The sequence below is a fragment of the Schistocerca piceifrons genome, chromosome 1 (assembly GCF_021461385.2).
Source record: "Schistocerca piceifrons isolate TAMUIC-IGC-003096 chromosome 1, iqSchPice1.1, whole genome shotgun sequence".
In the NCBI taxonomy this organism is placed as follows: domain Eukaryota; kingdom Metazoa; phylum Arthropoda; class Insecta; order Orthoptera; family Acrididae; genus Schistocerca; species Schistocerca piceifrons.
In genome coordinates this window covers 198,258,269-198,546,626 of record NC_060138.1, presented here as the reverse complement: position 1 = coordinate 198,546,626, position 288,358 = coordinate 198,258,269, and the positions used below count along the sequence as shown (strand labels likewise).

Here is a 288,358-nt window from a genome sequence, read left to right as displayed (position 1 = left end):
GATATGCAAATGATTAGCTTTTCAGAGGCGGTGGCGACACCTACAACGTGCTGACATGAGGAAAGCTTCCAACCGATTTCTCATACACCAACAGCAGTTGACCGGCGTTGCCTGGTGAAACGTTGTTGTGATGCCTCGTGTAAGGAGGAGAAATGCGTACCATCACGTTTCCGACTTTGATAAAGGTCGGATTGTAGCCTATCGCGATTGCGGTTTATCGTATCGCGACATTGCTGCTCGCGTTGGCAGAATATGGAATCGGTGGGTTCAGGAGGGCAATACGGATCGCCGTGCTGGATCCCAACGGCCTCGTATCACTAGCAGTCGAGATGACAGGCATCTTATCAACATAGCTGTAACGGATCGTGCAGCCACGTCTCGATCCCTGAGTCAACAGATGGGGACGTTTGCAAGACAACAACAACCATCTGCACGAACAGTTCGACGACTTTTGCAGCATCATGGAGTATCAGCTCGGAGACCATGGCTGCGGTTACCCTTGACGCTGCATCACAGACAGGAGCGCCTGCGATGGTGTACTCAACGACGAATCTGGGTGCACGAATGGCAAAACGTCATTTTTTCGGACGAATCCACGTTCTGTTTACAGCATCATGATGGTCGCATCCGTGTTTGGTGTCATCGCGGTGAACGCACATTGAAGGCGTGTATTCGTCTTCGCCATACTGGCGTATCTTCCGGCGTGATGGTATGGGGTGCCATTGGTTACAAGTCTCGGTCACCTCTTGTTCGTACTGACGGCGCTTTGAACGGTGGACGTTACATTTCAGATGTGTTACGACCCGTGGCTCTACCCTTCATTCGATCCCTGCGAAACCCTACGTTTCAACAGGATAATGCACGACCGCATGTTGCAGGTCCTGTACGGGGCCTTTCTGGATACAGAAAATGTTCGACTGCTACCCTGGCCAGCACATTCTCCAGATCTCTCACCAACTGAAAACGTTTGTTCAATGGTCGCCGAGCAACTGGCTCGTCACAATACACGAGTCACTACTCCTGATGAACTGTTATATCGTGTTGAAGCTGCATGGGCAGCTGTACCTGTACACGCCATCCAAGGCCTGTTTGACTCAATGCCCAGGCGTATCAAGGCCGTTATTACGGCCAGAGGGGGTTGTTCTGGGTACTGATTTCTCAGGATCTATGCACCCAAATTGTGTGAAAATGTAATCACATGTCAGTTCTAGTATAATATATTTGTCCAATGAATAGCCGTTTATCATCTGCATTTCTTCTTGGTGTAGCAATTTTAATGGCCAGTAGTGTATATTGCATCTAATGGCAACAAAGACCTGACCTCTTTAACGATGTCCACATCGAAACTGGTATCAGTGCTCGTGACGCAGTGAAAGCAACAATGAATAACAAAGTACAAAAGACAACCGAAAAAAGTAGAAAGATTTATATATTCAGCTAACTAGACAAAAAAACAGCAATGTCATATCTCATAGAGGAACTTGAGACTCTTAGCTCAGGACAAGACAGTATAGAGGAATTATGGCCGAAGTGTTAAAGAATAGTTGACCATGCACTAGATTGTGTGGGCGTAGCCACAGGGAGGTACTGAGGGTTCAAATCCATCCCTAAATGTTCACAAAGCGAAATCAAGAAAGGTAGAAGGGATTTTAAAATCAAGTGCTATGTAACTGTTATTTCAAAATTACTGAATTTTCAAACCGTCGCAATTGCACGTGTGGCGTGGTGCGCAAGGAGAGAAATACAGCACCGACGCGCCACCGGAAGCGACAATGTTGGGGCACCAATTGTGGACTGAGCCTCAATGCACTGCGTTTATTTGGAGTCCTGGAAAAATCCAAGTAGAGCTTTGGTAAGTGCTATCCTAATTTTCATAGTTGCTGAGGACGGGCGCGCAGTGAGAAGACATATGTTCACTTGGCCGCTTCCTGGAAACTGCGGAAGCTGCTGTTGTTATCATGGTATTTTCTAAGTGTTTATTTTCAGTAATGTTAAGCAGGAGAGATGACTGGCTAGTGTGCCCGATGTGATAATCTCTCTGCCTTGTTAGGTTTACTTTTCTCCATTTACATGATACATGCAATATCTGAGAATTGATCGATTTAATACAAAATTGTGTAAGAGAAAAGTTGTAGAGCATCAAAGTGAGTTTTTAAAAAAGTCTGAGAAAGTGCCAAAAGATCTAAATGGTAAGTAAATATCACCATTAGTCAGTTTAATAGAAATCGCATCCATCAAGATAAAACTTTGGGGTGCTCAAATTAAGAACCAAAGTAGCTTTCACATGATTTGGCACTGCCAAGTACACAACTCGACGAAACTCGGTTCATACATAATAAAAAATACCACAGTATACCCACAGTACAGAATGTAACAAAAAAAAGCACGAACAGAAATGGCACTTCTATTCAAAGACAATAATTACTCTGAAGTCACCGTGAAACATGATGCTCCCCTGGACATTACAAAAGGTGAGACACGTTTATTAATAGGCGTATGTGATCAGGATGGACAGCAATGCATCCTCTGCAACGTGCTCACGTGGCCACGAGGTTGCTACGGAGCAGCCGGCCGCGGTGGTCTAGCGGTTCAGGCGCTCAGTCCGGAACCGCGGGACTGCTACGGTCGCAGGTTCGAATCCTGCCTCGGGTATGGATGTGTGTGATGTCCTTAGGTTAGTTAGGTTTAAGTAGTTCTAAGTTCTAGGGGACTGATGACCACAGATGTTAAGTCCCATAGTGCTCAGAGCCATTGGAACCATTGCTACGGAGTTGTTGTGGATGGGCGTACTAATCCATGACCAGGCGATTGACAACATCTGGATGGTCTTTGGTGCATGTGGACATGTTGCAATATCTACAGCTACATCAACATATACTTCGTAAGCCACCGTATGGTGCGTGGCAGATGATACCCTGTACCATTACTAGCCACTTCCTTTCCTGTTCCTCCAGCAAATAGAGCGAGTGAAAAACGACTGTCTATATGCCTCCATACGAGCCCTAGTATCTTGTATTTACCTTCGTGGTCCTTACTCGCAACGTATGTTGCGGCAGTAGAATTGTTTGGCGGCCGCGCGGGATTAGCCGAGCGGTCTGCGTGTTCGGTCAGAGAGCCGGTTGGCCTCTGTGATAAAAAAACTGAGTCGAAGGATCAACAAACGAACTGGAGCAGATGTCATGTGACGTCCGCAACGACCAAACACAACGATCAACAACGAACAAAATGAAAAAAAAAGTCTAAGGCACTGCAGTCATGGACTGTGCGGCTGGTAGCCGGCCGAAGTGGCCGTGCGGTTAAAGGCGCTACAGTCTGGAACCGCAAGACCGCTACGGTCGCAGGTTCGAATCCTGCCTCGGGCATGGATGTTTGTGATGTCCTTAGGTTAGTTAGGTTTAACTAGTTCTAAGTTCTAGGGGACTAATGACCTCAGCAGTTGAGTCCCATAGTGCTCAGAGCCATTTTGTGCGGCTGGTCCCGGCGGAGGTTCGAGTCCTCACTCGGGCATGTGTGTGTGTGTGTGTGTGTGTGTGTGTGTGTTTGTCCTTAGGATAATTTAGGTTAAGTAGTGTGTAAGCTTAGGGACTGATGACCTTAGCACTTAAGCCCCATAAGATTGGCATGGGCGTGTGTATTTGTCCTTAGGATAATTTATGTTAAGTAATGTGTAAGCTTAGGGACTGATGACCTTAGCAGTTAAGCCCCATAAGATTGGCATGGGTGTGTGTGTTTGTCCTTAGGATAATTTATTTTAAGTAATGTGTAAGCTTAGGGACTGATGACCTTAGCAGTTAAGCCCCATAAGTTTTCACATACATTTGACATTTTTTGACTTGTTTGGCAGTCAGCTTCAAATGCCGGTTCTCTAAATTTTCTCAGTAGTGTTTCTCGAAAAGAACATCACCTTCCCTATAGAGATTCCCATTTCAATTCCTGGAGCATCTCTGTACCACTTAATGTGTTGTTCAGAGCTACCGGTAACAAATGTAACTGCCCGTGACTAAATTGCTTCGAAGTCTTCCTTTAATCCGAACTGGTACGGATCCCAAACGCTCGAGTAGAACTCAAGAATAGTCTCCCCAACGCATCTCACACATGCTCGATGGGATTTCAGTCGGGGGAATGGGCGGGTCAGTTCATTCATCTAATATCCTCGTTCCAAGAACCTCTCCACCTGCACTGGTAGATGTGGTTGCGCGTTGTCATCTATAAAAATGGTCAGGACAGAACGCATCCCTGAAAAGACGCACATGGAGGAGGAGTCATGTCACAATAAAGATGACCTGCAAGTGTACGTTGTTCAAAGATTTTGAAGTCAGTACACCCTTAAAACATTATGCCTCCCCATACCACCAAAACTATCATGTTGGATGTTTCCTCACATGGCGAGAGGTTGGAACATATAAGACACCCAGGAACATTGTCGAGTGTGAACACTTTGGAGTCCAGGTTTTATGTTGTGGGGAGGCATAATGTTTCATGGGTGTACTGATCTACAAATCATCGAACATCATGCTCTCAGCAGGCACTGAACACTTTCCCTGTTGGCATCTTTTCAGGGGTGCATTCGGCCCTCCCTGAATTAATTTTTACAGATGATAATGCACAATAGCATCGAAGAGCGCAGGTGAATGAACTTTCACAATGAGAGGAAATTCGGTAAATTGACTGGCATGTCCGTTCACCCGACTGAAATCCCATTGAGCACGTGTGGGATGCATTGGGAAGACGTATTGCAACATGTCTGTATGCCCTAATGACCATCCAGTAGTTGTCAATCAAGTCGACGAGGCGTAGTACGCCCTATCACAAGAATTACTTCCCAACTTTGCGGCCAGCGAGGGAGCACATTACAGACGAAGCATTGCTGTCCATGGTTGTTACATACGCTGTTAAGAGCCATGCCGTGCCTTTTGTAAGGTCCAGAGGAGCATCATGAATCACAGTGATTTCAATGTAATTATTGTCAGTCTAACTTCTGTTCGTCTCATTGCCTATTCTTTCAGTAATTACCAGTACTATATTGTAGCAGATTTTCCTGTGTATGGTATAAGTTTCATTGAACTATGTTACTTGGCAGCGACACATCATGCGAAAGTTTCTTTGTGCCGTAAGTTTTGACACCGGTGTAGATTTGGATACAATAAATTTAACAGAATAACATGAAATAAAAGACAATACATATGAAACTACCTGGCAAATTAAAACTGTGTGCTGGAGTGATACTCGAACTCGGGACCTTTGCCTTTCGCGGGCAGCTGCAGAAGCAGGACGACGGGTAGGGCAGGGGTCGACACCCAAAGCCTGGCCATCCCGCCGCCACGCCCAAGCAGCGTGTTAGAGGATCGAGGGATCAGGAGAGGATGTAGCGGGTTGATCTATGTTGTTTTATTTATTTATTTCTTTAATTTTTAAAATTTTTATTTTGTATTGTATTTATGGATTTATTTGAGAGAAGATAGGTGTTGACATAATGTGCTCTGAGAACCATATCCAAGTGACGCAATTTGTTCTCCTACAGCAGAGCACGTGTCTGGTGTAGGAGTCGGCGGTACGTAGCCGCCGCTGTGCGGCGAACATTGCTACGGAATTGCACTCCTAAACACTTGAGTACGGGCACCTTGTCAAAGGGCACCGCCGTTGCGTGGGAAAGCCCCCCTCCGACATCCATCTATTTTGTCTTCTTCACGCTGATGACGCTCCCAGAGACCGCCCCGTACTGGCGTAGCCAATGAAGCGCCATATGCATTTCATCCTCTGATCTGGCCAGGAACACCACATCATCGGCGAATGCGCCACAACGAAATGTCACGTCCCTCATGGAAATGCCTGTTAATCGCTGCCATAGACCATGTAAAGCTGGTTCAAGCGCTGCCGCAAATAATATACCCAACAGGGGGCATACTCGTCGCACTGACCGTCCAACAACAATGTGACCAGACTGGTAACCGTTGACCATTGCAACTGAGCTACCCAAGCACAAGTCATGACCTGTCCCCACAGCTTCGATTCCGCCAGTCCCTCGTCTCCTACCTTCCAAACTTCATAGAAACTCTCCTGTGAACCTAGCAGAAATAGCGCTCCTGGAAAAAAGGATATTGTGGAGACATGGCTTAGCCACAGCCTGGGGGATGTTTCCAGAATAAGATTTTCACTCTGCAGCGGAGTGTGCACTGATATGAAACTTCCTGGCAGATTAAAATTGTGTGCCGGACCGAGACTCGAACTCGTTACCTTTGCCTTTTGCGGGCAAGAGCTCTACTAACTGAGCTACCCAAGCACAACTCAACTCACAACCTGTCCCCACAGCTTCAGTTCCGCCAGTATCTTGTCCCTTACCTTCCAAACTTCACAGAAGCTCTCCTGCGAACCTAGCACTCCTGGAAGAAAGGATATTGCGGAGACATCTTTGCCACAGCCTGCAGGATGTTTCCAGAATGAGATTTTCACTCTGCAGTGGAGTGTGCTCTGTAGAGCACTGGCCCATGTGCGCTGTAGAGTGCTTGCCCACAAAAGGCAAAGGTCTTGAGTTCGAGTGTCGGTCCGGCACACGGTTTTAATCTGCCAGGAAGTTTCATATCAGTGCACACTCCCGTGGAGAGTGAAAATCTCGTTTTGGACAATATGTATGTTTACTTGGGTACGTGTTATATTTATTATTAATTTCGTCTATATGGACTTCCACATAGTTGATCAAAAACTGGATAGTAGAATTGTCGTGAGAGATTTCTATTACTTTTTGTGTATTGGACACATTAAACTCTTTGATATCATTATAGAATTAATTCAGAAGCTGGCAGCACATCTACAAATCTCTTGATGAATATTTTTGTATACGATTTTCTCAATACCTTGTGTTTTAGAAACGAAGGATCTCGGTTTTGCAGCTGAAGTAACAGAATGTGAAGGGCAGTTGAATGTGTTCTTTAGATTTGAACGGTCGCTTTTCTGTTTAGAACAAATGAGCGTTCTAAATACGTCTGCACTTCATGAACAATACGAGACTGGAATAGAAGGGAGAACCGATGGAGGTACTCAAAGTACCCTCCGCCACACACCGTTAGGTGGCTTGCGGAGTATGGATGTAGATAAATTCGTGGTCTAATGTCATCTAGGATTACAGGAGCAATATCAGCAATTCAGATGCTTTCCTCTTGATGGTTGGTGTGTAAGGTGCTCAACTGCGCGATCAGCGCCCGTACAAAGTCCCAATTTTCACATAGTCCAATTTTTTCACATTCTGATCTAACGACTTTCACGAATGATGATGATAATGAAATGATGAGGACAACACAAACACCCAATCCTCAGGCAGAGAAATTCTCCAACCCGGCCTGGAATCGAAACCGGGACCCCTGTGATCCAGAGGCATGCTTTCTTCTTGTTGGTCTTTGTTTCTGGCTTCAAACAACATCATATAAGAAATTGTGTTTCGAAAGCTTAACATTTTTTCTTGTGCTGATTTATTTTTCCAACGAATAACAAGTCTTTATAGAACTTTTAGAACAGCCTTTATGTATTGTCTCTGTCTTTGGGAAGGACTGGTATCCTTCATTCATCTTCATTTGCTTTGAAATGTTTTCCCATGAGATCACCCTGGCAGATGCCTCATCTTCTGTTCGTTCAGCTCTACTATGAACTGCAATATGTGATTCGTAAAACCATTTTGCTGGGTTATCATGGTATCTACCTTCAACAACAGGAAGATCTTCAATGTCCCCTACTCAAAATTTTCCGTTTTGCCATTTTCAAAATGTCTTTGTAACATCACGACCAACATTTTTCCTTTTTTAAAATCGGTATCCTCACTTCATTTTTCATGTAATCCTATGATGCCTCTTCGCAATAAAATAAACCGTTTCTTTTAAGGTAAAATTTCTGAACTGACGATCAATAAATGTGGGATTCATTTTTCACTGTACCCCTTCTAGCATAGTTATCTTTCCAATAAAATTTCTAGCACTTTTCATGAACAGCAACAGCGGTATAGTTCGCCAAAACAACATGTTTACCATACTTTCTCATCGTAATCCTCCCAGTAACGTTTATATGCCTCTTTCCTTTATTGTGTCAGATCTACCTAGTCCATAATACTTTCACCACAAATAAAACATTCATACGTCGCTCTGACTTCCATTGACAAATGTAACTGAACAATGATCAGTTGACGACTGATGCCTCCTCCACTGTCAGAGGCCCACAACAGACATGGCAGAAAGCCCACATTTTCAACAACGGAGCAACAAAATACAGATAATGATTGATTGTACTGAGAAATAAGTTAAGCGACAAGTGTGAATACTGGAAAAAAATCACTGAAAGGAAAGTAAAAAATCGACCATGCTATTTCCATAAAATTGAAAAACGCGATATTTACTAATCACCTTGGTTTTTCGACATTTTCTTTGCTTTTTGAAAACACGTTTTAACGGTCTACAACTTTTCTCCTAAAATTTTTTTCATCAAATTGGTCAATTTTCCGATAGGTCACGTTTTATGGCGACGAAACATGTGTTTATCGAAAGACGAAAAACTGACGTTTTCTGGTGAAATGTGGAAGGCTTGGAAGTAACAATGTTTCTTGAAAGAGTATTATATATATGTTTATATTCAAAAGTGGTGCTTCTTTATAATAAGGACGATGAGGTTAAATTAATCCTGTTCTAACACTTACAGTTATGCAGTTAATTGTTAAGGCTGATAAGGATCTCAAAGAGCACAAACAGCACGGCGATTTTCGACTTCTGGCGACAAGTACCGATCATAAAAAAGGGCCGAAATTGCCAATAAAACTTTTACACGCTACATAACAAAGTACGGAGCTATAGATAGAGAGAGGCTGAATGAAACGTGCTTGGCAGTCAAGAGAGCAATGTTTGAAGCCTTCATTGACGACCGTAGCAGAATATTATCGAAAGATCTTTCACAAACCCAAAGAAATTCTTATACGGATATGGTGTCTGTTCTTTAGGACATGTCCGAAAGAACAGACACAATTGATGACCTGCAGCCATCTAGAACGAAATTAAAATTATATTAATACCGTCAGCTGCGCACGGGCGTTGATATAGATCAACATGGACAGGTGAAAATGTGTGCCCCGACCGGGACTCGAACACGGGATCTCCTGCTTACATGGCAGACACACTATCCATCTGAGCCACCGAGTGCACAGATGATAGTGCAACTGCAGGGGCTATCTCGGGCATGTCCAAAAGAACAGACACCATATCCATATAAGTATATAGTTCTGGCGATACAGGCCATAACCTTCTTCTTCTGTGCGGATGCACACATATTCCCCGAACTCCTACGGGACTTGAAAGAATGTCTTCCACGAGTAATGAGTGTGTTGGGGTGGGACACTACGAATGTAGTGTGTGGACATACAAGGTGAAAATGTGAGTCTCGCGGGAGGCGTGTGTGAGATAGTCCCTGCAGTCGCCCTCGGTGGCTCAGATGGATAGAGTGTCTGCCCTGTAAGCAGGAGATCCCGGGTTCGAGTCCCAGTTCGGGGCACACATTTTCACCTGTCCCTGTTGATCTATATCAACGCCCATGCGCAGCTGACCGTATTAATATAATTCTAATTTAAAAGAAATTCTGGCTGAACGTAAAGGCTGAGCAGAACCAAAGTTAGTGTCCAGTCTCTCATGGACAAAGCAGGAACTGCAACTGAGAGTAGCAGAGCAAAAACAGAAATGCTTACTTCTGTTTCCAAATGTTCCTTTCCAGAGTTAAACGCAGGAGTATTATCCCAATTCAATGTTCGTATCTCTGAAAAGATGAGTGAAATATGTATTAGTGCCAGTGGCATTGAGAAGCAACTGAAATCATTAAACCTGAACAAAGCTCCGGTGCCCAGTTCCCTGCCTATTTCTATGCCCAGTTTGTGGCTAATTTAGCCCCTCCTGTATCGTAGATACCTCGAATAAAAAAATATCGAGAAGGGTAGAGGAAGTGATCCACAAAATTACTGTCCAGTATCAATGATAACCATTTGTTGTTGAATCTTAAAACTTATTCTAAGCCCAAAGATAATGAGGAATCTCAAACAGAATGACTTCACAGAAATATTGAAAGGACTGAGCTAACAGAGTCTTGAAGACAGACAGGAACCATCCTGAGAAAGTCAAGAAGTGACTTTAAATGATGACTCTAGGAATATACTACAGCCCCCTACATATTGCTCCCATAGGGATCTTGAGGACATGATTAGATTAATTACAGCATCCAAAGGTATTGAAACAATCATTCTTCATGCACTCCATATGTGAATGGGATGCTGCCATGCACTTCACAATGGCTTGCACAGATGTAGATGAAGAAAACCTAACCAAACAATCTTGGTAATGTGTCTTCTCTCGAAAAAAGCGACTACTAATTCATTGTTCTGTCATTATATCTCTAAATCAGTACAACAATAGTGGCAGCAGCACAAAACATCTTAGAATAGTTTTTGTTTACATGCAGCCAAACTTTCATCCTTGAAGTTAATTCTTCTTTCAAAACTCTCCATGAGAACTGTCGTAGGCTAGTGAGTAGGGGGATAGTTTGCAAATTTAGAAGCAAATATTTTCACTTTAGGGGGTACTGTAGTGGGAAGAACAAGAGAAAATAGATGGAGTTCTCTCCCACAACTGCTGAAAATGTCATTTAGGCATGGTAGGAGGAAGAAAGGAAGGAACTGATCAGGGTGAAGGGAGACAGACAGGAAGAGGGTGACTGGAAACTAAAAAACAGACATTAACCTTTGCCAGAGTGGAGAAAAGCTTCTGTTAGAACTAGGAGCAGGAAATGTCCAGCACACTTCAACCAGTATCATAAAGCCTAGGAATGAGCAACATGTCAGGAAGAAGAAGGTGATGCTGATAGATATTAGCCATGGGTGAGCTGCATGTCCTTAGTTACAGGAAAGCTTAGGAGCAGTGTACCAGGCCACCAGCAGTTTCAAACCAAGAGCAGGGCTATGTCAGGTGATAGAGGACTTGGGGTTTTTAAGTAAAGATTTTTCATAAGAAGGGAATGTAGTAACAGCAGTTGGGGCAGAAATAGTCTTGACAGCGATGGGGTGTATGAAATAGAAACTGGTAATGGACAAAATAGTTTCCCTGACTCATGGAACCAATGTATACTTTTTGAGATATTCTGGTGTCATAACTGGCCATGCTTTATTGGAACTGTGGGGCAGATTAATGTGAGGCTAAAAATAGCACTGATGGTTGGCAATTTTTCATGCTGCCCTGGTACCTGTTTGGACTGTTGACAGATGTGTGTCACTAGACATAGCCCACACCCAAACAGTACCTATACCTAAATAAATCAAGTCACTGATACAAGCCCATATCTAATCGGGAAATTCTTAGGCTATTAAAGGCTGGACTGCCACTGGTGCTCAGGGACAAATTAATCCACATATATGTAAACAACCTTGAACATCTTATATCTGTGCTTGACCTCATACAAGAGGATGTTACATTGAGCAATCACGACAATAACTCTACAATATAATCATCTCCACTACGTGCCCAGCAGTATAACTCTGACAGGACAAAAGAGAATTATGTAAATTATGTGACAAAGTTGGACCTGTCTCCAATGTGTAAGGCACAACAAGTAGATCAGATTCCACTGAACTTACATAAAAAGAGATGGAATAACAACTGCTATCATACAGGTTATTATGGTAATGGTCACTGGCTGTGCCATAACAAAAACTACAACAACAACAATAGGTGGAATTCCCAGACGGGAGATAACAACCACCACTGCATAACAATGATGACACGCATTATATTCTAGTAGCAAAGCAAACAATTGAAGGTGATTGGCCAATGCAGAAATGTTAATGAAGTGATAAAAGAACCATGAACCACTGACATGGGGTCAACACATTAAATCTATGAACACTGCACCCTCAAATGTTGGCTATGAACTGTAAAATTACTGGAGCTATTAGTGTTAAATCATGCAATGTTGTGATGTAAACCTAGGTGGAAATTAAAATAAGAAGTGGAGTGACAAAATGCCCATTGCTAATTACAGATGGATTGGTGGTAGAATGCATACTTGGCACCGATTTCGTATGAGGGAAGAATGCACAACATTTGACTTCTCTTCTCGTGAAAGTTTTTTAGACATCTACGGCCAGAACAGTGTAGTAGATTTAAAAAAAATAAAATTGAAATGTGGTAATCAGTATATTGGCTTCATGGTAAAATTACTCGAGACAAGGGCAACATACACAAATAGCATACACTCATTCTGTAGTCAGGTTGAAAATACTGCAAATATGGTTAAAGGTAAGACTGTAGAGTCTACTGCTACTGACTCACTACACCAACAAGAATTAAGACCAAAAGGGCAGCCATCACAAGTGAGATAAAACAAATGCTTGAATGGAGGATAATTGAGCCTTTCATCTCACCTTATTGTAACCCACTGTTGACTGTGACAAAACCCATCATTAACTAATAAATCTTTAATTACAGCAAGTAGAAACAGAAATTTAATGCAATATGTTGTACACTGAAGAGCCAAAGAAACTGATACACCTGCCTAATATCACACAGGGACCCCATAAGCACACAGAAGTGCTGCAACATGACATGGCACAGACTTGACTAATGTTTGATGTAGCGCTAGAGGGAATCGACACCATGAATCATGCAGGACTATCCATAAATTCATAAGAGTACAAAGGAGTGGAGATCTCTTCTGCCAGATACACTGAAGAGCCAAAGAAACTGATACACCTGCCTAATATTGTGTAGGGTTCCCATGAGCACGCAGAAGTGCAGCAACATGATGTGGCATGGGCTCAACTAATGTCTGAAGTTGTGCTGGGGGAAATTGACTCCCTGAATCCTGCAGAGCTGCCCATAAATCCATAAGAGTAGGAGGGGGTGAAGATCTCTTCGGACAGCATGTTGCAAGGCATCCCAGATATGCTCAATAATGTTCAGGTCTGGGGGGTTTGGTGACCAGCAGAAATGTTTAAACTCAGAAGAGTGTTCCTGGAGCCACTCTGTAGCAAATGTGGACATATGGGGTGTCTCATTGTCCTATTGGAATTGCCCTAGTCCATTGGAGTGCACAATGGACATGAATGGAAGTATGTAATCAGATAGGATGCTTACATATGTGTCACCTCAGAGACATATCTAGATGTATCAGGGGTCCCATATCAGTGGCCACACCCCCACACCCTTACAGAGCTTCCAGCAGCTTGAACAGTCCCCTGCTGACATGCATGGTCCATGGATTCATGAGGTTGTCACCATACCTATACATGGCCATCTGCTCTATACAAATTGAAATGAGACTCGTCTGACCAGGCAACATGTATCCAGTCATCAACGATCCAATGTCGGTGTTGATGGGCCCAGTTGAGGCATTAAGCTTTGTGTCATGCAGTTATCAAGGGTACATGAGAGGGCCTTTGGCTCCAAAATCCCATATCTATGACGTTTTGTTGAATGATTTACACAGTGACACTTGTTGATGGCCCAGCATTGAAATCTGCAGCAATTTGCAGAAGGGTTGCACTTCTGTTATGTTGAACAAGTCTCTTCAGTCGTCGTTGGTCCTGTTCATGCAGGATACCTTTGTGGCCACAGCAATGTTGGAGATTTGATGTTTTACCAGATTCCTGATATTCATAGTACACTCGTGAAATGGTCGTATGGGACTTCAGTGCTACCTCAGAGCTGATGTGGCTCATGCATTGACTGTAACACCATGTTCAAACTCACTTAAATCTTGATAACCTGTCTTTGTAGCAGCAGTAACCAGTCTAACAATTGTGCCAGACACTTGTCTTATATAGGCATTGCTGATGACAGTGCCATATTTTGGCTCTCTCTGTATTTGAAAGCGCATGCCTATACCAGTTTCTTTGGCACTTCAGTGTTTACAATGATAAAATAAACTTACATTATATGAGCTAATGAACTGTGTAGGTAAATAATAACAAAACAAATCTTCATTATATCTCGTTGTACCACTTACAATTGTTACCCCACAGGACACCTTAAATAGTGCATTTGCGAGGGATCCCCCTAACCACTTATTTGATTACTAATTATCCTGCCTGCCCCATTGTGGGATTGTGTTGCTAGCTCATAATCTGAATCTTTTCTTACATGGATCATCAGTTTATCCCCTCCCTGGTCACTGTTTATTTTATATTGTTGATGCTCACTTGGACGTATGATGACACGGCTTACAAACTGCGTTGGCTGAAACAAAAATGAAGGAACAGGTATGGGCTTGTAACTATAAAACATTAGTGGAACGATGCAAGATAAGGTTGTTTGTGTTTGGTGCACTTTATACATAGGTGCATCCACTTGTGGGGTTAAATACATTTTAGGCACTGACACTCAATATCAGTAAGCATAATACTATACTTGTGTGTGTTGTTTGATGTTTTTATACCTATAAAAACTCGCTGTACTCATCTTGATCTCTTGCGAAACTGGACCACACAGCATGTCTTCCGTAATGTGAAGGTATTGATTATTTCACTGACTTCATTGCATTTGGCACTTTCACTTTCAATACTGAGGATGGTAAGTTAACTAAGTATGTCTTGGGTCATAGATAGTTATTTATAAGCTTGAGCTTCATAAATGAGCATTCAGCTGAAGAAACAGTAACAGAAGTAGTTGAAAACAGGTAAAATGCAGTGCATAAATCTAGAATGTTAGCACTGTGACTGGATTCTCTATTATTTGTAGTTTTGTTAAGTCAACTAATGAGGATATTGAGGCTATTTCTTTTTCCAGTCATTTTAAACCTATTACCTGGTCTGGGAATTCACTGGATAAATCCTCCAGATAATCATTTTGAAGATTTACTGCTGCATTTTGAAACCTTTTTTCGGAAGGAGAAATTAGAAGTTTTCTGAAAATAAATTTGAAGAAATGGTTAAAAAGTGTGTTACACACTTAGCTTTTGGCCAAAGCCATCTTCAGAACAGTAAAAAAAAAAAAAACACACACACACACACACACACACACAGTCATCAACACAAGCAAGCATACCTCACACACACATGATCACCATCTCTGGCAGCTTGGACCAGAATCCAACTGTCATGTGGAACAAGGGCAGCAATCTGGAGGGAGCAGAGAGGGGGACGGATAGCTGGGTACAGCTGTCTGGCAGCTGGCAGAATGTGCCTGGACTAGATGGAGGCATGACAAGACTGCCAGGCTCAGCATCAGGAGGCTCTGAGTAAGGGAAGGGAGGGTAGGGGGCAGAGAAGAGGAAAGGCAAGGAGAAGGGGGGCGCATCGGCAGAGGGCATCTCACAATGAGGATGGGGAGGATAGGACAGAGAGGGCGGAAACTGTTGGGTGGAAGATGTGAGGCAGTGGGTTACCGTAGGTTGAGTCCAGGATAATTCAGGGAAGCAAAATGTGTCATAAGGATAACTTCTCTCTGTGCAATTCAGAAAAGCTGGTTGTGGAGGGGAGAGTCCAGATGGCTCAGGTTGTGAAGAAGCCATTAGAAACAAGCATGTAATGTTCAGCTGCATGTTGTGCCACAGGGTGGTCTATTTTCTTCTTGGAAACAGTCTGGTGGACACTGTTCGTTCTGGTGGACAGCTGATTGGTGGTCATACCAAAATAATAATCTGTGCAAGGATTGCAGCTGAGCTGGAATATAACATTGCTAATTTTACAGGTGACCTAGCCTCTGATGGGACAGGATAAACAAGTGACAGGACTGGAAAAGGAAGTGCTGTGTGGGTGGATTGGGCAGGGTGGATTGGGCATGTTTTGCACCTGGGCCTTCCACAGCAATATGATTCCTGTGCCAAGAAGTTAGGGTTGGGAGCAGCATAGGGATGGACTAGGATGTTGTCGAGGTTGGATGGATGCTGGAACACCACTTTAGGAGGGATAGGAAGGACCTTTGGTAGGATGTCCCTCATTTTAGGACATGACAATAATTAAACAAAACCCTGATGAAGGGTAAGATTCTGTTGTTCCAGTCCATTCCAGGGTGGTAGTGAATGATGAGAGGAGCTCTCCTTTGCAGCTGGTTCTTGGGAGTGATGGGTGGTCGGGGGGTGTGTGGGGAAATGGCACAAGAGATATGTTTATTGACTAGGTGTGCTTGTCTGTGGAGGCCTTTGTGAGACCTTCAGCTTACTGGGCAAGGGAGTTCTTGTCACTGTAGATATTCTGTACCCAGGTGGCCAGGCTGTGTGGGGTGCATTTTTAGGTATGGACAGGATGACGGCTCTCAAAAAGGCAGCTACTGTTTGTGGTTGATAGGTTTAATGTGGGCAGAGATATGAATGGAGCCATCAGAGAGGAGGAGGTCAACGTCCAGGAAGGTGGTACACTGGGTTGAAGAAGATCAGCAAAGCAGATGGGAGAGAAGATGTTGTGGTTGTGAAGGTATGAGGATAAGGTGTCTTGGACCTGAGTCCCAATCACAAAGGTATCATCAATGAACCTGAACCAGACTACGGGTTTGGTGTTTGGGGAGGCTAGGAAGGTTTCCTCTAGATGGCTCACAAACACGTTGGCATAGCAGGGTGCCATGTGGATGTCCATGGATGTGCTGCAGAATCATTTGTATACCTTCCCTTCAAAGGAGAAATAGTTGTGAATTAGGATGAAGTTAGTAAGGTGTATTAGGAATGAGGTAGTGGATTTGGAGTCTGAAGGACATTGTGAGAGGTAGTCTTCAGTAGTGGGGAGACAATGGGCATGAGAGATGTTGATATTTAGTGAAGAGTCATGAACAGTGATGAGTAGAGATGCAGGAGGTGAAGGGGTGGGGATGGTGGAGAGTCTGTGCAGGATATGGTTGGTGTCTTTGATATGGAAGGATACATTATGGGCAATTGGTTGGAAGTGTTGATCAATGAGGGCAAAAATTCTTTCAGTGGGAGCACAATAACCATCTACAATAGGACATCAAGGATTGTTGAGTTTGTGGATTTTGGGGAGCATGTGGAAGGTAGGTGTGTGGAATATCATCAGAGTGAGGAGGGAAATAGATTCAGGGGAGAGATTCTGCGAAGGGTCTAAGGTTTTAAGTAGGAATTGGAGGTTATGTTGGACTTCTGAGATGTGATCTCTCTGCCAGAGTTTATAGGTAGAGAAATCAGATAAATGGCAGATGGCTTCCTCTGGTTGTCACTGTGATTCATAACAACAGTGGCGGAACCTTTGTCACCTTTCTGGACATTGACCTCCTCCTCCCTAATGGCTCTATGCACATCTCTGCCCACATTAAACCCATCAACCACCTGCAGCAGCTGCATTTTGAGAGTTGTCATCCCTTCCACACCAAAAAATCTCCCTACATGGATACTCTGCAAGTCACACTTAAGTGCCTGGCAGACAGTTCATCGAATCACCTTCACAACAATACTCCAGTATTCCAATGCTGAACAGCGCACGGAAAAAACGAACACCGATATCTTTCTGTGTGAGCTCTGATTTCCATTATTTTGTTACGATGATCATTTCTCCCTATGTAGGTCGGTGACAATGAAATATTTTCGCATTCGGAGGAGAAAGTTGGTGACTGAAATTTTGTGAGAAGAGTCCGTCACAATCCAAAACGCCTTTGTTTTAATGATGTCCATCCCAAATCCTCTATTATGTCCGTGACACTCTCTCCCTGGTTCGGATAATACTGAACATGCTGCTCTTCTTTGAACTTTCCTATGTAATCCATTAATCTTACCTGGTAAGGGTCCCAGCTCGTGGAGCAGTATTCCAAAAGAGGACTGACAAATGTAGTGTTGGCAGTCTCTTTAGTAGATCTGTTACATTTTTTCAGTGTTCTGCCAATAAAATGCAGTCTTTGGTTTGTCTTTCCCACAACGTCTTCTATGTATTCTTTCCACTTTAAATGGTTTGTAATTGTAATTCCTAGCTATTTAGTTGAATTTATGGCCTTTAGATTAGACTGATTTATTGTGTAACCAAAGTTTAATGGATTCCTTTTAGCATTCATGTGGATGAACTCACTTTTCATTATTTAGCGTCAACTGTCAATTTTCGCTCCAATTAGATATCTTTTCTAAGTCGCTTTGCAGTTTGTTTTGATCTTCTGATAAGTTTACTACATGATAAACGACAGCATCATCTGCGAACAACCTAAGATGGTTGCTCAGATTGTCTCCTAAATGGTTTATATTGATAAGGAACAGCAAAGGGCCGTAACACTACCTTGGGGAAAGCCAGAGATCACTTCCGTTTTACACAATTACTTTCCATCAGTTACTATGAACTATGACTTCTTTGAAAGGAAATCACGAATCCAGTTGCATAACTGAGACAATATTCCTTAAGTACATGATCAAATTGCATGCTGCTTGTGAAGTACGGTATCAAAAGCCTTCTCAAAACCTAGAATTATGGAATCAATTTGAAGTCCCTTGTCAATAACACTCAACACTTAAATTTGGTGCCTTCAGTACACCACATGAAAAACTATGACAGAATGACACTATGCATGTTAATTTTTTCAGTATGTCAAATACAACATTTGACAAATTACTGCCAAATTTTACAAACTCATTTGCAATATGTGGACATGCATTTCTCCTCCTTAAGCACTTACATTTGTAATGAACAGAATTTGATGGAAGTTTTGTTCAGGTAATGAAATATGTGATACCACCTAAACTGTAGCCAGATCTGGATTCACTTTCATTTGTAAATTTCACTATCTGTATAAATGGATGTTCTGAGTTTTCCAGTTGTTGGGAGAAATTTTACTTTAAATATATTTTTTTGATTATGTTTCAATATGTTTACACGCTGTGAGGGTACACCAGGGATATTAGTTTGCAAATAACCAACAGCAAATATTCTGAGACAAAACTACATTGTTTATTGTTCTTTTTTTACCATTTTAAATGCAGTCAAAACTTATGTTCTAGTTTCATATATTTTATTTCTATTTCTATAATATTAATGGGTAACCAGTTTCCCAAAACGACAAGAACTTTACAGGCTGAATATTGTCAATGTTTTGTAAACATTGTCAACATCTCTCCTTCTTAAAAATCTTTAAAGAAATACATATTCACAAGAAATAATTAATACATTAAATCTGTTGTAGAATATGAAATCAGAAGTAACATTAGTTTTGCACTGATGCATGGAATGTTCCGGAAAGTTTGAGAAAAAATAGCATTTGTTATATGATTGTTCCCTGGCACTAATTGAATCAGACTGCCAGACAATTTTTGTAGCTGATAGCTTATAGATGTTTGAATGGCTTATAGATGTTTGAAGCTGTTTCCTGTATGGAACAATGTAAATGATCTCAAAATGAAACAATGGAAAATCCAGGATGGAATGTAACGATATTATGAAGAGGATTTACCATATAGTGGAGATGCTGAGTCACAGACAGGCACAACAAAAAGACTGTCACAAGATAACCTCTCGCCCAACAAGGCCTCTGTCAGAAATAGATCTCTCTCTCTTTCTCTCTCTCTCTCTCTCTCTCTCTCTCTCTCTCTCTCTCACACACACACACTCGTGCAAATGCATCTCTCACTCACACATGACCACAGTCTCTGGCAGCTGAAGCCAGACTATGAGCAACAGCAGCAGTGAATGATGAGAGAGGCAACTGGGTGGGGGTAAGAATGACACTGGGAGGGATAGCAGTGTAGAGGTGGGGGACAGTTAAGTGCTACTGGGGGGCATGCAGGGCAAGGTGGAGAGAGGGTAGGGCAGTCGGAAGGTTAGACAGAGGACGGGGCAGGAGGGAGGGGGCGGAGGGGGGGAGGGCAATGGAAAAGGAGGAAGTAAAAAGACTGGGTGCATTGGTGGAATAGAGAGTAGAGAGTTGTGTAGTGCTGGAATGGTCTCAAGTTTTTGTGTAATATTCTTGTGTCTTGGATCCGTGAAATTGAATGTGGATCAACTCTAAACAATTGTGAATGAAAACAATCGTGTAATGAAACTATTGTCACTGCCTTGTCACTAAACAACCTGGCTCTATCAACTAAATTTAAAACTGTGCACTCCAGAAAAGTCTCTAGACGCTGATGCCTACTGCAGAAGAAAGTGACTGATTGAATATAGTGTGTAAGTTTGAAATTACTGCAAATTTTTAAAACTGCACAAGGGCAATTAATGGTAAACACATCAGTATTATCAAACCAGAAGAAAGCAGTTCAATGTTTTTCAGTTACGAAGGCCACTATTTGTTAGCCCTGATAGCAGTACTGGATGCAAACTATAATTTTATTTTTGTGGATGCAAGAGCTTGTGGTGAAGATCATGATTGAAGTGTATTGAAAGAAACATCTTTATGAATAAAGCTGCAAAGAAACACACTGAACTGACCTCCACCCAGGGCACTCTGAAATATCCAGGGGAATTGTCATTTGTATTAACAGGAAATGAAGCATTTGCATTGAATAATAATTTACTTCATCCCTGTGGTGGCTGAGAAGAGGGTGCCATCATCAGTCCCTGTTGTAATTACGACATCACATAGCACCTTTGATTAACTACAACATCAGCTACATAAAATTGTACATTTGGAACTAGAAGTGTTGGCTATGGTGCTCCACGGACGCGCAGAAGCCTCAACTTTAGAGGACATCCTTAATCACATGGACAAGAACCCAAGGGCAAGCACTCAAAACATTGCCCATACCATGTGCTCCTACAGCACACAGTTTGGAGCTCAATGTCGCTGCTGTGTGCGTATTGTAAAGGGGACATTTGAAAGTGATCTGATCCTCAGACTGATTTTACATCCAAACACTACATTTCAGGACATGTGTTCCTTATCAGACCATCATCTAAGTCCACACTATAGCCCCTAGAGGCCTGTAATATGAATTTTGAATCACCTTGTGTAAAGACAAAACATTATTACCAAAACTTTTGAAAGTCCTGAATAGATTTACTTCAAATTTTTACACAATAATCTGGTGAACATTTAGAAGAGTATATGATATTTGTTTTAATACATGTAATACATAAACATATATGTAATGTGTGTTGGGGAAACATTATTGCCAAAAATCTCAATAAGTACTTGATTGATATACATCAAATTTTTACATATTACTGTAACAGACATATGGACACATATGGGGTATAAATTTTTAATGTATGTAATATCTAAAAGTATATAAAATATGTGAAAGTGAAATATTTTAGCAAAGAGGAAAGGTTTGTTCATGGCTTATTGACTCATGATTAGAGTACTACTCAGAACCTGAATTTGCAATAACAATAAACAAGGCTGAAGGTGAGAGAGGGTGGGGAATATGTGATGGACAGCAGGGTCTGAGGAAATGAACATAGATAGTGGAAAGGAGGAGGAGGAATAGGAGGAGGAGGGGGAGGGGAAGGGGAAGGGAGGGGAGAGGGGGGAGGAGAGAGGGAGAGAGGGGGAGGGGAGAGAGAGAGAGAGAGAGAGAGAGAGAGAGAGAGAGAGAGAGAGAGAGAGGAGAGAGAGAGAGAGAGAGAGAGAGAGCGGGAGAGAGGGGGAGGGGAGAGAGAGAGAGAGAGAGAGAGGAGAGAGAGAGAGAGAGAGAGAGGGGGAGAGAGAGAGAGAGAGAGAGCGAGAGAGGGAGAGAGAGAGAGAGAGAGAGAGAGAGAGAGCGAGAGAGAGAGAGAGGGGGGGGGGGAGAGAGAGAGAGAGGGGGGGAGAGAGGGAGAGAGGGAGAGAGGTCGAGAGAGAGAGAGAGAGAGAGAGAGAGAGAGAGTGGTGGGGGGAGGGGGGATGGGGAGGCAGGAGGAGATCGAGAGAGAGAGGGAGTAGGAGGAGGAGATGGTCAGAGACAGAGGAGAGAAGGAGATTACGACATATGTCTAATTCCCATACATATCAGAAATGGGTTCTTTCTCTTTTCTTGCTTTTCCATTTAACCAGTTGGAGCCGCACCAATGCATGGCCAGGAACAGTTAATATTTTATAGAAATGTAAAGGTCATATTATGGAGTGATGTTGATCTGCTGAGTCCAAAAATAATTTTGTTTAACTGAATAAAAGATGATTAGGAAATCATTATAGTATGTGCTATTTGCTTATCATACTGTACACCTACATGTGGATTAGCTATTTTCGTGTAAAATTTCCAGGTTAATAATTTTGCTAGTTTAATTAAATTCTTACTTATTGGCTTATTTGAACAAAGCATTGTGTTATCTGATTCAGGAAAATTAAGGCAATGAAAGTGCAGTGTCAAATCTGGGGAACCTGAATGGTGAAAATATTTTAGGGCGTGGAAAAATTTAGCTATAGATATATGTGTAATTTATGAGTTTATGGAAAAGTTCAAGTACTTACTGTAAAGAAGCAAATTATGAAATGAAACTATGTTGTTCCAGAGACCTTTTTCAAGTTTCAAACACCTATGATGTAGACAGAGTGGTCCATTGATAGTGACCGGGCCAAATATCTCACGAAATAGGCATCAAATGAAAAAACTACAAAGAACAAAACTCGTCAAGCTTGAAGGGCGCTATGGTTGGCCCGCTAGATGGCGCTGCCATAGGTCAAATGGATATCAGATGCATTTTTTAAAATAGGAACCCCCATTTTTATTACATATTCGTGTAGTAGCCTACATAAAGAAATATGAATGTTTTAGTTGGACCACTTTTTTCACTTTGTGATAGATGGCACTGTGATAGTCACAAACATATAAGTATGTGGTATCACATAACATTCCGCCAGTGCAGATGGTATTTGCTTCTTGATACATTCCCGTGTTAAAATGGACCGTTTACCAATTGCAGAAAAGATCGATATCATGTTGATGTATGGCTATTGTGATCAAAATGCCCAACAGGCGTGTGCTATGTATGCTGCTCGGTATCCTGGATGACATCATCCAAGTGTCCAGACTGTTCGCTGGATAGTTACATTATTTAAGGAAACAGGAAGTGTTCAGCCACATGTGAAACACCAACCATGACCTGCAACTAATGATGATGCCCAAATAGGTGTTTTAGCTGCTGTCTTGGTTAATCCACAAATCAGTAGCAGACAAATTGACGCGAGAATTGGGAATCTCAAAAACATTGGTGTTGAGAATGCTACATCAATATCAATTGCACGCATACCATATTTCTATGCACCAGCAATTGCATGGTGACGACTTTGAATGTCGTGTACAGTTCTGCCACTGGGCACAAGAGAAATTATGGAACAATGACAGATTTTTTGCACGCATTCTATTTAGCGACAAAGCGTCATTCATCAACAGCGGTAACGTAAACTGGAATAATAGGCACTATTGGGCAATGGAAAATCCACGACGGCTACGACAAGTGGAACATCAGCGACCTTGGCGGGTTAGTGTATGGTGTGGCATTATGGGAGGAAGGATAATTGGCCCCATCTTATCGATGGCAATCTAAATGGTTCAATGTATGCCGATTTCCTATGAAATGTTCTACCGATGTTACTACAAGATGTTTCACTGCATGACAGAATGGCAATGTACTTTCAACATGATGGATGTCCGGCACATATCTCACATGGTTGAAGCGGTATTGAATAGCATATTTCATGGCTGGTGGATTGGTCGTTGGAGCACCATACCATGGCCCTCAAGTTCACCGGATCTGATGAAGGTGAACTACTCCCTGTTGAGAGGAATGTTGTTACACGTATTGTCAAATGCATTGAGGTTGACGGACATCATTTTGAGCAATTATTGCATTAATGTGGTATTTACAGGTAATCACACTGTAACAGCATGCGTTCTCAGAAATGATAAGTTCACAAAGGTACATGTATCACATTGGAACAGCCGAAATAAAATGTTCAAATGTACCTACGTTCTGTATTTTAATTTAAAAAACCTACCTGTTACCAAATGTTCATCTAAAATTGTGAGCCATATGTTTGTGACTATTACAGCGCCATCTATCACAAAGTGAAAAAAGTGGTCCAACTAAAACATTCATATTTCTTTACGTACTACACGAATATGTGATAAAAAATGGGGGTTCCTATTTAAAAAAACACAATTGATATCCATTTGACTTATGGCAGCGCCATCTAGGGGGCCAACCATAGTGCCATCTGGTTTCCCCCTTCAAGCGAGACAAGTTTCATTCTTTGTAGTTTTTTAGTTTGATGCTTATTTCGTGAGATATTTGGCCCAGTCATGATCAATGGAGCACTCTGTATATGCAGACTGAAGTGATGAATGAAAATTTGTATCAAGGCTGGGATTTGAACCTGGGTCTCCTGTTCACTAAGCAGACGTTATAACCATTACACCTCCATGACACAGTGATTTTTCACAACTGCATGGACTACCCTAGCTCACCTCCCACCTCAATCCAAAGTCCCACACACACCACACAGTATTCTCTGTAAACTCAAACAGTATAGCAGCGACTCTCCAGCTGCGTTGGAATAGCACGTCAGCATCAAATGAAGCGGGAGATCCTCCCTGAAACCCAAGCATTGGTACTTGATTAATGTTACCCAACTAGCTATGTCAGTCCCCTGTGATTTGATGATTAGGTCATGACTTCTTTTCCAACCACATAGTGTTATAACAACTTCAGTTAGCAATTTATTTGAAATAAAGTTCTATGTAAAAACTATGCCATGGGAACCAGAAGTTGTTAAATGATGATGTATGTAGTAAGATGACATCAGCTGTTACCTACATAAGAATAAGGGATTTCTATATCTATTTGCTATGAACATTATGCGCATAAGAATAATTATTTGAAAGAAAGGAAAGAGACTTATTTAAACGAGTAGAGCGGTAGCAGGTGGATTAAATCCATTTTGCTATGTTTCAAAATGTAAATAAAAATTTCTGTTTTACAATATTTAGAAGGATGGAAGCAAAGAATATTTAAATGCCAGCTAAATTTTGTAGTGGAGGTTTCATTTTGTTTTTTGCATACAGTAATAAGGAAATTGTGTGTAAAAAAATGAATTTTTTTCAGCAAAAAGTAAATAAAATATGAGATAAGATAAACATTGGAAACAATAAAAACTGTCAAAAAATATTGTGGAAAAACTAAAGAAAACTGAAAGTATGTAAAAGCATTTAAAAACTCTAGAACACTAGCAGTAGAGCAAATATTCCAAATAATGAATTCAGTACCACTGGTGTGAGTCCTAAGTATTTCAGAATAAGGTTAACATCATGTAATTAGTTTTAAAAAAGTAAGTTTAGTTGCCTGTAATAATGTATATTTTGAATAAAATGCATCACAGAGCAGCCCTTCATGCCAGAGTAAGGGAAGTTAAAGTCAAATCATTTCTGTTGTCTACAGTAATATTTGTCAGGAGAAAATGTTTGTCACAAAGATGGCCTTCAGACTACAGTAAAAGAAAAATTTGTTGTTTAAAGTGAAATAATGATTCAATTAACTTGTGTATTATCTGTTGTGTAAAGAGAAGTTATGAGCTACCATTGGAGCTGATGTTATTTGTTACCACGAAGTTGTTCTTTACAGTCACTTTGTTAGTAATGCAAAGTAGGGATTCGATGTTTAATGATATAATGAAGTAGTATTTAATGCAATATTGAGAAATATGAAGCAGTGAGGTATTAACTAAGTTATATGAAGTATGTAACTGAGTAATGAAGTACACACAACAATAAGGAAGTTAGTAATGGAAAGGGTATTACGAAATACAGTGATAGTTATGGTCCCTAACCAAAGCCCTGTTTTTGTGGCAGTTAATTTTTCTGAATGCTCTTCACCATTTAGCAAATTGTAACTAAAGAGATTATGATATATCAGATATGAGTAAAGAGTAAAATGTGACCATGTGCAAGTGATAAATTTTGCTGTGGAAAGGCATTTATCTGATCTGAGGCAACAATGTGATAATTTATGTGGGAGTTATGGCAATATGGTTAAAACAGTTTAGGAAATTCAGAAAACTAATGCTAATAAGTTGTTTGAAAATACAGGATGAAATCTTAATCATTTAACTTTATACAAGATATATGCTGCTGTGAATTTGTGTTCATAATTCTGATGTGCTTATCTCCTGTATGATGTGGAACCGTCATTGAGTTTTTTGTAATGATGATTTCAGGTAATATTAGGCTATAAAAACTGTTGAAGGATAATTAATATGAATAGGTAGAAAAATGTAAAGAAAACCTGACAGAAATTAACAACAGATTCTAATAACACTAAAATTAATTTAAATTTGAAATTAAGTAATTTTCTTTTGTACTAAGACCATTTTGGCCTCCAGTAAGCTTCCATTCACATAACTTAGAACTTATTATTTTTCTTATTCTTAGTGATATAGTAAGCATTTCTGTAGGATGAATCTTTGTTGTTTGTCTGTTTTGATGTTTGTACTTAGTCTTTGTGCTATCAGTGCTGGAATAAGTGGATGTTGCACTGTAAATTTAAAAATGAATGAATGTTGCATTCTGGAATGATCTTGCTGAAATTGTACTTAATCTGCGTGTCAACAAAACTGTTATGAATAAATGAGTGAGTGTTGAGGGACATTCTGAAACTTGAAATATGGGTGGGCAATGCAAAATACAATAAAATGGTGTGAGTCTCCACCTTTTTCCCATCGACTTTCCTTCCCTGTTGCTCTGTAAAAAGAGAGAGAGAGAGAGAGAGAGAGAGAGAGAGAGAGAGAGAGAGAAATGATTGGGTGTGTCTCATTATTTCAGTTAGTGAGTAATATTTTTAAATGTTGTTTTATGTGATGCAATGTGTCTGCCAAATTTTGGCTGACTTGTTTTATACTTGTAAGGAGTAAAAGCATGGAAATAATAGAAGTAAGTGATATACACTGGTAATTACCACCTTCATTCTGCTCTATTCCTGTAAACTTGAAGTACCAATTGTTTTGGCAATGAATGAATAGTTTTCAAAATCCTGCCACTTAGCAATGAATGGAAGGACACGGGAGACTGTTGTTTCAGTGTATGCAGAGAGATTACTAACCAGAGGGATCATGTGGCTTTCTTAACATGGGCAGAGGCTAACAGAGATCAGATGTTTTGTGGCGACCATTAAAAAATTTTCGTGCTGGAGGCATGGGTGCAGGCTGGGAAGAGAAAGAACGGGCACTCTCCTCAGGCTTGTACGAAGCCAGACCAAGCAGGTAGGTGCTACTCTCATGTGCATGTTCATCAAGGTTGAAAATTTTAGTGTGTGAGGTTATCTACATGCAGTTAATGATTTTGTAGTCTTTTCCATTTAAATCTGATTAAACAGTATTTCTGCACTATTTTTCAGCATTTCGTGATTGTAATTCTCAGTATTTCCCAAAGAGTCTTTGTGTTTGTAGCCATGTGTGACCAGATGGGCTTCATGGTGTCTGCTAGTTTCAAGCAAGTTTGTGGATTGCCTCACACTCAATAATTCGTATAACTAACATCTGTACAACATTTCAGCTGTTTTTTCCATTTAAATCAAGTTTCCTTTGTCACGTCACTCCATGTTGTGATAGCGAATGTCGCACATAGTTCACGTCAGTTAAATCATACCACAGTGTTCCTCCCTCTATTTAAATTATCTCATCAGTGATTTCTAAGTTACCCAGCAATTTCCAAATGTAAGTTCTTGGAATGAGATGTACTTTCTTTGTGATAAGTTACACATGGCATGAAACTGTATTTCAAGTCACTTCTGAAACAATGTAGATCAACTTAAACCAACACTCTCACAGAAGTCGATCAGGCATTTGCCTAGAAAACGACAAAGTTAATTAAGATGAATGAGCATAAAGATTGATCCAATGAAGTTTTCTACAGGAAGGAAGGAGAATATACTCATCAGCAGCTAGCTGAAGATAACATTTGAGGTGACATTGGACAGGTCTGAAGTCCTACTGTGGTGGCTCCAACTGGGCTCTGATTGATGAGCTCATTTTAGATGACACATAATTTGGTTTAGAGCATCGGCCGAGAACTGCCAATGTGTGGAGTTGTGGTGCTATGAATAACTGTCCTGCAAAGGTATGCTCCTGGATCTACTTCCATACACGACTCGGTGGAGGGAAGCAAGTCCTCAGTGAGGAGGACCTCTGACTGTGCTTGCCCCACCATTTATCAGTTGCAATATGACACCTGCTGGCAGCCAGTCCTGAGAGGCAACTCCTTGGAGGTATGCATGTACATGGTGCTTTTCTGTTTGCAGGGTTGCCAGTCCATTAGGCATACTGCTGGTGTATGACACATCAAGTGCCCCTTTTCCACACCCCCTGCAGTATGATCACAGAACAGTTATTTTTGTGTATATGTGTGAATAATCAAGCCATACAATGAACCTTTTGTAATGTGTGATATGTTGCTCCCCAGATGTGAATGATTAGTAGCTGCAGTGTCTTAAGCCTGATGTTTCCTCATGCAGTAAGGAGGGCATTTGATGGTCACAATAGTACATATACAGACACAAGCAGACTTGTCTGCTTATGATTAGAATACCACCACACAACCTCAATTGTCCAAAACATAGTAATGCTACCCATTCCAAGATTAAAACTATATAAAAATGTCTGCTTGTGTCTGTATATGTGCGGATGGATATGTGTGTGTGTGTGTGAGTGTATACCTGTCCTTTTTTCCCCCTAAGGTAAGTCTTTCCGCTCCCGGGATTGGAATGACTCCTTACCCTCTCCCTTAAAATCCACATCCTTTCGTCTTTCCCTCTTTCCTGATGAAGCAACCGTGGGTTGCGAAAGCTTGAATTTTGTGTGTGTGTTTGTTTGTGTGCCTATCAACATACCAATGCTTTCGTTTGTTTTTAGATATATTTTTCCCACGTGGAAAGTTTCCCTCTATTATATTCATATCATCAATGTGTATATACTAGTATATATGTGATGTGAAAATGTGTTGATGGGCTGTTTTGTTTACCTTCTCACAGTCACTTTTCACACTCTTACACCCCAGTATCTAAAAAATGAAAAAAAAATTGAAGTTTTGTATTGTGTAGTTTAAAAACCTTAAAAACAGTAAAAACCAAATAAATGATCATTTCCATTCATACTGTATATGATTTATTATAATTTCGAGTTCCATACCTACAACGTTGGCAAAGTTGCGACGAGGAATTGAAATTTGTGTCCTGAGACAATTTTGAATTATACCCCAGATTAGGACATATATCCAGTTTCTGTACATGTTTCACAATTGCAAAGCATTTCCAATTGTGCTAGTCTTTTTATATGATCTTACCATAAAGTAATACCCTTGGTGATTTACGAACAATGGTATGAGAAATGAAAACAATTCACCACACAGAGTAAGTACTGAGCAGAAAACAGGCTAATAAATAATGTACTGAACATAACAGTACAGATTAAAAAAATGTTCTTAAGAACATGTATGTTCACATCGCACACACAATGAACTAGCGAGCCTTACCCCTCCCCTAGTGTGGAGTTGCAGCTTAAATAAGATATCAGTTGGATTAAAGGCCAATAACAATTAATCTTTTTACTGAGGACAAGAACATACTGGTCAAGCTGGTCTTAATACTCCCTGTTAAGATATTCATTTATAGAGTAGGAGTTACCTATCAAAAAGTCTTGATGGGGCAGATAACACAGTAATTCAGTGACTTAAGATTAAAGAAATAAATGTTTAGGAACTTCCTAGTATCCAGTTGAATGACGTTCTGAAATGAGATGAACAAAATAAAACAGCACCTTCTGATAGGGAATAATATTAGATTAGATTCAGTTTTCATTCCACAGACCCAACGAATGAGATGATTGTCATGGGTGTGGAACATGTCAGAAAATATTATATAAAAAACATAAAACATTTGAGTATAATACTTGCTACCCTTATCATTTGTCAGAAGGTTGTCAGAATGGGTGATACATTACAGTAAATTGGAACTGCTAATATTTACAGAATTAATACACCGTCAGACTAAAACAGTTACGCACTTGCTAAATTTATCGTACACAAAATACCTGATCTTGACTGTTGTGACCAAGTGCTGTCAAAACTGAAATCTAACAGTCATTTTTACTTAAGCTGGTCTTAACACTCCCTGTTAAGATATTCATCTATAGAGTAGGAGTTACCTATCAAAAAGTCTTTCAAACTCTGTTTAAATCGTGCTTTATCTGAAACAAAGTGTTTAATGGTTGCCGGCAATTTACTGAAAGTGTGTGTTCCTGAATATTGGACCCCTTTTAGAACCAAGGTAAGTGATTTTACGTCTTTATGTAGATTGTTTTCCTAGTATTGATACTATGTATTGAACTATTGGTTGGAAATAGAGATATCTCACTTGAACAAATTTCATAACGGAATAAATATACTAAGATGCAGTGGTTGGAACACAAAGTCCTTGAACAGGTTACTACATGATGTTTTTGAATTTACACCACAAATGATTCTTAATCCACACTTTTGCACGCTAAAAACTTTTGCTTGGTTTGATGAGTTACCCCAGAACATAATCCCTTAAGACATAATAGAATGAAACTAAGCAAAGTATGCAAGCTTTTTTATATTTATATCTCCTACACCTGACATCATTCTCGCTGCAAATACAGGCTTGTTTAGGTGCTTAAGCAGTTCTGTGGTATGCCCTCCCCATTTGAATTTATTATCGAGTTGTAATCCCAGAGAAATTTAACGCTGTCAACATCTTTGATCTGTATGTCTTCATATGTTATAAACATGCTGGAAGGAAATCTCTTACGAGTTCTGAACATCATGTAGTGGGTCTTTACAAAGTTTAATGACAGTGAATTAGCTTTAAACCATTTAATAATGTCAGTGAAAATTTGATTATCAGCTATTTCTAAATCGTCCTTGACCTGCTATTTATTGCAATGTTTGTTTCTTCCAGAAACAAAACAAACGTAGCATCAGGCAATGTAACAGATGAGAGGTCATTAATGGACACAAGAAAAAGCAATGGAACCAAGACTCAACTTCGAGGAACACCACATGTAATTAATTCCCAATCAGATGAAGACTGACTGCTTACTGCACAGGTATTTTGCAACAACACCCTTTCTTTCCTGTTTGTTAGATAAGACTCAAACCACTTTGCAGCATTGCCAGCGACACCATAACATTCTAATTTACTTAAGAGAATGCTATGGTTTACACAGTCAAAGGCTTTTGACAGGTTTTTCAGAAAATTAATAAGTGGTTCCTTGTAAACGGACTCTCACTGAATTTTGATAAGACACAGTACATACAGTTCCATACAGTAAATGGTATGACACCATTAATAAATATAGACCTTAATCAGAAGCATATAGCTAAGGTAGAACATTCAAAATTTTTAGGTGTGTCCATTGATGAGAGATTAAATTGGAAGAAACACATTGATGATCTGCTGAAACGTTTGAGTTCAGCTACTTATGCAATACGGGTCATTGCAAATTTTGGTGATAAACATCTTAGTAAATTAGCTTACTATGCCTATTTTCACTCATTGCTTGCATATGGCATCATATTTTGGGGTAATTCATCACTGAGGAATAAAGTATTTATTGCACAAAAGCGTGTAATCAGAATAATAGCTGGAGTCCACCCAAGATCACCCTGCAGACGTTTATTTAAGGATCTAGGGATATTCACAGTAGCTTCTCAGTATATATATATATATACTCTCTTATGAAATTTGTTATTAACAACCAAACCCAATTCAAAAATAATAGCAGTGTGCATAACTACAATACTAGGAGAAAGGATGATCTTCACTATTCAAGATTAAATCTAACTTTGACACAGAAAGGGGTGAATTATACTGCCACTTAAGTCTTTGGTCTTTTACCAAATAGTATCAAAAGTCTGACAGATAACCAACAAGTATTTAAGAAGAAATTAAAAGAATTTCTGAATGACAACTCCTTCTACTCCATAGAGGAATTTTCAGATATAAATTAAGAAAAAAAAAACCAAACAAAAAAATTATATAAAAAAAATAAAATAAAATAAAAAAGTTGTTATATTTACTTAATTATGTTGTTAAATTAACTTAATTATGTCATGTACTGGAAAATTTGACTCGTTCCACATCATTACGAAATATCGTATTCATGAGCCACGGAACTAGTATTAATCTAATCGAATCTCACAGAAAATGCCAGTAGCCTCTAATTTATTATCTAATAAAATCTGACATGGAATTGATGGCATTTCCAACAGGGTACTAAAAGCTTGTTCCCAACAAATATGTTGGATTCTCAGCCACATAAGTAGTAGCTCATTAAAACAGGGCATTTTTCCAGATAGACTGAAATACACTATTGTTAAACCATTACATAAAGAAGGGGATAATTCTGATGCTAAGAACTACTGCCCTATCTCACTTCTGACAGCTTTATCCAAAATTCTTGAAAAAGTAATGTATTCAAGAGTAGCATCACATATTTGTAAAAATTAAGTACTAACAAAATGTCAGTTTGGTTTTCAGAAAATGCTATATATGCTTTCACTGATCAAATATTAAATGCATTGAATAACCGAGCATCACCCATTGGGATATTTTGTGATCTCTCAAAGGCTTTTGATTTTGTGAATCATGAAATTCTTCTAGATAAGCTTAAGTATTATGGTACGAGTGGGACAGTGCACAAATGATTTAATTCTCATGTAACTGGAAGAATGCAGAAGGTTGAAATTAACAGTACAGATAGTCTGCAAAAATCAGCAGAGACCTAACTGGGGAGGTATCAAGAATGGTGTTTCACAGTGTTCTGTCTTGGGTCCCTTCATTGTTCTTAATATATATTAATGACTTGCCACTCTATATACATGAAGATGCAAAGTTAGTTCTTTTTGCTGATGATTCAAGTATAGTGATCAGCTGAGGAAATTGTGAATAATGCCTTTCAGAAAATTATTAAGTGGTTTTCTGCAAATGGACTCTCACTAAATTTTGAGAACACACAGTTTATACAGTTCTTTATAGTAAATGGTGTAACACCATTGATAAATATAGATTATGAATAGAAGTCTGTTGCTAAGTGTGTGCATTGATGAGAAATTGTATTGGAAGAAACACATTGATGATCTGCTGAAACGGTTAAGTTCAGCTACTTATGCTAATTTTTGTGATAAACATATCAGTAAATTAGCCTACTATGCCTATTTTCACTCACAGCTTTCATATGGCATCATATTTTCGGGCAATTTTTCATTAAGAGAGAAAGTATTCGTTGCACTAAAGCGTGTAATCAGAATAGTAGCTGAACACCCAAGATCACCTTGCAGACATTTATTTAAGGATCTTGGGATATTCACAGTACCTTCGCAATACATGAATTCACTTATGAAATTTGTCATTAATAACCCATCCCAATTCAAAAATAACAGTGAAGTGCATAGCTACAACACTTGTAGAAAGGATGATCTTCACTGTTCTGGATTAAATCTCACTTTGGCACAGAAAGAGGTGAATTACGCTGCCACAAAAATATTTGATCATTTGCCAAATAGCATTATAAGTCTGACAGATAGTCAACCAACATTTAAAAGCAAATCAAAAGAATTTATGAATGACAACTCCTTCTACTCAACAGATGAATTTTTAGATATGAAGTAGTAACTGTACAAAAAATTAATTAATTATTTTGTGTAAAGAAAACTTATGTTAAATTATGAAATGTCATATTCATGGTCTATAGAACAAGGTCTGTGCTGTTGCCCACCCCACCCATTATTACCACGGTGTCTTCCTTTGTGAAGTCTTTGCAAAGTGAACCTATATCCTCTGTCTCCTGACCCAGACTTCCTCTAGGTTTAAAAAAACTTGTGACCTGGTAACCTGACCCTAGTTCATCCTGCAACAGTTGGCTAACACCTCTACCATGTGAACTACCTAACAACAAAACTTCTTCTTCACAACTTTTTCTGACTTCTTACTTTTCAAACACTTTTTGAATGTTTCCTGTGTCCTGTCTATTCCTACATCTACTTGTGGTTCAACTGTGACAACAGATCGAACCTGTTTTCCAAATTCACAACAACACTGTCTGAGAAAGTCCTAGTCCTATTTCTTCTACATATATACATACATTAATCCTTGTTCCATAGATCATAAATACGACATTTGACGATGATATGGAACTTGTCACTTTAAAATAAGTTTTCTTCACACAAAATAATTATTTTTATTATTTTTTTCAGTTACTACTTCATATCCAAAAATTTATCTATTGAGTAGAAGGAGTTGTCATTCGGAAATTCTTTTAATTTGCTTTTAAATGTTGGTTGACTATCTGTTAGACTATTAATACTGTTTGACAAATGACCAAAGATTTTTGTGGCAGCATAATTCACCCCTTTCTGTGCTAAAGTGAGATTTAATTCAGAATAGTGAAGACCATCCTTTCTTCTAGTGTTGTAGCTATGCACTTCGCTGTTATTTTTGAATTGGGATGGGTTATTAATGACAAATTTCATAAGTGAATACATGTATTGCGAAGGTACTGTGAATATCCCGAGTTCCTTAAATAAATGTCTGCAAGGTGATCTTGGGTGGGCTCCAGCTATTATTCTGATTACATGCTTTTTTTTTGCAATGAATACTTTCTGTCTTAACGACGAATTGCCCCAAAATAGGATGCCATATGAAAGCAGTGAATGAAAATAGGCATAGTAGGCTAATTTACTGATATGTTTATCACCTGTTATCAGTTCCCACCTCTCTTTTCCCTTCTCCTCCCCTAACCTTTCCAGATCTTGTCTCACTCTATCTAGTTCTGCCTGGAGGGCAGCAATCTTCTCCTCCTGTTCCACTATCTCCCTATCTCTACAGCAAATCCTACACAACCAATGAGCCTTGTTTATTTCCCCAATTTCCACGCCACTACAGTCACCCACATGAAAGAAACTGCAGCAACCCTCACAAATCTCGGAATTAACAATTCTACGGCAAGTCATACACTTCTCACTCATGGAAATCAAATTTTAGCTTTAGTTTAACTTAAACAATAATAACTTCTTAGACTACTCTACTAATACATTAAATTTCTTAGAAAGCTTAGACCTAAAGTTCAGATACTAATTCAAAACTTCTGAAGAAACAAAAACGATTTAGCCTGTACTGTTTACATGATGAAACGAAAATAAACAAAGAACTGAGCCTACACTATATAAAACTTTTCACATATTTTGGAACTTTTCACTTCCGCTACTAACTAGAGAAACAACTGTATAGCATGGAAGAACATGCTAACAGCACAGACTTTACATTATTGCAATAATCATTTAACTTACAGTATATGATAACGTAAACAAATCCTAGTCCAAAATTCAGCCTATGAAATGTTTTCCTTTTCCAGAAAATGCTAAAAAATGTGAAACCTTCAACTAAAAACTTACAATAGGTATTCATTTAATTACTCATGATGTAATATTACCTTAATTAATTTTTATGACTCAATTAAACACTTATCTTTACAAGAGCTCTGAATGTACACCACACATCCATAATTACTATAGGTGTAGTATTTCGATTATATTAGGTCCATTCACATTCTTGTTATACATAAACGATTTGCATTCACATGTTAAAGCAGCAGAATGGTACAAGAGTTATAATCAAACCTACTGGAGAAATTTCAACATTTGAGAATAGCTTAAGTCTATCATGTATATCTTGCCATACTTTACACTGATGCCACAGTCGTTAAACTTACTCATTCCTTTTCATAATGAGAAATGGAATTTGTGATCCATGGAACGTGAACATAACTAATGAACTAACTAACTAACTAAACCAATTAAAATACTCAACTCAGATGACTTTTGATCTAGGGATCAGTTTATATTGTGTTAAGCTGGAGGCAAAATTAATACGTTCATTTCATACTGTTGACTTAACAGCACAATCTTTGATGTACAACAGCATATTTAATAAAGCATTTATCCTGCAACAGTGAGCGGTAAGAATAATATATAGATAGATACCATTCAACGGCATCTTTATTTCTGTTCTTACATTCACATGCCAGAAAGTTTGTTTTTTAACAGCTTGTATAGCTAATAAAATATTCACACCTGTCAGCACCTGCTTTCTTTGGAATTGGAATCATTACATTCTTTTTGAAGTCTGAGGATATTACACATTTCTCATCCTTGCACACCAGAAGGAACAGTTCTGTCATGGATGGCTCTCCCAAAGCCATCAGTAGTTCTGAGAGAATGTTGTTACTCCAGGGGCTTTCTTTCACTGCTCTATCAAATTCTTCCTGCCATATCATATCTCCCATTTTATCTTCTTCTCTTTCTTACATCTTCTTCTCTTTCTGTTATATCACCTTCAACTTCATCTCCCTAGTAAAGTAAGAAATTGATAATGCCTTATATATAAATTTAAAGAACCTTAAATTTAAAGAACCTTAGCTGGGGTGGCTAATATCAATACCCACTGGTCCACTGGAATCACACATCTCATATCAGTACTAGGCCAAGTGGAAATGGTCCAAGTGAAATCAAAAAAATATACAGAAATATTGGATTGCACATCAGTCAGCTTGAATTGAAGGTAATTACAATATTAAAGCAGGTGCTTGATACAGTACTGGGAGTACACCAAATTGAAGATAAGGCAAATATATGAATATTTCATTCTGTAGCTTACTGAATTGTCTTACAAGGTTCCTAATAAATTAAAATTGTGTATCTGACTGAAACTTAAACCTGGATCTTTGCTTTTGTCTTTAGGACAGGCAACTAAAGCTGTTGTAAGCTTAAGGATTTAAAATGACATAGCCTGAAAACTAATGAATGTTATTGTGTAATAATGTCATGATAAATTCTAAGGGGCAAAATCTCGCTCAGCAGCAGCACGTACACCACAATGAAATTTCCTGAGACATTAAATAGATGTGTCTGTCCAGGAGTCAAACCCTTATTTATGGCACCAAACTTCCATATCAGACCAGTTCATAAAGCATTGCCTGTGTAAGTCACCAGGAAGCTTGAAGTTAAATGAAATTATAAGTAAGGATAAAAACTGATTTTGTTCCACTGACTAAATACTGGGAAATTATAATTAATTTGTAAGGAAATTACTAATGTAACTAATTGGTAATGGAAGTTTTTAAACAATACACTCAATCATTTCACTTACACATGCTTCATGAATAGGACTGATAAAATGTGTAACAACACTTCTCTGGCAGTAATCCTGTCTGCCATAGATATTGCTGTTTTGTATAATATAAGGCAGATGTAAATACAGGTATGTGTGGAGGAGATCTGCATAGTGTTTCATAGCAAGAATATTACAATCATCCATGCTGGACTTTGGTACGAGTTGAACAATTACCAAAATATTTTAGGAATTATATAGTAGTTGGAATTGGACGCAACCATGAAATACTGGCTGACCTGCTAACGACATCGATGGTGACTCACTGAAAATTACAGAAAGACAACAAGAGTGATGGATGAACAACAAAGACAACATGACAGAATGACAGGTCCAGAGAGTGAACTAAATCGAGAGCCTGGACATAGCAATATCAGGAACCAACCAACACATAGTAGCATTAAGATTATGAGAATGCTGTTGGAACATGACTGAGGTTTGGGCTCTGCACTGCCAGCTTTATAGCAAGGTCACAGGTGCGGGTAGGCTGGCATGTGGGACATAGTCCATGCCTAGTACTGAGACGGCGACAGCAGTGCTCACAAATATTAGGAGTGCCACCTACTGACTGTTGTCTAGCCCGATGCATCATAGCAGGCTTTTCAATTTGTCAGGTCGGGATACCAGAGGAATGTTATATGAAACAGAAGTAACAATCTTTGTACAGAGCATCTGCAATTTATCTTTAAAGAGGGACAGTATTTATATCAAGGGCAGGGCTGGTTTAAGGCCAAATTAGACAAGCTGAGAGGGGTGCCAGAGGCACCCTAGTATAAAATTTGTTCAATCACTTGCATGGAAAAATGTTCTCTTATCAGACCTGGTCAAAGGTGCAATATATCTGTGGCCAAGAGTGCTGAAGTGATGGATGACTGCCTTACTACAAAACTGTATTTCTCTTTGTTGTTAAATATAGTATGGAGGGTGGTAACACTGTGGACATTTCCAGTATCAGGAAGTGAACAATGTAAATTTACTCTCCAGTTTTTTATAAAGAAATGTGATGGAACACAATTTTGACCTCTTTCCTCATTTGACCCTGTAAAATATTGTATATACAAGGTGGTCCATTGATAGTGACCGGGCGAAATATCTCACGAAATAAGCATCGAACGAAAAAACTACAAAGAACAAAACTCGTCTAGCTTGAAGGGGGAAACCAGATGGCGCTATGGTTGGCTGGCTAGATGGTGCTGCCATAGGTCAAACGGATAGCAACTGCGTTTTTTTAAATAGGAACCCCCATTTTTTATTATATATTCGTATAATATGTAAAGAAGTATGAATGTTTTAGTTAGACCACTTTTTTCGCTTTGTGATAAGTATAAGTACGTGGTATCACGTAACATTCTGCCAGTGCGGACAGTATTTGCTTTGTGATACACTACCCGTGTTAAAATGGACCGTTTACCAATTGTGGAAAAGGTCGCTATCATGTTGATGTATGGCTATTGTGATCAAAATGCCCAACGGGTGCGTGAAATGTATGCTGCTGGTATCCTGGACGACATCATCCAAGTGGCCGGACCGTTGGCCCGATAGTTATGTTATTTAAGGAAACAGGAAGTGTTCAGCCACATGTGAAACGTCAACCACGACCTGCAACAAATGATGATGTCCAAGTAGGTGATTTAGCTGCTGTGGCGGCTAATCTGCACATCAGTAGCAGACAAATTGCGCGAGAATCAGGAATCTCAAAAACGTTGGTGTTGAGAATGCTACATCAACATCGATTGCACCCATACCATATTTCTATGCACCAGAAATTGCATGGCAAAGACTTTGAACGTTGTGTACAGTTCTGCCACTCGGCACAAGAGAAATTACAGGACAATGACAGATTTTTTGCACGCATCCTATTTAGTGACGAAGTGTCATTCACCAACAGCGCTAACATAAACCAGCATAATATACACTATTGGGCAACGGGAAATCCACGATGGCTGCGACAAGTGGAACATCAGCGACCTTGGTGGGTTAATGTATGGTGCAGCATTATGGGAGGAAGGGTACTTGGCCCCCATTTTATCGATGGCAATCTAAATGGTGCAATGTATGCCGATTTCCTACGGAATGTTTTACCGATGTTACTACAAGATGTTTCACTGCATGACAGAATGGTGATGTACTTCCAACATGATGGATGTCCAGCACATAGCTCGCGTGCGGTTGAAGCGATATTATTTTTGTGTCTTGTACTGTGACTGCATACACTCTGCATCAAAAGTTTTAAGTTTTCTTTGTAGCATCCAAACAACAGGTCTATGGAGCTTTCACAGAAATTGTATATCAAACATGATCCATGATTGACTCTTTATCTCAACACAAGCATAAACAATATATAAATATCTCTCAACACCATGATGCTTCCCCTCAGATTTTTTTTTTTTTTTTTTTTTGTACAACCCATCTGGAATGCCCTTACCACTGCACTTCCTATGACATATGGTGATGTACAATAAATACATAATACTATGACACTTTAATGCAAAGCACCATATGCTAGGTGACACAGCCGATAATGGTAACAGTCGAAGCCTATTTGACTTCCTGATGACAGAACCGATGGACCAGCTACCAGTCAACCAACCAACATTCATAGGTCACCGAGGCCACTCGACAACAGGCCACGTACTATGCGGACACATCATTAGCGACACAATGTCAGATGCTGTCGTGGGCACCTCTATAACGAGCGACCACCTACCAATCCTTTTTTCAACCAGCGCCACCCTGCCCCCAGATCATATACCCGCAAGACGAAAGACCCACAAATACGGACTGGGACAAATACAAAGACGTGCTCACAGAACAATTATCAATACCACTGATGATAACTGACGATAACGACTTCCAACACGCCACCGACAGAACAGAGACTGCCATGCAACAAGCAAGAGATGAGGCCATTCCCACCATAGATGTCGAAAATTGGAAACAAGCCATCCCCCAGGAAGCCCTCAACCTAATACGACAAGAAAAACAACTCTACAGACAAATCAGACAAGACAACAACCCAGACCTGAAAAGACAATGGAACAGACTGAATTCCAGGATTAAAAGAACCATATTTGAATACCGACAAAGACAGTGGGACGACACATGCAGAAGACTAAACTACAGGGAGGAGGGAAATTCTGGCAACGCTTTAAACCACTAACGGGACAACAACAGTCAACAAACACCACATTACTAGTGGACAACGAGTCAACAACAGACAAAGCAGAACAAGCCAAGGCATTTAGACAAGTACTACAGCAAGTATACTCTTTCCCACAACCTTGAGATGGCTGGGTGTTTGTGTTATCCTCATCATTTCATCATCATTCATGAATGTGGATAGTTTGGACTGAGCAAAGGTTGAGAATTTGTAAGGGCGCTGATAACCGTGCAGTTGAGCGCCCCACAAAGAAAACATCATCATCGTCTTTCCCACAAGACGCTAAATTCGACGACAACTACAGACAACAAGTTGAGCAACAACTAATCATAACCCTAAACACCCCAACGACAGAGACAGAAGACAAAAACACACTGACTGCAGAGATCACCAACACAAAAATCATGAATGCCTAGACAGAATGACATAAGCCGTATACACCTCCAGAAAGCTCCAGCCCACCTCCTGACACCCATCCTCTCCCTTGTCTAAAACTACTCTCTCACAAATGAAACACTACCGACCAGCTGAAAACTAGCAAAACAATAATGTTACCAAAACCTGACAAACCAAAGACTGACCCACGATCCTACAGACCGATATCTCTACTCGACATCATAGGAAAAACATACGAAAGGATACTAACTGATCACATAAAAACGTATGTAGAACGCAAAGAAATCCTCCCCTTGACACAATCAGCCTTCTGACAAAATCATTCCACCAATCAGACTGACCAACGGAATAATACAAGGTTTTAACAGAGGACACTGCACGCTTGCAGTATTCTTAGACATAGAGCGTGCCTTCAACAAGCTCTAGCACACAGGACTGCTCTACAAACTGGACAAATTGGGCCTTCTGACCAAGGTTGGGGCTGGGTTGTTTGTGGGAAGAGACCAAACTGCGAGGTCATCGGTCTCGTCAGATCAGGGAAGGATGGGGAAGGAATTCGGCCGTGCCCTTTCAGAGGAACCATCGCGGAATTTGCCTGGAGAGATTTAGGGAAATCACAGAAAACCTAAATCAGGATGGTCGGACGCGGGATTGAACCGTCGTCCTCCCGAATGCGAGTCCAGTGTGCTAACCACTGCGCCACCTCGCTCGGTCTGACCAAGGTTGTATGACTAATACAAGCCTACATCACAAACAGGAAGTGCATGGTACATGTTTGCGGTGCTTCCTCTCAAGAATTCACACCCCAATCAGGAGTGCCACAAGAAGGCATCCTATCCCTGCTTCTGTACGTGTTTTACATGGCTGACGTACCAATGACAACAACCCCTACAGAAACGGTAGGACTTTATGCTGACTACACTGCCTACTGGTGTACAGAATTGAAGACGAAAACTGTACAACAACAGACACAGGTCTACCTACAAAGACTAGAAACCTGGACGGCAAAATGGAGAATCCGCCCAAACCCATCCAAAACCCAAATGGTTTTATTTAGACACAGACAGCTGACCAAAAAATGACAGCAAAATACAAATGACATACAACTGACACTGTGGGACACACCACTAAGACTTAATGACACTGCCAGGTACCTAGGAGTGTACCTAGACAAACATCTAAATTGGAAAACACACCTCACATACCTGCTAAACAAGATGAGAAAAAGACAATGCCTAATCAGACGAGTACAAGGACAATTCTATGGATGTGATGACCAAACTGCAATCCACACCTACAAGACGTACATTAGACCTGTAATAGAATACGCTGCAGCCCCCTTAGGGGGCTTGCATAAACCGGTAGCAGAACGACTTTACTTGACCGAAAGATGACTTTTATGCAGCATCTGTAGACTGGCAAGGCTCACACCCAGTGACGACATATATGAGATCACAGGTGTGGAGCCGCTACAGAACAGACTGACTAAACTCAGAGCAAACTACGGGAGACATATATTAACGAAACACCCAGACATGGAAGACATCCTGACAACAAGACCACGAATGAACAGGTGACCAAAATTCAAATACACCCAACCAGCGCATACAGTAGCACACAACACCATCCTAGAATACCCAGAGCTCGACCCAAATCATGGAACCACTAACCCAAGACATCCCACTTCACCCACACCTGACCCAAAGACAGAGAAAATAACGCCATAAAATACACATATACATGCACACACACACACATGAACAATAGAACTAAGTTAGAAATAAAACATAGCATTGACATAAAAATTATGTAATTGTTCACCACTGCCCTGAAAGTCATCTCCCTAAGCTGATCGGAGGACTTGATGTAAACAGGAGAGCACCCTAAACACCAAATTGACAACTGCTCTCTAAATTCAATTGTACAATCAAATCAAATCAATTGTATATCATCAAACTATCCTTGCCTCCCACCTTTACTGGACAATATAAAAAACAGTGGCATTGTTACTGTTAATGCTAATGTTTAAGCATAGCTGTCTATATCTATCTATACACATATAATAAATAAATCACTTAAGTAGTTACATAAAATAACACCACCCCAACTCACACACATAAAATGAAGCAACACCACATTAAAGCACAAACATCAGTCACCTCAAAGCATTTTACACACTGTATATTATTGTACTGTATTTTTATCGTATGATACAAATTTATTGTATTCCAGTATATTCATATAGGATTTATGGAGTAATCATGATGAAAAATATTGTGTAATCTATAAAACTTGCACTGTATTTCAATATGACTTAAAAATTTAATTTTAATTTTATTTTATATTCTTGTATACTGTTTCATACTCTATACTGTAAATATGATCAAATGCACTTTTGCAAAAAAAAAAAGTACTTGTAGAGCAAAAGACTGAAAAGGGTAATGCAAGCCCCCAAACAGCAAAATGCTGTATGGGCATTGAGGTAAATAAGTCTGTTTACAAAATTACATTATTTCAAAGTGGTTATACCAGAGAAGTTTTACACTAATTCAAAATGAATGAGTGAAAGTCAATACAAGGATTCTGCTGGCAACAACTTGGATGCCACAGCTATCAATACAGAAGATGGTACTCATCATCCATTCAGAGAACTGGTTGGAATACCAATGTACATCACCATCAGTAATCAATTCAACAATGCTATGCAGTTAATAAGCTAAGTCAGTATACTAACAGCCAAAATCTTGTCCACTGGAAAGTGGCTAAGTGAATCCTTAGAGACCTCAAATGAACCACAGACAAGAAACTGACCTACATCAACAATATGAATGGAGCCTCAACTTCACCCATGCTGATTTGGAAAGTTCCAAAGCTGATAGGAAGTCTTAAACAGGCAACAGTTTCACCTTATCCAGATCAGCAGTCTCACGGTGTTCACACAAGTAGAGAGCTGTTGCTCTTTCATCAACTAAAGCTGAGAATGAGAGCTTCATCGAAGCAGCGAAGGGAGAGATTTACCTGTCAACATTCATGAAGGAGCAGGGCTTAAGAAAACTGTAATACATCACCCTATTCAATGACAATTAATCAGCTGAAAAGTTAGCACATAATCCAATTTTTCACTCTAAGATGAGGCCATTCATATACAATATCACTTCTATAAGAAAAATGGCTCTGAGCACTATGGGACTTAACATCTGTGGTCATCAGTCCCCTAGAACTTAGAACTACTTAAACCTAACTAACCTAAGGACATCACACACATCCATGCCCGAGGCAGGATTCGAACCTGCGACCGTAGCAGCCGCGCGGTTCCGGACTGCGCGCCTAGAACCGCTAGACCACCGCGGCCGGCACTTCTATAAGAGTATCTGCTGAAACAGGAATATCAGCCAACAGAAAATACGATGGCAGATGTACTGACAAATTGTTCTCCTGTAGCAAAGCATTACAAATGTATTGAAAGACTTGGACTTCAATCCTAGAACCACAAACTTAAGATTCAAGTCTTAATTTATAACTACCTGCAAAATTCAGGGGGTCATGTTGAGATTCAAATTTTACCACCACGTAATATTTTGGTGTCTATAGATGTCACTAAGTGCAAGTTTTCAAGTCATTTGTTAGTAGTAGTGTGTTATTCTCTGTACAATGAGTTGTGAATTCCATGTTATGCCTGTATTTTCAAACCACATGCCAACAATCTTGTAACAACAAATGAATTTGTTCCCCCCACAACTGAATTTTTTTAATGGTCAGGACAGTACTCCTATTCCGTACCAATAGGTTCAAAGGTCTCATTTCCAAATCTATAATAATAATTGAAATTCAATGGACAACACTTATGATTCATTTCCAAATCTATAATAATAATTGAAATTCAATGGACAACACTTATGATCCTTTGTATTCGCTTATTACTAATAAGTTACTTATCTTTACTTTGTTAATATTTGTGCTTCCATCACTACATTGATACTTCTGGTAGTGTAACACTGTAAGGGGAAATTCCTAGTCGCAATGATTAATCCTTCCTGTAATGCATGAAAGATCCAGGGTGGATCACGTCTATCGAACCTATTCACGGACATCAGTTTTGCGTATAATACAGAAATTACAGTTATTATTACCCACAAGTAGGCATGTTACTAACTACAGCTGGCAAAGAGAACTATTCTAAGCTATTATGTGAGACCACTGCAAGATTTACTGTATGATACTCTACAATTACTCTTATTGCAGAATACATAAGTTAATAGCGTGTGGAAGTACCGTACGCAATATACGGTAGAACACTTGCAACAAAAAAATTGAACGAATGGCAAACTGATTTACACACAGGCATGGGCTTCATAAATGGGGTTTACACGCCCGCCCCCCGTGCAGGCTATAACCTTTCCGATTCTGGTTCTTTCCTTGTCGGAATCTTTCATGTCAACTATTGTTCATTATTGTATTTTGCAGTCAAGAGAATATACACAGCATTAAAAATACGATGTTCTTTAGCGTGCACCCTACACAGCTTTACTTATTTTTGGTGTACCTAATCCATACTCCAAGAGATGTGACTTTAACTTCTTTAAACAGAACTGACCTCAGATAAGGCCATAACAGATTTCCGCCGACACTACATCGTTGTTATTAAGAATTGTCGTTCTTAATGTGACAATGTGGTATAGTTTTTGTTCTTGAACTTCGAAATAGTATGTACTGCTGCTGGAAGTTTCTATTGAGGTGTAGGCCGTATAATTTAGGCAAACATATTTATTTTCGTTTGATCATAACAGGCGATGCTATAGTGGAACATGAAGTTCTAATGTGCTCATTATCAGAGTATTCTATGTCTAACTCGTAAGTAAGTGGTGAGCGCGTGTCTTACGAGGTAATACTAAAAGGGACACTCAAGTGGCCGAAGTTGTGTCCAATTGAGAGACTTGCATCGGATCGTAGACACACGCTAAATTATTATGTATTCCAAATACAAAACTCAAAGTCTCTGCATAATTTAAACTACTTCTATGTCATCAGCAAACATATACTCAAGAACGAGAGTGCGAGACACGATTTCAGATTTACTCTGAGTCTGCCCGCTGCCGTCCTAAGCCTCTAGTTTTAACGTTGCTCGCCTGCGGTGCCACCTATCAGCTATTGACGAAACTGTAAATGAGGCACTGAAGTACGATATTTACAGCGCCTAATTATGGTCAAATAACTTCGTAATGTCTTATTTATGCCTTTGCTTTCGTACAAAATTTATTAGCTTGCAGCTAATTTGTTTTAAAATATAAAAACTCTATTTCTATTCTTAACTTTCATAACGTTCTCAAAATCACTTTGAAAACGGCAAGTTTGTTTATATAATGCAATTTTAGAGGTATTCAATGGGGAGGTACGATGTCGTGGGAGCTTCGACACTCTTCCTTGCAACAACAACAACAACAGCAACAACAACGATTAATGCTACCATGGCGACGATTACCTTCCCTTTTTATTACCTCACAAAAATTGTTAATTAGTCAGCGATTGGAGGTCTCCAATCAATTAACAGACCGACAGATTTAACATTGAATTTACTCGACGCTCATGCACCTTCCTTACTGTGAAATATCACACTAATAATATACGTACCATAATTTCAAAATGTCTATTATCTTCCAAGGCCAAATGTGTTAATAAGCTACGTAAAAATGTGGGGGAGGTACAACTAAAACATTGCCCAGAAAAATCAAATTCTAAGCCGTTCACTAAGAAAATATTCTTTCCTTTTTGTCTTTTTTGTATATGGAAGCAGTAATGACAATTTAATGCCTTTCTGACCACGTCAATTACTCCACACAGGATATATTATATACAGAACCTCAGTTCAAAGTCATACAAACTGAAAACTTCCCAAATGATTGAGTTCAGAAACATTTTCTGTATGTGTAGTTGCTTATTTGATGATGAAAGTATTAGTTAGAAATGGGATTCTTTATAACTCAAAACATAACTAATAACATATTTTTCAGCACATGGGATATCTGAGGTGGCTAAATATTTTAGTAACTAATGCCTAAAAGTAAATACCACAGAATCACAGTTATTGTTGTTGAAAGCAGGCCACAAATGTGTAGGAGATATTTGTGGAATCCTGTATACAGGCAATAAAGGCTTTGAATTGTTTGGTCTGCACCTAGATGGCAATCTATGATGGGAAAGACATGTTAACTGAGCATGCAGGAGAATAAGCAATGCATTGTATTTCCTTACCCAACCCTCCAAAATTTTATTTAATAAAACAAGTTTACAAGTTGTGGGATAGAGCTATTGGGGCTGAACAGTAATATACCGACAAACTATGTGGACAGATTCTAGACTGGAAATAGGGGGAAAAAAGTCCTATGAACATATGTCCGGAAATGAAGGGCGTACGGGCATCAACAGCAAATTATCCTGGAACAGAGTACAGAGCTGCATCGCATCCATGTCACAACAAATGTTTAAAGGGCCTCCATGTGATTGCAGGTGATAAGCATAATAGTGGTATCCATGCAGGGCACACATAATCGTACTTCGGCTTTCTCAACGTTGGTAGGCCACTTGCCTAGAGCTTGCAATCACACAGCCTGCAACACACAAGGAACAGATGGCACATGGTCAGAGGAACTATCATTCGTCAGTGCCATTTGCCGTGGCAACAATGCATATCTGGACACATATCGATAGGACCTTTTTTCCTCCATTTCCAGTCTGGAATCTATCTCTGCAGGTTGGTTTTACTGATGTTCACCTCAAATAAGAAGCTGTATATATTGTGTATTAACCTTTGTAGTTAAATACGTTATGATTAAACCACCGTACACAAACATGATATGTGCTATACCTCAGTAGCAATATGATGTTTCCAGATGCCAACATTACATGACTACACACAAGAAGAAATATAAATAAGTAGATAAACTTTCCATACTTCCATTCATTGATGTCATATGGCACAAGTTTTATGTGGCAATTTCACACATAGATAGAAACAATTATGAAAGGAATAGATTACTACTCACAGTAAAGATGACATGTTGAGTTGCAGGCAGTCACAAGAAAAAGACTATTACACACTGAGTTCTTGGCCAAAGTGTTCTTCAGAAAAGAAAGGAAAACACACACACATATTCACACAAGGAGGCACATTTCACACACACAGGACTGCTATCTTCAGTTACTCTGTCTGATTAGAGTAGCCAGAGATAGCAGACATATGAGCATGAGGTGTGCCTGCTCGTGTGAATGTATGTGTGTTTTCCTTTCTTTTGTGAAGAAGGCTTTAGCTGAAAGCTTAGCATATAACAATATTTTTGTTGTGCCTGTCTGCAACTCAGCACGTCATTTTAACAGTGACTAGCAGTACATCCATTTCATGATTTGATATTCTGACCTGGACTACACATAAATATAAAGCACTCATTGTTCAGAAATGTGCTGTAAGAATAATATCTGGTGTTCATCCTCAAGCTTCATGTAGGTAACTGTTTAAAAAATTATTTTATTGTATTGTATTCTTCGCTTGACCCTCTTCATCTTTTTATACATAGATACCAACTGATATGGGACAAATCTGTATTATGACAAGATAAGATGAGAGAATATAAATTAATGTGATGATTATAAACTGTGTACCTATTACCAACGTATAGGAGTTTACGCACAAAAAGCTGCAAGCACACACACAAGTATGCTTAGTTTTAAAAAAAATTCAAACTGTGTTTAAACCTCAAGATAGGTGCATGCATGGATACTCTTAAGAAAAAAACATGAAAAAGCAATAGTATGTTTATCATTCTTACCGCTCTGTGTGATCATAGTTTACAACATCATCTCTTTTTGCACAAAAGACACAAATATACTCTGTATCATCATACACAGCTTATGAATCTACTTTTGAAAAGTGTGTCTTTGCAACTGCGGCTTTTTGTATAATAGATATAACTTGGAAAATTAAAAGATATATGCATTTTATACATCATGATGAAAATGTATTTTATGATATTCTAGTTCTTTACACTAAGAAATATTTTGCAGTTTGTTTTTTAATGTTTCACACTTAACTTAGTCTACACAAATTTTCCACTATCACTATTTATTACAACAATAATGTGCACATCTAAGTTTTGACCTGACAGGTATTCAGCTATTCTATAATAATACTTCTGCAGTAGCTAGGTACAAACAGGTGTTTTAAATGCTGAAATATTTTTGATCATTTTGATGTCACAAGGTAATTTGTTGTACAGCTTGTTTCGTGCTTGAGTGCCCCAGTTTGTTTCAGTGACATATTTAAATATTGGACATGTATATCCTGGTTTCTTCTTGTGTTATGTGCACAAATCCCCTGGTTTCTAACTACAACTTGCTTATTATCATCTAAAGTTTCCCTTATAAAAGTATTACTTGCAAAATATATAAAGAAGGCAATGGAAAGACTTGAAGACTAAAGGCTTACACGAGCTTCTGGGAACTGCTTGTTCCATGGCTTGTGCAATTCTCTTTTGAGATGTCAAGCAACTTTTCCTACCATTTGAGCTTCCCCAGCAGATTACGCCATATTTCAGTAGGGATTCTACTTTGGGAAATTACACATTTTTGTTTTTTTGCTTTTATGTGCAGCTTGAAAGAATTTTTATGCAGTAACAGATAGTGACATATTTTGTATGTTTGGCCTATCCCAGATCTTTCTGGCCCTATATTCCTTTGTAACATTTACATTTTCCATGTTTCTGGTAAAGTGGGCATACTTCCAACAGACTCACAGTACATTTAATCTCTTGTGAAATTTATTTGTGAAAAATTAGGCACAATTTGAATATAATGCTTGGAACAAAAATAGCACGCACTATATGTAACTTAACCTTATGCCTTCATGTATCAGGTGAGGAAAAATTACATGACTTTATCCATGGGAAGCAGTAACATTGCTTTGAAGAATCAGATAAGTGCCATACTTATCAGTTTGAGTAGAGTGGCATTAGCCATAAGCTGTTGGTAGCATACTTTAAAGTAGTAGTCAGCAATCTATTTGTTAACATATGACTTGACTTGTTCCACATCCTTCAAAGCTTACATTCGGGATGGGGCTTAGAGAACACAGTGAGTGAGTGAGTAAGGATCTAGCCCTAGGTATTCTAATGATCAGTCCCCAATACATGTACACATTTGCTCTTTAACAGTTCTTTGTCGCTGACAGTAAAAATCTGTGATGTACACAATCACAGCAAAATACATAAAAATAATTTTCATATTGACCTTGCTTCTCTGTCTACCATTTAGACTAGAATTATGTACACTAATGCAAAGATATTTAACAAGCTCACAGTAAACATAAAGTGAGAAATGGGATTCTCTATCACTTCAAAAGAAAACTAAAAAACATACCTCATTATATTATCTTCCTAAAAATTATTTTAACATCTAGATTCAGGGACTGAAGAATACTGTTAGCTACATGGAAAGTGGTTGTGTTCACTGTAGAGCTACATATCATGTAGTAATGCATACTGTCTTTTGGGTTTACTTGAAACACGTTTGAACTTTGAAGTCATCCTACATCACAAGAAAGGATGGAAACACAATAAAATGTATTTCAGCCTTTGAGGCATACTATCTGTTCAGGTTTTCCAGTTCGTAATAAAATAGTAGCTCAATATTTACTATTGCAAAAGTAGGAAAATATGAATGTTTCACATCACACAGTGGTAGGCAATTTTTTCGAACACCTCTGTTTCTGACATTATATCAAAGGATAAAAATATCATGTGTAAGTAGTAACACTGTAGAGACATTTTTAAAAATCTGGAAAAACAATTTAGCTGTCAAATTACTAATTATTGTTCTAGAAAGTTTGAGGAATTTAAGAATGTAGCAACTGAACACTTTAGTAAATTCTGTCACATGTGGTGACAGCTATAGAACATTAAATTGCTTTGTACTGTTGAAGACTAAAGAAAGCCACTAGCCACAAAGCTTATTTTTCTTTTGTTTATTCTTTTTTAAATTGAGCAACAACTCTCTGCAGCTTTTTCCTTTGAGCCTTCATCACATTTCAGGTACACTGTCATAAAATCATTCACAGTTGCATTGAGAAGTACTGAAAAAGTATATTGTTTGACATTTTTGCCTCAGTGACCTTCAAACTCTAGATTTTTACTGTAGTCAAAATATGACAGTGATCATCTTCATCACAGCTGGTCTCAATTGTGTCTGTGTGTGTGTGTGATATTTTATTGTAAATACATTTTACAGTTTTAAGTTTTTACGGTACCTTGACTTGTTCCACATCCATGATGATTTGCCTTCTTTATGGCATCTAGAGAATGTGATGAATGAATTAAGGATCTCATATGCTCTCCTACAGATGAAAGGTTCATTTTTTGATTAACCTCTTGGTTGTGACACCACCATACTCCTTTACTTCAACGAATACAAAGACACAGAATGACAAACTAATACTTGCATTTAATGTTTATACACATATTACATTCATCTATTGCCAGTAATTCTACTTGCTTGAAATTTTATAATTCTTCTTCATATAATTTTTCACATTGTTATTCATATAGCATAATCAGTAGAAGAGCTCCGGTACCAGAAGTTAGCTTATCTGAAAATACTGTAGATACCTTGACCAAAACGCACAGGGCCCATACATCTACAAAAAGGGCAGTAGAGGCGATCCACAAAACTACTGTTCAGTATCACTGACATTCATCTCATGTACAATCTGAGAACATAATTTGAAATGAAACATAATGAGGTACTGCAAACAGAAGGACTTCATCCATACCAACCAGAATGAATTCTGAAAACATCATAAGCCAGTTATAGTAAAAGTAGTATTTTATTTGTTGAAAGGACAAAAACAAAGGACACTGAGGTTTTATATGATATCAGTTTGTCGATAACATCAGAATGACTGGAAATATACATAGATTTCCTACACCACTAATTCACATGTTAAAATGATATAAAATTGTAATAATACTGATCACAAAAATACTTGTATGTTCTCCCACAATGTGTTATACCATGAAGTAGACACCATGCCAGTGAGTTCCATCACCAGTACTTTTACAGACGGTAACCTTTATACTTGGTTATTGAGTGCTAAATAAATAAAGTGAAATATATAGTGAATGAAGTTTTCATTGAGAAGCTTGTCTGCAAAATGTGAAGATTGGAGCTGACACATCACATGATCATGGGTTGGTAGCAAATTCAACAAAGATTTACTAAAGAGTGAAATTTTAATCTGGTAGGGTGATCAATAAGGAATATAAATATTTTTATATTGATGTATGTCATACTCTGTCTTGTACTGTACAGTGTATTAAATTATTTACACCATGTTTGCTAGGAAATAGTCTTTTATCTAAGATGTTACTCATTAATGATATTGAAAATGTGTTTAAAAGTGATGTTATAGAATTACATTCCAATACCCAGTTTAGAATTTATAAAGGCCATAAACAGACATGGTCTCTTTGTAAAGGTTGATCGTAAATCTTTCCACAGCAGTGAATCTCTTAGATTCAAGTATGAAGTATCCTCAATCTGTTTGACTTATTCAAATCTGTGATCTATAGATCAAAACTTGAACATGACTGTTCCGAAGGGTAAGTGTCTTGTGGGATGTTTCTTATAAGGATTACTTTGAAAAATATTACTATTTTACTACAGAATATTTTTTTAAAATTTTATTTTAATATTCATGGCCAAACCTTTGTGAATCTAGCATCTGGAAAACCACAGCATCTAATACAACTGAATCTTCAACAGCAAAATCTAGATCTCTTATTTACAAGTTTGTCGTAGTTAAAGTGATTGTAGTATACACAAATATTGTGTGATTTGATCATGTAAAAAACTTCCTCTTAGCTTCAAATAAAAACACATTAACAGAAAATGACATTGTTCTTTACTTTCTTTATCATTTCTTATTTATTTTCATGGCAATGGAATGGTGACAGCTACCAGTTTAGGGGCATTGTATATAGACCTCTTAATGGTGTTGTGGTTGACTATATATGCACTCAACCATGGCATGTAATCGATTTGCGCATACAAAGGAAGTTGAATGTATGATTTTTAGTTCTTTTATGCTCGTATCAACTGTTTAATGTATCTACTATGCAGCAAGTCTTTACATATTCTATTGTTTTACACCGGTACCACTCAGAACTTTGAATATGATTAATCAGTGTTGGTTAACAGATTACTGTGGATAAAGTGGGAGATGTTTTAAGTTTTTGTCACTCAGTATATGTTTTTATATTTAGTCCAGATCTGATGAGAACACTTTATAGTTAATTTGTACAGCTCAATATTTCACTCTAATAACTTCCAAATTTTATTCTTCTTGTCGTACCTCTGCTGCTTTCACAAGAGATGCGCTCTCACCAGGCAGAAGGTTCAGTTGATGCCATATTAAATCAAATTAAATTGTGGTACAATGGTGGACAACAATGGAATAATAAACTTATTCCTTGACTGTATGACAAAGTGTTTTGATTTCTAGGTAAAGACGAGAATTATCAGCACATGTTCTGGTTACCAACTAATCTTGAAGTTTTAGATGGAAGCAGCCATAGCAAAGCATTCTACGGCAACTTTTTTTACTAAATGTGGTTTAGTTTTATTTAGTTGCATCTTCTGTAAATCATAATTGTGACCTCTCACTAGGATGTGGGAAAAGTCTGTGTCAAAATTATAATACATCCTCTCAGTGAAAAATATGGCAACATGCTGACCATTTATGTGATTGCCTTAAACTCTCTCTTTTGTTGCATGCAGTAATTTATACTTAACTATGTTCAGTGTTTCTCTCTCTCTCTCCTCTTTTCACACACACACACACACACACACACACACACACACACACACACACAGGGCATTAACATACATTCAGAAATTATTCTATGGAGAAAAAGGTGTTGCAGATCAGATATGATTTGAATTTGTCTTTGAGGTTAACTTCGTTATCTATTAAATTTTTTACAGCACTGGTTAGATGTCAAAGATAGTTCCTTTCTATGCCACTCCTAGGCTCTGTGATGTATAGTACAAGTCATTTCTCCTTCTGTTATTATACTTATGAATGTTACTGTTGTTTTTGAATTGTGACTGATTGTATCAGTAAACCTCACGTAGATGTAATATACTGTGAGGCTGCCGTCAGTATTTCTTTCTCATCCCATCCAGTAAGTCTCCTCTAACCCAGTGTTCTGGGTGACCTTTCTGAACTCTACCATCTTTCCTTAATCTCAGCAGTCCTTTTCCTTTACTCATCTTCCTTCCCCTTCAACTCTTCTGCCAGAAGAAGGCATCACTGGCTCTGTCAGCTTGCGTATGTAATATCTTTCCTAAGTGTGTTCTCCTGCCACTGCTTGGTGAGTAGCTTTTTTATCTATCCAGTGCATTAGATTTCCAACCACTGCGTAAAGAAATGTCTATAAAAGTTCTTGAGTGCGACATCTCACCCTTATTTCACATTTCTGTCCAACAGTGACAAGTTATCCCAGAATAATATGGTTTAAGACAACAGTGAATGTAAATAGGAAAATCTAGTCAACTTTTTGATGTTTACATCTCCAAAATATATTCTACATAATGCAAAAGTTGTAGAACTTGGACATTTAATGTTTGTAACATGTTACTTCCAATTCACTTTCTTACCAATACAAACTCTCAAGAATTTAGAATATTTTGTTTCATTTATTGATTTACTCTCATTCCTTTTCTTCAGTGATGTGGTCAGACCTTGTGTACTATAAAACAGCATATTTTGTGTTTTACAAAATTTCAATAACAATCCATTTGCAGACAAACAGTTATTAATTTTCAGAAAATTAAAACGATGAAGTTTCCTAGGCTTGATGTTTCTTAGGCTTGATTATAATACTTGCATCATCTGCAAATAGAACTATTTCTATGTCTTGGATATATGATGGCAGATAATTTATATACTACAAGAACAAGAATGGACTCGATATTTATCCATGTGGCACATCTGTAAGTAGATATTATTCCTTATTGTGAATACACTCTTTTCATTGTGTGTGCTCCCAAGGTTTCATAAACTGTTCATTTATACTGCTGGGACTGCACTCACTATCCCATTATATTTCTCATTAATTAATAATGCTCTGCCTTATAATGGTATACTAACAGATAGGAGATGGAGTTCTGGCCAGTACATACATTCAGGAGGCAAATGTTGAGGACTTGTGACAGACACACATCAGAGTAAAAGTGATGACATTATCATAGCTTTTGGAACTGTTAGTTCCTTCCTTGACGAGGATAAAGTGCCAGTGGTTTAAAAGGAAATGGGGGTCTCTCAGATCATAGGATGAGAGAGAGCCAAGTGTTGTGAGGATAAGGGTAGACAAAGATGAAGGGGGAGGTATATTGTTATAATTCCTTCTTAGTTGTTCATGAATGCTCTGGGTAGGATTTTATATTAACAGACCCCCCTTTTACCTTACATGTCTGTGGAATAACAATAGTATTATGCAATATAAGCCATTCTTTTGAACACTTTCTAGGTTTTAGAGGTTTTTGTGGTTATTATCGTAATGTTTGTTCAGTCATTAGAAGCATCTTCAAATTTTCTCATCCAAGACATAAAATCAGTTTAATCCTATCTCTTGAAATAACTGTTCTTCCAATGATATCATAAATTCATTTTATCTTTCCCTTTAATCCAAGTAATGTATGATATGTTTTTGGCATTAATGTTGTTTATCTGTGGCTTCATATATGTATTAATTTTGTAGAAAAAATGTATATTAAGTGGTAAATAGCATCTGAACTGCATCATCCTCTACACAAGAACAATGGAATGTTTGTTGTTTATCTCATTGCTAGTATTGTCAGCAAATACAGTGAACTTACATGTTTTGTACAAGAAGGGCAAGTCATTAATGTATATATGAGAAACAGCAGTGGACTAAGGAGTTATTTGAACACTAACAATATTTTAAAATGTGGCATTTATTTTTTGTTATTAATGAAACTGTGCCTTATGGTGGCTCACATCGATTACCTCACCACTGTGCTGTTCCTATAGCATGTCTTATTACGTTATAATTAATGACATTATAGGGGTTTTAGCATAACTGATAAATAAGCTCTAGCCAGTAAACACCAATGAAAAATCTTACCTGATATACGCAGCCTTAGTTACGAATCTGAAGGTTCTGTATTATGACTGCTGAGCTTCAGCAGTTATCTTGAGCTAATTAAACAAGTATTTGAACACTTTAGCATTACACATACTAGCTGGGGGAGTCTGAAGATATACATGAACTTCCTTAATTCCTCCTTCACTGGCTGCCAGTACTGGTCATTGAGGCTCAGTTTGTAGCAGGCCTCATTAATGAAGACAATCCTACTCCAGTCAATGAGACTCAGGGCCAAAAATGAGTCTGGAGATGTGTTGAACAGCTGTGGGGTACCAGCCTGACTGTCACCCATCATACAGCCTGACAACCAGGAGTGATAGTCTGGGGTGCCATGCCTTTTCATAGCAGGACTGCTCAGATTGTTGTGCATGGGATCCTTACAGCTGTAACAGTTGTGATACTAAATGTAACACTTCTGTCACTAAATGTAACTGGGTTCTCTCAATTGTCAGGATGAGCATTCTAAAGCATTCTTTCAGGGTGAAAATATTAAATTAATCAATTTTTCTCTCTTAACAACATGTGGGCAGGGTGGGTTCTTCCCTGGCTCGGGTATGAGGTAGAATGAAACAGCATTTTTACATAAGATAACTCTTATTGAAAGTTTCGTACAACTGTATCTTACTGGACGTTCTGGTTCGGAGAGCGGCAGCTGTATCGTTTGCGTAGCCTTCTGCTGCGGCGGCGGCAGCGGCGGCGGTGGCAGCGGCGGTGTCTGATTACGCGTAGCGGTGTGTATCTCGTGTCGCCGTCTCGCCCAGCTGACTGGAGACGCGCAGCGCGAAGTGGCCCGTTTAATTATTGCGAGTGAAGTCGTGCATCGGATGGTGATACCTTGGATGTGGCGTCCCAGTGTTTCTCTTCTCTAAGCGGCCGCGTGTGTTGTGCGTCGGCCAGCGGAGTGGCTCGGCGGGGGAAGGCCAGGGTCACGGTCTCGAACCACGGATTCCCGCTTGACAGTCTTCGGCTGTCAGATCTTCATCCCAGCTCACAGGTGACTGCTGATGTGAGGCCGTTTCCTTCCAGTCCTCACGAGTCACCCGGGTACGTAAAAATCAGACTTCAAATACCATTTAACTTCTGTCTTCTGGCGCTGAGGCTGCTGCTTGCTATTCCATTACAGCGGCGGACTTGGTGCGTCTGTGCATGATGTAGTCTCTTCTTGCATGACGGTCTTCAGCACCAAAACTGACTTAAAACAACTGCTACGCTTCTTCACTTCTTCGTCTTCTTCGTCACTCGTCTCCGTCTCCGTCCTCGTCTCCGTCTCCGTCTTCGTCTCCGTCTGTCGTGCCCACCGTGTCTCACGTATTTATTCACTTCAGTTCACTGGAGGTGAATGACTTCACAGCCATTGCCTCTTCTGTCACGTTGAAAAGCTTCTCGAAGAATCTTCTTAACGTCGGTCATTGGCTCTTGGGATGTAGGCGAGGGCGTTTGCTCACATGTGACAACTGAGAAACACGTGAGCCGGTCATTGCCTCTTCTGTCACGTTGAAAAGCTTCTCGAAGAATCTTCTTAACGTCAGTCATTGGCTCTTGGGACGTAGGCGAGGGCCTTTGCTCACATGCGACAACTGAGAAACACGTGAGCCGGTCGGGCGATGCCCTGACGGCTGAATCGACAGCGCCCGCTTATGTGGAACTTGCTGACTTCACGGTCATTGTCTCTTCTGTTCTGCTGTTCTGCCCGCTGAATGCCAGGATGTAACTCTCTAAACTAAACCAAGTTTTTCATTTATATTCTAATTTCTAGTTCACTTTGATTTCACTAATTTATTTACTTAACTACCACTCAACACAGCAGAGTGATACATCAATGATATTCTATGCCCTGTTTTGTTGCTCTTCATGGCAAACCATCCTGAGTTTACATTTCAGCAAGATAATGTCTGCCTGCACACAACGAGAATTTATACTATTTATTTTCATGCTCACCAAACCCTACTTTGGGCAATAAGGTTGCCAGATTTCTCACCAGTTGAGGAATTTTGGAGCATTATGGACATGACCCTCCAATCAGCCAGGATCTTGACTCTGCCAATCAATGCCAAGTTGAATAACTGCTTGCATAAGGCCAGAGGTGCACCAATACATTATGTACTTGTTTAATTTGTTAAGCTGATTTTTTATTTTTGAAATTTTAACCATTTGTTTGTCTGTACATGTACATCACATCTAAAGATTTCTGCTCCATTCAGATAATTCCTTTCTGGTGCATCACTTTTTTGTTGTTGAGTGTATTTATGAAACTTGTACCATACAGTGGAATGGAAGTTGAAAAATATTTAAGAAACAGTAGAAGTCAGGTACCTGAAGCTTTGAGGCTTCTGAAATGTGCTGATACATAAAAATTTCACTAAAAAATGCATGAAGCAGAAGAACGAGCATGGAGGATGAACAAGGAACTTAAGAAAAGTCAATGAGAAGTAAAAGCTTTAAAGTAAGAACAGAGTGAAACAGTGTAATTATTATTTCAGATTTTGGTAAGACAATCTTCAGAACTCACACCTGTCGCATCAAACAAAGAAGTAAACATGGTTATTATTGTAGCTAATGGGTCCTTAACTGTAAGAGAGGCTGGTTAGCAACAGTCCTCACTTGTTTTCTTAGTTCAGAATGATACATTCATTCAATCATACATTCAATGTGTGTCATATCTCTCATTGACAAGGGGAATCCTCATGGATATGAAACAAGTTAAGAATTATGTAAATGAAAGGCAAGAAAAATTTAGAAACTTCATCTGTATAATGTATTAAAAATAAATTATTACTATTCTGTTGATGCTAATCTAGTTTACATCAACCAAATTTAATCACGTAAATCACAACTGAAGCTGCTACTTTGAAAACAACTGCTTCCTCCCCAGTTATACGAAATAGGTACTGTTTTTCTTCTACTGAGATCTTAGTATTTACTGGATTATTTTCGTATTTTTCAAGCAAAATAGTTACTGGTACCAACATCTACAAATACTGAGTCCTGTTCATAGTTGGTGTAGATTGCTACTTGTGCAGTTTTACAATGAACAGTTACTTGCTATTACCCAATTGAACTTTTCAGTTCTTGAATCTAAATATTCAGATAATTTGTTGAAAGTGTGGCTAGTGAGTCATATTTTTAATTTTCCTTTGAGCTGATAGGGATTTACAAATTCTTGCTTTATGGTGGGTGGAAGCCTATTGAGTACTTTTGCATTAGAGTACATTACTGTAAACCTACACAAGGCTGCAAAGTCTATATGAACATTATTTTTGCATCTTTCATTGTGATTGTGTTCATTATAATTCTTATTGCAATTAATTAAAGGATAATATAGTGGAAAGTGCAAGAATCTTCCATAGGATATATGGATACCCACTTTACACAATATTGTCGTTGTTGCCTTCAGTTCGAAGACTGGTTTGATGCAGCTCTCCATACTACTCTATCCTGTGCAAGCCTCTTCATTTCTGAATAACTGTCACAACCTTCCTCCTTCTGACTCTGCTTACTGTATTCATCTCTTCGTCTCCCTCTACAATTTTTACCCCTCCCCCACCCCCACCCCCACGCTACCCTGCAATACTAGATTGGTGATCCCTTGAGGTCTCAACATGTCCTGTTAACCAGTCCCTTCATTTAGTGAAGTTGTGCCACAGATTTCTTGCCTCCTCAATTCTGTTTATTACCTCCTCATTAGTTATGCATTCTACTCATCTAAACTTCAGCATTCTTCTGTAGCACCACATTTCAAAAGTTTCTACTCTCTTGTTGTCTAAAGTGTTTATCATCCGTATTTCACTTCCATACATGACTGCACTTCAGACAAATACCTTCAGAAAAGACTTACTGATACTTACATCTACATTCAATGTTAACAAATTTCTCCTCTTCAAAAATGCTTACCTCACCACTGGCAGTCTACATTTTACATCCTCTGTACTTTGACTATCATCAGTTATTTTGCTGCTTAAATAGCAAAATTCATCTACTTCTTTTAGTGTCTCGTTTACTAATCTAATTCCCTCAGCATTATCTGATTTAATTCGACTACATTCAATTATCACTGTTTTGCTTTTGTTGACGTTCATCTTATACCCTCCTTTCAAGACACTGTCCATTCTGTTCAGTTGCTTTTACAAGTCCTTGTAGCTTTGCATTTGCTATGCAAATATTAGCTGGTGCAACAGACATGAATCCAAGGAAAATTGCATACCACAGCTACTTTCAATCAGTTGTAAGGTATAGGGTATTATTTTTTGGGGAAATTCCAGCAATATATTGCGCTTACTAAAGTTACAGAAAAGAATAATAAGGAACATGTGTACTGCCCATCCACGGACATCATGTCACCCACTATTTGAATAACAACAGTTATTAACTGTTCCCTCCTTATACATCTATGATATTATCATCTTTCTACATAGCAATTTAGAGTTATTCCAGAAAAACTGTTTCAATCACGCTTATAACACGAGAAACAAAGCCAATTTTATGCTTCCCACTCATCGCTTAAACCTATATGCGCAGTCTCCTCAGTATATGGCAATGAAAATTCATAACAAGCTAAAAGGAAAGAATGTTCTGAGTATGAACCTAGAGACACTGAAAACGAAGCTATATGATATACTTGTCAAATGCTGCTACTACACTGTTGAGGAGTTCATGAAGGGTGAACTGAACATTTGAGCAGGATAAATTGACATATAATCTTGTGTGTAAATGTAGCTGTCCTTCACAAAAGGGAGGAAAGAAAAATAAAAGTTTATATTAATATTAAAATTCTTTGTACCAATTAGGCTTAAGTTGTGTTATCCATTTTTTTTGACATGTCTCCTGTACACCAATCATATGATTAGAAATTGTATGTTATGAGATGAATAAAACACTATTCACTATTCACTATTTGCTGTCTCTGACAGAGTTACAATGTTGTTGGCAAACCTCAAAGTCTTCTCCATGAATTTTATTCCTAAGCCAAATTTTTCTTTGGTTTCCTTTATTGCTTGATCAATGTACGGATTGAATAACATCAAAGGGAGGCTACAACTCTCTCTCACTCCCTTCACAAGCACTGCTTCCCTTTTATGCTCCTTGACTCTTATTACTACCATCTGGTTTCTGTACAAGCTGTACAATGCCTTCTCTCTTGTATTTTACCCATGCTACCCCAAGAATCTCGAAGAGAGAATTCCAGTCAAAAGCTTTCTCAAAGTCTACAAATGATATAAACATAGGTTTGCCTTTCCTTAATTTATCTTCTAAGAGATGTTGTAGGATCAGTATTGCCTCACATGTTCCTACATTTTGTATTTTGCAATCATGTCTTATTAAACTGTTAGTTTGGTGATATTCACACCTGTCAGCATCTGCCTTCTTTGCAACTGTAATTATTACATTGTTCTTGAAGTCTGAGGGTATCATGCCTGTCTCACACATCTTGCACAACTGATAGAATAGTTTTGTCATGGCTGTCTCTCCCAACGCTGTCAGCAATTCTGATACAATGTTGTTTACTGTATTCCCTTTTGCTTGCTATATTTGCTGAATTTTTATATTTTCTTCTTTAATCAATCAAATTCAATACCTCCTGCAATATCCAAGGATTTCTCCTAGGGTTTGTCTTTTTACCTATTTGATCCTCCAATGCCCTCACTATTTCATATCTAAAAGCTACCTGTTTGTGTTCTACTGTATTTCTTTCCCCTTTCTAGTGAATCATTGCATAATGTTCCTTCTGAAATTCTCTACCCTCTCCTTCTTTCAACTTATCCAGATCCCATTTCCTTAATTTTCTACCTTTTTTCAGTTTCTTCAGTTTTAATCTACTACTACTACTACTGCTACTAAATTGTGATCAGCATCCTCATCTGTCCCTGGAAATGTCTTACAATTTAAAATAAGATTGAGAAATCTCTGACTTACCACTATATAATCAGTCTGAAACATGTTGGTGCCTCCAGGTCCCTTCCGTGTGTACAACCTCCTTTCATGATTATTAAACCAAGGAAGACCACACGGAGAGAAGAGGTTAAGTCCATTTTATTTATTTATTTATTTATTTCATGTTCTGTAGATCCAGTTAGTGAGTCAATCACAAGGATATGGAACGTGTCAAATTGTACAGGTTTCAATTTAAACTTACAATAAATACAAGGGCAATTCAATGCCAAATTGAACGTAGTTTAAGTAAGACATACTATAAATACAGTAATAGATACAATGTCAGCTAGATAACATACAAGAGTAAATATGGGTACACCCAATCTGTTGTTACAAAAAGTGTGCTAATGCTCAAATGCACAATAAAATCAATTGAACTACTTCTAGGCACAATAAGTTTAGTGATGGTATACATTTTCTTTCAAATATTCATCCAGAGTATAAAAAGATTTCTCTGTCAGGTAATCTTTGAGAACTTGGTTAAATTTTGGCAGTTCTGTATGAACACATTTGATATGTAGTGGTAGAGCATTAAACAGCTTAATGCTTGAGTAGTAAACTCCTTTTTGTACCAGAGTGAGATGTTCCATTTCGAAATGTAGATTGCTTTTGTTTGTGGTGTTATAGTCATGGAATTTACTGTTGGCTTGGTGGATAGAATCATTTTTGTACACAAAGGTCAGCAAGGCAAAAATATACTGTGAGGCAGTTGTTAGGATACCTATCTTCCAAAACAAATGCCTGCAAGAGTGTCTTTGATGGACCCCACACATTATTCTGATTGCTTTGTTTCGGATGGTGAAAACTTTTTTTGCAAGTGGTTGGTTCCCCCAGAATATGATAGCATATGACATCAATGAGTGGAAGTAGCCAAAGTAGGCAACCTTAATGGTGTCATTTTCAGCCACTGAAGAAATTACCTGTAATGCAAATGTTGCTAAGCTAAGTTTTTTACATAGATGAAGAATGTGAACTGACCAATTACATTTGCTGTCTATATAAGCACCCAGGAATTTTGTATCTTCAACTTTCTGTATTGGTTGATCTCTACATTTTATGTTAATTTCATTGAGATTACTTTGCATTGAGTTTTATTTGCATTGAGTGAGAGACCATTTGAGGAGAACCAAGTTAACATGTCAATTAAAACAGTATTTATAGTTTGTTCAAGATCGTGATCTATCAAATCGTTAATTAGAATTGTGGTATCATCAGCAAATGGGGTAAATTTCCTGTTTGTTTCAGAACAAAGAGGAAGATCATTAATAAAGGTGAGGAAAAGCAGTGGGCCCAAAACAGAGCCTTGAGGCACACCACATGTTATCGTGCCCCATTCAGACGAGGCAGGTTCTCCAGAAGAGCCATTTAGCATTACAGTCTGCTTCCGACCCTGTGGATATGATTATAGCCACAAGCCAACAGTACCACCTAAACCGTAGTATTCTGCCTTTTTCAAAAGAAGTTCGTGGTTTACACAGTCAAAGGCTTTCGCAAGATCACAAAAAATACCCACTGGAGACATTTTTTTGTTAATGGCTTCCAAAACTTGGTTGCTGAAAGAGAATATTGCCTGTTCAGTACAAAGACCAGCACGAAAACCGATCTGATTTTTACTTAAGATACTGTGGAATTTGAGATGGTCTACAATCCTCCTGTGCATGAGTTTTTCAAGAATTTTCGAGAAGGTTGTTAATAGGGATATTGGGCGATAGTTTGTAACAATGTTGGTGCTGATGTTTGGACATGGAAAATTTTGTTGGAAGTCCACACATAATGATTCTGTTTTTTTAAACTTTCTGCTTCTCTGGTGAGATTATTTTTTACACTGATAGAATAAATAAGCTTTACAGTGGTGCAGTTTATATTCAATCTTCTTTCTCTTAATATTACTTTGAACGTCTGATCTTTCCTTTCCATCTGTTGCATGTGTGAGTTGTGCCTCTAGAACTTTAAAAGTTACGAAAACTTATCACAACTACTGCATGTATCACTTCGAGGGAAACCGAATGACATATTAAATTTTGTATTAAATATTTTACAATAAGTTTCATATGATATGGAACAAGCAGAACGTGTCTCTTGAAACATATTGAACATCTTCTTCATTGTGAGTTCTTCAGGCAGATACAGTTTCTTTGTTTTATTTATGCTGTAATGACTGGACCATGCTTCAAATGACTTGATTTAAGCACAGATGTTTTGCTCTGTTTCTGTTGAAAGTTTATGAACTTGGTTTCCATGTTTCCCTTGCTTATCAACTGGTGCCATGTCTTCATTTTTTAAGGAATTCCTGATAGTTTCTAATCTTTTCTTTGAAATAGTATGCAGTGATACAAAGGCCTTTTGACAAACAGACAATTCTGTCACAGTACTGTCTCCCATTATTCTGACCTTATAATGAAATGTATAATCACACAGCGTAGCTACTATCTCATCTCTGCGAGGCCTTTGACATTGTACGTTGTCAACAGAAACCAGTCCTGTCAGGTGACAACTTTGCTCATTCCAGTCCTTCAGCAAATTTAAATTACATATTAATATAGACTTCGCTGCAACAGTTAGTAAGTCAGTACAATTCTTCTTGCAGTTACAATGCTCTCCTATTTTATGTGACACATTTCTTAGCTTTTTAGATACTTCAGATTGTCTACCATAGCACTGTCTTTTTCTAGACTTACCACTGCAGCTTGACTGTATATTCCATCACCAGTTGAAACACTGACTTCAGTTGGATTTTACATGAAATTCAATTCTATCTACCATGCCATAAAGGGTTGAAGCAATTGTCAAGGCTGCTCTGTGTTTGCACAAATCACAGCATAAAATTCAGTTCCACCACAGCATAAAGCAAGGAAGCTAATGTCAAATCTGCTTCATGTTAACTTCGATAATACGTAAGAAAGATCAACAATGACATTTCATTTAACAATGTCAACAATGAGACTTCCAAAAAGGCAGACAAAAAAATAAATACAGCTCAGAAATACATACCTGCTGGACTTCACCATTTCTGTCCATGTATTGGATGGACTTGACCCATTTTCTCTGTGTATACCATATTTTAACCTGGCTACAGCTCTGTGACTATGCCGATCACATTCATTTAAGTTCACCCAACTGAAAGTACATCTGATGAACTTCATAATGATATCAGTAATTCATTTTTGTGAGATTTGGACTTAACCCCTCCTTTCTGTGTAGTCTTCAAGTGTTAGCAATGATTAAATTATGATCTGTGCAAAATTCTACAAGAGGGCTTTCTCCTTCATTCCTGTCATTAATCCATGTTCTCCTAATATTTTTCTGTTTCTTACTTTGCTGGCCGCTGTAGCTGAGCTGTTCTAGGTGCTTCAGTCCAGAACCGCGCGACTGCTACGGTCGCAGGTTCGAATTCTGCCTCGGGTATGGATGTGTGTGATGTCCTTAGGTTAGTTAGGTTTAACTAGTTCTAAGTTCTAGGGGACTGATGACCTAAGATGTTAAGTCCCATAGTGCTCAGAGCCATTTGTCTCTTACTTTGCCTACTATTGAATGCCAATTCCCATCAGTATTAGATTTTCGTCTCCCATAACTATCTGAATAATTTCTTGTACCTCATCAAACATTGCTCCAATCTCTTCATTGTCTAATGAGGAAGTTGGCATATAAACTTGTATTACTGTGTTGGCTGTACGATTAGCGTCCGTCTTAGCTATGATAATGTGTTCACTATGACACTCATAGTAGCTTACCTGCAATCCTATTTTCTTATTCATAATTAAACCTGTTCGTGCACTAACCCTCTTTGATTTAGTATTTATAGCCCTGATTTACCTGACCAGAAGCCCTGCCCCTCCTGCCACTGCACTTCACTAGTTCCCCCTACATCTAACTTCAACCTATCCCTTTCCCTTTTTAAAATTTCTAACTTCATTGCTTGATTAAGGGCTCTAACATTCCATGCTCTGACCTGTAGAATGCCAGTTTTGTTTCTCCCAATGATGACATCCTCCTGAGTAGTCCCAGCCTAGAAATGCAAATGAGCGATTATTTTACCTCCAGAATATTTTACCCAAGAGGATATATCATCATTTAACCATGCAGTAGAGCTACATTCCAATTTAGAAAAAATACAGCTATAGTTTCCCCTTTCTTTCAGCCTTCACAGCACCAGCACATCAAGGTCATTTTGGTTGATGTTACAAGGCTACGTCAGTCAGTTATTCAGACTGTTTCTTCTGAAACTACTGGAAAGACTGCTGCCTCTCTTCAGGAACCACATGTTTGTCTGACTTCTCAACAGATACTGCTCTATTGTGGTTGCACCTACAGTACAGCTACCTGTATCACTGAGGCATGCAAGCCACCCCACCAATGGCAAGGTCCATGGTTCTTGGAGGGACAATATTCCTACTGCTAATTTTTGTTGAATAAACACTTTATTTAGATTATTTGTACTGCTGCTGGAGATAATTCCATAAGAAAGCAATGAGTGAAAACGCACAAAAAGTGCCAACTCTCTTGTCTTTCATTCAATATGACTAAGAGCAAAATGTACTGAACTAAGCTTCCTGATTGATTAATCTGTATTGACCCCCACTGTAATGTGTTATTCAGCTAGTTTCCAAGGAATCATACACATGATGTTTAACTTAGCATAAGACCTCTAATGTTAATAGATCATTTTTACTTGTTCAAAATTGCAAAATATGTGTGAAATGAAGACAAACTGTTAACTGTAAACCACTTGTAGGACTATATACTTATATGGATATGGTGTTTGTCCTTTTGGACATGTCCGAAAGAACAGACACCGTACCCATATAAGTATATAGTCCTGGCAATACTGGTCAAGACCTTCTTCTTCTGTGCGAATGCACAAATATTACCCAACCTCTTAGGGGACTTGGTAAGAAAGTCTTCCACGAGTAATGAGTGTGTTGGGTAGGGATACTACGAATGTAGTGTGTGGACATATAAGGTGAGAATGTGGATGTCGCAGGAGGCATGCGCAAGATAGTTGCACTATCCTCTGTGTCCTCGGTGGCTCAGGTGGATAGAGTGTCTGCCATGTAAGCAGGAGATCCCAGGTTCGAGTCCTGGTCGGGGCACACATTTTCACCTGTCCCTGTTGATATATATCAATGCCTGTCAACAGCTGAAGGTATTAATATATAATTCTAAACTTGTAGGACTGTTCAACAGTTATCTGAATTGTGCCTTCTGAAGTAGAGTTTTGGCTCTTGATTTAGTTTGCTTGTGCCATCAGTAAACCTTACACTTTTTAAGGTCCCTTCAAAATCATTGGAAGATTATTTATCTACTTAAGAATAAGATTGTTTCCTGTACTAATCTGTATAGGACTTCATACGATAATTTTACTCAGGTTCTTCAGACAGGACTTCATTTTTGTGGTCTTGTATCAATTTTTCTTTGGTGAATGCTCTACAACTGCCAAACTGGGAGGCTGTTAACGAGTTCTGCTCGGCTAAATGAATTAGTATTCTGTCACAGGTTATTTTCTCAAGTGCTTTTAGAAAGAAAGGAAGAAGTGAAACAGGTATAATTGAGGCTGATATGCTTACACACAATCTTCTAGGGAGGGGGGCATTACTACAGCATATTTAAGTCTATCCAGAAATATACTTTGAGTCACTGACAATTTATAAAAATAACTTAAGGGTAGCCCTCCGAAACAGCACAAGATTTTAATATTTTGTTAAAAACATTTACAAAGTCAGCACAATTGATACTTCTTAGTGATGTGATGAATTTTGTAATGCCTTTAGGATTTGTATTTTTTAAACTAATGTCTGTATGTGACACATATTGTGTCTGCACAAGAAAATCTGATTCATCTTTATGTCATTGCAACATTTTCTGTCACTGTGAAGAAGTATACATTAAATTTGGTGACCAGTGGTTTGAAAGTATAATCATTCTTTCCAGAGCTAATATGGTGGGTTGGGGGTGGGGTAGGGGGTGAGGTGGGGGGGAGGGGTGGCTCAATTTAATTTGGATCACTATTATTGTTTGTTTCTTGTCTAATAAAGTCTTATTCACTGAAAGTTTTATTTTTTTAAGCACAGTGCATAAGTCACACTTTTCAATAACAGGCTTGAAGATCCCACAATACTTGTGGTAATAAAACTTCAGCACTTGACTACAGTTTGAGCACTGAATTAGGTGGAGCTATCTTTTACTAGCATGACATATCTTAATCTCTGGAGCTATCCTTCTCTTATCCTGGCCTCTGTTCAATTTTACCCTTGTTTGTTTTAGGTAAAAACATGACTCAAAGTGGTGTAGAAAATATTTAAGGAGTTAAATTTCCATTTGCACTGTCTGCTTCATAAATTTTTCCCGAGCCCCTTTTCTGTTATTTCCCTCTAAACATTGTGAATGAATCAAAAGTTGTTCATCATGATCAGATAAACCATTGACCATTGGTTTTAGTGTGTACAAGATTTGTGTGCTTATTTGAAGTTCTAAATTCACATATTTTACTGTTCACATCACTTCCACCTAATATTTCATTGATTGTATCAATACCCATTTGCATTGTGACATATTATGAAATTTCAATCATTCCCAAGAAAAACTTATACTGGTATTGTCAGTTGCAAGCTTAAACTTAGTTGCACTCTTTTACAGCAGTAGACCTATTGTCTTTCAAACCACTCAGAGCAGTAGACCTATTGTCTTTCAAACCACTCATTCTCTAATTTCATTGTACAATTACATGAGAAACAGGTTTTTGAGTATCTTTGGACACATACAAAACTATATTTTTGTAAGTTACCAGTATGAGTGTTTTGAATATGTAACTTATTTTGTAGCAAATCAGCATTTGTGGTCGATAGATCCGCCAAAGAATATATCACCCCTGAATTTCATTGTATATCAATGCAAATAATTGTGTATTTTGAGAAATTCCAATACCATTGTCCTTTGCATAATCTACAAGCTTTTAGTAAATCAGCATTTGTGATTTAGTTTCTGTAGCAGATATTCTAAGTAATATATTGTTTTATATCTAGTTTTCTCTTAAAGAAGAGCAGCCCTACATTTATCTGCATTTATAGTAAATTAACTCTCTTTTTACTAAAACCTATAATTTACCTCAATTAACATTTTAGGAAAGTAGCAATTGTTACCACAGGTTTTTGTATTGCCTAAATAGAAACTTGTTTTGCGTATTTACTTCAATTATTATAAGGAATTAGCAATTTCTTAGCTCAACATAGTAAAAGATAATCAGCAGGCTTAATTTAAAGTTATTTGTTTGCACTGGCCAATATGCAGCCCTACTGTGAATGCTGTTCTCAAACACGGGATGATTTGTTTGTCATTCATAAGCAGCTGCAAATTGCCCTGACTACTGCCAAATGATTGGCAGCTACTGCAAATTAGTGTTTTGGAAGAGCTCCCAAGAGTGATACCTGTACCAGAGGTACCTCAAGTCCTATCCCCTGCAATGCATCCTATCTCTTCTGCAGAAAGTACAGGATCTGTCACTACTCACGCACTTGACTGCAAGTGGAATGTCAGTGGTAGATATAGGTGTCCTGTGCAAGGTGGAGGGGTCCAGAGAGGACTCAAGGTGTTGTACCAAGCCCCCTAACCCATATGTTGGAGGTGCTGTTCTTCACTGAAACTGAGCCAGTGTGACTTACTTCACCTGTTTTGGGGAAACCTGTTTTGTCTGGTGTCCAGAGGAGGCAAACATTAAAAGAACACAAGGTGCATTCAGTGTGCATGTCTGGGGGCCTCATTCAGGATGCTGAACAGGTTATTCTAGCAACCATTGAGGCAACAGGGCGCAACTAACTGCAGATTTTGATACACATTGGCACAAATGATGCCTGTTGTCTGGATTCGGAGACCATACTTGGGTCATTCCAGTGACTGACAGAGAAGGCCGAGAAGACCAGCCTTGTGCATCGAGTTTGAAAGAATCTTGCAATTTACAACACTGTCTCCAGAAATGATCTGCCCCATTGGTTCTGGGTCAAGTCGAAGGACTGCATGAGAGACTTCAAAGGTTCTGTGAAAAGTTAGGCTCTGATTCCCTGGACTTGCGCCATTGGATTGAGGGCTGTAGGTTTCCTCTAAATGGGACAGGTCTGCACTACACATCAGAGGCTGCTGCTCAGGTAGCTGACTGTGTGTGGGGTGCACACAAAGAGTATTTTAGATTAGGTGACTCTCCGCCCAATCCAGATAATGATAGTAATATGAGACCCAGGAGTATCAGTGTAAAATCAAAATAAATGTATCCCATAGATGAGGGTATAAAATGCTAAACTGCCAAAGCATTTGCATCAAAGTGGCAGAGTTTGAAGTGCTCATGAAAAGCAGTGAAGCTCACTTGAAACCTGAAATTGATAGCAGTGATATTTATGGGGAAAATGCAAGTGTATATTGAAAGGATAGGCAAATATGATATGGTGCTGGTCTGTTTGTTGCAGTAGATAAAAAAAGTCAGTTCCAAAAAGATAGAAACTGAAGCTGCATGTGAGATTGTTTGGGCTTGACTCATTATCAGGAGGGCATAAAATGATCATTGTATCCTTTTGTTGCCCACTAGACTCAACTTCTGATGTAACCGGAAACTTTAGAGAATACTTCAGTTCATTTGTAAATAAATTCCCAAATCATACTACAGTCATTGGTGGAGACTTTAATCATCCAACAATTAATTGGGAAACTTACAAGAATAATTGGCTATGTACTGGATAAATGTGTATCCAGTAGAATAGTTTATAATGGGAGGGAACCTCCACACTACACAGTCACTAAGGAACGAGAGATAACTGCATAATAGGTGTAAAACAAAGTGTAAGATTGTAGATAAAGAGATGCTGAATGAAATGCTTTTGGCTGTCAAGAGAGCAATGCATGTTGTCTTCAATGACTACTATAGCAGAATATTGTTAAATGATCTTTCACAAAATGCAAAGAAGTTCTTGTCATACGTAAAGGCTGTTAGTGGCACCACAGTTAGTGTCCATTCCCTAGTGAATAGGACTGGAACTAAAAATGAGGGTAGCAAAGCAAAAGAAAAAAAAATCCATGAGAACTGTCCCAGTTCAAATTCTATGCCACTGAAAATATGAGTGAAATAAATATTAGTGTCAGTGGTATTGATAAACACCTGAAATTGTTAAAATGAACAATGCTCCAGGGTCCCTTGGAACCCCTGTAAGATTCTATACTGAAATTGTAGCTTAGTTAGCCTGTTTTCTAATTCTAATCTGTTATAGATCACTTGAACAAAAAACTGTGCCCAGTTCTTGGAAAAAAGGACAGGTCACACCTGGCTACAAGAAGAGTAGTAGAAGTGATCCACAAAACTACTATCCAATATCCTTGACATTGATTTATTGTAGAATGTTAGAATATATTCTGAATTCAAACACAATGAGATATCTTGAACGGAATGGCCTCCTCAGTGCCATCCAGTGTGAATTCCGAAAACATTGATCCTGTAAAACCCAAATAACACTTTTCTCACGTGACATATGGAAAGCTTTGGATCAAGACAGTCAGGTAGATTCAGTTTTTCTTGATTTCCAAAAAGCATTTGACTCGGTGCCACAATTACACTTATTGTCAAAAGTATGATCATATGGGGCATCAAGTGAAAATTGTGATTGGATTAAGCACTTTTTGGTAGAGAGGATGCAGCATGTTATTTTGGATGGAGAGTCATTGTCAAATGTAGAAGTCACTTTGGTTATACCCCAGGGAAGTGTATTGGGACACTTGCTGTTCATGTTGTGTATTAATGACCTTACACATAATATTAATAGTAACCTCAGAGTTTTTGCAGATGATGCAGCTGTTAATAATGAAGTACTATCTGAAAGAAGCTGCATCAGTATCCAGTCACATATTGATAAGATTTCAAAAGTGTTGCAAATATTGGAAACTTGCTTTAAATATTCAGAAACGTAAAATTGTGCAAATAGCAAAATGTAAAAACGTACTATCCTATGACTATAATATCAATGAGTCACTACTGGGTCAGCCAGCTCATACAAATACCTGGGTGTAACACTTTGTAGGGATGTGAAATGAAATGATCACATAGGCTCAGTTGTGATTAAAGCAGATGATAGACTTCAGTTACTGGTAGAATGCTGGGGAAGTGCAATCAATCTACAATGGAGATTGCTTATGAAACACTCGTGCAACCAGTTCTGAAATATTGCTCAAGTGTGTGGAACCCATACCAAATAGGACTAATAGGGGATATTGAATGTATACAGAGGAAGGACAGCACAAACGGTTATATGTTTGTTAGATCCTTTGGAGGGTGACACAGAGATACTGAAGGAACTGAACCGAAGACTCTTCAAGATGAATCCTGAGAAAACCTATTAACAAAGTTTCAAGAATCGGCTTTAAAATGATGTATTGTGGCATTCTGCTTGCGCAGCCGGCATCCCATCTGGCATAACAATGTCACTTGTTGCCTACATGCCATGTAAAAGCTCTGACCCAAAAAACAGTTTTACAGCAGTTCCACTAGGCAGCCCTAGTGGTGTGTAATCTTACCCTCTCACACATCACCAGTAAATTTTCAGTCACCTAAATAATTGATTCGTTTCATAAGCTTCAGGAGGAGTAAGAAGCAGAAATAACTTTTTTACTTATCTTCACTTTCTTGTTGTTCGCTGCAGTTTGTCATGTCTAGCAGTAGATTCTTGAGGCTGAAATTTTTGACTTTGTGTAATTTCTGTTTGCACTTTTTTTTATTGTGTCACATTCTTCCGTATCACACTGTCTTTACAATCTCCACTTCTGTAAAACAAAAAATTACATTGTTATTGCCAAAATTAAAAACACATCCAATTTCATCAGAGGCATGCCCACTACTACCACATTCTGTGGTATTAACAATATTCCAAAGAGTTTATAAAACAAAAGAGTTTACAAACTTTCTTGACGAAAGAAGAATCTTCATCAAGTTATATCATTATTTTGTAAATGAATCCAGAAATAAATTTAATAATTAGCATCAGATTGTATAATTAACAATGGGAATTTTAAGTGTGCCAGTTATTTTGAAATTTGAATTATTTCTAAATGAAGAGTGACTTTAACTGTACTTACAGTGTTAGAACATATTGATTGTAACAAATTAATTTCTTTTTATACATTTTGGCCCAAAATATAATACATTATATACAAAATCATATGGAGCAGCTGAGATAATTTTAACCTATACACGATTCAAAAATACTTTCTGGTATTGATTATTTCTGTTATAGAAAGGTAATGCTAGAGGATGGTGTCCCTTTACAATATACCCCTCACAAAATTTGGAAACAGTGTGTTTACAATATTTTGTGACAGACTATAAGGTTTGCCAAATGGTGTAAAAATGATGCCAAAAGATATATTAAAGATGTATAGAAGTATCTGCCTCCTCCCATGAACCATGGACCTTGCCATTAGTGGGGAGGCTTGCGTGCCTCAGTGATACGGATAGCCATTCTATACGTGCACCCACAACAGAGGGGTATCTGTTGAGAGACCAGACAAACATGTGGTTCCTGAAGAGGGCCAGCAGCCTTTTCAGTAGTTGTAGGGGCGACAGTCTGGATGATTGACTGATCTGGTCTTGTAACATTAACCAAACAGCGATGCTGTGCTGGTACTGTGGATGGCTGCATGCAAGGGGAAACTACAGCCATAATTTTTCCCAAGGACATGCAGCTTTACTGTATGGTTAAATGATGATGGTGTTCTCTTGGGTAAAATATTCCAGAGGTAAAATAGTCCCCCATTTGGATCTCCAGGCTGGGACTACTCAGGAGGATGTCATTAGCAGGTGAAAAAAACTGGAATTCCACAGATCAGAGCATGGAATGTCAGATCTCTTAATTGGGTAGGTAGGTTAGAAAATTTAAATAGGGAAATGGATAGGTTAAAGCTAGATATAGTGGGAATTAGTGAAGTTCAGTGGCAGAAGGAACAAGACTTCTGGTGAATACAGGGTTATCAGTAAAAAATCAAATAGGGGTAATGAAGGAGTAGGTTTAATAAAGAATAAAAACAATAGGAGCATGGGTTAGATACTACGAAACTGAGCATAGCAAAGCAAAAGATGAAATACTTGACTACATTTCCAAATGTTCCTTCATGAAGAAAAACCCAGGAGAACTGCCCCAATTCAAATCCCATACCACTGAAAATATGACTGAAATAAGTGTTATAATGTGTTAAATAGGGAAAGTTTAATTACAACCACCCTATATATTTCACTAAAGGTGAGAGTTTTTCTTTATAGTCTATGCACCTAAATTATTTGGGAACTTCTACTAGGGCCTTACATCCAAAAAATCTGATCTAGGTCATCTAAGGTTTTTTTGGATGTAAGGCCATAGTACAAGTTCCCAAATAATTTAGGTGCTTAGACTATAAAGAAAAATTCTCACCTTTAGTGAAATATATAGGATGGTTGTAATTAAACTTTCTCTATGTAACATTTTATTACACAGAAACTAATCAGCATACGAGTACCAAACTTGGCAGTGTTAATGTCCAGAGTATGGGGTGCATGAATTCTATGCATCATGGTGCCACTGTCCAGTTCCAACTATGGCCGCCAGGTGCTGTGATCAGTCATCATGATTCCTAGTCTCACACACCTGACCAGTCACAGTGCACTTGTTGACATGTCAGCATGAGCTTGGACAAAAGGAACTGGGCATTATTGGTGAAGTTATATTATCAAAACAACAGTAATGCTACAGCTGCAGTTCAAGATTATTGGCAGCTGAAAGGATTATGGAAGGGTCCTTTTTCTCCATCTACTGTGTGGAACATGATGAGGGAGTTCAAATCAACTGGAGAACTGGGCTTCATTCTGGGAGGGAGCTGACAACTGGTTGCACTATGGTGGTTGATGAAATCACTGTTGCTATGGCAGACAACACTGCCTGCAATTCCCAATTGTCAGACAGTGCATGTGCTTAGTCATGAGAGTTGAATATCCCATGGCCCACTTATGCAAGGTGCTTTGAACCATTCTCAAATGGTATCCGTACAAGATTCATGTCATTGAGCAGCTTGCACCACAGGACACACAACGACGTGTTGACTTCACTCTCCAGTTCCTCGCAAGGATTGAAGTTGATGAGGGCTGGCCCTGGACCATCCTATGGACAGACGAAGCTTATTTTTCTCAAACAGATGAGGTGAACACACAGAATTGCTGTGTGGTGACCTTCACCTCCAGTCACTGTACATGAAGTTATTCTGTATGGTGAATGTGTCACCATATGACTATGTTCGTCACAGGCCCATTCTTTTCTGAACAGGTTGGCACTCGAGGAATAAAGACATGCAATTTGACTGGCCAGCATTATAGCAAAATGCTTCACTAGCCTGTCATACTCTCCCTACAGAAGAGAGACACATTGAACTCAAACAGTTTTCATGCAAGGTGGGGCCCCACCGCATATTGCTCGTGAAGTTCACCAGCTTCTCTAAAACACATTTGGAAATGATTGAATTATAACTTATCATTTCCAAATGCTTGACTGGGATGACGAACACCTGATCTCACTCCCTGTGATTTCTGGTGGTGGGTCTACCTGAAGGACTGATCTGAAGTGCAGCATATCATGAGAGGTAGCCAACATACCTATGGACATACTTTGTTCTGCTGCACAGAATGAAATCCTGCGCTTTCAGACTCTTTTGAACACTGATGTCGCTGTATTGAGTCCATTTTGTAGCAGTAACAGTATCGGTATGTAATGGTATGGTGTACCGTAGCAGCACATTAAAAGTGTTTCAATTGAATTGATTCTGCATTATGTTCTGGACATTAATGCTACCATGTTTGGTACATACAGGTAGTTAGGTTCTGTGTTATAACATGTGAAATAGGGAAAGTTTAATTATATCTTTAAGATATCTCCTGTCCCTTGCTGTAAAAGAAAATTTATTGATCCATTACATGGATGTAAGGGCTGCATATCTCAATGGAGAATTGGAGGAAGAAATTTTTGTGTTTCTGCCAGAGGAAGTGAAGAAATCTACTCAAGAAAAGAATAAAATTTGATGTCTGAAAAGAAATATGTATGGTCTTACACAGAGCAGATACTCTTGGAGTCAGTGCTTACCTAAAAAATGAACATAAATATTCTCGACCACATGAAACCATTTTTTTTCTTTTTGGGTTAGCAGTTCCAGTCAGTTTCTGACCATCTTCAGACCCCATACCATGATGGTGGGCAGTGACACTGAACAGAGCAGGCTCACAAACTTCATGAATATCAAGTTGATGTTTGTGAAGTTCGTAATGCCTGCTGCTTTCACCACCACCACCTACCATCATGATATGAGGTCTGAAGATGGTCAGAAACTGATCAAAACCAGTAACCACAAAAATAAAGGTTTATTGTGGCCAAGGCTGTTTGTGTTCATTTTGAAGTACTAAGAAAAACTGCTGTTTTCCACAAGAAATGTTCTAAAGAATTACTGCTTGCATAAAACATTAACAATGATGAAACTGAGTCAGTCAGCAGCTGATTCTGTCATACATAACAGAAGAAATGAAGAAGAAACCATAATTTTGGTCTTACAGGTTGATGATATTTGTATTTTGACAAAAAGTGAAAGTTCAATGAATAGTTTTGAGAAACAACTTTAGTCTGAATTTTATATGCATGATTTAGGTAGAGTGAAAAAGCAACTTGGTATGAAGGTCATAAGAAGTGACAATGGAGAAGAGCTGCCAACTGACCAATCAATGTACAGAAAGAGAATACTAGAAAAATTTGGCATGAATAATTGCAAGCCAATTTTGACACGTATGGAACAGAGTGTGAAGTTACTAGTAGCATATGAAATGAAATGTGTGAAAAGTAAATACGTTATTTGGAGGCAGTGAGTGGTCTTTCAAATTTTACCAGCAGATGCCAACCTGAGAAGATGCACCAGCACTGCTAGCAGAGCATCAGCTAGCAGAGCATCAGCATGGTAATTTAATTTAGTTACTGTTCTTTTTTACCCCCACAGACTTCTGCAAAGGAATGAACTGTACCTGTGTATTTTACTGTGTAGACCACTGGTTGGCAATTTACTGTAAGTTTTTATATTTGCATAAATCAATGCAGTCTAGTCTGCATTCTTATCTTGTGCACTAGCTTTCAGGTAAGCAGAGTTTCTGTTAACAGGTAACTGTAGATACACCCACTTCAGTAGAGAAATTTATTTATGTTTAAGAGTTTGCGTCTCGGTGCATATTGAGAAATCTGCAGAGTAGTTTTTAATGTCTCTTTATTCTCCTCCTTATATTTTGTTTATATATCTATTTTTATACGCTATGATATGGCTAGGGACTGTGCTTGTTGTGAGTGGACACAAGCAGAATTGGCTGCTGTCTGTAAATGGCTCGAAGCAGTGCTGGCTACCATCAAGAGGCTTCTGGTTATGCTCAAAGTGCGGAAACATTGGGGTACTGGGAATGGGATCTGCAACACCTTGGGTGCCACTGGAATCCCCTGGTGACCTGAGTGTTGCTGCATCTACTGATATCCAACATCTGGCTGATCCATCCTCCCTTGAGAGTGGATGGCAGACAGTGGTGGGTTTGTACGTCACCAAGTGGAATGCAAAAGATGGAGAAGGTCACATGGCTGGCTCCCTACACTTTAGTAACAGGTACAAGGTGCTACCCAGTGTTGATGATAACTCTGAGCCAGCACAGGATGCCTCTCCTGTTGGGTCAGTGGCCAATTCTCCTGCCATGTTTGGACAAGTTCATTGGGAGCTCCAATGTTAGGTGGGTGATGGAGCTCCTCAGGAAAACAGCAGGCAAGGCAGGAATGAATGCCAGTGTGGGCCCAATATGTTTGCCAGGGGGTCTTTTCTGTGATGAGTAAGAGGCCCTTCCTGCAGTTATTGAGTGTATTGGGTGCAACTGGATGCATATAATGGTACATTTTGGCATGAATGATGCCTGCCATTTGGGTTCTGAGGGTGTCCTCAGCTCCTTTTGGCAGATAGCTGATTTAGTGAAGGCAACTAGCATCACACATGGGGTGCACGCTAAGCTGTCTATTTGTAGCATTTTATCCAGGGTTGATTGTGTTCCTATGGTTTGGAGCAGAGTGGAAGATCTAAACAAGAGGCTCAGATGACTCTGTGATGGTATATGATGTGAATTTTTCGACCTCTGCTATTGGGTGCAGAATTGTAGGGTCTCCCTTAATAGGTCAGGTGTGCACTACATGCAGGAAGCTGTTACTGGGGTAGTGGAGTACATGTGGTGTGCACATGGGGCTTTTTTAGGTTAGAGAAACCCTCCCTTGGGATCAAATATGATTTGTGTGATGAAGTAGCCACAATGTCCTCAGAGAACATTCATTGTAACAGATCAGAGATAGAAGAGATTAATAAGATTTTAGTAAAATGCAGGAGTATCCAAGGAAAGGTCCCAGAATTTGTATCACTTACTGAAGGTTATAATGCCCAGATAATGTAAGAACAGAAAGCTGGTTAAAACCAGACATTAATAGAATGAAATTTTAACTCTACAGTGGAGTGTGCACTGATATGAAACTTCCTGACAGATTAGGGGATGAGGTACTGGCGGAATTAAAGCTGTGAGGACAGGGCGTGAGTTGTGCTTGGGTAGCTCAGTTGGTAGAGCACTTGCTGCGAAAGGCAAAGGACCCAAGTTCGAGTCTCGGTCCGGCACACAGTTTTAATCTGCCAGGAAGTTTAAAACCAGACATTAATGACAATGAAATCCTAAGTTCAGGTTGGAATATTTATCGTAAAGGTAGGTTAGTTGCCAATGGTGGCAGCATGTTTATGGCACAATCTAGTGAGGTTATCATGGATTCTGATTGCGGATTAATCTGGGTGAAGTTAAGTATCAAAGATGGCCAGAAATGGTAAGTGGATGCTTTTATAGACTGCCTTGGTCAGGAGCCACAGTCATAGAGCACTTCAGACAAAAATTGCAGAATATTGATAATAATTTTGCTGATTATGCTGTTGTAAGAGGGGGTGACTTCAACTTGCCAGATATAGATTGGGAGTGTCAAGCTGTCAAAACTGGTGGCAGAGACAGGGTTTCATGTGACACTGATCTAGATGTCTTGTCCGAAAATTACTTTGAGCAGATAGTTGGAGAACCAACTTGTGAGGGTAACATTGTAGACCTCCTGGCAACAAACACACTTTAACATATCAAATTAGTTAACACAGAGGAAGGTATCAGTAATCATCAGGCTGTGATAGAATCTATGACAATGGGTCTGAGAAAGAATGTTAAGAAAGATAGGAAGATAATTTTACTTAGTAAGAGTGACAGGATACAAATTTCAGAGTATCTGAGGAGTCAGTATCAAGTTTTTAGTGATGAGGATGAAGATGTGGAAAATGAATGGGAAAAATTCAAAGGAATCTTGCAAAATGCTCTACACAAGTATGTTCCAAGCAAGGTCTTAAGGGATTAGAAAGAATCACCATGGTTTAATAGCCACGCTAAAAAAATGCTACATAAACAAAGAGAACTTAATCTCAGTTCAAGAGAAGTAAAAACCTAGCTGACAAACAAAAGATAAACAAAGTGAAAATGAGCATAAGGAGAACAATGAGAGAAGAGTTCAACAACTTGGAAAGTAAAACTTTGTCAACTAATCTGAGTAAAAACCCTAAGAGATTTTGGTGATATGTAAAATCAGTAAGTGGACGAAAATCATCTATTCATTCACTCAGTGACCATACTGGCACTGAAACAGAGGATAACAGAGAGAAGGATGAAATACTGAATTCGGTATTCCAAAATTATTTCACCATGGAAGATTGTAACACGGTCCCTCCTTTTAATTGTCATACGAACATTGAAATGACAGATACGGAGAAAATTGATTGTAGCGTAGAAAACATCTACAATTGCTTAGTAGTGGAAAGGCATCAGGACCAGATGAGGTACCCATAAGAATTTGCTCTCCTTCTAGCAGTAATTTATCATAGACCGCTTGAGCAATGATGGGTACATAGTGAATTGAAGAAAGTGCAGGTCATTATCATTTTTAAGAAGGACCCACAATTATAGACCTATATTATTGACATCACACTGTTATGGAATTATGAAACATGTTTTATGCTCAAGAATTATGACATTCTTGGAGAAGGAAAATCTCCTCTATAAAAATCAAAATGGATTCTGCAAACAGATATCCGGCAAAACTTAGCTTGCCCTGTTCCTCCATGAGATCCACAGCACTATGGACAGTGGTGCTGAGGTTGATTCTGTGTTCCTTGACTTAAGAAAGACATTTGACACCATCCTGCACTGCTGTTTAGTGAAATAAATATGAGCTTATTGAATGTCAGAGCAGATTTGTTACTGGATTCAAGACTTTCTCACAGACAGAACTCAACACATTGCTCTCAATGGAACAAAATTGACAGATGCGAAGGTAATTTCCAAAGCACCCTAAGGGAGTGTGATAGGGCCATTACTGTTTAAAATATTCATAAAAGATCTAGAAGAAAGCATCAGATGCTCACTAAGGCTGTTCACAGATGATGCAGTTGTCTATAACAAATTAGCAATGCCAGAAGTAACAATTTGCAGAATGACTTCTAGGGAATTGATGAATGGTGCAGGCTCTGGCACTTAATCCTGGTTGTAAATGAATGTAACATATTGCACATACATAGGGAAAGAAATCCACTACTGTATAGCTACACGACTGATAACAAACTGCTGGAAAAGAATGCTGTTCATGAGTGGAACTGGGTTGGAGGGCTCAGTTAGAGGTACAAAAAGTACCCTCCACCACACACCAGTAGGTGGCTTGTGAAGTATAATGTAGTTGTAGCTCAAACTTCCAGGCCAGAGCAAATTTTGCAAAGACCCTAGAATTAAAAATTTTGATTGCAATTAAAAGAATATTTAGATATTTAAAAGGAACTGATGATCACCAATTCAGGTACCATAAGACAGGAAACTGGAATGTTATAGTGATGCAGAGTGGGAAAATGAACTACACACATCAAAAAAAGTGGCATTGGCTTTCACCATATGAGAAGTGTTATGGTTAAGGATTCTAAAAGACGAAACTGAACCACATAAGATTACTGAGATGAACAATATGTTTTGCAACAACATGGGAACTGTCAAGTTGGCTAAGAACCAAATAACAGGTATCTAGTCCAATCATATTGACATTAGATACCATTTGATTAGGTACCACCGAAATGAGAAGGATATTATTGCAAACTATTTGTCTACAGAGAAAATCTTTCTGATTTATTGATAAAAACCAATTCCAGAAACTGGTAAAATCATATGGTTTAACAACATGAAGTTTCATGCATAGAACTTTGAGATGGTACAGTGTTCAAGATTATAGTGAACTAATAAAAATATTTGTTCAAGGGGAAGTGTTGTGATTTGTGAACAAAATATTTGTTGTGTGTGTTGACAATGAGTTAATGTGTACAGATCTCTCTGCCTGTTATATGTATTTTTAGATATCTACACTACATGTTCTGTGTAACTTGCCTTTGTAAATTCCCATGAAAACATTAAATATAATAAAATATATGTTCCTAAATAGTGTTTCTCTGTAAAAATTATTTTACAACATAAATATATAATCCCTAATACCTGACTCTCCCACTACAGATGATTATCTTGGAGTTTCTTTCTTTTGTGGTGCTATGGACCACATTATTTCAACTGTCTTCATTGAGCTTTAATATTAGCCCAGCACATTCACATTCTTTTTCACAGAGAATCCTTTTTACAGCTCACATGTTGCCTGATTCCGCCTTGTGTTCTAACCAGAAACTGATGTCCATCAAGTTTCTTCATTAGAGGGGCCGGTGTCATGTTGTCATCAGGTGAGATACTTAGAACTCACAAGCAGCAATGGTGTTATTCACCTATAGATCAATTGTACATGGATAATAGATGTGTAGTGATGTTACAATTAAAGAAAAGAAAAGAAAAACGTAAGTCATGTATGTCGCCATTTACGTTCTTACAGGTCTAGTGTACAAGAATGAGTCAGACAGTCAGCTGTGGCATTAAAGTGGGAACCATCCCAGCATTTACCTGAAGTAATTTAGGGAAACCACGAAAAATGTAAAAGAGGAAGGCCATATCAAGATTGGAGCCTCTACTTTCCCAAATATGGTACAAGGCAAGTCCTATTTAAAACTGTGCTTACCTTATTTAGTTTATGTGCAGGTCCCAATACTTTTTCGCAATTATGTAATAATGTTGATGATTGCTACACCATTCACTGATTTCTCACTCCCAGTCCCTGCATACATTGACACAGTATATGCACATTATTCCATAATGTAACATTTGAATCACTATCAGCTGACTGCAGCACCGTAAGTATATTATTTGGTTTCCATTTTGTGTACAGTAACTTCCTATTTGCTAGCTTGAAAAATTCAGTCAGCATCCCTCTGTAATGAGTGAGATGTTGAGCTCAGAAACAGGATAAGGTGGTAGTAAGACGCACTGAATAGCTTTGGGTGGGAGTTTTCCCAGAAAAGAGAGAAAAAAAGAAGGAAAAAGCAGCGCGACAATGTCATGTGGAATGATGTAAGTTTCATTATTACTGTTATTGTTATTACTATTATTATTATTATTGTTTATTTGCATTTTTTTTACCAATCCCTGTTCTGTGTTGTCTAAGTATTGCTTCACTGTACCGAAGGTATTGCTTAAAAGCTACTAATTGTTTTAATAATCTCTCAAACACCCCCCCCCCCCTCACCCCCCCTTCCCCCGACCCCCAAGAAGCTGTTGGTGGGGAGGCTTGCGTGCCTCAGCGATACAGATAGCCATACCGTAAGTGCAACCACAACGGAAGGGTATCTGTTGAGAGACCAGACAAATGTGTGGTTCCTGAAGAGGGGCAGCAGCCTTTTCAGCAGGGGCAACAGTCTGGATGATTGACTGATCTGGCCTTGTAACACTAACCAAAACAGCCTTGCTGTGTTGGTACTGCGAACGGCTGAAAGTAAGGGGAAACTACAGCCGTAATTTTACTGTATAGTTAAATGATGATGGTGTCCTCTTGGGTAAAATATTCCAGAGGTAAAATAGTCCCCCATTCGGATCTCCGGGCGGGGACTACTCAAGAGGACGTCGTTATCAGGAGAAAGAAAACTGGCGTTCTATGGATCGGAGCGTGGAATGTCAGATCCCTTAATCAAGCAGGTAGGTTAGAAAATTTAAAAAGGGAAATGGATAGGTTAAAGTTAGATATAGTAGGAATCAAGGAAGTTCGCTGGCAGGAGGAACAAGACTTTTGGTCAGGCGAATACAGGGTTATAAATACAAAATCGAAAAGGGGTAATGCAGGAGTCAGTTTAATAATGAATAACAAAAGAGGAGTGCAGGTAAGCTACTGCAAACAGGATAGTGAACGCATTATTGTGGCAAAGATAGACACGAAGCCCATGCCTACAACAGTAGTACAAATTTATATGCCAATTAGCTCTGCACATGACGAAGAAATTGAAGAAATGTACAGGGTGTTTCAAAAATGACCGGTATATTTGAAACGGCAATAAAAACTAAATGAGCAGCAATAGAAATACACCGTTTGTTGCAATATGCTTGGGACAACAGTACATTTTCAGGCAGACAAACTTTCGAAATTACAGTAGTTACAATTTTCAACAACAGATGGCGCTGCGGTCTGGGAAACTCTATGGTACGATATTTTCCACATATCCACCATGCGTAGCAATAATATGGCATAGTCTCTGAATGAAATTACCCGAAACCTTTGACAACGTGTCTGGCGGAATGGCTTCACATGCAGATGAGATGTACTGCTTCAGCTGTTCAATTGTTTCTGGATTCTGGCGGTACACCTGGTCTTTCAAGTGTCCCCACAGAAAGAAGTCACAGGGGTTCATGTCTGGTGAATAGGGAGGCCAATCCACGCCGCCTCCTGTATGTTTCGGATAGCCCAAAGCAATCACACGATCATCGAAATATTCATTCAGGAAATTAAAGACGTCGGCCGTGTGATGTGGCCGGGCACCATCTTGCATAAACCACGAGGTGTTTGCAGTGTCGTCTAAGGCAGTTTGTACCGCCACAAATTCACGAAGAATGTCCAGATAGCGTGATGCAGTAATCGTTTCGGATCTGAAAAATGGGCCAATGATTCCTTTGGAAGAAATGGCGGCCCAGACCAGTACTTTTTGAGGATGCAGGGACGATGGGACTGCACCATGGGGCTTTTCGGTTCCCCATATGCGCCAGTTCTGTTTATTGACGAAGCCATCCAGGTAAAAATAAGCTTCATCAGTAAACCAAATGCTGCCCACATGCATATCGCCGTCATCAATCCTGTGCACTATATCGTTAGCGAATGTCTCTCATGCAGCAATGGTATCGGCGCTGAGGGGTTGCCGCGTTTGAATTTTGTATGGATAGAGGTGTAAACTCTGGCGCATGAGACGATACGTGGACGTTGGCGTCATTTGGACCGCAGCTGCAACACGGCGAACGGAAACCCGAGGCCGCTGTTGGATCATCCACTGCACTAGCTGCGCGTTGCCCTCTGTGGGTGCCATACGCGGTCGCCCTACCTTTCCAGCACGTTCATCCGTCACGTTCCCAGTCTGTTGAAATTTTTCAAACAGATCCTTTATTGTACCGCTTTTCGGTCCTTTGGTTACATTAAACCTCCGTTGAAAACTTCGTCTTGTTGCAACAACACTGTGTTCTAGGCGGTGGAATTCTAACACCATAAAAATCCTCTGTTCTAAGGAATAAACCATGTTGCCTACAGCACACTTGCACGTTGTGAACAGCACACGCTTACAGCAGAAAGACGACGTACAGAATGGCGCACCCACAGACTGCGTTGTCTTCTATATCTTTCACATCACTTGCAGTGCCATCTGTTGTTGAAAATTGTAACTACTGTAATTTCGAAAGTTTGTCCGCCTGAAAATGTACTGTTGTCCCAAGCATATTGCAACAAACAGTGTATTTCTATCGCTGCTCGTTTAGTTTTTATTGCCGTTTCAAATATACCGGTCATTTTTGAAACACCCTGTATAACTAATGAGGAGGTATTGAATAGAATTTAGGAGAAAAGATGTTTGTGGCACAACTTGACTAGAAGAAGGGATCGTTTGGTAGGACATGTTCTGAGGCATCAAGGGATCACCAATTTAGTATTGGAGGGAAGTGTATAGGGTAAAAATCGTAGAGGGAGACCAAGAGATGAATACACTAAAAAGATTTAGAAGGATGTATGTTGCAGTAGGTACTGGGAGATGAAGAAGCTTGCACAGGATAGAGTAGCATGGAGAGCTGCATCAAACCATTCTCAGGACTGAAGACCACCACAACAACAACAACAACAACAATCTCTCCAAACTCCTTGGGCAATTTGTTATATTTTCCCATTTCTGTGAACCAGTCTCATTTCATATTTTTATTTAAAAATAGACAAATATTTGACTGAATGTGTTTCCTTCCTGATTACTTACAGTTCAGGCCATACTGTCCTCAATGTGACGTTGTGTGGGAGGTGAGGCTGGGCCTGGCACTCCCCAACTAGAGGGGATAGGGTTATGAAAACACTGTGTAAATAATTTGAAAATACATATGGTACCTTGGTGTGCATTCAAGAGTGTTGTGAGTTTTTTGCAGGTACCACCAGTAATCAATCTCCACTTTCTCCCCTTCGCTGAAGATGTAGTTGATGTTCGTTCCATTGAACCATATAAGCACATGATATTTTGCGAGGGGAAAGTAATAGTCATCTGGATACAGAAGGGTTCAAGGTTCAGTCATGTCAGATGTGATACAGAGATGATAAGCTAAGATCTTCTGCATCAGTTGCCAGACGCTGGATGATGACAAGCACGTTAAGTGACGTTCATCAGTGTCCAGGAGGCAACAGTTAGGGCAACATGAGGAGCCTATTAATCTGACAGCATGGAGCTGGTGTTTCATTGGATATTTTTTGCCAGTGACCTGATATATCACACGCATGGTGGTAGGCAGAAAGTAATTGCGTATCATTTTTCACACTCGTGACCAATTGTCAATTGGGTACTTGGTTCCTACCGTTCAACCACATTATGCAGTACTACCCATAGATGGGGGAAGCATATTTCGGAGAGATCTGAAGTCACATAGCTGTATTCCAGAATGAATGTCGATCCATGGGAGAGCTGTGTCGTAACATGTGCCACCGACACTAGTGGGACATGAGAGACTAGCATCAAGATCTCCAACAAGTGGCCTATGAGGGTAGTGCTGTGCAGTCCTAGGATATGAATTCTCAGAACACTGTAACCCAGCAGGACATCGTGTCTAGGAAGGTCGGGTAAAACTCGACTGGTTATATGAGACTTCCTCAAATGATGCCATTGCTGTTGCTGTGTCAATAGTGCATGGAGAACATGAATCACCATACCCAGTTCTAGACAAGGCGTGTGATGCAGGATTTGGCCCATGGGATGAAGGTTGCAATTAAAATTGCTGTGCAGAGATGCTGTGTTCTTTCATCCTAGGGAAAGGGGGGTGATGTCAGTTGTGTAGAACCTGGACCATTCACAATGTCAGGTGATGCCCGATGGTGCATAAACATTAATGAATTGTATGTCCGCCCCTGGTAGCTGAGTGGTCAGCACGACAGACTGTCAATCCTAAGGGCCCGGGTTCAATTCCCGGCTGGGTTGGAGATTTTCTCCACTCAGGGACTGGGTGTTGTGTTGTCCTAATCATCATCATTTCATCCCCATCAACACCCAAGTTGCTGAAGTGGCATCAAATCGAAAGACTTGCACCAGGCGAGCGGTCTACCCGACAGGAGGCCCTCGTCACATGACATTTTTTTAAATGAATTGTTTGTTGAATGCCATGACCATTAATCCTCATTTGTAGGGGAGATACGTGATGCTGGTGGATCCGACAGTATCATGCTCTAAATTTGGCATGCTTTTGTTTGTGGGACTACCAGGTGTCACGTGTGTTGCATAGCCATAAAAGTTTGGGAGTGCATTCATTGCAGGAATATGAAGTCAACTTCTGTGGCTAGTATTGTTTCCCTCATAAGTTGGACCTTGGCAGTAGAGTTAACCATGTTAATTTTCATCATGACCAAGCAGTACATCTGGCAATGCAGTGGCTGTGCAGGGTAACCCATGGTGGTGGTGGAGAGAAGTGGACTTTGTGAGTGACATCACACCCTATTGACCATGGCCCTCCCAGTGTTGTTCAGTTCTCAGGGAGTTCTGGATTGTGGTCCTGCCCGGTCTTGACATCCTCAGCCCATAAAGAGGGCATGGAAGTCTGTTCATGTCATGGTGGTTGATAGGAACGGCCTGAGCATCTTCACAGCCTGCACTGGAACCATCCTGTTGATTACTGTTCACTGCAAAGGACAGGCAGATGGACTGCACCTTTCCTGCTGTCTGTTATGCAGGTGTTAAGTCAATGGCAATAATTTCTTCCTCCTGCAAGTGTGAGCTGCTGTGTTCAAACGTGGTCCTGTGGTGTCACTTTCGGCATTTTAATGAACGCTGTTTTTGTGTATGGCCTTCTGTGTTGGACGCTGGCATTGACTCATGCCTCACTGGCACAAAGGCTTCTGTTGGTACGATCAGTGTATCGACTTCCATCCTGCTGTCAGCAGTGCCTGTAGTGTCCGGTGGTATTGATGGCATCGCACAGAGTTCTGCCACTGGCAAGGCTGATTGACAGGCCAGGTATTGGTCTGAAGAGTGTGGTTCTGGAACTGCATCACCAGTCTGTTGCATCTGGACACACAGAGACATCATGGGTGCCACTGCAAAAGCTTCTGAGGGGGTTGTCGGCATTGGTGGAGGTGCCATGCCCTGCGGTGGAAGCTATGTGATCCAACGTTGGAGGCACTCGAATAGGTGACCTCCCTTGCTGCATCTGTTACATGTTTTAGGTTGACCATCATAAATAGCTATGGCCGACCAACCTCCTACTTGGAGGTGTGATGGTACATGTCATCAGAGTTCAATGCTCACCTGGCATACACTGTTGAGGGGGGGATATATCTTAAATTGGGTGCACCTTTCTGCCACATCTTCCTGTACTGTACCATAGATGTGGAGCACCGCCACAACATCTGCCAATGGGAGTTTGGAAGGTAGTTCAAATTTGCGTATAATGTGCAGTCGCAGTCCGGCATGGTCCACCTCGATGTTGCCGACATTTCCATCTGCGTGTCAGAAGTGGAGTCCTTGTTTATCTCTCGAAAAACCCTGTAGCATGTAGCATCGTTAATAAGTTCAAGTAGACTGCACTATAATCGAAAAGTGGATGCCGATGATGTTGGCAGCCAGAAACTTGGCCTCGATATCGAATGCTTTTGGTCTAGCAAAGTCGTTTTTAAAAGCAAATTTCAATGTCGATTTTTGATACTGATTCGCTATTATCTTGTCGCGCTACTGTGACACATTAGCGTCAATCAAAGGAAGTAAACAAGGCTAGCATGCTCACGCTGCAGGCAGAAACACACATTATGCCTGCTCTGCTCAGGTGCTAAAACTGGACTACTGCTTCAGCCAGCTGAGTGCGAATCACAGCCACACTCAAACTTCCGTATGTCGTCGTCTATGTATCACAACTTGCGCTCCTTTGTTACGTATATTTCCACTCAGGAAGGACAGATTTACTGTGAGTCGAGGGTCTGGTACTGGAGAATGAATACGAAATGGCCGTGCCTGTGTTATTTAGAAGTACGATGCATTGTTCCTTCAGACACGCATGTGTGGGAGTATGTGTAAAGTACGAGTGCAGGTTGTAACACATGGCCGGCCGGCGTGGCCGAGCTGTTCTAGGCGCTACAGTCTGGAACCGCGCGACCGCTACGGTCGCAGATTCGAATCCTGCCTCGGGCATAGATGTGTGTGATGTCCTTAGGTTAGTTAGGTTTAAGTAGTTCTAAGTTCTCGGGGACTGATGACCTCAGAAGTTAAGTCCCATAGTGATCAGAGCCATTTGATTTTTTAACACATGGACGGCGACATATTGATGTTTGGACGTGGCTGTGATTCGTACCCAGACAGCTGAAGCGGTTAAGGCGACCGCTTGCGTAAGACGAGAAATCTGGGTTCGAGGTCTCGTCTGACACAAATTTTGACTGTCGTCATTCCAACAAACAGCTGAAGATGGTTCATGTATGCAACTGCGAGTACATTTCCTTACTTTTTGATGTGTGTAGCCGCTGAACCATGGACCTTGCCGTTGGTGGGGAGGCTTGCGTGCCTCAGCGATACAGATAGCCGTACCGTAGGTGCAACCACAACGGAGGGGTATCTGTTGACAGGCCAGACAAACGTGTGGTTCCTGAAGAGGGGCAGCAGCCTTTTCAGTAGTTGCAGGGGCAACAGTCTTGATGATTGACTGATCTGGCCTTGTAACACTAACCAAAACGGCCTTGCTGTGCTGGTACTGCGAACGGCTGAAAGCAAGGGGAAACTACAGCCGCAATTTTTCCCGAGGGCATGCAGCTTTACTGTATGATTAAATGATGATGGCGTCCTCTTGGGTAAAATATTCCGGAGGTAAAATAGTCCCCCATTCGGATCTCCGGGCGGGGACTACTTTAGAAGATGTCGTTATCAGGAGAAAGAAAACTGGCGTTCTACGGATCGGAGCGTGGAATGTCAGATCCCTTAATCGGGCAGGTAGGTTAGAAAATTTAAAAAGGGAAATGGATAGGTTGAAGTTAGATATAGTGGGAATTAGTGAAGTTCGGTGGCAGGAGGAACAAGACTTCTGGTCAGGCGAATACAGGGTTATAAACACAAAATCAAATAGGGGTAATGCAGGAGTAGGTTTAATAATGAATAGGAAAATAGGAATGCGGGTAAGCTACTACAAACAGCATAGTGAACGCATTATTGTGGCCAAGATAGGTACGAAGCCCACACCTACTACAGTAGTACAAGTTTATATGCCAACTAGCTCTGCAGATGACGAAAAAATTGAAGAAATGTATGATGAAATAAAAGAAATTATTCAGGTAGTGAAGGGAGACGAAAATTTAATAGTCATGGGTGACTGGAATTCGAGTGTAGGAAAAGGGAGAGAAGGAAACATAGTAGGTGAATATGGATTGGGGCTAAGAAATGAAAGAGGAAGCCGCCTGGTAGAATTTTGCACAGAGCACAACATAATCATAACTAACACTTGGTTTAAGAATCATGAAAGAAGGTTGTATATATGGAAGAACCCTGGAGATACTAAAAGGTATGAGACAGATTATATAATGGTAAGACAGAGATTTAGGAACCAGGTTTTAAATTGTAAGACATTTCCAGGGGCAGATGTGGACTCTGACCATAATCTGTTGGTTATGAACTGCAGATTAAAAATGAAGAAATTACAAAAAGGTGGGAATTTAAGGAGATGGGACCTGGATAAACTGACTAAACCAGAGGTTGTACAGAGTTTCAGGGAGAGCATAAGGGAACAATTGACAGGAATGGGGGAAAGAAATACAGTAGAAGAAGAATGGGTAGCTCTGAGGGATCAAGTAGTGAAGTCAGCAGAGGATCAAGTAGGTAAAAAGACGAGGGCTAGTAGAAATCCTTGGGTAACAGAAGAACTATTGAATTTAATTGATGAATGGAGAAAATATAAAAACGCAGTAAATGAAGCAGCCAAAAAGGAATACAAACGTCTCAAAAATGAGATCGACAGGAAGTGCAAAATGGCTAAGCAGGAATGGCTGGAGGACAAATGTAAGGATGTAGAGGCTTATCTCACTAGGGGTAAGATAGATACTGCCTACAGGAAAATTAAAGAGACCTTTGGAGATAAGAGAACGACTTGTATGAATATCAAGATCTCAGATGGAAACCCAGTTCTAAGCAAAGAAGGGAAAGCAGAAAGGTGGAAGGAGTATATAGAGGGTCTATACAAGTGCGATGTACTTGAGGACAATATTATGGAAATGGAAGAGGATGTAGATGAAGATGAAATGGGAGATATGATACTGCGTGAAGAGTTTGACAGAGCACTGAAAGACCTGAGTCGAAACAAGGCCCCCAGAGTAGACAACATTCCTTTGGAACTACTGACGGCCTTGGGAGAGCCAGTCCTGACAAAACTCTACCATCTGGTGAGCAAGATGTATGAAACAGGCGAAATACCCTCAAACTTCAAGAGGAATATAATAATTCCAATCCCAAAGAAAGCAAGTGTTGACAGATGTGAAAATTACCGAGCAATCAGTTTAATAAGTCACAGCTGCAAAATACTAACACGAATTCTTTAGAGACGAATGGAAAAACTAGTAGAAGCCAACCTCGGGGAAGATCAGTTTGGATTCCGTAGAAACACTGGAACACGTGAGGCAATACTGACCTTACGACTTATCTTAGAAGAAAGATTAAGGAAAGGCAAACCTACGTTTCTAGCATTTGTAGACTTAGAGAAAGCTTTTGACAATGTTGACTGGAATACTCTCTTTCAAATTCTAAAGGTGGCAGGGGTAAAATACAGGGAGCGAAAGGCTATTTACAATTTGTACAGAAACCAGATGGCATTTATAAGAGTCGAGGGACATGAAAGGGAAGCAGTGGTTGGGAAGGGAGTAAGACAGGGTTGTAGCCTCTCCCCGATGTTGGTCAATCTGTATATTGAGCAAGCAGTAAAGGAAACAAAAGAAAAATTCGGAGTAGGTATTAAAATTCATGGAGAAGAAATAAAAACTTTGAGGTTCGCCGATGACATTGTAATTCTGTCAGAGACAGCAAAGGACTTGGAAGAGCAGTTGAACGGAATGGACAGTGTCTTGAAAGGAGGATATAAGGTGAACATCAACAAAAGCAAAACAAGGATAATGGAATGTAGTCTAATTAAGTCGGGTGATGCTGAGGGAATTGGATTAGGAAATGAGGCACTTAAAGTAGTAAAGGAGTTTTGCTATTTGGGGAGCAAAATAACTGATGATGATCGAAGTAGAGAGGATATAAAATGTAGGCTGGCAATGGCAAGGAAAGCGTTTCTGAAGAAGCGAAATTTGTTAACATCCAGTATTGATTTAAGTGTCAGGAAGTCATTTCTGAAAGTATTCGTATGGAGTGTAGCCATGTATGGAAGTGAAACAAGGACGATAAATAGTTTGGACAAGAAGAGAATAGAAGCTTTCGAAATGTGGTGCTACAGAAGAATGCTGGAGATTAGATGGGTAGATCACATAACTAATGAGGAAGTATTGAATAGGATTGGGGAGAAGAGAAGTTTGTGGCACAACTTGACCAGAAGAAGGGATCGGTTGGTAGGACGTGTTCTGAGGCATCAAGGGATCACCAATTTAGTATTGGAGGGCAGCGTGGAGGGTAAAAATCGTAGAAGGAGACCAAGAGATGAATACACTAAGCAGATTCAGAAGGATGTAGGTTGCAGTAGGTACTGGGAGATGAAAAAGCTTGCACAGGATAGAGTAGCATGGAGAGCTGCATCAAACCAGTCTCAGGACTGAAGACCACAACAACAACAGCCGCTGCAGTGCCTGTTCCTTCGGACACGCTTGTATGTCAGTAGGAACATTAACTCTGAGCACTATGGGACTTAACTTCTGAGGTCATCAGTCCCCTAGAACTTAGAACTACTTAAACCTAACTAACCTAAGGACATCACACACATCCATGCCCGAGGCAGGATTCGAACCTGAGACCGTAGTAGGAACATTGCCTAATACTTCTTAATAACACAGGCACTGCTATTTTGTGTTCGTTATAATGGTCATACCGTGTTCAGAAACACAGCAGCAGTCACTGGCTGTCTCTACTGCGCTCACTACCCTCTACACATTGACTAGAACAGGAGCGATCAGGAATTAGGCTCGTGGACTCGTGAACCGTGCCCTGGTACGAGTGCCACAGCACTCGCCTCTCAGCCGTGTTGCGTATTTTCCCCACCGCCACCGCACGCTGTCTCAGCGTGAGGAGCGGGAGGGGTTGGGGGCAGCCTGCGAATGCGCCGCACTCGAACTGGTTACGAACTGCCTACGTTTCTCAATAACATAGATAACAAACAAAAAAGTCAGTATGGTTTTATTATTGTTGGTGCGCTGAAGGCATAATATAATTTTTATCTGGTGCAAACTATAATCATATCTACAGATGCAGACAGTGTGGTGTCACCGCCAGACACCACACTTGCTAGGTGGTAGCCTTTAAATCGGCCGCGGTCCGTTAGTATACGTCGGACCCGCGTGTCGCCACTATCAGTGATTGCAGACCGAGCGCCGCCACACGGCAGGTCTAGAGAGACTTCCTAGCACTCGCCCCAGTTGTACAACCGACTTTGCTAGCGATGGTTCACTGACAAAATACGCTCTCATTTGCCGAGACGATAGTTTAGCATAGCCTTTAGCTACGTCATTTGCTACGACCTAGCAAGGCGCCATATTCAGTTACCATTGATATTGTGAATCATGTACCGTCAAGAGCGACGTTCATCATTAATGGATTAAAGTTAAGTATTCCACCAGCTACGTCTGTTTTTCTAAATTCTAATTTCCTTGTCCTGTTCCAGACCTCACGCCAGCCTGCGTGAGCTAAAACGCGTGCATTTCGGCCTCCTCTAGTAACACAGTGTTGGCTCTCCTGCCAACCACAACAGACAATACCACAGATTTCGCACTTGGGTTCCCACGTAATCGGGACTTGTTTAGTTTCATAATCGAAAACATTTCTTTCACAGTCATATATGTTGGTCGAAATATTGTAGCGCTTTTGCAACCTCCTTATGGAGATGTTATAACTGTATCTGAGGAAAGCAACGTAGACGTTGTTGTGTCTAGACAAGACAGCCTAGACACAATGAGAGGAAGCCGAAAGGCACGCGCTACGCTCACGCAGATGGGCGTGCGGTCTGAAACAGGATACGTAATGAATGCTATAAAGAAAAGTACGTAGCTTCTGGAATACTTAACTTTAATCCATCCTTTTGGTACATCTGGAGATTGTGGCGATACAAGTGAGACTCTTCAGATACATGCAATGTTACTAATGGCGCCTTGCTAGGTCGTAGCCATTGACTTAGCTGAAGGCTATTCTAACTATCTGCTCGGCAAATGAGCGAGGCTTCGTCAGTGTGCATCGCCAGCTACGTCGTCCGTACAACTGGGGCGAGTGCTATCCCGTATCTCGAGACCTGCCTTGTGGTGGCGCTCGGTCTGCGATCCCCGACAGTGGCGACACGCGGGTCCGACATGTACTAATGGACCGCGGCCGATTTAAAGCTACCACCTAGCAAGTGTGGTGTCTGGCGGTGACACCACAGACGTCCTGCTCAGTTTTAACGCAAAAGTATTTGTCGTTAATACGGGGATTACCTTGCAAATCAATCAGTTAAGTCTGCACATGCACAGAGGCATTTTCAACTCAAGGCAAAACGATCTCGAAAATAGATGTAAGATTGGTAACCTCCTCAAAATGCTTAGGAAACTATTTTTATAATTCTTTCAAGGTCACATACAATTCTTCAAACCTCGCGTCTTCCTGAACGGCAGTGTGCTTAGAGAATTGGACTGTAAGCTAAGTGTCAGAATGTGTCCCTTCTATAGACGCGATTTTCTTATTAAATGCATCCACATCAAATAACAAAGAAGTTGTTTCCCACTTTGTTGTATCTTACTGTGAGCAGTGCGTAGTCAAGTTCACTTAAAATGCGAGCTCTGCAATCCATTTCGGATGTTCTAATTTTCACTCCTGCTGTTGCAACTGACTGTGGAATAATGTGTGTGCCTTCAGAAATTTTACCATTCACAACACCAATTTCTTCACGTGCTGTAAGCTTGCAAATTCAGCACAACAATGAATCCTGTCTGTCGCTCGTTGTAATTTATTGCTCTTTCTCTGTCAAGTAAATCTTTAAATTCTTTCTGCATGGTATTGTAATATCGATTCGTAGCAAATTTGCAGTATCCATCGCTTATATCGATTCATAGCAAATTTGAGGTACCAATCGCTTACACAACTGCATTATACACTCAAGAGCCAAAGAAACTGGTACACATTCCTAATATTGTGTAGGGCGCCAGCGAGCACACAGAAGTGCCGCAACTCGACGTGGCATGGACTCGACTAATGTCTGAAGTAGTGATGGAGGGAACGGACACCACAACCCCGCAGGGCTGTATATAAATGCGTAAGAGTACGAAGGGGTGGAGATCTCTTCTGAACAGCATGTTGCAAGGCATCCCAGATACGCTCAATAATGGTTATGTCTGGCGAGTTTGATGGCCAGAGGAAATGTTTAAACTCAGAAGAGTGTCCCTAGAGCCACTCTGTAGCATTTCCGGACGTGTGGGAAGTCGCATTGTCCTGCTAGAATTGCCCAAGTCCTTCGGAATGCACAGTGGACATGAACGGATGAATGTGGTCAGACAGGATGCTTACGTAAGTGCAGTCTGTCAGAGGCGTATCTAGACGTATCAAGATTTCCATATGACTCCAACTGCAGTCGCCCTACACAATTACAGAGCCTCTACCAGCTTTAACAGTCCCCTGGTGACATGCAGGGCTCATGGATTGATGAGGTTGAGCCACGCGGGATTAGCCGAGCGGTCTTGGACGCTGCAGTCATGGACTGTGCGGCTGGTCCCGGCGGAGGTTCGAGTGCTCCCTCGGGCATGGGTGTGTGTGTTTCTCCTTAGGATAATTTAGGTCACGCAGTGTGTAAGCTTAGGGACTGATGACCTTAGCAGTTAAGTCCCATAAGATTTCACACACATTTTTTTGATGAGGTTGTCTCCATACCCGTACTCGTCCATCCGCTTGATACGATTTGAAACGAGAGTAGTCTGACCAGGCAACATGTCTCCAGTCATCAACAGTTCAATGTCAGTGTTGACGGATCCAGGTGAGGCGTAAAGCATCGTGTCGTGCTGTCATCAAAGGTACACGTGTGGGCCTTCGGTTCCAAAATCCCATATCGATGATGTTTCGTTGAATTGTTCACACGCAGACACTTGTCGATGGTCCAGCACTGAAATCTGCATCAATTTGCGGAAGAGTTGCACTTTTGTCATGTTGAAAGATTCCCTTCAGTCGTCGTTGGTCCTGTTCTTGCAGGATCCTTTTCCGGCCGCAGCGATGTTGGAGATTTGATGTTTTGGTTCAAATGGCTCTGAGCACTATGGGACTCAACTGCTGTGGTCATCAGTCCCCTAGAACTTAGAACTAATTAAACCTAACTAACCTAAGGACATCACAAACATCCATGCCCGAGGCAGGATTCGAACCTGCGACCGTAGCGGTCTTGCGGTTCCAGACTGCAGCGCCTTTAACCGCACGGCCACTTCGGCCGGCCATTTGATGTTTTACCAGCTTCCTGATATTCTCAGTACATTCGTGAAATGGTCGTATGGGAGTTCATCGCTACCTCGGAGACGACGTGTCCCATCGCTCGTGCGCTAACACCACGTTCAAACTCATTTAAATCTTGACAACCTGCCATTGTAGCTGCAGTAACCGATCTAACAGTTGCGCCAGACACTTGTCTTTTATAGGCATTGCCGACCGCAGTGGCTTATTCTGGCTGTTTACATATCTCAGTTTCTTTGGCGCTCCAGTGTATATAATGAGAATTCTCATCCCTCTCTTCTGTTAGTTCCATTAATTTTTAAAGGCTTGTGAAGATAGATCGATAGACCTCTTTTGATGCAAGAAGCCATTGGAGCTGTGAATGTCCTTTATACCACGAACAAATAGCAAAAGGTAAACACTACACTTCTGCCAAACTACAGTTGTGCTGACCTAAAAATGCTACTCGTCAGTACTAAATGAAATGTCGCAGTGTAATGAATATTTGTGTGAAGGAGCGAGCAAAGCCAAGGCAGGCTGAGCCTCTGCCCGCACTGGGCCTCCCCAACTGGTCTGCGTGAAGTTTGGCACACCATAGTCGACCCTGAACAACAACCGGACAATCTGTCAGCTCCACATCATTTACTATGGATGATAAGAGCACAACCTTATGGCGCTGTACAGCACAGCAGTAACTAAAGTCCACCATTTCTCTTCTGTGGCTGTGATTGCCGCCGACTTCTGGACACCATGATGAGACACTGCCCACTCTCCGAGTAGGCGATGTACACGTACAGCTTAGCCTTAGCCCGCGTTGACTGTCCCAGGTCGCTCCACGTTCCACATAGTTTCTGTTTCCGTGTCGGTTGCTGGCTGCCAACGAACCCTGCTAGTTACGCCAGACGGCCCCAGAGGCGCTAGTGTCGAAGCATGTGCACAGCACGAACATCCGCAGAGAGCTCCACCACAAAGGCACAATCCACCAGCAACCTCAGTCTTCGTCGCAGGAAATCCAACTGTGCAAATTGCATGGCACATGACCGAGGAAGAAACTGTGCTTTTAATTTTCTCAACATGAGATCATATCTCACGATTTTGTCTTCTTAGGTACATTCAGTTCTTTTTTGATGGGATCAAAGTCTCATTCAGAATCTTCACTTCTCTTCTAGTTTTTCAGCCAGATCTTTCCTGTTCATTGTGAGCCGTTCTGTTGCATATGGATCTTCGGGTCGAATACTGTGCTTTTTAGCTTGGCACTCATCAACACTGTTCGTCTGATATAAACATTTTTGATAAAGTGATGTAGCATTTCTGTGTGCCTGACGCTTGACTTAAACACTCCTTCCTCAGAGACGTTCGGCTCTATTCACTCTTGTAGGTATGTGATCTTTTCTCCCAGGATACTGACACTCTTCTTTCTTTCCGTGCTTTCTTACAAAATTGGAGACATAGTCCGCCATATGCAAGACAACTGAAATCATACAACTGCAATTACACACCAGACGACGACTGAAAACTTGTTTTTTGTGACAAAATAAATAAAAACGCGTGTGTGACCATAGACCTTCCATCAACAAAGAAAATAGGTGTCTTAACATATCGAAAGTGAAGGGAAACAAGGCTATGGAAAGAAAATCGTAAGTATCGTGCAAAATAACGCGATTTTCGATCTGAAATGGACGAAAAAACAGAAGAATATGAACCGTTTCGTTGTTTGCAGATGAAAAACTGTAAATTCTGAGGTATTGGTAGTTATAGAACTACCAGCACAAAATAACTTTTTAGCATCATATAAGACCGAAAAAAAAGTCCAACTGAACCTGGTACAAAAAGGGCTGAAACACGTTTGGGCACAAAAAAAAACTAAATAAACAATATCTTGCATGAAGAATCCTAGGAAAGGCACTGCAGGCAGTGTCGTGCTGTTAGCAGAGGCACTCGCGTTGGTCGTCTGCTGCCGTAGCCCATTAACGCCCGCCACATTGTCCTAACGGGAACGTTCGTCGTATGTCCCACATTGATTTTTGTTATTTCACCCGGTGCTGCTTGTCTGTCAGCAATGACAGCCCTACGCAAACGTCGCTGCTCTCGGTCGTTAAACGAAGGCCGTCGGACAGTGCGTTCGCCATGATGGGACGTGATGCCTGAAATTTGGTATTCTCGGCACACTCTTGATACAGTGGGTCTCGGAATACTGAATTCTCTAACGATTTCCGAGATGGAGTATCCCTAGCCCGAGCGTCTATCTCCAACTATTATTCCATGTTCAAAGCCTGTTAATTCCCATCGTGCGTCCATAATCACGTCAGAAACCTTTTCAAAATGGTTCAAATGGCTGTAAGCACTATGGGACTTAACACCTGAGGTCATCGGTCCCCTAGATTTAGAACTACTTGAATCTAGCCTAAAGACATCACACACATCCATGCCCGAGGCAGGATTCGAACCTGCGACCGTAGCGGTCTCATGGTTCCAGACTGAAGTGCCTAGAACCGCTCGGCCACACTGGTCGGCAAATAGAGGATCCGTATGGTTTCCAAGGGAGTCTTATGAAGATGATCTTATACCATTCTTACTGCATAATAATTGTGGAGTCCAGAAAACGATGATGGAAGTGGATAGCGATCACGCAACCTTCTCTCGAAAGTATACCACAAAAGCTAAATAATATTGAGATCTGGCGCCTGTGGTGTCCAGGGAAGTTTCGATAATTCATCCTCGTGCTCAGAAAACCAATCCTGGACGATCCGAGCTGTGTGAACAGTTGTCCTGTCGCCTTGGTATACAGCATCTTCATTGGGGAACAAAAGTTGTAGCATGGGATGGAACTCATGGGCCAAAATGGTCACATAACCCTTGGGTGTAATATGACCTTGCAGAGTGGCCCATAGAATAACACGATATGGCTGCCCAAATGATCACTGGACCACTGCCATGTTTCACTTTTGGGATGTAAACTCGGATAGAAGTCATTCGACCAAATGATTCTCTTCCATTGGTCGACAGCCCAAGTTTTATGGCTCTGACACCAAATTTTCCTGTTCTAGCATTTGAATCACTGATGAGTGGCATTGCATTTCCCTGATTCTGGAGCTCCCTTCGTGTTGTTCTACTGGTGACAAGGTGGGTGAATCCGACATTCGGTTCTGCAGCGAAGTTATCCTCCTTCCTTTGCTCACAATCCTCTTCAATAACCGTTTGTTACTGTCACTGAACGAACACCTTCATTGGCGTCGTGACTTAGCAGATGATGTTTATCTACTTTCCCTGTATGCGATGTAAACCTTCGATAAGGCCCCTCTTGAAACATCAAGCACTTCGTCTACCTTGATTATGGAAGCACCCACCATACGAAAGGCAACAGCCCACGTTCGAATTCACTTAGCTCCGACATCTACGAGGGTCTTTCAATAAGTAACGCCCCACATTTTTTAAAAAAGACTTTAATATACATACACAAACGTCCTTGTTGGTGCTTCACATTTGATGTTTGTTCTGTGCGCTGGTAAGTTTCGAACCGTTCAGGTAGATGACAGAGCTGTAGTACAGCGTCAAAATGGCGTCTACGTACGACTCACGTCACAAGCAGCGTGCTGTTCTTGAATTCTTGTGTGCAGAAAAAGAAACCGTGGTGAACATCCGTAAATGTTTGTGTGCAGTGTGTGGCGATGCTGCAGTTGATAGGAGTACAGTTGGGCGATGGGTAAAGAAAGTTACAGCCTCAGGAAATGCAGAAACAGACCTCGATGATCAGGCACAATCGGGACGTCCTCTCACAGCCACTGGTCCAGACATGCTGAATCGTGCGGATGCCATTGTTCATGCCGACCGACGCATCACAGCTCAACAATTGGCTCTACAGTTGTCGGTCGGCGCTGGAAGTACGTCTGCAATGATCTGGACTCTCGGATATTCAAAGAGGTGCTCATAATGGGTTCTACAAATGTTCACAGCGAACCACAAGATTCAAAGAAAGGCCATGTTTTATGCATTGTTGGAGCTTAAAGATTCTCTACGGGGAACACACTGTGAAGATGACGAGAGTGTCAGTCATACAGTGGAAACATGTCTACGCTTACAGGACAAGTGCTTTTGCCAGCAGGGAATACATGCTCTTCCACAACATTGGCGTACGGCCATGGAACATGATAGAGAGTACGTAGAAAAATAGGACATGTTGATCTATATTGTCACCAAATTCTGACTCTTAACAATAAATATGTTCAGGGAAAAAGAGTGTGGGGCATTACTTATTGAACGACCCTCGTAGTAGAATCTTACTAATCTGTCCCCTGTGGGATCGAGAGGATGGTCGGAAAGTAAAACAGGTCGGATTATTAGAACAACACTTACGTTGACTTGTAACATCACAATACAATACGGTACAAGTTCAGTTTTCAATTGGAAATACTGTCTGAAATATTAACAGAATCTTCCGTCGGTTCTTGGTAGAACAACATTATAATAATAAATGAAAAGCACCAGTTTGCTTTTGTTCTACAATATTACTTTTATTGCTAACCGGTTTTCGGCTTACAAGGCCATCTTCAGACATTTACTGAGTATTATCACCAAAGAAGTTAAATGTTAGCAGACAACATTGGAAGAGAAGTAACACATCTAGAGAGAAGTAGAAACATATAGTAAGTAACATCTTTGCAATGAAATAGTAAAAACTGAACAGTACCTAAATATCAATGGAGTTGATAGGAAAACATTTAGCACAAAACAGGAATAGCATGCCTACATAACAGTTTCTATTAATAAAAAAAACCAATAAAATAAGATAAAATTAGTACTAGACAAGGCTGCATCAAGAGGTATGAAACATGTAGAGTGACAAACAACCAATTAAAAAAGAAGAGACAGTTGTCAATGTAAATACATTGACAACTGTCTCTTCTTCAGCAGCGGAATAATCAGAGCACAGCGACGATTCGGTAGTAGATAGCCGAGGCCTCCTTGGCGAACCCACTTGAGGCTGTTGACAACAACGCACTATCTATCGCGAGTAATTGGTGGAAAGTTCGTGAGAGCGATGGAGCAGTTTCGTTGGCTCATAAAAGGAGGCACCTGGGCTTAGGAGTGAGTGGTCAGTGTGTAGAAGTAGCGAGATGAGGGTACTCGGAATTACGGCGGTGCTCTGCCTTCTGGCGGCGGCTGTGTCTGCCGACCCCGTGAGGGTTAGGCAGCCCAAGGCGGACGACGAGGAGTTGGCCTGGTGGCAAACGTCAGTCATCTACCAGATATACCCGCGCTCCTTCAAGGATTCGAACGGCGATGGCGTCGGTGACCTCAGAGGTGAGTGGAAGTGGTGGTATACAAAAAAAAAAAAAAAATAATATTTTTATTTTGGTTTGAGTGATAATATTACGTAAAATTTTAATGTCCTATTTCTTTTGGGGTACTTGATTTAAAGAGAAATGATCATCAGTAGCATTGGGTTCTGATTATGGCTAGCATGAGACTGTTAAGCAAACTCAATACCACCACAAGCATTTACGTAGACCTTGGTTTTTCCGCGGTGCGTACGTAACAGTTTGTGAAATACAACGCGCGATTCACCGCCTTCTACGGTTAAGTTTGCGTGAGTGGCTGCTATTATTAATAAAAATCTTCGTATATTACGCGGAATGTTGTAATAAAAAATTAGTTCTCAAGGGGCCTGATAGCAACTGGTTTAATTATGCACCAATTTTAAAACGACGATGATTATCTGAGATATTTCCTTTTTCATGAAAAGTAATAAACTGCTTTGATTATTTTTCATTACCGAGGTAAAACTAAGGAGATTTTCGTCATTTGCCGTTCAGCGGCCAATGGAAAATTTACTTAAATCAATGCAACGAAAATATTAATGATTAAAGCTTTGATTTAATTTTACTGGCTTTAGAATATCGAATGAGAAAAACAGAGCACTCTCCTTCATTTACATTTACATTTAATAAACGATTTAATAAGAATAATTGTTTTGCCGGCGTAATGGCCAACTTATGCTGCAAGAGAAATGGGGGTTCCCTCCGGGGCACACGCTAAAACAACAAATTTGCACAAAATATTGATGCACTAATATGAGAGGTGCGAGCTGTACAAAAAGTAAATGTTATTACATGGAAATTGTATTCATATTATGAATTGTTTTACAGAAGTCACACACAATTATTTCAGCGAGCAGTGGCGTCTATCATCCATACCAGAATCGAAGACAAGAGAGTGTGAGTCACATGATACAATGTCTTTGGTCTTTTTTTAATTAACCAACACAGATAAAAGAAAGACGATTCGATTTCATTATCTTCTCCAGATTTTTCTTCGTAATGTTAATGCTCCTTGCACAAAACACATCGCACTTTAGCACTTATAGCGTCACATGACGAATTATTCATCAGAATACGAAAACTCCATTTGTTTTATTTAATAAATATATATGGCGTTCCGCCACAGTAGGTACACGTATATTCGTTGCGAATAGATTATAGACACCGAGAAACTAATACTACATACGAGGTGTGATAAAAAACTAATGAAGATTTTCGTTTTTCTGAAAGTATCTGTGGTTATACTGATAAGACACGGACGGGGAATCACCCTAGCAAAGGTATGGGCTGCAAATGGGAAAATCCATTGAGATAAGTGACTTTGGCAAAGGGCAGATTATTATTACGGAGAACCTGTGAACGAGTATCTCGAAAGCGGCGGAGCTACTCGAGTGTTCACGTGCTACTGTCGTGAGCATCTGTGGAAAGAGGGAGAAGAAACTTACCACTAGTCGCTAAGTGAGTGGAGGTCCACGACTCTTCACAGAACGTGGAGTTCAGAGTTTTGTCTGACAGCTGGTGATCTGTGCCATCTCTGCTGAAAGAGCAAAGTACTGGTGGACGCACAAGAATTTCGGAGTACATCGCTCATCGTAAATTGTTGAACATGGAGCTCTGCAGCAGACCACCCCTACGTGTTCAAATGTTTACCGAACGATATGGTTCAAATGGCTCTGAGAACTATGGGACTTAACATCGGAGGTCATCAGTCCCTAGAACTTTGAACTACTTAAACCTAACTATCCTAAGGATATCACAAACATCCATGCCCGAGGCAGGATTCGAACTTGCGACCGTAGCAGTCGCTCGGTTCCGGACTGAAGCCCCTAGAACCGATAGGCCATCGCGGCCGGCACCCAACGGTATCGTTAGTTACGATTGCAGTGGGCACGGGACCTTCGGAATTTAACCGATGATCAATCGAAACGTTTCGGATGTTCGGATGTATCAAATTTTTGCTACATTAGGTCGATCGTCGTCTCCACAAATACCGTCATCGAGGCGAACGACGGCTCGAAATGTGTAGCGCGCCACGGTCGCGCGCTGATGGGAGCAGTACAGGGTGATTCAAAAAGAATACCACAACTTTAAAAATGTTTATTTAATGAAAGAAACATAATATAACCTTCTGTTATACATCATTACAAAGAGTATTTAAAAAGGTTTTTTTTCACTCAAAAACAAGTTCAGAGGTGTTCAATAAGGCCCCCTCCAGACACGAGCATTATCAAGCCGATTCTCCAACTCGTTCCACACTCTCTGTAGCATATCAGGCGTAACAGTTTGGATAGCTGCTGTTATTTCTCGTTTCAAATCATCAATGGTGGCTGGGAGAGGTGGCCGAAACACCATATCCTTAACATACCCCCATAAGAAAAAATCGCAGGGGGTAAGATCACAGGGCTTCTTGGAGGCCAGTGATGAAGTGCTCTGTCACGGGCTGCCTGGCGGCCGATCCATCGCCTCGGGTAGTTGACGTTCAGGTAGTTACGGACAGATAAGTGCCAATGTGGTGGCGCTCCATCCTGCTGAAATATGAATTGTTGTGCTTCTTGTTCGAGCTGAGGGAACAGCCAATTCTCTAACATCTCCAGATACTGTAGTCCAGTTACAGTAGCACCTTCGAAGAAAAAGGGACCAAAAACTTTATTGGCTGAAATGGCGAACAAATGTACAACTAAATGAAACTTTATAGCTCCCTTAATTCGCCGACAGATAGTGCTTAGCTCTGCCTTTTGTCGTTGCAGAGTTTTAAATTCCTAAAGTTGTGGTATTCTTTTTGAATCACCCTGTATTATGCGTCAGGAGACATTCTCCTGCGCTTGCATTGGACCTGTGGAAGGAATGGAGGACACGCTGACAGTGCGAACCACTTGCATTCCTTCATGCTTTATGTCTTCCCCGACGGCGATATCATCTTTCGGCAGTATAATTATCCACGTCTCGGAGCCAGAAGCGTGCTACAGTGGTGTCAGGAGCATTATAGCGGATTCACGTTGATGTCTCGGCGACAAAACTCGCCTGATGTAAATATTATGGAACCCATCTGGGTCGCCATCGGGCGCCATAACCGTGTACTCAAATCAGCAGCGCGTTATTTATGCGAATTACATGACATGTGCGCAGACATCTAATGACACATATCTCCACAAACCAATCGACAAACTGTCGGAACCCTGATACGCAGAATCAGTGATGTATTTCGTTCAAAAGACGGACAAACTTGCTATTAAGCAGATGGTGATAAAGTTTTGGTTCTCCAGTGTATTCAACATCAGCTTTTTTCCCTTCAAAGTCATCCTCCTCAGATATAATACACTTGTGTCAGCGCTTTTTTCCAATCTTGGAAGCACTTCTGGAACTCATTTTTCGTTAAGATGTTGAGCTCCTTCAGAAATTCTGTTTTTATATCATAAATCGAGCCAAAACAGCGTCCTTTCATGGTTCTCTTCAGCCTCGGGAACAGAAAGAAGCCACAGGGGGTCATGTCCGGCGAGTACTGTGGCTGAGGCAACATAGTCGCCATAGCACTTGTCCTAGTGACAATTTGCATACTTACCGGAAGAATGGGCATTCTTCATCTATCCTACAGTACAAAGTCAAAATTTATAAATTACATACTTATTCCTGCTCAGACAAATTGGGCGAATCGGTTGGTTCTTTTACTCTAGGTCTGCGGTGAAACTTAGGCGGCATAGACACTATGTGATCAAAAGTATCCGGACACCTGGCTGAAAATGACTTACAAGTTAGTGGCGCCCTCCGTCGGTAATGCTGGAATTCAGTATGGTGTTGGCCCACCCTTGGCCTTGATGACAGCTTCCACTGTCGCAGGCATACGTTCAATCAGGTGCTGGAAGGTTTCTTGCGGAATGGCAGCCTATTCTTCACGGTGTGCTGCACTGAGGAGACGTGCCGATGTCGGTCGGTGAGGCCTGGCACTAAGCAGGCGTTCCAAAACATCCCAAAGGTGTTCTATAGGATTCAGGTCAGGAATCTGTGCAGGCCAGTCCATTACAGGGATGTTATTGTCATGTAACCACTCCACCACAGGCCGTGCTTTATGAACAGGTGCTAGATCATGTTGAAAGATGCAGTCCCCATACCCGAATTGCTCTTCAACAGCGGGAAGCAAGAAGGTGCTTAAAACATCAATATAGGCCTGTGCTGTGACAGTGCCTCGCAAAACAACAAGGGGTGCAAGCGTCCTACATGAAAAATACAACCACACTGTAACACCGTAACACCACCGCCTCCGAATTTTACTGTTGACACTACACATGATGGCAAATGATGTTCACCGGGCATTCGCCATACCCACACCCTGCCATCGGATCGCCACATTGTGTACGGTGATTCGTCACTTCACATAACGTTTTTCCACTGTTCAATCGTTCAATGTTTATGCTGCTTACACCAAGCGAGGCGTCGTTTGGCATTTACCTGCGTGATGTGTGGCTTATGAGCAGCCTCTCGGCCATGAAATTAAAGTTTTCCCACCTCCTAACTGTCATAATAACCTGCAGTCGATCCTGATGCAGTTTGAAATTCCTGTGTGATGGTCTGGATAGATGTCTGCCTATTACACATTACGACCCTCTTCAACTGTCGGTGGTCTAGGCGCTCAGTCCGGAGCCGCGCGACTGCTACGGTCGCAGGTTCGAATCCTGCCTCGGGCTTGGATGTGTGTGATGTCCTTAGGTTAGTTAGGTTTAAGTAGTTCTAAGTTCTAAGGGACTGATGACCACAGATGTTAAGTCCCATAGTGCTCAGAGCCATTTGAACCATTTGAACTGTCGGCGGTCTCTGTCAGTCAACAGACGAGAACGGCCTGTACCCTTTTGTGCTGTACGTGTCCCTTCACGTTTCCACTTCACTATCATATCGGAAAAGAGTGTACCTAGGTATATTTAGGAATGTGGAAATCTCACGTACAGACGTATGACACAAGTGACACCTATGCATCAGACCACGTTCGAAGTCTGTGAGTTCAGCAGAGTGCCCCATTCTGCTCAGTCACGATGTTTAATGACAGCAGAGGTCGCTCATATGGAGCACCTGGCAGTAATTGGCAGCACAATGCGCCTCATATGAAAAACGTATGTTTTAGGGGGTGTCCGGATACTTTTGATCACGTAGTGTTCAAATGGTTCAAATGGCTCTGAGCACTATGGGACTTAACATCTGAGGTCATCAGTCCCCTAGAACTGAGGACTACTTAAACCTAACTAACCAAAGGACATCACACACATCCATGCCCGAGGCAGGATTCGCACCTGCGACCACAGCAGTCGCGCGGTTCCGGACTGAAGCGCCTAGAACCGCATGGCCACAACGGCCGGCTCACAAAGTGTAAAAGCACCATTTATTTATGGGTGATTCCTGAAAAAACCCCGAGAATCTAGGACTTTTGAGTACAGAAAGTACCAATTGTTGGGATGGCTACTTCTACAATTTCTATACATAACAGATCGTCGAAATTTCTGCTATATACTCTAAAGATGATATTCTCAGAGAACTTCGAAAAGTTTTTCTATTTCATTAACTGTTACGAGATCCAGATGATGAAAGTTGCCGAACTTAGGCAGAAAACAGCAAGAGTCAGGTTTTAGCTGTCTTTGCACCGTGGGCCGCTATTATCTAAATGACTAACCAAAGCACATGGCCCAAATTTTAACTGTATATTCTTTAGACATTCATCTAGAAACGTCATGTTCAAAAATCTGTATCCATTATAAAGATACATCCGAAAAACCATGATTTTGGGTGTCAAAAGTACCAGTTGTGGATATGGCCACTTGTGTAATTCGTATTAATGACAAATCGTCGAACTTTTTCCCATATGTTCTTAAGATGAAGTTCTAGGGAACCTTGCAACTTTTATTGATATTATTACTGAGATTTAGAGGTTCAAAGTTACCGTACTTATGCACGTAAAGTATGCATGTAATATCCCGTCTGAGGCGTTAATATAGTTTTAAACGACGTAGTGAAGACATGGCAAGAGTTCTGGATCACCGCAAGGTTTCTGAGGCCACAAAACAATGTTTTTAGTGAGAATTTCTTTCACCAATAAGATTATATGACGCGTTGTCTGTGTATAATAGGCGCTTCACGCCTATACAGATATGCCCAAAGTGGTACTGCAGTGACAAAAATGGGCTAAAAAAGTTCTTAACATGACTGAAGATGACTTAAAATGACAGCCAAAATTATGTTTTTACATAATGGAAAGACTGCAAGTTCAGTCAAATATTTCTGATGGTGTTTTTCTTAATACGCAAATCATAAGCCGGGAGCCTTCAATGAATTGCGATCGATGAGTAAAATATCCAGAAAAAATTTAAAGCAGACGATTGTGTGTTAACCTTAAATTACGCATACTTATTTGTTGTTTATATGTGTTCAAGAATCATAAAAGAAGGTTGTATACATGGAAGAAGCCTGGAGATACTAAATGGTATCAGATAGATTATATAACGGTAAGACAGAGATTTAGGAACCAGGTTTTAAATTGTAAGACGTTTCCAGGGGCAGATGTGGACTCTGACCACAATCTATTGGTTAAGAACTGTAGATTAAAACTGAAGAAACTGCGAAAAGGTGGGAATTTAAGGAGATGGGACCTGGATAAACTGACTAAACCAGAGGTTGTACAGAGTTTCAGGGAGAGCGTAAGAGAACAAATGGCAGGAATGGGGGAAAGAAATACAGTAGAAGAAGAATGGGTAGCTTTGAGGGATGAAGTAGTGAAGGCAGCAGAGGATCAAGTAGGTAAAAAGACGAGGGCTAGTAGAAATCCTTGGGTAACAGAAGAAATATTGAATTCAATTGATGAAAGGAGAAAATATAAAAATGTAGTAAATGAAGCAGGCAAAAAGGAGTACAAACGTCTCAAAAATGAGATCGTCAGGAAGTGCAAAATGGCTAAGCAGGGATGGCTAGAGGATAAATGTAAGGATGTAGAGGCCTATCTCACTAGGGGTAAGATAGATATTGCCTACAGGAAAATTAAAGAGACCTTTGGAGAAAAGAGAACCACTTGTATGAATATCAAGAGCTCAGATGGAAACCCTGTTCTAAGCAAAGAAGGGAAAGCAGAAAGGTGGAAGGAGTATATAGAGGGTCTATACAAGGGCGATGTACTTGAGGACAATATTATGGAAATGGAAGAGGATGTAGATGAAGATGAAATGGGAGATACGATACTACGTGAAGAGTTTGACAGAGCACTGAAAGACCTGAGTCGAAAGAAGGCCCCGGGAGTAATCAACATTCCATTAGAACTACCGACGGCGTTGGGAGAGCCAGTCCTGACAAAACTCTACTATCTGGTGAGCAAGATGTATGAGACAGGTGAAATACCCTCAGACTTCAAAAAGAATATAATAATTCTAATCCCAAAGAAAGCAGGTGTTGACAGATGTGAAAATTACCGAACTATCAGTTTAATAAGTCACGGCTGCAAAATACTAACGCGAATTCTTTACAGACGAATGGAAAAACTAGTAGAAGCCGATCTTGGGGAAGATCAGTTTGGATTCCGTAGAAATATTGGAACACGTGAGGCAATACTGACCCTACGGCTTATCTTAGAAGCTAGATTAAGGAAAGGCAAACCCACGTTTCTAGCATTTGTAGACTTAGAGAAAGCTCTTGACAATGTTGACTGGAATACTCTCTTTCAAATTATGAAGGTGGCAGGGGTAAAATACAGGGAGCAAAAGGCTATTTACAATTTGTATAGAAACCAAATGGCAGTTATAAGAGTTGGGGGGCATGAAAGGGAAGCACTTGTTGGGAAGGGAGTAAGACAGGGTTGTAGCCTCTCCCAGATGTTATTCAATCTGTATATAGAGCAAGCAGTGAAGGAAACAAAAGAAAAATTCGGAGTAGGTAATAAAATCCATGGAGAAGAAATAAAAACTTTGAGGTTCACCGATGACATTGTAATGCTGTCAGAGACAGCAAAGGACTTGGAAGAGCACTTGAATGGAATGGATAGTGTCTTGAAGGGAGGATATAAAATGAACATCAACAAAAGCAAAACGAGGATAATGGAATGTAGTCGAATTAAGCCGGGTGATGTAAAGGGTATTAGATTAGGAAGTGAGACACTTAAAGTAGTAAAGGAGTTTTGCTATTTGGGGAGCAAAATAACTGATTATGGTCGAAGTAGAGAGGATATAAAATGTAGACTGTGCAATGGGAAGGAAAGCGTTTCTGAAGAAGAGAAATTTGTTAACATCGAGTATAGATTTAAGTGTCAGGAAGTCGTTTCTGAAATTATTTGTATGGAGTGTACCCATGTATGGAAGTGAAACATGGACGATAAATAGTTTAGACAAGAAAAGAATAGAAGCTTTCGAAATGTGGTGCTACAGATGAATGCTGAAGATTAGATCCGTAGATCACATAACTAATGAGGAGGTGTTGAATAGGATTGGGGGGAAGAGAAGTTTGTGGCACAACTTGACCAGAAGAAGGGATCGGTTGGTAGGATATGTTCTGAGGCATCAAGGAATCGCCAATTTAGTATTGGAGGGCAGCGTGGAGGGTAAAAATCGTAGAGGGAGACCAAGAGATGAATACACCAAGCAGATTCAGAAGGATGTAGATTGCAGTAGGTACTGGGAGATGAAGAAGCTTGCGCAGGATAGAGGAGCATGGAGAGCTGCATCAAATCAGTCTCGGGACTGAAGACCACAACAACATATGTGTCAAAGTATATAAATGCGACGAAGTACATAAAAAAACTGTCAAAACTTCACTGGCTTGTAGAATCCCCTTAATACTGTGTGAATCAACTGAAATCTGCAACGCAAATATTTCGTTAATGGATGGCGTCATCGATATACGGATTTCGCAGATTGGAATGGTAGACACGGGTGCGCCTTTGCGGCCCGTACAGAGTGTTATGAGTTCCAAATGTGTATTTATTTTAAAAAGGCACAAATATTTCAATGAAGTAATACCTAATGACAGTATCACGTCTCCGGAGGTGACGTGTTGCTAAACGGGGCATGGCCTAGGACTAAAGAAAGACGGACAAAGGTGAACGCAGTACCTCTGTGGGGCCTGACACGTAAAGAATCAGTATACCCTCAAAGCCTGTGCTCACAACGATAACCACCTGTGCCAAAACAAGCTTGCAGTCTACCATGCAACGATTGCTGCACACGTTCTAGCATTTCAGCGGAAACTGCAGTGCAGGCACCAGAACTGCGCCGTTTCATATAGCCTGTGGTTGTTTGAAGTGGTTGACGTCTGTTGATATATCTTTCGCCGTGTACGGTGCACTAACGAACGACATACTTCCAACACTCAGCATGAAACATGAGCGTGTCTGCTTTTTTCGCATCCATGTCCACTATCACATTATCAGTGACAGGATCGTCGGTATACAATCGGAGTGTACAAACAACACAGTGTAAACAAACGTAACATTGTCGCCTAGCATCTAAGCAGGAAGGAGGTACAGAGATCGTCTGTACTTTAACCATGCCTTGGCGGCCAATATCGCGGTCCGACCGCGTTCGCTGTCGGTGTTTACTGTGTTTACAATACGATAAATCGTAAACTACTTGCGCTAGTTTCCTGCAATAAACACCACTGACATGCTGATTCATGAAACTTTTGGGATTTTACTGCCAGTAGACACTGTCTCGTTTAAAAATTGGTAACAGTTGTAAAAAACTGCACTTACGTCCACGTCTCAGAACCTGAGTGTTCGCTGCACATACGCGCCCTTGCCTACAATTCAGTTCTGTGGAAACCGCGCATCGATAGTGCCTTCCATATGCGAAATGCACACATCAAAAAAAGTTTTACATCACCACGGTTCCCAGAACTCATGCAGACAGACGTTGACTGTGGATATTGTATCACAGACACAGTCCATTTGACTGTTCAGAGATGTCACTAAACCCGCCCAAAGATGTAAACAACCATGTGTGCTCAACACCTATTAGACGGAGGGGGCGCGACAGCCGATCAGTTACGGTTATTCCACCAGGAAGGCTCGTGTTGTCTGTAGTTCAACCATGCCTAAACGGTCAATAACGCGGTTCGATTGCTTTCGCATTGTTACTTTGTGCCAGGAAGGGTTCTCAACAAGAGACGTGACCAGGCGTCTCGAAGAGAACCAAAGTGATGTTGTTCGGACATGGAGGAGGTACAGAGAGACAGGAACTGTCGATGACATGCCTCACTCAGACCGTCCAAGGCTACTGCTGCAGTGTGTGACCGCTACCTACGGATTATGGCTCGGAAGAACTCTGACAGCAACGCCACTATGTTGAATAATGCTTTTCGTGCAGCCACAGGACGTCGTTTTTCGACTCAAACTGAGCGCAATAGGCTGCACGCCCGACGTCTATGGCGAGGTCCATCTTTGCAACCACGACACCATGCAGCGCGGTACAGTCGGGCGTACCAACATGCTGATTGGACCGCTCAGGATCGGCATCATGTTGTCTTTACCGATGAGTGTAACATATGCCTTGGGAGCAACCCGGTCAGGCTGAACGCCTTAGACACACTGTCTAACGAGTGCAGCAAGGTGGAGGTTCCCTGCTGTTTTGTGGTAGCATTAAATGGAACCGACGTACGCTGCTGGTGAAAAAGAAGGCGCCGCAACGGCTGTACGGTACGTGAATGCCATCTCCCGACCAAGAGTGCAACGTCATCGGCGGCATATTGGCGAGGCATTCGTCTTCATGGACGACAATTCGCGCCCCCAAAGTGCACATCTTGTGAATGACTTCCTTCAGGAAAACGACATCCCTCGACTAGAGTGGCCAGCATGTTCTCCAGACTCAACCGTTTCGAACGTACCTGGGATAGATTGAAAAGGGCTGTTTATGGACGACGTGACCCACCAACCATTCTGAGTGATCTACGCCGAGTCGCTGTTGAGGAGTGGGACAATCTGGACCAACAATGCCTTCATGAACTTGTGGATAGTATGCCACGACGAATACAGGCATGCATCAATGCAAGAGAACATGCTACTGGGTATCAGAGGTACCGGTGTGTACAGCAATCTGGACCACCACCTCTGAAGGTGTCGCTGTGTGATGGTACAACATGCAATGTGTGGTTTCCATGAACAATAAAAGAGCGGAAATGATGTTTATGTTGATCTCTATTCCAATTTTCTGTACATGTTTCGGAACTCTCAGGACCGAGGTGATGCAAAACTTTTTAATTTGTGTACTGTATTTGCGGGGCAAGTGCTAGGTGATTGATCCTGTGTAAGCAGCGTACTTGATGCAGCACGGAAAAGAAGGGAACCAACGGAAAATGTCGGAGTACAAAAACGACGAATATGTTCCTCTTTACCAGTTTACTCAGTCTTCATTCATCATTACTCACAAAAAATTGTGGCACGCCAATATATTTGCCCTTTTCTGTACTAAAAGAGAGTAGCAGGGCCATAGTGACGGTGGCAGAGGGAGTGTCAGTGAAAGAAAAGGAAGTGGGAGACAGTGATGATGAGAGAGAAAAAGTGGCACGACAATAGTAGTGAGAGCCAGAAAGAGAGGAGATACTGATGGTCAATGAGAGACAGTGACAGTAAAAAGGAAAGAGAGGTGGACCTAGAAAAAAATCGAAAGAGAGAAGAGACAGATGATTGAACACCATACATAATCTTAGGGTCTGGAACCTCCTGGACCGACGAACTTTTAACACGTAGGTATATGGGAGGGCTCCTTTTAGACATAAATTTTCAACCCGTAGGTGTAGGAGTAAAAATAAGTTGGACCTCCCAGACTGTTTGAGCTGCCGAAGTATGGAGGATACAGTGACAGTGGGAAAGAAAAACGAAAGGAGACAGTGTAAGTGAGTGAGGAGATAGAGGCACTGGGAAATACTGTAAATCTATAGGAGGGAAAGAAGATAGTGGGAAAGAGACATAGTGGCAGTGGGAATTAGATGCTGAGTGTGAATACCGCATTTTTTTCTACAACAATTTTTTATTGAACGTAATGAGAATTACACACACGAAAGAATGGTGTTTTATCTACGCACCCCATTTTTCCACGTTATCTCCATTCCATTCTATGGCCTTCCTCCAGCGCGAAACAAGCGCGTGTATGCCCTGTCGGTACCAACCCTTGTCCTGGTGGCAGAAGCAGCGCTTCACTGTATCAATCACCTCTTCATCGTCCTCAAAATGTCTTCCACGAATGGAATCCTTTAATTGCCCAAACAACCGAATGACAACATAATCTCACTGCAACACGTCAGGTGTGACAGCCGGTGACGGTCTCACCGACGGATGCCAATAGAAGAGCTCCGCCGAACCGACTATTGAGGGGTCACTCTCCGTGCCCAGCGACTAACTGTACTTCTGTCGACAGCAGATGCTCCATAGACTTTGCAAAAGCATTTGTGAATATTCCCCACATTTTCTTTCTCTGCAGTGAGAAGTTCAATGACGGCAAGTCTCTTGTAACGTACATAAAAAAAATGGTTCAAATGGCTCTGAGCACTATGGGACTTAACATCTGTGGTCATCAGTCCCCTAGAACTTAGAACTACTTAAACCTAACTAACCTAAGGACATCACACACACCCATGCACGAGGAAGGATTCGAACCTGCGACCGTAGCGGTCACGCGGTTCCAGACTGAAGCGCCTAGAACCGCACGGTAACTTACATCACCTACTGTTTTGAAGCTGTCATGTAACTACGCAATCTGTCAGAAGTGACGGAAATTTGGCGCGCCCAGTCATGAGACTTCAAATAATACATACGTAACGTTTCGCATTCGTAGCATTGTTGTCGGCTTGGAAAAAAATGGTTGCATTACTGTCTGGTAACCCTCGTACAAAGAGAGAGTGGCTAAAAGGATTCAGAATGCTCTGAATTTAAAGAGTGCGAATATGTTCGCTGGGTAGAATTTCTGGTGAGGAAGGTAGAATGAGGACTGAGGTAGCTGCTGCCCAACATTCCTGTCAGATTCTTTTGAAAAGGAACATATTCGTTTTTTTTTATGCTATAACAGGAGCGTATTTCCGCTGGTTTGTATATATCCTTCTGACCTGGAACAAACATAACCACAACAGAATAATTGAATATCTGTGAATATCCTGGAACATTCTAGAAAATTCTCGAAAGTTCTAGAACATTCTGGAGCGTCCTCGTACCTTCTGTAAGATTCTAGACTATTCTGTATTCTCACACAGTCTAGAACATTCTGGGACATTTACGAAAAGTTATACTTTGGCGGTTGGCGCGGGGTGGAGGGTTGACAGTAAAAAATTAAGGGACACTATAATTTGGCGGTTGGTTGGGGGTGGGGGTGGGTTTACACACTGAAAAACTGTTACTTGCACTCCCGACCGAATACCCTACCACGAACCGTACCCTACGTGTGCACCTCAAACCAAGAAGGCGGTCGTTTGACAAGAGCAGAGTCGGCCAGCGGATGGAGGGTTACCGATAATATTCTGTCGAAAATTCAGGCAGGAATGGTACTTTTGCAGGATCACACGAAGGCTCAAATGGTTCAAATGGCTTTGAGCACTATGGGGCTTAACCTCAGAGGTCATCAGTCCCCTAGAACTTTGAACTACTTATACCTAACTAACCTAAGGACATCACCACATCCATGCCCGAGGCAGGATTCGAACCTGCGACCGTAGCGATCGCGCGGTTTCAGACTGAAGCGCCTAGAACCGCTCGGCCATACCGGCCGGCTCACACGAAGGGCAGAGCTGATTTGACATATGTGTAATACCACGAATCATTCAAAGAAATTGTTTAATATCACAAACGGAAAGTTTGCAAGACTTTTCCTGAAGACGTTACAGAATTTTCGTTATGTGGCAGACTTTTTTGTTACTGAATTTAAGTGAACATATTATGGTAACGAAATCTTAAAAATGCATTATATTTTCATCTGCTGCAAACTGTAATTCTATCGGAGATCTCTAGCACGAGATAATTTGAATTGAATGTGACACATGATATTGCACTCACAAGTCGAAATCTCAGCGTCCCAGGTTTGGTTCAGTTGTAGGAATCATAACGTTACATTTATAATTAACCCTTTATTACATTTTCTGATCAAACCTGCTACACATTAGTAACGTAAAGAAAAATTAATCCTGTTAACAGAGGTGAAGAAACTTTTCTGTGTGGAATAAAGAAGAATAGTGATACAAAGTAAACTACTGGGTGATCAAAAAGTAAGTATAAATTTGAAAACTGTATAAATCACGGAATAATGTACATAGAGAAGTACAAATTGATACACATGCTTGGAATGACATGGGGTTTTATTAGAACCAGAAAAATACAAAAAACGTCCGACAGATGGCGCCTCATCTTATCAGAATACAAAAGTTCAAAAAATGTCCGACAGATGGCGCTCCACCTGATCAGAATAGCAATAATTAGCATAATAAAGTAAGACAAAGCAAAGATGATGTTCTCTACAGGAAATGCTCAATATGTCCACCATCATTCCTCAACAATAGATGTAGTCGAGGAATAATGTTGTGAACAGCACTGTTAAGCATGTCCGGAATTATGGCGAGGCATTGGAGTCGGACGTTGTCTTTCAGCATCCCTATAGATGTCGGTCGATCACGATACACTTGCGACTTCAGGTAACCCCAAAGCAAATAAACGCACGGACTGAGGTCTGGGGGCCTGGGAGGCCAAGCATGACGAAAGTGGCGGCTGAGCACACGATCATCACCAAACGACGCGCGCAAGAAATCTGTCGGACATTTTATGAACTTCGTTTTTTTTTCTGTTCTAATAAAACCCCATGTCATTGCAAGCATGTGTGTCAATTTTTACCTCTCTATCTACATTATTCCGTGGTTTATTAAGTTTTCAAATTTATACTGACTTTTTGATCACTCGGTACTTCAGTATTGCAACCTTTAATTTGGGCGCATAACAACTTTGTCGGGTTGAACTGGCGATGATACAGTGGCAGTCTGTGTGTATTTGCTAGCTCGTCAATTCTGTGTCGTAAGCCTTGATTTATGGAGAAGTGCGAAAGCTATTTTTTTGTCAAGCTACGATCGGCCTCGAAATTGAAACTGCAGTGAAAATCCAATGAAGCTTTGCGCAGACGTGCTGTGCAATGTCTCTAGTATGCCCCTCGACTGCTCACGTCGAATTCGTCAATTCTGAACTCACTGTCAGCAAAAAGAGATGCCTAGAACAACAGAGCATACCGTGAAATGTGAAGTGCTAGGTGTCATTCGCTGAGTGTTTCCGCCTGATTTCATGCAGTCCACATAACGCAGCTGTCGAGCATGACAGCAAGTTGTGGTAATGTAGCTGGAGCTGTCTGCTGCTGTAACAAAGACGTTCCAGCAGCGTTTCCGATGGGAAGTGTTTGGTCTCCCACCATACAGCCCGGAAATAGCTCCCTCTGATTTTCATCTCTTTGCTCACATGAACCGCTGGCTGTGGCGACAAAATATTGGCACAGACAAAGAGTTACATTCAGGCATAGAACATTGTCGGATGTTAAGGGAGGTTGTCTTTTGTGATGAGGGTACTGAAAAGTTGGTACAGTGCTAAAATGTCTAAGGCGGGGTGGTTGGAAGGTGTAACTAAATGTTACAAGTAAAACATGTCACTTATTTTGCAGTTTCTACGTTGAAGCCAATCGCCTTCTCCTTTCATTTGCCTTGGTGGGCATCTTACCAACAATAACAGAATGCCTGAGAGTATTATCAGGATCAAATGTTGATGGTGTAAGCACGTAACGTGGAAACTACTTCTCTCGATTGACCTCGTTTGGTAATTCCCTGGCGACGAAAGCGACATCGAAAATTTACACCAAATAACATTTGACGTACTTTCTTATCAGACGGTTAAGCATCACAACACGCAACATACAATAGGAATAGTGTTAGAAATGAAAGCAAACCGCATCTCAGCTCGCAATGAACGATGCCACAGAACAGCAAGTTTTCTGAACCGTATTGGAAGCGAGCTGTGTGGTAGTGGTGTTGCAACCGCAGGTTAGGGCTTAATGTCGCATCGGATTGGCTGAATGTGCTCCTTGCTTTCCTTGTGAGACTTATACTATTACTTCCTTCGTGGCTGTCAATCCTAAATTGAAACACACTATAGTCTTTTCCGGTGAGTACGTTATCTTCAGACGTCTATACCGCTACAGTGAACCGAATTTTGCAATTACCCACCTCCGCTGGACCCAAGTTCGCAGGAGGCGCGAGGTTACCCCATCAACAAGGGAGCTGAGAGCGTTTTTTAGGACCTGCAGAATAAGCGCGAAGGCAGTCACCCTGCGAAATCGGCTGACAGAGTAAACAAGTATGAATCGGTTCAAAATGGCTCTAAGCATTATGGGACTTAACATCTGAGGTCATCGGTCACGTATACTTAGAACTACTTAAACCTAACTAACCTAAGGACATCACACACATCAATGCCCGAGTCAGGATTCGAACCTGCTACAGTAGCAGCCGCGTGGTTTCGGACTGAAGCTCCTCGATCCGCTCGACCACAGCGGCCGGCGTACGAATCGGGGCGTGGCCTCCGTGGGCGAGAAGTAACTATTCTGTGATTTGATAACATGCAAGATCAAAGACTACATTTTTCTGTACGGTAACTGAACGGAATCTTAAAGTGCAATGGCTAGCTCAAGTAAAAATGCGAATAATGTGAGTGGACTTTAGATCGATGTAAGGACATTTTCATGAATCTTAAGACATAATAACTTTAGAGTTAGCCATAAACTGTCAAATTTCAAGATATCTTTTTTCAGGATGGCATGTTTAACGAATTACTTTTATTGAAGGGTGGAAGTACCAGACTGAGAGGAATTGTGCCACGTAGGCACACTGTTATGGATGTCATAGTGACACGTTTACCTGGCCGGCAACGCTGTTCAGAAATAGTTCCGACGCAGAACCAGTACGGCAGCAAACAACGGGCCAGACAAAAGCAGCAGTCCATAAAGTCGTCCAAACGATTGGGCAACTTAAACTGTCATGCAGTCTGCAAGACACTGTAGAACACTGACATAAGTTGTGGCGCTTCAGTCCGGAACCGCGCTGCTGCTACGGTCGCAGGTTCGAATCCTGCCTCGGGCATAGATGTGTGTGATGTCCTTAGGTTGGTTAGGTTTAAGTAGTTCTAAGTTCCAGGGGACTGATGACCTCAGATGTTAAGTCCCATAGTGCTCAGAGCCATTTTGAACCTTGTGATCGGAGCCCTGGGGGACTTCGGTCTTTCATTTATGTAAGAAAATGAAACACCTACAGCCGTCCTTATGATCTCATTTATTGTGTGGCTACTAGTTTCGGTGGTTCAGTGCACCATCTTGAGGCCGCAACTGATGCTAAAGAGGTTAACTGACTGTTAAGAAGCGAAAGGTCTGGCAATATTGAACTGAACAAAGATAAATATGCAGTTATAATGAGGATACCACCCACAAAGTAGTCAAAGAAGATGTACTGCCTCCGGACAACAAGCTTAACGGAAAATTTAAAGAACACGTACTGCTCATTGATGGCCAACTTCACATCTAGTCACGTTGATGTGACCACCGCCTGCGTTCGACGTCAATGTGCAATAATCATTAACTAGACGGCAGGTGGCAGCACTAGAAGGGGAGGATATAATAAAGCATATCGGTGGGGAATGGGGGCGGGGTGGGAGATACGGAAATCAGTGCAGTAGTTGTAATGCGGAAACGGAGCGATTTATTTGAATCCAAAAGGGCGTGATCGTTCACTGGCATTTGGGCTAAGGATGGAAGCAAACAGCTAAGAGACTAAACTGTTCACTTGCCGCCGTCGTTAAAGTGCACAGTGCATGGCAAAATGGCGCTATCCAAAACCGGCGCCGAGGGGAGTGTGGTGCATCACTGGTCGTAGATGATAAGGGTAAACGACAGCTGTGCAGATGTGTACGAGCGACTAGACATGCAGCTGTTGAGCAGCTGACGGCTCGGATGGGTGTGGCTACTAACAGTGTCTCCTCAACGACCGATCAACGACTGTTGCTATGTACGGGCCTCCGCAACAAGTGCCTGGTTCATGCTTCCATGATGACTGCTGTTTATCAGCGACGAAGGCTGGAATTTCCACACCAGTAACGGAACAGGACATCCACTGAGTGGCGACAGCTGGCCTTTGCAGATGAATCCATTTTATGCTCTATGTACGCGCTTGAAACGTTTGAAATCGAACACCCTGCAACAATCTTCGGAAGGGTCCATGTCGGAGCAAGGAGCATTGTGGTCTGGGGAATGATTTCGTGGCATTACCAGGGTGATCTCGTCATTCTGGGAGGCACAATGGATCAACAGAGGCATGCATCTATCCTTGGGGACCACGTCCACCCTACACGCAGTTTCCTTTTCCTTGGTTCAAAATGGCTCTGAGCACTATAGCACTTAACTTCTGAGGTTATCAGTCCTCTAGAACCTAGACCTACTTAAACCTAACTAACCTAAGGACATCACACACATCCATGCCCGAGGCAGGATTCGAACCTGCGACCGTAGCGGTCGCGCGGTTCCAGACTGTAGCGCCTAGAATCGTTCGGCCACACCGGCCGGCTTTTTCCTTGGCACGATGGAATCTACCAGCAGGCCAATGTAACTTGTTACACAGCTCGCAGTGTACGTACGTGGTCCTAAGAGCAGCAGGATGAGTTTGCCCTACTCTCGTGGCCACCAAACTCCCAGGATTTAAACCCAAACGAGAGTCTATGGGGCCACCAAGGATCCTCAGCAGAGATTCCCAGCGCAGCTGCCCACGAAACTAGAGTCGACATGTCTCCATGTCCCTTTCGGTACCTTGCAGAACCTCCCTGACACTCTTGCTTCGCATCCCGCAGCGGCTTCTGACAGATGGTCACACTAATGTGACTGGACATCACGTGTTAAGCAATATAGACGGCTTTACTCGGAAGAAAATCAGAATAACCACTGACGAAATGATTTTGCTGCATTGCGGGCTTATGAAGTTCTTCTTTAGCTTCTTAGATCAACATGTTTCAAGCCAGGAAACGTGAGTTTCAACACTGAAATAAAATAACGTGACATGTAGGCCGGACGTGTATCGTAAGTGCGCTAAGCTACTTATAAAATCATAGAAAGAGTAGTAAATTTTAACTGATCAACTTCGTAGCAGCTGAGGAGAGCTCCGCCTACCATCCTCCAAGGAAGCCATGGGTCTGAAGATGGTTATATAAATATAACCGAAACCGGTCACCCATGTTATTGAGACATAAGTGTTGTATCAAGACTGAACTTTAGTTAAAATATAATAATATATTGATCACTGTATTCCAAAAATGTTTACCAAAATTATAGAAAGAGTAGGACTGCAAATTCGGAAGTCCAGGGTTCATTCCTAGGGTCTCGTTATGTTTCTGACTCACTCCCAAACTTCTCTCACCTCTGAATATGATCTGTATATTCGAAAATTGTCCAGTTGTCCCGTCGTCCAAAAGCCACATTGAGGTGTAGGTACCCCTATAAGTGGATGGGTATGTCTATTCGAACGTGGAAGGAAATCGATGGCATACCTCTTCCCATTAGACCGTAGCTAGTAAAGTACTGCGGTACTGAAACCAACTTCCGGACTGAGGAAAGATTGGCTCTAGGACAATACGGAGAGCCGAAAAAAAGGCCCCGTTCCGCCTGCAACACAGCTAGGACGCGCCCATTCCGCCTATCACATTAAACTACTAAAAAAATACATTCAGTCATATTCCTTCCATTCACTAACATTTGTTAGATGGGACTCTATTGCCACTGTTAAGTGAGGGGAGACTTAAATACATGATAGCAGAAAATCAATCGAACACAGCAAGAAACGGATAGCTTGGGGAATTCTTGTAGTTAAGTCATATACAACTATTGACAAGATCTCCGGTCAAGGTGACCCACAGTATCAGATCTGTTTGTCCAAGATAAGCAGGTTGAAACAGCTGTCTGGCAGTACATGGAGATAGCGAGTGACTCTTGCCGACCGTGATATTATCTGTCTAAAGATCACAGTCGTGTTGATGACAGTTTCTAAGCAGTTCAAATTCTACAGTACGCTTTAAAAGTCAGATAACTAGATTTTGATCATGATTTCTCTTGGCGTGGAAGAAATCAAGAATATTTCTTTGTAGACCTAAAAGAAAAACCTCTTTCAGAGATTGTCAGTGTTCTGACATACGGTACACATACGTGCAGAATGCATCAGAAATACGCTCACAAACTTTGCGGGCGAAGCCCCATACCCAAGAAAAACTATATTTGCCGAAAATCATTCGTTCTGAGTTATTGGTGCAAGTTAATGTTCAAGTATTTTAGATAAACTTCAACATTTGTCTTGTACAATCGTTGATATCAATATGAACCTATAGGACACATGCGGGAAAAAGACTGCTGAGAGAGTGAGAGAGAGAGAGAGAGAGAGAGAGAGAGAGTGTCAGAGGAAACCCCTGTAGTTAGTGAATGGCTGTTATACAGGCTGAATTGGCTGAGCTTACCTATGGGTTTTTTTGCACCCACAATATCTTCAAATACCACGCGCACGATCTTCATAGTCTGTCCCTCGCTGTATGCAAACTATTAGAGCTACAGAAAAAATGTACAGGACCTTTTTGTAAGAAACTTAATGTAGTTAAATTTTGTACTGGGATACGTTTCCGCTAGCTGCCGTAGTTTTCGAATTATTCAAGAAACACGTACAGAAGTGACCTTCAAATAAGTTTTTCTTGAATAACTCAAACACCATGGCCTTCAGTGAAGACGTATCCCGGTACAAAATTCAATTACAGCAAACTTCCTTCAAAAAGGTTCTGGTCATTTTCTCTGCGGGATTAATAGTGTGCAAGCAGAGAACGAGGACATATGAAAATCATGCACGTGTTTTTGAAGGTGTTGCGGGTTGTATAAACTCATAGGTAGGGGCAAATGAATCACCTTGTGGACACTGCGGAGCTACAAAATGAACAGGAATATAATATTTAAATAATTAAGCGTCTCGAATGTACAGTGCAGTTGCAGATGCAGAGTTCCTGGCGTGGGTCTATGTGTAGATATAGTGGACTTACTATATGAAAGGTTATATATATGGAAGCTAAATGTGGCGTGAGCGATTGTACAAGAGCTCTGACCTAAGAAAAATGTACCAAACATTGGAGTACAGTGTGTATAAAAAATTTAGTGGTGTTTCAGTAACGTCACCAGTTTGTCGCGTTAATTGATTATTCCTTCGCTGCTTGATAGAACAAATTCATATCGGCGAATGGAAAGAGCGAGCGTACTAATTTATTTAGTTGAACGGCTTTCGGCTCACTAGACCATCATCAGACTACAGCTGACTGTCGTCATCAAAGGGTATAGGTTTTTGGTGAACAACTTGGAGAGCAACATGCAAAATCAGAGCAAATGCCATCTTTGACAGGGCAAGTATAACATAATTACAATATTTATGCTAAACAGTAAATAAATACACTCCTGGAAATGGAAAAAAGAACACATTGACACCGGCGTGTCAGACCCACCATACTTGCTCCGGACACTACGAGAGGGCTGTACAAGCAATGATCACACGCACGGCACAGCGGACACACCAGGAACCGCGGTGTTGGCCGTCGAATGGCGCTAGCTGCGCAGCATTTGTGCACCGCCGCCGTCAGTGTCAGCCAGTTTGCCGTGGCATACGGAGCTCCATCGCAGTCTTTAACACTGGTAGCATGCCGCGACAGCGTGGACGTGAACCGTATGTGCAGTTGACGGACTTTGAGCGAGGGCGTATAGTGGGCATGCGGGAGGCCAGGTGGACGTACCGCCGAATTGCTCAACACGTGGGGCGTGAGGTCTCCACAGTACATCGATGTTGTCGCCAGTGGTCGGCGGAAGGTGCACGTGCCCGTCGACCTGGGACCAGACCGCAGCGACGCACGGATGCACGCCAAGACCGTAGGATCCTACGCAGTGCCGTAGGGGACCGCACCGCCACTTCCCAGCAAATTAGGGGCACTGTTGCTCCTGGGGTATCGGCGAGGACCATTCGCAACCGTCTCCATGAAGCTGGGCTACGGTCCCGCACACCGTTAGGCTGTCTTCCGCTCACGCCCCAACATCGTGCAGCCCACCTCCAGTGGTGTCGCGACAGGCGTGAATGGAGGGAGCGATCTCCTACACTGGCCGTACACCACTGGTGATCGTCGAGGGGACACTGAATAGTGCACGGTACATCCAAACCGTCATCGAACCCATCGTTCTACCATTCCTAGACCGGCAAGGGAACTTGCTGTTCCAACAGGACAATGCACGTCCGCATGTATCCCGTGCCACCCAACGTGCTCTAGAAGGTGAAAGTCAACTACCCTGGCCAGCAAGATCTCCGGATCTGGCCCCCATTAAGCATGTTTCAGACTGGATGAAGCGTCGTCTCACGCGGTCTGCACGTCCAGCACGAACGCTAGTCCAACTGAGGCGCCAGGTGGAAATGGCATGGCAAGCCGTTACACAGGACTACATCCAGCATCTCTACGATCGTCTCCATGGGAGAATAGCAGCCTGCATTGCTGCGAAAGGTGGATATACACTGTACTAGTGCCGACATTGTGCATGCTCTGTTGCCTGTGTCTATGTGCCTGTGGTTCTGTCAGTGTGATCATGTGATGTATCTGACCCCAGGAATGTGTCAATAAAGTTTCCCCTTCCTGGAACAATGAATTCACGGTGTTCTTATTTCAATTTCCAGGAGTGTATGAAGGGAGATATTAGAAGGGGGGGGGGGGGAGTGTGGGGAGAGACAGAATGAGGAAGAAGAGGAGGACAAAATGAACAAAACTCTTGCCACACCCGAATCTAAGTTTTTAATAGTAGTAAGTACTATTTAAATGGCAGTTTTGTATATGTATGTAGAAATAGTTACATTCAACATAATAGATGTACATGAAGTAGAAGAAGAGATTACATGAAGTGGAATAACACAGTGGCGTATATAACTACTGAAACTGTCAAACACATTAAAATAAAGTATTGTAGTTTTGGTATCTTCTTGGTTTCTTGACAGAATAGTATAGCTGGATTCTCGATTGCTCAGAGTGCTTGAAGTTGTAATCCTACGATTCTGATGTCGATCGTAGCATATACTGAACAGTATAATGAACAACACAGCCGAGAGAAATATATATTTGGCACAACAAATGAACTGAACGCTGGCAACACCAGTTCTCATTCCCTCATTACCTGATCGATATATTTCGTTAATAAGCCTATGTATTATAGGGGCGAATAAAATGACAGTAACATTTGTAGTAAAATAAAGGCTCACCTGCTTCGCATTTAAACAAACGGAACACATTTAAAAAAGCGCAAATATTTCTTGTGCCACAGAGTCTGACTTTGGCTACTGAACTTTTCATTAAATTATAATGATATCTCACCACTGCACTTGAAAGATCTATTCTTTTGAAGGAAGGGAAACCACTGAACTTTACTCTGTCAGCAAACCAATCTTCACGTTCATCGCAGGAGATAGTGCACTTTGGCTTGTGCACTGGTCTGAACAGCTCTGTACATAGCCTCTATAGGGCGAGTTGCAGTTAATGTGGCTTACAAGGAAGTATGGATAACGCACGAGATATTGAATTTGATTCACGAAAGGAGAAAATATAAAAATGCAACAAATGAAGTTGGTGAAAGAGACTACAGACGTCTAAATGAAGCGGAGTGACAAAAAGAGAAAATATAAAAAAGCAACAAATGAAGCAGGCGGAAGGGAGGTGTAAAATGATAAAGAAAGAGAATGGCTGGACGAGTAATACAAGAATATAGAAGCGAGCATAACTACGGGAAAGACAGATGCCACCTTTAGCAGAATTAAAGAGACCTTCGGAAAAAGGGAAGAAGCAGTTTGGTGTCAAGAACTCACATGACAATCCTATACCAAGCAAAGGAAGGAAAACCGAAAGGTGGAAGGAGTACATAGAGGGTTTGCATAAGGGGAAAAAGAAGTCGAGGAAACTATTATAGACAGAAGAGGAGGTAGGTGAAGATAAGATGGGAAATAATATAGGGAGAACCAGCCATGACAAAATCATTCCAACAGTTGTGCAAGATATACCAGACATGCGAAACACTTTTAGACTTTTAGAAGAATGTAATAATAATTCATATTCTAAAAAGGCACTAGCTAGCAGGTCTCAATATTAACGAACTGTGAGTTTAATAAATCTAGTGGCAAAATAATTTCATGAATTATTTACAGAAGAATGGAATTTCTGGTAGAAGCCGACCTCGGGGACGATCAGTTTGGGAACCCGTGCAAGGCAATACTGATTCTAAGAGTCAACCTTTGAAGATATTTTAAACAAAGGGAAATTCACATTTATAGCATTTCTAGATCTAAAGAAAGCTTTTGACTATTTTTACTGGACCATACTCTTTGAAATCCTGGAGGTAGTGGATGTGAAATGAAATGAAAAAGTGCGGTAACGTTCTTGCTTCCCACGCCCGGGTTCCCGGGTTCGATTCCCAGCGGGGTCAGGGATTTTCTCTGCCTCGTGATGACTGGGTGTTGTGTGATGTCCTCAGGTTAGTTAGGTTTAAGTAGTTCTAAGTTCTAGGGGACTGATGACCATAGATGTTAAGTCCCATAGTGCTCAGAGCCATTTGAACCACTTTTGGAAATGAAAAAAACAAAAGATTATTTACAAGTTGTACAGAAACCAGGGCGAAGGACATGAAGGGAAGCAGTGGTTGAGAAGGGACTGAGTCAGGGTTGTATCCTACACCTGATGCTGTTCAATCTGTACACTGACTAAGCAGTAAATGAAACCAAGGAAAAATTTGCAGAGGGAATTGGAATTTGGAGAGAAGAAATAAAAACCTTGAGGTTTGCCGATGACATTGTAATTCTGTCAGAGACAATAAAAGATTGGAGGAACAGTTGAATGGAATAGATAGTATCTTGAAAAGAGCTTGTAAGATGAACATCAACAAAAGTGAAACAAGGGTAATGGAATGTAGTCGAATTAAATCAGGCGATGCTGAAAGAATAAAATTAGTAAATGAGTCACTAAAAGTAGTGTGTGAGTCTTGTTGTCTCGACAGCGAAATAAATTGCGATGATCGAAGTGAAGAGGATAAAAAATGCAGACTGCCTACAGCAAGGAAAATATTTCAAAGAAGGCGAAATTTGTTAAAGTCTGATATAAATTTGATTGTTGGGAAGTCTATTTTGAAGGCATTTACCTGCAGTGTAGGCTTGTATAGAAGTGCAATATGGGCGATAAGCAGTTCAGACAAGAAGAGAATAGAAGCTTCTGAAATGTGGTGTTACAGGAGAATGCTGAAGATAGATGGACAGATCGAGTAAATAACGAGGAAGTAAGGAATCTAACTGGGGAAAAAATAAATTACAGTTGATAGAAGACATCCGTAGATATCAAGGAAAGAGTTTGATAATGGAGGGAAGAGTGGGAGTTATAGTTTTAGAAGGAGACCGAAGGATGAATACAGCAAGCTGGTTCAGATGGATGTAGATTGCAGTAATTATCAGGAGATTATGATGCCTGCACAGGATAGAGTAACGTGGACATATAGAGGCTAACAATTATTGAACTATACGAAATAAAATAGTCATAACTTCTGAACGGTTTGCGTTAGGACGTTCAAACTGCACGGTTGGCTGCGGGACATGATGGGAGTTAGCATGGTTTGCTTTCATTTGGTGGGTTCGTCAGTAAGCAAAACTGGCGCATTTGGGGGATGAGAATCCGCATTTCGCCATCGAGAAGTCTCTTCACCGTCGATGGGTGACTGTGTGGTGTGCAGTATTCAGTCAAGGAATAATCTATGCGATATTCCTTGATGGCACGGTGACTACCGAACTGTACGTGAAGGTTTTGGAAGTTGATTTCTTCCCCATTATCCAAAGCGACCCTGATTTCGACAAGATGTGGTTCACGCAAAACGGAGCTTGACCTCATCGAAGCATCAGAGAGTTTGATGTCCTGGAGGAGCACTTAGGGGTCCTCATTCTGGCTCTGGGGTACCCAGAGGCCACTGGCATGAGCCTCGATTGGCCACCATATTCTCCGGATATAAACGCATACGACACCTTTTGTGAGACTGTATTAAACACAAGGTGGACAGCAATAGCACGAAAACCATTGCTGAGTTGAAAAGAGCGATTCAGGAGGTCATCGACAGCATCGATGCTTCGACACTTCAGGGGGTCATGCAGAATTTCGCTATTCGTCTGCGCATCATCGTCAATGATGGCAGGCATATCGAACTTGACATAACCTAAATACGAATATCTGTAGTGACGTTTACATGCTCAATAAAATGTGTGCACGCCATAGTTTGTAACTAATTTACGCTTTTTTTCAAATAGTTCAATAATTGTCACCCTGTATCAAACCAGTCTTTGGGCTAAAGACCGTAACAACAATATTTTCTAGGATATGCCACACGGTAGACTCTTACAAATTTAATTTGCCAGTAGCCCGCTTTGTCGAATTATTTCTTCTTACTTACATAATTCTGATATTTCTTATTACCTACTTCAATGTCTGCGGTCGATTAGGAGTCTTTTTGTGGGGCCCTAACTTCCATTATACCCGACATTTGGAATCCAACGAGACACACGTCTGTTACGCCAAGAGTGGTTATAAAGTCGTGTACGGAAGTTTCTGTTTGTAGTTACTGCAATTCTTGTTCGTATGAATTGCTTAATGCAAAGTTTTTTTTCTCTCTCCCTGTGATGTAAGTATTTAGTAAATAACAGCAACAGCACGTGAATACGCGTACTACGTGGACAGACATAAATACGAGGGTCGTCCACAAAGTAAGTTCCGTTTCTATTTCCATCCGCGGCAGCACTACGATCGGAGTTCCGAGCACGGCAGTTACTCTGACTCAAGGAGAAGACATGTACGCCATTTTCAGATCGCTCCTGCCGACGTTTGCTTTGTAGTGCTTCTTTATAATGTCAGCCGTAATTGAAAACGCCGCCGCTTGTGAAATCAGATCTGTAATTCGTTTTCTAAATGCAAAGAAAGTTAAACCAAAGGAAATTCATCGGCATATCTGCGAGGTTTACGGAGAATGGTTCAATGGTTAGAAGATGGGCAGACTGTTTGTAGTGTTGGCAGAAGAGCCAACACTGTGTTTCTAGAGGATGCCGAAATGCACGCGTTTAATTACACGCTGACTGGCGTGAGGTCTGGAACAGGACAATATCTTGAGAATTGCAAATAAAGTACGTAGATGATGTAATACTTAACTTTAATCCGCAGTTGTAGAACATCTCTCTTGATGATACATGCTTCAATATATTAATTATCAATTGCTATAGCGCCTTGCTAGGTCATAGCAAATGACGTAGCTGAAGGCTATGCTAACTATCGTCTCGGCAAATGAGAGCGTATCGGTCAGTGTAGCTTCGCTAGCAAAGTCGGCTGTACAACTGGGGCGAGTGCTAGGACGTCTCTCTAGACCTGCCGTGTGGTGGCGCTCGGTCTGCTATCACTGACAGTGGCGACACGCGGGTCCGCCGTATACTAACGGACCGCGGCCGATTTAAAGGCTACCTCCTAGCAAGTGTGGTGTCTGGCGGTGACACCACACTGTTCAATGAAGGACGTGATCAAGTGCACGATAAAGAACGAAGTGGACTCCCGTCTGTGGTTACTGATGAACTGGTTCACACAATTGAAGAGAAGATTAAGCACAACCGCAAGGTTACACTTAGTGCCCTTACTATGGAAGTTCCGCAAATCTCACATTCACCTAATTCATGAAATTATTACTGAAGAACTGAAATTTCGAAAACTTTGATCACGTTGGTTACCCAAAATTTTTACTGGGCAACACAAAAAACAACGGATGGGCAGTGTAATTCAGTTTTTGACACGTTACAATGAAGAAGGCCATGGTTTTCTTTCTCGGAGGGTCATGGGGGATGAAACCTGGGTATCGTACGACACCCCTGAAACAAGACGGCAATCAATGGAATGGAGGCACACTTCATCCCCAACGAAGGTTAAGCCTAAGCAAATCTTGATACCTGGAAAAGTCATGTGCACCATGTTTTGGTACAGAAAGGGCATTTTTCTGATTGATTTCTTACCACGAGACCAAACAATCAATGCGCATAGTTACTGCGAGACCATTAAGAAATTGCGCCGCGCAATACAGAACAAGCGCCGAGGATTACTGTCAAAAGGTGTTGTTTTTTTCCACGGTAATGCCCGACCTTACACGGGGAATGTGATCAAACAACTCTTACGGGAATTTCACGGGGACGCGTTTGATCATCCTCCGTAGAGCACCGACCTCGCACCTAGCGACTTTCATCTCTTCTTACACCTAAAATCTGTCGTTTGTGGTCAACATTTCAACGATGATGACGAGCTGAAAGAACATGTTACCACATGCTTGGATACACATGCGGCAACCTTCTATGAAGAAGGCATACAAAAACTTGTGCCACGCTATGACAAGTGCCTGCAAAATTTCGCAAGCTGCGTAGCAAAGTAGTTAACAGTTGTAGATTTTTGTACAATAAATATGTTTTCTTTATCTGTACACGTTTGTTTTATATAACCAAACGGAACTTACTTTGAGGACATACCTTGTATTATAGACAGCGATCTTCCGAATGTTGTCAAGACCATTTTGGACCGTGGATGATATTTCAACAGCAAGGACCTTATGAAGCTTTTTACCACACTATATAATTTTGGCTCTTATGTGTAATTTCAGTCTTTTTACGTTACGCCGTCTGCATATTTGCACCCCTCTCCCGGTAGAGGGCTCGGAACTGCGGCGTGTAGCACGGCAGTGTGTAACGTTTGTAACAGCTCGCGTGAGAAACAGCGTGCTGTAATCCAGTTTGGAATTGGAAGAGTTCGTCCAGACGTGGAGCGCCCTGTCCTTCAACGTGACAATACGAGACCACACAAGAGCGTTGCGACATCTACAACAATCCGTTGCCTTGTGTGTAGCCGGCCGCTGTGGCCGAGCGGTTCTAGGCGCTTCAGTCCGGAACCGCGCTGCTGCTACGGTCGCAGGTTCGAATCCTGCCTCGGGCATGGATGTGTGTGATGTCCTTAGGTTAGCCAGGTTTAAGTAGTTCTAAGTTCTAGGGGACTGATGACCTCAGATGTTAAGTCCCATACTGCTTAGAGCCATTTGAACCATTTGCCTTGTGTTTACTATCATCGATCATCCTCCATGCCGTCCCCACTTGGCTCCGTCCGGTTTTAATCGATTTACAAAACTTAAAGAACACCTCCGTGCACTTCACATTGAAAGCGATGGGACGGTGGGACAGAGGAGAGGTTGTGGCTCAGCCAACTGTCAAACATTCTACAGTGACCGTATCAGCAAACTGGTCTCTCGTTGGGAGAAATATGTTCGTCGCCGGGGTGACTATATTGAGAAATAAATATCTAGACATGAAGAAGAAAGGTGTAGAGTGTTAATAACGTTTGTTTTATTTAAAAAACTTTAATTGTTTTCACATAAAAAACTCGGAGCCATTACTTTTCAGCACGCTCTCGTATGTCATCATTTTATAGTCATTAATAACAACTAGACGGCCTTTTTTAAATAAGACCTTCGCAGAATTCAGTAAGAATTTTTTGTGTTAGCTATCATCTGGATGAGGCCATCATGAAATTCACCCTCTCTGTTGCACTTCTATTACTTTTGAGTTTGGTTGTTGCATGCAAATGTATCTCCGGAATCTTGCTGACATTTTAATCGTCTTAATGAAGAACTTTCGGCTGCAATGGCAGAATATATAAGATCCTGTTGCTGGCAATATCCATGTTGGTTAAATGTATCGAAAAATCACATATCTGTACTATATGTACAGTGGAGGAAAACTGTTTATAAACTACACTTTAGTGGTACTGTCACCGGTAGTATTACCATTGGTATCGCGCTGTGAAGGTATTGATTGTGTCTTGCCGCTGGCGTACTTTGCATTTATGTCGGATTCGAGACAGAGATTAATTGTTTTCACATAAAAAACTCGGAGCCATTACGTTTCAGCACGCTCTCGTATTTCATCATTTTATAGTCATTAATAACAACTAGACGGCCTTTTTTAAATAAGACCTTCGCAGAATTCAGTAAGAATTTTTTGTGTTAGCTATCATCTGGATGAGGCCATCATGAAATTCACCCTCTCTGTTGCACTTCTATTACTTTTGAGTTTGGTTGTTGCATGCAAATGTATCTCCGGAATCTTGCTGACATTTTAATCGTCTTAATGAAGAACTTTCGGCTGCAATGGCAGAATATATAAGATCCTGTTGCTGGCAATATCCATGTTGGTTAAATGTATCGAAAAATCACATATCTGTACTATATGTACAGTGGAGGAACTTTAGATATACTAAACATATTTACGTCATAATGCCTGCTCAACTTGAAGCATTTTCTTTGTTTCTGAAGCTTTGGAAATCACGAGACAATCTTTATTAATAATATAAAATGGTACTAATGAAATCAACCAGATTTATTTTGGAGGGTGATGTCCGCTCTTCGACAAGTCCCCAAAGAAATCATAGAGTCTTTATTTCCGTCCGCGGAAACGGTTCATTTCGATTCGTACGGTTCTTATTTTATGTGATCAAGCGTTCTCTCAAAAGATATCGGAAATTTATATGAGTTATTTGCTCATCGTTTAATAGTTTATGAGACATTAATCGGGGGAATTACGAGTGCCTTGAGTTGCTTATCGCCGTGATAAAGATGCGAATATAAGTCAATATATCACACTGACATCTTTCTTATTTCTCAGCGCTCACTGTTGTTATCGCGTTACTATGGATACCGCACCAGATAATAGCATCTTCATACACACTAAGCCCCCCATTTCGCCTGTCTAATCCTACTACGGAATACAGAGTCAGTATCTACGTAAATACCTTACAGTTTACAGTGTGCCCAAAACTCGTGGGATCAATATAACACCGACTGTAGAGGACTCTGAGAATTTTGGGATAGCAAATCAATGGCCGAAGTCAATTTTATGGGGTGTGAGGTCCTGACTGAGCAATGTGCGCGAACCATTCATTTGTAAATTGCGTACGTTTCACGGCAAAAGCCTCCTTGCCTGACTGATGCTGAAGACGACTCGTTGAAAAACAATAGTTGCAGTTTAGCGCTGTTGGCAGTACATGACTGGTTGTTGAAGATGGAGCATTACTCATTACAGGAAAATGCAGACATGCATCTAATGCATGTCTAGTGCAGCAGTATACAGTGCCTCGACAGCCGAACTAATGTACAAAGAAAGCTACATTATAATATAGGCATCATCCGAAGTGGAAGAAAATGCTCCCAAAAGAGGTACAGAAACTGGATCGTTCTAGCCATAGCTGACGAATGTTCGCGATAAAGAGTTAGAGAAACAGCAGAATTTGTGGAAACGGTGCTGGATTGTGTGGGAGAAGAATCATAAATAATCACCCATCGAGTTACCCGTAGAATGAACACTTAGAAGAATACAGTCGGAAATTAGGAAGTAACTATCGGACCAAAAATTTTCCGACACCCCTATGTAAAGCTACGAGAGGCTAACCGGTCAGTATAGGCGGGATCGATCAGGGGAGGTAAGTTACTCTACTGGCCATTAAAATTACTACACCAAGAAGAAATGCAGATGATAAACGGGTATTCTTTGGACAAATATATTATACTAGAACTAACATGTGATTACATTTTCACGCAGTTTGGGTGCATAGATCCTGAGAAACCAGTACCCAGAACAACCACCTCTGGCTGTAGTAACGGCCTTGATACGCCTGGGCATTGAGTCAAATAGAGCTTGGATGGCGTGTACAGGTACAGCTGCCCATGCAGCTTCAACACGATACCACAGTTCATCAAGAGTAGTGACTGGCGTATTGTGATGAGCCAGTTGCTCGGCCACCGTTGACCAGACGTTTTCAATTGGTGAGAGATCTGGAGAATGTGCTGGCCAGGGCAGTAGTCGAACATTTTCTGTATCCAGAAAGGCCCGTACAGGATCTGCAACATGCGGTCGTGCATTATCCTGCTGAAATGTAGGGTTTCGCAGGGATCGAATGAAGGGTAGAGATACGGATCGGAACACATCTGAAATGTAACGTCCACTGTTCAAAGTGTCGTCAATGCGAACAAGAGGTGACCGAGACGTGTAACCAATGGCACTCCATACCATCACGCCGGGTGATACGCCAGTATGGCGATGACGAATACACGCTTCCAATGTGCGTTCACCGCGATGTAGCCAAACACGGATGCGACCATCATGGTGCTGTAAACAGAACCTGGATTCATCCGAAAAAATGACGTTTTGCCATTCGTGCATCCAGGTTCGTCGTTGAGTACACCATCGCAGGCGCTCCTGTCTGTGATGCAGCGTCAAGGGTAATCGCAGCCGTGGTCTCCGAGCTGATGGTCCATGCTGCTGCAAACGTCGTCGAACTGTTCGTGCAGATGGTTGTTGTCTTGCAAACGTCCCCATCTGTTGACTCAGGGATCGAAATGTGGCTGCACGATCCGCTACAGCCATGCGGATAAGATGCTTGTCATCTCCACTGCTAGTGATACGAGGCGGTTGGGATCCAGCACGGCGTTCCGTATTACCCTCCTGCACCCACCGATTCCATATTCTGCTAACGGTCATTGGATCTCGACCAACGCGATCAGTAGTGTCGCGATACGATAAACCGCAATCGCGATAGGCTACAATCCGTCCTTTATCAAAGTCAGAAACGTGATGGTGCGCATTTCTCCTCCTTACACGAGGCATCACAAGAACGTTTCACCAGGCCACGCCGGTCAACTGCTGTTTGTGTATGAGAAATCGGTTGGAAACTTTCCTCATGTCATCACGTTGTAGGTGTCGCTATCGGCGGCGCCAACCTTGTGTGAATGCTCTGAAAAGCTAATAATTTGCATATCACAGCATCTTCTTCCTCTCGTGTAATTTTCGCGCCTGTAGAACGTCATCTTCGTGGTGTAGCAATTTTAATGGTCAGTAGTATACTTCGAACATGGATTAATCATTGGATGTCATCTGAGTGAGAAATCCTTCAGTGACACCTCATTGTTTCTGAATCTGAATTTCGACTATTGATGATGTGACTGTGAAGTGGAAACGCGAAGAAACAACCACAGCTAAACAAAGAACAGTCAGACCTCTCTTAGGACAGGGATGTTCGAGCACTGCGGAGGATGGTTGAAAAAAAATTACGTGAAATAATCGGAAGACATCTCTCATGAGTTCCAAAGTGGTACCAACAGTTCAGCTAGGGCAATGTATGTGAATAGGGAGTTAAAAACGCTGGGGTACAATGATTGAGCAGCTCCTCATGAACCACAAATTTCTGTACTACCGCTAAGCGAAGCTCGAGTTGGAGTAAAGAGCGAAGCTACTGGACAGCGAATTACTGTAAATGGATGATTTGGAGTGATGAATCACACTATACCCAGCGACAGTCCGAAGGAAGGGTTTGGGTTTGGCGAATTCCTGAAGAAAGTTACCCGCCATCATATACACTGAAGAGTCAAAGAAACTGGTACAGCTACCTAATATCGTGTAAGAACCGCCGCACCACGATGTAGCATGGACTCGACTTATGTCTGAAATAGGGCTCGAGGGAAGTGACACCATGAATCCTGCAGGTCTGTCCATAAATTTGTAAGTGTACGAGGGGATGGAGATCTTTTACAAACAGCAAGTTGCAGTGCATCCCACATACGCTCAATAATGTTCATGTGTGGAGAGTCTGGTGGCCAGTGGAAGTGTTTAAACTCAGATGATTGTTCCTGAGGCCACTATGTAGCAATTCTGGAATTGTGGAGTGTCGCACTGTCCTGCTGGAATTGCCCAGGTCCTTTGGAATTCACAGTGGCCGTGAGTGGATGTACGCGATCAGAAAGGATGCTTCCGTACGTGTCACCTGTCAGAATCTTTTCTAGATGTATCAGGGGTCCAATATCACTCCAGCAGCACACGCCCCACACCATTACAGATCCTCCACCAGCTTGAATAGTTTCTTGCTGACATGCAGGTTCCTCGGATTCATGAGGTTGTCCTCATACCCGCACATGTCCATCCGCTCAATACAATTTGAACCGAGACTCGTACGACCAAGCAACACGTTTAGAGTCATCAACAGTCCAATGTCGACGGGCCTAGCCGAGGCGTAAAGCTTTGTATCGTGCAGTAATCAAGGGGTACAAGAGTGGGCCTTCGGCTCCGAAAGGCCATAGCGAAGATGCTTCGTTGAATGGTTCGCACGCTGACACGTCTTGATGCCCCAGCATTGAAATCTATAGCAATTTGCGGAATGATTGCACTTCTGTTACGTTGAACGATTCTCTTCAGTCGTCATTGGTCCCTTTCTTGCAGGATGTGATGTTTTGGATTCCTGATATTCACGGTACACTTGTGAAGTGGTAGTAAGAGAAAATCTCCACTTCATCGCTACCTCGGTAATACTGAATCCCATTGCTTGTGCGCCGACTACAACACCACGTTCAATCTCACTTAAATCTTGATAACCTGCCATTGTAGCAGCAGTACCGAGTTAACAAGTGCGCCAGACACTTCTTGTCTTATATAGGCGTTGCCGACTGCAACGCCACATTCTGCCCGTTTACATTTCTCTGTATTTGAATACGCGTGCCTAGACCAGTTTCTTTGGCGCTTCAGAGTATAGCACCAATTGTGAAGTACGAAGCATATAGCTTTACACTATTGGCGCGATTTTCGTGATAAGGGTGTGCTCAAGAGAACACTAAATGCGAAAGAAGATGAACACATTTTATATCACTGTGTAATGTGTACAATAGAGGAACAGTTTGGAGAGGATGACTGTTTCAGCGTGACGATGCACTCGTTCATGACGCCTCATCTGTGGAGTAACATTCTTGAAATGGACTGCTTGCTCATAGTCACGACCTGATCCATATGGAACGATTTTGGGATGAGTTCGGACGTCGACTTCGCTCCAGACCCGAGTGTCCAACATCACTACCTTCTCTGGTTTGGCTGTCGTGGAAGGATGGTCTACCATTTGATATGCCAAATGAAAGAGCAACTCAGTTTTACAATGAACCTTATAAATCTTCAATGTGAGCACCATTTGTCACACGGCACACATCAAGTCAATGGCCGAATTCTTCCCAAACGTTGATAAGTGTGTCTTCAGTGATTGTAGCAACAGCTGCTTCAATCCGGTTTCTTAATTCGGAGAACATTTATAAGGTTCTTGGTAAAACTGTTTGAGTTGCTCTTTCATTAGACATATCATTATAATTGTAAGTTTAATGTAATAAATATTATAAAGCGTTTAAACCCCGATATTCATTTATAAACACCCTGTATTTGTAATATACAAAGAGCTAGGTAATATAAAACGGAAAAACTTTATTACCAAAAATCTCGGAAAGTTCTTCACCGATCAGATTTTTACACGATACACTAATGAACATCCAGACGGACATAGGCAATACGTTTTAACATAATTACTACATATGTATGTGTGTGTGTGTGTGTAATATATATATATATATATATCGCGAAACGTTGTTAGCAAACAGGGTAGTATTTAGGGGTTACTGGCTATGATCGGAATACTACTATAGAATCTTAATTTACAATAACAATAAACCATGCTCAGTTCAGAGAGAGGAGGGAAGAGCAGATGGACAGAAGGGTGGGAAGAAATCGACATAGAAAATGGAAGGAGAGTGTGAGCAGGGAAAGGGGGCAGGAGCAGATAGCGAGAGGGGTGTGGTAGAAGATGGACATACAAGGGGAGGAAGAGGTGATGGACAGAGACAGAGAAAGGGGGGGAGGAGGTGTTGGATAGAGAAAATGTGGAGTAGGTGATGGATAGAGAGAGGGAGAGGTAGACGGAGAGGGAGAGGTGGCAGTAGGAGATGGAGAGAGAGGGAGAGGAGAAGATGGACAGAGAGAAGGGGGAGGAGGTGATGGACAGAGAGAAGGGAAAGCAGGAGGAGATGCACAAAGAAAGTGGAAGGAGGAGAGAGACGGACAGAGACAGGGGAGAGGGAGACTAGAACTTATATCCAATCCCCATACATATTAGAATCGTGTGCTTCCTTTTTCTTTCTTTTCAATTTAATCAGACTGATCTACAGCAACGCGAGGGAGGGTGGAGCTAGTAAATGACAGACAGAAGATGATCCGAGAATACTTTTTGTTGGCATCGTGTGATTGCTCTTATACTCGATGTACGTAGCTACACTCCAGCCGTGACGCCTGTCCTTTACATAAGCTGACAGCTCCTTCCGCATTCATACAGGAAGACTGCAATTGTAACAAGTTTCATAAATTACAAGACACAGTCGGGCCAAAGTCGCGCTGCGTCACACAAGCAGCATTTTCACACGCCAGGTGTCCTCGAAGTACTGTTACAGCATAAACTCCCGAAAATTTGCGTGTCGCAGACAAAAAGTGGAAATGAAGCTCCCTCGCGCTAACTCCGAGTACACTTCAGAGGATGTCTGCTCTCAGAAGAATTCCCCACTAAAACAGGCACTCGTGTAAAGTCATTTGAAGAATCTGTTACGTTTAGAGCTCAGTCTGAATTAGATCTTCAGCAGTCGAAGTAGTCAGCAGCAACTAGAGCATTTGTGACGTGTTATTTTACAGAGACTTCAACGAACGTTTGGCTACAAAGCCCTGATAAATTTAAATTTTCGAACTGATTTCAGCATGCTAAATCATTCATTTAACCATTCTTCAAGTCTTTTGTAACTGCTAGGTGTATTTATTTCTTCCCATATGAGCTCTTCACCTTAGAAAATCTCCACTTTCTGATCCGAGTCCTCACTACAGAAAAGAGTTTAGTCCACGTGAGGTCGTCGACGTGGCGTGTAGCTTTAACTCTATTGTTGCTATGGATGTTGTACTTTTAACTTTTATTCATTTGACAACGCATTTGGGAGCATTCTATTTTATAGAGGACAAACCATGTGGAGATTTTTAGTGTATTTATATTTTTTACTCATAATGTCGACGACATACATATGTGGACATACACTACTGGCCATTACAATTACTTCGCCAAGAAGAAATGAAGATGATAAACGAGTATTCATTGGACAAATATATTATACTAGAACTGACATGTGATTACATTTTCACGCGATTTGGGTGCATAAATCCTGAGAAATCAGTACCCAGAACAACCACCTCTGGCCGTAATAACGGCCTTGATACGCCTGGAAATTGAGACAAACAGAGTTTGGATGGCGTGTACAGGTACAGCTGCCCATGCAGCTTCAACACGATACCACAGTTCATCAAGAGTAGTGACTGGCGTACTGTGATGAGCCAGTTGCTCGGCCACCATTGACCAAACGTTTTCAATTGGTGAGAGATCTGGAGAAGGTGCTGGCCAAGGGAGCAGTCAAGGATTTTTTTTATCTAGAGAGGCCCGTACAGGACATGCAACATTCGGCCGTGCATTATCCTAATGAAATGTATGGTTTCGCAGGGATCGAATGAAGGGTAGAGCCATGGTCGTAGCACATCAGACATGTGACGTCCACTGTTCAAAGCACCGTCAATGCGAACAAGAGGTGACCGAGACGTGTAACCATTCGCACCCCATACCATCACGCCGGGTGATACGCCAGTATGGCGATGACGAATACACGCTTCCAATGTGCGTTCACCACGATGTCGCCAAACACGGATGTGACCATCATGATGTTGTAAACAGAACCTAGATTCATCCGAAAAAATGACGTTTTGCCATTCGTGCACCCAGGTTCGTCGTTGAATACACCGTCGCAGGCGCTCCTGTCTGTGGTGCAGCGTCAATGGTAACCGCAGCCATGGTCTCCGAGCTGATAGTCCATGCTGCTGCAAACGTCGTCGGACTGTTGGTGCAGATGGCTGTTGTCTTGCAAACGTCCCCAACTGTTGACTCAGAGATCGACACGTGGCTGCACGATCCGTTACAGCCATGCGGATAAGATGCCTGTCATCTCCACTGCTAGTGATACGAGGCCGTTGGGATGCAGCACGGCATTCCGTGTTACCGTCCTGAACCCACCGATTCCATATTCTGCTAACAGTCATTGGATCTCGACCAACGCGATCAGTAGTGTCGCGATACGATAAACCGCAATCGCGATAGGCAACAATCCACCCTTATCAAAGTCGGAAACGTGATGGTACGCATTTCTCCTCCTTACACGAGGCATCACAAGAACGTTTCACCATGCAACGCCGGTCAACTGCTGTTTGTGTATGAGAAATCGGTTGGAAACTTACCTCATGTCAGTACGTTGTAGGTGTCGCCACCAGGGCCAACCTTGTGTGAATGTTCTGAAAAGCTAAAGATTTGCGTATCACAGCATCTTCTTCCTGTCGGTTAAATTTCGCGTTTGTAGCTCGTCATCTTCGTGGTGTAGCAATTTTAATGGCCAGTAGTATATAAGCAAAGGTATGTAAAAGTTTTTGTAAAATTTGGGTCATCCCAAAAATGGTTGTATTTGTGTGGATTACGGATTACCTATTTTCTTTTCGTGCAGTGTAATGCCAATCTGAAGATGACAGCAGGATCCTGTCGAAAGTAATAATTGGAATAAAGCTCTTAAAATCAAGTGATCATGGCTTTCACAAAGTATATATATAAACAGAAATCGCCTCAACAACGCATGTAAATTATATAGAAAGAAGACATTACCAGATGTGATACAATTACTGTCTGGTCGGATTAAATGAAGGCATCGAAGCAATTCAGAGGTACGATGTTAAATTTGTTAGTGGTCCATTCGTTCAGCACCAGTATTGAAGAAATGCTCTTTCAAGAAATGGGTATCCTTGGAGGGAAGACGACATGTTTTCGCCAGATGCAATTGAGGACTTTCAGAGAAGCAGCATCTGCGCCGAAAAGAGTTTACTGTCTCTGGCAGACGTTCCGCGACGACAAAATGGTTCGAATCGCTCTGAGCACTATGGGACTTAACATCTGAGGTCATCAGTCCCCTAGAACTTAGAATTACTTAAACCTAACTAACCTAAGGACATCACACACATCCATGTCCGAGGCAGGATTCGAACTTGCGACCGTAGCAGTCGTGCAGTTCCGGACTGAAGCGCCTAGAACCGCTCGGCCACCCCTGCCGGCGGCAACGACAAGATTAGACAGTTGGGACTAATGCAGAGGTATAAAGAACATCACTTTTTCCCTCGCTCCATTTGGAGTGGAACAGGAGAGGGGATGTCCAGGGAGGGTACAGAGTATCCTCCTACTTGCGCTGTATGGTGGCTCACGGAGTATGAATGTAGATGGAAAACTGTGGACATTGTCAACATTATTATAGCTTAAATGACGCCCATGCATTGACTAAGTTACAGGAAGAAATTATTTAGTACTTATGGTTCTGCACTGAGTGAAGTCGTGCAGTTGTTAATACAATGGTCCCTTTACAGCAGGTACAGAATTCTGTTTATCGTTGTCATCCCATGTCATGCTTTCCGTAATTACCCTAAACTCCTTCAGGTAGCAGCTGACACGTTTCCATCCCATATCCTACATCTGAGCCATCACTTTGTCTGTAATAATGCTGCAGCGACGGATTTCAGGAGGTGTAAGCTGTTGGGCTAATTAATGTTGATTACATCTGTTACTTACAAGAAAATAACATCTGAATAGGTTAGTTGTAATGATTTCAGTAAAAAAGGGAAAAAAGGGATTACTGCCTTGTAAATGGCATCAGACCTAATCACATGCCACCAGGGATCTAATCGTAATGTCTTTAGAAGACTGAAGGATGCGGTGCAGAACCTGGTAAGATCAAAGCGCGGAAGGGAAGGTCAAATCGAGCAAAAGATCCATGTAACGCTCGCTCGATTTCAGGAGGTGTAAGCTGTTGGGCTCATTAATGTTGATTACATCTGTTACTTACAAGAAAATAACATCTGAACAGGTTAGTTGTAATGATTTCAGTAAAAAAAGGATTAGTGCCCTGTAAATGGCATCATACCTAATCACATGGCGCCAGGGATCTAATCGCAATGTCTTTAGAAAACTGAAGGATGCGGTGCAGAACCTGATAAGATCAAAGCGAGGAAGGGAAGGTCAAATCGAGCAAAAGATCCATGTAACTCTTGCACGAAAAAGAGCCGTTGTGCTTGTAAAAACGGTAGCCAGTCAATGATAGCACAGTGAAATATGCATTTAAAGTAACTTGTTTCATTTAGTATCTGTTGGGCTAAAGAGTTCAGTTAGTGGTTGTATTAGCTTAAGATAATTTTTTAAACTGAACAACCCAAACCAGGTAAATTTAAATTCCTATCCGGGGTTGGTTGTATTAGACGCGATTCTTCTTTAATTCGACTGGCCAAAGCTAGGCTTTACTAAAAATTCTGTAATTCCATTAATTTGTTAAGATACCACAGAAATATGCACTGACATGCAGTGCTGCGAGGGTCATTGTTTTTAATGACGAAACCTGAAGGTCATGTATTTTAATTTTTGAAACTGTGCAGGAAGCGTATAGTAATTCTGCACTCCCGCGACATAAATTTTTGTATGTGTGGTAAACGTTCAGCAGAAGTAATTTGATACTATAGGGCTCATTATAATAATATTTGTGTATAATGTGATTACATATACTGGTTAGGCGCTGCGTACGATTTATTTCTCTACGGCAGTTCTTGGGAAAGGAAGGCAAGAAGAGCTCCTGGGAAATCTCCGTTACTTGTTTGTCAGCAGGTAGCTTGGCACACCTCTCGAAACTCCAGGCTGTGCACCTGGCCACAGGAAACCTTGACTTGTGGAGAACGTCTGCTCTAGGCCAGAACAAATGCGCCAAAGAAAATACACTTCTGGCCATTAAAATTGCTACTCCAAGAAGAAATGCAGATGATAAACTGGTATTCATTGGACAAATATATTATACTAGAACTAACATGTGATTACATTTTCGCGCGATTTGGGCGCATAGATCCTGAAAAATCAGTACCCAGAACAATCACCTCTGGCGGTAATAACGGCCTTGATACGCCTGGGCATTGAGTCAAACAGAGCTTGGATGGCGTGTACAGGTACAGCTGCCCATGCAGCTTCAACACGATACCACAGTTCATCAAGAGTAGTGACTGGTGTATTGTGACGAGCCAGTTGCTCGGCCACCATTGACCAGACGTTTTCAATTGGTGAGAGATCTGGGGAATGTGCTGGCCAGGGCAGCAGTGGAACTTTTATGTATTCAGAAAGGCCCGTACAGGACCTGCAACATGAGGTCGTGCATTATCCTGCTGAAATGTAGGGTTTCGCAGGGATCGAATGAAGGGTAGAGCCATGGGTCGTAACACATCTGAAATGTAACGTCTACTGTTCAAAGCGCCGTCAATGTGAACAAGAGGTGACCGAGACGTGTAACCAATGGCCCCCCATACCATCACGCCGGGTGATACTCCAGTATGGCGATGACAAATACAAGCTTCCAATGTGCGTTCACCGCTATGTCGCCAAACACGGATGCGACCATCATGACGCTGTAAACAGAACCTGGATTCATCCGAAAAAATGACATTTTGCCATTCGTGCACCCAGGTTCGTCGTTGAGTACACCATCGCAGGCGCTCCTGTCTGTGATGCAGCGTCAGGGGTAACCGCAGCCACGGTCTCCGAGCTGATAGCCCATGCTGCTACAAACATCGTCGAATTGTTCGCGCAGATGGTTGTCTTGGAAACGTCCCCATCTCTTGACTCAGGGATCGAGACGTGGCTGCGCGATCCGTTACAGCCAAGCTGATAAGATGCCTGTCATCTCGTCTGCTAGTGATACGAGGTCGTCGGGATCCAGCACGGCGTTCCGTATTACCCTCCTGAACCCACCGATTCCATATTCTGCTAACAGTCATTGGATCTCGACCAACGCGAGCAGCAGTGTCGCGATACGATAAACCGAAATCGCGATAGGCTACAGTCCGACCTTTATCAAAGTCGGAAATGTGATGGTACGCATTTCTCCTCCTCACACGAGGCATCACAACAACGTTTCACCAGGAAACGCCAGTTAACTACTGTTTGTGTATGAGAAATCGGTTGGAAACTTTCCTCGTGTCAGCACGTTGTAGGCGTCGCCACTGCCGCCAACTTTGTGTGACTGCTCTGAAAAGCTACTCATTTGCATATCACAGCATCTTCTTCCTGTCGATTAAATTTCTCGTCTGTAGAACGTCATCTTCGTGGTGTAGCAATTTTAATGGCCAGTAGTGTAGCTAGTCGATGAGAACCTGACCGTCATAGATGGAACTTGCCGAAGCTAATTTGGATCGCAACGTGTTTCTGGCATATTTGTTTGGCGGATGAAGAACGTGGCACCAAGAAGACTCAGTGAAAAAAAACGGGTGTGTATCGCCAAATCACGTAAGTTAGATGACGGTGGATTTATGACGCTCAACAGTATCGTCATGAGCACAATTGCTGGATATTAGCATACATATATCATGGTTTGAACAATGCGAAATTGCTGCAACTATTCTCCTTGAACTTATAGTATGAGATTTTTCTGAATGTCTGGCTATGTTAACACAAATGTGCGACTAATATGTATTATATATTTGTGAAAAAACGTGTTAATGGATGGCTGTCAAGCAAGAAGCTATCCATTCAAGAGTTCATTGACTTCTCCTTCTCAACTCCTTAAGCAGGCGACATGACACTTCACAAAATTTTAAAAATGTGTGTTACACTGTTGCCATTGTCACCTAGGATGGTAGACAGGTCTCCAACTAATTAAAGCAGGCTGTTCCAGCTCGTCGGCTCCGTTGTGAGCCGCGGAGCGCTCCCTGCTCCAGGGAGCCGTTTCGCTCGTTGTGGCCATTCAAGTGGGCCAGCTCGCCGGCACGTGGCACGGCTGGCTGAGGCAGGCTGCAGGGCGAGCGTTTTGATGTGCCAGCTGCGTCTTACAAGATCGACAGCCTCGTACTCTTAGCTGCTAAGACGTGGTGGCATGCTACGACAGGAAATACGATGTCCAAGAAATGAATAAGAAACAACTGTTTTACAAGAAATTGCGTACTAACTTTATTGGGCCTCTGTAGCTTGACATTTTCTTCTCGGAAATATCAGGCGTCAATGTGTTCGCAGCGTTAATGCGGAGGATGGCCTTTATTGTTGCATCCTGAAGAAACGATCGTTCCTTATTTTTTACGCTTTTCATTGCTGAGAAAAGCTGCTCTCAACAATACGTAGATCCAAACATGCACATGATCGGAGTGGCATTGTTGTGAAGCTTGGGAAATGTTTTTTGCTGTAATGAAAGATACCATCGTGACAAATCCAACGTGTTGTAGTACCTCTCTTTCAACAAAGTTGAATTTTGCAAATCAGTAATCTCCATTTGAAGTGACGATGACAAGTCATCAGGGGAAACTGAAAAGGGAGTGCTGAACACCTTAAGTTCCATTTCCAAACAAGTGAGGCCTCGGAATCGTGTTTCAAACGACGTGATGAGCTGCTTCAACTTTGCTCGGTAATCGCCGAAAGTAGTACCTTCATGTAGTTTTAAAGAAACAAGACCATTCAAGAACGTTAAATGTCCATTACTCATCTGCTTCTCAAATAAACATAACTCTTCCATGAACGCTTTGATCTGGTCGTGCATGTCAGCGATTAGCTGCCCTTTGCCCTGCAGTGACAGACTTATATTACTCAGATGCATAGTTATGTCAGCTAGGAACGCCAGGTCTGATATCCATTTTATATCTTTCAGACAACACATTTCTTCCCCTTTCATTTCGAGAAAAAGGGATATTTCCTCACGAATGGCAAAGAAAACATCAAGAACTTTTCCCCGGCTCAGCCAACGAACTGTACTGTGGTAAGGTATATCCCCATACTCCGCTTCCATACCTTTCAGGAATCCTTTGAATTGGCGATGATTCCTACCGTGACGCCGCACAAAATTCACACACTTCATGACATCTTTCATTACGCCACCTAGCTCTACTGTTTCAGCACACAGTGCCACTTGGTGAATAAAACAATGAAGAGTCAAAATGTATTTCCCGAATTCGTCCCTGAGTTTATTTTTCAAACGAGAAGCAAAACCTTGGTGACTCCCGATCATTTGTGGTGCACCGTCCGTCGCTACAAAATGGAGCTTATCCCACGGCAAATTCATATTGTCCACTTATTCACAAACAGCTTCAAAAATGTCACGTCCTGCTGCGGTGTAATCGAGTGGTACCACATCCAAGAGTTCGTCAGCTCTATGTCGACACCACTCACCAAGACTGCAAGCTGAGCACAGTCCGATATGTCGATGCTTTCGTCAAGCGCTAGCGGAAATGCAACAAAGCTCTCCGTCTTTTTCCTGAGCTGTGTCTCTAAATCCGCTGCCATGTCCAGGATTCGACGAGACATTGTTTGCTTCGACAGGCAAACCCCTTCAATTGCCTGCACCTCCCTTGGAAACAAACATTATGCAACTGCTACCATGCACTATTTTACGAGTGGTCCCACCGAAAACGGCTTGCCACTCGTTGCAATGATGTGAGTTGCATGTTTTGATACCCTCCGTATTACGAAACCGTTTTTAAACTTACGTCTCCTGGTATGTCGTTCTTAAGCCTGGCTACCAGTTCTCTGCGTGAAACGCCTTCTACCTCATCGTAGTGCGCTGCGTGAAGACGTGTATAATGTCGTTGTATATTGTACCTCTTCGCAGAATTAAATACTTTATGACATACAGGACACTGCTGACGACCATCCCTCTCAATGAATAGAAAGGTATCCTCCAATAGAGGTACAGGGCTCCCGCGGCTAGTTATAGTTGTCATTGAACACGAATTATTGCGTCAGTTGCGGCTGCATGTGGCCAGGGGGCGGTGAGTTCGCTTTCCCTCTCCACGCGGTCTCCGAGCTGCCGCAGTGAGCACTCCGGAGCGCTCCGGCTCCCTGGAGCTCGGTTGGAACAGCCTGAATTAAAGGGTTGCCCTTACGTCAGCAAAAATATCCTAAATGAATTTTTCACTCAACAGCGGAGTATGCACTCACATAACACTTCCTGGTAGATTAAAATTGTGCGCTGGATCGGGATTCGAACTCGGGATCTTTGCCTTATGCGGACAAGAGCTCTACCAACCTTTTTTTTTTTGGGGGGGGGGGGGAGAGGTCTCACCATGATTGCCTCTTCATCTCTGTGTAGCACTTACACAAAACGTCTCAGTCGAGATACTATCAGTTTCATCATAAAATTGAATTTCACTTGATCATCTGTGATTGACGTCCTCCCAAGAGTTCTGTCTCCTCATATAATATGGTTCTATTACTACACAGCTGCCACCTTTACCCTGAAGCTGAGGAAACCTGCAGTGGAAGCATAGCATCTCCCAAGTGATCCCATAACACTGTCATTGTGAGCTCAGTTTTGGTTCAAATGGTTCAAATGGGTCTGAGCACTATGGGACTCAACTGCTGAGGTCATTAGAACTAGTTAAACCTAACTAACCTAAGGACATCACAAACATCCATGCCCGAGGCAGGATTCGAACCTGCGACCGTAGCGGTCTTGCGGTTCCAGACTGCAGCGCCTTTAACCGCACGGCCACTTCGGCCGGCGCTCAGTTATCAAGGGTGTAAGGTACACAGAAGGGCCTACTATATTCATTATGGACTTTCACATGGACTTTCACAGTGTTCATCATTTTTAAGGAAGTAAGGTCTGATACATCACAGAAGGGCCTACTACATTCATTATGAACTTAAACAGTGTTCATCAACAGGTTTTGTTCATAAATAAACGGCTGCCACCAACTAAAATCCATTTCCTTCAAACATATAAATCTTCATAAAACCATTATGACGTTGTTTACAAATAATGTGTATGGAACTCAGTTGTGTGTGTCTACAGGACAGTGCCAAAGATACTTGGCAAACTGAGCTACCCAAGCGTGACACACGACCCCACCTCACAGCTTTACTTCCACAAGTAGTTCATCTCCTACCTTCCAAACTTCTCAGAAGTTCTCCTGCGAAACTTCTGTGACGTTTGGAAGGTAGGAGAAGAGGTGCTCTGGGAATTAAAGCTGTGAGGACGAGACGTGATTCGTACTTGGGTAGCTCAATTGGTAGAGCTCTTGCCCACGAAAAGCACGGTTTAATTTTCCAGGAAGTTAGTAAAAATACGTTGCAACGTTGCAACGAATGTGGTATTCCACAGGATTCACATATTGATGGATCGTCGCTGTGGAAGAGGATAGTGTATGTCAATGGACAATGTCCTTCTCTGCACTCGGTGAGCAACACTTTCTCCCATCGGCGTGGCAGGCGTGAGGTTGACTTTACTGATCGCAGTTTGTTGTTTAGTACTATCAGTCACTCGTATTCCCACTGGCGCATGATCACTCTATCCGACACTGATTGTGAGATGACAGCGTGAAGGGCGACCGGCACACTCAATCACAACATCTTCTCGGACTTATCATTAAAAGAAATATCGGAAAAGAAGAGTAAGGACAGGAGAACTCTTTGACATAGAGTTGTGGTGCGCTGGAGTCTTGGTGGAGTCAAGATGCACCACCAGCCACAGCTGCTTCGAAATGGAAGTGTAGGCGATGTCTACCAACTCGCTGTCGACCGGTTCCCGACGGCAATTATCTGTTTTTAGTAAGCCTAGTTCCATAGTCGAAAAGATCTTCTTTTTCCGTAGAACATGTATTACTAGATCTACCGAGAGAAAACTCATTAAAAGGTTTTCCCACGTTGTTTACCCTTAGTTCCAGTCGTGCAATGCACATACTTGGAAACAATAAGTTCCCGTACCACTTTCCAAAAAATCTCTTTCAAAATTGTATGTGCACTGTAGCATATTTTTATTAGCTTGTAGCAATTAGCCTGACAGCCATATCTGCGAATTAATTTGATCTCTTTAGCATAAATTAATTCTGTAAGAATTTGTTATCTTGGAAATTAAAGCCACAATGACCATTTATAAAATCAGATTATGTTTATCTATAAGGAAGACGCCTGAAGAGTTGTGTGATCTTAGTATCTGATCTGCAGACACAAGAAGCAAGAATGAACTTCATTCTAACAAGTATTGAGTCAGTGATTGTATACTTAGCCTTAGATGAAAAAGAAAAATGAAAACAAAATTTAAACACCTTTTCTTTCTAGAAACTCATGTTTTACAGAATATGATCGAAATTTATGCTTCCAATATTAGCAGATAGTCCACATGGTCGACAGAATGATTAAGTTGCCCACCAAAAATTTCATATTGTTTTGTGAATGAGTGTTGAGCATAAATAAGTGTTGTGAAGAACTCTTTACCGGTGCTGATTTCCGCGCAATCGTTGCTTATTGGCTGCCATTATATGTCCGCAGCTTCTGAATTGTGAATTTCCGAACAGTGGTGTATTTGTGTATTCCACTAAATCTGTGCAATTCCCGCTCACATTACACAGTAAACCCAATGGTAATCTTGTACAGGACAAACTTTGCTTCAAGAAATACAACGCCGTAAGAATGTTGGATTCTATCTAGTCCACTGCGCCATTTGTGCTTTATTGAATGCAAGAAAGCCCTCACATACAGGAAGGTAAGGATTGCCCGCTATTATCGTAAACTCCGGCCTGAGAGCAGATTCTCGCTGAATAAATGGGGGGCTATTTGGCTGGGAACAGTCGATCACAACGTCGGAGTGTTCTTGATTGTTCCTGTGATGACAGCAGGACATCGACGCGTATGTTGACAGAGACCGCGCAGAGTAAGGGAGAGTTGTATAGTATCCCCGATACAAGATTACCATAGGGTTTACTGTGTAAGCCGGATTAAGATTTTTAATTTTACTAAGTAACTGTAGTGATCAATCGGAATATTAATATACTATTCTCTTACATCCACACATGTTCCGTGAATAGCACGGTGTAATAATTTTTGTTTTTTATTTGTAGTATTTAATTACATCAAAAGTAAAAGAGCTACAATTACAAGGCTTGTAGAATGTGTCTTGCAATATGGGACATTGTCTTTTCTGTGGTAATAGCAGTTGTTAATGATACAATTCACTGATACTGTTGTATAATAATAGAGCACATAACCGTGGGAAATTATTATTGCTATTTCATCTCGATCCGTAATATTTAGATCATTGTTTTACAGAAATCGCAAATAATATACAAAATATTCTCCTGATCTACACATCCAACATATGTCCAGCCTCTAGACTTCGTACACAGCACCCATTCTTCTTCAGATGACTTCAGGCACACAGTGCACCGTTCAGTCTCTTCTATTGACCCATTATTTCCAAAAATTCCGGTTTTCTTCGACACTTTGTAATTAGCTTTCCATGGTCACCATTTGCGTCTTTATTTTATTTTCGAACACTTGACGTAAGTGCAGCTTTCTCGAGTCTCTTTCAAACTATTTTTTCTGCTTTTAATCTCTTCTCTTTGGTGGCGATCTGTTTCTCTTCTAGTTGTTAAGAACGCTTTAGCTGCCTCCCTCATGCATCATTTTGTTAGACACAACCTTGCTCACAGCCATTTTCACGCACTCTCCATTCCATTTTCCTCTTAATTTTTTCTCATTTTCCTTCACTGCAATCTGAAAAGGAGTGTCAAGAAGAAAATATAATTTAAAAATTGAAATTACTTCTGCCCGGTATAGAGAGACAATCTGGTGATCGGTACTGCAGGACAAACATCCAGCAGGATCTAGTCATATTGAACCTTATTTTCTAGCCGGCCGATGTGGCCGTGCGCTTCTAGGCGCTTCAGTCTGGAACCGCGTGACCGCTACGGTCGCAGGTTCGAATCCTGCCTCGGGCATGGATGTGTGTGATGTCCTTAGGTTAGTTAGGTTTAAGTAGCTCTAAGTTCTAGGGGACTGATGACCACAGATGCTAAGTCCCATAGTGCTCAGAGACAGCCTTATTTTCTAGAAATTATCATGAAACTTTTGGTAGATGTCATATCTGACGTGTCATTAAAAACCGTAGTACAGCAACGAAATTAATTACTTGCCTTAAAAACAGTTACCACAGGCCTCAAAATACAGTCCGTGCGCTAAGAGCTACAGCAACATCATCAAGCACTCAGAGCAGAAAAAGTGCTAAAGGGGGGAAGAAGAAATTCGACAAGCATGCGGAAAGGGAAATCACAGTAGTGGCCGGTACTGTAAGCCGACCGATACTGCATGATTCTCCCCTATACAACGCCAAGAGTAGAAGTTCCCTCACCTGCCGGCCACTGTGACCGAGCGGTTCTAGGCGCTTCAGTCTGGAACCGCGCTGCTGCTACGGTCGCAGGTTCGAATCCTGCCTCAGGCATGGCTTGTGTGATGTCCTTAGGTTAGTTAGGTTTAAGTAGTTCTAAGTCTAGGGGACTGATGACCTCAGATGTTAAGTCCCATAGTGCTTGGAGCCATTTGAACCATTTTTTTTTGAGCAGAATTTCGTAGTACTGTAGTTGATGAACACCAAGTCGTGCCAGAAAGTTTCTACAAGATGTTGATTCTTGTACCTCGGGTGAAAAGTAGGGCACTAGCTGTATCGAGTAAACGACAGATGAAGATATGGAACCAAAAGAGAAACTAATCCACTCCTGTTAGGTTATTATTTGGGCGAAAGGGGATGAAACCTGGACACTTGCTTACTTAGGTCAATACCCTACTGACCCACTTAAACCTAACATTATTTTTGTCGAGTAATAGTTTTTAATCCAGTAACAGTCCTGTGCTGCGGTAATGTGAAACTATATTTAAGGTTAGCGAAAAAATCGAGGAAGGGTTGGTGGTGGAATATGAGCAGGCACTTAAAGCCATTCAGGGTAGCTCAACAGGAAAAAAACCAAGTCTGCGAAAGTCAGGGATCTGGATTTGGGTAACGGTACAGAAAGCAGTCTGCACTATTGATGCCCGTCCGTCATGATGACTAGTCCGCAACGAAACACGACACTAATAAAAACTGACAGAGGACGCATATTGAGAAGTGCCAAAATGCTTACAACTGCTGCCTCTACTTCAGGAATCATCAACCAGCTGGAGTACCTGCAGCAGCTGGGCGTTGGTGCCGTGTGGCTGTCGCCCATCTACCAGTCGCCCATGGTGGACCTCGGCTACGACATCTCCAACTACTTCGAGATTGACCCAGTCTTCGGCACGATGGACGACTTCAATGAGTTCAGGGATAAAGCCCATAGTCTGGGTAAGCAGTCGACTCTTTTCTGGGAAGTCCTGTACATTTACGTTTTGCTTACGCTTTAATCACCACAATCGTTATCTGATGTCATGTTCTTAAACAGCGGCTATATCTATTAATTAATTTATTTATGTATTTAAGCACAGTGGATGAAGAATTAGTCACCCTCAGGAAACATCACGTTAATTCTGTGTTATACCGCCACTAAATCTCTGTAATGGTCTCAGTTCGGCGAGGAAGAATGTCCGTAAGTTTCTTCAGGTACACCATATCCAGCTCAAGCCACTCTAATGGAAAAAAAGAGCCACGAGCCGCCACATAGGAATTATCTGAATGGGACAGAAATTGGTAGATTTGATGTATATGTACAAACAAACAAATTATTACAGTTTCAGGAAAATTGGATGATTCAGTCAAGAGACCGAGCGTTACAAATTGAGGAAGTCAATAACGCGTTCGTCCAACTCTGGCCTTTATGCAAGCAGTGATTCGGCTTGGCATTTATTGACAGAGTTGTTGGATGCCTTCCTGACGGATATCGTGCCAAAATCTGTCCAATTGATGCTTTAGATCGTCAAAATACCGAGGTAGTCGAAAGGCTCTGCCTATAATACTGCAAACGTTCTCAGTTGGGTGGAGATCGAACTACCTTGCAGGCCAGGGTTTGGTTTGGCAAGCACAAAGACAAGCAATAGAAGCCCTGCCGTATGCGGGTGGCCGTTATTATGATGAAATGCAAGCCGAGGATGGCTTGCCATGAAGGGAAACAAAATGGGCTTAGAATGACGTTACACTGTGATGTATGGGTGCCGCGAATGACAACCAAAGGGCTCCTGCTATGAAAAGAAATACTACTCCAGACCTTTACTTCTGGTTGTCGGGGGCCGTATGACGGGTGACATTCACACTGGTGTCCCACCTCTGTCCAGAGAATCTCATCACGTCTTCGGCCTTGAATCTCTTTGAATGGAGTAGTTGTCTTCGGAGATGAGTCAGGCTTCGAAATGAGCACCGATGACCAGCAAAGACATGTCTGGAGACACCCAGACAGCGGTGAGATATCACCTGACTGTCGCCTGCCATGTGACCCGACAGCCAGGAGTCATGGTCTGAGGTCGCCATTTCATTTCATAGCAGAAACGCTTTGGTTGTCGTTCTCGGCACCCTTACAGCACTGCTGTCAACGATACTCTACGTCCGGTTTTGTTTCCTTCATGGCAAGCTATCCTAGGCTTACATTTCAGCAAGATAAAGTCCGCCCGCGCACGGCAAGAGGTTCTACTGGAATGAAATATTCACTCCACAGCGGAGTGTGCGTTGATATGAATTTTCCTGGCAGATTAAAACTGTGCGCCGGACCGAGACTCGAACTCGGGACCTTTGCCTTTGGCGGGCAAGTGCTCTACCAATGAGCTACCCAAGCACGACTCACGGCCCGTCCTCAGCTTCAATTCCGCCAGTACCTCGTCTCCTACCTTCCAAACTTCACAGAAGCTCTTCTGCGAACATAGCAGAACTAGCACTCCTGGAAGATAGGATATTGCGGAGACATGGTTCGCAGGAGAGCTTCTGTGAAGTTTGGAAGGTAGGAGACAAGGTACTGGCGGAATTGAAGCTGTGAGGACGGAGCGTGAGTCGTGCTTGGCTAACTCAGCTAGCTTGGCCAGCAAGGTTGCCGAATCTCTGCCAAGTTGAAAATGCTTGGAGCACTATGGGCAAGGCCCTCCAACCAGCTCGAGATTTTGACTATCTAACACGAAAATTGGACAGAAATCGGTACGACATCCCTGAGGAAGAACACAGCATCCTTGTCAATCAATGCCAAGCCGAATAACTGCTTGCATAAGCGTCAGAAATGGAGCAACGTGTTATTGACTTAATGAATTTGCGAAGCTCTTTCTCTTGAATAACTCATCCAACTTTCCTAAATTGTAATCATTTCTTTGTCTGTACATGTGCATCGCTTCTACCGATTTCCGTCCCATTTTGATAATTCCTTCGTGGTGTGTTGTGCTTTTTTTTGTATCAGAGTGTAGTCTCAGACAATATCTGTGAGATTAAGATCCGGGATTTAGCAGCCCAGTCGAACTGTGATATGGTGCCAGAGTGTTCGTGTATGCGTGTTACCCCGTGAACATCACTGTTCTCGTCTTGTAAGACTGGAGTGATCACAGCATACCCATTATGAAGATGGGGAAGAAAGGACAATTCTGGCTCACCTAGAATATTGAAATACACAATATGGTTGATGTTCACTATACTCTGAATGAGTGAGCCCAAGTATGGCACGAAAAGCGTCTCAGAAAAAATTAGTCATCTCCGGTCTGAACTACACAGTGGGTTAAAAGGCTCATTGGTTCGTCAGTGCACTTTACGCTTTGCATCATTTGAAAAGAGGCAAAATAGCGACTTTTCACATCAGACTACAAGCCTCCGATCAGTTGTCCATTTTCTGTGTAGTTTTACAGTCCATCTTTATGTGCCAATATGAGAAAGGGCCTTGTGTCACATGCTCGACTCGAAATGTCCATTGCAGCGAGTTCCCATTCCAATGCTCGCTCAAAAACTGGTTGAGTTGGATCTGCTTTCATTGACGGCAAAAGTTTCTGATGGGTTTGAAACCAATTTTATTGACAATCCGGAACATTCGTCTCACGTCCCTGTTGGTTACATCCACTGTTCTTACGTCGTATTAACGGCCTGCAAATAGTACACTGTTCTTTGTAGTCTGCTTTGACACACCAAAAAATCGTCCAGTTTCATTCACGATGTGATCCAGAGCACGTCCATACACGAGAACTCCTGTGTACTATTTTTTTACGTCTCTGTGACAACTCATCTTACAGCAGGACTCTATATAATCGACTGCTAGATACACAGTTCTTCAGTGGCATGACTGATCAGCAGTGTAGTGTCACATTAAGGGGGGCAGGACGACAAACGGGCCGACTTGGAGCAGGAGAGGCATCACCGGACATTTTAATTTCCAGTGTCTATACTATTACAAATAAATTCATCACACTTTGTCAGCATCACCAGGAAGGATTCAGGATTCACACCCATTACAGTGGAAGTTCGAAAACATAACAAAATAAATTTTTTTAGGTGCGAAATTTCATCATTTTTTCACTTACTAATGGCTGCATTTGTTGCTATAGGTACACTTTTCTTCATAAGTTAGGGAGATTCTTCGATGATTTTGCACAGCATACATACCATACTCACAGGTGTATGAAACTCTAGAATTTATTTAATTTATGAAAAAACGAATGAGCTGTTGTATTTTAAACTTCATGTTTAGAAAAAACACAAATTTTGTAGTTAATTACCTCAATTTTTACCACAGTTTTTAATAGATTTGGAAAATTCTAGAGTTTCACACACCTTTATGTATGGTTTGTATGCTGTGCAAAATTCATCGAAGAATCTGTCTTACTTATGAAGAAACGTGTACCTACAGCAACAAATGCTGCCATTAGCAAATGAAGAAATGAAGAAATTTAACTTGTAAAAAAAATTATTTCTTATGTTTTCGAACTTCCACTGCTAAGAGTGTGAATTCTGAATCCTCCCTGGTCATACTGACAAAGTTATATGAATTTATTTGTAAAAGTATAGACAGTGGAAATTAAAATGTTCAGTGGTGCCTCTCCTGCTCCAAGTCAGCCCGTTTGACGTCCTACCCCCCTTAAGTTCTGGTACCAGTTTTGCACCATGTACAGCGCTCCAAAGCGACCACAACACTCTTTTAAGAGGGCGACTAATATTTCGTCCAGTGATGTACCATGTACAGCGCTCCAAAGCGACCACAACACTCTTTTAAGGAGGTGACTAATATTTTGTCCAGAGATGTTATATGGGAAGTTGGCACGTAAGCCTGCGACAGACGAGCCACAGTTTTGTGCTTCACGGCAGAATCAACTAACGTGCTCTTAGATTGTTCGGCGGTGGCTACAGGGAGACGTGTCTGCAGGCCTGCAGGTGATGATGGACTACGTGGTGAGCTACACGAGCGACCAGATCGAGTGGTTCCAGAAGTCCCTGAGGAGGGAGGACGGCTACGACGAGTGGTACGTGTGGGCCGTGGGAGAGCGCAACGAGTCGGCCCCGCACGGCTACAACGTGCCTTCCAACTGGGTACGTCACCGATTCACTAGCGTCTCATTCTGTCAATGTTCTCTAGACACTCGTGCATAACGTTCGTTTGTTAAGCCCAATAAACATTTAGGAAATGGCATGGAGTTTTGTTAGATAACATCGCTGTTGGTGACATATGTTATTGCCACTTTTCGCCGTTAGTATTTTAATATGTGCTATTGCAGTTTTGTCGCTATGTCATTCAAATGGTTCTAATGGCTCTGAGCATTATGGGACTTAACATCTGAGGTCATCAGTCCCCTAGAACTTAGAACTACTTAAACCTAACTAACCTAAGGACATCACACACATCCATGCCCGAACAGGATTCGAATCTGCGACCGCAGCAGCCTTGTGGATAACATCGGAAGTTCACTGAGGATTTTTGCGGGTGATGCTGTGGTATATCGAGAGGTTGTAACGATGGAAAATTGGAGTGAAATGCAGGAGGATCTGCAACGAATTGACACATGGTGCAGGGAATGGCAATTGAATCTCAATGTAGACAAGTGTAATGTGCTAGGAATACATAGAAAGAAAGATCCCTTATGATTTAGCTACAATATAGCAGGTCAGCAACTGGAAGCAGTTAATTCCATAAATTATCTGGGAGTACGCATTAGGAGTGATTTAAAATGGAATGATCATATAAAGTTGATCGTCGGTAAAGCAGATGGCAGACTGAGATTCATTGGAAGAATCCAAAGGAAATGCAGTCCGAAAACAAAGGAAGTAGGTTACAGTACACTTGTTCGCCCACTGCTTGAATACTGCCCAGCAGTGTGGGATCCGTACCAGATAGGATTGATAGAAGAGATAGAGAAGATCCAACGGAGAGCAGCGCGCTTCGTTACAGGATCATTTAGTAATCGCGAAAGCGTTACGGAGATGATAGATAAACTCCAGTGGAAGACTCTGCAGGAGAGACGCTCAGTAGCTCGGTACCGGCTTTTGTTGAAGTTTCGAGAACATACCTTCACCGAAGAGTGAAGCAGTATATTGCTCCCTCCTACGTATATCTTGCGAAGAGACCATGAGGATAAAATCGGAGAGATTAGAGCCCACACAGAGGCAACTGACAATCTTCCTTTTTACGAACAATATGAGACTGGAATACAAGGGAGAACCGATAGAGGTACTCAAAGTACCCTCCGCCACACACTGTCAGGTGGCTTGCGGAATATGGATGTAGATGTAGATGTAGACTGAAGCGCCTATAACCGTTCGGCTACCGCGACCGGCTGCGATGTCATTTTCAGGCACAAATACAAGGGTGGTTCAAAAAGTAAAGCAACATATTTTTTTTCTGAAAGTGAGTTGGTTTTATTCATAAATCCAAGACATTATATTATTCCTCAATCTTCTGGCTACAAAACACTTTTTTCCAATATATATGTGCCCGCATGGCACCACTCTAGAGACCGTCGTCAGAGCCAGTGTCTTTCAAATGGCTCTGAGCACTATGGGACCTAACTTCTGAGGTCATCAGTCCCCTAGAACTTAGAACGACTTAAACCGAACTAACCTAAGGACATCACACATATCCATGCCCGAGGCAGGATTCGAACCTGCGACCGTAGCGGTCACGCGGTTCCAGACTGTAGCGCCTTTAACCGCTTGGCCACACCGGCCGGCGCCAGTGTCTTTCTGCATCAATAACATCTCTCCCAGCCCCCTCCCCCTCCCATCCCGGTAATCCACGTACTGCTTTCCGTGGAGTGCATCCTTCATTGGGCCAAATATTTGGCAGCTGGAAGTTGTGAGATCAGAGCTGTACGGTGACTGAGGAAGAACAGTTTATCGAAGTTTTGTGAACTCCTCTCGAGTGCCCGGACTTGTGTGAGGCCTTGCGTCGTCGTGGAGGAGGAAATGTTCGTTTGCATTTTTGCGCTCACGAACACACTCAAGTCGATTCTTCGATTTCCTGAGGGTAGCACAATACACTTGAGTGTTATTAAACTTCCTCGAAGATTAAAACTGTGTGCCGGACCGAGACTCGAACTCGGGATCTTTGCATTTCGCGGGCAAATGCTCTACCATCTGAGCAGCAGAGCTTTATAAAGTTTGGAAAGTAGGAGACGAGGTATTGGCAGAAGTAAAGCTGTGAGGATGGGGTGTGAGTCGTGCTTGGGTAGCTCAAAAAATGGCTCTGAGCACTATGGGACTTAACATCTATGGTCATCAGTCCCCTAGAACTTAGAACTACTTAAACCTAACTAACCTAAGGACATCACACAACACCCAGTCATCACGAGGCAGAGAAAATAACTGACCCCGCCGGGAATCGAACCCGGGAACCCGGGCGTGGGAAGCGAGAACGCTACCGCACGATTGGGTAGCTCAGATGGACGCCGGCGCGGTAGCTCAGCGTGTTGGGCCAGAGAGCTGATTGGCCTCTGTAATAAAAAGACTGAATGGAAAGAGCAACAAAACGAACTTGACCGGATGTCATGTGACGTCCGCAACGACCAAACACAACGATCAACAACGAAAAAAAAAAGATGGTACAGTACTTGCCCGCGAAAGGCAAGGGTCCCGAGTTCGAGTCTCGGTCCGGCACACAGTTTTAATGAAGTTTCATATCAGTGCACACTCCACTGCAGAGTGAAAATCTCATTCTTGAGTGTTATTGCTTGCACGCTGAGGGAGGACAACAAACAGAATAACCCCTTCAAAGTCCCACATACTGTCCCCATGACTTTGCCGGCTGAGGGTGTGGCTTTGAACTTTTCCTTCGGAGGAGAAGTGGTGGGCCCCACTCTATGGATTGCCGTTTTGTTCGAAGTGATGAGCCCATGGTTCATCGCCTCTGACGATGTTCGACAAAAAATTGTCACGATCAGACTCGTAGCGCGCAAGCAATTCCGCACATGTGGTCCTTCGTTGCTCTTTAAGGTCTTCTGTTAGGCGGCGAGGACCCAGCAGGCACACATCTTTGAAAATCCAACTGATAGACGAACGTGACAGCACAACCAACAGACACGTCCATTTGTGCAGCGAGGTGTTTGATTGTGATCCGTCGATCACCTCGAATGAGAGTATATATGAAGATGGTAACTGTTCTCGAAAGAACAGATACCATTAATGGCCGGGCAGCTTCTGTAGAATAAATGGTAATTAATTGAAACTCTCAGCTGCCGACAGGTGTTGTTGACTTACCTTTATGGGGACAGCTGAAAATGTGTGCCCCGACCGGGACTCGAACCCGATACCTCCTGCTTACATGGCAGACGCTCTATCCATCTGAGTCACCGAGCACGCAGATGAATAGCTCGACGGCAGGGACTTATCCCCTGCTCGATCTCCGTGAGATCCACATGTAGATTGTGGACAGCTGGGAATGTGGGTCTCACGGGCATCGAGCAAGAGATAAGTCCCTGCAGTCGCGCTATTCATCTGTGTCCTCGGTGGCTCAGATGGATAGAGCGTTTGCCATGTAAGAAGGAGATAACGGGTTCGAGTTTCGGTCGGGGCACACATTTTCAGCTGTCCTCATCAAGGTATGCCAACAACACCTGTCGATAGCTGAAGGTTTCAATTAATTATCATTTTTCGAATGAGAGTGTCCAACATTGCAGGAGTGACAGCTATGTGCGGCCGACCGCCTTGCGGGAGATCGGACAGTTCCGCGAGACTTTGTTGTCATGATGACAGACGCCTCCTCCAACGACTCACCTTGCTTTTGTTCACTGCCAGTTCTCCGTAGGCATTCTCCAAGAGCCTCTGAATATCTGCGATGCTCTGGTTTCCCGCCAAAAGAAACTCAATAACCTCTCTCTGCCTGAAAAGCACTTCTGTTACAGATGCCACTTTCAAGGCTATGTAAACGCCAGCACCTATCGGAGCATAATGAAACTAAAGGGGCTGAAGTGAGAGCAGTTCACGACGTCGCCCTTTGTAATTTGTGCTGGCTTAAGAAGGCTTGCCACTTTATATTTTTTTTTGCCTGAGAGGTCATAAGAGACTGTGACCCACGGTTTTAATGCCATGAAAAATTTGCATTTGTAAGACATCTGACCCATAAGCAAACAAACGCAATCTGATTAACTTTGGTGAAGATTTCATAGTAACAAAGAAATTTCTCACAGGGCAGTGGAATAATTAAAGGGGGATTTAATGTAAGGCAAACCAAGACAAGACTGAAACCGTAACCCTTAGAACAGATCTGGTGTACATACTATGAATTACATCTTGCAGCTGTAATTCGTGCAATACAAATCTGTTTGCACCCTATATTCTGCAGCACCTAATAAACTGGAAAGATTTTCTCTAGTGTGATAGCAAAAATATCGAAGTCTCCGTTGCTTCAACGACGTGCCATGAAGTTCCACGAACTAACTTAGCTTTTAAGTTTCATAAAAAAAAGTGCCATCGCTGCTGAAGGCAATGTATTCCCTCCTTGTTTAAAATACAGTGAAAAGTAGTTCTTTCAAGAAATTAGTTCTTAAATGAGCTCATGTAAAGATTTGAATAAAGATCAGAGGAGTGAAAAGCAAGTTCTAAGAATATCTGATTATAAAAAATAAACATCTATTGTTCGGAAAATGAATAAAAAAATCTCATGTTTGAGATATAAGTGCATTCCTGTGCGGCCCATGTGACTTTACATGACCATACATATCAAAAGACAAGGAATATCGCCCCGTATTGGTACTAACGCCCATTACATTATTTAATGAATAGAAAAACAATGAGGTAATCAACTTAGAAGCCCAGATGACTGAACAGAATTTGGAGACTGATTCCTATTCGTTCTAACGAAACTGTGAACTCGAACTAACAACTAATGTTGCCTGTTTTAAATGCAACTGCTAAATATACTGCGTAAATAAATCTGATGTTCCACAAAGCAGCCCTACACATACGCAGTGCAAGGAGGCCATTGTCTCATCGTAATCCTGAACGATGTCGGTTGAACATGCCCATTTCTTTGTCCCAAGGCAAGGCGTCTTCACTAAACAGAATATGTCCAGCATGTGTAACCAGACGTGCTGTTGTGTACCGTGTTTGTATGATGTAATAAGCAACTGTGAACAATATGTATATGGACATGGCATTTTTCAGAAGGTGCTGTATGTATTTAAATATTTTACCGATGACAAAAAATGAGGCTCAGCGCAAATGAACACGTTTTATCAAAAAAAGAGTTTTTTAAGTCCTGAAGATGACTGCTAAGTCTGTTGAAACAGATCGTCGTATACAAAGAAATATCTTATGCGATCTTGGCTGTTGCATGGTTTTTAACTGCTCGACACGTCCTCACAGAACCAATCGGAAGAAAAGTGTACGTGGTTTGCCCATTTACTATGCAGCAGTCACTAACCGATTCCGCCAGCCAAGCGTTTCTGTCGGCTGGCTCACGTCAGAGTTTAGGCGAGTTGCTTAAGTCATGCCTTGCAGTTCTCGTCCAAAGATTAGACGGATAAGTGACTAAAGCTCTTTGAGACAGACAATAGCTTATCGATGCACGTAAAAACATAGCGTTAACGGTGTCTAAAAGCAGTGTGTGGTATAAATCAAGTAATAAATGACGTGAACCACAACGTATCAGAATTGAAACCCGTGCATGAGCAACTTGCATGACACGTTGTAACCTCCCCACAGAAATTTTAAAGACATAAATAATAAATGAATGGGAGCCAAGTGTAACCTCCCAGAGAAATTTTAAAAGATATTATTTTAAATGCTAATGGACATTGTGCTAGTGTAACCTCCCCACCGTAATTTTTTTTAATGATATTATTTAAAAATGCTACTGCACATTGAGCTAAGTGTAAGCTCCCCAGAGAAATTTTGAAACACAATAGTTGAATGTTAACAAGAATACAACCTAACGTAAGCTCCCAGCAAATAAATTCATTCACAATGACAATTAAACAAAAATTAGCAATCTGACCCAAGTATAAGTTCCTCACAAAAAAATGAAAGTCAATTCAGTGATAATAAAATCTCAGTGATAATGATAACTCAATTAAACCAAAATATCGGTCTTTGGCCCTGTGCAAAAAATCATAATTAATTTCTTACCTCATTCGAAACTGCATGTCAAAGTTCTGCTCTTATTGTTGGCCACGGCTTGGAGGAAATGCATTGCAAGTATTAATTTTTTTAATATTTTTTTTTTTTGAAATTTAATTGAAACTTTTCTTTAAAGGAAATGGAAGGAAATCGTTCGTTCAATTGAATAGTTCTTTTGTTAAAAATATTGCTTTGAAAACCAAAATTATTATTGGGGCGATTATTGCACAAATTAGTTACAGTTAATTTACATTATTAGCTGAGCGCATTTAAAAATAATGTACCTCATCCTGAATCTTGACCAGAGTGCCACGTCGACGCCCGCCGACTCCTCACACACAACTGCACTGGGCTGCTACTACCGACATACTGCTCTGCTCACAGACTACCCACAGACTACTGCTTGCAACTGTACTGCACGACGACTACTGACAGAGTACTGCTCGCAACTGTCACGCGGTCAAGCGCAGACTAGCCACGATAAATGGCTCTCTGGTCAGAGACTCTGCAATGCCTCGCCATCGCCGCCACACAACATACGTGTTTCATAACCCTCCACTGGGGGGGCAAAAATTTGGCAGCGATGGTGAGTCATTTGGACATTCTTTAATTAATCAACTTGTACAATTTACAGAATATTTAGATACATGAATTAAATGTTGGGCACATGCACCGAGTACAAAACATTTCAGACAGAGACAAGATATGAGTACAAAACATATTCGCAGATCAGAAAAATGTATACACAAATTATTTGACAGATAACAAAGTGCACACGCACTGAAAAAATTCTTGAGCATTTTCAGAACAAATAAACAGAATGGCAGAAAATCATGTTGACAAGTGACATGAGTGCACATGCACTGCAGTTCAGAACATATCAGCAAATGACGAAATGTATATACAATGAGTAACAAATGACATAAGTGCACACGCACTGAAGTATTGAACATACAGAATGAGTACAAATCATATTGAAAAATGAGAAAAGTGCACAGGCACTGAAGTTCAGTAGAAAACATATTAACACATAACATAAGTGCACATGCACTGTAGTTCAGAACATATCATCAAAATAAAAATGTATATACAATATAAAAGACAAGAGTGCACATATACTGTACTTCAGAACAAATCGAAAAAAATGTCTTTAGCATTTTCACAACAAATAAACATAATGACAAAAAAAAATCATGACGACAAGTGACATAAGTGTACTCGCACTGGAGCTCAGCAAATCGAAAAAAAATGTATAGCCCATGAACATAAATGATGTTAGCAAAAAATGATCTTCACTATGTGACAAGAATTAGGATAGGAAAGGGAAGGATTGCATCATGGTTGTAGCACTTTAGGCTGCACACAGCTGCTCTGAAAGTCCATATCTTTCCACAGAAGTACAACACCAAGTGACACAATTTGAAGTTCTTTTCCCATCAGAATTTATCAGCGTAGCCAAGACACTGAAATGTCGTAGTAATATTCCATGTTTTCATTTTGGCAGTACATTAGGTACACCAAACAGTGGGACCATAATAACGTCTTCATCGCTCACGGTGGTGGACAGCATGTCGTGTCAACACCACGCTCTTACAAGGCACACCAACGTAGAATTAGTGCAAAACCAAATATAGTGCTCCATGATCATGAGGATGGACAGGACAAATGGATATTGCAGTAATTCAGGGTAGTTAGCTCATAAGGTGAAGTACATTAAGTCACATAATAGGCTTCATTGAGAATTACAGTAGTAGTTTGCGGCATTCATAGCCCAGTTATTGAACATTTCTGTACCAAGTATGTAGTATTACAGAATAATGTTCATAAAATTAAATTATTGGCATCATGGGTAATCGTATTACAATAAACAGTGACAGTCCTTGGCCAGTTACAAAGCATATTTAGTATGACAGAATAATGTTCATCAGAAGTCTTCATTGAAAAAAAAAGAGTCAATTATTGGCCTAGCATTAACATAATACATTGAGTGATACAAATTATTGGCACTCATTGGCCATTTACCAAAACATGAAAAGTCAACATTGAAAACAAGAGCTAATTAATGGCATAATTAATAACATAATTCATTTAGTGACATTAATTATTGGCACTCAGTGGCCAGTTATAGAACATGAAAAGTCATAATTGAAAACAGGAGCTAATTAATGGCATAATTATTAACGTAATACATTTAGTGACTTAATTATTGGCACTCAGTGGCCAGTAAGTATTGAATAGTATAAAACATTGTTCATCATTCAGTATTATTCAGAACTTTCTTAAATGAGTAGCATTATTTGAAACTGGTGATACACACCATTAAGAAGTCATGATTAAAAATCAGTTAATTACAATCATAGCATTAATAATTATGGGCATTATAAGTAGTCTCATTACAATAAACAATGGCAGTTATTTGCCCGTTACAAAGCATTATTTTATATATATTTTTTGTATCATTAAGAAGTCATTACTGAAGTGACATACTATTCAGAGCTGATCAGTATTATTCAGAATTCTCTTAAACTAGTAACATTATTTGGGACTGGTAATACATTTTTTTTTGTTAGCAATGCATTGCTTAGGGTAATTATAGGGAAAGCAAGAGAGAAGAATTTGCTTCTGGGTTATTGGTATAAATGAAAAAATGTGTAACGTCATTCGTCATAAGTCAGCTGTGGCAAGATTATGAAACAAGTAGAGTATATGTAACCACATTCATAGATTTAATGAACAACTGCTTATAGCACATTAATCTCATAAATAATTTCTCCTGCAAAAAATATATAAAAATGGATTATTAAGCTGAAAAGAGAAATGCATTTTATGCTGAAAAGTAGTGAACTTCGAATTAACAGGTAGTGAAATGTGTATAAAAAATGTGTTCCATAGCTGTCCTTTCCAAAACCTTCAGTCATTATACTGTGCAATATAACACTTGCTGTCAAAACGAACTGCAACAAATACTTAAATAACTACATAGCCTAAATATAACTTCAACATTATCCTCATCTACAAAGAAAAAAACTTCATTATCCATATCATCAAAAACTCCATTATCATCATCACCTGTAAAGAAAAACTTCATTATTCATAGCAGCATATTCTTCATCATTATTCATCAGCATTCATTATCATCTGCAAAAAATCACTTCATTACTCATTACACAACTATTCCTTATCTCTAGCATATTTCATCACTAAAACTAAGATGTGTAGTTCTGTCTGACAGCCTGCATCAATCACCTTGTATTCTGAAAGAAAAAATTAGTTAAGACTGCTATTCTACGATGAGTATAGTATATTCTTGTTAATGCTTGTTAATCCTGATCCATTTACTCTTCCTCATAAAGTTATTGCATCTTCTTTCGTTTATTCCGTAGGTGAAATTCCCATTTCTGTTGAATTTATTTCTTACGCGCATCATTTCTTTCTGAAATTGATGAACAAAGATTAATGTCTTGCATTTAAATCATATACCCACTAAATAATGACTGGTTTATGGTGACATAATTAACCATACAGCATAACATGACAGAAAACGTAATATGTCAAAGACATTGACAATGTTCAAAGCCAAAATGTACAGAGAATATCACAATGCAGCAGCAAAAAATGTAAAACAGTCACGATCTTGAGATGTCATAGGGCAAAAAGAATGTCAAAACCAACTGGTGTGTTATACCTTAACTATTTCACAGTGCATATAAACAAAACATGAAAACAATCGTACATAAAAAGACAAAATGTGACGTTCGTTGTGTTCAGCTTGTATGTACTGTAGTTAATAGAGGCGAGAATTAAAGACTTTCATGGAGAGAGAATTTGATAAAATTAGTACGTCATTACATAGAATTGCATAATTACTCATAAAATACGTAAGTTCATCTGGAAAAATATGCACGGTCTGATGTGTAACGACAAGAAAAGCGACCTGCTAACCTTACCTTGCCGGGCACTTGCCAAGAAAAATACGATAATCATCAATAATCAGTCATGTGAATATAATTGCGTTAGTAAATGGCATCATAGTATGTTGAATCATACAGTGTCTTCATTCAATAAAGGGTTTAATATTTGACCAATGGTGGTTGCCTTTCGATTTTCTGGTTCTCAAAGTTTCGACGTGTACCACATTGGGATGAGGAATGCTGCGAATCCGATATGGTCCTGCGTATAGAAGTTCAAATTTACTGCACTTACCCTTTATTTTGCTGGATAAATAGTGTGTACGTACTAATATCTTCTGTCCAACGTGAAAGTCTCGGCGTCTACAAACCTGTTTTTGTTATCTTCTTCGGCGCTCTGCGGCACGTTTGATGTTGTTCAGCGCAATGTCAATTATTTCGTGGTGTCTTAGTCGACGACAGGTAGGGAAGTTTACTAACTCTTTAATTTTGTTTGGTGGTTCAACGTTTTTCAGTATAACAGACGGAGATAGCATAGTGGATTCATTTGGAATGGAATTAATTAAATCTTGGAATGAGAGTATGTGTGTATCCCAATCAATATGTCTTTTGTGGCAGTATATTCGACACAGCTTACCAATTTCTTTCATTAATCGTTCACAGGGGTTCGAAGAAGCATGGTACTTGGATATATAAATCGGAGAAATGTTTCTAGCTCGTAACATACGTGTCCATATAGCAGAACGAAATTGTGATCCATTGTCAGAAATTACTTTCAACACATGCCCTACATGAAATAGAAAATGTTTTACAAATGCTTTCGAAACAGTTTTAGCAGTAGCTTTGCGTAACGGAGTGAAAGTAACAAATTTTGAAGTGAGTTCAACAGCGACAAAGATGTAGCAAAAACCTCTGTTAGTTCTCGGAATCGGACCAAAAATGTCTACTGCGGCCATATGTCTTAATTTAACAGGTACAATGGGATATAAAGGAGGAATATGTGAAGTGGTGTCTGACTTAACTTTCTGGCAAATTTTACAAGACGCGAAAACTCGTCGTATACGTTTCTCCATGTTGGTAAAATAACAGTTCTGCCTCAGTATAAGAAAACATTTTCTTGCTCCGTAGTGTGCGTAACTTAAATGAGTGTACCAGATTAATTTGTTAACCAGTTCGTCAGGAATGCATAATAACCAGTTGTTGCTGTCAGGATGAGAGCGGCGAAACAGAATGTCATTGCGTACAGTGTAATGGTTTCTAATCGTAACATTATTCCTATCTTGCCAAAGGTGTTTAATTTCTTTCCACACGTTGTCTTTATTTTGTTCTTGTGCTATGTCCTGTAATGACGACGAAATAAAATTTTCAAATGGAACTTGTTGAATGTACATGACACTGAAATTTGCTTTGCAGAAGTTGGTTGCTACGTCTTGCTGATTGTTGCTCAGAGAACGCGATAGTGCGTCTGCTATAGCATTTTGTGTGCCGGGAATGTGAACTATTGTAAAATTAAATTCCTGTAAATAAAGTTTCCATCTAATTAATCTATCGTGTGTGTGATCTGTGTAGATGGTGGTATGTCTGCCATAAAGAAAGTGCCTAAATCTCGTGAAAGCCCATACAACACATAATGTTTCCAGTTCTGTAACGGAATAATTTCGTTCAGCAGGTGACAAAATGCGACTTGCAAATGCGATGTTTTTAATTACTATTGAAACATCTTCTTCAATTTCCTGAAAAATATGTACGTCTAAAGCGGTGTTGGAACTGTCAGTGGCAATGGAAAAATTTCTAGCAAGATCTGGGTGCGACAAAAGTGGAGCATTCAACAAAGCATGTTTCAGGTTCACAAATTCAGAATGTGCTTGCTTATCCCAAGACCAAATACTGTTTTTACCTGTTAATTGGCATAATCTGGGTGTGTCTAAAGCAGAGTGATGAATAAATTTACGAAAAAAGTTAATTAAACCCAAAAAACTGCGTAATTGCTTCTTCGTTGTAGGAATAGAAATGTCACGTAGGGCTTGAAGTTTTTTCCGGATCTGGCGCAATGCCTTCTGCTGAAATTACGTGTCCAAGACATTTTATAGAAGTTTTGCCAAAGTGCGATTTACTATGATTAACTGTAAGTCCTTGTGCATGGAAAGTTTGCAACAGTTGTTCTAAAATCAGAATGTGTTCAGACCAGTTAGTTTCTGCGATAAGAATATCGTCTACGTACGTCGTGATTCTGTCTTTAATGCAAACGTGTGTCGGATGGCGTCAAAATTAATAACATTTTCCTGAACAAGATTCTGCGTGTCTAAATTATTGCTTACGTTACTGGAATATGCAACCTGTACCGTCTGGTCAAATTCTGTCGTACGTGCTATTATTTACGGGAGGATGCTGTGGCATTTCGACTATTTGAACTGCTCTGTTATTTCTTACTGACGTGTTACGCTATAGATGACACCTATTACCTGGTTCATTCATGATTATTTGTTGTTGCTAAAGTTCTTGCTGCTGATAAGATAGACTGTTCTTAAATGTACGCTGATAATTGTGCTCATTATTTTTACATCTGTCGTAATAGTCATTCCTATACGGTGCATTGCGATAGGAATTGAAATACTGAGTTTTCTGTACGTAGTTATTTCCTTGCTGCCGTGCGTTACTATTTGTTGTATCAGGGACTATACGTGCACGCGGCGAAACATTAAAGTTTGGTTGACCTTGTAGACTACATTGTTGGTTAGGTATGCTAAGCGGCTGACTTTCATGCTATTGTAGTGAAAAACATCTATTGTTACAAAAATGTGGTTCCGATTGCTCAAAATTTTATACCTACTGATGATTACGATTTTATCTGTAATTAAAATTACGACGGTAGTTGTCATTACGGGAGTGCCTACTGTCACATTCGGTAAAAGATTTGTCACATCGGGTTTTCATTACAACGTTTCTTAATTCTACATAGAGCAATATTTAAAGAGCAGTTTTGATAGATATAAAGGATAGTAGAAGAGAAGGCAGCAGTGCAGAAAACTAAAGATGAAACAGCACTACTACAGCTCGGGGCCCTATGCACGCTACGGCACATATTCATTAAAGCGTAATGAATCCCCTGAGGTCAATTACGCACTGCAAATAAATTTTAGCTTTTGCGTTGCAAGCAATAGCGGTAAACTTCCAAAAGTAAACCGCTGTATTCCTGCTAATTCCAGTTTCTGCATAATAGGTAATGCTGATGAAAATACAATAGCAAATTGTCGCCTCAGGTTCAAAGCTAGTTTCTCCATTACAGGTAATAGCGGTGAAAGTACAAAAATAAATTGTCGTATACAGTGCAAATCGTGTATCTGTGTTCTGCCATTATTAAATTCCTTACATTTTCTTACAAATGCAAATTGCTTATAATCAACGTTCTCGTCACTGAATTTGATAACACGTTCAGGTTTGTGTGTGAATCTGTTCGTCTGTGTCATTTTGGATTTCAAGTTGCGTAGCTTTTCAGATTTTAAGTCGCGTGACTTTTCGGATTTTAAGTCGCGTAGTTGCTGTAAATTGCTCAAATTATACGCACTGCGCAAGTCTGACAAATGTTCACTAAGTAGCGTCTGCTGTGTTGAGTTATTAACTGAAATACTTTTCATCTCTGTTACTTCTTGCTGTAAACTTGTCAATTTTCTATGTAATGTGTTATTAAACGAATCGATCTCATTAATCGTCTGCTGTAAATTTTGAAATTCAGGTGTTTGGTTAAATGAAACCGGTGAAGTATCGTCTGATTTGCTGTCATTATTACTTTCAATAACGTCAATACGACTGGTCAATTCATCACATTTTTCAGTCAGTATTTTAACCTGATCATCGGTTTTAGAATCAGACGCATTGATCTGTTTTTGCAACTTACGTGTAGTTTCGTTCAGTTTTTTAACGTCAGCTTTGACGACATCGGAATCCTGTGTTAGTTCTAATTGTTCGAGTCTGTCGGTCACTGTTTGAAAATCAGTTGTGTATGTGTCTGTTTTCGATTTAAGGTCAGAAATCTCGTCGCGTAATTCTGTGTTCGACTGTTTGATGGAATTAATTTCGTCGCACACTGTGGCAATATTGTTGTCTACATATGTTTTTGCTTTTGCAAACATTTTACGTTTGTCCTCCTGTCTTCGTGCAGTGATTGTTTCCATGACTTGACGTTTGACTTTATTTTGATCCCGAATAAATTTGCGGAAACGCGTATCACTGTTTTGTATGTGAAGATTAAAGCGTTCGTCAATTTGAGTGTTCTGCTGTTCGAATTTCGCGTCTATCTTTGCGTCCATTGTGCGCGAAAGTTCCACCGTCATTGCTTTAAACTCGTCCCGTAATTGTGTAGCTTTTTCAGAGCATTGTTTAGCGACTTCGCTAATTTCGTCTCTGAGTGTTTCTGTTGCAGCTGTTTGCAATTCCCTTAATTCCTGAGCAACAGACTTAATTTCTTCGCTACTTTTTCTTGAACAAGCCTCAATTTCCACGCGCAACTGTTCCTTAGTGTCATGGCACTGCGCGGCAACGGCTCTAATTTGTTCACTAAGCTGTCTGGAATTGTCGTCTAATTTTTCATTTAACTGTCTAGAATTGTCGTCTAATTTTTCATTTAACTGTCTGGAATTGTCGTCTAATTTTTCATTTAAGTGTTGTTTGAGTTTTTCGTTATCTTGTTTGTCACTCTCACTAAGGTTGTCTTGTTTTTCAATAATTTGGTTAACTCGTTGCAGCAATAGTGCCATAATTTGATCCGAGCCAAAATTAGCATTTCTTTTCTCTGTGCTAATTAATGGTGGATCTGGAATTGTCTCGTTTTGTGTGACCATTTGGTCATTCTTTAATTTACAAAAAGTTTTATCAGTCGGATGTACTCTGTCAGACACTATTTCGGAATTAAATAAATCCGTCGTACTTTCAGTACACTGTTCTTTTTCACTAGAAAAATTTGTCTGTACATTATTTGAATTTTCTAAAACGGGTGTGTTAAGCTGGGCAGCGCTCATTACAATAGAGCTCCCCGCGTCATCAATTGTCGTCAAATTAACACAGGAGACAATTGAGTTCGCTTGTTCATTATTAACGTAAAAGTCATCATTAGTAGTTGGAATGCACTGATTGTTAGTAAACGCAGGATTGTTATCATTGCACTGCGTGTCACATGTCCTATCGGTAAAGTTGTTTGAGTCGGTAGTTTCATTCATAATACCTCGCGATACACTATTCACAGTCTTTCGCGGCATTTCTACAATAGTCAATTATTCACAAAACAAATAAGCACAATGCAAACGCAACACACAAATACAACAGAGCAACGAATTGCCGTCGACCTGTAGAAAGAAAGTCACAAGATTAGTAAAAGCGTTGCGCCAAATCCTAATTATATCTAAGCAAATAAGAGCAGATATCTGACTGTTTTTCAAAAGACTCTCAACGAAATACGATCCTGGACTGGGTGTCGCCAAGTGTAACCTCCCCACAGAAATATTTTAAAGACATAAATAATAAATGAATGGGAGCCAAGTGTAACCTCCCAGAGAAATTTTAAAAGATATTATTTTAAATGCTAATGGACATTGTGCTAGTGTAACCTCCCCACCGTAATTTTTTTTAATGATATTATTTAAAAATGCTACTGCACATTGAGCTAAGTGTAAGCTCCCCAGAGAAATTTTGAAACACAATAGTTGAATGTTAACAAGAATACAACCTAACGTAAGCTCCCAGCAAATAAATTCATTCACAATGACAATTAAACAAAAATTAGCAATCTGACCCAAGTATAAGTTCCTCACAAAAAAATGAAAGTCAATTCAGTGATAATAAAATCTCAGTGATAATGATAACTCAATTAAACCAAAATATCGGTCTTTGGCCCTGTGCAAAAAATCATAATTAATTTCTTACCTCATTCGAAACTGCATGTCAAAGTTCTGCTCTTATTGTTGGCCACGGCTTGGAGGAAATGCATTGCAAGTATTAATTTTTTTAATATTTTTTTTTTTTGAAATTTAATTGAAACTTTTCTTTAAAGGAAATGGAAGGAAATCGTTCGTTCAATTGAATAGTTCTTTTGTTAAAAATATTGCTTTGAAAACCAAAATTATTATTGGGGCGATTATTGCACAAATTAGTTACAGTTAATTTACATTATTAGCTGAGCGCATTTAAAAATAATATACCTCATCCTGAATCTTGACCAGAGTGCCATGTCGACGCCCGCCGACTCCTCACACACAACTGTACTGGGCTGCTACTACCGACATACTGCTCTGCTCACAGACTGCCCACAGACTACTGCTCGCAACTGTACTGCACGACGACTACTGACAGAGTACCGCTCGCAACTGTCACGCGGTCAAGCGCAGACTAGCCACGATAAATGGCTCTCTGGTCAGAGACTCTGCAATGCCTCGCCATCGCCGCCACACAACATACGTGTTTCAACGTAACTAAGTAGTTCCGTTGTGGGCTTGACGATGCCGTGTCAGGCAGATAGTTTGTGACTGACTGTGTAAAGCAGCAGTTATAGATGTGTAGCGGCATGAATCTGATGTATAATATCTATTATGTTTTACAATAATGTACGAGGGTGAGTCAAACGAAAACCTTAAATTTGCAATAACAAATCGAAATTTCTCGCCGTTATCCTGTAAGTTGGTGAGCGTGCTACAAACAGCGTGCAGAATGTCCTATAGGTGGCAGAATTGTGCAGATGCAAACATACCGTCGCAGTACAGTATAAATATGGCCGCCCCACTTGACACTTGCACCAGGGAAGAACAGCGTTCTTTTATTCGGTTTTTGCGTAGTGAAGGTGTGAAACCTATTGAAATTCATCGACGAATGAAGGTTCAATACGGTGATGAATGTTTCTCACAGCAGGAAGTCTACGAATGGAGTAGGAAGTTCGCAAATGGCTTGACTTCAGCTCCTCGTCCAGGTCAGGCACAACGAGTTGTGACTCCACAGAACATTGCAGCAGTTGAAGCCATAGTGAAGGAAAACCGCCGATTGACACTGAATGGCTTTGCAGCATGCTTACAGATTAGTCATGGGTCAGCACACCACGTTGTGCATGATGTGCTCCAGTTTCACAAAGTGTCTGCAAGATGGGTGCCACAGCAGCTGACTCCTGAAATGAGAGAACGACGTGTTGATGCTTGTGAAGAACTTCTTCGGTGCTTTGAGCGAGAAGATGATGGCTTCCTTGCAAGAATCGTTAATGGGGACGAAACCTGGGTTCACTTCCACCAACCGGAAACGAAGAGAGCGAGCAAGGAATGGCGCCATTCCTCATCACCAAAACCAAAGAAGTTTCGAACAGAACCATCGGCAGGGAAGGTTATGCTGACTCTCTTTTGCGACGAAAAAGGCGTTATTTTGGAGCATTACATGCCTAGAGGGACCACTGTCACCAGTGCATCATACACAGATCTCCTAAAAATCATCCGCGGCCTGAAATCAAATCAAAGTGACGTGGATTGCTGTCAGCAGGTGTCCTTTTGCAACATGAGAATGCAAGGCCCCACACTGCCCGTACAACAGTTGAAACAATCACAGACCTGCATTTTGAGTGTCTTCCTCATCCACCATACTCACCAGACCTTGCCCCATGTGATTTCCATATGTTTGGACCACTCAGAGACGCAATGGGAGGATAGAAGTTCCGTTCTGATGAAGAGATACGCCACGCGGTGCATGAGTGGTTGCGCGGACTACCAAACGAATTATTTACTAAAAGAATTTATGCACTTTGTAAGCGCTGGAGGACTTGCACTGAGCGTGGCGGAGATTATGTTGAAAAGTTATACAGCTTTGCACCACTTCTGCACAATAAATAGTATTTAAAAAAATATTTACGGTTTTCATTTGACTCTCCCTCGTATATGTGATAGACACCATTTTAAACTTCAAAGCCTGCCAGATTATGACATTCACTAGCTGATCAAAATTATGTGTATACCTGCTAATGAACATTAGTATGGGGTGTGAACAGCGTTCGCCTTTACGACGGCTTGAACGCTTATTGGGGACAGTTTCAAAGGTATATCTGAATGTCTATGGAGGAATGGCAGCTCATTCTTTCTCAAGAGCCGAAACCAGAGAAAATGTGTTCATACTCTTCCACATTTGGCGTTTTCTTAAGCACAATTTTCAGAGTATTGAAGGATGATCAGTTTTAACTGTTAAAAACCATTCAAAAGCTAGGATCGCATGAATTTTTTAAATTCAGGAAGACCGGTTTCAGCAGTCATTGCAGTCATCTTCATTTCTTTAACATCTTGTAAAAGATATTCATTTTGTGCTGAACATCACGCGCAAGGTGTCAAGTGGCTAAAACTCAGCATATTATAAACGTTTGTCATGGCTAAATATTTAAAAGCGTAAAACATTGTCCAAAAGGCCATGTCCTTATACATATTGCTCACAGATGCTTGTTACATCATACAAACACGAAACACAACAGCATACCTGAAACTTCCAGACAGATTAAAACTGTGTGCCGGACCGAGATTCGAACTCGGGACCTTTGCCTTTCGCGGGAAAGTGCCCTACCATCTGAGGCTACCCAAGAACGACTCACGACCCGTCCTCACAGGTTCATTTCTGCCAGTACCTCGTCTCTTACCTTTCAAACTTCACAGACTCTCTTCTGTGCTTCTTGAAACATATTGCCTGGTCGGACGATTCTCGTTTCAAATAGTATCGAGCGGATAGACGTGTACGGGTATGGAGAAAACTTCATCCATGTCAGCAGAGGACTTTTCTAGCTGGTAAAGGGTCTGTGATGATGTGGGGCGTGTGCAGTTGGAGTGATATGGGACCCCTGATACGTTTAGATATGACTCTGACAGGTGACACGTACTCAAGCATCCTGTCTGATGATCTGCATCCATTCATGTCCATTGTGAATTTCGACAGCAATTCCAGCAGGGCAATGCGACACCCCACAAGTGCAGAATTTCTACGGAGTGGCTTCAGGAACACTCTTCTCAGTTTAAACACTTCCTCTGGCACCAAACTCCACAGACATGAACATTATTGAGCATATCTGGTATGACTTTCAACGTGATGTCGAGAAGAGATCTCCACCCGCTCATACTCTTACGGATTTATGGACCGCCGTGCAGGATTCATAGTATCAATTCCCTCCAGCACTACTTATGACATTGTGTGTTGTGTTTTGAACGTGGGACGTAGAAACGACGGAGTGGTTTGTCCCGCTGTAGCCCTCAGTGGTTCTCAACCCCACAATAGGCCACAGCATTCCACCCACCCCACCGCCATCCCACACCGAATGCAGGGTTATTGTGCGGTTCACCGCCCAGTGGCCCTCCCGGGAACGTCTCATCTCAGATGAGTGTAACCCCAAATGTTTGTGTGGTAGAGTAATTATGGCGTACAAGTACGTGGAGACAGTGTTTTTGCAGCTATCGCCGACATAGTGTAACTGAGTCGGAATAAGGGGAACCAGCCTGCATTCGCTCAGGCAGATGGAAAACTGCCTAAAAACTATCCACAGGCTGGCCAGCACACTGGACCTCGACATTAATCTGCCGGGAGGATTCTTGTTGGGGACGAGCACGCCTTCCCGCTCGGGAAGGAGCGTGTTAGACCGCGCGGCTAGCCGGGCGGGCTACTTAAGACATTAGTCGAGTCCATTCCAGGTCGTTTTGCGTCACTATTACGTGCTTGCAGTTGCCCTACATGATATTAGGCAGGTGTACCAGTTTCTTTGGGTCTTCTCTGCATACTGTCAACACAATACTTCAAATGGCTCTGAGCACTATGGGACTCAAGTTCTGAGATCATCAGTCCCCTAGAACTACTTAAACCTAACTAAGGACCCACACACATCCATGCCCGAGGCAGGATTCGAACCTGCGACCGTAGCGGTCGCGCGGTTCCAGATTGTAGCGCCTAGAACCGCTCGGCCACTCTGGCCGGCCAACACAACACTTCCTGCCTAATTTTTATGTGGGCAGGTCCAGCTCTCGTGACATCTTTCGCTCAGTTACGCGTTACAAAAGGGTGTCCGGATACTTTTGATCAGATAGTTAATTTAAGACATTTTCGCTCCTTGTATTATCTTTTTTCCGTCAGTAGCATTGCTGCATATCTTAACATAATGTGTAACATGGTCTTCCGCTAGTGGCATCTGACTGAGCATGTTGTGTGCTGTTCACAGCTGAGCCTGTTCCGCGGGTCTGCGTGGGAGTGGAGCGAGGAGCGCCAGCACTTCTACCTGCACTCCTTCACCATCAACCAGCCGGACCTCAACTACCGCGACGACGGAGTCGTTCTCCAGATGAAGGTAAGCACTACAGTGTCTTGTGAACGACCGGCGTGTCTGAAATACAGAGCGAACTAACACTTTCGCCGGTACTTAGTGCCGACGCAGAAATTAATCCAATTGTCGTAATAAACGTTTCTGGGGTAACATTTGTTGCAAGAGATATTAGCAAACGTAACTGATGTACGAGGGCAGCTGCCCATAAAACTTTCGCCCATCCATTCTTGAATATGTCTTACGTGTAGTCTCATTGCCAAACAGAATTAAAACAGTGGGCAGAAGTAGTTAAACGAAGTCTTTTTGTTATTGTTATTTATTTATTACAGCATTTCAGTTCAGTTTCTGCCGTCTTATGGATAATGTAGGATGTAAGTTATACGACGCAGAAGATGAAATAAGAGACTTTATGGGATGTAATGACAAATAACTCGTGACAAAGTGAGATCATTCTCAAGATTTTAAACATGGCTGAAACAGCAACTGTTGAAATTCTTCACGGTAAATGATGACAGCCAAAACAGTTGCAGGATAAAGATTTATTAAAATCCTTGACCAAGGTTTCGGTATATATAAATAGACTTTCAAGTTCATCAAGTTCATAGGCGAAGTACTGATGCTAAACTGTGTTCGCATCGACCAGGTGTCCATAATCATGTTGTACAAATAGAGATGATGTCTTAACTACTGACGACGCCTTTGGCACAATAGTTTTATTAATCTCCATTGCAGGATGTAATTTTAGATATTTTACATCTGATGAAGGTATATTTATACATACCGAAACCTTGGTCAAGAATTTTAATAAATCTTTATCCTGTAACTGTTTTGGCTGTCATCATTTACCGTGAGATCATTCTCATCAGTTTCTATTTGCGAACCGTGGCCCCTGGGATTAAAACATTCATGGGGCAAATATTTACACTGTTCCTTTTACCTTTAATTCAACTATTATCTTCAATTCCATCTTAAATCTTTACCATTTAAAATTGTTTGCATGATAGAGCTATAAAACTTGCAACAGAATATCAGTAATTCGTCTCATTAATGTACTGTAGCAATCTCATGACGGCAAGTAAGCATAAAGTACCATCAGTTCAGTGGTTGGTAGCTGTTTCATAGTTTATCTTACCGTATAGCCACAATAATCTCAACGTGACAGATATTGAAGAAATAACTACATTATTTGTTTTCTTCCGGATGTATGAAGTTACAACTAAACATAAAGCAAAGTTGAAGGGTGACTGCCAACATAAACATGTATATATTGTTGTAGGCTTTCTTTCCAATTCAAATTACAATAAAAATTCAAGCTTGCGGCGAAAATCTCCTGCCTTTTCGTCAGGAAAAACTGGGTGTCGTCATTCGTCATGCTGACAAAGATTGTGTCGATGTCTGCGATGCTAGTGGCATAACTGATGCACAAATAACTCATCATATTTCTGTACACCCTCTCAGCAATTCACGTATCAACGAGCACCATTAGCATTGCAGATACTGACTTAACCTCTGGCAACATGACGACAGTCATTTGTTTCTGTCAAAGAAGTTTTATTGATGGGACGTTGTGAGACGCTCTTAGCCTGCGTCTTCTGCAAGAGGTCCTTCCGGCGTCGGAGACCCTGTCAGTAGCTGCACTACCGCCGGTATAGCCGTCTGCCATATCCCTCTTATCCGGACGGACAGTGCTACTTTAAAGCGGCGTCTCACAACGTACCATCTTTTCTTTTATCCAGACCTGGGTTTTCCTTTCTTGAATTGGTAACATAGGGTAGGAATGGATTTTTACCCATAGTGAAAGCAGCCGCCCTAGGGCGATAAACCCTGAGGAAAAATCCCAGTCCTCCACGTTGTGGGTTCGGCAGGGGGTCGGCATCCCACCCTGGTGAAAACAGGTTTTGCTACGTTTCCCAGACAAAATAAAACAGTCGGACGGATCAAAATACATCGACACTGGTTGAGAATAAGGACTCTGATATGTGGAACATGGAATGTGCAGGGGTTATCGGGAAAAACTGAGAATGTAATTAAAGAAATGGAAGTGCTGAAAATAGATATCTTGTTAATGGCAGAAGCGAAAGAAAAAACGAAGTAATTAGAGACTACATTCTGTTTTGGAGTGGAGTGGAAAAAACTGAAAGACCAAGATCTGGAGAAGCAGTTCTTATAAAAAGAAAATCGAAGCAAGGAATAATTAACTGGAAAGAAGTGAATGATAGGACAATCAGTGTAACAATAAAAATTCGTGAAGTAAAATTGAAGTTAGCTGAGATGTACGGCCCAAAGAAGATGCGCCGGAGGAGAAGAAGGAGGATTTCCTCGATGACTTACAAGAAACATTTGACGAATGTCCAGATGGACGTTAATTGTTAATAATGAGGGACTTAAATGGACGAATTGGATAAGATTAAATGAGGACGTTGTAGGACCGTGAGGAGAGGATGCAGAAAATGATAACGGAAGTAGGCTGATGAACTTCTGTATGGTTCAGAAATGTGTTGTTATGAAAGGCCAAATCCAGTATAAAGAAATACATAAGTACAATTGGACCAATCTGTCGAGGAACCGAATATCAATTATAGAGTACGTAATAGTGCAGAGGCAGCGTATAAGTAAGGTCCAGGATGTAAGAGTAAAAAGAGAGTATGGGTCCGATCATTTTATAGTTACTTCAAAAACTGATTTTCCGATTTAGACCAAGATGAAGCCGAAGGAGAAAGGGGAAGATCCTGGAAGTAGAACTATACAGGATTCAATACATACGATACATCTGCTACACGAAGAAAGTGTGAAACGTTTGTAGCAGGAAAGGTAAAATCTAAGACTGGATGCGGTGGGGAGGGACTAGAGTAGTAATGAGCTATACAGACAATCAAGGAGGAGGCTTTAGGAAGGGAAAGTGAGAGAAGAGTAAGAACTGAATGGGTGACCACGGAGTTGTTGGACGTGGATGAGGAAACGAATAAACTATATCATGTATAGTTAAGCTCTGGCATTGAAGAGGATTGGGATGGGTACAAGGCATATAAAAAGATCACTAAGAAACTAACAACGAAGTATAAAGAGGAGAAATGGCACGGAGGATGATAAGGAGGATGAAAATGGCTACCAATCTCGCACACACAATATAGCCTATATCTATTAGACAACAGAAAAAACGCGTTGAAGAACTTCTGGTAGAAAAGAGAAGAGACCATGTGATAAAAGTCTACAACAAATGCAGTACATTAGGTAATATAGAACTTGTACTAGAGGAAGAGGTAAAATAGATGCTAAAAAAGGCAAGAAATGGAAAGGCAAGTGGACCGGGAGGAGTTGTAATGGAACTGTGGAAATCTGGGTACCCTCAGATGGTGAGACTTATGTACAAACAGTCAGATAGATGGTGGAGGGAGAGGAAATACGTACCAAGAAAGTTGTGTGTATCATATATATCTGCTACCTAGAGCGTTTAGTGTTATGGCTTCTATCAGCAGATTTTTTAGCGCTGTACTGAAAAACAGGTTGGAGAATGAGATAGAAAGGTGCGAGAGGAATAGGCAGGTTTTATAGTGGACGATCTTGTGTGAATCGTACTTTTAGCTGTGGATTATACTTTTAGCCTCAAACAAATAAGTGAGAAGCTGTATTTTGGGGGCTAGGAAATACCCCTAGCATTTGTGGCTCTAGAAAGAGAGTACGATTCTGTATCCATCAACGGTCTATGGGAAGCGATGAAGTATATAGATGTAGAATCACAACAGATATCCCTAATTCAAAGTATAAACCAGCAGTTAAAGTAGGGAGAAAGTTGAACGAGATATTCCAAACGTCGAAAGGACTTAGATAGGGCTGCAGTATGTCACCGACCCTGTTTAAAATATATGTGCAGTATTTATTGGACCGGTGGAATCAGTCATGCGGAAGTGTGGGGTTTCATTTCCAGTATTTTACTATCTACTCATTATTATTTGCTGATGATCAGGTACTGATAGCACTAAGGCACTAAGGCCAAGGATGTCAAATTTATGATCAACAAATTGATGGAAGCATTTGAACGAGTCGGGCTTAGAATAAATATAAGCAAAGCAGAATATCTAGTTGTGGGAGGAGATAGGAGGGGATATAACACTGTCCGAGGAACTCTTGAAGTTGTAAAGTAGTTTAAATATTTAGGATCGATTAACCATTCCTCGGGAAGCTGTGAAGGATCCATCAGGCAAGAGGAGAAATGAAAATGCTATATGGTGTTCAGAGGAGCCGGTAAATATCAAAAGAAACAGACAAGAGGATTCTGAAAACAGTAGTGGAAAGTATACTAACATACTGTGCAGGAGGATGGACCCTGCGGGAGCGGTAGAGAAGCGGAGAACAGGCAGTAGAGATGGCTGGAACAAGGAAAGCAGCCAGGATATCCAGGACAGAGCGGAGAAGAAATGAGGAAACTAAGGAAGATAAAGGATATGGAACAACCAGTGGTGTAAAGAACTGAGAATGGATCTCTTCAGTGGTATGGCCATGTACGCCGAATGGAGCAAGGACGATAGCCAAAAGCAATCCTGGCTGGAATGGTCGCCACTAGGAAGCGTGGACGGCCGATACTAACATAGAGACAGGGGGTAATTGGAATGACGTGGAAGAGAGATCTGAAAGAGTAAGACTGCCATGATTGTGAAAACTGGCGAATGGGAATACAGGATAACTTTCGAAGAGTGAAGAGCCCTTAAAAGTAAGCAAGAATCTATCATCAGTAGACTTGGCAAAAATATGGACAATATCTCATACAAGTGTACTGTCGCAACTAACTTCGTTCCCATAAGAACACAACTTACTATGTTGGTAGTGAGAGATAAAAGTGATACGGAATGGTGATAGATACGAGCCCTGCAGTTCGTAACGAGGGACATGTTCTCGTTCCACTAACATATGGCAACCAACTATATCCATCCAACATTTACTGTGAGTCACATTTGTAGAGTAAGGATGTGCGTAATAATGATAATAATAGTAGCAGTAGTAGTAGTAGTAGTGGCAACAGTGTTCGATCTCTGATCATTCGCCCATATACATAAAATGTCTAACAGGCAACAACACATATTTTAAATCTAAGTCAAAATCGTTACTCCTAGAGAACTAGTATTTTATAAGAGAATCTTTATTTAAAACTAGTAGCACTTGCAGAACAGAAGGCAAAAACATTTACTGTTGTTTCACGGGTAACATGAATAATGTCAAGGCTTACATGTTCTTTTTGCTACATTTAAGGGATTATGGTGTTTAGTAATTCACACACACACACACACACACACACACACACACACACACACACACACACACATTCATTTCAACTTAGAACGTACAACTGACATTATTAGAATTTACTATCTCGTAATTCAGGATACGTTGTTACTGTATTATTTCGGAGACTAACCTTCCAAACGGTAATCCAGCTCTTCTTTTTTATTTGATGTACTATAAGCGAAAATTTTTACAGTCAGATACATTTTCTTTAACATTTTATAAGCATAGTGTATTAAATTTCATATTAATAGCGTGTTGTTTTCATATTCCAAATTAATTACTTTTATACACACCGTGATGCGCTGATGGACACACGCACACACACACACACACACACACACACACACACACACACACGTGCACACATAATAAATAAAAATCAATCTAAATAAAACTCTACACCGTAGCTGTGAGGTCAGGTGAATGACTGCCTTTTAGAGGATCCGGGTTCAGTTCCCAGTACTGCCAGGTATGTTTCCTTGGTGACAGGACCGTAACGGGGTGCATTCAACCTCGTGATGCCACTTGAGGAACTACGTGAAAATTCTACAAAGTCGCCAACGGCGGGGAGAGCGGTGTGCTGACCCATGTGCTCCATACCGCATCCGAATGGCACCACATGTTACAGGATGACACGGTGGCCGTTCTAAGACAAGTTACGCGTCTTCAGTTAAATTAAAAGTAAAATGACCCGATTACTACAAGAAACGTCACAAATCGCTGTACAGAAGTTTCTGTCAATATGATAATTACACAGGGCGGTCAGAAACAATCTCTACGGCTTGTAAGGATGTCTCAGGGTAGGAGGTTGTGCTAAGAAGTTATTGTGAAGAAAAAAATCCGATATGTTGCGCCGCTTTCGAGTTAATAGCACTGAAGTTATCCAGTCAGGTCGTTGAGCACAAATTCAAGCGGCCCGCCAGAGATGGTGTCGCCAAACGTTTTGTTTTGTTTTGTTTTAGGGCGCAAAAACAACTGGAGTCATACGCACCCATGTCAAAATTGTAGTACATGAAGACAAAGAGAGGAGTTAAAAACGACTACACGTCAATCCCAATTGACGGAAGAGAAGAGAGCTGAAAACAGGGACGTAGAGAAAGGTTTATAAAATACGCCATAGAGAATCGGAGGTCCAGAACTAGAAATTAAATGGCCTTCGCCATATTGCTACGACGGATAGAAAGTAAAACGGGGTCGACAGCTCGCGTGTACGCGTGTCGTTCGCTGAAAAGGTGATAACTCAGACGGAAAACACAAGGCCAGTCCCGGCGGAGGTTCGAGTCCTCCCTCGGGCATGGATGTGTGTATTGTTCTTAGCATAAATTAGTTTAACTTAGTTGAAGTAGTGTAATTCTAGGGACCGATATCCTATGCAGTTTTGTCCCTTAGGAATTCACACACATTTGAACCTCTTTTGGCAAACACAAACGAGAACGTAAGCGGTTAAAAAAAGTGCATTCCGTCAGGAAATGGCGGACCGTCAAAAGTTGAGCTCAATGCACACGAAGTGGTGGGGGAGCACTAATTAACAGATGGCTATGGCTAAAAAGACAGTGCCCAATACGGAACCTACTTAAAATGATCTCCTCGCGGGGAGAGGATCGAGATGAGTTCGTCCAACCCGCTGGGAGAGGCATAACTGTACACGGGACGGTATTAAGAATCGAAACGGTGCGAAAGGCTGAGGAGATCCGAACGCTTAATTCTACGTTACAGAACAAGTAGCCCTGACTGTTTGTGGCGGTCCGCTTGAAATTGCGCGCACAACCGCCTGATTGGCTATCTTTAATGCCAATTAACTCGGAAATGGCGACAGGCATTCAAATTTTTTTCTCAACACTTATTACGTAGCACAACTACCCGGCAACATCCTTACAAGGTTTCCAGACTGTTTACGACCATCCTGCTTGTAAGATTCTTGCCGGCCGGAGTGACCGAGCGGTTCTAGGCGCTTCAGTTTGGAACCGCGCGACCGCTACTGTCGCAGGTTCGAATTCTGCCTCGGGCATGGATGTTTGTGGTGTCCTTAGGTTAGTTAGGTTTACGTAGTTCTAAGTTCTAGGGGACTTATGGCCATAGAAGTTAAGTCCCATAGTGCTCAGAGCCATTTGAACCATTTTTGTAAGATTCTTCCGTATTGTAGTGGAACAGGAGTGAAATTTCAGAATAAATAAATAGTAATGTGATGAATCGTTTTGTGGTAGGACGTGCTGCGCTTCTGGCTGGACAAGAAGGTGGACGGTTTCCGCGTGGACGCCGTGTCCCAGATGTACGAGGCGGAGGGCTTCCCAGACGAGCTGCCGTCCGGTCTCACCAACGACACGGAGGCCAACAACTACCTGCAGCACGTGCAGACGCAGAACCGTCCCGAGACCTACGAGATGATCAAGCAGTGGAGGGCCATCTTGGACGAGTACCAGGCCGCCGACGGCAAAGCCAAGTACGTACCGGTACACAACATATCTGCATCTGTTAATGTCGACAAGTGTTGGGTCATGTTCTTACGTATAAGGCTTATCAACACGTTACCTTAATGACACGCTTTCGGATATGCAGCCCAGCTGTGATCTCTCAGGTTTTCTCGGCGTGACTGATTAATCGTGAGCTCCCGGGTATTGAGACTGGTAACCCACCACTGTCCAGGGCGTGCCCAGACAGGTCTTCGGCCTATAATATCATTGAATGGAGGAGAATTGTCTTCAGTAATGGACCCCACTTGGAAATGATCCCCGATGCCTCGCTAAGACGTCTCTGGAGACGCCCTGGACAGTGATGAATATCGCCCACAGTGCGGCCCGAGAACCAGGAGTGATGGTCTGGGCTGCCGTTTCTTTCCGTAACAGGACTCCTTAGTTTGTCCACTGCAATCCCAACATTTGCATGTTTTGTCTTTCATTTCATGTATTTCGTGACTTCGCCCCTATATTTCTACAAGGTGTGGTACTTTCCGAAACTTTTACTCTGATGTAGTCGTGGTTTTGTGGAACAGGTGTTGCTGTAGTAAACAGTTTCCTTCTACAATATTTTACCTTCCTGTTACTACAAACAGCTCAATAGTTACTGTTACTCTTTTCATTGGAGTAAATGAAGTGTGACTGCTCTGATAGTCTCTCTTCGCCATCGACAGTAGATGGTATTCTCCTCTTTCTTCCGTTTGTGTTTCGTACTTTTCCAACCAGAGCTTCCAAAAGTGCCACACTATACCTCTGGTGGATCATCTCAGGCGTCCAGTTTGTTCAGGATGAAGCTAGTGACTAATGCTATCTCCAACAGCCAGTAAAACGTCCTACGTCACCACTGTTTTGATTTCCAGATGAAGCTGTAGAATGCACAATACTGGTTGGATATATCCTCTCCACCCATGTTTTTAATTAAGGGCAAAAATGAGTTTAGGCTTTAGGAATTGCTCCTCTCTGTTGTTTTTGGCCCTTATTGTCATCGGCATAGTTTTATTGTTCTCCCAAGTACTTTGTATGATAACATTGCGTTGGATTTCCACGCCAATGCCATTATTTTATCATGTTTCCTTTGGACAGCAACTTCGTGCTGTCTCTGTTTCAATTTCTCCTTCGTCAGTTCAACTGGTAAACCTCTCCTGTTATCCTGAATCGTACCAGTTATGCAACAGCCTATGTCCAGCTGCTGCCTAGTAAGATCACAACCAACATAGAATCTGTTTACACAGAGATGGTAACCGCTGGCATTACGAGTAGCATTTGTACGTTTGTCAGCCGGCCGCGGTGGCCCTGCGGTTCCAGGCGCGTCAGTCTGGAACCGCGAGACCGCTACGGTCGCAGGTTCGAATCCTGCCTCTGGCATGGATGTGTGTGATGTCCTTAGGTCAGTTAGGTTTAAGTGGTTCTAAGTTCTAGGGGACTGATGACCTCAGATGTTGAGTCCCATAGTGCTCAGAGACATTTCAACCATTTTTTGTACGTTTGTCATAAAAATACATAACTATCCTACTTGTAAATGTGGTAGCTGGCCTTAGCAATGCCTGTGTAGCAGTCGCACCAAAGTATGGTTTAACTCCTGTAATATGCGCTGCTCGGCTGTCAGTTAAAACGTACACCTTCAAGCTTCATTTCGTTGTCTTGTTCGGATTGCAGCACTTGAAAATGACACTCCCCTTCAACCCAACAGTCCTCTCATCAATGCTTCTGTACCTTCCTAGAATATAAAATGCTCTGAATTTGTTGTCATAGTTCTGTGCTATGCTTTTCTTTGTAGGCATCCTTGCGACAGTTCCAACTGGATATCGTCTTGCATGGAACATCCAAAAAATCTGAAAAAATCTTTCTCGATTGAATACGTATTTATAAAGTGAACACTTTTGTGTCCATTCTTCAGCGTAGTGATTCTGAACGTCGGGCTTAGGATATACGCCCATATTCAGAATTATACCTAAGAACACTTTCATTGCATCGAAAATAGCTTCTTACCTATCTTTGCACACCGATCTGTGCTTCAGTGGCTGATTTTTTTATTTGAACCTTAGCATACTCGTTTGTGTTTTTTGCTGTCTCATTTATCAGTTCACGCGTAAAAAATAACATACAGAATCCATTACCTCATTAGGACGCTGAAGAGAGGGTTTGAATCCATTTACAACAACGAAATTGGTTTTTACAAAGTCTGATTAATTTCTGTATTTTCGACATCTCTCAGAAGCAAGGTGGTTGTAAGGGTCACTACCACTATTAGACTCTACGTGTTCATCTTTATCAATTTCTGTATTGCTGTCACTGTTTTGTGAACTGTAATTACTGTTGTCATCACTAAAATCGCTCATATCACTCACTCTTCCATCCAATAAATCCAATATTGCTTTACGATTATTAACTAAATTCGCCAATTTTGGCTGATATGGTTACAAACACCGCCTTCGGAGAGAAATATATAGAAACGTGAAAACAAAACATTAACGGTATGCGTTTGACAGATGTGTTTCTTCGTATTACATCGCTTGCCGAAAGATGTCCGAACACTTCAATATCAGAGACACGGCGCTGAGAGCCGCGACGTATGAGTTCTGGAGAATTGAATTTCGTATCAGGCGACGCCCGACATGCGAGTCTATATTTACGCGGTCGGGACTGCCACGCCGGTCGGGGGTAAGGGTTAGTATTTTTACTGTATATTCTAAGATATGGATGTATTTCGAATTACCATCTTTACTTTCACAGCGCTCGTAGATTCTTTATACGTAGTACACCACAAGCCGTGATTTCTATATAGATCAATGTTCACAGTGCGCAAGAAGGCGAGAATAACATAGTTGACACAGTAACACAAAAACTGGAACTGCAGCCGAAAACCTGGGTAGTATAAAATAAAAAGTGCGTGGAACACAAGGAAAAGGGTTGTTTTCCGGGTAATAATCACACTGTTTTACCAGTAATTCAGTCAAGTCAATTAAAAACAAGAAGTAGGTTCTTCACAGTCCCATACTTCCAAAAACGAAGAGGTAGGTGCTTCACAGTTCCATACTTTCAAATTAATGTTTCCTTGTGTTCTAAAAAATAGTGCCCAGAATCTGTGCAACAGTCCCAGAGGGGTAGGATGCAGCATTATGTAACTGGTGGTCGTGCTGTGCTACTGTCTCAGAGGGGTAGGATATAGCATTATGTAACTGGTGGTCGTGTGTGGCAGAGCGATGATGCTGGAGGTGTACGACGACCCGGAGATCGTGATGCCGTACTACGGCACGCCAGAAGAGCCGGGCGCGCAGTTCCCCTTCAACTTCTACTTCATCAGCCAGCTCAACGCCCAGAGCAACGCCTCCGACGTCAACAGGGCCGTCCACCTGTGGATGGACAACATGCCCGAGGGCAACTGGCCCAACTGGGTGGTAAGCCATCTCTCTTTTTCCTATAAATGAACATTACAGTGTGTCAGAGCAAAGTAAGTCGTACAATTTTTGTTTTATGTACTCTAGTCTGTCAGATGTGGACTCTGACCACAATCTATTGGTTATGAACTGTAGATTAAAACTGTAGAAACTGCAAAAAGGTGGGAATTTAAGGAGATGGGACCTGGATAAACTGAAAGAACCAGGGGTTGTACAGAGTTTCAGGGAGAGCATAAGGGAACAATTGACAGGAATGGGGGAAAGAAATAGTGAAGGCAGCAGAGGATCAAATAGGTACAAAGACCAGGGCTAGTAGAAACCCTTGGGTAACAGAAGAAATACTGAATTTAATTGATGAAAGGAGAAAATATAAAACTGCAGTAAATGAAGCAGGCAAAAAGGAATATAAACGTCTCAAAAATGATATCGACAGGAAGTGCAAAATGGTTAAGCAGGAATGGCTAGCGGACAAATGTAAGGATGTAGAGGCTTATCTTACTAGGGGTAAGATAGATACTGCCTACAGGAAAATTAAAGAGACCTTTGGAGAAAAGAGAACCCCTTGCATGAACATCAAGAGCTTTGATGGAAACCCAGATCTAAGTAAAGAAGGGAAAGCAGAAAGGTGGAAGGAGTATATAGAGGGCCTATACAAGGGCGATGTACTTATGGACAATATTATGGAAATGGAAGAGGATGTAGATGAAGATGAAATGGGGGATATGCTACTGCGTGAAGAGTTTGACAGGGCACTGAAAGACCTAAGTCGAAAAAGGCCCCCAGAGTAGACAACATTCCATTAGAACTACTGACAGCCTTGGGAGAACCAGTCCTGACAAAACTCTACCATCTGATGAGCAAGATGTATGAGACAGGCGAAATACCCTCAGACTTCAAGAAGAATATAATAATTCCAGTCCCATGGAAAGCAGGTGTTGACAGATTGAAAATTACTGAACTATCAGTTTAATAACTCACGGCTGCAAAATACTAACGCGAATTCTTTACAGACGAATGGAAAAACTGATGGAAGCCGATCTCGGGGAAGATCAGTTTGGATTCTGTAGAAATGTTGGAACACGTGAGGCAATACTAACCCTACGACTTATCTCAGAAGAAAGATTAAGGAAAGGCAAAAAGGCAAACCTACGTTTCTAGCATTAGTAGACTTAGAAAAAGCTTTTGACAATGTTGATTGGAATACTCTCTTTCAAATTCTGAAGGTGGCAGGGGTAAAATACAGGGAGCGAAAGGCTATTTACAATTTGTACAGAAACCAGATGGCAGTTATAAGAGTCGAGGGGTATGAAAGGGAAGCAGTGGTTGGGAAGAGAGTGAGACAGGGTTGTAGCCTATCCCCGATGTTATTCAATTTGTATATTGAGCAAGCAATAAAGGAAACAAAAGGAAAGTTTGGAGTAGGTATTAAAATTCATGGAGTAGAAATAAAAACTTTGAGGTTCGCCGATGACATTGTAATTCTGTCAGAGACAGCAAAAGACTTGGAAGAGCCGTTGAACGGAAAGGACAGTGTGTTGAAAGGAGGATACAAGATGAACATCAACAAAAGCAAAACAAGGATAATGGAATGTAGTCGAATTAAGTCGGGTGATGCTGAGGGAATTAGATTAGGAAATGAGACAGTTAAAGTAGTAAAGGAGTTTTGCTATTTGGGGAGCAAAATAACTGATGATGCTTGAAGTAGAGAGGATGTAAAATGTAGAGTGGCAATGGCAAGGAAAGCGTTTCTGAAGAAGAAAAATTTGTTAACATCGAGTATAGATTTAAATGTCAGGAAGTCGTTTCTGAAAGTATTTGTATGGAGTTTAGCCATGTATGGAAGTGAAACGTGGACGATAAATAGTTTAGACAAGAAGAGAAGAGAAGCTTTCGAAATGTGGTGTTACAGAAGAGTGCTGAAGATTAGATGGGTAGATCACATAACTAATGAGGAGGTATTGAATAGAATTGGAGAGAAGAGGAGCTTGTGGCACAACTTAACTAGAAGAAGGGATCGGTTGGTAGGACATGTCCTGAGACATCGAGGGATCACCAATTTAGTATTGGAAGGCAGCGTGGAGGGTAAAAATCGCAGAGGGAGACCAAGAGATGAATACACTAAGCAGATTCAGAAGGATGTAGGCTGTAGTAGGTACTGGGAGATGAAGAAGCTTGCACAGGATAGAGTAGCATGGAGAGCTGCATCAAACCAGTCTCAGGACTGAAGACCACAACAACAACAACAGTCTGTTACCAATATAATTTCATCTTAAGGCAGTTTAGTGCAATTATTTACTTTGCGCAAAGTCTCCAACAAAAGTCGAACGACATGAAAGGGTAGCCGCAGTTGAGAAAGGAATGAGACACGGTTTTAACGTTCCCCAGATCAGTCTGCACACTGAGCAAGTTGTGAAGGAAACTAGGGAAGAATTGGGAAAGAGAATTAATGTTCATCGAGAGACAAAATAAAAAGTCCGAGATTTGCCGATGACATTGTAATTCTGTCAGTGACAGTAGAGGACTTGGAAGAGCAGTTTAATGGAATGTGGAGTGTCATGTGGAACAAGGGTAATGGAGTGTACTTGGATTAAATCAGGTGATGCTGAGGGAATTAAATTGTGAAATGAGACACCAAACGAAATGGATAAGTTTTGCTATTTGGGCAGTAGAAGGACTGATGAAAGCCGAAATAGTGAGGATGTAAAATGCAGACTGGTATTAGCATGAAAAGGATTTTTGGAAAAGAATAAGTTATTAACATCTAATATCATTAATTTGAGTGTTAGGAAGTCTTTTGTGGAGGTCTTTATGTAGAAAGAAGCCTTGTATGCAAGTGAAACGTGGATGATAAGCAGTTCAGAAAAGAAAAGTATAGAAGCTTTTGAAATATAGTGCTATATAAGAAAGCTGAGAATTAGATAAGTAGGTCGAATAACAAAGAAGGTGGTACCGAATTGAAATGGGGAAAAATTTATGGCACAACTTACTAAAAGAAGGGATAGCTTGGTAGGGCAAATCCTGAGTCACTGCCAATATAGCGACGGAAGAAGGTGCTGATGGTGAAACTGTAGAGGGAGACCAAAGCTTGATTGAAGACAGTGAGCAGGTTCAAATGGATGTAGGAGATGAAGAGGCTTGCGCAGGATAGAGTAGTATAGAGAGCTGCATCACAGCAGTGTTCGGACTGAAGACCACATCAACAACATTTTGTTACAAATATAAACTCACCTAAAGGCATATCGGTGTTGTTATTTACGTTGCAATGTGTCTTCAGCAATATACGGAATATCACAGACTTTCAGTTATTTACAAATAATTATTTTCTATGGTTTAAGCAACAGCAGCCAACATGAATTTTCTCTTGAACAACTTCAGCTCTACTGTACACGTTTGTTTTTCGTAACGAATACATTTCGGACTGACACCTATTTTCAATAGCTTTAATGGATGGAAAATAGGTCCACCGTAAACTTCCTTTTTTCCTAATAAGTATGTTTCGGTTTATACCTATTATCAACAGTTTTCATGGCTGGAAAATGCGAGGCACAATTTTTTTAAGTGATTGTCTTTTTAAAATGTGGTCACTGGAGCGCTGCAGTTGATTATTAGCGTATGCGCTCTGAGTACGTACACCTATTCTCTAGCGACATTCGCCATGATGGGTGCATTCGTTCGAGTTTAAAATATCCCAGAGGATTCGAAATTCTGCCGAATGTGAAATACACACAGTGATTCGTTTTATGTGTGCGAAGGGCATGAAAGGAGTCGAAATTCGTTGGCAGATAGCCGAAGTCTGCGAAGAAAATACATTGAGAGATTTAACGGTACCAAAGTGAGTTAGCGCTGTTGTAGATAGCCGTAAATGCTTCATGATAAACTGAGAAGTGCGCAAACATCTGCACTCACTGAAGACTGGTGCTGGAACTTCATACAAACATTAAAGTGTTTCCATAAGCTTGAAGAAAAATTCTTTGTGAAATTTTTAGAGAGGGCATGAATTACATGAAGCTGTGCTCGCCCTAGGTACTGAGGTACACAAAACCAGTCGTGCAGGCATTGTTACAGTAATGAAGGTGACGAACTTTGAAGCAGCATTGCCGCTGGAGAAGAAAAATGGGTGACTCATGATACACAAGAACCGAATAAGAAGCCATGGAATGGAGGTATTTTATACCACAAATGAAAAAGAAGTTGAGGCAAACAGTTTCAACTTGGAAAATCGTGTGCACTGTGTCTTGGGATAGCCAGATGGCACTGTTTTTGGATTTTTTTTTGCCCCAGGCAGTGTCTGAGACACTGTCAGATCCACTTCGAGTAATCCAAAGCGTAAGGTGTGACAGTCTCAATAAAGGGATATTTTTGTTTCATGATTACACCTGTCCACAAAGGGCTCAACGAACACAAGACCTCATCGTTTCTTAAAACTAGAAATAGGATCAATGCTCTCTTACCACTTAGTTCCTGTGCCTGAAAAAAAAAAACGAACAAGAGGGGAAAAATATTTAGGTGGTCAACACAGGAAAAAGACAACGATACCAAAACAGTTGTTCAGCGATGGTTGGAAAATTAGGAAGCAGAATTTTATGAGAATAAAATTAAAATGTCGGTTGTTCGTTTTGATAGATTCCTTAAATTTGGTGGTACTTTGTTGAACAGTAGATTAACGTATATGTTTTAACCTAATAATAAAATTATCTTAAAATGCACTCGCGTTAGTGTGGTATGAATATAGCACTTAAAGAAGCCTCATAAAAGTTAAGGAGCTCCATTAATTTAACGAAATTGTTTCGTAATAACATCCATGTAGTAAACTCATAATGAAGAGTAGTAATGTGACGCTCAGTTTTCGCAGCTACATATACGGAGTGGTTTTGTTAAATGGTGACAAACTGTAAGGAACTATCCCTGAGAGGATAAGAAGCACGTAAAGTCGTGTAGAAATTTCGCCGGAAGTACGTGCAAAGTGAGGTACACCCACTTGAAAGTGGAGATAAAAGGTGTTGAACACTGTTGAATATGACGCCAATATCAGAACCAGAGTAGTAGGTAAGTGTTCCACCAATATGAAGTAAACCAGACGACCGTATGGAAGATTTTCCACGACAACTGCGTCTTTCTGTATCAGTTACAATGCGTGCAGGCTTTGTTGCCTCTGCAGCGACGGTTTGATCACTGGTTCGTCGCACCGGCCACTACGGGGCTGGGATTTCTGTCATCCGCCCCACTCGTAGACGAGACTACTATTACGAGGGTCGCTGTTGCCAGCATTCACAACACCCACCTGTGGGTTACAGAAAATCTCCATGATATGGTGGCAGTTAACCATCAGTACTGGTTCAGCCTCAATGCGTGGCCGAGGATTATTGGCCGACCGCCACGTGGGACCAGTCATCCTCTCACAAGCCTCGCAGGTGAGGCATGTCCTCGGTCCCTGCAGGCGGCCCTACTCTCCTACCGGAAGATGTGCCTCTGATGGTACAAAGGGTAATGTGGCTACTGCATTATGGTGCTCCAGCTCACCACCCTCTTGAATGTAAAGCTGAAACTCTAGTACGGACAGAACATTCCCACTTGTCTGTGTGTTCTCAAGTGTGCTTTTCATCATTGAAACCCACACTGTCAAAGATGTTTTATCCCTACCTTCAAGTGGGTGGACCTCCCTTGGAAAATGTTTCCGTCAATATGTCCAAATGAGCTTCTTCGCTCCTTATGTCTCATGGATCATTTTCTACAGTTTACCCTCATTTAGCAAAATCACCCAGTATATACGGAGAAGAAACGGTATGCACAGGGTGATCGAGCTGCCCCTGCCTCTGGGTTTTATGCAACCTGCAACACCTTCAAAAACCACACACTAGTTTATTATATTCTCTCGCTCACTACGCAAAAACTATTAGTCCCACAGAAAAAATGAACGGGACATTTTTGTGAGAAAGGTAACGTAATTAAAATCTGTACTTGGATATGTATTCGCTGGAGCCACCGGTTATCGAGTTTGAAGGTCACTTTTGTACATTTTTCTTGAATAATTCGAAAACCGTGGCCTTTAGCGAAAACGTGTTCCAACACAAAATTTATTGCATTAAATTTTCTACAAATAGGCTCTATTCATTTTTCCTTTAGGATTAATAATTTGCTCCTAGCGGGCGAGAGAAGGCGGAAATCTGGTACATGGTATTTGAAGGCATAGGAGATTGCATAAAGCTCAGTGGTAGGTGCAGTTGGATCACCCTGTATAAGGCCATTAATATGTTTCTAACAGCCTGCATCGTACTAAAGAGTAAATACAGTGAGGGAAAGCGACGACGCTGTGTGAGCTGAACCATGTGGTCCACAGCTGGGCAACCACGACCAGCCCCGTGTGGGCACCCGCCTGGGCGTGGCGCGCAAGGACCTGTTCAACATGATCTCGCTGCTGCTGCCGGGCACGGCCATCACCTTCATGGGGGAGGAGATCGGCATGGAGAACACGCATGTCTCCTGGGAGGACACGGTCGACCCCTGGGCGCTCAACGCGGGGCCCGACCTCTACGAGTCCGTCACCAGGGACCCGGAGCGCACGCCCTTCCAGTGGAACACCAGCGCCAACGCAGGCTTCACCGACGAGGGCGTCAAGCCCTGGCTGCCCGTCAACGAGAACTACCTGCAGGTCAGTGCTCTGCATCCCCAACTCGCATTCACAGCCATTTTACCACTTGCTGAGCAACAAGTGTCCAAGTTAGGATATATGTATCTGCACAACTGATGACAATAGCTGCATCAGGAAACATTTCAAAACTACCTGGCCGGCCGGAGTGGCCGAGCGGTTCTAGGCGTTACAGACTGGAATAGCGCGACCGCTACGGTCGCAGGTTCGAATCCTGCCTCGGGCATGGATGTGTGTGATGTCTTTAGGTTAGTTAGGTTTAAGTAGTTCTAAGTTCTAGGGGACTGATGACCTCAGAAGTTAAGTACCATAGTGCTCAGAGCCATTTGAACCATTTTGAAAACTACCTTAAGTTACTACAGTTCGTTACTCCTCCAAGTACCCAGCAGCATACATAATTCACTTCTCAAGCCTTCAGTCACTGAGCGAAATGCGGCAACAGGTATGCTAGTGGGTTCGTATGTGAGAGGATGCCTATTTATCCGCAAAACGTCACATCTGCTAGTGTTGAGGATCAGTTGTCACTCCCCACACCAACCGCCGATAATCTGCATGTCTCCCTGCATTTCATTACAATTTTCTTGCGTTGCGACTTCTCTGTGTATAACAGCATCATGTCTGATGGAACTTCCGTCGTTATCCACTAGGTCATGTATACACGGTTCGCAATGCTAAGTGGTTTTCGTTGAATGCTATCTTTCGAAATGTTTCCCAAAAGCAAGCGAAATGGAAGTGAGCACATGAGGAAGAGAATCAATGAGGTTACAGTTCACGGGTTCCCATATAATGACTAGAGTGGGAAAGCAGTTCCTGGAAAATCTGTGGGTGCTGATTGCAAGTGATCCCTGCACCACCCAAGTAACGAGCAGCCCTTAGTGGCTCGCCATCACAGTTTTCTTTATATTAAACACCTTTGTGACTAATGCCCTTTTGGCATATTAAATATTTTATAAATGACATGCAAGTACTGCCAGTCTTTCACGACGATTCCGTACTTATACTCTATCATACGTTTTTAGTCATAATTCTGTGACCATGTTAGAGAATATAGACTATTCTTTCTTTTAAATTCTGAGGAAGACACTCCTAGCAGTGTCGAAACCAAAAATACTGACCGAGGGCTGATTTTCTTTCAATTGTGAACCATATGTTTGTGACTATTACAGCGCCATCTATCACAAAGCGAAAAAAGTGGTCCAACCAAAACACTCATTTTTCTTTACGTACTACACGAATATGTAATAAAAATGGGGGTTTCTATTTAAAAAAAAAAAGCAGTTGATATCCGTTTGACCTATGGCAGCGCCATCTACCGGGCCAACCATAGCGCCATCTGGTTTCCCCCTTCAAGCTAGACAAGTTTCGTTCTCTGTAGTTTTTTCGTTTGACGCTTATTTCGTGAGATATTTGGCCCGGTCACGATCAATGGACCACCCTGTATATCCTGAGAAAAGTAGTGGTCCAATAAAACTCCCATGGAGTACTCCCGGAGTTACTTTCACACCTCGAGATTTCTGTCTGTTGACAATGAGATGCTGTGTTTTGTTAGCTGGAAACTCTTCAGTCTAATCACACAGCTGATCTGATATTTCATATATTTGTATTTTGTTCATTAGCCGGCAGTGCGGAATTGTATCGAAAGCCTATCGGAAGCCAAGGAACACAGCATCAATTTGGACGCTGATATCTACTGCTTTCTGGTATACGAACGGAACGATCTGAGTTTCACACGATCGTTGTTTTCGCAACCCTGTTGATTCCTGCAGAGAAAATATTCGTTCTCTAGAATTAACACACATTCTACGATAGACCGATGTCAGAGATACAGGCCTATAGTTTTGTGCCTCTGTTAGATGACCCGTTTTGAAAATTTAAGGTTAACCATATTGGCATCTGGATTAACACATTCAATAAACACAGGAAACCTAAATACGGATCGTTGGACAGAGAATAATCTCCGTAATGTCCGAGAACAACACACACATGTAATGGGTAGTGAATTGGTTGGGGAGGACCAGTACGTTGGTCAGCTCGTCACATCGATATTACGCATTTGGATATTTAATTGTGGGGTCACTTGAAATCGTTGATATGTGTGAGCTCCGCTAGTGATGGACTAACAGTATGGGGATGCGTCATCAGTGCGGACTAGCACATCTCTGACCAACCTGAAGTTTAACTGACAGTGTGATTTCCTGAGAAGTCAGAGAGAAGCATTCTTTACTATGAATTGACTCCAAATTGGGCAACTCTTTTAGCGAAGACTAGCAAGTGCAGGTCATATGTAACAGTTAGTAGATTACATTAGAAGCTCTGCTGTTTCACAGTAACAGAATAATGTGTTCTGATTGTTTTACTCGTTTGTTTACAGTGTTCTGTCTTAAGGTTTGCATTTTAGGACCTTTTTATTTTCTTGGTCCATACCAGATGTAGTAAAATATTGAAAACTATACTTTTTTAACATCTGTTTATACAGGCGGCATGAAGGTAGCAGGAGTAAAGTACACGGATAGAAATGTTATGTACAACGGCAATCATAAGAATCATGGGGCATTAAAGGGGGACGGAGGTTGAGAGGGGATCGAGACAGGGTTGCAGCCTGTCCTCGATGTTGTTCAATCTGTGAATCAAGCAAATAGTGAAGGAAACCAGAGAAAAATTTAGAGAAGGAACTAAAGTTCAGGGAGAATAAATAAAAACTTTGAGTTTTGCCAATGACATTACGATTCTGTCAGAGACAGCAAAGGACTTGGAAGAGCGGTTTAACAGAATAGACAAGGTCTTTAAAGGAGGGTGTAAGATGAAGATTAACAAAAGCAAAATAACCATAATGGGATATAGTTGAATTAAGCCCGGTGTTGCTAAGGAATTAGACTAGGGAACGAGACTGTGGAAGCTGTAATAAATTTAGCTAATTATGCAGCAAAATAACTGATGGTGGCTGAAGTAGACAGACTATAAATTGAATACTGGCAATGGCAAGGAAAGCGTTTCATGAGAAGACAAATTCGTTAATTTAGAATATAGTTTTGAGTATTACGAAGTTTTTTCTGAAAATATTTGTAGGCTTGTATGGAAGTCAAACGTGGACGGTAAACTGTTCAGGCAAGAAGAGAACTGAAGGTTTTGAAGTATTGTACTACAGGAGAATGCTGATGATTGTATGGGTAGGTCATATAGCTAATTGGAAAAAGTGTGTGTGAATTTCTAAGGGACAAAACTGCTCAGGTCATCGGTCTCTAGACTTACACACTCATTGAACTAATTTAAACTAACTTATGCTAAGAACAACAAACACACTCACACCCGAGAGAGGACTCGAAACTTCGGTGGGAGGGGCCGCGCAGTCCGTGACAAACCAATGAGGAAATCGAAATGAGGAGAAGAGAAATTTCTTGCATAACTTGACGCTAAGAACATATTGATTGATAGGATTCATTGTGAGACATCAGTGGATGACCAGTTTAGTATTTAAGGCGAGTCTGTGAGGTAAAAATTGTAGAGGGAGACAAAGAGATGAATACTGTAGGCACGTTCAAAAGGATGTAGGCTGCAGTAGTTATTCGGAGATGAAGAGGCTTGCACAGGATAGAGTAGCGTGGAGAGCTGCATCAAACCAGTCTTCGGACTGACCACAATAACAACATCAGCAGCAGCAGCAGCAACAACAATAACAACAACAATATAATCATAATAGGCAAAATAAAACTGTCTCGGATTATATTTGGAAAAAGGTTGAGATAGGAGTGATCCCTGTTAACGAACGTTCCAGAAGATGCTGGAAATGGCCATCGTTGATGGCGATGCAATGCTGATCTCGATTTATCGAATTGTGAGACAACTGCTCATGGGGGACAGCAGCCATAGTATGTTAGTGTGTGAAAATTTTTTGAGTACACTTGACGTTTCATTTTGCCTCTCAGGTGAAAATCACAAGGAGAGAGATTAGGTAGGCAAGGTGCAAGGTGGCCAGGAGATTGCACTGCGACTGCTAATTGTACTTTCCTCGTTGAACATGTGGTGCACTCATGGCAAGGTTGTCAACCGGCATGTGCTTTTGCTCCATCTTGCTCAAAATATCCGTACAGCCATTCATCTTCTATGACTTTATCCACATATGATTTAAACGGTTTCTCGACGTGCCGATTAGCATCAACAGTTTGGTGAAAGAATCGTGTTACTGTGGGAACAAACACTACGCACCAAAAAGCAGTGTTGAGATTATTCAGAACTCTTCAGAATGCTCGTGGGGATTTTATGATGCTTAATGGCATATTTTCTGTGTACCTTCAAACACTCTGACAGTTTGAAACAGGACTCATCTGAAGAAATGAAAAACTAAGGGTTCAGAACTCCTAATTCTACTGCCTTAAGAATGAAATGGCAGGACTCATTCGCGGAGGTCCGTCTGGAAACTTGAATTTATGCACAACAATAAATTTGTACCGACTCAGACGCAGGTCCGTGTTGATAATATTTCGACAGGACGGTCTCTTAATTTTCACTTGTACAGAGAAGCGGCATTAAAATTTCGTCTGACTTCGTTATAGGCTTTCCTTCACTGAAGGAACTTTTCTCTGGTGTTCTAACTCTTTTTGGATAGTTGCGGTTTTCATTCGTTACTGAGTCCGTTTCGCGACATTCCGTCATTAAGATTCACATTGCTGACTTCGCTTGATGTTTTGACAACAAACTTCCAATCTTAACCTCTGGTGAATACAGGTCCAGCACGTTTTCCACGAATTCTGTTTCTCATACAGACGACAATAAACACGCTCTGGTTTATCGTGAGCACCATTTTGTGTTGCATTCAATTGGTCCACTAAACACGTCTTCCGCTGTCATTCACTCAAACATAACCAGCGGCAAAATGCTCATGTCGGAGCACAAAAAAGTAAATATGCTCCTTCTTAAAAGATTGTGACAGGGAAGTGAGAAACCAGCTGCCACAATCCTCATTCCGCCTTCCTCACGAAAAATTTTGGTATCGAACATATTCTCGGTCTTTTAACATAAAACATTCCAAATCCTTTTGCCAGTCTGTCTTTGTAGGGAAGTATTCATGTTTAGTATCTCCCTCTCACTGCCACTGTCTTTATATGTCTCTCCCCCACTGTCTCCTTCTTCTCCCACTCACTTCTCCTGCCTGCACCTCCCACTGTCACTGTCTTCATCTCTTTCTCTCGCTCTTCTTTATCACTGTCTCGTACCCTGCCACTTTCATTATCTCACTGTCCCACTGCGATTGCCTCTGTGCTATTCTTTTTGTCTCCTCGTTCCACTCTTTCTTTTTTCTTATAGTTGCTGTTTTTATCTTCAGCTACCACTGTCTCCTCTCCACACGTGTCCTTGGAGGTGGTTTTGACCCCTAGAATGGGAAACTTAAGCACTTGGGTATAGTGGATCAGGGAAACTGGGGCAACTTTTTTCGTGTTAAAATCTACCCCTAAGCCTCTGTAGAGGTTCCATTCGTCTCTCTCTTTCATTTTCACTGTCTCCTCCCTCTTTTGCTCGCACTGCTTCTTTCTCTGTTCATCTCTGTTTCCCTTTTACTGCTACTGCCTGCCAATGAGCATCACTGCCTCTCTCTTCTTGATTTCCACTGCTACTGTCTTCATCCATCTCTCTTTCTCTTTCAGTACCACTTTCTTCATCTCACCGTTACTGCCTCTTCTAGCTTTCTCTCCCATTAGCACTGTCTTTTCTCTCTTCCACCACCACTGTGTCCCTGCTGCTCTCTTTCAACACAAAAAGGGCGAACATGTTCAGATGTCAAAATTTTTGGTGAGGAAGGTGGAATGAGGATTGAGACAACTGTTCCCCACCTTTCTGTCAGTGTCTTTTAAGAAGGAGCGTATTCACCCTTTTCTGTGCTCCGCCTGGAGCATTTTTCAGCTGGTTCACTTTTTTTCCCTTTTACAGAAGAACATGCTGCTTATATAAAACGAATTCTGTAGGTCAGTAAAGTTTTAACAGTGTACACACTTCGATACTTTTACATCTTTTGACATATATAAACAAAAAACAAACATGCTTAACATAAGGTTAACACAAAATCGTCTCCCATAAAATGAAAATTCACTTTACATTACTTAAAGTAAAAATGCCCAACATTTTAGGCTGCAGTACGCAAAAAATCGGTATTTGATTAGCAAGTAGAAAGAATTTCGTATAACATAATATTTTTTTGTAAGGTGCTTACCACAACATGTTGCACCGTTGAATAACTTCCAGGAAACTGGAAATTTCTGTAAGTTCCTGTGGGACCAAACTGCTGAGGTTGCCGGTGCCTAGGCAGTCTGTGATGGGCAGTTCTCCCGTTCATTAACAAGGATCAGTTCTGCGTCAGCCTTACAAATATTTTCCTCCCTATTTTTATTTTGTGCACCGTGCATTTTAAACTAGACTTTAGACATTAAACCCTATATGGAGAGCATAGGAACAGCTGTTTATTGGTTTTAAGCTTGCAGATGATTAGCCCTTTGATTAATCCAAAGCCGGCAGGGGTGGTCGAGCTATTCTAGGCGCTACAGTTTGGAACCGCGCGACCGCTACTGGTCGCAGGTTCGAATCATGCCTCGGGCATGGATGTGTGTGATGTCCTTAGGTTATTTAGGTTTAAGAAATTCTAAGTTCTAGGGGACTGATGACCTCAGAAGTTAAGTCCTATAGTGCTCACAGCCATTTGAACCATTAATCCAAACTTATCATCATCTAAGAGATCCTCATTTTTCTTTCCTATCTTTTATGAATCGTTCGTGTCAGCAACTTTTCAGTATTAGCTGTTAAGCTGATTATAGAATAGTCCTGGCACTTATCTGCCCTTCATATCTTCGGGATTGCGTGAGTGGTAGTTTGGGAACAGTCTAATGGTATATATCCACACTCGTAGATTCTACAAACTACCTTGAATAGAAGTTTGGTTTCTACTTCCCACAACGACTTTAGAAATTTCAAAGGAATGATCTGACTTACGTAGTCAGTATTGTACGAGACTGTGTACGTGTTGGCAGGGCATCAATGTGGAGTCTGAGCTGGAGGCGGATCTGAGCCACATCAAGGTCTACAGGAAGCTGGTGGACGCCCGGGGCTGGCGCGTGGCTCAGCGGGGAGCGCTCGACACCGCCATCATCTCAGAGTGGGTCTTCGCCTTCACCAGGTCAGTCAATCGTGTCTACCTCTCACATTTTAGTTGCAGTGGGGTCCACAGCCAAAACAAATTATCTGAATTTTAACAGTCTGCTGCACTAGCTGTAATTTGTTGGAATAAAATATCCTTTTATTTTCGATTCTCTTCCACCGCAGTCTCAGTTGCGTAGCCATTCTCAAGTGTCTAGGTCCATTGCTTTTCTTGATATACAGTTTGCATCGGGTATAATTGCAGATATTTAATATGTACAAACATCCTTGTGTTGGTTCTTTATTCTTTTTGTCAAACAGTCTTCCTACAAACACGTCACAAACTTTATGACCTGATGTTTTCTGCATGGTCGTAACTGCACCACTAAGTAGGCTACGGGTGTCAGTATAGGGTAACAACTTTACATTCGCACCTGGCCTGCTGCCCAGGGGAAAATAAGCATTAAGGGCTTGATCTTGCCACACGTATCTGGAGGTATTAACCAACCTAAAGACATGCAACTTGTAGTACCTATAATTATTTTTGTGTAAACGACGTGAACACGGATGTAATAATGATAAATATAACGTCCTCAGTCACCACCAGAAATATTTGCACCTGTACGCTTTACACCCTGTATGGCAATGATACACTATGTGATCAAAAGTATCCGGACACCTGGCTGAAAATGACTTACAAGTTCGTGGCCCTCCATCGGTAATGCTGGAATTGAATTTGGCGTTGGCCCACCCTTAGCCTTGATGACAGCTTCCACTCTCCCAGGCATCCATACAATCAGGTGCTGGAAAGATTCTTGGAGAATGGCGGCCCATTCTTCACGGAGTGCTGCACTGAGGAGACGTATCGATGTCGGTCGGTGAGGCCTGGCACTAAGTCGGTGTTCCAAAACATCCCAAAGGTATTCTGTAGAATTCAGGTCAGGACTCTGTGCAGGCCAGTCCATTACACGGTGTTATTGTCGTGTAAACACTCCGCCACAGGCCGTGAATTACGAACAGATGCTCGATCGTGTTGAAAGATGCAATCGCCATCCCAGAAGTGCTTTTCAACAGTGGGAATCAAGAAGGCGCTTAAAACATCAGTGTAGGCCTGTGCTGTGAGAGTGCTATGCAAAACACCAAGGGGTGCAAGCCACCTCCATGAAAAACATGACTACACCTTAACACAACCGCCTCCGAATTTTACTGTTGGCATTACACACGATGGCAGATGACGTTCACCGAGCATTCGCCATATCTACACACTGCCGTAGGATCGCCACATTGTGTACCGTGATTCGTCACTCCAAACAACGTTTTTCCACTGTTCAACCGTCCAAAGTTTACGCTCCTTACACCAAGCGAGGCATCGTTTGGCATTTACCGGCGTGATGTGAGGCTTATGAGCTGCCGCTCGACCATGAAATCCAAGTTTTCTCACCTCCCGCCTAACGGTCATAGTACTTGCAGTGGATCCTAATGCAGTTACGAATTCCTGTGTGATGGTCTGGGTAGATGTCTGCCTACTACACGTTACGACCCTCTTCAGCTGTCGGCCGTCTGTCAGTCAACAGACGAGCTCGGCCTATACGCTTTTGTGCTGTACGGGACGCTTCACGTTCCAATTCAGTATCACATCCGAAACAGTGTACCTAGGGATGTTTAGGAGCGTGGAAATCTCGCGTACAGACGTATGACACAAGTGACACCCAATCACCTGACCACATTCTGCTCTCTTACGATGTCTAATGACTATTGAGGTGGCTGATATGGAGTACCTGGCAGTAGGTCGCAGTACAATCCACCTCATATGAAAAACGTATGTTTTTGGGGGCGACCGGACACTTTTGATAACATAGTGTATGTCAGTAAATATGACAGATAGCTCAAAAATTTTTCTTTGAAGATGGCACAACTGGTGTTGTGAGAGGCATGTAATGTAATATAGAAGATGTAGCTAAGAGAGTACTCAGGAAAATCAGCACGTGACTTTCAGAAAAGAGATTAACACTTAACTGCAAGAAAACGGAATGGAACTCCCCTAAAAGCAAAGTTTTACTGTCTTCAGGGGATCAAACAATTAGAGAAATATGCTATGTCTGTCACCACTGTACAAATATTCCGTCATGGGGTTTGTTTTTGACAATGTTGACTCATTCAGAAAACCTTGCAATATTTTCAATGAATACTGGACGGAAAATACAATACGCACTTCAACAGGGCTTCGTTAGCACTCTGTACAGAAAGGTGTGCGCTATTTCAATAGCGTTGCAGTAGAACTAGAAAAGGTGACTGATAAACCTCAAATATTCAACTGCAAGTTGAAAGTTTTACTTGTAGAACACTCCCACATTCCCCCTATTCGATAAAGGAGCTGAAAATTCTTCATGTAATGAGTTATTTATTTGCACAATCGCTCAGAAATTTTTTCGTGTTTTATTAATTCTTTTGTGCATAAACTTTCTAATCAATAGTCTGCAGAACGAAACTGACTCGTTCCATAACTATGTTGCTTTGGTTCGCATGGTACCGTGTAACGTGATAAATCAGTCTGAAATATATACCTGATGTTACACAGTTAAAATACAAAATTTAAAACAATGCTTTGTTGAAAGAATGAAAATTAAATGAAAATAACAAGATTGTACACTTCTACAGGGTGTTACAAAAAGGTAGGGCCAAACTTTCAGGAAACATTCCTCACACACAAAGAAAGAAAATATGTTATGTGGACATGTGTCCGGAAACGTTTACTTCCCATGTTAGAGCTCATATTATTACTTCTCTTCAAATCACATTAATCATGGAATGGAAACACACAGCAACAGAACGTACCAGCGTGACTTCAAACACTTTGTTACAGGAAATGTTCAAAATGTCCTCCGTTAGCGAGGATACATGCATCCACCCTCCGTCGCATGGAACCCCTGATGCGCTGATGCAGCCCTGGAGAATGGCGTATTGTATCACAGCCGTCCACAATACGAGCACGAAGAGTCTCTTCATTTGGTACCGGGGTTGCGTAGACAAGAGCTTTCAAATGCCCCCATAAATGAAAGTCAAGAGGGTTGAGGTCACGAGAGCGTGGAGGCCATGGAATTGGTCCGCCTCTACCAATCCATCGGTCACTGAATCTCTTGTTGAGAAGCGTACGAACACTTCGACTGAAATGTGCAGGAGCTCCATCGTGCATGAACCACATGTTGTGTCGTACTTGTAAAGACACATGTTCTAGCACCACAGGTAGAGTATCCCGTATGACATCATGATAACGTGCTCCATTGAGCGTAGGTGGAAGAACGTGGGGCCCAATCAAGACATCACCAACAATGCCTGCCCAAACGTTCACAGAAAATCTGTGTTGATGACGTGATTGCACAATTGCGCGCGGATTCTCGTCAGCCCACACATGTTGATTGTGAAAATTTACAATTTGATCACGTTGGAATGAAGCCTCATCCTTAAAGAGAACATCTGCACTGAAATGAGGATTGACACATTGTTGGATGAACCATTCGCAGAAGTGTACCTGTGGAGGCCAATCAGCTGCTGATAGTGCCTGCACACGCTATACATGGGACAGAAACAACTGGTTCTCCCGTAGCACTCTCCATACAGTGACGTGGTCAACGTTACCTTGTACAGCAGCAACTTCTCTGACACTGACATTAGGGTTATCGTCAACTGCACGAAGAGTTGCCTCGTCCGTTGCAGGTGTCCTCGTCGTTCTAGGTCTTCCCCAGTCGCGAGTCGTGGGCTGGAATGTTCCGTGCTCCCTAAGATGCCGATCAATTGCTTCGAACGTCTTCCTGTCGGGACACCTTCGTTCTGGAAATCTGTCTCGATACAAACGTACTGCGCCACGGCTATTGCCCCGTGCTAATTCATACATAAATTGGGCATCTGCCAACTCCGCATTTGTAAACATTGCACTGAATGCAAAACCACGTTCGTGATGAACACTAACCCGTTGATGCTACGTACTGATGTGCTTGATGCTAGTACTGTAGATAAATGAGTCGCATGTAAACACAAGCACCGAAGTCAACATTACCTTCCTTCAATTGGGCCAACTGGCGGTGAATCGAGGAAGTACAGTACATACGGACTAAACTAAAATGAGCTCTAACATGGAAATTAAGAATTTCCGCACACATGTCCACATAACATCTTTTCTTTATTTGTTTGTGAGGAATGTTTCCTGAAAGTTTGGCCGTACCTTTTTGTAACACCCTATATAGACAAGAGCCTCGTCGGGAACTAGCTGATAGTGCTAGCTACCCTATCTTGCTAATTGTTTGTGTGTGGTCCTATTGCGCTTCTTTGGGACACACCCGACGTTACTTTCATTCCTGTTGAATACTCGCCATCCAGTATAACGAACTATTTCCAAACGATCATAGAACCAATCAAACATCTGTGAAGAATCCATAATGGCTCTTTCTACACGTAATAAGATTCAAATTTATTTCTGTACTTAGCCATGGTCTTTCTTCCAAGCATCATACTAAATAACTTCTTCTCTACTGGGCCCGCAGATTGCATAACGTCGTGATATGACATCTTCTTTGTACTTCCGAAAATTCTACGTAGGATACGAAAAGTTCAACCCAAGAACATTTTGAAAGAACTAGAAATTTATACACATAATAGATACCCGAATCACACCCTAAACGATAAAATGGACCTGAAACATAAAAATTATCTGGAAAAATTTATTGAGTTAATAGAAAATGTAAAGGCATGAACAAAACACAATAAACAAAAATCAATAAACAAGATTAAGATTCCATATCTAAATAACGCAAAATTATCTCTGGCAAAAAATCTCCGACTGCATACGATATAATTTACTTGTAAACATAATGGAGCGGTGGCACGATTTGTCATTTGACGACTATCAAATTTGTATAGAAAGTAAATACGTGACCTATATTAACAACGCAGTAAATAAAGGAATTATATCCCAATATGTTTTGTGGATGTGACTCCATCTAGAAGTAAGTATAATATACACTCCTGGAAATGGAAAAAAGAACACATTGACACCGGTGTGTCAGACCCACCATACTTGCTCCGGACACTGCGAGAGGGCTGTACAAGCAATGATCACACGCACGGCACAGCGGACACACCAGGAACCGCGGTGTTGGCCGTCGAATGGCGCTAGCTGTGCAGCATTTGTGCACCGCCGCCGTCAGTGTCAGCCAGTTTGCCGTGGCATACGGAGCTCCATCGCAGTCTTTAACACTGGTAGCATGCCGCGACAGCGTGGACGTGAACCGTATGTGCAGTTGACGGACTTTGAGCGAGGGCGTATAGTGGGCATGCGGGAGGCCGGGTGGACGTACCGCCGAATTGCTCAACACGTGGGGCGTGAGGTCTCCACAGTACATCGATGTTGTCGCCAGTGGTCGGCGGAAGGTGCACGTGCCCGTCGACCTGGGACCGGACCGCAGCGACGCACGGATGCACGCCAAGACCGTAGGATCCTACGCAGTGCCGTAGGGGACCGCACCGCCACTTCCCAGCAAATTAGGGACACTGTTGCTCCTGGGGTATCGGCGAGGACCATTCGCAACCGTCTCCATGAAGCTGGGCTACGGTCCCGCACACCGTTAGGCCGCCTTCCGCTCACGCCCCAACATCGTGCAGCCCGCCTCCAGTGGTGTCGCGACAGGCGTGAATGGAGGGACGAATGGAGACGTGTCGTCTTCAGCGATGAGAGTCGCTTCTGCCTTGGTGCCAATGATGGTCGTATGCGTGTTTGGCGCCGTGCAGGTGAGCGCCACAATCAGGACTGCATACGACCGAGGCACACAGGGCCAACACCCGGCATCATGGTGTGGGGAGCGATCTCCTACACTGACCGTACACCACTGGTAATCGTCGAGGGAACACTGAATAGTGCACGGTACATCCAAACCGTCATCGAACCCATCGTTCTACCATTCCTAGACCGGCAAGGGAACTTGCTGTTCCAACAGGACAATGCACGTCCGCATGTATCCCGTGCCACCCAACGTGCTCTAGAAGGTGTAAGTCAACTACCCTGGCCAGCAAGATCTCCGGGTCTGTCCCCCATTGAGCATGTTTGGGACTGGATGAAGCGTCGTCTCACGCGGTCTGCACGTCCAGCACGAACGCTGGTCCAAATGAGGCGCCAGGTGGAAATGGCATGGCAAGCCGTTCCACAGGACTACATCCAGCATCTCTGCGATCGTCTCCATGGGAGAATAGCAGCCTGCATTGCTGCGAAAGGTGGATATACACTGTACTAGTGCCGACATTGTGCATGCTCTGTTGCCTGTGTCTATGTGCATGTGGTTCTGTCAGTGTGATCATGTGATGTATCTGACCCCAGGAATGTGTCAATAAAGTTTCCCCTTCCTGGGACAATGAATTCACGGTGTTCTTATTTCAATTTCCAGGAGTGTAGTACAGGGTGAGCACAATGTCTTGCCCTGATTATGATTTATTACAAAATTAACGTTTGACATAATAATTTACATTTGATGCCGTTACATAGGTTAGTGTTACTAGTTTTTTTTAAGACCACTTACGTTAGTAAACCTCAACGTGTGCTCCCTTGGTAGCTCGGAGAATGTCGAGGGGGAATTCCAGTTCCCGCCAGGTGTTTCGTATCATGTGTTCTGTCACAGTACCCACAGCAGCTTGTATCCTAGCCTTCAGTTCGTCGACCTCAGCAACTAGTCTGACGAAGAATCTACCCTTGATACAGCCACAGAAAAAAAAGTGATGGTGCAAAATGTCTGGAGAGGGGAGTAATGTCCGGATCGGTGGATTGGAAGAAATGGTCCAACACCCTGGCCATCCCACTCTGCAGACAAATCGCCCCTTGATTTTTTTTTCTGGGGCTACATCAAGGACAGAAACTTCGTCACACCAGTTGCTGACGTCGACGAACTGAAGGCTAGGATACAAGCTGCTGTGGGTACTGTGATAGAACACATGTTACGAAACACCTGGCGGGAACTGGAATTCCCCCTCGACATTCTCCGAACTACCAAGGGAGCACACGTTGAGGTTTACTAACGTAAGTGGTCGTAAAAAAAAACTAGTAACACTAACCTATATAAGGGTATCAAAGGTAACTCATTACGTCAAACGGTTATTCTGTTATAAGTTATTATAATCAGGGCAAGACTTAGAGCCCACCCTGTGTAATATAAGATAATGGTGTTATTCTATTCTTACATAAACGTAGAATAAAATGTTTTATAAATCTGATGCCAACAGAAATACTTGAAAATGGCACAAATGCTGGTAGAAGCTTCTCGTGTACCTATGTAAAAATAGCTAGAAATATACTATTTGCAGCTAATCGCGAGAAAAGTTGATGTCGCGGTGAATGAAATGGCACGGATTGTTACCGGATGCTTGAGGCCAACCCCGGTGCACAAGATGTACTTAATCATGGGAATCGCACCGCTCAACATACGACGTGACATCGCTGCCGAAGCCGAAAAAACCAAGCAAGAAAAGGACATGTGTCACCCTTTAAATGGACACCAGCCTGCTGACCGACGGCTTTGTTCGAGGAAGAGTTTCCTGTCACGTACCCGAGCCCTGGAAGGGTCGGCTGCAGAGAATCGTTTGAAAAGGTGGGAAATCGACCTGAGAAACCCCCATAGAGATGTAAAACAAGAACTGGCGCCTGGTGGAGACCTACCATACATAGTCTGGAGAACACTCAACCGTATGAGGGTAGAAGTGCAAAAGTGCAAGACAAACCTGCAGCAATGGGGTTTCCTAAAAGAGAATGAGAACACTCTCTGTCTGTGTGGCTCTGTCAGGGATCCTCAACACCTGCTTATCTGTCCATATTTAGACCAGCCCTGCACAATGAATGATTTATGGGAGGCAAATGACAAGGCCATATTGGCTGCTAATTTTTGGAAGTCTGATGTCTAGTTCCGGACACGGGAAGTAAATAAGTAAGTGCAGCTAATTTTGTAAAAGTACGAAGATTATGTTAATTCTATGCAATCAACTGTTGTAAAAAAAGAAGAAAAGAAAAGAAACACCCTCCGAACAGGCCGCGAAGGCCCAACGGTTCAGGCCAGCCGCCGTGTCGTTCTCAGCCATTAGGCGTCACTTGATGCGGATACGGATGGGCATGTGGTCAGCACACCGCTCTCCGGGTCGATGTCAGTTTCCACGACCGCAGCCGCTACTTCCCAGTCAAGTAGCTCCTCAACTGACCTCACATGGGCTAAATGCACGCCTCTTGCCAACAGCACTAGGCAGGCCTGAACGGTGACCCATCCAAGTACTAGCCAGCGCCTAACTTGGGTGATCTGACGGGAACCGGTGTTACCACTGCGATAAGGCCGTTGGCACAACTGATGTACAAAATGAATAAATAAAAATGAGGCAGAATTAGGTAGCCACCTGTCCTACAAAGATAAGTGCTCCGAATAACGCGATAAAGTGTAATGTTTGGTGAGCTGAAATTCGAGTGTTTTGCTTGAATGAAGATCATTTTTGAAGTGGGCTGTCACTTGTGTAATGTCTGTGCAGGACGCTGGACGGGGAACCGACGGTGGTGGTGGTGGGTAACCTGGGCACCGACGTGGAGACTGTGGACCTGTCGGCCACCTTCGATGGTCTGCCTGACCAGCTGACTGTCCACGCCGCCAGCATCTCCTCCAGCACACAGAGCGGGTAAGTGGCGCCAGGGCCTCTGTCTGAGTTCAAGGCTCACTTCGTCCGTTGGTGAGGATTTATATGTGTTCTTATAGTGTAAATCTTTCAGAGACATAGAACATAAATTGAAAAATAATGAAATCAGGAGCCAAGTTGAATGTGTCATATTTGCCATGGTCGCACAGTACAGCAGCAGTTGGTCAGAAGATAGCAGTTTTTGACAGTTACGACTGGAGAGCATTCACTATTGTTATGCAAAAAAATAAAAATAAAAAAATCTTAAGTGACTGACAGTGTTCAAATTATAGATTACAGAGGAAATTTGCTTACAAAATCTGTTTGGTAAAATATTTACAAATAATGATGAAGTCACTACTTTGTCACAGGTCCTACAAAGAATTAGAAGTGTTGAGTGCTATTGACAAGGGATTTCATATAGATTCCGTATTTCTGGATTTCCAGAAGGCTTTTGACACTGTAACACAAGCGGCTCGTATTGAAATTGCGTGCTTGTGGAATATCGTCTCAGTTATGTGACTGGATTTGTGATTTCCTGTCAAAGAGGTCACAGTTCGTAGTAATTGACGGAAAGTCAGCGAGTAAAACAGAAGTGATTTCTGGCATTCCCCAAGGTAGTGTTATAGGCCCTATGCTGTTCCTTATCTATATAAACGATTTGGGAGTAATCTGAGCAGCCGTCTTAGGTTGTTTGCAGTTGACGCTGTCGTTTATCGACTAATAAAGTCATCAGAAGATCAAAACAAACTGTAAAACGATTTAGAAAAAATATCTGAGTGGTGCGAAAAGTGGCAGTTGACCCTGAATAACGAAAAGTGTGAGGTCATCTACATGAGTGCTAAAAGGAACTCGTTAAACTTCGGTTACATGATAAATCAGTCTAATTTAAAACCCGTAAATTCAACTAAATACCCAGGTATTACAATTACGAACAACTTAAATTGGAAGGACACATAGAAAATGTTGTGGGGAAGGCTAACGAAAGACTGCGTTTTATTGGCAGGACACTTAGAAAATGTATACTAAGGAGACTGCCTACACTACGCTTGTCCGTCCTCTTTTAGAGTACTGCTGCGCGGTGTGAGATCCTTAACAGATAGGACTGACGGAGTATATCGAAAAAGTTCAAAGAAAGGCAGCACGTTTTGTATTATCACGAAATATGGGAGAGAGTGTCACAGGAATGATATAAGATTTGGGCGGGAAATCGTTAAAAGAAAGGCGTTTTTCGTTGAGACGGAATCTTCTCACGAAATTCCAATCACCAACTTTCTCCTCCGAATGCGAAAATATTTTGTTGACACCGACCTACATTGGGCGGAACGATTACCACGAAAAAATAAGGGAAATAAGAGCTCGTACCGAGATTGGAATAATAGAGAATTGTGAAGCTGATTCGATGAATCCTCTGCCAGGCGCTTAAATGTGATCTGCAGAGTATCCATGTAGATGTAGATGTAGAGAGGTTTTCCAAAGAATTTATACTATACTGTATTACATTGTACTAAAGTGTGTCCAAGAGCAATGATGGCCGCCTCCGGTAGCTGAGAGGTCAGCGCGAGAGAATGTCAATCCGCTGAGGGACTGGGTGTTGTGTTGTCCTAATCATCATAATCTCATCCTCATCGACGCATAAGTCGCCGAAGTGGCGCCAATTCGAAAGACTTGCGAAAGGTCTACCTGACGGGAGGCCCTAATCACACGACATTTACATTTTTTTAAAGAGCAATTATCAGTATTCAGAGATATGGCAGGAACGATCATTTGAAGTTTCTAATAAACACGGGTTCTAAAATGCATACCTTAAGAGGTATGAGCACTTGTTCAGCAGAAGAGTTGTGTTTCATAGTAGCGAAGAGGAAGAAGTGTTCGTAGATCTTAATGTATACATTGTACTGACCATATTTACTAGACTTATTTTGCCGCAAATGACCAGTTCTGTCATACCCTTAAATGTTCACCATTCGTCGTGGGTCACCCTGTACATACTTGAAGAAATGAAAATTTTTAATGCGAAAGCAGAAAATATGAATCACTTCCCGATGAACGAGACGAGTACGAAGTGTGTGGCTTTTATTCCATCTTTCGGAGTCTACTGTAGTACAAGAAGTAAGGACTTCACATTCGCTACACAAACCACAGAAATAATACCATCTAAGTTAATAGCAGCGTATTAAATAGACTCTTTCAGAAACTTCTGTTAATTTTTTGTAAAATTTCTTTGAAAAAATGTTAGGTTTTACTTGTAATTACCTTGCTCTGTGCTCTCTGATACATTTACGAAGAAATAAACAGTGGACTGTGAATTGCGACAGTATGAAATACGTCTGTGGCACACTGTACACAGAAAGGGAAACATAGTTTATGCTTCTTTCTCTAAGAAAATTTTTATTAAAATAAGATCTATCAGAATGGAATATAAAGGGTGGTCACAAATAGTATGATAAGCTTGTAAGAATGTTGCAGGGTACGTTTTGCTGCGAAATTATTGTTAAGAAAAAATTCGATCGCTGCGCCGTTTCCGAGTTAATTAGCATTGAAATTAGGCAATTAGGCCGCCGAGAGTGCAAATTCAAGCTGCCCGTCAGAGAGTGTGTCGCCAAACGTGTTCTTCGTTTGGTTTCCGAAAATCAAACAAAAGGGCGACACAAAAATGGACGTGCGACGGTAGTAAGGAACGAACCCGACCTGAAGGCTGAGCAGAGTCGTGCGCTGTCATCTAAACTAGTGGACAACTAATCATAATTTTATCTGGCGGGCCGCTTGAATTTGCGCCCGCAACAGCCTGATTGGCTACCTTCAACGCTAATTAAATCATTATTTATTTTTCAGCACAACGTACATTGCTACACATTCACAGGCTTTACAGAATGTTTCTGATCACACTGCGTGTAGATAATAATATCTCCTGGCCAATTTAACATCTTAAACGTCCAATAATATCTGACCAGCACCAACAACTCCATCACAGAAGCCTGTCTAAAGATGAAGTGTTTTTGTTTCTGGTTCCGCATTCATTGTATAAAAAAAACAGTATACGCATTCACTGTGTCAGAAAATCAGTCTATAAAGTCACCACTCATAGTTTAACTCTTCATTCATGTGAAATGACCCACATAAAGCCATGAATGATGAAATTGAATTAAACAATGTTTTTGTTTTCGACTATATTTAATTATTCTTTTAGAAACACATTTTTCTGGTACTTGGTCAGCTATATTGTCTGGCGTCAGCAAGTTACTCTGAATGTGTACTGCCAGGATATGTTGATTATAGCTCCTGTCTGAGAAATGAGAGCACCTTATCTTTATACATTTTACTTTTTCCAAAAGATAGAGCAAAGCGTAAATACAATAATAGGACCAAAACAATCTCTGCCAAATATTCGAGGATATACATCAGTACAGTTGGTAGTAAGACACATGATTACACATGTATTCAGCAATTTGACACAGCATGATAAATGTCTTGTAGGTAATGTGTTGGATATTAAGGCTGAGTAGCTTTCCGTTGGGCTACTCCTTCTACTCCATTGAAGGGTATCTTCACATAAACTCTTAAAATGTAACTAATATTGCTACTGAATATAAAAAAAAAATTGTGACGTTATTTGATTGTCTTGCACTGAAATGAGTGTACGTCCTTAACTTCTGTCCACATCGCAGATACCCCTCTCTGTGGCAGCAGGTGAAGATAACTAACCTTATGCAGTTTTCGATGAGTCCAGGGATATCATTTGTCGCTCCTGAAGAGTTCATTGTAGTCTCTTTAACTTTGTGACTGACAATGGTTCAAATGGCTCTAAGTACTATGGGACTTAACATCTGAGGTCATCAGTCCCCTAGACTTAGAACTACTTACAACTAACTAACCTAAAGACATCACACACATTCATGCCCGAGGCAGGATTCGAACCTGCGACCGCAGCAGCGCGGTTCCGGACTGAAGCGCCTAGAAACGCTCGCCCACAGTGGCCGGAGTGTGACTAAGAAGTCATTATGGAAATCCCACATATAATTTGCAATTTGTAAGGACGATAAAGTTGTGGTCATTATTGTGCTGTTGGCGTGAATGACCGCAAGCGGAACAGCGCGTGCTAGTGTCCTTTAGCTTGTTTGCTACAAACATGTGATATCTTCACAGATGTGGCCGTGTATCTCTGTTCCTTGCGTTCAGATAAGAGGTAGTATCTCCGTTGAGAATCGCGTGCTCTTTGTACAAGATTAAGGACATGTTACGCCGTCTCGCAGTAGAATTGCTGCCAATGTGAAGGCCTGGAGAATCTATCAGTTTCCCACAGTAGATAAGACAATGTATGAAGCTTAAAGCAGTGGGACACTAATGCTGGCTTTTGTAATGGTCAGAGATAAGAGCCAGTCTAACTGTGGAGACATCAACATAGGAACTTCAATTGGTTAACGCCGATCACAAGGTTTCTTAAGAGTTACTCAGGGCGAAAATTAATGTTGGAATTGTTTAGGTACTCTTCAATCCACGACCGCATGTACAGGGTGGACCAAATATAGCTGGCCCATAAAATTATAAGATTGAGGTGAAACTGACACTTTTTAGTGGACGTGATAACTGACCACCACCGAAAATGCTGGAAACCGTGATTTCGGTGCACATGTTTGCACTTATTCATCTTACGCGTGTTCTGTCTCAGGTATTACGCTGCGTGATTACCTTTGAATGAGCGAGAGCAGAAGACGTATTTACTGACCAACGGAATGCAACACAAAATGGAGTTTTCGATAAAACAGCGTGTTTTGATAGTAAACTGTTATGAGAACCACAATTTGTGGAAACTTGTGTGGAGCTGTTTACGGAAGAGCTAAGATTGGATGAGTTTTGCCAAAACCTCCAGCGAAGTCTGCAACACAAAACTTAGTGACAAGACAGCACGAAACGGAAAAACCCCAACTATCCTAAAAAGAGTTCTTACACAAGCAGATATTGCTCAAGTGAAGGAAAGCTTGGAACAAAATACGTTAATTATATGAATGCATGGTGTCTGTTCTTTCAGGCATGTCGGAAAGAACTGACACCACGTAGTCATGTAACTGATTCGTCTCGATGGACAATGAATTCTCAACTTTCAGCGTCGATACACAACAACGTTCGGTCACCGGCGGGAATCCAAAATTAGCTATCATGGTGCACAAGGTGCCGCTAGATGAGGATGGCGATCAACCGGGGAGCGTGCTGAGATAGTCCTGGTTTCGAGTCCCGGTCGGAGACACATTTTTCACTCGTCGCCACTGATTCCGCATAAGGTCGCTATGAAATAGATATCATTAGCTCCTTCCCTTCTCTTTCCTTTCTCCCCCTTCCTCCTTCAATTTACGTGCATAAAGTACTTTGAAATCTCAACACCGTTTATTTGTTTAAGTGCGAATTAAGAGATATCAAATCCGTGACACATCAAAAACGAACTCCATCTGTGCATATACGAGGGTTGCCCAGAAAGTAATGCACCGCATTTATTTTCTTGAACATTTCTTTATTGAACATAATGAGAATTAAACCCGTGAAAGAATGGTGTTTTATCTTCAGACCCTATTTTTACACGTAATCTCCATCCTGCCTGTGGCCGTCCTCCAGCGCGAAACAAGGGAGGGTGTGACCTGTCGGTACCAATCCTTGTCCTGGTGGCGGAGCCAGTGCTTCACTGTATGAATCACCTCCTCATCATCCTCAAAACGTGTTCCACGAATGGCATCCTGTAATGGTCCAAGTAAGTGGAAGTCTGACAGCCGTGGATGGTCTCCCCGACCGCTGCAAATCGTGGAGCTCCTGAGAACCGCCTTCTGATGACGTCACCCTCCGTGCCCAGCGACTAACTGTACTTCCGTCGACAGCAGATGCTCCATAGACTTTGCATAATCGTTTGTGATTATTCCCCACAGTTTCTTTCTCTACAGTGAGAAACTCAAATGACGGCACGTTGCATGTAATGTACATCACCTACAGACGCCATTTTGAAACTGTCCTGCAGCTAAGCTATCTGTCGGAAGTGACGGAAACTAGGTGCGCTCACTCAGGAGATTTGAAATAATACACTCCTGGAAATGGAAAAAAGAACACATTGACACCGGTGTGTCAGACCCACCATACTTGCTCCGGACACTGCGAGAGGGCTGTACAAGCAATGATCACACGCACGGCACAGCGGACACACCAGGAACCGCGGTGTTGGCCGTCGAATGGCGCTAGCTGCGCAGCATTTGTGCACCGCCGCCGTCAGTGTCAGCCAGTTTGCCGTGGCATACGGAGCTACATCGCAGTCTTTAACACTGGTAGCATGCCGCGACAGCGTGGACGTGAACCGTATGTGCAGTTGACGGACTTTGAGCGAGGGCGTATAGTGGGCATGCGGGAGGCCGAATGGACGTACCGCCGAATTGCTCAACACGTGGGGCGTGAGGTCTCCACAGTACATCGATGTTGTCGCCAGTGGTCGGCGGAAGGTGCACGTGCCCGTCGACCTGGGACCGGACCGCAGCGACGCGCGGATGCACGCCAAGACCGTAGGATCCTACGCAGTGCCGTAGGGGACCGCACCGCCACTTCCCAGCAAATTAGGGACACTGTTGCTCCTGGGATATCGGCGAGGACCATTCGCAACCGTCTCCATGAAGCTGGGCTACGGTCCCGCACACCGTTAGGCCGTCTTCCGCTCACGCCCCAACATCGTGCAGCCCGCCTCCAGTGGTGTCGCGACAGGCGTGAATGGAGGGACGAATGGAGACGTGTCGTCTTCAGCGATGAGAGTCGCTTCTGCCTTGGTGCCAATGATGGTCGTATGCGTGTTTGGCGCCGTGCAGGTGAGCGCCACAATCAGGACTGCATACGACCGAGGCACACAGGGCCAACACCCGGCATCATGGTGTGGGGAGCGATCTCCTACACTGGCCGTACACCACTGGTGATCGTCGAGGGGACACTGAATAGTGCACGGTACATCCAAACCGTCATCGAACCCATCGTTCTACCATTCCTAGACCGGCAAGGGAACTTGCTGTTCCAACAGGACAATGCACGTCCGCATGTATCCCGTGCCACCCAACGTGCTCTAGAAGGTGTAAGTCAACTACCCTGGCCAGCAAGATCTCCGGATCTGTCCCCCATTGAGCATGTTTGGGACTGGATGAAGCGTCGTCTCACGCGGTCTGCACGTCCAGCACGAACGCTGGTCCAACTGAGGCGCCAGGTGGAAATGGCATGGCAAGCCGTTCCACAGGACTACATTCAGCATCTCTACGATCGTCTCCATGGGAGAATAGCAGCCTGCATTGCTGCGAAAGGTGGATATACACTGTACTAGTGCGGACATGGTGCATGCTCTGTTGCCTGTGTCTATGTGCCTGTGGTTCTGTCAGTGTGATCATGTGATGTATCTGACCCCAGGAATGCGTCAATAAAGTTTCCCCTTCCTGGGACAATGAATTCACGGTGTTCTTATTTCAATTTCCAGGAGTGTACATACGTAACGCTTCGCATTCATAGCATTATTTTCGGTTGAGGAAAAAAAAAACGTGGCGCATTTCTTTCTGGGCAACCCTCGTCAAAATTTAGTGGTGCGTATATATTAAAGCGTTCAGACGAACATTTGCGTGTTGAGTTCTGCCAGTGGTTTCTGAGTGAAGCGGAACCAGGATTCTTGGGTCCTCAGTTTTTCTTTTCTTCACATGAGGCCCGATTCACCCTGTCAGAGTATGTTTAGTTGCCGAAGGTGTGCCATTATGCGTCAGAAAATGCCCATCATTATTTCGAAGAGCCGTTGCATAATGTCTAGATTAGTGTGTGCCGAGCAATACCTGGAGTCCGCATTGTAACACAAGTCTTTTACCAAACTGTTAACGCTAACCGGTATGTCCTCTATGTAAAGCATATATGGATCGAACGGCTGTATGGATATTTTCGGCAAGACGAAGCAACGACGCACGCCGCCTGAGAATCTTGCGACGAGTGCACGATCTGTGTGGTGACGAGAGGACAATCAGACGAGTCAGTGGAATCCCCTGGACACCTTGCGCCTTGATGGCCTGATCTCTGTCTGTATGATTTTTACCTGAGGGGCAAATTGAAATAGGATATTCAAACAGTCCTCAGATGCTGGAATAGCTGACGCAGGACATTGAAACGCTGTTCCTGCTATCCCTCAGACAGAGATGTTACACGTGTCTCAGTTTTAGAAATCAAGCGCAGCGCTGCATTGGCTTTAGCTTTAGCTGTAATGTTCATTAATAAGGCATAAGGCTCAACCCTGCGTAGTCTTATCGCAAATACTTTCCAGTCCAGTTTTATTTGGTTACCTGTATTATTGTGTCGTGTCACACATACTTACTTCGTCTGCTTCACGGTGCAGAGTAGTTTGCTAATTAATATTTGAGGTACGTGGTGTACCAGACCAAAGTACCCTACAGCAGCAGAGGAACGGCCCCGCTCCTGGCAGTTTTGTAATCAGGTATTGCTTTCACAAGTGCATTATCTTCACTCCGCTTAAAGAACTTCTCCTTACTTATGTGCATCTGCATCTACACCTAAGCCGTAAGCCACTGCACAGTGGATCCTGGTGGATAGTCTGTACCAATACTATCGATTTTCTGTCCTGTTCCACTCGCCTACTGAGCGAAGGAAGAATTACTGTCTATATGGCTGTGCACCTCCCTAATCTCTCTTATTTTATCCTAGTGATCCCTACACGAGACATAGGGTGGTAGCAGCGGGATTATTACACAGTCTTCTTCGAATAGAAGTTCTCTATATTTTCGCTAGAAGTAGTTGTCTTTCTTCAAAAGGGTTCCCACTTAAGTTCCCAAACCATTTGTGGTACACTCTGGTAATTACACTTTGGTATCGGCTTCACCGACCAGCTACGAATCTGGACGCATCTGAACACATACGATAGCTACTGTAGTGTGTACTTGATAAGGACTCCAAACAAGGATGCATCGCACATTCTGAGAACGCTTCCGACGGACCTAAGTCTTCCATTCGCACTCGTAGGTGGCGCATGGTTGTACCCTAGAATGAATATTGCGAACACTGTTCACCTCTAAATTCAGCACAGTTACTGCCTGTAGGGTCATAGCAGATAGTGTGCGGACAGGACTCCTCAGCACTATCTGACCGCCAAAGACCGTGGCAAAAGAATCGCTAACACTAGACCCCTCAGAGTGCACATGTTATAGCCAGGTGAGCCTGAACAAAGTCATCGAGGGCGATGCACATTTTCACCAGCAGTGTCAATGCGCAATGATGACGTGCTCAAGTGGTTCGCCGCTCTTCTTGTAACGGAATAGAATCTTTTTCTGCTCTTTGATATGATATTCTACATTTACCCACCTTTAAAGGGACCTGCCTTTTGTTGCACCAAGTGGAACTGTGCATGTCTTTCTACACTTCCTTGCGATAGTTCAGTGGCGATACTTTACTGTAGGCAACAGCACTGTTAGCTGATAATTTCTAGCAAATTATTTAAGTATATTCATTATTAGAGATTCTATTATGCTCCCATCGGGCTCATTCGATGTTATTTTAGTTTCTGTAGAACATACTCCGTGCAGTATAGCATACTGCATTCTGTTACTAAAATACCAGTAACACCCCACCACTGATTCTTTAAAGAGTCGAACTCCTATGTATGAAACAGCTACAAACGGTTGACTGCACATGAGTTAATCTGTTAAGGTAGTTTTTCACGTATCTCAATGTTTATGACGTCATATCTCGTGAACTACAAGTAGTACAATTATGTAATTTTGCAGATCCATTCACATATGGATACTATCTGCCACCTGTGTTGCGAATGCAATTAGTAGTAAAGAAGGAATTAATCAAACTTTTACTGCTTGAACAAGAAAAATGTACACACATCAAAAAAAGTTTTGCATCACTCCGGTTCCCAGAACTCCTGAAGACAGACGTTGACTGTGGATATTGTATCACAGACACAGTCCCTTTGACTGTTCAGAGGTGTCACTAAACCCGGCCGGGTCCGACAGCCGATCAGTTCCCGTCCTTCTACCCGGAAGAAGGTACACGGCTCGTGTTCTCTATAGTTCAACGACGCTTAGATGGTCAATACTGCTTTCGATCGCGTCCATATTGTTACTTTGTGCTTGGAAGGGTTCCCAACAGGGGAAGTATCCAGGCGCCTCGCAGCGAACGAAAGCGATGTTGTTCGGACATGGTGGAGATACAGAGACACAGGAACTGTCGATGACATGCCACGCTCAGGCCGCCCAAGGGCTGCTACTGGAGTGGGTGAACGCTACCTATGGATTATGGCTCGGAGGAACCCTGACAGCAACGCCACCATGTTGAATAACGCTTTTCGTGCAGCCACAGGACGTCGTGTTACGGCTCAAACTGTGCGCAATAGGATACATGATGCGCAAATTCACTCCCGACATCCATGGCGAGGTAGATCTTTGCAAGCACGACACAATGCAGAGCGGTACAGATGGGCCAAACAACATACCGAATAGACCGCTCAGGATTGGCATCACGTTCTCTTCACCGATGAGTGTCGCATATGAGTTCAACCAGACACTCGTCGGAGACGTGTTTTGAGTCAACACGGTCAGACTGAACGCCTCAAATACATCGTCCAGCGAGTGCAGCAAGATGGAGGTTCCCTGCTGTTTTCGGGTGGCATTACGTGGGGCCGACGTACGCCGCTGGTGGTCATGGAAGGCGCCGTATCGGCTGTACGATACATGAATGCCATCCTCCTAGCGATAGTGCAACGATATCGGCAGCATATTGGCGAGGCATTCGTCTTCATGGACGACAATTCCCACATATTGTGAATGACTTCCTTCATGATAACGATATCGCTCGACTAGAGTGTCCAGCATATTCTCCAGACATGAACTCTATCGAACATGAGTGCGATACATTGAAAAGGGCTGTTTGTTGACGACGTGACCCACCAACCACTCTGAGGGATCTATGACGAATCGCCGTTGAGGAGTGAGACAGTCTGGACCAACTGTTCCTAGATGAACTTGTCGGTAGTATGCCACGACGAATAAAGGCATGCATCAATGCAAGTGGACGTGCTACTGGGTATTAAATGTACCGGTGGTACAACATGTAGTGTGTGGTTTTCATGAGTAATAAAAAGGACGGAAATGATGTTTATATTGATCTCTATTCCAATTTTCTGTACGGGTTCCGGGACTCTCGGAAACGAGGTGATGCGAACTTTTCTTGATATGTGTAGTAAGCGACGAAGTATTTTCCTTTCATTAATTTGGGTGGGGGGGGGGGGCTGACTATCGAGAAAAATTTGACTAATTAGCATACTGATTTTTGCCCGAACTACACATACACAGTTCCCGGAATAATAATAGGACAGGCAGTGGCAGGTTCACCACCGACTGGTGGTGGCTTCTGCTGCCATTTAAATGTAATTTATCGAATGAAGAAAGATACTAAGTTAAAGAATATGCAGACTCATCTACCATGTTTTGTAAAATAAAAAATCCTCAATGACATAGTCTTTTAATTAAGTGAATGTCTTTTCTTAGGAAAAAAAGCGAAAATAAAATCTTCTACATTTTGTTATGTGAAACGTTTCATGTTGTAAAAAAAGAATTAAATTATTTGCTTGTTACGATTCATGATTATATGTGACGAATCAATTTCAGTCTCTGTTTATATGCAAACACGTACCGTATTTTTACTAGCCTTCTTTCCCCTCCAACAAATGCGTTAGTATAAAAACATGAGATTGCAAATTTTCTCACCTATACTGGACAGAGGCAAGTTCAATTAAATAAAGATAGTGTTATGACCAGACGAAATGGCAATCATCCTGCCAGAACTGTGGATTCTTTCATTGCTCTGGGAGATGGCTCACTGGATCTACAACATATGATATATTAGTTCATATTATTACATGAATGAGTAAAAAGATTTCCTGAACAAGATAAAATAGTATGGCACAGGAGTACTTGATAATTTATAACTGTAATTGACCATTAAATCATCGCTCGATGCACTATTTAACGAACTGTTCCATTGAAGTACAGTGTTCAACCTTTACAGAAGTACAGTTCCGTCTGAGACATGAATAACTCTTTAGTCCTGCTCGATGATGGTGACTGCTTCAGTTGCGGTCACGAAGTGGGCAGAGCACTTCCAGGATCGGCTCTATATTGACCTCCGTGTGAGGGCGATACTGTGCTGGGAGAGAGATGTCGTATCTTGCTTAGAACCTCCCATTCGTCGTTGTGGATTGCAAAGAGACCACTAAAGTCTGTGACATAGATGTGTGTTGCCGATTTTGGCCTGGCACCGTGATCTCTGGGTGATACTACAGACACAATACATTTCTCGTTTTATCTGCAGCATTCTTGAAGTTAACATCGTAATTAGTGCATCACAGCTCAGGGTTTGGCTTGCATAGGCATAAGACTGAAATTTTAAGAGCCTCATTTTTATCTTGTACATAAAATACGTCGATTTCAAAATCTCTTTCCTGTTTTATTACTACATTTTCAGATAGTTCATCCAAATGTCTCTAAAAAAACTTGCTCTCGACGAATTACATGCATTCAATTCATACAGCTTTTTACTATGATTTCTACATTATGTCTTGTTATCATGAACTTTACCTGGGAACTTTTCGCCATGATTTCTAAACTACAGCTACTTCATGCACTCATACATCTCAGCACCTTAACTGTGAATGTGACTTACAAAATATATCTTTCTTCCATAAAATTCTAGTATCATTTTACAAAAATCAATTCTCAATCGATTATTTCCTTTTCTTTTACAATAAAATGTCTTGAATTGTTTTTACAGCCTTGTTTGGTTAAGGGCGTAACTGTAATGTCTCATATCATACATATAAAACTTTTTAATTTAATAATTTGACGTTAAAAACAGGTGACATCATTCCTTTCCATTAACTAACGATAAAAGTTATAATATTTCTGTGTAACTTGACACTCCAAGGATTTCTTTACGCAACAAATACTCACTTGTTTCATACTAAAATGAACTATTTATACATCTAAGCAAAATCTACTGGTCTCAGTTCTTGTGTGTAGTCTACATTTCCACTATTCACGAACCTCCTACGCTGATCATGGGAACGTTGCCACCCTTGTACCCAATATGATATGACATTATTTACTAATCTAGCTGATACACTACGTCGCGTCATAATACCCACTACCCCTTATTTCTTCACGTCACTCTCTCTTTCATACGACATCACGTGGCTCATTTGTGTGTTTTTTGTGTTACAGGGCAACGGTATCTCCACAGTCTGTGACCCTGGAAGCCGGCGTGGGTCTGGTCCTGGTTGCAAACTCTACAAGCGCCGCTTAAGCTGTTCTTTAGTTTCAGAGATTGCCAGCGGAACGTATGAGAACTGGCACGGTTCACAACTGATACCTCTGAAGGAAACAATTATCTCCATATGTCTTATTTCTTGTTCTAATTTTGTGAATTTTGGAATAAAGGCAATACTCCATGTCGATCACTGAGAAAATAACAGCGTATTTCATTTATTTTAGTTGTTTGTGTATTTAACCTGATCAGATTACGACCTTCGGGTCCTCTCTTTCATCGGTCCGGGTTCTCACACAAAGCAATTTTTTTTAGTCAAAGTTAGCTCAGAGATAACAGTAATTTTAATATGACATGTTAGATACTAACAAAATGATCTGAGTGAATGTAGAGACAATGTGAATAAACAGTACAAAGAACTAATGAAATCAATACTGGCAGTACTTCTAAGAGCACTGGGAAATGAAGATGTGGTTGGAAAGATTATCGGGGTAACGAGTGCGTACAGAGACAGTAGTAGCCATTATTGTTGGTTCAATAGACATGTCGTTAACTGTCTCTGGAAAACCGAAGATGTTATTCAGTTCTCTGACATAATGAGGGAGGTTATTCCAGAGTCACATTCGTCTACGGTAAAGGACTTCGAGAAAGTGGTTACGTGATGGAATGGGACAGAAGGGATTTTGCTCTGATGGGAACCTGTGTCGCTGCCATGTTGTTCAGACAAGAGTGGTACGAAAAAAATGGCTCTGAGCACTATGGGACTCAACTGCTGAGGTCATTAGTCCCCTAGAACTTAGAACTAGTTAAACCTAACTAACCTAAGGACATCACAAACATCCATGCCCGAGGCAGGATTCGAACCTGCGACCGTAGAGGTCTTGCGGTTCGAGACTGCAGCGCCTTTAACCGCACGGCCACTTCGGCCGGCCAAGAGTGGTACGGTCCAGGAGGGATTGAGAGACAATGTTCATTGATAAGACAGTAGAGAAGACAAAGGACTTGCAAATCTCAGCTCTTGTCTGCACGCAGCCAAGATAGCTGTGTGTATAATATTGAAATGTGATCAAAGAGTCGAACATCACAGATATAACGAACACAGGTAACAGTTCCAGGCCCGTGGACTTTCCTGAGAAAGACGTTGCAGGATAACATCGCTGTAATGATTAACTGGAAGTATATATGTTTGTAGAAGTTTCTTTTTCAGGTCAAAAGAGAAGATCTTTTTGGGAGTAGATCAGAAATATTCAGGTGTAACACACTGTGAGGTCTCCGTCAGTCTTTGTGAGAACGTGACTGTCAAACCTAAAAGGAAACACTTTCTTGGTGTTCCGCCACAGTTATTTCCGTTTACATATTATTTTTACTTGTCTAACAAGTAATTGGCGATGAGTCGTTATTAACATGTAAAACATGAAATTTGTGATTAGATATTAGTAATTCTAGTAAACTGGGTTAGGAAGCTCCTTAATAAAGTATTCCAGTGACTGTGGGTTAAAGTCTGACAGTCTTATCAAGATGAAGTCAAATTTTTATTAACATCTGTCTAATTCTTTCCCACAATATTTTACGGGCTCCCTACCCTTACGATCAATTATAAAAATTTTAATGTAATAATCGAAATATTAATACAAAACTGATTGTTGAAATGTTGTTAAAACTAACTGTGGCTAAAGTATTAAATCGACCAATATCACAGCTTGACCACTAACTAGAAAATCGATAAAGTAGCCATATTTAAAACACACCAAATTTCGTTAGTAGCTATGTAGAAATCAGCATTATATGTTAAGCTTTACGCAGCGTATTCATTGTCTCGGAGTATGGTGGATGTAGCTCGAATATCCTGATAGCTGCTTTCTTCTTAGGATATAAAATTCTTGAGAGAGTATAGAGCAATGTGACATTGACTTTAATATACCATCGGAGAAGTGGTTCCTGAAAAGAGGCAGCAGCGCGTCAGTAACTGCAAAGGTAATTGTCTGGCTGATTTACTGATTTGACAGTTTAACAGTAGCCAACTTGGACTAGCGATCTGGTACTGCGAAAGGCTGGAAGCACGGAGAAACTACATTACTTACATTTACCGATGGCATGTATCTCTACTGTGTAGCTTAATTGTGTAAAAACGTGTAAAATATTATGCATGTAATATGTGCCTTTAATCTGACCTCTGTGGGAATGCAGAGATGGGGGAGAGGGGCAAGAGTGACTGTTGAGGAGGGTGTTGCCATCAGGGAAAACAAAATGTTGCACTACGAGTTGGGGTTTTGACTGTTGCATTCCTTAACAGAGTAGATAATTTAAAGAATCTAAAAAAAATTAATAGATTGAGGCTACAGTGGGAATCAGTAAAGAGCAGTTGCTTTAAGGACAGTACATTTGGTCAGGTGAATACAGGGTTATACATACAAAATCAAGTAGGGGTAATTAAGAGTACGCCTAATAATGAATATGAAAATGCGATGGCGGGTAAACTACTATGAACAACACAATGGACACATTATTGTAGCCAGGGTATACAAGAAGCTAACATTCACACAGTTATACAAGTTTAGTAGCTCCACAGATGATGAAGAGAATGTGTGATTAGATAAAAAAAAAATATTCGGATAGTTTAGGAATACAAAATGTAATTGTGATCGGGGATTGGAATTCAATAGCAGGAAACGAGGGAGAAGGAAAATAGTGGAATGTGGTCTTGAAGAAAGAAATGAAAGGGGAAATCGTCAGGTAGAATACTGCATAGAGCGGAATCCAATCATTGCTAAGGCATGGTTTAAGAATCGTAAAACAATCTATGTACGTGAAAGAGATCACGGACATTGGAACATTTCGGATAGATTATATAATGGTAAGACAGAGATTTAGGAACCAGATATTACACTGTAAAATACTTTTAGGGGCAGATATGGACTCTGGTAGTAAGTTACCGGTTACGAACTACAAATTAAAACTTATTAAATTGCAGAAAAGTAGGAAAATAAGGAGATATTATCTGGACAAAGTGAAAGAATTGAAGGAACAATAGGCAACAATGGACTCAAGGAGGGGAGTGGAATATAACACAAGACGAATGGGTACCTTTGAGACATGAAATAGTTAAGGGAGCATATGATCAAATGGACATAAAGACAAGGCCCAGTAGACACGCTTGGGTAATACAGGATACACCTGATTTAAATGACGAAAGGTGAAACTATAAACACACAGCAATGAATCAAACAAAGGGAAAGACAGACGCCTAAAACGAAGTTTGACACAAAATTCAAAACAGCAAAATAGGAATCGCTGGAAGAGAAATTCAAGGTTGTAGAAACATGCATGACAGTGGGAAAGGAAAATTAAAGGGAACCTTGGAGACAAGAAAAGTTGCGTAAATATTAGGAGCTCGGCTGATAAACCTGTACGAAGCGTTGAAGGTAAAGCTGAAGGGAAGGATTTATATGGAGAAGGGCTGTACAAGGAAAAGGAGCTTGAGGGCAATATTAGAGAAAATGGAGGGAAAGCAGATGAAAATTAGGGGTGAGATACAATATTGTGGGAAGAATCTGACATGGAACTGAAACACCTAAGAAGTCCCGTGGACACGGAACAGACGTAATTCCCTCAGAAGGACACCCTACACATGACAGAACTATCCTACCTGGTATGCAAGATATGTGAAATAGGCGAAATACGCTCAGATTTCACGATGAATGAAATAATTCCAGTTCCAAAGAAGTCAAGTGCTGACAACCTGATAAATAATGGTTGAAAAATTCTAACACGAATTGTCTACAAAAGAAAGGAGAAAACTGATACAATCCAATCTTGGGAGCAAGTGAGGCAATAATGATCCTACTTCGCATATGAGTCGGCCCCATAGCTGAATGGTCAGCGTGACGGACTGCCGTCCTAAGGGGCTCAGGTTCGCTTCCCGGCTGGGTCGGGGATTTTCTCCCTTAGGAACTGGGCGTTGTGTTATCATTTCTTCCCCATCCGACGCACAGGTCGCCCATTGTGGCCTCAAATGCAATAAGACATGCACCAAGGCGGCCGGACCTGCCCCGTAAGGGACCTCCCGGCCATTGACACCAAACGCTCATTACACTTTTCCATCGTATATAAGAAAATAAGTTGAAGAAAGGTAAACTGCATTTGTGAATTTGAAGGACGCATTTGGCAGTGTTGACTGGAATACACTCTCGGAAATTCTAAAAATAGCTGGAAAAGTACAAAGAGCGAAAAGTTCACATCAGTTCGTGCAGAAATCAGAATTTTTTTATAAGAGACGAAGGAAAGCATTAATTGAGAATGGAATGAAGAAGATTAGTAGCCTATCCTCGATACAGATTGATCTGTACATCGAACGAGCAGTGCAGTTAACCAAGAAAAAGTTTCGGAAGGGAATTAAAATTCACAGAGAAGAAATAGAATCTTTCAGGTTTCCTGGTAGTTCTATCAGGGATGGAAAAGGATTTGGAAGAGCAATTGTATGGAATGGATGAGTATCTTGAAAAAAAGTTGCAAGATGAACATAAAAAGTAAAACAAAGATAGTGGAATACTGTCAAATTAAATCAAGCGATGATGATGAAATTAGATTAGGAAATACGAGTGGTCTATGAGCTTTATTATTTTGGCAGCAAATTGACTTATGGCAGATGCTGGAAGAATGTGAACGGAGACTGGTAATAGCAAGAAAATCATTACCAAAAAGAGAAACTTCGTGACACTGAATACAAACTGAAGCATTAGGAAGTCTTGTCTGGACAGCAGCCTCGTACGTGAACTATGAAACATTCAGACAACAAGAGAACAGTCGGTTTTACAATAAAGTGCTATCAAAGAATGGTGAACTTTATGGGGGTAGACTGAGTAACTAATGAGAATATATTGAAACTAATTGGGAAGAAAAATAAATTTGTGGCACAATTTGACTTCAAGAAGGGTCCGGTAGATAGGGGACATCCTGAGGCATCAAGGAATGGTCAGTTGGCAATGTATTGAAGTGTGTAGGGTCAAAATCATAGATGGAGATCACGGTTGGCATGTGTGGTATCTCGTATCGATACCACCCACAGGCATCTCGCAGTTGGCAACGGAACTGCAAGTTTCTGTCTAACGCCAATGGCGGTCACACAGGATCTGGAAGACCCAATGGTGCGCTCCTGCTGAGCCACGCCTTCAGTAGCCCTGGACTACAAGCGCTCTCCGCTGCCGCGATACGGGACGGCCGGAGGCAGCCTTTCATGCCACTTGCACTTGGAGTCTCTTCACTGCGATGCCATCATTCAAGCCTCATAGTTGTTGTAATAGCTGTACTTATCTCTTGCTGCATTATTTGTGATGAGTCTTCGCACACTTGGAGAAATACGGGTTAAGTAAATCTTCTGTTTCTTCTGTTAAGGGGGGTAGGACGTCAAACGGGCCGACTTGGAGTAGGAGAGGCACCACAGGACATTTTAATTTCCACGTTCTATACTTTTGCAAGAAAATTCATAAAACTTTGTCAGCATGACCAGGAAGGATTCAGGATTCACAGTCGTAGCAGCGGAAGTTCAAAAACATAGCAAAATAATTTTTTTTACATGTGAAATTTCATCATTTTTTTCACTTACTATTGGCTGCATTTGGTACACTTTACTTCATAAGTAAGAGAGACTGTTCGATGAATTTTGCACAGCATACAAACCATACTTACAGGTGTCTGAAACTCTAGAATCTATTTAATTTATGAAAAAACGAATGAGCTGTTACGTTTTAAACTTTATGTTTAGAAAAAAATCAAATTTTGTAGTTAATTATCTCAATTTTTACTACAGTTTTTAATAGATTTGGAAAATTCTAGAGTTTCATACACCTGTAAATATGGTTTGTATGCTGTGCAAAATTCATCACAGAATCTCTCTTTCTTGTGAAGAAAAATGTACCTATAGCAACAAATGCAGCCAACAGTAAGTCAAAAAATGATGAAATTTCATATCTAAAAAAAATTTATTTTGTTATGTTTTTGCACTTACACTACTATGAGTGTGAATCCTGTATCCTTCCTGTTCATGCTGACAAAGTTTTATGAATTTATATGTAAAAGTATAGACAGTAGAAAATAAAATGTCCTGTGGTGCATCTCCTACTCCAAAGTCGGCCCGTTTGACGTCCTAACACCCTCCCCCCCCCCCCCCCCTTAACTTTTTCGCCAACTACTTCTGCTCCTCCAGCTGTCCTATGACGACAGTTGCCGCACCACTCTGTAGCCCACGACTCCCTACGATTATGAACGAAGTCGTACACAACAGCATAGAGCAAGTAGGTTCAGTTCAAATGGATGTAGGTTGCAGTAGGTATGAAGACATGAAGAGGCTTGGAGAAGGTAGAGCAGTGAGGAGAGCTGCATCAAACAAGACTTCGAACTGAAGACCAGAACAACAACACCAATTTTGAAACTTCCTGGCAGATTAAAACTGTGTGCCCGACCGAGACTCGAACTCGGGACCTTTGCCTTTCGCGGGCAAGTGCTCTACCATCTGAGCTACCGAAGCACGACTCACGCGCAGCCCTCACAGCTTTACTTCTGCCAGTATCTCGTCTCCTACCTTCGGTAGCTCAGATGGTAGAGCACATGCCCGCGAAAGGGAAAGGTCCCGAGTTCGTATCTCGGTCGGGCACACAGTTTTAATCTGCCAGGAAGTTTCATATCAGCGCACACTCCGCTGCAGAGTGAAAATCTCATTCTGGAAACATCCCCCAGGCTGTGGCTAAGCCATGTCTCCGCAGTATCCTTTCTTTCAGGAGGGCTAGTTATGCATGTTTCGCAGGAGAGCTTCTGTAAAGTTTGGAAGGTAGGAGACGAGATACTGGCAGAAGTAAAGCTGTGAGGGCCCGGCGTGAGTCGTGCTTCGGTAGCTCAGATGGTAGAGCACGTGCCCGCGAAAGACAAAGGTCCCGAGTTCGAGTCTCGGTCGGGCACACAGTTTTAATCTGCCAGGAAGTTTCATATCACCGCACACTCCGCTGCAGAGTGAAAATCTCATTCTGGAAACACCAATGTTTCTTTATTCACAAGTGGCCGTGTTACGAGGGGCTTTTGAAAAGTCCGTGCAAGGTCCGAGAGATGGCACCACCGGCGCGTATCGAGGTCATGTTTAGTTATTAGCATCTTTGGAAAGAACACCAAGTTTCAGCCATATTGGTCTATTTCTTTGTGTTTGGCACTCGTGTGAATCAAGGAAATCGAGTGATTGTCAAAAAAAAAAAAAAACAAAAAATGGAAGAAAAAGAATATCGTGTGGTGATCAACCATTACTTTATGAAAGGCAAAACGCCTCAGGAGAGTAAAGAGAAGCTTGATAAACATTACAGTGACTGTGCACCTTCGATTAGAACAGTTTATAAGTGGTTTCAAAATTGTCGGAGTGGCCATATGGGCACAAGTGATGCTGAGCGTTCTGGACGTCCTGTGGAGATTACGACTCCAGAAATCATTGATAAAATACATGATATGGTGATGGATGACAGAAGAGTTAAGGTGCGTGAGTTTGTTAGTGCTTTGGGCCTCTCGAATGAACGGGTACGTAACATTTTGCATAAACATTTGGACATGAGAAAGCTATGCGCAAGATGGGTTCCGCGATTGCTCATGCTTGACCAAAAACGGAATCGTGTGAAGCGTTGCAGGGATTGTTTACAGCTGTTCAGGAAGAATATGCAGGCCTTTAAGCGTCGTTTCGTCACTGTGGATGAAACATGGATACATTACTATACTCTTGAGACCAAACAACAATCTAAACAATGGGTTACAAAGGGATAATCTGCACCAAAAAAGACGAAGACCAATCCTGCGGCCGGAAAGGTTATGTCGACTGTCTTTTGGGATTCGCAAGGGATAATCCTCATCGACTATCTGGAAAAGGGTAAAGCTATTACAGGTGCATATTATTCATCGTTGATGGACCATCTGAAAACCGAGCTGCAAGAAAAACGCAAGCGACTGGACTGCAAAAAAGTCCTTTTCCATCAAGACAATGCACCAGCACAGAACTCAGCAGTTGTGGTCGCAAAGTCAATGGAAGTAGGATTCCAACTCGTTTCACATACCCCATATTATCCTGACTTGACTCCCTCGGACTACTATTTCTTCTCGAATTTGAAGAAATGGCTGGCGGGACAAAGATTTTGTTCAAATAGGGAGTTGATTGCAGCAACTAATAGCTATTTTGCAGACTTCGACAATTCCTGTTATTCGGAAGGGATCAACAAATGAGAACAGCGTTGGACGAGGTGCATAAGTCTAAAAGGAGACTATGTGGAAAAATAAAAATGTTTTACCCCAAACACGTAGGTAGTTTATATTTTTGCACGGACGTTTCAAACGCCCCTCGTATGCTTACTTGGTTCATCACTCGTATTATCAAAGACGACCCCTGTCAGTTGCTACTGAAAATACTGAAATACAAACTTTCCAGCGGTGCCACGAATTGAATTTCATTGTGGTTTTCCTGAAATAAAAATGGTTCAAATGGCTCGGAGCACTATGGGACTTAACAGCTGTAGTCATCAGTCCCCTAGAACTTAGAACTACTTAAACCTAACTAACCTAAGGACATCACACACGTCCATGCCCGAGGCAGGACTCGAACCTGCGACCGTAGCAGTCGCACGGTTCCGGACTGCGCGCCTAGAACCGGGAGACCACCGCGGCCGGCTTTCCTGAAATACTGAAGCGTCACGTGTAAGCCTAAATGCATATCGGAACTCTTCTGGTAACTGAGAAACCTTTACAGTTTGGAACTGCAGCTTGCTAACATTCACACTGCTCTGTGTCTATCTGTGATGCTCTCACAATAATTAACTGAAAGTGGCTGAGCGGTTGTCAGCTTGCAGCTGGATGACGTCGTCATCTTGCCATGATATTTCTGCTGACAGCCATTCAGTTCATCTTCAGGTGAGTGTTTCACAATACCTCTGACAATTCTCTCTAGAATGCTTAATTACCACCGAAGAAAGAATCTGTAGAAATTGACTGTAAATAATTATCGAAGTTTTAGGAAAAGGGAAGGACATTGGAAATCAGGAAATTATTGTTCTTGAATAAAATGTTATAGGAGAAGTAGTTGGAAGCTACAACACATACGAGACGCAACCAAAAATAAAAATGGATGTAGTCAAATGAAAGCAGAAAATGTTGAACAACTGAAATTTCTGCATTGCGTTAACGACACTGAGCAACAGAAACGAAGCGAAGCGTATGACGGCAAACGTAATGACAACGAACATATTTGTTAATTGTGAGAGAATAGAAAAAAAGATGTCGGCTTTGTGTTGCATTCTTGAGAATTAATCTGCCATGCGATCCAGACATCCATAATTGTACCACAATAAATCATCGATTTGGCATTATCTAACAATTATCAGTAGTAATATCAGGAGAGGTGGGTCCGTTACATTTAAAGAGGAATCACCTGACATTCCCTGATAGCTGGTGACGAAACATCGTACATACTCCTAGAGACACGTCGATCTCTCCATGTAAACGTTATATCTTCTCCGTCTTCACTTCTTGTATAGTCTGTCACTAACAGTCGTGCTTTTTGTCATATGCAGGGTGCTTGTGCTAACTTATTGTATTTTAATATGGGAGAATGGTGATGATATTAATCGGAAACTATTATTTCAATTTGCTTAGTCTCTTGCACAAAGTTACTTGCCGTTCTATTTGTACGAAAACGGGATGAGATTGAAATCATTTTCTGAGCACTGAGTCACGCGAGCGAAATGAGCAGTCTCCAACTTCTCTCTTGTGGTGGTGTCTTGGAAACTTCCCGTCACGCAAACATCGTTATTACAGACCTTCGATTTTGTACTCCACAAGTCCAATCTGTAAACGAGACCTTCTAGGGGTAGCAGGTTGCAGGTTACTCGAGGCCTGCCATCACGTTTCTTTCCTTCATCCTTTCCAATCGTTATGTGACCTCGACGAAGTTCAGGACTATGATCGGAGATTAGTAAGAGGCAGATGTTCGTTGCGTTGTATGTGTTAGATGCCCGGGATTGAAGTTCGAGGTTATGGTCAAAGATTAGTAGTAGCAGTTGTTCGTTCTGTCCTTTTGAGACGAGATCTACAAATGGTATCCAGAGAAATTTCACCGGAATTTCTTAGTGTTGCAATTCTCTCTAATAGAACAGCCACGAGCGTACGTTAGTGTTACGTGAAATGTATTCGCATTTGAATATGGACTACCATGAGGTGTATAATGGAATGACGACAATGTAAATTTCTGCCAGACCGGGACTCGAACCCGGATTTCCCGTTTCTCTCGAACAATTGACCGCCCAGAGGAACCAAGGAGCTACCAGCAGTGTCACCTCAACGACTGTTTAGCCAACGCTGCCGCATATGGGCCTCTGTAGCAGGTAGCTAGTTCATTCAGCAATGCTGAGCGCTGTTCATCAGAGATGAAAGCTGTAATTTGCACGCAAATGCCGCAACTGAACGTCCTCTGCGTGGCGAAAGGTCAACTTTTCGTATGAATCAAGCTTTATGTTCCATCGGACAGATGGCTGTTGCCGTGTATGGCGTGAAACGTCTGAAAGCAAACACTCTGTAACAATCGTTGGGAGGTCCAGGAGGGAGGGAGGGGGCGTAGTGGCGTGGGAATGCTTTCGTGGCGTTCTGGAAGGCTGGAAGATCAGCGAAAGTATGGATCTGTTCTTGGGGACCATATCCATCCGAACATGCAGTTTGTTTCTCCCCAGCACTATGGCATATACCAGCAGGACAATGTAAAGTGTCATACAGATCACAGTGTACATGAGTTGATCGAAAAGTACCAGTATGAGTGTACTGTACCGTTGTGGGCGCCAGACTCCCCTAATTAAACGCAATCGAGAATCTGTGGGACCGCCTCAGCTTTGCTGTACATGCTTTGGGTTCTCAACCGAGAAACCTGGTACAGCTGGCCGCGACGCTGGAGTCGGCATGGCTCCACGTCCCTGTCGAAGCCTTTCAGAACCTCACTGACTCTCTTCCTAACGTCTCGCAGCAGTCAGCGATAGAAAAGGCGGTTATTTGGGCTTTTGGCCGGTGATCATATTCATGCGATTGGACAATGTATATGAAATCACTCCTAACTTTGAATTACCATTATACACTACTGGCCATTAAAATTGCCACCACTATGATGATGTGCTACAGACGAGAAATTTAACCGACAGGAAGAGGATGCTGTCATATGCAAATGATTAGCATTTCAGAGCATTCACACAAGTTTGGCGCCGGTGGCGACACCTACATCGTGCTGACATGAGGAACGTTTCCAACCGATTTCTCATACACAAACAGCAGTTGACTGGCGTTGCCTGGTGAAACTTTGCTGTGGTGCCTCGTGTAAGGAGGAGAAATGCGTACCATCACGTTTCCGACTTTGATAACGGTCGGATTGTAGCCTATCGCGTTTGCGGTTTATCGTATCAAGACATTGCCGCTCGCGTTGGTCGAGATCCATAGACTGTTAGCAGAATATGGAATCGGTGGGTTCAGGAGGGTAATACGGAACCCCGTGCTGGATCCCAACGGCCTCGTATCACTAGCAGTCGAGTTGACAGGCATCTTATCGGCATGGCTGTAACGGACCGTGCAGCCACGTCTCGATCCCTGACTCAACAGATGGGGACGTTTGCAAGACAACAACCATCTGCACGAACAGTCCGACGAGGTTTGCAACAGCAAGGACTATCAGCTCGGAGACCTTGGGTGCAGTTACCCCTGACGCTGCCTCACAGACAGGAGCGCCTGCGACGGTGTACTCGACGACGAACCTGGGTGCAGGTATGGCTAAACGTCATTCTTTCGGATGAATCCAGGTTCTGTTTACAGCATCATGATAGTCGCATCCGTGTTTGGCGTCATCGCGGTGAACGCACATTGGAAGCGTGTATTCGTCATTGCCATACTGGCGTATCACCAGGCAAGATGGTATGGAGTGCCACTGGTTACACATCTCGGTCACCTCTTGTTCACATTGGCGGCACTTTGAACAGTGGACGTTACATTTCGATCCCTGCGAAACCATATATTTCAGCAGGATAATGCACGACCGCATGTTGCAGGTCCTGTACGGCCCATTCTGGATTCAGATATTGTCGGACTACTGCCCTGGCCAGCACATTCTCCTGCTCTCTCACCAATTGAAAACGTCTGGTCAATGGTGGCCGAGGAACTGGCTCGTCACAATACGCCAGTCACTACTCTTGATGAGCTGTGGTATCGTGTTGAAGATGCATGGGCAGCTACACCTGTACACGCCATCGAAGCTCTGACTCAATGCCCAGGCGTATCAAGGCCGTTATGACGGCCAGAGGTGGTTGTTCTGGGTACTGATTTCTCAGGATCTGTCCACCCAAATTGCGTGAAAATGTAATCACATGTCAGTTCTAGTATAATATATTTCTCCAATGAATACCCGTTTACCATCTGCTTTTCTTCTTGGTGTAGCAATTTTAATGTCCAGTAGTGTATTATTGTTTCTATTGATATCTTATTCTTCTGGTCAGATATCTTTATACTCATTCTATTTCAATGTATTGACATACTAAAGCTAGATTCATCCTTTGAAACTTCCTTTTGCGATTTTCTAGCTTCCCTAGCACATTCGGAATTCTGATGTCACGTGTTGCGTCTAGTAAAATGTAAACATTTCGTGTTAACAGAATCTTCCGTCGGTTCTTGGTAGAACAACATTATAATAAATGAAAAGCACCAGTACATTGGAAGAGAAGTAACACGTCTAGACTGAAGTAGAAACATACAGTAAGTAACATCTTTGACAGTGTGGTGATAATGCAATGAAAAAGTAAAAATTGAACAGTACATAAACAACAGTGGAGTAGACAGGAAAACCTTTAACACAAAATAGGAATAGCATGCCTACATAACAGTTTATATTAATAAACAAAACTATTAAAATAAAATAAAATTAGTACTAGACAGGCTACATCAGGAGGTATGAAACATGGAGAATGATACAGAAACCAATTAAAAGAAGAGACAATTATCACTGTAACTGCAGAATACACAAGGAACTTAAGCAATATCAATAAGATAAACAGAAATAAATAAATGCAGGAAAATGCAGGCATTTGAGGGAACCTACAGTAAATGGAATCTTTGAGAGTGTGGTGGTATTGCATTTTAACATTAACATTATAATCAAAACAGTGGCTGTGTAATAGTCTGCATTAAGTAAAAGAACAAAGTAAAACATGAACAACATTTGGTGAGATGACTACAAGGGGTGTTAAATATGGACAGTAATACAAGTAATAGTTAAAAGAAAGCCCTAACTATTGAAACTACAGTCTGTATGGAATACAAAGACAACATCAGCAAAACAAAAGAACTTAATGAACACAGAAAAATGGGAATATCTAGGATGAGACAGTGTGGGAAGTAATGAACAACAGAGATGATTATATGAAGTTTATGAGAGGGGAAGTGTTAAGCTGTGTATGGTCATTTAGAATTAATTCTGGACTGTGAGCAAGATGATTGTTAATTTCCGGGGATTCCAGCTGGTTGAGTTTATGGCCTTTTTTTGGTAATGAAGTACATGGGTCACTGCCTGGTTTTTGTGACCCTCACTCGGTACATGCTTGACAAATGCCGAGTCTGAATTCTGCAACCTCCAGCTGTGTTCATGTTCAGCCAGCCTAGTTGTTATGTCTATGCCTGAGTGACGAATGTAAAATTTGTCACAATGTGAACAGGTGATTTTGTGTACCCCACTGTTTGCTAATAATTGGATCTTGTCTTTGCTACTAAAAACACACTGGGCTGTGGTGTCCCTGACATAGTAGGAAAGCCTATAATTGTAGGATATGTAGATGATGTCCTGTGTATGTGGTCTGGTACTACAAGAAAACTCAACACAGTCCTGTGTATGTGGTCTGGTACTACAAGAAAACTCAACACATTTTTGAAAAACGGCAGACACGGTAACACCTTCTTGAACACCCCATAGCTCACAAACATGCAGCTTTACACTCTATGGGGCAACGTTTCATATCTATCCCCTTGCCAGAGATGATTTTACAACCGAGTTAGATACAATAAAATTTGTTGCCACAGCCAGTGGCTACAATCCAATTCTTATTGACCACATCTTGCACAGGAAACAAAAACGGAAAATTATACCCCTCCTCTATGCCTCACCTGCTTCTCCATCCACTGTCTGCAAGAAATGCTGTACACTACCATTTCTAGGTGAGGTATCACAGATTGTAGCCAAAGCACTGAAATCCTGCAGGTATAGGCTTTCCCGCTATGTCAGGAACACTACAGCCCAGTGTGTTTTTAATAGTAAAGATAAGATCCAGTTGTTAGCCAACAGTGGGGTACACAAAATCACCTGTTCTGATTGCGACAAATTTTACATTGGTCACTCAGGCAGAGAAATAGCAACTAGACTGGTTGAACATGAACGCAGCTGGAGGTTGCAGAATTCGGACTCTGCGTTTGATGAGCATGTACTGAGTGAGGGTCACAACTATCAGCCAGTGTCTCGTGTACTTCACCTAGCAAACAAAGACCATAAACTCAACCAGCTGGAAGCCCTGGAAATTAACAAACATCTTGCTCACAGTCCAGAATTAATTCTAAATGACCATACACAGCCTAACACTTTCCCTCTCCTAAACTTCATATAATCATCTCTGTTGTTCATTTCTTCCCGCACTCTCTCTTCCTACATATTCCCATTTTCCTGTATTCAGTAAGATCTTTTGTTTTGCTGAAGTTGTCTTTGTATTCCATATAGACTGTAGTTTCAATAGTTAGGGCTTTCTTTTAACTATTACTTGTATTACCGTCCATACTTAACACCCCTTGTAGTTATCTCACCAAATATTGTTCATATTTTACTTTGTTCTTTTATTTAATGCAAACTATTACACAGTCACTGTTTTGATTATAATGTTAATGTTAAAATGCAGAACCACCACACTCTCAAAGATTGCATTTACTGTAGGTTCCCTCAAATGCCTGCATTTTCCTGCATTTATTTATTTCTGCTCATCTTACTGATATTGCTTAAGTTCCTTGTGTATTCTTTAGTTACATTGATAACTGTCTCTTCTTTTAATTGGTTTGTGTAACACTCTCCATGTTTCATACCCCGTAATGTAGCCTTGTCTAGTACTAATTTTATTTTATTCTATTAGTTTTGTTTATTAATATAAACTGTAATGTAGACTTGCTATTCCTATTTTGTGTTAAAGGTTTTCCTGTCTACTACATTGTACTGTTCAATATTTACTTTTTCATTGCATTACCACCACACTCTCAAAGTTGTTACTTACTGTATGTTTCTACTTCAGTTAGACGTGTTACTACTCTTCCAACGTTGTTTGCAAACATTGTAACTTATTTGGTGATAATACTCAGTAAATGTCTGAAGATGGCCTTGTAAGCCGAAAACCGGTTAACAATAAAAGTAATATTGTAGAACAGAAGCAAACTCGAGCTTTTCATTTATTGTAATCCTTTCGTTGGTTCTTCACCCCTTGGTCACCTGGTCCTTTTCCCGTGGTCACCTCACGCTTGGTGATCCTGGATGAAGCAACGGCGAATAATCTGTAATGTTTTCCCAATGGGATCTTTCAGTTATAATTCTGTGTTTTGTCTGAACATGCATTATATGTCTTTAATTCAGTGCTTTCTATTGCTTTCTGCATCCTCATGCCATTCGTGATTCTAAAGACTTTCATCTTTATGGGTAGTTTTTCACGCCAAGCGTAAGAAAGTGCCCTGAACCTCTGCCGTTCCTCTGCCCTCTTTGAGGAAACAGTGCAGAACGAGGATTACAGCGGAAGTTTTCAAAACGTTTACAGTTGTTGCAGTCGAATGTGGAATCTACGATTTTTGAGAAGTCCAAGACACTATTTCTAGACCAAAAACATTATGTCTAAGCAAGTCCTAAAGATCTTTGTCAATTATATGAACCAGAAAAAGAGAAACGTCGCCCATATCAGTGCAGAGGAACTGAGAGTAAGTGATGGTGCAATCCGATAAGGTGTCTGATTCTGATCCAGTGTCTGCAAGAGACCAAGATTGTTTTTCCGTCGGAATACCGTACCATCGTTGGGCCCAAAGTCGTCTGTGAACTAAGCAGTCCCTTGCACAAAAGTAACGGGAGCTTACTAGCCGTAGAGAAATCTACAAGGTGCGTTTGAAAAGTTCGGTAAATGGTCCCAGAAAAGAAAGGAAGCAGGAGTTAGACACAAATACTTTTACCGGCCTTCAAAGTAATCACCAGCAGCTACAAAAGACTTCTGACATCTGTTGTAAAACTGTTGGACATTGTCGGCAAACGTTTCTTGTGAAACGCCCGAAGCACCGTAGTCATTCGTTGTTGGATATCCACATCGTTACAGGAGATAAGACATTGTGTAACCAATACTATCCGGAGACCAAGCGCCAGTCAATGGCATTGTTGTCATCGTCTACACTTCCATTTTCTCAACAGAAGGGGCTTGATCCATCGTGAATTTCTAGCCGAGGGAGGCAGTGAAGACGATGAACACCAGGCCATTTTGTGCCACTTGGTTGCACCAGGTCTCATTCCTGTGATGATGTGGATAACCAACAACGAGTGATTACAGTGCTTCGGGCGATTTCACAAGAATCGTTTGCTGCTCTTTTCTTTATTTTTCGAAGCCATTCACTGAACTTTTCAGACGCCCCTCGTAGAAAACACGGGGATTGTTGTATGAGTACCATGGAAACAGGCAAAGAAGCTGGTATAACCTGGACTCGACAACAGGCCGATATAGCGTCCCCATTCCCTATGTCCACACTTATGTACGAAGCTAAGGCGACATTGCTCCACGTGACTTTCTGTGGCACTGTTCGGACAGTTTTATTACTGTTGATCTGTGATGAAAGACGATTCCCTAAGGAGGTTTGCCTTTTTGGCGAAATGGTTTTCCTGTGTTAGTTTGAGCGGCTGACGCAATTTTGTAATTCGTGGCATTTCGCGAATGCTTGCTATTACATGGCTACACGTGGCATAACATGTCCGCCATCCTCCGGCATCAAAGCTGTGACACTGTGTTTTCTGTGAATGTCGTGACAGGCAAAAGGCGATGCATTCCTATAACTTATCTTGAGGTTGTTATCTAAAGTTTGGAAGAGAATATAGACCCAATAGTAGCAGTACAGATTAAATGAAATTAATGTTTTTTATATCGTAAGTCGTGCGATCAGGCAATTCAAAAGAATTAACTATCTATTCGTTCTTATTTTTTTAAAAGGAAGCTTGTGTATCTGATGTAATCCCGTGATTCCCGGTTTCTTCCAAAGCCCTCTAGATAGGTGTTGCTTCTTCGTCACGCTGCTTTCACGTGAGGCGAAGCAGATTGCAGCCTTCGGCAGCGAGATATTACTCATAGGTGATACAACATGGAAAATGCCATTACTCAACCTTCACGCAGTTTCCAGCTGTTACGCCTCACCAATCTCTCTATTGGAGAGAATGAAAACCGATGTTTTACATACAAATGGCAATTCAAATTCAATATAGCTATTACAAACGGCTATAACTATTTAACGCATGGCGGTACATCGATATGAATTACAGAGAATGTAAAAGTTAGGTCGAATTCTTTTTACCCACTTCAGAGGTGGACTATACGTCTCCTCTAGGTTACACAGACAACGTACATTGACACCGATCCGAGCGCTTTAAAAATGCTCATTTTTGGTTCTGGAATAGTTTTTGGCCAAATAAGGTCTTTCACGTAACTTCATAAAAAGAAATTCACAAGAGCAAAGTCCGAAAATGAATATGTCCAAGAGCAGAACATGATACCTATTTGAAGGCTCATTTTCTTGATATTGAAATGAGGATTGAATTTAAAAGTTAATGAATGTCCTCAAATCCAGAGTATCAAGGTTCAAATGGTTCAAATGGCTCTGAGCACTATGGGACTTAACAGCTGTGGTCATCAGTCCCCTAGAACTTAGAACTACTTAAACCTAACTAACCTAAGGACATCACACACATCCATGCCCGAGGCAGGATTCGAACCTGCGACCGTAGCAGTCGCGCGGTTCCGGACTGCGCGCCTAGAACCGCGAGACCACCGCGGCCGGCTAGAGTATCAAGGTTCGATAATAATTTAGCTCTGGTGAACTACATCTATAAGGACTCTCAAATAAAAATCCCCTGGAAAACTTGAGTTTACTGTTTACAAATCTTAAATGGGGTCCTATATTCCGGGTCTGACTGCACCCAATAACGTTCCGCCGTTCCGGCAGCCGTTAGAAAAGCCAAAGAATACTGAATGACAGAATAAACAGTAAATAACTGCCTCAGCTTCACGCAGAAATTAAAAAAAAAACTGCACTGCTGTCGAAACTGATTGAAAATAAAATAATCGCATTTTCAAGCCATTTCGCTTAGCAAAGGAAACGACACACTACTGAGAACAAAACGGAACATATTTTCTTAATAAAATTACAGCTACTGTTCTTCTTCGTATTGAAGTCCCTAACAGTCTTTAAAAATATTGAAGACTAGCTGGGAAACATGGTGTTGCCTGTGTATTTGTTTAAACCTGGGCCAGAGACTTTGTACACGTGGAATTTATTTTTGACTTACAAAGCTGCTTTGCACAAAATGTTAGAAACGCTATAAATGGGGACGTGCAAGAAGAGCTCGTTTGCTTCACTGACATGGGACAGGGCCATGTACAGCTGGCCGTGCAAAAAGCAACTGACACTTAGGTCAACACCTGCAATACACATCTCCTGGGCTTGAACTTTGTTTATGGTCATGGCATAACATAATACCATATCTTGCCGAAAGATCCAATCACTGGAATCTGCATCAAGCTGTGGCATCAGCTATCGCTCAGGCGCGCCCAGGTAAATGTCTATTGAAACAACTCAATCAAGGAAAATGGGTAGAACAGTTTTTATGCCAACATCGCAGAGAACATATTAACTTTTGGTGAATAATGCTTATGTTCAGTTACACACGATGGCGTTATTGTATCCCAGCAACACTGATCAGCAACGCTGTGACCATCTACCCAACAGCCGTTATTTCCACCTTTGCAACGGAAAAAATCGGCAATGCGTTGTGGCATGGGAGCAATGAGGTCTTGAGAGGTCGCTGGAGGGAGTTAGCACCACCTCTGCACACACAAGTCACCCAATTCCAGTAAATTCCAGGAGGGGGCAATGATCTTTGACGCCATCTTCAATCACATCCCAGATGTGTTCGATCGGGTTCAGGTCTGACGAGTTGGGAAGCCAGCATATCAATCGGAAACCGTCACTGTGTTCCTCGAACCACTCCGTAACACTCCTGGACTTGTGACATGGTGCATTATCTTGTTAAAAAGTGCCATTGTCGTCGGGAAACATGATCGTCATGACTGGGTGTATGTTGTCTGCAAATGGCGTACGATACTCCTTGGCCGCCATGGTGCCTTGGACAAGCTCCACTGGACCCGTGGATGCCCTCATGAATGATCCCCAGGAAATAATGGAGCGGACTCGCATTCGGAAGGACGACGGTTCAATCCCGCGTCCGCCCATCCTGATTTAGGTTTTCCGTGATTTCCCTAAATCAGTCCAGGCAAATGCCGGGATGGTTCCTCTGAAAGGGCACGGCCGACTTCCTTCCCCATCCTTCCCAAATCCGATGAGACCGATGACCACGCTGTCTGGTCTCCTTCCTCAAACCAACCAACCAACCAACATAATGGAGCTGCCGCCATCTTACCTCCGTATCGCAGTACAGGTGTCAAGAAACTGTTGCCCTGGAAGAAGACAGATTCGCGCTCTTCCATCGGTATGGGGGAAGAAGGTATCAGGATTCATGAGACCGTGCAACACTCCGCCACTGCGCCAACGTCCAGTGTCGATGGTCATGCGCCCATTTCAGTCGTAGTTGCCGAGTCGTGATGTTCACATTGGCACATACATGGGTCATCGGCTAAAAGACCCATCGTTAGGACTGTTTGGTGCACTACGTCTTCAGACACACTTGTTCTCTATTGAACTCTGATGTCAGTTCCGCTACAGTTCACCACCTGTCACCTGTCGTTTTTTACCAGTCTGCCCAGTCTACGACATTCGACATCTGTAACGAGGGGTGTGAGGTAACGGGCGAATTGTGGCGCCCTGAAAATATTCCAAGTTCGGAATTGGCATGGTCGCACAGGCCGCTCAGTGGGCGAGGGCCGCTCGGCAGGTCGACCACTTGGTGCCGGACGTTGGCCGAAGGAAGAGGGGTCCAGCCCGATCATGTTGCTGGGAATTCCATGTTGACGCCGTGGCGAGGACGGTGCTTTGTGTCGATGAGGGACATGTCCATGCCGGGAGTGCCAAAGATGATGGACTTTCTGAAGCCATAACGGCAGACATTTCACAGTTCGTATAGAAATTAATAGTAGCTAGCTGAATGATGATACCTCAAAAAGAAAGATGTACGTTACCATTATTTGCACGACGATTCTGATGGTGTAATTACACTCCTGGAAATTGGAATAAGAACACCGTGAATTCATTGTCCCAGGAAGGGGAAACTTTATTGACACATTCCTGGGGCCAGATACATCACATGATCACACTGACAGAACCACATGCACATAGACACAGGCAACAGAGCATGCACAATGTCGGCACTAGTACAGTGCATATCCACCTTTCGCAGCAATGCAGGCTGCTATTCTCCCATGGAGACGATCGCAGAGATGCTGGATGTAGTCCTGTGGAGCGGCTTGCCATGCCATTTCCACCTGGCGCCTCATTTGGACCAGCGTTCGTGCTGGACGTGCAGACCGCGTGAGACGACGCTTCATCCAGTCCCAAACATGCTCAATGGGGGACAGATCCGGAGATCTTGCTGGCCAGGGTAGTTGACTTACACCTTCTAGAGCACGTTGGGTGGCACGGGATACATGCGGACGTGCATTGTCCTGTTGGAACAGCAAGTTCCCTTGCCGGTCTAGGAATGGTAGAACGATGGGTTCGATGACGGTTTGGATGTACCGTGCACTATTCAGTGTCCCCTCGACGATCACAAGTGGTGTACGGCCAGTGTAGGAGATCGCTCCCCACACCATGATGCCGGGTGTTGGCCCTGTGTGCCTCGGTCGTATGCAGTCCTGATTGTGGCGCTCACCTGCACGGCGCCAAACACGCATACGACCATCATTGGCACCAAGGCAGAAGCGACTCTCATCGCTGAAGACGACACGTCTCCATTCGTCCCTCCATTCACGCCTGTCGCGACACCACTGGAGGCGGGCTGCACGATGTTGGGGCGTGAGCGGAAGACGGCCTAACGGTGTGCGGGACCGTAGCCCATGGAGACGGTTGCGAATGGTCCTCGCCGATACCCCAGGAGCAACAGTGTCCCTAATTTGCTGGGAAGTGGCGGTGCGGTCCCCTACGGCACTGCGTAGGATCCTACGGTCTTGGCGTTCAACTGTGCGTCGCTGCGGTCCGGTCCCAGGTCGACGGGCACGTGCACCTTCCGCCGACCACTGGCGACAACATCGATGTACTGTGGAGACCTCACGCCCCACGTGTTGAGCAATTCGGCGGTACGTCCACCCGGCCTCCCGCATGCCCACTATACGCCCTCGCTCAAAGTCCGTCAACTGCACATACGGTTCACGTCCACGCTGTCGCGGCATGCTACCAGTGTTAAAGACTGCGATGGAGCTCCGTATGCCACGGCAAACTGCCTGACACTGACGGCGGCGGTGCACAAATGCTGCGCAGCTAGCGCCATTCGACGGCCAACACCGCGGTTCCTGGTGTGTCCGCTGTGCCGTGCGTGTGATCATTGCTTGTACAGCCCTCTCGCAGTGTCTGGAGCAAGTATGGTGGGTCTGACACACCGGTATCAATGTGTTCTTTTTTCCATTTCCAGGAGTGTAGATTTTCAATATCTTTTTTAGTTTAAAGTTTAGTACCTGACTGTAAATTATACATGTTACTCCCAGCAACGAATTTGCAAAGTCTAAACGCTTAATCCGATTTTCTCGATCGACGTGTCTTTAGAAAGCTATTAGTGTTAACCTAAATTGATATAGATTACAGGCATTTAACTTGAATAGTACATGAGTTATTGGAGGTCAAACTGGCCGATTACTATTGATCGCGTCAGGCCACAATTACACGAAAAAACGATAGCAGCATGCTTATAAATATATTTATTCATCCATGGTTCAAATGGCTCTGAGCACTATGGGACTTAACTTCTGAGGTCATCAGTCCCCTAGAACTTAGAACTACTTAAACCTAACTAACCTAAGGACATCACACACATCCATGCCCGAGGCAGGATTCGAACCTGCGACCGTAACGGTCGCGCGGTTCCAGACTGTAGCGCCTAGAACCGCTCGGTCACCCCGGCCGGCTATTCATTTATGTTTTTGTTTATATCCGATGTATGCTATTCATGGAGAGATTGATCAATTGTTTACTGTGTTTTAGAAAGCACAGAGACGTTAGGCTACTGGCCTACTTTTGCTTGCTATTCCTTTGATATAGGTCTATTTAATTTGTTTATGTATTTAATAATGTGTGTTAGAGCGTGTTCATGGTCCAACCGTAGGAATATTTATTGAAATTCAAGTTATTTAAATGTAACTCTCGTATTTTGTATGTGTTTAAATATGTTTGTGAGTGTACATTGGCTTGGAGACATGGAGGGAGCGCTCTAGCCAATCACAGCGCTCTTTAATGGTGAGACTGTATGGAAGTGGGGGAGGAGGATCGTTTCGAGAGAGGACACTGGCAGTTCTGGGCAGGACGGCACAGGACACGGGCGTGACAGGTCATAGAAAGTGCTGGACGTGAAGGCGCGACGTACAGTCGCGGGAAAGACTTGGAGTGGGGCAGTTTGTGCGTGATCGCGAGAGATAGAAATACTTCGGAGTGCCGGCTTGTGTAGTTGTGAGATTTCCGTGGCTTCTAAAGTGAAGACGAAGTACGCGTTTGGAAGTGAATATGTCGCGAGCTATGTTGTCGTTCATAACTAATTACGTGCAGTAGGAATCTTTGTTTCCCTGTTGTGCAACTTATATTTTATTTAATTGCTGGATCATCGACACCATAATTATTTTGCAGAAATATACCACATTCTAAAAAGTAATTCTACTATCGTTCTCATCATTTAAAGTCGTTAAGATAGTACCTGCAGATTTATTTAATTGCAATCTTTCATTTATAAATTTCTACGCTACATTCGCAATTGCTGAGTGAAAGGAACCTTTGACCATTCGATCCATGTGTATATTAATATCGTATACTGTAGACTCAGCAGTATTTTTCTTGTAATGCGGCAACTACGTATCCAAGCCCCTAGACAATGAAACGAGCCAAAACTTTTAGTATTTCAACTCTGAGTCGGAGGGTACGTGGCTGAGGGACACTCATTTAATTTTCTTATTTGCGAAAGCTCGCCGGAGCGGTCGCTCAACCTCACGACGTTTGGACGTAGTTTCACTTTGTTTTCGCCACGTGTTGAAGACACTCGTCAAAGCACTCCTCGAACACACGACAAGTCGTGCGGTTTCCGAAAGCTCGTGCTGAGCCTCCGGATCATCAGAATCTGCCTTCCCCCTTCTACACATAGACAGCAAGCTCACTGATACTACAAGAACCGTGAGTGTGTCTGACTAGCAGTCATTCCTCGCCAGGTGACTCCGCTACCGCCTGGGCGGGTTTTTATCGATAATAGGTCGGTGGTCATAATGTTGTGGCTGATCGGTGTGGTTGAACATTACTTCATCGTCAAAAATGGATCTTCGGAAAATGTTTCTTTATCCGTGGTCCCCAACATTGCCATAGTAAAAATCATACACATGACGTAATCTTTCTGGTTCATTTCCTGTAAATTTTGAATTCCGTATAGCTTCGTTTTCAGGAACGTTTAGAAAACATTGTTGCAGTTGTAGCTGCCTACTGGTTGCTACATCGATTTACATGGACTACATTCAAACGATAAACGAATTGTTTCAACGTTCTGTGCCGACACGCGTGGCTAGCTGCCGATCACTGCGCTCGCACTACAAAGGAAGTTTTGAAACTTCTCTAACGTTCATTTAATTATTATCGATGTATCATTATGCATTAAATAATTACTGCCGTTTGTTGTTGCTGTGGCCTTCAGTCCGAAGATTGGTTTGATGCAGTTCTGAGCAAGCCTCTTCATTCCCGAACAGCTACTGTAAGCCACATTTATTTTTATCCGCTAACTGTACTCGTCTTTTTGTCTCCCGCCACAAAGCTTACCCCCCTCTCCCCTCCCCCCCTATTTTCCTCCAGTATCAAATCGATGATTCCTTGATGTTTCAGAATGTGTCCTATCAACAGTTTCTTTCTTTAGTCATGTTACACGAAAAATTTCTTTCGTTCTCAATTCGATTCTGCATATAAGCCTACAAAAGCTATAAATGCCGGTTCGAATTTCTTTAACATATCCTCCAACATAAGTTCTAGGGTCGTTATTGTTTCACACATTCCAACATTTTTCCGGATCCAAACTAATCTTCCCAGAGGACGAGTTCTACCAGTTTTTCAATTTTATGTAAATAATTCGTGACAGCATTTTGCATCTGTGACTTCATAAACTGATAGTTCTGTAATATTCACACTTGTTAGCACCTACTTTCTTTGAATGGAAATTGTTACATTCTTCTTGACGTCTGAGGTTATTTTCCATGTCTCATGTATGTTTCGTACCGAGTGGAATAGTTCTGTCGTGGGTGGCAATCCCAAGGACATCAGCAGTTGTCTGCTCTAGGAGCCTTAGTCCGACCTACGCCTTCCAGTGTCCTGTCAAATTCTTCTCTCGGTATCATATATCCCAGCTCATCTTTATTCATTTCTCTCTTCCCTTCTTATAATGTCGCCTACTAGGTCATTCCCCTTGTATAGGCCCTTCCACCTTCCGGGTTTCCCTTCTGTGCTTAACATTGGTTTTCTATATGAGCTCTTAATATCCATACAGCTGCATGCCTTTTACCCAAAAGCCTCTTGAATTTTCTCGTAGGTGGTATCTACCTTTCTCCTGGTTATACATGCACCTATACACTTACTTTCGTCCTCTAGCCATCCCTGCTTAGTCATTTTGCACATTCTATAAGTCTTATTTGTTAGAGGTTTTTGATTTTTCGGTCCCTGTCGCACGCTTTTAGTTGTTGCCATTTTATGTTTTATCATTTCACCAGTTAAATTCAGTATCTGCTGTGATATCCAAGGATTCCTACCAGGCCTAGTCTTTTTACCTATTTGATACTTTTTCTGCCTTGACTGTTTCGTATCACGAATCTATCTGTTCGTCTTCCATTGTATTTATTTCCCTTGTTTCATTCAATCATTGCCTAATGATCCGTTTGAAACTGTCAACAAATTACACTTTATTCAACTTATCCAGGTCTCAACTCCTCAGTTTCCTAGTTTATAAACGTAATATTTGTAATGAGTTGCCCTGTACATTTGAATATGAACTGCTTTGGGTGTGTAAATGATAATGATTGCATCATTTATGTTAAAATGAATATCGAATATTCATAATATGGTGCAATACATAATAAAACCTACACGATGTGCTTGGAAGATAGGTGGAGGTTGACGTGGCCTAACTTCATCCAACTGGAAACAACGTTCTCACCCGCTATTGACCGAGCGAGGTGGCGCAGTGGTTAGACACTGGACTCGCATTCGGGAGGACGACGGTTCAAGCCCGCGTCCGGCCATCCTGATTTAGGTTTTCCGTGATTTCCCTAAATCACTCCAGGCAAATGCCGGGATGGTTCCTCTGAAAGGGCACGGCCGACTTCCTTCCCTAATCCGTTGAGACCGATGTCCACGCTGTCTGGTCTCCTTCCCCAAAAACAACCAACCAACCCGCTATTGACCAAGCAAGGCTCCATTATGTATAGTAGCTTGAAATTATCTTTGCTTTGATAGGCTAAAACGCTTGAACCAGAGGTTTTCTTGCCTCAACAGAAAGAGCCCCAACCAACAAAGGAAAATTAGGAGAAAATCGTGTTGTCACAAATTCTTGTACAGAGGTAGGAATGAGTTTTATGATCAACATACTAAAAATTCCCGCTGGTAGAATGTGAGGGTGGGTTTGGGGAGATACACTCAGAAACATTTGTGCTGGAAGTCACAGTTTGCGAGTTTGTCAAGAAAAATATGAAAAAGAGTCTTTTAAACACCTCCCTATTCCACACCTACACTCCACTGTGGGGGATTGTTAGTGTGTTCTTCGTGGTATGCCCTCCTGTCACTGTAACATATTTGCAACTATGTGATTTTTTTCCCTATTTGACGTTTTTTGATCGTCCTTGTCTCGGCTAGCTGCTGCTAGCATCAGCCTGAGAGGGGGGCCACAGTAGACGGTTGAATCGGCGGTGGCTCTCGGCAGTTGTTTTCTAAAATATATTAATACTACACTAAAAAGACCTAATCGCAGGCTGGTTATTTGTGTGGTCACTTACATGAGCCAGAACTAATTAAATATATAATCTGGGAGTGACTTCAAAATTTTAAGAGTAAACAATTTGTTGTGCAACACACTGATAAGGGAATCTCCCCATCGTATCCCCCTCAGATTTAGTGGTAAGATAGCCTAGTGCGTAGTCAGTCAAAAACTGAACACAGATCAAGCATGAAAACAGGAAGGTGTACTGAACTGCGAAAAAAGTATGTGTCTCTAGCAGATTTGAAGCTGGAAACAAATGATTTCGAGTGATGGATCACGCTATATCCTGTGGCAACCCCCGTGCTGTACTGCATCTTGTGTGTAATGTTGCCAACCAGGACAAAAAATTGTCCATTTCCCCTCCTTCTATCTCGGGTTTTTCTGTTTTATAGGTGTTACTTCAGGTTCGTTAAAAATATCTTGTCATATACTCGTTGCTATTTACGTGATTTAGAGAGAAGCAACAAATCACACGATGAATTATTTCCGTGTCACAAAAATGCTTGTAATCACCTGGAAAGAGAAAAAAAAACTGTCTTTTCGCTTGTGTTCACACCCAAATTTCTCGCATGTTATTCTCGTGATACAAATGCGAGGTATTCGATTGTGAAGGTTACACAAACTTCGGTTTACGAGAACTACGTAGTCTTCTTTCAATGATTCCCAATTAAGTTATTCTTGCGTTTCTGTTCCATATTCGTCTGTAACAAACGTAGCAGCAAGTTCCTGGATGGGTACGACGTCTATTGTCATGACTCCGGGCACTGGAACAGTACTCTAGAATTAGTCACACTAGGGCCTTCTCTGCAATTTCCGTTACTGATGCTTTGTATTTCCTCAGAATCCTTCCAGTAAATCTATTTTTTCGTTCCATATGACTGATTTTACGATATTGTGCAATTTCATATCGCTTCTTAGTATTACTTTTAAATACTTATACAACGAGACGTGCTGAAGATGTTTACGACCAATAATGTAAAGAGACACTAAATAGTTTCTACTCTTTGTTATAGCCGTTATCTTACATTGATCCACATTTAAAGAGAGCTGCCATTCATTACAACAAGTGGAAGTTTTATCCAAGTCGGACTGCATTTTCTTACGATCGCCATACCTACAAGTTTGACACTACCACGCCAACTGCGCAGTGTCATCTTATATCACTGGGTGCCAAGACAAAGAAACGTCCAAGTATAATTTTCCAATAGTTATTTCTATTTCATTAACATTTGGTGTACATGGCATGCATGCTACCAGCATTATGTTACGTAACTGATAGGTATGATGATTCAAAGAAAATTACATAAGCACTTACAGACTACATAATTCCTGATAATGTTATCATAATGACACATCATGATAAGTGGCGAAAAGTACCTTTTAGACTATTGAGGCAGAAAAATAAAGAACAGCACAAATACACTAATTTGGTCTGATGTGACACAGTGACTTAGCTTCCATTGATAAGATGGCTTCTCCCTGTGATAGTAACTAAGCAGTACATAGGTATGACACTATCGTCTGACGGACGGTCCATAGTGTGGTAAGGAAGCTCTCCTTGGGGAAATTATGGGTGCGTTCGATGAGGATTTTGTATGCTGTCGTACACTTGCTTAGTGGTGATATTAGTGATCAATTAGTTTTTAAATTTGCTGTGTCTCTGCACAAAGTTAATCTATAATCACAAGCTTTTTATTATATGCTTTTCATTCCATACTCCGAAGGACAGATTAAGCTGTTAGAGGTGTTGTCGGACAAATATCAGGCGACCTCTTAGTGAGCAAAGGAAAACACTATCGAGAATATTCCCAGGAAAGATTGGAATTAATATTAAGGAAAAATACGACCCAACCAAAGGTCTTGGTGGTTGTAGGTGTGACTGTTCGTGTGCGTAACTCAGTAATATTGAAGACCTGCTACGCGTGTGCACTGATCACGATATCATTTACGGGAAAAGAACAGTTAATTTCAATCAATAATTTTAGACATAAAGTCTATGAGACTGCAGCAATTGCTGTACACCAATCGTAAAAATTTTAGGCCTATTGCATCAAGGGCTGAGAAAATATGTACTCAGATCAACTACATCAAGGGCTCAGCAGATGTATACGCAGACCTACTGTTTCAGCTGCTGAGAAGAGATCTATCCAAACATAATGAATCATGTACTGAGCAGAGGTCTACTCAAATGTAATGAATCATGTGCTAAGGAGAAGTCTGTTCACACCTGCTCTATCAAGTGCTGTGCAGAGGTCTACTCAGACATAGTCTATCACGAGCTGAGAAGAGGTCTACTCAGACATAGTGTATCAAGTGCTGAGCAAGTCTCTCTACTTAGACCTAATGACTTGTGCTCATCAGTGGTCTACTTAGACGTCTTATATCAAGTGATGAGAAGAGGTACACTGATATCTACTGTGTGAAGTACTGAGAAGAGGTCTATTTATTACTAATGAATCAAGTTCTAAAGAGAGGTCAGTTCAGACCTCCTCTATCAAGTGTTATGTGGAGGCCTACTCAGTGAAGCAAGTGCCGATCAGAGGTCTACTCAGATGGTCTAACGAATCAAGTGCTGAGAAGTGGTCTACTGAGACTTGCAATACGAAATACTGAGCAGTGTTGGGCTCAGACCTAAGGAATCATACGCTGAGCAGATAAACTCTCAGACGTAATTAATCAAATGCTGAACAGAGGTGTGCTTTCTCCTGATGTGTCAAGGGCGCAACAGGGGTCTTTCCAGACCCACTGTATCAAGTGCTAGTGGTCCACTCAAACCTGATGAATCAGTTGCTAATTAGAAGTCTGTTGAGATCCACTATAGACCTCTGATCGTCCATTGACTGACACCAATTGGTATTAGCTCGATCCCAATCTCTCTGCTGCCACAAATTTGTGTGACGATGGTATCCTGACCGAAATCGCTCACAAGAGTACATAAACGGGATTGAGAATGTTTTTTACAATTAATTTAAATCATCTGTTGATGGTGAGATGCACGACCTATTTGGGGAGCGTGTAACGCCAATTCTGTGTACGTCACTGGGGTAGATTCCATGACGGTAGCGCATCCTTAACATGGACGTTTACCATCGCCTGTAACATGTCCAGTCCGTAAAACACGACCTTCGGAGGCGTGGTGGCTGTATATGGGTGAGGAGGGTTAGGTTGCATATTACAGAACAGCGTCGTTTGTGATACAGTATTTTTTCCTCACTCTTTTTTCGTAGCATTTTACTTGTATGTCCTTGCTAGAGATATGGTCAGACACATTCAAACTGGGGATTAGTAACTGTCGGTTGTATGTTGCATCCTTTGCCATGAGATCCACGTTATTGTTTAAACGGAAGCCTTAGTGTGATGGTATCCATTTGTAGTTATTCGAGACACATTGAAAACTACTTCGAAATTCCTCTTGCATATTGAGGACAACATGAATAGCAATAGCTTCATTAGGAATATTTTCGTGTTTTACGTATGATCATTCGTAATGAAAGTCTGTATATCATGTATATCATGTGTGGCGGTGTTAAAAAAGGATTTGCTAGCACTGAGTGAAGCAAGCTGCAAATTAATGTCCACCTACCTCAGAACAGCGTTAGTTCACCATCCGTTGCTCTGCATTCGTAGGTACTATGTAGACGATGTTAAAAGCAGCGTTGAAGAAAACCCTCGTCCATACTTACGTACACACTTACGCGTAACTAAGGTAGCAAAATTAACCTGTAAATCTTTAGTAATAACGGGCAAAAGTGGATGCTTCCTTCCTTCATTGAAAATGTCCGCTTCTCGATACTAAAGTTTTTTATTGTCTTTTAGTTGTGGTGTCAACAAGACCACATTTACGTCAATCGCACAAGTACTACAAGCTCATGCAGCTTATATGACACGCAAGACAGCCAGAAATGTAGTATGTCCAACCCGAAATATTACGAGATTAATACAGTCAATACTCTGCTACAAAATGAGTTTCACACTCGGTCCTTTGCAGTGGATTCTTCAAAGGAAGATGCTCACCAAAAAGTGCTCTGGAAATGCATACTGAACAAGCCACACAGAATTCTTCACAAAGACCGATAGTTTCACACGTGGTTTTCTCTACAACAAACACTCCTAAATCTCCCAAACTGCCGGCCGCAGTGGCCGAGAGATTCTAGGAGCTTCAACAAGGGATATTGCGAGTGCAGCAGACGTGTGTTTCCTGCCATCCGACTCCAACAATACTGCTGACGACTTGGCAGGTTGTTCTGAACAAAACTTATCCTCTTCGAGATCACAGATTCATTAGTCGAGTTGGTTGGTGCGATCTTCCATCTATGTCTAATGCCGTTGCCCAAAGAAGTTCTAGAGCAAGTTCTGCGAAGATCACAAACACCGTCGCCACATAAAAAACAACTGGCAAGCAGTCAAATGAAGAAGATTGTCAGATTGATCATCAAAAATCTGCAAGGCCTACACAGACTAAAGGGTCCTAGAAGATTACGAAGAAGGATTCCTAAGTACAGAGAACGTCAATTAGCCCTGCTAAACAAATGAAGATAAGAGGAAAAAAATCTCTAAATCTTTGAACTTCATCTTCTTCGGAATATTAAGAATTTTCTTCTCTGCCAGGAGATAATAACTGGGGAAATGAAAGCGTAGATAAAGCTGATGTTGAATGTTTGTATTGTGCAGTGTTGCTTTCGGATGATCAGTCAGGCTAAGAGTTGTAAAAATGCCTGAAATGGGCCCACGTAAACTGTGCAGGTAGTTCGAAGAAGAATTTCATGTGCTTGAAGTGCAGATAACTTAATAATAAGCCCTATGTGTGCATTTTAGTATTTCCGTTTCATTTACTTTATTTGATTCAAAGCAAGAAAACAATTTTCATTTAAGTACTCTCTTTCTGTGACTGAAGAACTTAAAACAATGCATTGTCTGTTTGTGGAAACTGGTTAAACTATTTCTATTAATACTGATTTTGTTGTTATATTTCTGATAGAAAATTGAAAGAAAAGTGCTACCCTATAATAGAAGCCACTCCATATTAGGTAGCATTTTTGGGGTTTCTGATTTAAAGGAAGAGAAGAATTTTTATATAAGTGTTTACTTTTTGTGACTGTACAACTTAAACAGTACATTATGTATTTATGGAAACTATGTTAAACTGTTTCTAGTAATACTGATTTTATTGTCACATTTCTAACTATAAATTGTAAGAAAAGGTAGTATCACATACGACATACATTTAACACGCTAAAATACAAATAAACCTAATATTATAATCCCATATTTTAATGTAAGTGTTTGAGTTTTAATGGTGTTAGCGGTATGAGACAAAATCAACAGGTACCCCATATTAAGACACCTTATCCGGTCGGAGTGGCCGAGTGGTTCTAGGTGCTACAGTCTGGAACCGCGCGACCGCTACGGTCGCAGGTTCGAGTACTGCCTCGGGCATGGATGTGTGAGATGTCCTTTGGTTAGTTAGGTTTAAGTAGTTCTAAGTTCTAGGGGACTGATGACCTCAGAAGTTAAGTCCCATAGTGCTCAGAGCCATTTGAACTATTTTTAAGACACCTTACTCTTCTTGTAGTCAATTTGGACATAAACTGAACCGTTCACTTTCATAGCTGTAAGGATATATGTCAGGTACTGAATATATATTGTGTTCGAACATTATGAATTACCTCGAAGGAAACGGTCTATTGACACACAGTCAACATGGGTTTAGAAAACATCGTTCTTGTGAAACACAACTAGCTCTTTATTCGCATGAAGTGTTGAGTGATATTGACAAGGGATTTCAGATCGATTCCGTATTTCTGGATTACCAGAAGGCTTTTGACACTGTTCCACACAAGCGGTTATAGTGAAATTGCGTGCTTGTGGAATATCGTCTCAGTTATGGTACTGGATTTATGACTTCTTGTCAGAGAGGTCACGGTTCGTAGTAATTGACGGAAAGTCATTGAGTGAAACAGAAGTGATTCCCGGCCTTCCCCAAGGTAGTGTTATAGGCCCTTTGCTGTTCCTTATATAAACGGTTTGAGAGACAATCTGAGCAGTCATCGTGGTTGTTTGCAGATGAGGCTATTGTTTATCGACTAATAAAGTCATCAGAAGATCAAAACAAATTGCAAAACGATTTCAAAAATATATCTGAATAGTGCGAAAATTGACAGTTGACCCTAAATAAAGAAACGTGTGAGGTCATCCACATGAGTGCTAAAAGTACCCACGAAAGCCTTAACAATTTTGTAAAAGGAATTTGTTAAACTTCGATTACACGATAAAGCAGTCAAATATAAAGGCCGTAAATTCAACTAAATACCTAGGAATTACAAGTATGAACAACTTAAATTGGAAGGAACACTTAGAAAATGTTGTAAAGACAGCTAACCAAAGACTGCGTTTTATTGGCAGGACACTTAGAAAATGTAATAGATCCACAAAGGAGATTGCCTACACCACCCTTGTCCGTCCTCCTTTAGAATACTGCTGCGCGGTGTGGGATCCTTACCAGATACGACTGACAGAGTACATCGAAGAAGTTCGAAGAAGGACAGCACATTTTGTATTATCGCGAAATATGGGATTTGGGCTGGACATCATTAAAACAAAGGCGATTTTCGTTGCGACGGAATCTTCACACGAAATTCTAATCACCAACTTTGTCCTCCGAATGCGAAAATATTTTGTTGCCACCGATCTACATAGGGAGAAACGATCACCACGATAAAATAAGGGAAATCACAGCTCGTACGGAAAGATATAGGTGTTCGTTCTTTCCGCGCGCTATACGAGATTGGAATAATAGAGAATTGTGAAGGTGGTTCGATGAACACTCTGCCAGGCACTTGAATGTGATTTGCAGAGTATCCATGTAGATGTAGTTGTAGATGTAGATTCTGAGTCAGTGCCAGGAATTTGTGAGATTCTAGCAGCACTATGCACACTTCTCTCGAACCTTGTGCTTGACAGTAGTAGTGAGAGAAAGACGCTCTGTTCTGTTCGCAACGTTAGCAAAATATCGGTAACATACTGTTAAGTTCAAAACTCACACGCTGCTGCCCTAGGCACGTCCATTACTGTGAAGGAGTCAGCTTTCACAGCACTGGCCAGCTAGATATGTATTGACAATAATCGTTTTTGCGATTCCTTATCTTAGTCAGTAAAAAGGGAACATTTATAGGATCACTTCCTTGTCCATGTCTCTATCTGTCCGACTGTTAAGACCCATTTTTTCTCAGGAACAGGTTGACGTATCATGCAGAAATTTATCAAATACTCAGGTCTGTAGTCCCCTGATGGTGAAAATAATTGAAGCCTCGTAGTCAGTGCAGTTAAAAATGCTGTGTATGCCACATATTTTGATGCTCACTAAATCACACACACACACACACACACACACACACATATATATATATATATATATATATATATATATATATATATATATATATATGAGAGTTGGGACTTTAACACTGGCAACTATTTGTTTACATCTCGCATAAAATAGAACCGTGTTTCAAAGTTTTTCTGACCTTCGAAAGTAGTCACCAGCTTTGTGTATAACCAGTTGCTAGCGATATGGAAGCCTTAAGATACTCTTAGCAGTGCCAGTCGTGTTGACAGTTCGAGCGGCGCGGTCTATTGCAGACGATTTGTAGCAGTTCTGAAGCAAATGCCGTGAAGTGTTTCCGTCAGCTTAGAAATCTAGTTGAACTCACGAAGGCTGAAGTCAGAGGAGTGCAGTAGGTAGTATAGGACTTAGCAGCCCCATCAGTCAAACAAATCAGTAACAGCTCGCACTGTACGTGCTTGGGCATTTTCCTGCAAAATGACGGTCAGGTCCTGCAGAAAGTGTCGTCACTTCTGTCTCTAAGCTGGTCGTAGGTTGTGTTCACGGCATTCGCTTCAGAACTGCTACAAATTCGTCGGGCAACAGACCGCGCCGTTCGAACTGTCAACACAACTGGCACTGCTGAGAGTATCCTACGGCTTCCACATCGCTGGCAACGAGTTATACAAAATGCTGGTGACTATTTTGAAGGCCAATAGAACTTTGAAACACGTATCTAATTTGTACGAGCTGTAAACAAATAGTTGCCACTATTAAAGTTCCAAATCTCGTATATCCCAGTTTGGATAATTGGGGTATCTTAATTGCACAAAATTTGCCCAAGCGGCGTCCAGAAGAACTTGCACCAGGCCATTGAACTACACAATAATATTTTTATATACATAATTAATTTTCTACGGAACCCTCAAAGCATGAGTCCTGTTCGCAGTCATCCGGTTCTTTTTAAGTACAACGATACAGAACTGAACAAATGACGAGATGAGAAATTACCGTAGGCATTGATTAAAACTAAAAGCGTGTTCGAAGTATGTCAACACTATGTACTGTACCATTCTCAAGACTTCAAAATGGCTCTGAGCGCTATGGGACTTAACAAATGGCTCTGAGCACTATGGGACTTAACTGCTGAGGTCATCAGTCCCCTAGAACTTAGAACTACTTAAACCTAACTAACCTAAGGACATCACACACATCCATGCCCGAGGCAGGATTCGAACCTGCGACCGTAGTGGTCGCGCGGTTCCAGGCTGAAGCTCCTAGAACCGCTCGGCCACTCCGGCCGGCTTATTGGAGGAATTTGCTGATATGCTGTTACCGAGCGTTTAGGAGTTACTAACCCTCTTCAATAGCAGATGCAATTAACATATAAAATTGCTGTTCACCATCCACCATATAGATTGTCCCCACCTAAAATGTAGGAGACAAGAATGCTTATCAGTAAACTTTTACACGAAAGAGTCATCAGAATATTAGTGTCCCTGTATGTATCACCCATGATTGTTGTTCCTAGGCCTAGAGATGGAGATTGCAGACCTGTTGTCAACTACAGGCTGTTAAACCACAAGATAGTGCAATAATCAGTGCCTGTTCTTTCTCCAGAGCACTTTTTTTACATTGTTAGATCTAAACCAAGTATACCACCGGATACCCCTAATAAAGATTCTAAACCATTGACGGTATTTTGTACCGAGTGTAAAGCATTTTAATTTAACCGAGTTCTATTTGGGTTTTGTCCACTGGTGTGGATACTATCTGCAGAGTTTTGGATTCTGTGTTGAATGAGTTTAAGCTCCGCTTTGTTCATAGCTATTTGGAGGATGTGGTTGCCTACAGTAAGACATTTGAGAAGCGTCTTAAGCATTTGTGACGAGTTTTGGGCAGGTTTAAGGAAGCTGGCCTCACGATCAGTCCCAGGTGAATTTCGTGCGTCCAGAGGCATCATTTTTGGGACAGTTAATTTCAGGAAGTAGGGTCAAGGTAGACACAGAGCGTACTAGAGCCAGTAGAGATTTTCCTCAGCCTACGGATCGCAGAAGGATCATACGATTTGTCATGATTATTCATTTCTTCCGCAATTTCACTCCAGAATTCGCACAGTTAGGAGCTCCACTGTATGTGCTTCGGCGTAAAGGCGTCCTCTTTCAATGGACAGACAATCAGCAAGCAGATTTTGGTGCCTTAAAATTGTTCCTTAGTGCGGCACCAGTGTCAACTATCCCAGATGTTATACTCAAGACTGATGCCTAAAACTCGGGCGTGAGAGCTGTATTATTGCTGGAGTATGACGGCGAGCGTTGTACTGTGGCATGTGCATCCAGGGCCTTATCGAGTCTGTAAGTGAATTATACTGTTTTCAAGTTTGTGGATCTGGTAATGTTTTACACTGAAGAAATTTCGATTCTACTTACAAGGAAAACTCCCCATCACACCGATCTCAGATTTTGTGGTAAGACGGTCCAGAGGATAGCCCAATGAAAAACTGAACAAAGATTGAGCATGAGAACAGGAAGAACGTGTAACGAACTGTGAAAGAAGGAGCAAAATAGAAACAGTGAGCGGTCCAAGTTCAAGATGTGCAACACAGGGCGAAGTTTTGAATAGCGACGGCGTCATGGTCGCGTGATCATGGTGTTGGACAATGGACGGGGAGATATGTATTTGAACTTCGCTCACACCCCACTTTTTTCCGTAATATTAAGATCTTTCCGTCCTGTCATTTGTCGTGTCTGTTCTCCTTCTGCAGTCTTGGCAGTTGTAGTACTATACAATGGTTACAGAATACGAATCATGGGGTAAGAATATACAGGGTGTTACAAAAAGGTACAGCCAAACTTTCAGGAAACATTCCTCATACACAAAGAAAGAAAATATGTTATGTGGACATGTGTCTGGAAACGCTTACTTCCCACGTTAGAGCTCGTTTTATTACTTCTCCTCAAATCACATTAATCATGGAATGGAAACACATAGCAACAGAACGTACCAGCGTGACTTCAAACACTTTGTTACAGGAAGTGTTCAAAATGTCCTCCGTTAGCGAGGATACATGCATCCACCCTCCGTCGCATAGAATCCCTGATGCGCTGATCCAGCCCTGGAGAATGGCGTATTGTATCACAGCCGTCCACAATACGAGCACGAAGAGTCTCTACATTTGGTACCGGGGTTGCGTAGACAAGGACTTTCAAATGCCCCCATAAATGAAAGTCAAGAGGGTTGAGGTCAGGAGAGCGTGGAGGCCATGGAATTGGTCCGCCTCTAGCAATCCATCGGTCACCGAATCTGTTGTTGAGAAGCGTACGAACACTTCGACTGAAATCTGTAGGAGCTCCATCGTGCATGAGCTACATGTTGTGTCGTACTTGTAAAGGCACATGTTCTAGCAGCACAGGTAGTGTATCCCGTATGAAATCATGATAACGTGCTCCATTGAGCGTAGGTGGAAGAACGTGGGGCCCAATCAAGACATCACCAACAATGCCTGCCCAAAAGTTCACAGAAAATCTGTGTTGATGACGTGATTGCACAATTGCGTGCGGATTCTCTTCAGCTGACACATGTTGATTGTGAAAATTTACAATTTGATCACATTGGAATGAAGCCTCATCCGTAAAGAGAACATTTGCGCTGAAATGAGGATTGACACATTGTTGGATGAACAATTCACAGAAGTGTACCCGTGGAGGCCAATCAGCTGCTGCTAGTGCCTGCACACGATGTACATGGTATGGAAACAACTGGTTCGCCCGTAGCACTCTCCATACAGTGAAGTGGTCAACGTTACCTTGTACAGCAGCAACTTCTCTGACGCTGACATTAGGGTTATCGTCAACTGCACGAAGAATTGCCTCGTCCATTGCAGGTGTCCTCGTCGTTCTAGGTCTTCCCCAGTCGCGAGTCATAGGCTGGAATGTTCCGTGCTCCCTAAGACGCCGATCAGTTGCTTCGAACGTCTTCCTGTCGGGACACCTTTGTTCTGGAAGACTGTCTCGATACAAACGTACAGCGCTACGGCTATTGCCCCGTGCTAATCAATACATCAAATGGGCATCTGCCAAATCCGCATTTGTAAACATTGCACTGACTGCAAAACCACGTTCGTGATGAACACTAACCTGTTGATGCTACGTACTGGTGTGCTTGATGCTAGTACTGTAGAGCAAGAGTAGCATGCCAACACAAGCACCGAAGTCAACATTACCTTCCTTCAATTGGGCCAACTGGCGGTGAATCGAGGAAGTACAGTACATACTGACGAAACTAAAAGGAGCTCTAACATGGAAATTAAGCGTTTCCGGACATATGTCCACATAACATCTTTTCTTTATTTGTGTGTGAGGAATGTTTCCTACCGAGCGAGGTGGCGCAGTGGTTAGCATACTGGACTCGCATTCGGGAGGACGACGGTTCAATCCCGTCTCCAACCATCCTGATTTAGGTTTTCCGTGATTTCCCTAAATCGTTTCAGGCAAATGCCGGGATGGTTCCTTTGAAAGGGCACGGCCGATTTCCTTCCCAATCCTTCCCTAACCCGAGCTTGGGCTCCGTCTCTAATGACCTCGTTGTCGACGGGACGTTAAACACTAACCACCTACCAGGAATATTTCCTGAAAGTTTGGCCGTAGCTTTTTGTAACACCCTGTATTACTCTCACAAGTAAATGTTATAAATAGCGAGAGCAGGTGAGATGCTTCACAGACGTCGCACAGAAAAGAATAAACAAATAAACGGGTGTTCACTATGGTGCAACAAAGGGCTGCAAGAGACAAAGCTTCCAAAACGGGACGCGAGTGTCATAACATGTGATACTTGTGTAGAACAAACAGGAGGTGCGTACGTTTGGAGATTCCTTCCTTGCATCTCGCTGTTGCAGATGCACGTTATACCACTACACAGATCTGAATAAAACGAACAGACACATCAATGACCGGATGGACAGTTCATAATTTTGCGAAAAAAAGGGCATGAAAGACATCTGAACACGCGTCTTCCCTTTCGCAGTCCAACACAACAAAGACGCCGTGGCTGCTCCACTTCGCTCGATGTTGCACATTTTGAGCTTGGACCGTTTCTATTTTGCTTCTTTTCTCACAGTTCAGTACTCCTTCTTCCTGTTTTGATGTTTGATCTGTGTTCAGTTTTTGACTGGCTGTCCACTGAGCAACCTTACCACAAAATATGAGGCGGGTGCGATGGGGAGTTTCCCTTGTTAGAACATCGACCTTTCTTACTGGAGACCGATAATCAGGCCCTTAATTGGGTGCTAACTAGGCTACGCAAAACTGGTCGCATAACAAGGTCGGCGGCCGGATTTCAGAATTGGGCATACTCAGGGTGACTTTGCTGCTCACTGCATGGCACCAGCCATATATGGACCATTCCACTTGTAAGCGTATTGTCATATCTCTGGCTTGGTTTCGGAGTACCTTTGCGGGCAGGACGTTTGCGGAATCGAGCACGGGACACGGAACTGTTATGTTGTGTTGTGGGTCGCTCTGCATGTGAGAGGCATTGTTAGTATGGAAGTTGAAGTGTTGCTACAAGTGCAATTACAGTAAAGTGATAAAATACGCAAATGATTCAGAGGAAAGTGCGTCAAGCAGTAATTAAAAAAGAGCAGTGCCGCTGATAACGTATTTGGGTATCCTCTCGTTGCGTGTCGTACCGTACAGTATCAATAATCTCATAATGAACTAATGTGAATGAGCAAAAATTAGTTACCATAAAACAGTGCAAATAAGTGCCAGTGTCTTGTAGCGAGCGTGAGAACGTGCGTTCGGTCATCGCGATGCGCATCATCAACAACCAGCCGCGCCGCGACGGTTACGCGCACGCTCGTACAAGTGAGAACTGAGAACTGAAAAATTAACTTTACGAACAGTGTTATATCATTACTAGTGACAAGGAGGACTGGTACCAAAAGAAATCTGTGTATGCATGGCGAGCGTAAGAACTTTCGTGCGATCATTCGGCTTCCACATCATCAACAATCAACCGCGTCGTGTCGGTTACGCGTACGCTCGTCTAAATGGTATTGTGGACTGTTAATTATCCATTAATGGGGATAACACTTATGAATTAGTATGTAAACAGTGCAACCTGAGATTTTCTTTTATCGTCTCAGAGTATACGCTACTGACCATTAAAAGTGCTACACCAAGAAGAAATGCAGATGATAGACGAGCATTCATTGAACAAATATATTATACTAGAACTGACATGCGATTACATTTTCACGAAGTTTGGGTGCATAGATCCTGAGAAATCAGTACCCAGAACAACCACCTCTGGCCGTAATAACGGCCTTGATACGCCTGGGCATTGAGTCAAACAGAACTTGGATGGCGTGTACAGGTACAGCTGCCCATGCAGCTTCAACACATACCACAGTTCAGCAATAGTGACTGCCGTATTGTGACGAGGCAGTTGCTCGGCCACCGTTGACCACACGTTTTCAATTGGTGAGAGATCTGGAGAATGTGCTGGCCAGGGCAGCAGTCGAACATTTTCTGTATCCAGAAAGGCCCGTACAGGACCTGCAACATGCGGTCGTGCATTATCCTGTTGAAATGTTGGGTTTCGCAGGTACCGAATGAAGGGTAGAGCCACGGGTCGTAACACATCTGAAATGTAACGTCCACTGTTCAAAGTGCTGTCAATGCGACCAAGAGGTGACAGAGACGTGTAACCAATGGCACCCCATACCATCACGCCGGGTGATACGCCAGTATAGCTACGACGAATACACGCTTCCAATATGCGTTCACCGCGATGTCGCAAACACGGATGCGACCATCATCATGGTTTAAACAGAACCTGGATTCATCCGAAAAAATGACGTTTTGCCATTCGTGCACCCAGGTTCGTCGTTGAGTGCACCATCGCAGGCGCTCCTGTCTGTGATGCAGCGTCAAGGGTAACCGCAGCCATGGTCTCCGAGCTGATAGTCCATGCTCCTGCAAACGTCGTCGAACTGTTCGTGCAGATGGTTGTTGTCTTGCAAACGTCCCCATCTGTTGACTCAGGGATCGAGACGTAGCTGCACGATCCGATATAGCCATGCGGATAAGATGCCTGTCATCTCGAATGCTAGTGATACGAGGCCGTTGGGATCCGTTTTACCCTCCTGAACCCACCGATTCCATATTCCGCTAACAGTCATTGGATCTCGACCAACGCGAGCAGCAATGTCGCGATACGATAAACCGCAATCGCGATAGGCTACAATCTGACCTTTATCAAAGTCGGGAACATGATGGTACGCATTTCTCCTCCTCACAAAAGGCATCACAACAACGTTTCACCAGGCAACTCCGGTCAGCTGCTGTTTGTGGATGAGAAATCGGTTGGAAACTTTCGTCATGTAGCACGTTGCAGGTGTCGCCACCGGCGCCAACGTTGTGTGAATGCTCTGAAAAGCTGATCATTTGCATATCACAGCATCTTCTTCTTGTCGGTTAAATTTCGCGTCTGTAGCACATCATCTTTGTGGTGTAGCAATTTTAATGGCCGGTAGTGTAGTTGTTCATAACAGACGCAGAACAATGTTGTGTTTTAACGTTTAGGGCTCCCCTAAACCCGCTTGCATTTTTTCGATGGATAATTTCAGGCAAGCTAGCAGCAGTGTGTAGAAGAACAGTATGACCGCCGCGGGATTATCAGGTACGTGGTGTGGACAGGGCGCACCGTGGAAACGACAACCAGTGTAAGGTACCACCCCACCCAATAGTGCTCCCGGGCGTGTTACACACTGTTTTATAATTCTGTGTACATTTTAGTATGAAGACTTTTAAACTTAGCCCGGCTCCAATAGGAATGCGTTTTAATCTATTTTATTTGGTTTTACTGAAGGTCACACATATGTTGTTACTCGACATGAGCTTCCTCGCTTTCAAATTTGTCGTCGCCAGTGTACGATTTTACGTTCAGTAAGTTTTGTTTATTATGTTTTTATTCAGTGGTTTTATACGCCCTTTAAACCATGATAATTATCTTTAATTATTATGTAAAAATTTCCTAAATAGTTCCATGTACTTCTGAAGAAGACAGTTTTACTATTGTTAATACGATGGTCAAAGGTTGTGAATATACCTTTATATCTGCAACTCGTTGGATGATTTTATCAAATTATTTATTTACGTTCACTCTTGCTGAATAGCAGGTATATTCAAAATTTTAAATTATGGTGTCAGTTTAATTTGTATATAGTTTCGGAAACAAACGTTGTTATTCTGCACAATATTCTGCCACCTTATTCGACGTTTGTGTGTAGTAACAAAGAACTTTAGCGAAAATGCAGTGTTTGAGAAAAAGGTGTAACTGTTACTCTTCTAATATTTAATTACCATTCTCCAGGTAATGAATTTACCTACAAATAACAGTACATGGATCCGACTTCTGGACGTTAAAATGATGCCATGGTGAGCACTTTGAGCCGTGAAGCTTGAACTCATAGAGTGTTGTGACTTGGCAAGACAGCCAGGCCACTAGGAGGTGAAGCCGAAAGGCACGCGTTTAAGCTCACGCAGGCTGGCGTGAGGTCTGGAACAGTTAAAGGATTTGAGTCTAGCAAATAAAGTACGTAGCTGTTGGAATACTTAACTTTAATCCATAATTGGTGAACATCGGTCTGACGGTACTTGCATCGCAAGATAAATACCAATTGATAATGGCGCCTTGCTAGGTCGTAGCAAATGACGTAGCTGAAGGCTATGCCAACTATCGTCTCGGCAAATGAGAGCGTAATTTGTCAGTGAACCATCGCTAGCAAAGTCGGCTGTACAACTGGGCGAGTGCTAGGAAGTTTCTCTAGACCTGCCGTATGGCGGCGCTCGGTCTGCAATCACTGACAGTGGCGACACGCGGGTCCGACGTATGCTAACGGACCGCGGCCGATTTAAAGGCTACCACCTAGCAAGTGTGGTATCTGGCGGTGACACCACATAGAGAGCACAGAAACGAAATAACTTTTCAGGCTTAGGAACGATTATTTTCTTTTTTTGTAGTATGTAATTTTGAATTTTCTTGAGCTGGTAGTACATGTTGGCAAATCACATAGTTGAACCTGTTACTATTCTACCAATGATTCAATTAGTTGGTGTGAAGCAGAGACCGAACGTTAAGACACAGTACTCGCATCTGGGAGGATAGAAGTTCAAATTATGTCAGACACCCAAGTTTAGTTTTTCCGTGGTTTCCTTAAATCGCTTAAGCCAAATTGCTGTGACTGTTCCTTTGAAAAGGACACGAGCTTATTGCTTTCTCATCATTTCGCATTCCAATCTTGGGCTCCGACTCCATTGACTTAGTTGTCGATTGACGATGAAACCTACCCTTCCTTCCTTTCCTTGAAAGGCTAAGAAACCTGGTTCGTTGGAACAGTGAAACAAGGCCTTTGTCAGACATAACACATTGGTTGTTTCCTCATGACAGACCTCCAAATTATCTGATAAGGCTTATCAGTTTCAGTGTTTCCACGCTTCTGGTAGGCGTGCCAAAGGATGTTTTTCGGAAGGCTGGGCGCTAATGCGATTTACAACTCAGAAAGAACAATGGATGTCAAGGATCACGAAATTCTCGTATGTCTCATCCCATCCTTATATAATAACATGCGGCACGTGTCACGTAGGTATTAGGCGCCTTACCTGGTGCTGATCCTACGGTTATCACGTGATATACGCCTACTCGTGGGCCAATCAGAACACTGGAGCTCTGAATACCTCCGTTCCGTCCGCGTGAAACATTACGGTCGGATGGAGAGAAAATAGATTAGGAACTTAGCCTTTCATAACAAAGCTGGCTACTCAGTGGAAACGGCAAATAGCATAACATGTTTGTCAGCTGTTGAATTTGAGTCAGTAAATGCAAGTTCTAAAATAAAATCGTCTGACTTGTTATGATGGTGTTATTAACTAAGGGAGTACTGCCAGTTTATAAACGGGTCAGGTTCAATAGCGGCTCCTCTCTGCGCCACAAGTCTGCGCTAATGACGACGTCTTTCTTTTGAAATTATACAGAAGTTTTGGTTACCGTATGAAAATGGTAATCCGACGTGATGCAGCTACTTATGAAGGACTGTACGTTGTGTAGACGCCATGCCTGTGGAACTAATATGTCGATACTAAAGAAAATTTTAGTCACCTTTTCTACATTGCGCAAGCAGTAACGGAAATTAAAAAAAATTTGAAAGTAAATTAAAATCAGGAGGGAAGAAATATTAATTAAAGTCTGTTGATGACATGTTAATTGTGACAGAGGAGACAAAGTCTTAGAAGAGCATTTGAATGGAATGAAAATTGTCTTGAAAAGAGGTTGTAACGTGAATATCAACAACACTGAAATAAGGCTGATGAATTTAATCTGATGATGCTGTGGAAATTAAATTAGGAAATGACACAGAAGGAAAATAATGAATGAAGAGGCGCTTAATAGAGTCGGAGACAAAATATTTTCGTTGCCAAAAAAAAAAAAAAAAAAAAAAAAAAAAAAAGGAAATGAAAATAAAAATAAAAATGTTTCAAATGCCTCTGAGCACTATGGGACTTAACTTCTGAGGTCATCAGTCCCCTAGAACTTAGAACTATTTAAACCTAACTAACCTAAGGACATCACACACATCCATGCTCGAGGCAGGATTCGAACCTGCGGCCGTAGCGGTCGCGATTTTCGTTGCACTACTTGACTAGATGAAAGGAGAGGTCGGTAGGACATATACTGATGTAGGATGGGATAATCTGGAAATGGAGGGAAAAGGAAGTGTGTATCGGGGTGGGTGGAGGGGGAAAGAGTTAAAACTGCAGTATTTACGTTCAAGTGGATGTTGGTTGCAGTAGTTACGCAGAGATGTAGAGATTTGCACAGTATGAGCTAGCGTCGAGAGATATTTCATGTTAGCCTCCTGAGCCAGGGCCACAACACAGACATGCGTTTAAAATTTTACAACAGAATTAAAAAAAGAAAATACTGCATTTTTCACTCATTTCTATCCTCAGTTACATTTAAGTAACGAGTTCCGATAGTCGAAGAAAATATTTCTTTGTATAGAAACTTGTTTAATACGTTAAATAAAGCTATAGTGGTAAGTGGTGCACGACACTTCGCGCGTTGCAAGCAGTGGTTCTGAGATTATCGTTTAATCGTCTTCATTTACCTTTTCAGTTGTTCATGTAGGTCACTGCAACGGAAAGTTGGTTTGTTCTCTCATACGAATCCATAGCTGCTTTCTCAGCAACCTTCATTCTCGAACTTAGCTATAGTTCCGTCTCCACCGACCTGACGAGATGCTGAAGTCACTCTGTTTACTTCCTGCAGGTCGCCTGGTGAGCTCACAGCATCGATGTACTAAAGCCCGGAAAAACCTTGTCTTATCGCTAACATTTTACGGCATACAATTCACCTGAGCAGTTTCGCTGGATAGGTTTCCATAATGTACCGGTAACACATTTTGAAGAATGACTGTTATATGTAATTTGTACTCTAACAGGTATTTTTATCCAAAAAACATCGACAGAGAAGCTTCCCACATCACTTGATAAGGCAGTAACTATGTTTTTTCCAACTAACGCGTCTGGTATTTGAATGTACTGTGCTCCATAATTTTCTCTCACAATTTGCAAGAGTGATTTTCAAGACTTTCTCATATGGCCCAAGAAACGGAGATTCCGTTTAAGGGGACAGATCTCTAATGCTGCAACACATCTATCTTAGTTTGGCGATCGTCATAATATTACGAGTGCTGTTCGGAAAGTGAGATCCGATAGGTCGTAAAATGGAAACCACATTTCCAGTTATTTTCTACATAGTTGCTGCTCCGACAGAAGTATTTGTTGAAGAGTTGTACTAACTTCCCAATGCCCTCGTTCATAGAAGGCAGTGTCCCATGCCACTTCTCTAGGCTGATCTGCAGTTCGTTGTCTGTGCCAAAATCTTGCCTTCACAGCCAGCGCTTCATGTGAGCAGAGGTGGACATTAGTGAGAGCCAACTCCAGGCTGTATGATGGGTGATCAAACACTTCCCATCGAAAACGCTGCAGGGACGTCCTTTTGCCCCTGCACTATGTGGTCGAGAATTGTCATGAAGATGGAACTGCATGACAGGTACGTTATGTAGGGTTGCGTGAAATCAGGCGAAACCTCGCAGTGGGCACCCATTGTTGGCGGAACACTCTATTGATCTAGGCATCTTTACGTGCTCACTGTGCGGTCAGAACTCAATAGAGCGTCGTGAGGCGATCAGTAGTCTTACTAGAGACACTACACAACAGCTGGCCGGGTGGCCGAACGGTTCTAGGCGCTACAGTCTGGAACCGCACGACCGCTAAGGTCGCAGGTTCGAATCCTGCCTCGGGCATGGATGTGTGTGATGTCCTTAGGTTAGTTAGGTTTAAGTAGTTCTAAGTTCTAGGGGACTTAACTCAGAAGTTAAGTCCCATACTGCTCAGAGCCATTTGAGCCCGCATCTCGTGGTCGTGCGGTAGCGTTCTCGCTTCCCACGCCCGGGTTCCCGGGTTCGATTCCCGGCGGGGTCAGGGATTTTCTCTACCTCGTGATGGCTGGGTGTTGTGTGCTGTCCTTAGGTTAGTTAGGTTTAAGTAGTTCTAAGTTCTAGGGGACTTATGACCACAGCAGTTGAGTCCCATAGTGCTCAGAGCCATTTTGAACCAGAGCCATTTGAACCACTGCACAACGCATCTGTGCAAAGCTTCATGGAATTCTGACTGTCGTTTCCACTTCGCGATGTATCGGATCTTACTTTCCGAATAGTCCTCGTAATAATGCTTCACGATTTTTCCGACTGAAAAAGGAAAAAGTAGGAAAGGAAACCATCTTACTAGCTACAATGTCCTTTGTTACTCTTTACAAGCACAACAGGCCAGTTCGTCTTGCAGGTCCATTTTGAAATGACTTCGTCTATAGAAAACGCAGTTTAATGAAGATTTATTACCATGTGGCTAACTATGCACAATGGACAAGAAAATTAGTCGCCCTCATGAGAACTCCACACTGTTACCATGAAACACCGCCTCTAACTTTGGTAATGACAGCTGTTCGGCGAGGAAATGGCTAGTAATGGTACAAGGTACTCCCGACACGCACCATTAGGCTACCTACGAATTATGTATGTATATTTAGGCGTACAATACATTCATCAGGTATGCCATATCGAGTTGAAGCCGCTGATTAATGATTAGATCCCGTAGAATTGCAAACAACAAGGACGTTGATTCCTATGTTTCAGCCGCTGTTCCGAAGCGTCTCATATGCACGGTCCAATTGTATTAATGTGACCAACTATCAGAAGCCTAAATAACGAGCTTTTGCAGTGTTGACATGCAGGATGCGAGTCAGGTTCTGGAAGGTATCAATAGTGATGCTGACTAGTGCCGTGGCCTGGTGTGCCAGGTGTCTTGTTTGATGATCAGCGGCGCGAAAAGAACGATCGAGCTGGTCTTACAAGTTCTCCATTGGGTTTAAATCTGGGGAATCTGGAGTACGGTAAACGCATCCTGCTGCCCTTCCAACGACACACGTATGTGACACGTTTCATTGTTCTTCTAGTAGATGCCATCGTGTCGAGTTAAAACAAACTGCATGTAGGGATGGAAACATTGCCCCTTTGGTGGATGGATACTTGTGTTGATCCATTGCGCCTTCCAGAACGACGAGATCATCGAGGGAATGTAGCGAAAACAGCCCCCAGGCTATGACGCTCCCTCCTCTGGCCTGGACGCTTCCAGCGATTGTTCCACGGTATTTTCTTTCAGGCATTTCATGCCGGTGGGGCATAAAACGCGATCATCTGAAAAGGACACCTGTCGCCACTCAGTGCACGTCCAGTTGCGATACTGTAGTGCAAATTCCAGCCTTCGTCGCTGGTGAGCAGCAGTCAGTATAGCTAAATGAACGAGGCGCCTACTGCGGAGGTCCATACGCAGCAACGTTCGCTGAACAGTACTTTGGGAGCCCCTTGGTTCATCCTGGCGGTCAGCTGATCAACAGTTGAACCGTTATTCGCCCGTACGCATCTCCGTACTCCTCATTCACTCTTGTCATCCACGCCTCGGCGCCGGTTTCGGATAGTGCCCTTTTGCCATTCCCACTATAAAAACGGCGGTACGTGGACATTTTACAGACTTAGCCGTTTCGGAAATGCTTCCACCTTTGCCCTAAAGCCAATCATCATGTCTTTTTGGACATCGGATAAATCGATCCGTTTCTGCATTGCGACAACGACTGCTCTGTTTTCCGCCCCCCCCCCCCCCCCACATATTTATGCTACAATTCTGCTGTCTGTGAGTGGTTATTGCATGTTGATTTTACAATAGATGTTGGACCATTAATGCAACTGGACATTGCATATTCATGATAAGTTGCTGTATAGCCTTTGAGATAGATGGGTAGTCAATGTTTTGCCTTTCCGTTACTGTAGCTGAAGTGACGATTCGATGATAGTGAAACTAGAGTTGGATCCTCTTTTAGCAGATGTGAATATTCAATTTTCAGTATAGTCGTATTATACCCTGGAGCTCTAGAACTGGACTGTGTGTTTGATATTATGAGAGATGGATTTCTTTCATAAAATACACTACTGGCCATTAAAACTGCTACACCAAGAAGAAATGCAGATGATAAACGGGTATTCATTGGACAAATATATTATACTAGAACTGACATGTGATTACATTTTCACGCAATTTGAGTGCATAGATCCTGAGAAATCTGTACCCAGAACAACCACCTCTGGCCGTAATAACGCCCTTGATACGCCTGGGCATTGAGTCAAACAGAGCTTGGATGGCGTGTACAGGTACAGCTGCCCATCCAGCTTCAACGCGATACCACAGTTCATGAAGAGTAGTGACTGAAATATTGTGACGAGCCAGTTGCTCGGTCACCATTGACCAGACGTTTTTAGTTGGTGAGAGATCTGGAGAATGTGCTGGCCAGGGCAGCAGTCGAACATTTTCTGTATCTAGAAAGGCCCGTACAGGACCTGCAACATGCAGTCGTGCATTATCCTGCTGAAATGTAGGGTTTCACAGGGATCGCATGAAGGGTACAGCCACGGGTCGTAACACATCTGAAATGTAACGTCCACTGTTCAAAGTGCCATCAATGAGGACAAGAGGTGACCGAGACGTGAAACCAGTGGCATCCCATGCCATCACGCCGGGTGATACGCCAGTATGGCGATGACGAATACACGCTTCCAATGTGCGTTCACCGCGATGTCGCCAAACACGGATGTGACCATCATGATGCTGTAAATAGAACCTGGATTCATCCGAAAAACGACGTTTTGCCATTCGTGCATCCAGGTTCGTCGTTGAGTACACCATCGCAGGCGCTCCTGTCTGTGATGCAGCGTCAAGGGTAATTGCAGCTATGGCCTCCGAGCTGATAGTCCATGCTGCTGCAAACGTCGTCTAACTGTTCGTGCAGATGGTTGTTGTCTTGCAAACGTCTCCATCTGTTGACTAATGGATCGAGACGTGGCTGCACGATCTGTTACAGCCTTGCGGATAAGATGCCTGTCATCTGGACTGTTAGTGATATGTGGCCGTTGGGATCCAGCACGGCGTTTCGTATTACCCTCCTGAACCCACCGATTCCATATTTTGCTAAGAGTGATTGGATCTCGACCAACGCGAGCAGCAGTGTCGCGATACGATAAACCGCTATCGCGATAGGCTACAATCCGACCTTTATCAAAGCCGGAAACGTGATGGTACGCATTTCTCCTCCTTACACGAGTCATCACAACAACGTTTCACCAGGTAACGCCGGTCAAATGCTGTTTGTGTATGAGAAATCGGTTGGAAACTTTACTCATGTCAGTACGTTGGCAGATCAGCAGGTTGGCGCCAGTGGCGACACCTCGTGTGAATGCTCTGAAAAGCTAATCATTTGTATATCACAGCATCTTCTTCCTGTCGGTTAAATTTCGCGTCTGTAGCACGTCATCTTCATGGTGTAGCAATTTTAATGGCCAGTAGTGTAATTTTTTTCAGTTTATCAAACTGAAAGATAAAAGCAATAAAGAACCAATAAGACTGAAAGACGTCGTCAGGGATAGTACAAAAAGTGTGTCGTGGGCAGCGAGTAATCGGAAAGAGGAAATGATTGAAAGGAAACATTTTCATCGTCGCCCTTCTATGCCATTTCTTTGATTGGATGATGGACAAATAAATAGTTGAGATTGGAACTTACAATCCAGAGAACTGAAAGTAAAGCTACTAAAGAATAATCGACGCTTTGCGAATTACCTTTGTCAAAATTTTTATCTTGGTTTTTATAGATACTGTCTGAAAACGAAAAAACGAAGTAGCAACTCTTTGGAAGGCGTACCTAGAAATATTGTAATACGCAATTGCATATCCACACTGAGAATGGGAGGAACTAATTAGTTAACAGATTTAAATGAAATGAGGGCAGCTGTGTTTTAGGCTGCGTACTTAAGGGAGCTTAGTAAGGATCAAACACAGACATTGCATGATACTTGCTTCACAATGCCAAGCTTTAAGTAGCTGGTCTAGGACCAACATTTCAACGGACTCCTTAATACAAATACAACACAGAAAGACAGTGATTCGAGAAGGAGGGCATTGCCCTGTTAGGGCTGAAAAGTAAAGCTGATTTTTGAAGTCTGTTCCTTTTTAAAACAATCGTTTTGTTAATCACGAAAATAAAAATATTTTTTCCAGACACTTTTTAATATCAGGGGAATGTAATATCGTAAATTCGTAGCTAACTACTTACTTTGAAACATCCCCTTCGATAAATTTATGAATGACAGCGTGGAAAACCTCTACGTTATTTGATTTTCAAACAGCTGAGTAAAACTGAGCGTACTCAGACATTTCCCTCTTTGCTGATTCTGATCAACACTAAACTGACACACAATATTTTTAGCGCAACGCAATAATCCCTACAAAAGAATGGCCCTGACTAACAATAACCTATACCTTACACGAATCACTTACCTCACAAAAATCTTCGTTACTCAAACCACTGCAATACAGAGAGCGCGAATACTGCCAGCTAAATAAAAAATTCTAACTACTGGAGTCACTAACTACTGATAGGCATAGTTAGCAAATGAAAGATTTTGATGGAGAACAAAGAATAAATTTACCATAATAGCGTTCAAAAGTCACAATATATAGATATCAGTTCATGACATCCGGTCTTACAAATTTCCTTTTTCTGACGGACACACGTCCAGATCGTCCGCTCTCAAAATTCTGCCATCTCTCTCCTCATATTCACCACTGCTGGCGGCTCACCTCCAACTGCGCAACGCTACGCGCTGTTCACATCCAACTGCCCAACACTACAATAGAAAATATTGCAAAATGCCAACCAGCCACAGACTGCACACAGCACAGTCAGTGATTTTCATACAGAGCGCTACGTGGCGTTACCAACATAAAAACCTAAACAGCCTAGTTACAACTTTACCATCAGTAATCACATTATTTTTCAAGCAAGTGCAATTCATATCCAAGTGTGTATTATGAAAAAACCGTGACTGCTACTTTGCGCTCTTTTCAGTTTCTGTGTACAAAATGGCGAGGGATATTCGAAAGAAGTATCGAATTGGAACTGAGTGCGTAGGCTTCCACACCATGTGTCTATACAGGGCATTTGAAGTCTTTTCTTCAACTGTCTAGCGGCGATAAAAAATCAACTTTGGTTCGAGAAGAAAATGGTTCGCTGATGTTTCCCGGCTACGCTAGGTTCAAAACATGGCTCTGAGCACTATGGGACTTAACTTCTGTGGTCATCAGTCCCCTAGAACTTAGAACTACTTAAACCTAACTAACCTAAGGACATCACACACATCCATGCCCGAGGCAGGATTCGAACCTGCGACCGTAGCAGTCGCGCGGTTCCGGACTGAGCGCCTCAACCCCGAGACGCTACGCTAGGTGTCTTTTATTCTCGGCTATGAAACTGAGAGCCGGCAGGGCGTAGGCTCTCTGCGACTTCTGCATGGAATGTGTGTTGCCTATAATCCAGTCATCTGCTCCGCGCGAATAGGGGTGGGTCAAGTGCCCTATTCGCTTCTGAAATATCTCTCATCGTCCCAGCGCAGGCGAATTCAATGAGAGAGGCCTAGCGTTGTACACGTCTCCATGGCGTGCTCTGTCACTCCTAGACGTTTGATGCATAGGCTTTGAAATACCCTGTATTTAAATGAACATTAGCGACCGTGTGTTTAGTTGCAGTCAGTTGGAAATTATTTAGCTGGGTATGAAGAAGTCACAAGTGTAAAAGCGAAGGTTGAGAGATATGACCGACTGCATACTAACAATTCCAGTTTCCCGATTAGATTTCTCATACAATACTACCACTGTTCATTGCAGTTTAATAAATGACAGTATGCACATGGTTTATGTACGGTATCTCGCAGGGGCAACATATATGATTCCATCCACTATTTAGTAAACCATTTCAGCCCTAACAAGCTTCAGATATCATTCGCTCTCGCTCTGTTGTTTTCTTTCTGGAATATTTTCCTCTGAAAATCTGTAACGTTTATTACAGACACGCGATTTTTAATGTTAAAACTTGTGCCGCCTGAAGCCTGAACAGAACTTTCTCAGCTGCGTCTTATTGCCTTCTTTACCTCTTTCATTACTATTATCCGCACATTCCAACTGTCTAATATTCTATCACTTAATATTCGCTACTATTCAACAAAACTCTGATCATCCAAATTATGCCTACCTCCAGAAATGACGCAATCTACTGCCACATTCGATTTACACTGGCTACTTGAAAATATATGCGCGCTTTAGTCGTAAAACTCTGTCTATTATAGAGCTTAGCCCCTGGCAGTTCTGATCACTTACAGCTGGTATCTTCATCCCATTCGCATAATGCTGAACTGCAGTGCACTTTCTCATGTTGAGCTTCGTTCTGCCACCTCGGGAGAGGAGGCTGTCGAGTATCTTCCATGTAGATCAACATTCCTCGTGACGTTCAGTGAGGCCTTCAGAAGGCATTATCTATCCAAGATAGGTGAATCTGGAATGTCATGAATTTATTCTGAAGTGTGAAGTGGTCCAGTGAGGCTTTCTAAAGGGTGAAGAAAGCTCTTTCGTGACTTGAGCCTTTGTGTTTCCGGTTGATACCCGTGTAAGGTATAAGTCCTAGGATTCACTGGCTTCACTGTCCTCTAGTGTGGATGCAAACTCACTGCGGATATCTGGAGGTGGACTATCCGCTAGGCAGTAAATTTCCTGCAAGTTGCGTCCAACTATATGCTCTCTCTAGAATGTGACTGATTCAGCCAAGGAAGCATGTGAATTAGCTGCATACTAGTCACATCATATTTAATATGTATCTGTGTAGTGTATAATTATCCGATGCCATTAATTGTTAGTTTAAATGAGAACGTTTATTGTATCAATCTGTCTGGAGTACTTCTGTTAATGTTCGCGATATCCCGTTAAGTAATAGTGTATGTTTCTGACACAGTTAAAGCTGGCATCTGTTTAATTTCCGAAGTCAAAGAGAGTTATTAAAAGACGTCAGTGGTGCAGCCTTAACAGAAATTTTGCATGGCCACAAACTTAGTTGGGTAGGAAAGCTTGTAGTTTTAAACAAACACCGGACTGCAACGTAGACATGGTTGTGTTATCATAGTCTAACGCATACTGTCACGACATCACTGCAAATTTTTGTTATACAGTGCGACAACAGCGTTCCAAGGGGCCAATAAGCTACATTTTTGATTACGATATCATATGAACGTGAACAGTATCGTTTACAACGATTTGTACCATGCTTTTTACGAAAGTGAGCGTATGAAGCAATGTAAATCGCAGCAGTAAGAAAAAAGAGACACTGCATGTGCCATTATTATGTTTCCTAAGGGAATCCCAGAGCTATATTACGGGACTATTCAGTTATGATTCTCTAGTAACCTGTGCCGTGCTCTCTCCCAACTATGCTTTTTCGTGAACATCGCTGGCTATCTGTGTTTGGTTTCCCGCCCTTGTCGCGGTTACGTTGTGCTTCTTCTTCCTTCTACGTGTGGCAGCAGTGATGTCTATCGATATTTGCACCGTGTACCATCTTTGGTTTGGTGCATATAGTTTCCGGCAAGGGGGTCTGGAGTGAGTCGGTCGGTTGTTGCGGACGAGGGAAGTCCGGCTGGGGCCGCTGGCAATCCTTGCGCAGTGTCGGAACGTGTGTGAAGCTCTCAGGTCGCTACGAGCTTCGTGGTTAGCCGACCCAGGACGTCAAAGTTGAGTAGTGGTTTCAACTACCCAAGCCACGTTATTCATGTTGTGGTGGTTCGCTTCGGTGGTTTGCTGTTGGGGAGGTTTTCCAGTGAGCAACACCGAGTGGTTCTACGGCTGAGATTTAGCCGCCATGCGGTGCAATTAACCTTTTTGGTCGACTATGATTTGAGTGCACCAGTGGAATTTTCTGTCTTGTGGCCGTTAGTGTTCTGGTTACCTGCCCTGGGCACTGACATAAATTCAGGCAATGTTCTTTTGAGTGAAGTTAACTATTATCGTGTTTCAAATTCGAGTGTACCAGCAGAATTTTCTGCCTAGTGGCTGTTGGTGTTCCGGTTACCTGCCCTGGCCACTAACGTAATTTCAGGCAGCGTCCTTTTCTCACCTGTTGTCGTTGTCCAACATGGTGTGTAATTCTGACAGCCAATACATACTCCATTGTGGATTATCACGTTTGTAACATTGCCGGTTTGAGTTCTCATGTAGTGATTGATGGGAAGCAAGTCGTTGTATCGGTCGGTCCGGGGCTGTCCCCTGGTTGGGTTCCGACGGATCAAGTATAGTTGGACTCATCACCTGTCTCACCTAAATGAACGAGGGCAGACAGATCTCCCTGGAGGCTTTCTGAGTGCCACCGGTGTTTAATTATCTGTTGTCAGCTATTTTAAATTTTAGGCTTATGGTTATTAGTTGTGTTTTCTTATAATTTTGCAAAATTAATTTTAAAATTTATGTTTCAAGCTTAAACACTGCGACATTCTGCCTTTAAAGATTATGGTAATATATTTTAAAAATTTTGTAGTTTAATTGCGGCCCGCAGCCATTGGTATTGCACCTTGCACATGTTTCATCTTTAAATTACTTTATTGCTATCTTAATTGGATTTTAAGATTTATTGTTGTTAAACATGCTGGCCTTTAAGGTTCTGTGGCAATATATTCTGAAGTTTTGAAATTTAATTGTGGCCCTCAGCCATTTGTGTTGCACCTTGCATATGTTGCTTCTTTTGGGTTTTAAGTTATTGTATTGCTGCCTTAATTGAATTTTTGATTTTTTAAGATTTCTTGTTGGTCTTCTGCCTTTAAAGATCTATGGTAATATATTCAAAAATTTTGGAATTTCATTTTGGCCCTCAGCCATTTGTATTGCACCTTGCGTATGTTGTTTTTTGAATTATTTGTTTGCTCTCTTAATTGGATTTTTATCTTGTTAAGATTTCTTGTTGGAGGCCTTCAGCGGTGAAAGAGTTGCATTTGGTAAAGATTCGGCTATGTGCCGCTTTGGTTGTAAAGGTTATCAAATTACAATAAATGACAATTTGAATCAGAAACTGACCTCAACCCTTGGCCCTTCCCACAATCGTATTACCTGTTCTGCCCAGCGGGTTTAGCGGGCGTCACATAACCTAAAGACATTTAGTGAAGAATAACGTGCTACGTGTTTTGCATGCAACACATATTGCATGTAGAACAAGAAACTTTTAGTAAACAGCGGAACACAAGGCGTGTTGCAGAAGACATCGAGTAGCAACGTCAAGTTTTGTTCGCTATACTTCCAGCCAACAAATTTTAAATGAAGAAAATAGACACGATAATAAGACGCTAACAGCAATAACACTGTTTCCCGACGATGAATAAACGAATTCCACACTCGCTGCTACACCAAAGACCGAAATTCCAGAGCCACAGATTTAAGTATCTCAAGCCAGTCGTCGTTTGAAGAAAAAGTAATTACTTTAATAAATTATTCGTGTTGGAAAGTCGAGTGAAGTTTAAGAGTGTGCAAATTATTAGACTTCTTGCAAACTTTTTACCTCGCAATGGTAGTGACTATCACAATAAAATAGACAAAAAGAGGAATAAAGTATTTCTGTACGAGTGTCATTTCACTCGTGACTTTAGGTTCTGTTTATATTTATTTAGTGGTAAATACACTGACAAGCCAAAGCATTATGACCACTGGCAGCCTGGTGACATAGAGGGCACGTGACGCGGTAACTAAAGTACGTAAGCCGGGCGGCCACGGACGGGGTATCATCCTAGCGAAGATATGAGCTGCAAATGGGGAAATCCATCGAGAAAAGCGATTTTGACAAAGGGCAGATTATTACTACGTAGAGCCTGTGAACGTGTATCTCGAAAACGGTGAAGCTGGCCGAATGTTCATGTGCTACTGGCGTGATCATACACGGGAAGAGATAGGACAGTGAAACTACCACTAGCCGCTAAATGGTTGGGCGTTCATGACTCTTTACAGAACGTGGGGTTCCGAGGCTTGTCGGCTCTGTAAAGCAGGATAGATGACGACCTGTGACATCTCTTCCGAAGGAGAACAACGCTATTGCATGTTTCGGAGCACACCGTTCATCTTACATTGTTGAACATGGAGCTCTGCAGCAGACCACCCCTACGTGATCACATGTTGACCCAACGACATCGTCAGTCACGATTGCAGTGGAACCATTGTGATTCGACCGTCGATCAATGGAATGTGTCGACTCTTCAGGTGAATCACATTTTTGCTACATTAGGTCGCTGGTCGTTTCCACAAACGCCGTCTTCGAGGTCAATCGCGGCTCGAAACATGCAGCGTGCCACTGAGGCAGTCTGGTGGGAGTAGTATTGTGCTATGGGAGACATTCTCCTTCGCTAGCTTGGGACCTGTGGTAGTAATCGGAGACACGCTGACAGCTGCGAACCAACTGCATCCCTTCATGTTTGATATCATCCTTCAGCAGCGTAATTGTCAGTGTCTCGAAGCCAGAACAGTGCTACAGTTTATTAGTTAATTATAGTGAACTCAGTTGATGTCTCAACAAAATCGCCTCATGTGAATCCTATGGAACCCATCTGTGTCACTATCAGGCGCCATCACCGTGTAAGCGAATCAGCGGCCCGATATCTACGAGAATTACTTGATTTATGATCTAATGCCACATACCTCCACAAACTCACCAAGAATCTGTCGGATCGCTGATACGAAGAATCACTGATTTATTTTGTTCCAAAGACGGACAAACAATCTAGTAAGCTGGTGGTCATATTGTTTTGGCTCGTAAGTGTAACGTCCTTTTATATTTAACAAGTGTTTCGTAAATTAAATGAAAAAGAATTAAAAACAAACAATCGTTCTACGCGCTATATGACTTTAAGAAACGGACGTCCTTGTCGTCACCTGGGATGTTCCTACCGCTCCAACTTCCGTACGGTTGCGTCTGTTATAGCACTGAGTAATGGTATATTGTAAACCAGAGATTTTCCCAATATGTAGGCCTACCACACACTTGGAGAGGCCTTATCAGCCGTGCAGTCCAGTCCCACGCAAAGAAAGTGTTATGATGACGACGAAAGAGTCGTCGCCAATGTTGACTGGTGGCCAATGGTAAATAGGAACATGTAAATCACAGCAGGTTTGTCAGTACGTCGGTAAGGTGCTGTCTGAATGGTCTGGATCTGCGATAAATAATTACAAGCCGTTGGTAAAAAAAATATGTACTATATTTAACTAGTTGTACAGGATTCTTCTTGGCTAGATAGATATAATTATAAACAGATAGCTGTTGAGACCTCACGTGGGCCATACGTTACTAAGCACCTTGTTAGAGGTTGCTTCCTATCAACTGAAGGCTATGGTACTTTAATACTTGATGCCCCGAGCAAGAGTGGACGAGAGCTCGCTAGAAACTTGACACAAGCCGCGGAGCCTAGGTAGTCACGACTCGCGGGTCCAACGATACCAACACGGACCGCGCTCGACAACTGCAACCCCTAACAGGTGTGGTACCGAACGTTGATACCACAGAAAGAGTGTTTCATCACATAATAATCATGTTTACAATCATGGATTAATACAATATACTTACCTGCGATTACAGTTTCAGTACTCACGTGGATATTGCTTACGTAATTCACAAGTCGATAAACTTAATTGGCGAATTCATACGCTAACATACACTTTCCAGATCTATCTGGATCAAATGACGTCTTGCCTAGGTACGAGAGCATCGGATGATGGGGCCGATCATTTTTAATATCAACCGATCAGTTAAACTAAGTGTTGTGACTTGGCAAGACAGCCAAGCCACTAGGAGGTAGCCGAAAGGCACGCGTTTAAGCTCACGCAGGCTGGCGTGAGGTCTGGAAAAGGTAAAGTAATTATACTAGCAAAAAAGGTACGTAGCTTCTGGAATACTTAACTTTAATCCATAATTGGTAAACATCGGTCTGACGGTACATGCATCACAAGATAAATAGCAAATGATAATGGCGCCTTGCTAGGTCGTAGCAAATGACGTAGCTGAAGGCTATGCTAACTATCGTCTCGGCAAATGAGAGCGTAATTTGTCAGTGAACCATCGCTAGCAAAGTCGGCTGTACAACTGGGACGAGTGCTAGGAAGTCTCTCTAGACCTGCCGTGTGGCGGCGCTCGGTCTGCAATCACTGATAGTGGCGACACGCGGGTCCGACGTATACTAGCGGACCGCGGCCGATTTAAAGGCTACCACCTAGCAAGTGTGGTGTCTGGCGGTGACACCAGACTAAGAAAGACACAAGATGGCAGAAATCAGAAGATTCGAAACCGTTGCGTTCAAATTTGAGCCACAAATAAGTCTTCGCAGAAGAGGTGTTTCTCACTCGTGTGTTTTTCCTGTCCCCACGGAAGCGGAAGGTGATTTCACCAGTGGGGGGGGGGGGGGGGGGGGGGAGGGGGGGGAGACGGGTTGGAAGTCCTAGTGAGTTAGAGTATATATTCTTGTGTGCAGTGTATATTAACCACCTATGTATAATTTGTGACTGTCTTCTTGATGTATCTTAAAGCACATTATAAATGAAAACATAATTACAAAATCTTACTACAGTATATACTTGTCCTTGTAACTTACGGAGTTTATTTGAACAAACGAGATGACTGAGACTGTTCTTAAAGATGCGAGAGTTTACCGCTTAATTTGTCAAGGGTGTTACAGTACTTGGACTTGATCTATCTTGCTGAAAATATTTCTGCATCGAAATAATGTAATGGAGGGCCATTTATTGAAATAAAAAACAGATTTGGAAGTGTCGGGATTTGCACATGATTTTTGTAATCAGTCAGCTTTAGGTTCATGTCACTAAATCTGCGTTCACATTCGTTTATAATTTCGACTGCTTTTACAAGTTCTTTATTTTCGTTATAGTTTCGAAAACATTTAATGACACACACGTGCTTTCACTTATTTTAAAATTCACCGTTTTACGTAAGCGTGGAATTGCCGTGTACCCATAAAACACAGGTTCAGTATTCGACTGAAGGTCATACCTCTGGATTTGATATGGCTGCATCAGAAAATAAATCGAAGTCGTAAAATTGGTTCTTTATATTTTATACCAAAGGGTTAAAATTTTTTTACAGAAATGTTTGAAATTTGTTATATTTATAGCAAGATGGGTCTTTAATTACGACTCATTTGATCAAGCGCTTTTTCTCCAACTCTTGTGGTATCATCCTAATTTTCCACAGAGCTTAATTTAATCATCGTTAACACTTGATTTAAGAATCATGAAAGACGGTGATATAAGTGGAAGAGACTGGAGAAACGGAATGAGATCTTAAATTGTAAGTCATTTTCACGGAAAGACGTAAACTCTCACCACAATTTATTGCTTTTGAACAGCAGATTAAAACTGAAGAAATTGCAAAAGTATTGGAAATTAAGGAGATGGGATCTGGATAAGTTGAAAGAATCAGCGGTTGTTGGTAATTTCAGAGGAGCATTAGGCAACGATTGCCCAGGACAGGGGAAAAGAATGCAGTAGAAGACGAATGGGAAACTTTTATACATGAAATAACATAGGCAGCATAGAATCAAACAGATAAAAAGACAAGGTCTATCCTTGGATATCACAGGACATATTGATCTTGAAACTTCCTGGCAGATTAAAACTGTGTGCTCGACCGAAACTCGAACTCGGGACCTTTGCCTTTCGCGGGCAAGTGCTCTGCCAACTGAGCTACCGAAGCACGACTCACGGCCGGTACTCACAGCTTTACTTCTGCCAGTATCTCGTCTCCTATCTTCCAAACTTTACAGAAGCTCTCCTGCGAACCTTGCAGAACTAGCACTCCTGAAAGAAAGGATACAGTAGGTAGAGCACTTGCCCGCGAAAGGCAAAGGTGCCGAGTTCGAGTCTCGGTCGGGCACACAGTTTTAATCTGCCAGGAAGTTTCATATCAGCGCATACTCCGCTGCAGAGTGACAATCTCATTCTGGCATATTGATCTTAATTGATGGAAGGATTTGGAAGGGTGTTGTATATCACTTCTGCCTATATACGAGTAAAGAAATATGGTGGCATGTACTGCTGCGAGTTTGTTGGACTGTAACTCACTCAAATGTACTGAAGATGGCTATTTATAGCTGAAATTTGTATGTACAAGAATAATAGAAAACCGCTAGGATTGAGACTGATCTCAGTGTTCCTATCCTTCCTTATAATAGTCTTCGGTCGCTGTGGACAACGGTTCCTTATGAAAATAGGTTAAAATGTTTTGGGTTTGCCGATGACATTGTAATTCTGTCAGAGACGGCAAAGGTCTTGAAAGGTAGCTTGAACGGAATGCAGAATGTCTTGAAAGGAGACTGTACTTGAATATCAACGAGGAGACCAAGGATAATGGTGTGTACTCCAATTAAGCTAGACAATAGCGTAGGAATTCGATTAGGAAACACTGAAAGTACCATAAGAATTTTACCATTTGACCAGTAAAACAACTGAAACAACTGATAATGCGCGCAGAAGAGAAGACATAAATCCAGACTGGTAATAGCAGGAAATGCGTTTCCGCAAAAGAGAACTTGGTAACATCGAATATAAATTTAAGTGTTAGGAAGTTTTTGCTGGAGTATTTGTCTGGATTGTAAACTTGTACGGAAGAGAAACATAGACTGTAAAAGATTCAGACAAGAAGAGAATAGAGGATTTTGAAATGTCATGCTGGGTAAGGATGATTGAGATTAGATGGATAGACTGTATATCTGATGAAAATATACTGGACCATGATGGTGCAAAATTTCATGACGCAACTTAGCAAAAGGAAGAGTTGATAGTCCTACGGCATGAAGAAATAATTAATACAGTTATAGAAGTAAGTGTACGAGGGGATGGGGGGGGGGGAGGGGGAGGCAAGGGTGAAGTTGTAGAAGGAGACCAAAACTTAAGCGAGGAACATAGGAATAAGCATCTCTCACCTAGGAACTAGGAACAGCGAGAAGAAGAGTAGACTTATTACAGCGCGCCTAAAGACATTTAAGCTATCTTCTACCCTTGCCCCATACTCGAACGGTACGGGAAGAAACCATAAGACGCTATTGCTATGGTGAGCACCCTCTGCCATGCACTTCATAGTGGTTTTCGGAGTATATATGTAGAAGTAGTTTTTGTGTCTGCCTGAACGGCAAAGGCACGTGACATTGGATTAAATTGTTTGTCAGAACCCAGACTTTAAGAGATTACGTGAAGAGCGCTATTATTTCACACGGCGGATTACGAAGCTATAGATACCTGAATCCCCGGTCGCTTAGCGTTTAAACAAGCGATCTCTCGATTACGTTCTCTCTTTCAAGGCAGATCGATTTATTATTCCAATTACACTTCACGTGATATGCGTGATTACGTACAGACGCGCAGCAAATAGTTTTGATAGAAATGCTCATTGATCTACAAACGTGCAAAAGTGTGGGGACACTAATTGTTATGAAAAAATACGTACGTTCGAAAAAAATCCGTTGAACACGAAAATCAAACGATAATTGTTTTATGTGCTGCTACTTTTTACTGATAACTGGAAGTAACAGCACGGAGGAGGATGGAGGATATTAGTGTTTAACGTCCCGTCGACAACGAGGTCATTAGAGACGGAGCGCAAGCTCAGGTGAGGGAAGGATGGGGAAGGAAATCGGTCGTGCCCTCTCAAAGGAACCATCCCGGCATTTGCCTGAAACGATTTAGGGAAATCACGGAAAACCTAAATCTGAATGGCCGGAGACGGGATTGAACCGTCGTCCTCCCGAATGCGAGTCCAGTGTGCTAACCACTGCGCCACCTCGCTCGGTAGTAACAGCACGAATCGTGACGGGAAAGCAACTTTCTTTATGAGAATTTGACAGGTTTGACACATTATGGGGTGTCTACACTTACTACCTATGAGCAAACCTGTCTGATAGTTAAACATTCGTATACACGACCCTAAAGAAGGTCTCACTCTCTTTGATGCCGTTGCCAACTTACTTCACTAAGTTTCACACTGGCGTACAACTGACATTTTTCAAATATGTTACAATACATATATGGAATGTCCATAAATGTCCTTAATCATTTCAAAGATTATAACTTGAAAACTGCAGTGCGCAACAGAATTAAAAGATCACTTTTTCTAAACCTGATAATTCCCACCCATTGCACCGCTTAAGTTTTAAATTTGGCTCAAATGTGCGTACAACCTTTTCTCTGTAATCGTACAAGGGCGTGACACCCTGTGACGTCGCCCAAGGGCTTGACGACGTTTCAAACAAGGTGTCGACACTTCCGAAAAAAAGGTCATAACTCAGTTCTCGTGGCGCGTAAGGTGCATCAGTGATGAAACACTAGCACCAAACTTCACCATTCTGCCTAATGCCGCTATGCATGTGTCACTGGCAAGTGTAATGGTACTTGAATTAATTAACCATTACGGCAGCTCACCTGAACCTCTCGATTCCAGTAATATTCTACTGTGTTTCTGTAAAGTAGTTAACATATTTCTGAGACAACATTCAGATTTGATTTCATTAATGTAGAGGTACTTTTGATACATCGATATGTTTATGTTGCAATGATATTATTCTTATGTGTATTCTTTCTTTTGTCACAATGATCTTTGACGTACTTGTAACTTTTTGGGCGCGTAAGCAATTAGTTGTTAGAGAGTCGGACCTTGAGAAAGTCAAGTCCTGGACGTTATGTTGGAAAGACGCATAACGCAGTCAGGTTATAAAATGTGAACTTTAACAGTGAGGAAGATGTTTTCAAGTATGTTTTGTATTGTGAAGTGATGTTTTGTGTGTTACGTGATATTGCAGCAAAAGCTATAAAAAAGAAGTGTAACTTAAATTCGGAGTGCTGATTATTTTTTACATCACCATTGTGCTAACTTTGAAAGGTTTAATCTTCAAGAATGGTTTGTGAAGCGCATCTGCAAAACTTTTGAATACAGCAGAATAAAAGCTAGGCCTCTTTGAATCCGAGCTTGGAATCATCACCACCTAGATTTTCGACGATTGAGCCGTTCACAAGGAGAGCAGCGTGGGAAACACGAAAAGATGAGTGCCTAGTTTATTTATTATGACATGAAATGACTTTATTAACTGTGCTCTAATGACACCTGCCACATAGTAACTTTGTTGTTGCCCGGAAATGCAGTATTTAGGAGCGTGAGCAACGCCACAAACATTATTAAATTTTTGACCTTTGTTGTGGTAGGGTTGTTTGAACAGGAAGGTCGTCGCAGCCCCTATTACTCAAATTTCGCTACTTTTGACTCCTCTGGGATGGAGGTCAGGACTGCCACACGCAGCTTTGAAATCGCGGGGTTTTCTTATAAGTGGCAGAGGAAAATGTTACAGACACACCGCCACTCACAATCGACACAAAAAGACCTCAGGGGCTGACAAAGGACGTCAATGAAACCACCTCTTTCCCATGGGCGTTGAGACGCACACATTTTGGCGTCGTAAACGACAGTTCGTAGTGTGGTGAGCGACAGGAAGACATTCTGGTCAACATTTGACACTACTGACATCGTCAGACATTGTGGGGCCGTGTTCCCGTTAAAGGTGATCTGACCCCTTTGGAGAGCAGCGCGACCGCAGTTTTTGCTCTCACAGGCTGGAACCAATAGGGATCGTTCAACACCATTCGACGAAAGTTAAAGGTGATCCGAAGCAGTAAAGGGCGCTTATCCTTTATCATTCCTCCTATATCGTGTCCTTCTGCGTTATTCTGTTGCCCATTGTATTAGAGATAGAACATCGTGGTTTGTTGTAAAAAAACGTTTAGCAGCTACCGAAGTACACTCATGCTCATTAATTAAGGATAATTGCAGAATGTGATACCACACAACGTGGCACTACAGAGAACTGGCGCTAATAGCATAGGCACATAGGGAACACACACGACACAGATCTGAAGTCCACGGTATTGGTGATAAGTTGAGAAAACAGTCCCGGAACACATGTGCTGCAAAACGCCACTGCTTTCCCCGCGCATGTACCCCGACATCAATATGGGATATGATCACCATGCACACGTACACAGGCGGCACAACGGGTTGGCATACTCTGGATCAGGTGGTCTAGCAGCTGCTGGGATATAGACTCCCATTCTTGCACCAGTGCCTGTCGGAGCTCCTGAAATGTCCTAGGGGTATGAAGACGTGTAGCGATACGTCGACCTAGAGCATCCCAGACGTGCTTGATGGGGTTTAGGTCTGGAGAACAGGCAGGCCATTCCATTCGCCTGATATCTTCTGTTTCAAGGTACTCCTCCACGATGGCAGCTCAGTGGGGCCGTGCATTATCATCCATCAGGAGGAAGGTGGGACCTACTGCACCCCTGAAAAGGCGGACATACTGGTACAAAATGACGTCCTGATACACCTGACCTGTTACAGTTCCTCTGTCAAAGACATGCAGCGGTGTACGTGCACCAATCATAATCCCACCCCACACCATCAAACCTCGACCTCCTTACAGGTCATTTTCAAGGAGATTAAGGGGTTGGTATCTGGTTCCTGGTTCACTCCAGATGAAAACCCGGCGGGAATCACTGTTCAGACTATACCTGGACTCGTCCGTGAGCATTACCTGACACCACTGTTTCAATGACCATGTACTGTGTTCTTGACACTGGGCTTTACGGTCTCTCCTGTGACCAGGGGTCAGTGGTATGCACCTTGCAAGTCTCTGGGCGAACAAACCGTGTCTGTTCAGTCGTCTGTAGACTGTGTGTCTGGAGACAACTGTTCCAGTGGCTGCAGTAAGGTCCCGAGCAAGGCTACCTGCAGTACTCCGTTGCCGTCTGCGGGCACTGATGGTGAGATATCGGTCTTCTTGTGGTGTTGTACACTGTGGACCTCCCGTACTGTGGCGCCTGGACGCATTTCCTGTCTGCTGGAATCGTTGCCATAATCTTGAGATCACACTTTGTGGCACGCGATGGGCCCTTGCTACGAACTGCTGTGTTTGACCAGCCTCCAGTCACCCTAGTATTCTCCTCCCCCCCCCCCCCCCCCCCCAACGTCATCAATATGTGTTCTTTGAGCCATTTTCAACACACAGTCACCATTGGCACGTCTGAAAGCGACTGCACAC

The 288,358-nt window shown here is 41.9% G+C and overlaps 1 protein-coding gene and 1 non-coding gene across 2 annotated transcripts; both read left to right on the top strand.

Moving 5' to 3' along the window:
• Positions 1 to 66,781: 66,781 nt before the first annotated feature.
• Trnat-ugu lies at positions 66,782 to 66,855 on the top strand. Its single transcript has one exon. It is a non-coding gene; the product is annotated as a tRNA-Thr (tRNA).
• Positions 66,856 to 101,211: 34,356 nt separating this feature from the next.
• Positions 101,212 to 222,916, top strand: LOC124799570 (maltase 2-like). Its single transcript, XM_047262934.1, has 10 exons — positions 101,212 to 101,398; positions 151,437 to 151,616; positions 155,584 to 155,747; positions 175,875 to 176,000; positions 183,461 to 183,696; positions 186,909 to 187,107; positions 193,445 to 193,756; positions 200,767 to 200,912; positions 209,417 to 209,560; positions 222,835 to 222,916. Exons 1-10 carry the CDS (start codon positions 101,212 to 101,214, stop codon positions 222,914 to 222,916), a joined length of 1,776 nt encoding a protein of 591 aa, XP_047118890.1.
• The last annotated feature ends 65,442 nt before the right edge of the window (positions 222,917 to 288,358 follow it).

What these genes read in the sequence shown, in the direction of transcription:
- LOC124799570 (XM_047262934.1), top strand. Translation starts at nt 101,212, where the DNA reads ATGAGGGTACTCGGAATTACGGCGGTGCTCTGCCTTCTGGCGGCGGCT. An exon ending in GAGTCGTTCTCCAGATGAAG is followed by an intron (nt 176,001 to 183,460) that starts GTAAGCACTACA and finishes GTTTTGTGGTAG; the next exon opens with GACGTGCTGCGCTTCTGGCT. An exon ending in TCCTCCAGCACACAGAGCGG is followed by an intron (nt 209,561 to 222,834) that starts GTAAGTGGCGCC and finishes TTTGTGTTACAG; the next exon opens with GGCAACGGTATCTCCACAGT.